This window comes from Cinclus cinclus, chromosome 1 (genome assembly GCF_963662255.1).
Source record: "Cinclus cinclus chromosome 1, bCinCin1.1, whole genome shotgun sequence".
NCBI classification, from domain to species: domain Eukaryota; kingdom Metazoa; phylum Chordata; class Aves; order Passeriformes; family Cinclidae; genus Cinclus; species Cinclus cinclus.
Window position 1 is genome coordinate 91,723,615 of NC_085046.1, and position 288,358 is coordinate 92,011,972.

General features: G+C 39.4%; 5 protein-coding genes across 9 annotated transcripts; 2 read left to right on the forward strand and 3 right to left on the reverse strand.

Moving 5' to 3' along the window:
- The first annotated feature begins 1,720 nt into the window (after positions 1-1,720).
- On the forward strand, positions 1,721-57,002 carry TEX10 (testis expressed 10). Its single transcript, XM_062515503.1, has 16 exons — positions 1,721-1,771; positions 2,132-2,361; positions 4,966-5,154; positions 5,737-6,443; positions 11,921-12,164; positions 14,171-14,283; positions 15,042-15,280; positions 19,794-19,929; positions 22,907-23,082; positions 23,835-24,012; positions 39,222-39,310; positions 40,459-40,592; positions 52,174-52,254; positions 54,710-54,891; positions 55,868-56,078; positions 56,766-57,002. The coding sequence occupies exons 3-16, from the start codon at positions 4,975-4,977 to the stop codon at positions 56,877-56,879; spliced, it is 2,784 nt and encodes a 927-aa protein (XP_062371487.1). The 5' UTR covers positions 1,721-1,771; positions 2,132-2,361; positions 4,966-4,974; the 3' UTR covers positions 56,880-57,002.
- Positions 57,003-57,308: 306 nt separating this feature from the next.
- On the reverse strand, positions 57,309-142,082 carry INVS (inversin). Its single transcript, XM_062500494.1, has 16 exons — positions 141,802-142,082; positions 135,829-135,995; positions 103,577-103,750; positions 101,276-101,443; positions 93,204-93,384; positions 89,384-89,493; positions 84,818-84,989; positions 80,523-80,678; positions 78,943-79,172; positions 77,804-77,910; positions 74,350-74,562; positions 67,263-67,564; positions 65,454-66,258; positions 61,223-61,455; positions 60,214-60,294; positions 57,309-58,129 (listed from the first exon to the last, which is right to left on the reverse strand). Exons 1-16 carry the CDS (start codon positions 141,905-141,907, stop codon positions 58,014-58,016), a joined length of 3,321 nt encoding a protein of 1,106 aa, XP_062356478.1. The 5' UTR covers positions 141,908-142,082; the 3' UTR covers positions 57,309-58,013.
- A 4,295-nt stretch (positions 142,083-146,377) lies between these two features.
- Positions 146,378-193,891, forward strand: ERP44 (endoplasmic reticulum protein 44). 3 transcript variants are annotated; one of them, XM_062515516.1, is made up of 13 exons: positions 153,154-153,289; positions 154,864-154,922; positions 165,585-165,657; positions 167,430-167,469; positions 168,856-168,971; positions 177,828-178,012; positions 178,424-178,539; positions 182,348-182,405; positions 183,725-183,841; positions 187,449-187,560; positions 188,014-188,155; positions 191,186-191,288; positions 193,318-193,891. In XM_062515516.1, the coding sequence occupies exons 1-13, from the start codon at positions 153,154-153,156 to the stop codon at positions 193,417-193,419; spliced, it is 1,359 nt and encodes a 452-aa protein (XP_062371500.1). In that variant the 3' UTR covers positions 193,420-193,891. The 3 variants fall into 3 exon arrangements, with proteins under 3 accessions (XP_062371509.1, XP_062371500.1, XP_062371517.1); XM_062515525.1 differs by lacking the exons at positions 153,154-153,289; positions 154,864-154,922 and adding an exon at positions 146,378-146,594; XM_062515533.1 differs by lacking the exons at positions 153,154-153,289; positions 154,864-154,922; positions 167,430-167,469 and having other exon boundaries at positions 165,630-165,657.
- A 2,185-nt stretch (positions 193,892-196,076) lies between these two features.
- On the reverse strand, positions 196,077-222,966 carry STX17 (syntaxin 17). Of its 2 annotated transcripts, none has more exons than XM_062487385.1 (8): positions 222,913-222,966; positions 217,315-217,496; positions 213,237-213,302; positions 206,790-207,009; positions 201,524-201,642; positions 201,390-201,440; positions 199,570-199,656; positions 196,077-198,880 (listed from the first exon to the last, which is right to left on the reverse strand). In XM_062487385.1, exons 2-8 carry the CDS (start codon positions 217,435-217,437, stop codon positions 198,641-198,643), a joined length of 906 nt encoding a protein of 301 aa, XP_062343369.1. In that variant the 5' UTR covers positions 217,438-217,496; positions 222,913-222,966; the 3' UTR covers positions 196,077-198,640. The 2 variants fall into 2 exon arrangements, with proteins under 2 accessions (XP_062343369.1, XP_062371531.1); XM_062515547.1 differs by lacking the exon at positions 222,913-222,966 and adding an exon at positions 218,455-218,660.
- A 29,401-nt stretch (positions 222,967-252,367) lies between these two features.
- NR4A3 (nuclear receptor subfamily 4 group A member 3) lies at positions 252,368-280,195 on the reverse strand. 2 transcript variants are annotated; one of them, XM_062500509.1, is made up of 9 exons: positions 279,771-280,195; positions 277,116-277,277; positions 273,654-274,540; positions 271,302-271,431; positions 270,165-270,337; positions 264,683-264,882; positions 263,333-263,511; positions 258,164-258,166; positions 252,368-254,055 (listed from the first exon to the last, which is right to left on the reverse strand). In XM_062500509.1, the coding sequence occupies exons 3-9, from the start codon at positions 274,536-274,538 to the stop codon at positions 253,793-253,795; spliced, it is 1,833 nt and encodes a 610-aa protein (XP_062356493.1). In that variant the 5' UTR covers positions 274,539-274,540; positions 277,116-277,277; positions 279,771-280,195; the 3' UTR covers positions 252,368-253,792. The 2 variants fall into 2 exon arrangements, with proteins under 2 accessions (XP_062356493.1, XP_062356502.1); XM_062500518.1 differs by lacking the exons at positions 258,164-258,166; positions 277,116-277,277; positions 279,771-280,195 and having other exon boundaries at positions 273,654-274,553.
- Between the last annotated feature and the right edge of the window lie 8,163 nt (positions 280,196-288,358).

The following is a 288,358-nucleotide window of genomic DNA, read 5'->3' on the forward strand; positions in this document are numbered from 1 at the left end:
TGGAAAACTGCCTATTTGTTCCAAAATGTGTTTTAATGTTTTACTTGTGCCAGTACTACAAAGTAAGGGAAAAAAGCCATAATCTTTACTGGTAATGTTTAAATAATGCTGTTGGCTGTATTTAATATTATACATTTTTGGTTTCTCACAATAATAGCAAGGCAGGCTTCTAAGGTAAATAGAGAATTAATAAAATTAAGTCAAGTAATAACAAGAAAAATTAAACCAAGGGAAAATTAATTTTCTGTAAAGCTTCATCTAGGTTTTCCATATTTTACTAAGACCAGAGAGCTTCGAGGAAATTATTTTTAACAAAGAGCTATACAACAAATAGCAGAGCTGTTCCCCACAGAAGGGTGTTCACAGGTTAATTGACAAGAAATAAAAAGTTTAAAGTGTGCAGCTGCAGAGTTATTGTCTGGTGTGAACTGAGACTTTATCTGTTGTAGACAGGTATGGAAAGACCCTCCTCATTTGTTGCTTCCTGGGTCTCCCAGGGTTTTACACTCTCTGGTACAGAAATTCATTACCCCTTTGGAGCAGCAAGCTTCATCTGGGTGCTCATGTACAAAAGCGTGTAGCATGCCTCATGGTTTATATGTGAAATAAGCACCTCATATATGTGAAATAGTAACCTCAAATGCCAATGCTGACTCTGCAGTGCCTTCACTGAAAGAATCACTGAGTCAAGGAGGTTGGAAAAGGCCTCAGATAAAGTCTAACCCATGACCCAACACCATCATGTCTTCTAAACCGTGGCACTCTTGTCTTTCCTTAAACACCTGCAGGGATGGTCACTCCATCACCTTCCTGGGCAGTCCATCCCAATGTCTGATCACCCTTTTCAGTGGAAAAATTCCTCCTGATGTCTCACTGAAACTACCCCTGGCACATCTTAAGGCTGTGTCCTCTCATCCTGTCACTGGTTTCCTGGGAGAAGAGGCTGACCCACACCTGGCTACACTCTCAGGTGGTTGTAGAGAGTGATAAGGCCCCCCCGAGTCTCCAGGCTGAATAACCCCAGCTCTCTCAGCTTATCCGGCTACTGGTTATTAATGCGTTCTTGTTGTCTGCTGTGGTGCTAGAGCAGCCGTGCTTCAGGGGAACGGAGTACATCTTCTCAGAACCACAGAACAAACCAGGGTGGAGGGGACCCACAGAAATCATCGAGCTCAGTTCCTGGCCAGGGGCATATCCTGCACAGGATACCCCAAGAGTCTCACCATGTGCCTGAGAGCCTTGTCCAAACGCTCCCTGAAGTCAGGCTTGGTGCTGTGACCACTTCCCTCGGGAGCCTGTTCCAGCGACCAAACACCCTCTGGCTGAGGAACCTTTTTCTTCCATCCAGCCTTAACCCTCCCCTGACACAACTCCAGGCCATTCCCTCGGGTCCTTTCCACCGGTCACCAGAGAGAAGAGATCAGTGCCTGCCCCTCCTCCTGCCCTCTCGAGGAAGATGCACACAAGAAAAGCCCTATTCCAGACGAAGCCGAAGTCCTGGCGCTGTGTTCCCGCCGGGCCGGGGACACCGGCGTGCCCTTCCCGGGGCCGCCCCGCCTCCAGGGGGAGCCAGCGTGCGCGCGGCCGCGGCGGAAGCGCGCGTCCCCCCGGCGCGCGGGGCGGGCGCTGGCGGCGCCGCTCACGTGGCGGCCGCTTCCGGGCAGGCGTTCGGCGGGGGCGGAAGCGGGGCTGGCGCTGCCGCGCGCGTGGTTGGTGAGTGGGGGGAGCGGCCGCGCGCGGGAGCAGCAGGAGGAGGCGGACGAGGAGGAAGGTCGGGATCCCCACCCCGACCCCGGTGCGGTCCCTCTCGGTCCACCCCTGCTAGCCGGGGCCGTGGCGCTCGCCCGGCCCTTGCGCCAAGGGCCGCCCGCCTTTTGTGCGACCCGCCCTCCCGTCACGTTCCTGCGCCAGGGAGGCGGCGGGAAAAGCGGGAGCCGCCGCGGCGCGGGCCGGGTGCCGCTCCCGGCGAAACGTGCGGCATCGGCTCCGCTGCGCGCCGCCGCCCCTGCCCCACCTCCCCCGGAGGCTTCTCCCCGCCGCCGCTGCTCCCGCCTCGCCCGCCCCTGCGGGGGCTCGCGGCCTCCCCGCCGCCGGGCCGGCATTGACGCGCCTTTATTTGAACGCCTCGTAGAGCGACTGGAGCGGGACGGAGGGAAGCGGCGCTCTGGGAAGGAGCCGGAGGATGTCTCGGGACGGCGAGGAAGGCAGTGTGACGGCCTAGACCCGCGGGAGGAGCGGCCGCTCCGGCGCTCGGGTACGGCGTGCGCGGGGTCGGGCGGTGCGGTCCGGTCCGGTCCGGTCCAGGTGGCGGCGGCGGGGGGATGCGCTGTCGGCGCGGGAGCCGCGCGGAGGTGATCGCCTGTAAGTATCGCTGTTCCGTGTGCTCGCCCGGGGGGAAATCCCTGTCAGATCGGAGGAGTTTGTTAGGGCGTGTGCCTTGCCTTCGGGTTTCTCAGGATTTTCCTGACTGAGCAAGGTAATGAGGTTCCCTAAGGATGCCGCTTGAGAGCTGCGAGGGAGTGAAACCAGAGTCATTTGGCTGGAAAAGAGCTCCAAGATCACCGGGTCCAGCCTGTAACCGAATATTTTCTCTGAGTTTGAGGTGAGGGTGCCTGCGTGACAACTGAAGTGGCGTCTGAAAAGTGCTGCATGCCGCTTAATGTTTAAGGAAGCCTGCATGGATTGGAGGTTATTTCAGTGTTTTGGGTTATAAAATCGTGGTAGTGCTTAACTATTAGATGCGCTTAGCTTGGTCCTATTGGAGGAGGGCTAGGTGGAAATACACAGACCATGGTTTAGTGTTGGAAGGGACCTCTGGAGATCATTTAGTCCAGGCCCTCTGCCAAGGCAGCATAACCTAGAGCAGGTACCATAGGAATGCATCCAGGTGGGTTGGATTGTCTCCAGAGACTTTCCTGGGCAGCCTGTTCCAGTGCTTTTATACCCTCAAAGTAAAGCATTTCTTCTTCATGTTGAGGTGGAACTTCTTGTGATTTACTGTGTGTCCATTGCTCCTTGTCCTGTAGCTGGGCACCACTAAAAACAGTTTGGCACCATCCTCTTGGCACCATTTCGGAGAAATTTAAATGCCTTAATGGAATCCCCCCTCAGTCTTCTCCAGAGTAAACAGGCCCAGCTCTCACAGTCTCTCCTCATAAAAGGCAGTTGTTTCAGCAAGAAGTTTCATTGAAATGGTTATGTACTTTCATCTGCTGTATGTAGTTTTGCCTGCCTTATTACATAACCACTGTGTTTTTACATGACTTTGGTTTTGTAACGATTTTACCTTTTAATAGAGCATGGAACATACAAATTGGAAATGGATAGGCTTAGATGACCATTTATTTCCAGAGTATTTGTTGTGAGGTAAGCTGTGCTGCTTTTAGTAAGAGGATATTTTACAAGCCTCCTTCTTTAGAAGAACTTAATTGACTCCATTCAGGTGTGTGCACACCTGTATTGTGAAGTTTTTATGCTCATTGGGAGCCAAACATCTACTCTTGTAAAAGCAAGCCTTGTAAGTGGAAATAATTTTTATATCAAAAGCTTCTAGCTATTTGTACTTGATATTTCTATATATCAAGTAGTGAAATTCTTGTCATTCTTTCCTAAGAGATTCATATGGTAAAAATCAAGTGTTTATAAAGCCATGGTTGCTGTAGTTAGACCCTAAAGGACCTTTTTGTTTTGGCACCAGGCTCCAAGTTTTTTAAAAGCCTTTTGAGTTGGTGGGTTACTTATGCCAAATTTGTACTTCAGTTAAAGTAATCTTGCATATGATTTTTTAACCTGGTGTGTGAAAAGATGAAGTTAAGTTGTAGTCAAATATTGGTGTAATCACTTGTTTAAATTCTTTTAAAATAATAGAAGATGAGAGTTCATTTTAAAATATTCTTTAGTGATTATCCTTTTGATGTGTATATAAAATACTCTAGTACAGCCCAAATTTCAGCTTGAAGTTCATTGGGAAAATCATCTAGGAATGATCCACCAGAAGGGAATCATTGTTTGGATATGTTATTTAGAAATTTCTGGGTTTAGTCAGTTGTATTGTTGGGGTTTTTGGCTTGGGTTTTTCTTGATTTTGGTTGTTTTTGTTTTTGTTTTTTTTTTGGGGGGGGGCGGGGGAGTGGATGGTGGTTTTTTTGATAGGATTGAGGAACTTGTGGTATAGTATTGGGACCTTTTCAGTGTATTATTTTTTTTTTTAACCTGGTAGAAGTAAATGTACTTCAGTATCAAAACAGAATAAAACCAAAAAGCCATTTAGAAATTTATGAGGGTTTGAATTTGTTTTGGTTATTGTACCTCTATTTCAGTGTGTTTGTACAGCTTACAAGTATAGTGCCTGAGATACCTCATTTCTTGTGCCTTATTAAAAGTGTCTTAGTTCTCCATTCTTTTTACTCTCTAAGTGGCCATTTGACCTCTTCCCCTTACTTCTAGTTATCTTTAAATGCACAGACTGGATTTTTCAGTGTGTAGTGAAGGTTTTCTTAGATTTTTTGTGTCCTTTTACTGGTGAAGGTTTGTTTAAACCTATGATTGTACATGTGCAGGCTGTGTGCTCTTAGGGATGGACTTGGTAAGCAGCGTACAATTGAAAGGGCTCCTTGGCTTGACAAGAACCAAGTATGTAAAAAGTTGCTTTGTTGGCAGGAGCTTTTTAAAACAAAACCAAATCAGCAACTTAACTTTTGATAAAGCAGTGGCAGATGCAGATATCTGGATGCTTTGTAATGAAGTAGTTCTCAGAGCAGAGACAGCCAAAGAGCAGCAGAATGTTTTCTGGACACTGGAAAAACAGCTGCATGGAATCAGCCCGCATGTCTGTTTAGTCTAGCATCTTGTCTCAGGAATGGACACTTGTTTATGTATAGGCAAAAGAATAAAAACAATAGCCATTGTTTAGTGGAAAAACTACTTTTGTTGTGTATTTGATCAAATTATATTCTCTTTTTGCAGAGAATCAGAATGACGAAAAAAAGGAAACGTCAGGAGGATTTCCAGAAAGTGAAATTAAAAGTTGGGAAAAAAAAGCCTAAACTAGAGAATGCAACTGATACTACCTTCAAAACAAAGGCCATACAAATTCCTGAGCAGCTTAAAGAAGATGGTGTGCTTCCTACGCAAAATAGAAAACTTAACATAAAGGTATACTGTGATATTACATTCTGAAATGGCAGGAAATTGCTTGCCTTTTATCTAGGTTTACTATGTTTACTGCAGTTTGGGGGAAAAACACATTTATTTAAAAAAAAAATGCAGCAGGCTATCTGAATGCAGCCCCATTTTTCAACAGTCTTGTATTTCTCTGGGGGGTGGATTTTTTTTTTTTTTACTTTGTGTTGTCTTCTGTCTCTTGTAGTTCTCTGCTTAAACTGAAGAAAGCTATTCATGCTGAGGTTTTGTAGTTCTGCTTTTGAGAACAGGAGTGAGAGGACTTAACTTTGGTCATCCCTCTGTTGAGTCTGTAGGGTTGTGCATAAACTTAAGAATGAAACCTAAGGACAAGTCATTATATCTTGTTTTTCTGTCACTGAATTCTGATTGTTTGTTAATTATTGTGTTATAAATGTTTGTTCTAAGCACATTTTGCTATTATGAACAGCAGTACATTGTAAGAATATTCTATATTTTTAAGTGTTTAGGAAAAATGTGCAGAAAATACATAGAAGAAGTTTGAACAGCTTAAAGTAATAATGATGGCAATTGTATGTGTTTGTTTCCTTACAGGATCTGCTCTCACAGATGCATCACTATAGTCCTGGGGTTAAGCATAATGCACTTCTTGGACTCAAAGAACTCCTGTCTCAGTATCCCTTTGTAATTGATGCACACCTTTCCAGTATAATAAGTGAGGTGGCAGCTGTGTTTACAGACAAAGATTCTGGTGTCAGAGGAGCAGCTGTTCACCTGCTGCAGTTCTTGGCTTCGAAAATAAGAGCAGAACAGATTGCTCCATTTTTCCCTTTGGTAAGTGCCCATCTCTCTAGTGCCATGACTCATATCAGTGAGGGAATTCAGGAAGATTCATTAAAAGTCTTGGATGTTTTATTGGAAGCATACCCAGCTCTTCTTACAGACCGCAGCATTATATTGTTGAAGAATTTTGTAGAGCTTATTTCTCACCAGCAACTCTCAAAAAGACTGAAAAGCAGGGAGAAACTTTCCTGGATGCTCTCTGTTAACCCAAATCGCAGAGTAACTTCTCAGCAGTGGAGGTTGAATGTACTTACCAGGCTCAAGAAGTTTCTCCAAGCAGTGGTAGATGGATCCAGTGATACAGAGGATGAAGGGCTTCAAGAGCAGAAGGACAGCTCTCATTCTGTGAGGAACCCAATATGTATTAGTTGGAAGCTCCATGCAAATAATCAGCAACATATACAACTCTTTGAAAGTGGTGGCTTACGACCAAAGATCAACTCATCATTTAGACTGAGGTGAGAAAATGTTGACTAGTTTGGGAATTAATGTCAACTGTGTGATTGCAATTTATTTTTTTGTGGGATTGTCCCTTAGCCATATTTTAGGACACTTAGTGTAATGTGTAGTCTTACTGCAGAGGCTTGAAAATACAGAAATTCTCAGCAGATGATTGTGTTATGTGTATATAATGAACTTTTCCGTTATAAAGTCTTTATTTTATGCTATTAATAATAATTTTGGATTAACAGCTCTACTGGGATATTTTTTTGAATGCAAACTGACATTGAGTTATTGCAGGATGCCAAACTGACCTAGGGGCAAGTAGGCAAATTTCTTTGTGTGAAATGTCGCCTTGTTTGTGATAATGAATTTTACTGAAATTTTGTGCTTTTTACCTTCAAGAGTCTGTCATAAGCTTAGGAGTCTGTTACCTATGACTGTAGCTCCTTTTAAAAAGGACGGCAGGATGAGATGTGTCTGGTGGTATAAAGTTCTGCTGAGTTTCCAATTCTAGGTATTTTAATCACTTCACCAGTTTATATATTCACTGTGGATGAAAGATGTCTCAACTGAGACATGCTGATGAATATGAAAGAAAGTGTAGTGTGCTTAGTCACAGAAGGGTTTGTGTGGGTTTCTGTAGTAATCTGAACAGATGTGAGCTGAAATTAAGGGAGAAATAAACAACTGTTTTGATTTTCTTCCTCCCCTCAGATTCACCCACTTGAGGGGAACTTCCCACCTCACTTTATGGTACTTTTTGAACATTGGCTTTCTCATATGCATTACTGTGGATGTTACATACCTTCTGGCAAGAGACCTGGAATGGTGACTTTAGAAATTGAAGCAGTTTAGCTATTACAACCCTGTTCCCTGTAGACACCAAGGTGGTTTGAAGAGAAACCACAATCCTTGTTTTACTGCTGGAGAAGACAAAATAAGAGGTATAAAGAAGTTATACCAAATTTGTCTAGGAAGTCAGTGGCAAAAAAAGGGTGTAAAACCCACTGCCTACTCCATTATTATGTCCATCTTATATCTTTGGAGGAATGAAGGGCAGAAGGAGAGGTGTTCTCTTTGAATACCACAGGTGTTGACCTGAATTAGTACGTTTTTTCCATCTCTGTCAGGGAGAGGCATCCATTCCTGGTTTCCTAAGCTTCCTCTTTGGAGGTAGTGTATTACTTATGGTAGGTATAAGCTAAAAATTAAGCTAAGTAAGAAGCACAGCTTATTCTCCTAAAACTGTGTTTTCAGCATAAGTGTTCAGTCATGACGAACAGTATCTGGTGCAGGTAAAATTTTAGCTGGCAACTAGGTTGGTGAAGCCCCCTTGAGGCAGGGGAAAGGTTCAGTGCTGAGCCCAAAACTGTCCTATTAAGTTCACCTTTGCAGTCAGAAGCACACAATTGTGGACCACTGTATATCAGAGGATGCTTGTATTTTGCCCTGGGTGATATGTGGTGTATGACGTACCAGGCCATGTAATAGCTGAAGATGCATTGTATCCAAGGTCTAGGAAAATAAACTTTACATCTGTGTCACCTGAATTGGATTCTGCTTTTCTGAGGAGCTAGATTTTGGTGAAACATCGTGATACACTTCTGGTTATAAATACTTTGAAAAAGATGTTTGCAAGCATGAGGAGGAGCCGAAGAATAGAAGGAAACATGGCTGGAATCCAAGGCGAGATTGGCAAAGCAAGTTGATGGCAGCATAACAGAAGAATAGAAAGGGAAGAATCATCTGCTGAAGGTACTAAAATGTTCTGATTTTATTGCATTTGTGCGTATTTTTGGTGTATTAGTTTTTCACAAAGGCCACTACAGCTTGTTTTAGTGACTATCTGTGAAGTTCCAGTAGTGAAGAGTTGTGGTGGTTTTTGTATTTGCCACTGAAATAGTTTCTGATAAATTAAAGGTGTTTATTTCTGTCACTTCCAATCCCAGTTTTTGCCTTACAGACATTCCCAGGCCTCTGCTATGGCCACTACTGCAAGGACAGAAATTAGTTGTAATAAAAGGTGCAATACTCAGTGTGTATGTGTGTTCAAAGTCAAATAATCAAGTCTAGGACTAGCTAAGGATATTGAGTTGACCAAACCATAAGTAACTATTTGCAGTGTGTGTATTGATGGTCTTGTCACTAGTACTGCAAGTAAGTTTCAACTTTGTTCTTTAACGAGTAGTCTTCCAAACAGCATAATTGTATGCTAAATCTTTAAGGTTCCTGTATCTATTTAATCTTGCAAGCTCATTGTACAGGGCTGACATGTCATTGATAACCTAGTGATTATAGAATTAGATTTTCTGAATCAATTTACAGTATTAGTGTTTAATGAAAATAATAGCTTCTGAGTTTGGAATGTTGGATGATAGACTTCATTATCTTTTGCTGTGTGCTAGATCTTCCTAGTGTGTATAAATTAAAAATTGCAGTGTATTAGGAAATTGTTAGACTATATTCTCTGCATTATGTGCTGACTGCTGCTTTTTGCATTAAACTCATTTCAGGTGTGGAAAAACAGAAAGCCTTCACAACTCAAATGTGGTGGTATCACGGCGTGTGGTTTTTTTTTTTTGACTGGAAGAAGAACAGTTGTACTTCAGATTCTGCTGAGAGAGGACAATACGAAGCTGCAGAGAAAAGCTGGCAGAAAAAAGTGACTTGAGAGACTGAAACAGAAGATGAAGCATAGACAGTAAATATGCATATGTGCATCAAAGAGAAATGGAAAATGCAGTTCACTTGGTGTGCTGTGTGTTTGCTGCATTTGGCAGTGCACACAGAAGAGGAGGACAAGTAAAGCTTCCAAAGACTTCCTGTTTTAAAGAGCAGCAAGTTGTTTCCTTATTTTCTGTTTCTTTTATGCTTCCTTGACTTCCCTTTGCTGAATTTCTGTTGTCTTCTTATTGTCAAATGGCAGATAATTACATAATTTTTATTTCTTTGGTCCTGCTGTATAAAGATACTGGCATTTTAAAGAAAAATGACAGCTTAAGGGGTACACAAATATCTTGCAGCTCCCTTCAATAGTATTTAATTCTGATATAAAGGTAATATGCTTTGCAGTATTTCCAGGAGTCACCCTACCACTCAAGAGTAGTGATAACATATATGTGACAGAGTAATTGACATCAAACCTGCCCAGGTTGGGTGAACCTGTATTACTAAGGAAAATGTACTGGTCAAATAAATGCTGGACAGATTACTATAATACTTTGTCATTGTCTGTTACTGGCACATAAATTTTATTTTACACTTTTATTGTTAACTTTGATTATGTGGAAGAATCTTACCTTGAGAGATAGGGGCTTCTTCTGCAGGGGTACATGAAAGCTATGCTAAGTATTCCTACCCGAATGCTTTCAGCAGTTGGGAGGAGTATCCCTTTTGGCATGAATTCTTCCTTTTTCCATTCCTTGTTTCAGAGAAGTACTGAAATAGTTGTGTGTGTTATACTTCTGTAGGAATCTTCCAGTGTGAATTAACAACTTTTCAGGTTTCATGCGCTATTCTCTTTTTAAATGGGAGATTTTTGTGTTCCTTAAATAGATTGCTTGAATTCCAGAGTTCTATAATATCAGGCATTTTTAAAAAAAGAAATTAGACTACTACTTCAGAACTATTCCATCCAATTACTGAAATTTCAGACTTCATCTGAAAGTGTAATCCTGTCACAGCATAGCATTTACAGGACAACCTTACTTTTTCAATGAGATTATAGTCTTGGTATCAGCAGGCTTTAGAATTTATTGTGGTTGTAACTGAAAGATGGGATTTGTCTACTGTACTTGAGATGACTGAGAGTTAGAAAGCCTAAGATAGAACCATACAACTTAAACTCTTCCTAGTCTGAAAGACACCAGTGTCTACTGCAGTGCCTGCACCACAGAAAGGAAATAAGGTGACAAAATGGACAAATAAACCAAATTAGATTTAATGGCTATGTTGGTTGCTGCAGTTAAAGCTAAGCTTTATAAAATAGTAACTTGTTTAATAATCATAGTAAGTACTAAAGTAAAGCAAATTTTTTTATCTTATGATCAGTTATATTTCCATTTATCCCTTTTATTTTGTGCCGGAGATCTAAATTCTCGCTCCTATATTGCCTTCGTTGAAAAATAGCTTGTATTTGTCTCATACTTTGTTTTTATTCCTTCTCCCTGTTTCTTTTGAACATCATTAATTCATGGGTTTGTTTTGGTTTAATTATTTTCTTGATACACTGATACCAACTGGGGAGAAATGGCAGAATAAAGGTTTCTCTTATTATTTGTATTATAGATGATATAACATGATGAGCAACACATCACTTCATGGAAGGATATGACTAATTGGATAATTTAGAAATGACTAGGGAAAACTGCTTTTACATCTTCAATATGAAATTCAAATATTTGTAAACAAAACTTCTGCAGGTCTGTGGAAGGTTTTTCAGTTCCTATTTTGAGTATATGTGTAAAGAAAAATTACTTGAGCGTCATCACTGAAATAGAATGGAGTTTAGCAGGAGGTTCAGTGTGCTAATCTTATGTATGTTAGGAAGTTAGAATTACGATAGGAATTCCCTGCTGTGAATTAGAAAACAAAATCATAATGGAAAACAATTTCAGAAATGATCGATTATTGTTGCCTTTTTTAAGGAATCTGTACTCCTTAAAATAACAGGAATTATTCAGGGTTTTAGTTCTTTAAAGAATCTTCTTTTTGAATTGGATGCAAATTGCTTGAATTTATCTAGTAGCAGGATTGGGTCATATCTGCTGATTATCCCTTCAGAAACACAAAGTGTTTTTTGCATGGGCGGAGAAAAATAGTTGGTTTTCTTGATTTCTGGCAGATATTATTTGAATTTAAGCTATATCTTAGATTTTAAGTTTTTTAAACTTCATTACCCCATAATTTTCTATTTAGTTCCTTTTCAGAGCGTAATAGCTAAACATCAGGTGAGAACCAAAGGTATATTTTTACAGGAACATTTTTTCCACATTTAATATGAAAAACATTGTGTTTATTATAGTTGGAGATGGCTATTAACTGTAATAAACCTCATGCATTTGACAATACCTTGTAGTCAGCTTCGTTATTTTGTTTAATGAGCTTAAAAGTGTTTTTTTATCATTATTTTGTTGTCCTGAGTATAATTAATTCCTTCCTGTTTGTTGAAGGTATTAGGATAATGCATATCATATTTCTCCATTTCATAGACTTTACAAATAACAGTGGGGAAAGAAATACTGAAATCTAACAAGTTGTTAAAGAAGCACACAAACTTGCAGGGAGACTTGGGAGCAGGTTTGTTGTAAATGGTTTGAACTCCCTTATTTTTCCTGTACTGAAATATCTAGCAAGATAGCCAGCAAATATTTAATGTGTTAAAAAAGTAACTTTTCCCATTATTCAGAAAACAGGGAAGTGGTATTACTGTAATCTTGTTCTGAAAGGTATGATCTTTATCTTTTTATGCTTTTTTGCTTTTGTTGTTTAGGTCTCTGACAAGTGTAATAGACAGTGCAGAAAAAGGCCTGTCCTCGGCTGAAAACTTAAAAGGTTTTATTGAGATAATAATTCCATTACTGATAGAGTGCTGGATTGAAGCATCTCCTGCACAATCAGCTCCCATTCTTGGAAACCTTTTGGAATCAGAATCTCAGCAGCTTATGCAGCAAGTTCTTAGCATAATACATTTGTTGTGGAAACTCACAAAGCGACATGATGAAACATACAAAATGGTAAGGGAGAAATGATCCATGGCATAATGATGACAGTTAATTTTGTTTTGATAAGAAACCAATGGTTTGGTGATTTGAAGTAGTGAAGGTACTTTCTTAAGAGAGTAAAAGCCTAGATGTTGAGTAGATTTTTAATCTGGATTTTGTTGCCTCTTACTGTAGAAAAGAATCTGTTGAACTGAGCCATGAGTTCAGCAAATAGTCTCCAGGAATCCTCCTTGACTGCATCGCAAAGGCTTTGATACTGGAGGTGGTGTTGGAGGAGCATTTTGTCTCCCAGATAACCTCTGGAATATAAATTGGAACAAAGTGTAGAGTGGGGTTGGTTGTTCCTTGTTTTTGTGTGTTGAATAATTTCATGGGGGTGGGTGGGAATGAACAAACTAAATGTTTGGGAAGGTAGAAGATAATGGTGGTCTGAGATCCCGTAATTGCTTGGTGCAGTCTGTGTTGCTGTGTCATGACTGGTAGGATCATGAGACATTGGATCAGAAAGGATTTTAGGAAGTATGCTCCGAAGTGTTGGGGTTTTTTGGTTTGTTTTTTTTCCCCCTCAAGTTATTTTCTCCATCTTTTACTTAGATAACTGAATTGGGTTTTTTCATAACTTTTGCTGTTTTTCCAAAAATCTTGCAAATTGGAAAAAGAGCCCAATTTCCACTTTGGCTACTGAGTAGCTGGAAGGAGTCTGGACAGCTCTTGATTCAGCATGTATATAGGACTGTAGACACCTTTGCTAAATGAAAAGCTACACATAGGGTAATTCTTGGAAAACATTTGAGGACTCATTACATTAGACCAAAGTTACCAAACATACACAGCCGTGAGGGATGGATTCAGTGTGTCTGAGCAAAACACACTTTTTCTTTCTTCATCTTTTCTAGAGGCCCTCTTGGAAGTGGGCAAAAAGCAGGCACTTGACCTGGTAAATTCCTGTGGCAGCCTCCTGTCCCTAGCCTTTTCCTGAAGGATGCTGCAGAGCTGCTGCCCTTAGCCATAGGGTGCCTGTATTTTGGTCACACAAATGGCACACTCTTCTGTCAAGATATGAACTGGTTTGGGTACACACAGTTGGATTATGGCCTTAAGTTGTTTGTGGATAGAAAAAAAAATCTGAGGTTCATACAACTTGTTTTTTTGTGGAGCAAATTTCATTTTAGATAAATGGTTTGTTTTCTCTTTATAGTTAATTTTATATACAAAATGCATTCAAGTGGCTCAGTTTGAAAATGAAAGCTTTGCTTATTTAATAGCCCTTGGGCTTACAGGCCAGAGTGGTTATTACAGTCACTGTGGAGAACCACTCTGAATATGCTTGGTGGAAAGCTATTGATCTTTGAAATAGTTTAATGGCCATTCTCTGTTCTTAATAGTAGAATATCAAAAAGATTATTTTGCCCGATCAATTTGATAGCAGTGCAGGCTTTTTTAGTGTTGAGTTCTCTTAGACACTTTGTGAAATGGTGACTGTCTGCTAACCTGCAAAGCAAAATTATTTTAAAATACTGAATAATTTTTCTGTAAGGGTGGTCTTTCTACTGGAAAATGTTTTGTCAGTGGGCTTTCAGCCACAAGTACATTAATTATAGGGAAAGACAAAGGAAGTATTGGAATATATTTTAATGGAAAACTCAGGACAGTCATTGCAAGTTAAACAGAGTCCACTCTGATTTTTAGAACCCTAATAAATTGTTATAAAAGTACTTTCATTCAGATATGTGACTCAGTTTAGTATTGTGTATAAAATAGATAAATATGTGCTAAAAAAATACAGTGGTTCAGTTGGGATTACATGTTGCTCAGCGTTGACTTACAGCATCTTGTTGCTCCCTTGTTTTGTGGACCTTCATGCACAGCACTTGAAAGTAAAGATGTATAAACAACTTGCAAACAGAAGCTAAAGTTCCTAGTTTCATTGATTCCAGTAGTGAGTTGTGGATTGTAATTGTCTGGATTTATTTAATTTGCTACCATGTTTTCTGTCTGTCATTTGCTTTCCTTAACAGGAACTATGGCTTCGAATGAATTACCTTGTTGATTTCAAGCACCACTTCATGCGTCATTTTCCTTATTCTTTGCAAGATACAGTAAAACACAAAAAGAAAGATCCATGCAAAAGGTAATAATAAAATCAATGTCATGTAGCAGCTTTTAATTTAATAAGAAAAGTGGAACAATGTGACTCAAATATTAAGTTTTACTGATGGAAAAGAAAACTTTTTATTGCGTTTTGCTTTAAAGATCTGTGGAGATGCCATTATAGGATTGCTTCAAATTGAGAAGTTGTAGTTGTTCTTTGTAAAAGTATTGTATAGGAAGTTGTCTGAATAGCATCCAGTAGAAAATTAAGTGCTGCCTTCGGGAAATTGAAGTATTTTATTCAACTCTTGATCTGAAATTTGCATATTGCTTAATGGTGATTGTTTTAGGCTGACTGCTTTCATATTTCTGCGTGTTTTCTTCAGCTAACTGTTGAATTACATTAAACATAGTTCAAACATTCTTTTCACCTACATGTAGTCTCCTCTAGTATTACAGAGTGGGTAAGCACAGCTAGGAGGGGAGATGGGGCACACTGGGGCTGTCCTGTAGGGCAAAGCAGTACTGAAGCAGAAGCCAAACACACATTTCTTCACTATGGAGGTGTCAGAGCAGATGCACCAGTCCTGGTTTAGTACAGGCCAGTAGTAAGTTGTCTCCTCTTTCAGCTCACAGATGTGAGGCAAAATTCATGCTAAAGTTGTTCTGAAATCATTCTGCACCTTTGCAGTCTTTGTAGAGCACTTGTGTATGTACAAGGGGTATCAGCTGGTGTCCATTTTTATTTCAAAAATAATTTTTTGAAATCTTTCTGTTCTTCCCCCTTCCTCCCCTTAGCAACCGGAACTGTATGAAATCCTCAAACAACATAGACCATCTTTTACTGAATTTAACCTTGTGTGACATAATGGTTTCGTTAGCAAGCACTGCAACACTTCAGACAGATTCTGGTTGGCTGGACATGATAAGGAAATTTGTGACAGATACTCTTCAGGATGGCAGCAAGTTGAATAGCAAGCAAGTGAACAGATTGCTTGGGGTGACTTGGAGACTAATGCAAATACAGCAAAACAAGGGTAAGATGAGTAGTTGGTGGAAAGCAAAATTATGCATTGACAAAGCTTGAGTTGTTTTAGCATTCTCAGGTCTATACCTTATGTTCTCAGTTGTTGTATCATAATGTATTTTGTCACAGATTTTATCTCTTTACAGAGATAAAACGAATTTCATGGTAATATCCCTGCATGTAGCATTGCAGGCTTTATTTTTGGAATGCTGTTAGATTCATACTGTTGGTATGCAAAGCATGAGTGTATTTGTACCTGTTTTCTGGTTTTGCTTCTTAAGATACTCTTATAAATCTAACATTAGCTTTATATTGAAAAAGTAACTACTAGGCTGTAGAGGTGCATGATGCTTTAATATCCCAGTCCTTATTTAAAGTTATTAACATAGCTGATAGACTCTCTCAAGTACTGTAATGTGATCATTTTAGTTCTGTTATTATGTGAAGTGCCAATATACTTGTAATAGAAGCTGCTGTTGAGTATTTTCTAAGGTGTTTGATTTGAATCCTTTTCCAAGACAAAACATTTCCAGTTATGACTTGCAGGACCAGTCCAATATTTTAGCTTACTTTTTTCTTTCATTTCAAGTACTACGTGGTTGTATTCCAAATGAGACCTTGGATACAGAGCTTCAAGAAAGGACTATCAGTAAACGGAAAAATGACAGCAGTCTTTTATGTTTTGCTAGTGTGATAGAAATGAATTCCACATCCAAGTAGTTCATAGAAAAGTCCTTAGCAACAGATACAATTGTTAGAGTTGTAAAATGAAAAGATGTCAAATGTCCCTCAAATGCATTTTGGCAGTTAGTTATATTTAGTACCAAATCCATTTTAATTGGTAATCTATCTATTCCCATGTCCCTGGTGACCAGGGTAATAACAACTCATTCCTATCTGTGCTTCATATTTAGCTTTGTGTTGAAGGCAAATAATAATATTTCAAAGTCAGAGCCTGTTGCACCACCTGAGCTGAAGCAGAGGAATTGCTACTCAGGAAAGTAGCTACCAAAGAATTGTTAGCCTGTTAGATCAGATGCTTTAGGCCTTTCTTTGTAATGAAAAGTTGATTTTTATTATTATTTTTTTAACTTTGCCAAACTTTTACCAAATAGTGACTAATGGCTTGTGTTTTTCTTCCCAAAGTGGCCATTTTAATGTAATAATTTTCCTTAGAAATATAGAAAATAAACGAGCTTTAAAAAAATTGCAATGAAATAGTGAAATATTAATATTTATGGATCTTTTCTGTTGGTCATGTAGAAGTTCAGTGTGAAATTAGTTACCTCACAAAGCTATGACTGTTTGTGTGGATGGTTTATCTTACCCTTCAAGATAATCCTTGTGCAGTACTGAAAACCTGATTAGATGTCAGATTGTAATTAATCTACCAGCTGTAGAGGAGATGCGGCCTTGACATACTGGAGAAACAGGAGGATGGTTCAACAAGAAGTGCAAAGCCCTGCACCTGGAGAGGAACAAAGCTGTGCACCTGTACTTGCTGGGTGACAACCAGGTGGAAGGAGCATGGCAGTAAAGGACTGGGGTCCAAGTGGAATCAGCAATGGGCCCTTGTGGCAAAGAAGCCCAGTGGGGTCCTGGGTTGCATTAGGAGTGTTGGCAGCAGGACAAGGGAGGTGATCCTGCCCCTCTGCCCTGCACTGGTGCGGCCACTCCTGGAGTGGTGTGTCCAGTTTGGGGCTCCCCAGTACAAGAGTGGCATGGACATACTGGTGAGAGAGTCCAGCACAGGCTGGGAAGATGGTGAAGACACTGGAGCATCTCACCTGTGAGGAAAGGCTGAGTGAACTGGAGATAAGAAGATTCGGGAAGCATCTCATCAATGTGTGTAAATACTTAAAGGAGGGGTGCAAAGAAGGGGGAGCCAGGCTCTTTTTGGTGGTGTCCAGTGGCAGGACAAGCAGTGGACACAAACTGAAACACAGGAGATGTTGTCTGAACATGGGGAACACCCTTTTCACTGTAAGGATGACCAAGCAGCGGCACAGGTTGCCCACAGTGATAGTGGAGTCTCCATCCTTGGAGATACTGAGCAGCCATCTAGACTTGCCTGTGAGCAGCCAGGTCTAGCTGATCCTGTTTCAAATGAGCTCAGTGTCATTCATTCCCACTTCAATCATTATGTGATTCTATGGAAGAAAAACTTCCTGTCTTTGGGTTTTTTGATAACACTTTGGAAATTTTGAACTGTGTTGTGTCAGATGGCACTGCAAAAGATGGTACTTACAGAAAAAAATTCTCTCTTGATTTGTTGAAAATCTGTTTGACACAGTGATTAAAGCCTGGAAGGTTATGTATTTTTTAGGAAACAATGCCAAGTGAAAAATGAGCCATTTCAGTAAAAAAAAAAAAAAAGAGGTTTAGAGCACAATGGAAATCAAAAAGAAGAGTTTACCTAGACTAACCAAAAGAGCTAATGAAAAAGAGATAAAGAGATAAAACTGTAGTGAACCTCCCATGCATTATGCTGCACAAGCATGGTTCCGTTTTTCTGGATTGCCTGTTGAGTAGGGATTTATGCTGGGGTGAAATGCACATATCCCCCTTTTTCTGTGAATGTGTAGAGGAGCTCTGTTGTCTGAAGATTTATCTCCATTGTTTAAGATCAAACTTGGGACCTCCCTGTAATTATGTAAATAAAGGATGTCTGCTCCTTTCTTGCAATTCTCAGGTACTACTTCAACAGCAGCTTGCCTGCTGCTTGTGCTTTTGCTAAATTTTCTTCATGCAATGAAAGAGGGCATGCTCAGTCACTTCAGAAGGAGGCTTGACATGGGAGGCTTGACATGTGCCAGTTAAAACTGAAGTATTTTAAAACCTCATGAGTTTTTCAGCTGTGTTTTGGACATCTGTATAGTGTGGCCATTTTAAAGTATGTTTAAGAGTACCTTTTAAATTGCTTCCATTTTTAAACTTGTCCTGTTCACATGAAACCATTCAAATAGTAGGACCTATTTTACTTAACATGCCACAGTGTTATTTGGAAGTAAGAATTCTACTCACTTAGAATGTTTAGTTATTTTTGTATATTTTCAGTTAACTGTTCATCAGTTAGCTATAAACTACATAGAGATGTAACTGTTATTCATTTTAGAATAAGCCAGTGTTCTGTTTAAAAAATGCTATCCAAGGTGAATATTCACCTGAAGACTATGTGAATTAAGTTAGCTGATACTCCTGATGCATTGAAAATAATTTGATGATATAGAAGTTACATGAAACATTAGAATGGATTTTATTTTTCTGTTGAAAAATGTTAGATTTCAGCTTCTGAATGGCTCCTGCTTCATGATGGCATGTGACCATGCCATTTGAGGTGATTTTTGTAGTCCGCTTTGTAGTGAGAATCCTTATATGGTAACTTGAAGTTGAGAAGAAGTTCTACAGACCAAGACTGGTCCCTGTCTGGATCCAGAATAATTTTTAGAAAGGAACATTCTTGTCTGTCTCTGTGGGCGGAAGTTGCTCTGTTCAGTGTGGAACACAATCTTTTATCTGGTTTTGCACACATAATTTATTAAGACTGATCTGTGTGCCTGGATGAAAAGTGGTTTCTCAGTTTTGGTTTATGAAGATAATGAAGTGATTGCTGCTGCTTAAGTATGCCTTAATTGGATTGAATTCCTTGGGACCACAAACTCTTCTATGGTCAAATGAGCCAGGTCTCATATCCTTTCATGTATTGCTTAAGTTCTCAGATGCTTTCCTATTCTTTCCAAGCTTGTCTTCTCTGAATTCAGGTATTTTCCCGTGCTTTAATTTTTCCATCTGGTGGTTCATTGTGGTTTCCAAAGAAAATGTTTGGTCTATTTCTCAGTCTGTTACAGTAAGTTCTGTGTTTGCTGGCTAATATTAGCCAATTTGGTCACAGTGGTAAAGCTCTCAGATGTTGTTTTAAGTCTGGTGATAACACATGGTTGATGAGAGCTTCAGAGAAGGAAGGGTTGCAGGGGAGTTAGCAGTTCTTGAAGTCTCTTGCCAGCAGCCTCTTGAGGTATTTATTTTCTGATTAACTAGCAAGTGTAACTTGGAGCAAACTGGTTTCAGAGATAGGGAGAGCTGGTGAGGTTAGCATGTGTGTTAGGGAGAAAGGGGTAGTACAGAGAGAACTGAAGGCACTGTGACTGAGGTTTTGGGGAGCAGAAGTAAAGGGGTAGAGAAAATCGGTCTGAGGTTACTGGACTAGGGGAGAAGGATGGGAAGGTAGCTGCAAAATGTAGAAATGTATTGGTTCTCAGCTACCTTGCAACCTATCTTCAGGGAATTGTGAAGTTTTCACTTGCATGTTGTCTCTGTTCTTTTGTCTGTTTCTTTCACAAGCTGCAAAAGAAAGTGTTGTTTCAATGGTTTAGAAGTCAGTCCAGAAGTTACTTCAAAACATTTTGGTACTTCCCTCTGGAGTTAGGTGTAAACAGTTGTAGATAAAGCTCTCTGTGTGTATGCATGTTTAAAATCAGAAGATTAAAAAGTGTTTCTTCCCATTTTTTTTAATCTTTTTCCAGTAGCAACGGAACCCTTGATAAAAGCTGTATATACACTATACCAGCAAAGGAATCTGCTCTTTCCAGTTCGTACATTGCTTTTGAAATTTTTTAGCAGAGTTTACCAAAAAGAAGATTTGAGGACACAAAGAATCAGGTAAAAAAACAGCATATTCTTTTTAACTTCAAAATAGTGTATTGATTTCCGAAGTGAGAATACTGAATTTGTATGTAGATGTCATAGAACTTCATTCTGAATCTGTTTTGACACTGTCATTGGAATTTCAAAGTTTGTGTGCTCTGAGGTGGAGATGCATCAGCTTAGTTGTCTACTTTAGCATAGGTACTAGATAGATCTTAATGATAAAAATTTTAGCTTGAAGTAAAGTACACTGCTATAAGCTTATTGTTACTGGTGGTGTGGCAGTCAGTGGACATGTCAAGATCATGCAGCTGTAGCCATGGAGCATTTCCATCACTTCAGCCTGAGGTCATTAGCTTGTCACTAAGTGACAAGTGCCTTTGTTGGTGTTCTGATAGTGACTGTGTAGCCTTTCTGACTTACTGTCTTCAAGAAAAATACTCTCTTTTTTGGGGGGTGTGGTTCTAAAGAGACTAGGTTTAAGAAAGTGTTCTTGTCTTTCTGGACGCCTGGTTCATCATGGGCAACTTTTAGATATCTGACTTGCTTCAAATGTAGTCAGTAAGAGATTATTCTCTCTGTGTGATGCTGTTGCAACAGTTTTTCATTAATTGGATGTGTCCAGATTGTCTCTAACTCTTAACTTTTCTAGAACATATTTTTCAATCATCTAGTTCCAGAATGTAAAAACCTTAAACACAAATCATGTGTTGATGTGTATGCATCAATCCTGGCTCGTTTGGGAGCTGCAGGTCCCCTTCAGATACTGTAAAGAAGCTCTAAGGTTTTGGGAAGACCTTCTCTTCTCCAGGTTGAGCAACAGCAGCTCTATCAGCCTGTCTTCATAGGAGAGGTGCTCCAGACCTCTGATGATCTTCATGGCTTCCTTGTACTTGTTCCAATAGCTCCATGTCCTTCTTATTTCTGGGGATCCACGGCTGTATGCAACACTCCAGGTGGGATCTCACCTGAGCAGAGTAGAGGAGCAGAATCCCCTTCCTCCACCTTCTGCCCATGCTGCTTTTGATGCAGCCCAGGACACAGTTGACTTTCTTGGGGGATGTGATCTTTTTCTGCCACTATAAAAATCAAACCTCAGGTCTCTCAGAAGTCCTGGTATCTGCTAACACAGTCAAGTTTTGGGAAAATTGTTCCCTTCTACACCTTCTTTGCTTTGTTAGTCTTCTGTTGTGGTAGTACCTGAGTACATGTAATTAGATCTACAGCTAGAAATAATCTTATGCTATGCTCTGAACCTTATAAAAAGCATAAGGAATATGAAAGACAAGGAAAAACACTTGGGAATATCCCATTTTCCTTCTCTTTTCACACAGAGTGAAAAAGAAATCTGTCATACTGACTAATATCCCTGAGGTTACATAACCACTGTTCTGTGTGCTTACCTGAAAGTCTTGAGCATCTCATTCAGTTTCATGTGGTCATATGACTATCTGGAAAGCTTTAACTTTCCATCTTTAGACTTCACAAATAGCAGTAGTTTTGCTCTTAGTCTTCTGCGTGGATCTGTGACATTTTTAGTAACAGAAGAATGAAATCTCAAAAACTCTGCAAAAATGTATGACTCCACTTATGTCTGACAAGACGTTTGAAGACAGCATAATATTAGTGTGTTGCACTATTCCATTTCTTTCCTTTAGAAACAAGGGGTTTTTTTAATTTCTTCAAAATGTGGATTGTTAAGTAGCTCCTGGATGACATTCATATTGTACCATTCAATTTGACGTTGTAGCTCCTTCAGCCCTCCTCTGATTGTTCTCCTCATTCTTTTATTTTTCTCAGAAGCTTGTAAAGAACAGTCTAAGAGGAACAGAATTCACACTGGAGCATTTTTCCAGAATTTTTTGTGAATGTGTTTATTTTTTAGGTGTGTCTGATGCAAAGGATGAAGTAAGAGCTTTTGGCCTGTTGCTGCCTGGTGGAAAAAAACCCAAACCTGATTGGTTTATTACATGGTTTAGAATTAAGTTTTGTCTTGATGTTTTAATTAATCTTCACCCTTAATCACTGCACACATACCATGCACTGTGTGTATATATGCATATATAGTGTGTGTCTGTGTGCGCATGTATGCATTTATATACTGCTGAGAGTCTGAAAAGGCTATTCAGCCTTACAATCTGCCTCCAGCACTGACCTGTGTGAGATGCTATAGGAAGAAGACAAGAATTACTTTTACATAATACTCTTAAGCTTCCAACCATTTGAAGCTTGTACTTTCTCACTCTGTAGAGGAGCTGTGTGTTTATCACTCAGTGGGTGTCTGTATCATGAGCTTTTCTCATCATTACTTGGACCAGTCTAAATCAAGAGCAACTGCAGCATCCTCTGGCAAGGAGTGACAAAACTCAGCTGTGTCAAGACCCAACTTACTTTTGCTTGTTTAATCCTGTCTCTTAGCTTCTTTTGATATTAGCATCTGATTCTTTCTGTGGAAGGCGAATCAAATGTTTTATTCCCATCCACTGTTTCCATAAAGGATTCAAGTGATCTGAGACTGCTGAGCCCACCTCCAAGTCACCCACTTCAATGGTCTGTTCTCCAGGCCTTTCCAGCTGTTGAGCAGTTCATCTCTATGCAAGACCTTTTCCTCTTGTGTCATGGGTACTTAATTTCCTTGAAAAGTTTATGGTTGACAGGTCTTTGAGAGTGAAATAATCTGTATCATTATCATGCTTCTCTTGTTGACTTCTTGAAAGACCTACTTTGAACTTCCTGTCTTGGACTTGGCAGGTTTTTTTCTTGTGATCATTACTTTAGTAATAAGCCGATGAAATGCTTTTGGTTTCTGAATGATACTTGATTTGATAAGCCAGGTTGACACAGAAATTGTCACCTACGGAAGATGGTATTAGTCCCTACAGTTGTTTCAGTTTGAGCCAGAAAGGAAAAATAAAAGTGACTTAGTCAAGAATGGGAGGAGAAGTTTGTGTGGGTTTCTGTTATTTTGTCTTTCTTTCTCCTCTTTCTTTAGAAGTCGAAGTAAAGTTTTATCTCGTTGGTTGGCTGGCTTACCTCAGCAACTGGCTCTGCTTGGCTTGAGGAACCCCGAGCTTTCCAATCAGCTCATTGATATCATTCATTCCGCTGCTTCTCGTTCAAACAAGGAATTGTTGCAAAGTTTACAAGCCACTGCTGCTCGAATATATGGTAAGACTTGGACACTATAGCACAAGGAATTGTGTCCCTCACCTGGCAGGCAGGTTGTAATAAATGGAAAATTCTGTTGTTTCCTAGGTGAACCTAAAGACTGAATGGGGGGCAGGGTTGCAGATTGGTTCAGTCCCCTAAAGGTTAAAATAAACTATGCATGTCATTTACTAGAGAGTAAAAACATTGAGATCTTTAAGTTAGTAGGACTTAAATGTGATAGACTGGAAACTTTTGTTTTTTGTGTGTCTGAGAATCATAGAATCATTTGGGTTGAAAAATACCTCTAAGGTCCAAGTGGTAACCCAGCACTGCCAAGTCCACCACTAAATCATGTCCCCAGATGCCACATGTTTTTTGAACACTTCAAGGGATGGTGAAATCACCACTTCCCTGCGCAGCTTGATCCTGACTACCAATGCCTGACTACCCTTTCAGTGAAGAAATGTTTCCTAATAGCTAATCCAAACCTCCCTTGGTATAACTTAAGGCCATTTCCTCTCATTCTGTCACTTGTTACCTGGAAGAAGAGGCTGACTTAACCTCTACCTGGCAGTAACCTCTGTTAACGTAATTGTAGAGAGTGATAGTGATCCAAGCCTCCTATTTTCTAGGCTGGTATTGCCTATTTTTTTCCTCCTTTTCTTTTTCCCCCTCTTTCACGTTGGTTATGCAGTCGTCATGTCAGAGTATAGCCGAGGTAGTCGGTCAGTGTGTCCGGGCGAGTGCTGACCGTGTGTTGTGTGCCGCAGATCCTCTCGAGGGCACGCTGGTGCTGCTGCCGGCCGAGGCGCAGCGGCGCCTGGTGCAGCTCGTGTACTTCCTGCCCTGCCTGCCCGCCAGCCTGCTCGCCTGCCTCAGCCGCTGCTGCATCATGGGCAGGATGTCCTCCGACCTCGCCGCCACGCTCATCGGCATCCTGCACATGAGGTACCGCGCTTGTCTCTGGCCAAGAGCAGCCCTGGGCGGGAGTATTCAGTCATGAAGCGTGAACCTGGTGATCGGTTTGCACACAGAGAATCAATATAATGTGCAGGAACTGATGGTGTGGTTGACCTGTTGCTTTGAGTCTGTCTTTACACTGCCTGATTTTCTACAATGCGTATTGAGAAAATCATACAGCTGTTTAGGTTGGAAAAGACCTTTAAAATGAGTCCAACCATTGATCCAGCGCCACCAAGTCCACCACTTAACCATGGTCTTAAGTGCCGTGTTCATCTATCCATATTATTTTACTGTCTTTGTATGTATTAATGAAGTCTGTCAAGAATTTTCATCTTGAAATACAAACATTAGTGCTTTTAATACCTGGGACCTTTCAGTAAGGATACAAAGCAGCATTAGCCTATCTCTTACAAAACCTCTAAGGCTGCATGGTATTAAGCACCTTCTACCCAGAACATCATCACCAGTGGTCTTTGTCCTGCCACTAATTGCAGCTTTTCCTTGTGAATGCTTCAGCCTGACACAGCTGATAGTGAAAAACAACCAACCAATTTTTTTCATGTTCTCCTTTCTTTCAGCTCACTTTTTCTCCAATTACTACACCTAAATAGCCAAATTACAGTTGCTAGGCAAGTGCCTTGTTTGAAATTATTCATGCTCTTGGTTTATTTTTTTTTTTTTGTCCTGGCTTGAAAGAGGGTAGATTTGCTTGTGAAGTCGGGGAGTGAAGCCGCTGTTCCATTGAAGTGGGTGGAGGGCTTGCTGAGATTTCACAAAGGTGTTTTGTTTTGCTCCTTCTGGGAAAAATACATTTTTTTCTCCATTGGTCAGTATTGTGAAACCTTGGATAAACAAGCAGGAATTAATCTTACATGAATTATGGTTAAAGCTGTTCTTGATGCTTTTTGAACCTGGAACATTTTTAATTAAAATAGGATGCAACACAATGTACTGTCAAATGCAGACCTGTTTGTATTAGCTGTATAACATGTGGATAAGGTGACTAAAATAGGAAGCAATAGTGGTGAAATTTGTATCCTGTATATATATAATGCGTTACTGCTGTAAAAGTGAATTTCTGTCTCATTTTGGGGAAAGTGGATATCAGGTTTTACTCTTTTAAATGAAAAAATTGTCTGCCATATACTGGAAGCTCAGTGGCAAGGTGTAAACAATTCAGAGGCAGTCATTGTAAGGACTAAATTCAGTAATAAGTACTCAGGTGGTTATTTTGTTGTTAGATCTTAGTGGATCTTCATTGTAGAGGTTTTTGTAGTAACGGAGTGCCTGTTTTCTAAAAATTATGTAAAGCTTGCAGGTGGGCTGTGGGCATTTCATCCTTTGATCCTGCAAGTGGCAGATGGAAGGCAGTGTTCTTGCCAAAAGTAGGTTACATTCTGAGAACAGAGGAGAAGTAAAGTCTTTGTTTTCAGAGGTGCTAAGGAAGTATTTTCATTTTAATTCAAGGTATTTGGAACATGTTTTAAACTTGCTTTGGATTCAAAGACTGTAGATAATCAACCAAAGAAGTCTATCTGAAATCATTAAATGAAAGAAAAATGTTCTGATATACTTAGGACGGTGCAGTTTTTTGTATTGATAGTCCCTGACAGCCCTTATTCCTGGAAGCCTGTAGGTTTTGATCAAACTTGAAAAAGAGAGATTGCTCTTGACCAAACATTTTTTATTTGATAAGGTTCTTTTCACTTCATTGAGAGGAATCAGTATTAAGAATAGGAAGTTGATCAGTTTTCTTTAGAAGCACATCTGAAAATAATACAAGTCCTTGGAAATATTAAAATGACTCTTTCATAAACAAAGTGAATGCAAGGGATCGAAAATACATTCTTAACTATATATCCAAGTTAAAAACACTTATACAGGTTACAAAGTGCTTACAGATGACATCTGGTGATAGAAATGTTTTTGGCTGAGGGGTTGTCCGAAGAAAAGTTGCATTGTCTACTTAAACATGCAAAGATAGGAAGGTAAGTAATAGTAAGTATTAACTTTCCAAGAACAGAAGAGTCAGATACTTCTTTTTTCAAGTTGTACAGTCTAGGAAACAATAATAGGTTTTCTAGATATGAACCTTAGCTGAGCTTTATGAGCTTTATAACCTGTTATTGCACACAGGATAAATTCACCAATTTTCTGTCTTTTATCAGAAAGGCCAAGCTGAACTATTGTATCCAGTTTTGTGGCTCTTTTGTTAGATAATTACATGGCATGGGCAGACTGGAGTGAGTTTCAAGAAGAGCAAAGAATAATAGTTTGTCAATGTGATAATGGGGAATGCCTGACAAATTGGTGTTTTAGGCAGATAAGGCTGGGAAGAAGTTGGAGTCAGTTGTGTAAAAGGCTGTTGAAAAGGAATGGGAGAGTGCAGTTTCAGCAGGATTAAAAATACAGACCTTAAATGCCAAGAGTTTGGTTTGAGTGCTAGCGAGATTTTATGAAAGCAAAGATGCGTGCTGGAATGGCTTGTGTAGCAAAGGGATGCAAATATACTTCACTGGAAATACTTAGCAACAGGCAATCAGGTGGGATATGGATGGCAGAGTTGGTAAAGCCTTGAAGGAAGTAGAGGGACTGGGTAACTCCTGGTCATCATTTACAGCTCTTGTGATACTCAGAATTAAACTTCCAAGTTTGTCAAATGAATGGTACCATAAAAAAACCCAAAAACAAACAAACAATCAAAAACAAAAAAAACACCACCAACTTTTGGAATTCCACATTTCTGTGCCACAGCTTGGTTCGTGGGACATTTTCTGTGCTTTTAGATGGTGGCTTGGACAGAGAAACTGTCCCAAATCCATGGGGAGCCGTCATTTCCTAGTACCCCGCTGCTGTCAGTAGATGGCGCTGTTTCTCTTCTGGTACATTCCCGTTCTCTGTGCTGAGGGGTGACTCTCCCTAAAATTCCTCCTATGGAATCTACTTATCCGTCAGCCTTTGAATAGATTGCATTCAGGAGCATCAGAGGGTTTCGTAGTTTTTATTAATTTCTTCAAGAGCCTTTATTCCTGCGCTGTTTGGATTGGCAGAGGACTGCTGATTTTACACACATCTGAGAGTGCTCATATGGAGCTGTGTGTATTTGTTAGGGATCAGCTGAATTAGGGTGCATTCACTGAGAGTACCTATGGATCATAATAAAACTTGCAGTTATTCCCTGAACAGTCATTAGAAACTCAAGGAACACGCAGTTTTTTGTGCATAAACCATAAAACTAATAGTAAGTGTATCCAGATGGTTCAAAGTAGAGCCCTGTGATGATATCAGATGGTAACGTTAAATTGTAGCTATTGTGTGTTACCTTTAAGACCACATTTTTTATATTTATTATTAGTATTAGAAGTGATTTTTGAAAGTGTTCAATATTTTCACTTTTTGTTTTTTTTGCAATGGTGAAGTGAATACCCAAGTGGTGTGTGGGAGCCCATTAAGTGAGCTCTGTGTGCTGAGAATGGAAATTATGTTGGCCGTATTTCCATATAGAATGGGAAGGTTACTGAGCCTCTGGGAGGTTGGTTAACTATACTGTTAAATTATTAGAATGGTTTCTGTAGCACTTTTGGTCTACATTCCCTGAAACTGGCACAAATCTGAAATGCAGCCACCCATTTTGAATGCTGGTATGAATGTGACCAGGTTTGCACTGGTGGGTCACGATCTCTGTGCCATTGAACATACACTGCTGGTGTTGGAGTCTCTGGGATGGCTACAGCTGGTGAGTTTCAGGTGAAACTGAGGATCAGAAGTGGTGTAGTGGCTTCTCCTCAAATGTCTGCCTTGTGCCTACTGTATGGGATCTGAGATGTAAGTAGCTTCAATAAATCTAGGCAGGTAGAGTTCTGAGAGATGGAAGTGTGCCAGGGTTTTGGGGTATAAGTCATACAGAAGCAGGTGAAGAAGGGTGTGGAGCGACACGAGTGAACAGTCTGTCACTTCTGCCTGAGAAATGAGAGAGAACAGATTCTTGATGAGTTCTCTGAGTTGGCCTCTGATTTAAGCCTCTGATGAGCTTACATTTATGGAGAAAAATAGAAGGGTCTGGGTAGTATTTTACAAAGTGCATCAAATCTACTGGATGGATTTTTTTGGTGATCTTTTAGGTGATACTATTTTGATATATTAAGATAGTCAATTCATCTTGATGCAGCATGCCACATTTCTAGAAGAGTTAACTTCAGTATTTATTTTTCATTTATGATGTATTGGAATAACTGTTAAATAAGCAAATAGTAGTTCAGTGCTAGTTAAAGGTGAATGGTTTAAGTGTTGGTTTGGAATATACAATATATGGCATGAGTGGATCTTTGGCTTGAAATTTCAATCTTAGCTTCACCTTGACAGTGGAGTTCTGGTAAATCCTTGAGGCTGTGAATATGGACAGGTAGACAGTTCTCTCCAGGAAGTGAAGAAATATATAGATCACTGATGGCCTGATAGGGACTGAGGTAATAAACTTTAGCAGTATCAGAGGTAGAGCTGGAAAAAATTTTGATGTAATCTCTCTATGCCTGCTTTCTGCATTAATAGGGCAGAAGGGCTACTACAAAATGGTTTTAAAGAACTAGTGAGGCATGTGCTTATTTTTGAGCACATGGACGACTGACTTTGAGGCAAGTATTTTTGTCAAATGTGGTAACGTATTAAATGTTGTAAATATACCTTTTTGTATAAGGTAAGTTACTCTGTTTGCCTGAAAAAGTGGTCTGCTGTTTACATACCAAACTCTGTACTGTTAACAATTGCAGAGAAGCCCATTTGTCAGGCTCAGTGATTTTGGTTTCCACTCAGTGACTTTGTGGTGATTGAGGGACAGATACTCTTGAAATAGGGAATTCTCTTTTTTCCTTCCCTTTTGTATTTGGTGCTGTGTTTAAGATGATTAATCTGTGTACTTACTGTTATGTGTTCTATTCTGTGAACTGTGGATTGAGAAATGCAGATTATGGGATTGTGATTAAATATATAAATCAGGAAGTTAGACTGATGACTTTATGGGAGAATTTTGCTGTCTCCTCTCATTCCTTGAAGAACAAATAAGGAAACTGAAATGCGATTTATGTGCCTTATTTATGCATAATAGTTATGGTTGTTTTACAACTTTTTATCCATTGGAACAGTGTGTCTGGAAATTATTTCACTGTAATAGAGAGTTGGACAGATAATATTTCACTGTCTAGATAAAAAACAATGGGAGTTAATTTATGGCATTTCTCCCTTGAAGTAGGGTGTCCATAAATGAGATCTCCAATGGCTTCAAACAGCCATTTCTTATTCTTGTGGGACTCTTTCCCTGCTGGGGTCTCGCCAAGAGTTGTTTCTGTTGCTGTAGAAAAGGAGCAGGGTGAGGACCATATAAATGAAAGCTGAGTGCTCTCTGGCATAAAGTGTGTGAGAGTTCCAAGTTATCACGGGTTTGAGATAACCCAGGGAGTAACTTGCATTCTGCTTGATGCAACTGTAAATGGACTCTTCTCTTAAGAGGTAGTGCCTTTAAAATATTCTGCTACTTTCCAGACAATAATGAGGGAGCTCAGCTGGCATCAAGCATTGTCCAACAAGCATCCAGGCATGCCTGTTGGTTCCTGCTATTCTCTGGAATCTGGTGCTCAGAAAAGAACTGAGATGGACATTTTAACATTTGTTTGCTGTAAGGTGTAAAATTCAGTGTCTTCAGATACATTACTCAGAGATGTATTAGGGTTATAATAGAGTTCTTTATGGATATTTCCTTTGTAATTAAATACTACTTTTTGTTTATTTAGCCATCCTAGTTATTTTACTTGCAGCCTTTGCCAGTACAGCATGAGGAGGCAAAATGTAGCTGACTAAGACCCTCTATACTATTTGATTAAAGAATTATTGAATGCTTAATTGTAGTCAGGAAAAAGAAAAATAACACATTCCCCCAAAGTGTTTGCAACCAGGAGAAAACTTGGAGAGGGTTTTGTAACCCGTTATTGTGGTTAGCAACACTGAAAGAACAGCTGAATTCAGTAATTCTCATGCAAGTAAAGTGTAGAAAATATTCCAGACCAGTATATTTATTTTAAAAAGACATCAATAAAATGAAAGTTTTTGCCAAAATAAGCTAACTTCATATTAAATAATTAAAACAAAGAAGAGGAAACTGTCAATTCACTACAAATGTTATATAATGGAAAGTCAGCTCAGTACATCTTGGAGAATAAGTCAAAAATCCTACATATATAGAGAGGTATAGTAGTTATGAATGAGTTGCTAGGAAAAATGCAACAATAGTAAGGGCTGTGTTCACTGAAGTGCCTTTTCTGGCTGTGTTTTTACACCCCTCAATTTAGAAACAAAAGTAAAGGAGGAAAGTGTTAAAATGGTTATAAAAGTGCATTAGGCACTATTGAATAAACTAAACATTAGAGTGTGCTTTCAGAATGCTGGCTTTTCCCTGTTGGGTTGCCACTGAGGATGCAGGGTAAAAATCTGATAAGTTCTCTTTGCTGCAAGATGAGAAAGGAGCTGTAATTCTTGGGAATCAGACTCTGGAGTTACAGTGCATTCCTTCATCCACATCTGGTCAGGAAATTTCCTTTTTCTTGCTCATTGTTTTTTAAATGTCTAGGACTTGAAAGAGGGAGAAGTCCAAGCTTGTATTTAAGGACACAGCCCCTAAATTTTTCCCCAGGTTGGTTGCAGCGTGAGGTTCCTAATGAAAGGGAAAAGAATTCTGTTGCTGCACTACAATTGCCACTGTCAGTAAATGCCATTTGCTCATTAGTGAATGTTTCTTCTGATTTGTGCTCTCATTTATAATGTGAAAGCAGTGCTTTGCTTCAGACAACCTCTGCAGCTCTGGAGCAAATGAGCAGCTGACAGGCTTACTTTTAACAATGCATAGCTTAAATTGTTGTTTTCTTAAAATAGGCTTCATATTTTTCCTCAAATCCCTGGTAATTCCTTTCAGATGTTTGTTGTATTTTGCCACGTTTTCGAATGGAAAGACTTGATCCTTCAGAAGAGATAATGAAAGTTAAAACATAAAAAACACGCTAACAAACCAGTAGCTACATGTGGTAACCTGTTAGAGGAAGAGGAGGATAAAAACCCCCTCACTTGCTCTTGGCAAGTGCATTCAGGCCCTGTACTACCTGAAGCTGGGTTGATCTCATCTGAATGATGAGATGGGTATATGGTTGGAGAAGCATTCAAAGATTCAATTTTTTTAGGTTTTTTTTCTTTGTTTTGTTTTGTTTTGGTTTTTTTGTTTTTTTTTTAGCAATTTCACCATCATTTTGTGACAGTTATGGTTTCCTGTCTTTCAGAGCCGATATGAAAACTGAGAGTGCTGATCCTCATTAGCAGCAGAACTCAAAACTGATTTGATTAAGTTGATGCAGGGACATGAGTTTATACTTTATTGCAGTTGCATTTCAGTCTGACAAATTATTTTTCATTAAATCTGAACAGGAATAAACTGTATCAAAGCTGAGATAAATATTGGCACGGGGCTTTTTAATGTTGTAAAAGAACATGTTTTACAGAAGTGCAAGTATATGCCTGCACTCGGAGAAAATGTATATTTTACTTCCATAAAGGTGCAGTAGTCCTGATGTGGTACTTGCATGTGATTTTCTCCTTCCAGTGTGTTTTGTTTATACACACAGTTCCTGACAATGATATTATGGAAGTGTTTGGGATGTATTGTAATATTGTTTCCATGCTCATAGGTAATTCCATGAGTGATCCATTACCTTGTATTTGACAGGTGTTTTTACATGTAAGCACTATTTTAAGTGGCAGTCAGACAATGCAGCTCTCATTACACAGCTGGCTGGCTGGCTCTAAGACATGCAGAGTTCCTAACAGTCCTGTGAGAAGGCTGGCTGGAAGACACACCTGTATAGTGTAGTCTCAGTGTGGTTTTATGAGCAGAAAAGTGTTTCTGGGCTCAGACAGTGACCCCTGGGCACTGTGCTCAAGGATTTGAATGGGTCCCCTAGAGCTAAGGGAAGGATGCTGCAAGTATCTGTGTGGAAGTCTCATTTCTGATGCACACTGTTCAGTAGCTGAACAATTCTGTGTTGATAGATAGACTCTGGGCTGATGTTAAACTTGCTGTGTTGAGAGGTCACAGATAGCACAGGTCATAAAAATAGGAAACTAAAAGAAATAAGGCTTTTCTCTACGCTTCTGTGTTATCAGTAAAGATGTTTTTCTCAGTGCAATTTCTGGTTGATCACAATGGAAGATCACAAGTGGTAAAGGAGTGCTGTTCTACATATCTATGGCCTTGGGTTGTGAATGAGAACTTAGCCCTGTTTCATGCAGTGGAAACAATTTTTTATGATCCTTGGTTGCAGTGTGATTATTTTGGTTGTTGGGAAAGAAGTTCACTGCTATTTCCAAGGCCGTAACTGAACTGGATGTGCCAGAAGAGCTGCTCTGCTGTATCCTGATGAGCTGCAGAACAACAGAACATGGGAGGTGCTGGTGTGTCAATTCCACTGTTAGGCAGATAAAACCTCTGAATTGCTTTGTCAAGAGACAAAAAAGACAAGGTAGCTTGGATTTACTTACACTTCTAAGTACTTCTGTATACTAAACAATGTGAATGCTTGTGGACTTTTGTCATCTCTCTTTCTGGGTTGTTCCTTAGTAGTCACTGGTGATGTCTGTCTTCTGTATGAGCTGATCAGTTCTACCCATCATCCTCCTGCCTTTAAACCAATTATCTCTTGATATAAGGACCTTTGTTCCTACCCTGAGGCTGCTTAGATTTCTGGATTTTTTTTTCCCTAAATGTTATAGGGTCTTTCATATTCATGTGCAAGTAGTATTAACAAGATTTCTAAGAGATGGATCATGCAAAAATTTTTCTTTCAGAAGCCATTCTGTGTGTTCCCAAGCGTGAGACAGGTGTTCATGTGTCAGCTCATTTCATCCATTGTTACAGTGTTAATTTGCCTGGTGCAGGCACTGATGTTACAGACCTTGGTTATTTTTAAAACTAAAGCATACCAAGCAACTGAAAAAAAACTCCAAAAAAACAAACAAACCAAAAAAAAAAGAAAGCCAACTAAAAAATACCCAAAAACATGACAGCATTTGTCACTCCATACTCTTGCAGGTGTCAGGGAAGTTCACAGATACCAGGTTGCTAACAGCTGCTAGTTCAGTTCATCCTTGCCTTCTCTTGGAGGTCTTTTGCGACATGAATGCCATCTCATCCTGGCAATTCCCTTTTGGTCTGTTGGATTCTATATTTTGTGCAGCTGCTTGAAGTTACAACAGGTTATCTTGAGGAGTTGTTCTGGGATGGGAACCAGAACAGTTTCTTCTCTGGTGATAAGAGATGGGCAGAGTCCCTGTAGCCACTGTGCTGTAGCCTTTCCTGCTTGATTGCCATCCTCATGCAGTGGTTGTCTGCTGGGTGTACAGAATCTTGGGAAGTTTTCTGCTCCTGATGTGTTTGAATGACAATTTAATAATAAATTGATAATAGTATCTTAGTGGTTAAAGCACTTGCTGAGGTTGTGGCAAGTCTATGTTCACTGTCTTCATCTGAAGGGGAGATGGATTTCCTATTTCCTAACACAGTTACTTAGTCATTGCACTATTTTGAGGATGTGTACTTAATAATTTTATTAAATTTTATTAAATTTTCAAAGAGCTGAGGTATAGAATGCAGTTAGTTTTTTTTTCAGGAAATTAGTGAATCAGCTACTGGCTGTGTCTGTGACTGTTTAAATGTTCTGTGTGGAACAGATGTATCAGTGGAAGAAAGAGGGGAAACTCCTTTTCAATGATTTTATAACCTAGAATTAAAAAACAGTTGTGAGAGGGCTCGGTTTAAATCTTTGATCAGTGGTTGATCAAATCAATTTAAAAGAGGATCACTTATTACAGTACAAGTTGTGTATCTCAAGCTGTTGTCTTGCCAATATTCAAATAATTCTGTAAAGCTTTGGGAATGCTCTGCATGAGATATTCCCAATTATGGTGCTGGGAGCATTTTCCTGGAAGGTGAGGGAATTGGATTTTATTTTCCTTGAACAGAAACCACAAACCCTTGACTTTGCACTTCTCAAGTGTTATAACCCCCACATTTCTGAACAAAAGGGTGATAGTATTAATGCCTCAGAAAACCCGTGAATCTTGCATTTGCTTTTTTTATGGGGTTATTATTAATAAATTATTATTATTATTTATTTCAACTTGGGGTTGAAATTAGTCACACTTCTTTGTCCATTTTATTGCTAAAAAAAAAAAAGTCAAAACCCAATCCAAATTCTAAGGAAAACTTACTTAGCAAGTGCTAGACAGGTGCAGTGCTGTCTACACTGGAGTTTGAGCAGTGTGTTTTATAGGAGGACAAGTGGTAAAATGAGTGCAGCCAGGTTCATAAGAGTTCTTCTACTAGAGACCTCTAAATTACCCAAAGACTCCTTGTGACTGTATAAGCCAAAATCAACACCTTAAACCTGAACCATCAATCAATTAGTAGCTAGTTTAGGTCAGGAGGCACAGAGGTAGTAGTGTGCAGTTGAGGAATAACCACTTGTGCACAAACTGCAGTTGTTTTATTTTGTTGGCTGTGTGATACAGCCAGCCTGAAAATAACAGCAGCATGAACTAAAGTTGTGAAGTCCATCTGAAGTTAAAAGAAAAGTTTGCAGCAAGTGATAAAAGGAATGCAGTGCACACTTGCTTTGTCTGAAAAATTTGCTCTGCTAATGACAAGAGAAGCAGTAATTTTTAAGTTAATTAGATTCAGCTTTTCTTTTATTACCATTTGGTGTACAGGTTACTTCGAGGTGCAATTCTAAACCTCAAAAGAGAGGTTCCCACAGAGAGCAGGTGACCTTATGGAAATTACACCATGCAATTCATCATAGTTAATGTGGGTTTGGACTACATGACTGGAGAAGTCTCACTTATATGCAGTTTAATAACAGGTTCCCATTGTCAGTAATAATTTATACAAAAAAGAGGAGTTATAATATGCTTGTTACCTTTCTTCCACATATAAAGCAGATAATTTTTTTAGTCAGATGTCTGATATGTCATTTACAGGCATCTTGAAAATGCATTTTAAAAGTGCATACAGTCCCCAGTTAGTCATGGTAGTCTTAATATATTAAACTAAGATTTTAAAAATAATTTCTAATGTGCTTGTAGTACATCAACATCTGTTCTAGAATGAAATTGCTCTTATTCTGTGTTCTTTATCTTATTTTTAAATTTCCTTTACTTAAAAATTGAGCTGCTTTAACAAATGTTTACATTATAGGTACTTGGGTTCTAAGGTAATTGAGATGATGACAGCTGGTTAGACTTGTATTTAAACAAACTTCTATGCTGTAATGCTACTCTGTTTGTATTATTAGAAAGACATTGGTTTTGGTCTTAATTTGTTGTGAGATTCTCACATGGTGTTTCAGTTACATGATTTAATGTTTTGCTTTTTTTTTTTTTCCATCCTGCTTGCTGTACAGAGTACATCACGAGCACTGAAGGAACATTTATGTCATGTTACAGTTTGGCCCTGTTACAATAGGAGGCTCCATGTTTTCTCTATTGTATTATATCCCACTTGGAAAACAAAAGGATTCCCTCCCTCTGCATCCACCCATGGAAGTTTTATGTTGTGCTCAAGTAATTTTCACAGCTGCAGGAGATGGGAAGGTGATGTTTTTCCCAGTTTAAAGATGAGGAACTGAGGCAAGGAAAAGGTGTAGACAGAAGTATGCAGAAGTACCTGGTAACTTTAGGAATTCAGTATGAAACATTTGGGCTCTGATTTTTCGGAGTACATACATAGCATCTTCTGTCTTGAAAACAAAATAATGACTTCAAATTTGCTGTAAGCTCAAGTGAAGAAGTAGAGATAGATGGATGCCACTCTCAGAAATACTTGAAGCTGTATCTCTTCACAGCTGTTAGTGATAATTTTGTCTTTTAATCACTGTTGAACTGTTGCAGGAGTAGGGGTAACTAGCTGAAGAAAAGGGATGGGAGAAGTTTCCAGTATGAATAATGTGAGCTTACTCTGTCCTAAAAGAAAAAAAAAATAGACACTTGAAGAAATGGGTTACCACTGACTTCTGTCCTCCAATTTTAAAAAGTATTTATCTCACATCTTGTATAACCTACCTGAATTTGTGAACTAATGCTTTCTTCTGTCTTTTTAATTTATGCCTCACACACTGTGCACATTACAGATGATGCAACAAATAAGGCAGGGACAGGTCAGATTACGTTATCCTTCATAGTGTAATCCTGATTGATCCATTCATCCATGATTTGAATGAGACATAGATTTCTCTTTTTCTTTTAGAGAAAATATGACACATAATATTATCGTACTCTTAAGGTGTATAGAGAGGCCAAGCTGAAGATCAGAGGCAGCCCTCTCTGTCACTTTCTAAATTCAATGCTAGATTATTTTTAACTTTAATGCTCTTTTAACATTGAGGCTTCTTCTGTGCGTGTAATAGCTTTCACTTGCTGAAGAAGTAAACTGCAGCTGCATTTGGGGATCTTGATTTTGTGTGTGTGTGTGACTTAATGTAGCTCTGCTTGTAGAGATGAATCTTAAACCATTTAATATCTCTGTCAAGGGTTTGTTCCTTATGCTGCCTCCATGTTCCCAGAGCAGAACTGCAGGGATTCTCCCTGCTTCCTCTTCTGTCTGTATCTGTGGCCCTTAGCCTGGTGTTCTCTTAGGATGCTTAACAGGCTTATCCTGTTTGTGAGTTTGTAGATGCGTGGGAAAACAAAACTGCTGAAGTGTTTGATTTCCAGATGTTTAGCAGTAAGCTTTGGAATTATTTTTCTTGTCCAGACATCTCCTAAACCTAATTGCAGTTTCTGCTTGCTAACCTGCAGTGAATCTTGAGTTTTTGTTCAGTCTCTTTTGGAGGTTATGTAAAATTCTTGCATGCACTGGTCCTTTTGTAAGGAATTCAAAGCATATGCTAACTGTTGCATATGGAAATGGAATTTTTCCAATATGGAAAAATACTTATTTGATTATTTTGACCCAGATTCTAACAAGATTGCCATGCAGAAAATCCCTACTTTCTGAATTGGGGCTTATCACATATACTTTATTTCTAACTTCCTACCCAGGATTTGTTTATTTTCACATTTGCCTGATTACCTTTTCAGCTTCTCATGTCATTATCTCTCCCAAACACTTGCATTCCCACCATTTTGCTCAATGGTTGCATTACAGTTTGAATTTCTGTGTCTAGTCTAGCGAGTCCTAAACTCTCTTGAATCTCTCTCTATGCTCCTCAGTACTTACTTTGGTAAAACAAGTGGCCTCAAGTCAGACTCGTGGTCTCTCTGCATGAGACTTAGAGAGATTCTTCTGCTGTGCTGAACAGGACATGGATTTCACTTTCTCTTCTGGTGTATGGATTTGAGTCCTGTTTGAATATCCTCCTTATGTAGGGAAGTAGTGGTGAGACCTCTTGCTGATTTAGTTGAGTATGTGTGAAGTCTCTTCTATGCTGGAATGAATGGGACTAGGACCTCCTTGGAAGGATGGAAAAAATTGACCACTCTCCTGGGAAACCATTGGCCATGGCCATGGGATTTGTTCTGGGAGAAGTTGGCAGCCGAATCGCAGCCATAGGGCTGGGGAGAGATTGAGAGACTATGGGTTAAGAGCAGGAAGTAGTGAGCCAGGCCTCAGGGCAGGACCAAAGACTTCCTAGGAACCTTCCTAGAAGAGAGAATGAAGGGCTGCCTGCACTGCAAAGTCACCACATCACCTGGAATATGGCAAATCCCTACTGCCAGGCATTAAGGATTCACTGCGAAGTGAGAACTTTATTTAATAAAGCCTTATTTTGTGCTCTCACGTAACTATGATTTTTCCCTCCCTAGAACTAACTATCCTACACGGTAGTCTGATGGAATCCTGAAATTTTTCTTTAATTTAAAGAAATTCTGAAATTCCGGGGTTTTTCTTCTTTCTTTTTGAGTAACTCCAGACACGTGCATATATTCTAGCTGTCATTTTTGTGGATGCTGAAATATTATGGATGGATTTTTGTGGGTGGCAAAATGTATATGCCTGGCACAAAAGTATTCTAAATTTTATATTTTTGCTCCCAAAGCACGGAGCTGTAAAAAAATTCCTGCATAACAAGCTTTCCAGAATTTTGTTACCCATGAGCTAAGCCATTTTGGCTGTTGGCACAGAGAAATTGGGAAAAAGAAAGATCTGAGGCAGATAGTTGGCTTGGAAAATTGAAATCAGAAGCTCTGAAATTTCACAAGATTGTAAGAGTGGAAAGCAGCAATCTCTTACAGCAAAGATCCATAGTCTGCAGTGCCAATGCCAAAAGCAGCATACAAGGCAATTTGAATAATATGCATTTTTGCATAATGTGATGTGGGTCTGAGCTGCAGCCTTATGAAGAAAGCATGTGTGAGATGTCCTTGTTCCCAGCTCCTGGCTTCCTCCTGGTTCAGCATCGACACATGGGCCAGACTCTGCCATTAGGTGGTCACTGGTGTCTGTTTGCTCTGAGTTTCCACAAGCACTGGCTTCTAATTTGAGACCCCAAAATAGGTTGGTGCTTCACTTGTTCCAGATTGCCCTTGAGATGGAAAGTGTCAGACAGCTTTGAGAATGGGTTTACTCCTTTCTTTGGATATTGCTCCACTTTGTGTTTTAAATCTCCAACCAACTTTTTAACTTAGCTGTGTTTAATAGTTTGAGCAGTTCTGGAAGAGATGCTGAGACTGCTTTGAGATGGGGTTTATTGTTCATGTATTAAAAGTAGTGGGTATGGTGAAAAAATATAGCTCAGCATTTGTAATACAAAGACTTTTGCCAATTAAGGGAAATAAAATTAGCTTAATTTACGGTGTCATCACTGTACTGAAGATTATACCAGTATTAATGAAAAGTTGCTATCTCAGTTCATTTAATCATCTTAGCAACCTAAGGCCATGCAGAGGTACAAAGTTCGGTGTGTCTTGTCTTTAGTTAAAGACAAGAGCCAGTTCTGGTTTTGAAGCTATTTAAAATGCTGTTCTAACAACAACTGTTAGAAACAGGAATGCTAAAACAGTAACAATTTAGCATAACAATTTAGGCATGCTAATTGTATTGTGCAGGTAGGTTGTGAATTCTTAATTACATGATTTTTAATAAACTGTCTGCTATTGGTTTTGTGTAGATCATCGTTTGCAGGCTGGAAGTGCCAAGTACAGGATAATTCAGTGAGTGATGTGGACTATTTCAGCTTCTTGTTTTCAACCCTTATAGGTAATCCATATGAATGTAATAATTCAGAATTAACAAAATGAATTTTCTTTTGATAGTCAATTACTGAATTTAATTTAGAGTAAATGGTTTAGTAAGTACTTCCTGAAAGTAATTCTAATCTTGCTGTATATATTTTGATATGAGAGTTTAACTTCCTGGTCTGATTTTTGACACTGTTTTCACACTTTTCCATTTGGGCTGAATATTTGCATACTTTTTCTTCATTCTAGCAACTTTCTTAGGAAAGTATGAGGAAAACCTAAATTCAGCCTATGACCTGAACAAGATTTTTTTTCCTAGCTTGAAGTAAATGCCTTTTATTGGCTCATAACAAAATAAATGTGTGCCTCTGGGATTTCCTGTGAATGTGTTTACGCTATTAAAAACATTCCATCAGAATAAAGTAATCCAAGTACGTTAAAGTGAGCTGGCCAAGGTCAGTGAGCAGAGTGACTTCTGCTAGTCTATTATTACTCAGCTATAAAAATAGTTGTATTCTGTGGTGATACAACTTTGGGAAGTTACAGTGGCTAAAATGGCTTAGCAACTCTCACTAACTTGTGCTGTGGTAAAAAATAGTGTGTTTTCTTCATCACCTTAGTTATTTATAATGTTCAGCTACTTTGTTTTCAAAGATTACCTTTTTGTTCCTAAATTAGTAAAAGACTGCTGAACTGATAGCAGAGAAAATGAAATCGGGGCCAAGTAACTTGTGGAGTAATCATCCTGTTTTACTAAAATATGTAATACCTGTCTAGAAATAATAAGCCAAATGATTTTTTTTTTAACCCTGAGATTTTGTTATTTATTACTGAGGCTGCTGAGTGAACACATGAAGTATTTTGCATGAGACCAATTTTTGTTATTTTTTTAAAGATACGTGTATTCAAAATAGCATAACACTGACCTCTTAAAGTTATTTTATATCACATTATAGTACTATTGGGTTTTAAAAATATTTTTGTTTTCTGTCAAAACTCAAAATTTATACTTTGATATATTTAATTTATTAAACCAAGCAAGAGCTTTTAAGAAAAATATTGTTATGTAGACATAGTGTAAAAGACAGTGTTTGTCAATGATGCTGTTGAAGTAGAGCACTGTTTGGCTTGTTTTGTGATACTGTTGTACTGCTTCTTCTTCCCCAGGGTTTTCAAGAGAGGAGCTGACTAGTCTCCAGGGCATTAGAGGAAAACCACACATTAGCCAGACACAGCTTTCACCTATCCGTCTTTACCTAACTGATCTGGACCAGTTTTTACACCACTGGGCTGTGACAGAGGTAATACATCAACACTAATTCTGTATGACAGCATACAAAACTCTGAGTGCTCTCCATCCCTTTTCCACAGATAACTAAATCCTGTCGTGATTTGAGTTGAAAAAAGAATGAAAAATATAAAAGCTGTTGAACAGCCAACATTTTTCTACAGCCATTAGATAATATTTTGAAGGAAGCATCTTTAAAAGTTGAATGTTTAGACATTTAGTATGCAAAGCAATAGTCAAAGAAAAAATTGGTAGAAACCTTGGTGGAAATTCTTGAGCACTAATATTAGGACCAGCAATATGTTTTGGCTTTCAAAAACAAATTAAATGTAAAAATGCTAATTATGAAGAGTTTTCCTGGAGAATAAGTGCCACTATTAATTAAAAAGCACTTGCATTAAATAAAATTTAAACTTGGAAGCAATATTAAGTTGGCATTAGTCATTATTTTGAATAATTCCTGATTAGTTAACCACAATATGCTGGGATTAGAAACTTCACTCTGAATTCAGTACCTAACATAATAAGAGCTGATAACTTAATTTGGTTGTTGGTTCTAAAGGGATTTGAGCCACCAAATTTTTTATTCAAAACAGGTGCATTAGCTTTCTGCATCAATTCTTTTTATTGTTTTGCTTACCAGAAACCACTTTAAGGTGTGAAATCATGTTTTAATGATGTGCCAATTTGACAGTATTTCTGAAATCATAGTCCTGAATTCAGAAATAAGAACAAAGCAGAAGGTTTTAGTTGTATGTTTTTTTCATTCAAGAAAGCAATATAATAGATGTTTTCCACATCATAACATTTAAGTGATAATGTTCTGAAATTAATGATAGTCTGAGCTACACACTGATTGTGTGCTGTTATGTATTAGAAAGTATTTTAAGCAGGGCTGTTGTTTGGTACTGTGACTGACACACATTTTTAGATGTCTTGCCTTCAGTCATTTGGCCTGTGGAGCAGTTGAACTTTCTAATTTGTTTTGCTTTGTCTCTTCTGGACAGTAATGAAGTGTTTTCTCACCAGAATACCTTTCTCCAGTATAGAGGGATCAGGATGCTCTCTTTCCATGTCCTGTTGCTCTGTGAATGCACAGAGCAATTATTTGTTTCTCAGAGTTAGCATAATCCCACATAGCATCTGAATTTTTGTACACCTTACCTGTTTATGAAAATGTCACCTTCAATGTTTTCTCCTTCCTCTTTTTTGCTTCTGTTCCATAAATCTTTCAAAGTTGATGGTGAAATAGGACTGCTTTCACACAGGGAACAGTGAAGTAGTTTGATTTCTTTTTTATGCCTTTGGTTCCTCATTACAAGTTTGAGTCTCTTCTGCCACAATCTTCAGTGTTTTGGTGCTGTCAAGGAGAGCCAGTATTTTCAGAAACTTGAGACTCACTTTTGTTAAAGTACCTTTTCTCAGGAAAGATACAAGTTTTTCTCCTAGGTTGTTAGAAGGAGATTGTGGTTACTAAGCAATGAGCTGGATATCCTTGGTTAGCTGTGGAGCACTGTACTACTTCTGCACTTATGTGTCAGCCTGAAATCTTTTCTGGATATGAAAAGAGAATAGGAGCAAAAATCCCATGCATCAAAAATGTGTGTGAAGAAGGATGAGACTTTCTAGACCCACCTGATTTTGTAGGCTTTTAACCAAAGAGAGTTCTGAACTGTCACATTTTCCAAGTGAGGGTGGTCAAATACTGGAATGAGGAGCCTAGACACATTCTGGTTCCCATCTGCGGATGTGCTCAAAACCAGGCTGGACACAGTGCAGGGTGACCTGCCCGAGGTGACTCCACTTGAGCAGGAGCTTTGAACTAGAGGAACTTGAGGGATTCCTTCCAAACTGTGATTATTTGAAAACTCCTTCTGAAGAAAACCAGGTCTTTTTGTTTCATCATCAACAAATCTCTCTGTTATTTTTGCTTTTTAGACATAATGAAATTCATAGTATGAGTAAGTAAGGGTTTGTTGTTTTCTTTTATTTGATCTGAAAGTCAAACTGCTACTATTTAAGTTCTGCCAGGTACTGCAATGCTCTTTGGGGTTTTCCCCCCAGGTTTGCTAGGGTTTTTTTTCCCCCATGGAATTTTGTGAACAAAAAAATAGGGGCACCTCTTCAGTAGCTTGCTTTCATACTAGACAAAAAATTAAGATATTCTTGCCTCTGATCTGGTAATAATGGTGGCATATCTGGTTGTGTTATAATGAGAAGTGATCATTGGTATTGAGGCAACCACTTCCTTTTATGAGTTGCAGAATTCCATTCATTTTTCACTTGTCTGGTTTTGATTTCAGATGCAGTCATAGATATGGTAAACGACACATTAACAAAATCATGCTAAAGCTCTTCAGCTTTAAGATCAGTTTTTTCTCTGTTTAAATATGTGATACAGCACTGTGTTCTTTAAGTTTTGGAGGGTTTTATCTTTTCCTTGTATGAGTACCATTCTCCAGCCTGGAACATGTTGACCAATATGCTATATAATGCTCAGTTTCTGAAGAAATTATTCTGGGGACTGTAGTCCATTAAAACCTTGTGACTTGGAGCCTGGACAATTTTTTTAAAACTGAGAAGGTAAAGAAGGGGTGAAAAAAAAAGAAAAAGGCAGGCTTGGTAAAAACCTTTCCATTCAAGATTTGCCACAAGCTGCACAGGAATACTTTCTGTAGATCAAGTAGTTTTCACTAGGTACTGAACACGCTAATCTGCTTCAGAAGGAAAAAAAACCCAATAAGCTAAACAGCAACAACAACAACAAAAAGACCCCAACCAAAAAAGCAAACCCCAGAGTTGCAGGCTCTAGAGAGAAGAAAACTGACAGCAAATCATTAGGCTCTCCTAGGGTGTCTGGAAAGACAGTGTGATATGAGGGTTCTATTTGCATTGAGTTTGAGGCAGGTAGGTTTGGAGATTGCTTACTTCCAAGTGGACGTAGTTCAAGGTATGATAGAATTTTGCAGTCAAAATATTTTTAGCTGTGGCAGAAAATTGCTTTATTTAGAGAAGTGCTACAGGAAATAATAAACGCCAGCTTGAATTAGTCATGGTTTTGGTGGAATTTGGTATAGTACAAAGCTTCTGAATGCTAACCTTTCATCTGTTCCCTTGCTGGATAAGGAAGTTTATTGTGATGCTGTAATATTAAGCAAAATGTTTGTAGTAATTTTAAATACCTGCTAAATGAGAGCAGTGCTCCTTGGCTGCAGACCAGGCCTCTACTCTGTATTGAGAATTGTTTTTTTAAGAGTTCTTTTTATGTAGTTGTAATTCAGGATTTCCTCTCAATGGAAATGAGACTAATGATTAGATTCCTCTTAGACCTTCCACCGTCTTCTTTCATCTCTTCCACCTCTAGTTTTGTCTGAACCATTGCTAGTTTTTAGCTCTCTGCTGAAAAGAATTGCAAACACTAATTCCCCATGAGTTCTTTGAAAATAAGCAGGTGGAGGAGAACAAGCTCTAGGTTAGTGCAGCGTGGGTTATAACTCTGTTCCAGCATCCTGCTCGGCAGCAGCCAGCCTGCAGGGGCTGTCACTCGGCCAGTGGGGTTTGTGGGTTGTGCAGAGCAGCAGGGGTGCTGGGACTGAAGAAGAGTCCCAGCTGGGACTGCATCTGGAGGCCACAGCTTGTTTGCCTTACTGCTCACTGCTCAGCTTTGTTTCCCGGTGCAGGGGAAGGCAGTCCCACCTTCCTGTCCACAGCTGTGCAATGGGTGATGTGTGTTTCTAAGGGTAGGGAGCTGGAAGAGGGAATTTCACATACAACGCATGCCAAAGATTCAGGAGGAAAAGCGGTGTCCCTTTCTGGAGAAAGGACAAGTTCTGGAAAGGAAAAAAACAACTTGAGGCATTTTCAAACAGCAGTTCAGACTTCTGGCATGTTATTATAGCCTGGACACCTGGTAGCATGTGGATAACAGTAACAAACTCACTTCTGATAGGAAGTAATGCTTTTAGGTAGTTTTTAACAAAACCCGTTTTGAGATGGATATTGTTTGTAAATTACTTTTGTTTTGTCTGGAGAGTGGTAATTTGAATCGCAGCAATCTAAAAAAATTTTTTTTTTTTGGAAGCTTCTAAATAGTGGTGCTTTTCGGTAAAGGAGCAATGCTTCGGAAAAGTGTCTCTTTAAATGCTGTTTTACATAACTCTAAAGGTTAGTCTTCATAATTTGTCTGAAAGGGATGTTAAATGTGGGAACTTTGGTTCCTTTTCTGGAAGAACTTCTGCTTAAAATTACTTCTGTCTTGTTAAAGCCAATTATTTAAAATCACCCCCCTGTAGCTGAAATAAATGGGTCTCCAGAATAAATGGCTGCAGCCTGAGGGAAGAGTTTCAGCCTTGGCTCATTTTAACTGTGCCCATAGTGTTTGTCAGTGATATTGTTCACTCCCCTGTAATTGAATTGCTCTGCCAGGATCGAATGAAAAAGTGCCCACAGAAATGAAGAGTTTAACAAGGTAACCGTGTATACATGGTAATTTCTGTTGTAATATTTGATGTTTGTGATGGTTGAACATTTCAGAGGGGGAAAGCAAATGATAATTTGAGGGTTTGCTTGAAGTCAAGATTCCAGAGCTTTATCAAACTGACTCAAAGAAATAAAATAGTCAACCGATTGTTTAAAATGTTTAGGATCAAACACTAGCAAAGGTCAACTGCTTTTAAAAGCAGAGTTGAATTTAAAAACCTTGTGAAGCATGTAGTGTAATATACTAATCCATGTCAAAACCTGTTCAGTCTTATAAGTGAAATACAGTTGGGAAGGCTGGATCTGCACAGATGTGCTATGAAAAATTACAGTAAATCAATAAAGATAGCAAGTCAGTGCACATAAATTAAAAGCCTGGGATTCAAGGATGCATCCCTTGCATCCCTTCAAGGAAGGATGTTTGTCTTGAGAAGTAAACAGTGGTGTTGTAGTGCTATAGCTTAACTTGAAGTAGAGATTAATGCTAAAAAAACCTCAAAAAAATTTACTATGTAGATTTTGAATTGAAGTTCCCAAAAGATTTCAACTTGCTGTCTTTATTGAGATTTACAGGTTGAAATTACACTGGGGAGAAAAGGCAGCTAATGGATAATAAACTTCTCTCTAAAATTCCTTCTAAACTAGGAATATGGTATAATTTTAATCTTCTTAAAGGAAAACAAAAATTCTGTGTAAGCTTGTTAGTGTTTAGTAAAGCTACATCCTATCACATCCTTAATGTTTAGAGGTGAAAATAATTACTTTCTTGGAAAATAATCCAAAGTCCAGAGAAACAAAAGAGAAATAATTTAAATGAAAGGAATGCCTCCAAAATTAAAAAGCTCTTTTTTAAAGGTCTCTTTTTTCATAAGACATAAAACTTAAACCCAAAGCAAACAAAAAAGCACCAAAACTAGCCCCCCACCATTAAAACACAAACAGTGAAACACAAACTTCCAGAAAACCTAAGCTGATCTTCAGGCCAGTGCTCTATTGTAGCTGCATCATATACTTACAGTGTCTCTTTTAACACCTTGGAGCTGGGAGCTCCCTGCAGTGTTACTGCACATAACTAGCATGAATTTACACCTCCACAGCTACTGTGTATTGTATTGTGCTTTATATTCAAATCCTGGCTTGTGATACCTAACCTAAATTGGCTGAGAAAGACAGGCTTTGTGGGACGAGAGCTAAGTGTAGGGTTTTCTGTGTTTTCAAGCCCTTTTGTTTGGAGAAGAGTCAGGCAGGTGAATTTGGAGACTCCAACATCAGATGTTCTTTGACTGTCCTGCATGTAGTCTGATGAGGAGGCATTCAGAGGAGGAGCAATTGACTGTGGTGACATTTCATAGCTGAGAGGAAGCTTCAGAGCTATGAAAGAAGGGCATATTACTGCTGCAAAAGGATGAAACAAAAGCTGTTTTGTGGTGTCTTTGAATTTTGTTAGTAAGATGGCTCTGGGAAGAGAACCCAGCCTGTGATACTCTTGAGGTATGGCTTTGTCTACTCTTGGATATCACAAGCTTAAACTTGCTATTGACCTTAATCCCTGATTTTGCTGATAACAGTATTTTCAGAAATGCCCCTCAGTTACAGAAACAGGGTGATGGTCTCTCTGCCTTGTAGCACCAAATCTTGCTGGTATCCAGCCTTGAACACATGATCAAGTTGTTTCACAGGTGAGCTGTGGTGCTTGACATTCCAGTGGGAAATAAAGATAACGTCACTTAGTTTAATTGATTCTCAAATATAGATTTTGTATCAGACCCTGTGATACCCAAGGACCCTGCAGCCAGGCAAGCATCACAGTTAGCAGATGCAAGATGAGTTTGTGTACTGCAGTTACCCTGTTTGTGACCAGGACATGAACTGTGTGTCATAATTCTTCTAAGTCTGTGGAAATATTAAGTCTTTATCAATATGTGGGACACCAGATATGTTCTTAAGCATTTGTAATTCGTAAATAAGTTTCTGCATTCCCATTTTGCTACCCAGAGTGTAAAATTAGTCTAATGTGTCTTTTTTCCCCTTGTTGCTCACCTGTGTAATGTTCTCCTGCAGACTCTGTTCCTCTTTTTGGCTGTTTCTTTTTTTAACTTGGGTTTTGTTTTGTTTTGTTTTGTTGTGGATGTGTAGGGGTTTCATGTGGAGGTTTTAATGGAGGGGGTTTTTTTCAGGTTTTTTTTTTCTGAAGTCAGTGAATCAGGAATATCTTTCACATCCGCCCCTATGAGCTTAGCCAAGGCAGATGAACAAAGATCTCTTGTTGTACGCAGCTTTCTCAACAACTCAGGGCACTGTTAATATTGCCCTGTCAAATCAATTTATTTCAGAAAGAGAAGCAGCACCTGTCAGGGGAGTACAGTGTCTGATAAGCGAGGGTGCTTCGGGGGAGCTGGCCAAGCTTCAGACGCCAAGCTTCATTGCCTGCCCCATCACCTGAAAACTTCTCATTTTCTACGCTCCGCACTAACATGTTACACTGGATACAGTCCTGCTCCAAACAGGCGTTTCACAAGGGCTGGGGAATTCACTACAGAACAGCCTGTTACATTTTAGTTATCCATGTCTGAGGTACATGTCGATGTGAGTTGAAAAATATATTTTAAAGTTCACCTTAGGTTATAGTATCTGGTGTGCGCCAACTTTCTTTTTTTAATAAAACCACCTCTTGGAGAGTCTGAACTGCCTTTGGTCTGATCCACACAGTGGCTTCCTAAAATACTCAATCCATTATCTTTCCTGCTTGCTTGGGTTTCTCTCTGTGCTCATGCTTGTGTGTGTCTTCAGAGGAAGGTGAGTATTTTTCTTCGAAAAAAAGAGTACTTTGCAGCATGATTAAACTTGAAATAATACAAAAATTTTGTCTGGACAGTTGCTGATAAGTAGTTTCCTTGAGACTTTGAATCAGGATTCTGTCATGTTACAGGAAGCGTTGAGGGAGAGGGAATAGTTCCATAATGAACAAAACATTAGTCTCGCTTCATCAGGTGTGTTTGTTCCTGTTGCCATGAGGGCTCACACAGAGACTGGGCTTCCTTGGGTCATCCCAACTCTGCCTTCTGGAGGCGAGAGCATCTTAGGGATGAACAGCATTAAACTGATGAATTCCTCTGATTCTGCATTAGAACTGTGAAAAGCCTGTGTGGGATTGCATTGTCAGTTAGGGTGGCTGTCAGTGGTAAAAATGCTTTTAACTCATCCAGTTGAAGTAAAATACTCCATGGTCAGGATCTCCAGAAAAATTGGGTCAGGCTGTGTTTCTGAGGGGACTTTCCAGCCTTCCAGCTTGCTTTTTATTTTCTCTCTTTTTTCTTTTTTCTTTTCTTTTTTTTTTTTTTTTTAATTTGTATTTGTTTGTTTGAGGTTGTCTGGTTGGGTTTTTTTGTTTGTTTGTTTCTTTTTTAATTTTTTTTTTTGCTGTGTTTTTTTTTTTCCCCTCTTGTGGTCAGCTGCTGATGGAGTAAGTCTTCAGTGTGGCAGACAAGGAAGCCCCTGTAGCAATGACTTCCAAAGCACCAGTAGGGAACCTGGATTTGCAGTTGTGTGGCTCGTGATACTTGGGCTTGTCTGATCAATAGGGTTTTGTTTGAAAATCTGCCAATGGATTACAGAGCCTGTAGCATTTGCTGCATAATGCTAACAGATAATCCCTGTGTTTAAGAGAATGCTTGTCTTTAGGTTAATTTATTCAAGTGACCATTCAAACAAAATTAAAAGGAAAAGAACACCTCAACAAAATGTCTAAGCCTAAGCCAAACCTGTTATAAAATACTTGCCTCAAAAATAAAAAACCCAACTTTCTCTGATCAGAAATGGTTGTTCTCAGTCCATTCACTTCAGGATTGCTCTGAAACAAAACTACTCTGGCTTTGGTCCAAAATCAATCTATGAATGTGCCAAAAATGTGATAAATGCTAATCAAATGTAATGTAATGAATCAGCTGTGACATTTTATTATGGAAATTAAACATCATGCAAAACCTTGCCTTAGGAAAATAAATTGTCAGGGAAAATACTAATTTTCATGTGATAATTAAGTTTTCTTTTCCTTTCATTTCCATGTCTAAAAACGTTTCAGTTTCACTTTTTATAAAAGGCATTTGGTATGAAAGCCATTTTAAACAGGATTTAATTTATGGAATTGAAAAGAATCGCCTCTCCCACTTAATTGCAGGAAAACAGAACTGATGTAGGGAATGATGGTGCTGTTTTGAGGGTCAGAAATATCTAAAAGACTGAAAAATCAACTTACACTTTACCACAACTCTTCTAAGGAATTATGCTGCTGTCCAGTGGTATTATGCCTGTTTTCATTGCCAGTTTGGGAAGAATCTTGAAATGCTCCTACTACTAGTCCTCTCAGGGAGAGCCTCAGTGGATGGTGGGCTTGCTCTAGGGATGTAGTCCTAAGGGTGACATGTTAGTAATGAAACTATTTTTGCTGGGTGGGCCTGGTGGATTTGCCTTCAGGGTCTTTAGTTTGTGGGTCTGTGCCTGAATCAAAAGGGTTGTATCTGGCAGACTTGAGTCTGGTGTGATGTGCTCACAAGCATATGGCAAACTGCCCAAGCTCTTGTCCTGTGAGCAACAAATGTCTCCTGCATTTCCCCCTTTCATAATCATCCTTCCCAGCTTCCATCTCATCTGCATTTCCAGCCAGCTGTGATCATTGTTATGGTTAATTGTTGTTTGGCTACATTTGTTTTGGTGCAGTGTTTTTTACCATTTCGTAAGTGACAATAAGATCCCTTCTTGGGTGTCATTCTGCCAGCCCAGGCAGGTTAAGTCCTTTGCATTGGCACTGGTAAGACAGGAATTTTTCTATGTCTGTTTGGTTTGAATTTGCCTTTCCTGAAAATGAGTGGCTCCTACTTTGCACAGTATGTCAGAAATGGTCTAATTCTAAGTAAGATCTAACAAAATAGTATTGAATACATGATCCTTATTCTGTCTGAGCACTTCTATTGGGATTATCTTTATTTACATCCAGTAGTAACATTTTCCCATTTTGTGGTTGTATTGTGAACACTTGTGGTCAGCTGTTACAGAATTTCCTGCTCATTTTTGACTGGTAAAACTCATAGCTGCATGCAGAAGTTTTTATCAGTCTTCAAGCACATGGCCCACCACTTTCTTTTTCACTCATTTTTTTCTGTAGCTGTTACTCATCAAACCTGTGCGATCTTTTCCATAGGTTAGTCCAGTCCTCCTGCCTTGGCAGGGTTTCTCATCTTGGAGCTGTCATCCAATAGTCATTTCATCAGTGCAGCTTTACCTTTTGTGTAAGTGCTGCTCATTAAAATACCAGGTCAGATTTATGTCACAGTTTGTCCTTGACATGACAGTCCCCAGTAATAACCTCTGTTGCAGCTTGACTTTATTCCTTGACACTACTAATAACACAGATGTTTTGAGTGGATTTCTTGGGAATATTCCAGACCACTTAATATCACTTTCAAATTGCAGTGGACAAAAGCCCTACTATATTTAGGATGGTGTACTTAGTTCTAATAATGTTGTTTCATTATAAGGTAAACATATAGTAAAGGTATTCAGTGCAAGAGTATCTATGAAATTGTCTTTTAAATAGTCCTACTAGTCAGACAAAACACTTGCACTACACCTGTGATACTGATTAACGTGAACAATCTCCTGACAGCCCAGCAATGTGATGTTCCACTAGGCAGATGTGTTAAGGATCCTCCTGAATTTGGCTGGCATAAGCAGGGCTAAAAGCAGGTGTGGCATGTAATTTTGGAAAAAGCTGAATGCACTTCTGTGTCACCACAAATGGTGCCACTTGGCCATTTCTGATTAAACTAGCACTGGCATCCACATAAGGATGTATGGCTGAGTTTTCATACCACAGGACCTTGAGCTAATGGTCCTTTTCCTAACTTTTTCCATCCTCCAGCTGCAAATGTTGTGGACTATTATTTTTGACACAACACAGTTGATATGTTCTATTCTGTTATTACTTCATTTTGGTGTCTTGACCTGCCTGATTCAACTAAAGTTTCAAAGCCAAAATGCTGTCACAGAATTTATTCCCTCAGGTCAGATCCTCCTGTACAAGTTCCCTTCAGATTTTGCGTCATGGGGCGTCTTAGAGAAATGCTTTTTCCTTAGTCGAGATATTTGTAAAACTCATGGACTTGAATTGTTTCAGCCTTCAAACGTCTGATCGTGATATTCTCTCATTCCCTAAGCACAAAGAGAAGATTCCATTCCTCATGTATTGGTTCTTCCATCTTCCTTGTCCTTAGCAGGACATTACAATTGCTCATGGTCTGATAACACACTTGTGCTGTGCACGTTGGCTTCTCCAGAGGCTTTAGTTGCCACCCTGGTGAGATAAGCAGTAAATGTGAACAGAGGGAGGGCATCCAAGCTCTCCAACTACTTTGTGAATTATTGGAATAGAGGGGAAGGAAAATAGGACCAGAGAAAGCCATCTACTGAGGATTGCAGTACAGTTTATCAGCAGTTCTACTAGAGCTCTGGTTTCTTTACCCTATCGAGGAGACATATAACATTTCAGGGTAGTTTGCTAGTGCCTGATTATAAAAGCACCAGAAAGTTTTATGGAGTTTATAAAACAAGATTTTCCATTGTAGTATTACATTTTGTATCATTTTTGAACATGTCATTTTTGGCTCTGAAGAGGAAAATATGTTGAAAATGGATCTTTGCTAAATTCTTCTTCGTTGTATTACTTTTCTCTTTCACTGTGACCCCTCTGTTTCATGGTTGATACAGTTATTTGGAAAGTTATTTTCTGAAATTCTTCAGCTCCAAGGAAAGGCATTTGGAGGTTTGGTGTGGCAGTCTAGCTTGACAGAGTAGTTTTGGCCTTCTATCACACTGATAGAATGCAGAGAGCCTTTCCCAAAAAACCTAATGGTGTAGACCATCATCTCTTTAAGCACTGAGTAATTTATGTTGACAGTGCTACTCTTCTACACTGTAAAGAATCAATACTTTGAGACAAAACTGCTGCATGTCCCTGTAGGTTCTTTGGATTTAGAGCTGTCAGCAAAGTATGACTTCACAGTGAGTGATTGCTGGTTGCTTTTGGAGTGCTTAAATATAACTTTGTTTTATTGAAACAGGTGATCTGTCACAGCTTGTCCACTATACCTTCACAAAGTCAGTGTTTTGATATTCTCCAGACTGGCATCTGTAAATATCTGGTAAGCACCATTTTGTCTTCTGTGTTAAAATTTCCTTGTGATAAATTTTCTAACAGTCTTGTTAATCCTCAAGTGGACTTTTCCTATGTATTTCATATATAATTTCAGCATTTGCAAAAGCTCTAAACAAGATGTGGGGGAGTTTAAAAAATATATAATAACTGTTGGTATCTAAACTTATATGGGTAATTTTGTTCAGATTTGTGAATACTTCAAGCCTGTCTTCAAGGCAGTTTGTCCATAAATGAAACACTTCTTGGTTTGGTTTTCTTTTTAAAAGAGCGACCAGCAGCTTTAGATGAGGTTTCATACCTCATCTATGTATGTAAGTATGTAAAGTATGCCAGGAAGATGGTACCAGGTTCTTTGTGGTGCTGAGCAATAGAACAGGCAGAAACTTACGCTCAGGAAGCTCCTCTTGAACATGAGGAAGAACTTCTTTACTGTGTGGTGGCTGACTGTGCCCTGGAACAGGTTGCCCACAGATGACATGGAGTCTCCCTCACTGGAGATACTCAAGAACTATCTGGATGTAGTCCTGTGCCATGTGCTTTGGGATGACCCTGCTTGAGCAGGGAGGTTGGAGCAGATGACCCCACTGTGGTCCCTCCCAACCTGACCCATTCTGTGGGTTTTACAGCCTGTCTTCTAATCCTGAACATGCCTGAGCTGAGGATGGGGATGGCAAAACCAGGGCTGGGTAACAGAATGGTCAGGGATGGAATCTGCAGTTCCATGTGCTACTGCCTGATGAGAGGACCACAGGGTCTGCCCCTGCCCTCCTGTCAGGGTGGTTCTGTGATCTAACCAGTGTCTGCCATTCCCTGTATGGAGCCATACTGAGAAGTTACTAGAACAAAGCTTCCATAGAGAGTATCTTACCTATAACCATAGTCTGGATTTTTAGGGGTGGACATTGACTTCAGTAAATTTTTAAAAAGGCTTGTATGTTCTACTGCCCCATCCCTTTGAGAGCAAACCATTAAGTGGCTTTTTATGGTTGGCAAGGCTACTGCCTGAGGTCTCCAGCTGGCTGCTGACACCTCTCAGAGACCAAAGGCACCATGGAGGCAACATCCTATATGGGAACTTATCTGAGCAGCCTCATCTACTGGATTTGTATTAATTGAAATGTCTCTGTTCCTGTCATCTTTCAGACTGGCTGACCAACACATTTCATCAGTAGTGTTGGCTCAGTTGATGTTCAGGATGGTTCTTTATATCTGTCTAGATCACTGCCATTATTTCTTATTTATGGTTGATCAGGAAAAATGTTATTAATTTTAATTGTTTGGGGTCTCAGTGTCCTGCAGTATTCAGCAAAGACATGGTGACAACTGCAGTCCCACCTTCTGTCAGGCAGGACCATCATCATCCTCCTCCTCAATCTATACCTGACTGACAGGGTCAGCCTGGGACATTGATCTGTGCTCATGGCCTTGAAATGCACCCAGTGTCTTAGGCTGGAAGGATTTAAAAGTTTCAATTCATAGCTGTTCTGTATCTCTCACAAGTAATGGTATGAATGAAATACATTTCACATTTCTGTAGCTTGTACTTTTATTGATCTTTTTTCTAAACATTTCTAAAAGAAACTGCTGACCTTGTTAAGTGAACCAACTCCCTCTGTCAGCTTAAAACAATGTACTTGCAGGTGAACAAATTAGACTACTCTCAAACTCCTTAAATAATTTTTTTTAAAGTAAATGGTGCCACATTGCAGTGCATGATTTTTTTGTGGCTTTACAAGACAAAAATCTAGGGTACTTACTCCATAGTACTTCAAAATTTAAACTGCTTTCTAATTCACTGCCTCTACAAAAAACAAGAATTTTTTCTAAATTATTTATCATGCCTATAAAATCCTTACTCAAAATGATGTTCTCTCTTTAACAACAGCAGAGCATCACCCCACTTTGGGCTTACCATATATTTCATTAGCTTTGATGTACCTTGGTTCATGAAGCTCCTGTTGGGCTTCAAAGGAGAGTCACCCTGGTGACAATCCAATAGAAGCTTTCCTTTCTGTAGCATAAATCAGAGTTTCCTTCTACCTCAGTGACTGCTCACTGCCATTTCAAGACTCAGAAGGCCTTCCCAGTCCCATGATATATGCTTAAAAGGAAAGACCTGTTCTGCCCAGAAGATTGTTTGTGCCTGCACTGTCATTCAGAGCAAGGCTCAAAGCAATGTTGTGTTTTTCAAATATGTTTGAGATGAGCATTTGTTTAGAAGGGATGGAATGAAGATGTCAATTTAACCTTCTGTTGATATGGGGGGCAATTTATTGGGAAAGCAGGGATTTTAAAAAATGCAGTGGTCTGTAGTTTGAGCAGAAACAAAGTAATACATTTCACCATAGGGAAGCTCTAGGTTTGCTTGTATCCCAGCAATAAAAATCTTTTGTATGAAGTGATGAATTTGGGTTGGTTTTTTTGGTCTCGTTTTAATACAGGTTGGATTGGTTGTAATACCTGATAGCACAGCTGGATCTGTTCTATGTGCCATAAATAAGCTCTTGGATCAAGCCTGCGTCATAAGTGAAAATCTGCACAGGTTCTTGGCCTCTTGTTGTTACAGTCTTCTGTACTTCCTGCTAACTATAGACAGAGAGGATGCAGAACACTTACAGAAAAGGTAAAGCTGCTGTTCTTACTGTCTTGTCTTTCTCTTTGCAGCCACAAGTATTTAGAGATGTGAAATGAAAGGATACCCCCCCTTCCCCTGCCCCGAGTTTTTTTTAGTGTCTTTTGCTTACTTCAAATCAGTGCTTAGATTTAAGAAAAACCTGGAAAGTTACAAGGAATTACTTAAAACAGTAACTGAAGAAGGTTTAATCTCAAATTGTTTTACTTGGATGTCAAAACCATCCTGATTTTGTAAAGTTGGATATTTAGAGCTTAATCTTTAACCTTAGCTTCATTCGATACATTGAAAAGCACCATGCAAAGGATTTAGTTTTATGAGTATGTACTCTTAACTGATCTGATGTTTCAGTTTTAAAATTTCTCAGGCATCATTACATAGACTGCAAAGCCATTTGATGTAAAAAACCCAAAATCTGCAGATAATGATTTTAAATAAATTCACCTGAAACACAGAAATGTCTTTAAACAGGTCAAACGTTTCCATATACAGAAAAGTTGTTAAAAACTTCCTGAAAATTCAAAGCCCAAGTCCTCTTCCTCCTCTTACTGTATTTAATGTCTTGCATATCACAGATAGCTGAGTCCATTATTTAATTTCTTATTAATCTTAAACAAAGATTCAGGTGTACCTGAAGAGCGACTGAAAGAAAAACCTCTGCAGCTGCATGAAGTGGAAATTGCAGTGCGTGAGAGATTAAGCAACATTAGTTAGCTTCCAGAGCAGGGCCTTGATTTTTTTTTTTTTTTTCCCCAGTGCTGCATGAAATTTTGGAATATTTTCAAATTTGGCATTTTCTGGTACAGATTTTCTGCTCTGCCACTAATTAAGGTGAATGTAGTTGGTATGATTAAATCCACAGAATCAGGTTTCCTTGCTTTGTTTTTCACCACGCAGCCAGTTCACAGAAGCATCCTTGAAATGTGTGTCCTCAGTCATGTCAGTTTTGATTATCTTTCCCTCTCAGGGATATGCTGTGGAGATCATGCATTTCTGCATTAGCACTCCTGCCACGGTTGCTGAGGTTGATGCTGCAAAGCCTGCAAGTGAGCAGGATCTGTCGGGAAGAGCTGCCCGTTGTTGCTCAGTTGCTTCGCTTACTAATGCAGCATGGGCAGCTCAGGAGCCATATGATCACAAATGAGTGTCTGGTGCAACAGATCATCAAGGACATCATGGTATGAAACTTCTTGTCTCCCAGAGATCACATGTATGTCATGTTTATTTTAAAAATTCATTGCAAATGTTCAAGAAGTGCCATTTTCAAACGGTGGTGGTGAAGGCAGATTTAAGGCATTATGGTGAGGTTCTCTAACCTGCAGGTTAGGAAGGGGTTGTTTCCCTTTAGTGTTGAAAATACCATAACTAATTCTAGTGCTGTTTTACCGTGGGTGGGTTGTATTTGTTGTTGCTGGGCTTTTTAAGCCACCTACATTATCCTGAGAAGAGGGAATTCCTGGGCCTGGGCCTGGGCCTGGGCTGGGGTGGTCTTTTGGTAGCAGTTCTCCTTAGACTGGGTTGGGGAGCTCTCCTGCACTGGTAGCACCATGCTCATTTGCATTTTAATTGCCTATAAATTGCAGAATTGCAAAGTAAGTGAGCCACTCTAATTAAGAGTAAGGAAAGCACATCTGTTGTTAACTCACACACTTGGTAATGTAATGACTAAGTGAAGCCAGTTGTTAACACTTTATTATTTGGGCTTTAACAGACACATTGTGTTGAAATGTATAAAAGAGTGGAATAATGTCACTGTGCAGGGGAGCAGGGCTGTCTTGTACCTTTAACAATGCACCTGGTTACCTGTAAAAACAAGTGCAAGTGCTGTTGGGGAGATTGAGTTGTATCTTATTTCTCCTTTCTAGACACTGAAGAGCGGTGAAGTTCAGGAGCAGTGGCTCACAGACCTCCATTACTGTTTCAACATCTACCTTGCCTCTCATCCCCAGACACCTGGCCCTATAAATACAGTATATTGAAGAGGTCAAACTGCATTTATTGTAAAGCATTTACTTCTATTTAGTTTTGAATGGAAGATGTTGGAACAAAGCTTGTCAATTTTTTTGTAAGTGAAACAATAAAAATTTTACAGAGAACTGCAATACTTCTATTGCCTCTTTTTCAAGCAAGTAGATGTTACTGGAAGGTGTTCTAGTAAGATGTAGTGACCACAATGAGAGGTGTTGAAGTCCACTCCTTGGTGCTGAAGAGCTTGCAGAGAAACAGACTTAAATTGACTCTGCTCATCTATTATTTTGAAGCATCACATTATTTTTAAAAATATAATTGTGTAGAAGTAGAAAAAAAAAATAGAAAACAATATGCTTTAGAGTAACATTTTTTATTTTTGCTGAGTTCATATTTTTAAATACTTTGTGCAAGGTAAATACTGTACACCGTGGCAGCTCCAAAGCTGTTAAAGTATTTGTTTTTCTAGAGTAGGGCCCATCTTTTCTTGCTTCTCTATTTAATGCACATAGAAAAAGAATTATTTAAAAAATTGGTCATAATTTCAAAGGGTAGAAAACACAGCCCTAATAGTTTCCAAAGGTTGTGAAAGCAATTTCTTTAGAGTTTTTTTGTCAACATGTCTACATTTCCTTCCAAATTCATAGTTAGCTAAGGAACTATTGTTCCTTTAGTAGAGAAGTGGAGTATGAAGGCTGTTCTTCCGTTCCTGCTTGGATTTTGGAATTAATTTAATGAACTTGAGGTAAAATTGAACACTGGTCTCTCAGAACTGTAATATCTTTAGTACAGTTTCCCTCTTCTTTGAAACTCTGTTTGATGAGCACACTCAAAATTCCTACTTTTTGCAATGGAAAGCTTTGATTGCCCCTACAGTGTTACTGCAATACTGGGTTTAGTGCTTCATTTTCTGTCTTCAAATGCAATTCAGATTTCATCCTGTGTTGGTAAAGAAATTAACAGTTGCATTTAAAAAACAGTTTGTGCACAGAATGAGTCCAGCTCCTTAGAAATCTGCTTGGCATGTAATGCTGTGATAGTACAAAACTGAAAATGTTCAAGTTTAATACATCATAGATGGCTTATACATTATGAAAGATAACAGTTGTACTGGAATGGATTTTAAATTCCAAACATTGTTTTACTTAATGCTTGAGTCTTGTATTTTTTGTTTTTGCAGCAGTGATTGGTCTCATGTTGTATGAAAATTGCTTTGATTTTTCCATGTTCTCCAGCAAATTAACACACTGTAGGTTGCTCACTGTAAAAGAACAAAATAGTTTTAATGAGTAACTCTAATGGGTGAAAAGCATCTTCATCTACACTGGTCATTTCATAAGCAGTGAATCTCCTGGGAGCAGAACATGCCTTTTTCCTGGCAGCTCACTGCTAATTGTCTCTCAGTAGAGTTTGGTTTCTGTGGCACTGGGTACAACTTTGTGTGGAACATTGGTGATGCTGCAGCTGCTGCGTGTGGGACTTCAGCAGCCTCTCATGGCTGTAGCAAGGTTCACCCCCCTAAATGAATGTAGGGCTCCAGACTAACACTATACTCGTGGGTGAATTTGCTGAAGAGCAGAAAGAGATTTAGCAACATGAGGTAGGCAGTGGGCTCTTTCTAAAAAGTCTGGGAAAGCCCAGGGCCTAAAGTGAACGTTCTGAATTGCTCATGCAATGTTTGGGGGTTTTTTTATTTCCTGTAATGTGCTACAAATAATAGGTGTGTTTTCCTTTCCCAGGTTTGCAAAGATTAGGTGCAAACATTTTTCAGTGCTTTATCCCATTCTAGCCAGGGTTATCCCAAGTGCAAATCCAAATGTTTCATTGAGGGTGAACTCAGCACATCTTAAGAACGTCTTTCTAATGCCAAGAGTTGCAAAACCTGCTCTTTTGCTGAACACACTTTAATGTCCACAGTGAAACAAAGAACCAGGCTGTCTGGTTCTGCGGCCGAGCACCTCTCTTGAAGTGCCAGTTACTGAATTGAAAAAAGGAATTTGCTTAATTTAAAAAAAAACAATAAGAACTAATTTCAAGTTCTGAATTGTTTTAATGGTAACAGTCTTAAAGGGCCTATTTGCCAGAATATTCCAAAGCACTTAGCCCACGCCTGTATATCCCATCCCTTTTCCACCTGTCACCTGCCTTACTGAACATTTCCTTTGCCCATCCTCTGTATATATCCCCCCTTCCAAAGCGTCTGACTGAGTTGGGTGTCAATCCCCATTACAGATTTGTCACCGCACGCTTCTTCCACGAGCTCTACGAACATTAAAACTCGGGCTGCCAGTCAGCCTTCACCTTCCCAGATGTACCTTCTGCAAGGGAAGAATGAAACTGAACAGTCCATTCTGACCTACTCCAGGCACCTACGTCAGAAACGGAGTATCTGGCATTAGCCACTGACAGCTCTGAACTTTTCCAACAAACGTAATGTTGTCATGCACAAAGGCAGGCAGATGAAAAACATGTTATTGTCTTTTAAGTAAGGGCTAAAGTTCCCTGAGCTCCTAGTAGGTGAATAAAAGTAGGTAGTGTTCTAAAGGAGCTGGGCAGAGTTCCTATCACTAACCTATTCGTCACCAAGTTATGAAAGCAAAGGCCACTCCAGCCTCAAGAGAAAGGCTTTTTATTTCAGAAGACAGGGAGATCTGTTGTCCTGAAAAGTTAAACGAAAAGAGCTAAAAGCTCTTTTAAAATTTAGATTCATATCTGCATGAAGAGGTGGCAATCAAACACCTGTCTGGTCATGCCTCTTAATTAAAACAGTTCTCAGATAGTGAAAGAAAAAGGCCTCTGTCTCTTCATGAGGCAGAAATTCACCTACAGTTCTTACAAACTCAAGGATAGGTCCACTGTCTGATTTCCTTCTGACTTCAGAGTTGTGTTAAACTACTTGGAAAATGTATTTTACTTCCCTTTGCAAATTACCTGAACTCCTGACTCCTTGAAGTAGTTGCTGTGTTCCCATCTAGCTGTGCTCTGTCTGGCTGAGGTGTAGCACAGCCAGGAACACCAAATGCCCAGTGGGGCACTAAACCTTCATGTGGTGAAGCACCAACATTACCACAGTTCCCAACCCCAAGTAAGTCCTTAATACGCTTCAAATTAAAAGTCTGACAAATAGCATTTAGTGAAGGAAGCTTTTCATCTAAATGGCTCAAGGATAGAAGTGCAGTGCTCAATTAAGCCTGAAAGTGGTGAAAGGAGTATGCAATCACAACAGTTTGGCACTAATTATGTATTTTGTTAAGAGAGCCCAGTCCTTACGCAGATTGTTATCTAAGAGGAAACCAATCTCAGGTATATAAACATCAAAGTATTCTTAAAATGGATGTGTCCTACCTGAGACCAGCTGCACATCAGAAAGTTTCAGCTTAGAAGGAGGTCTTGTTGACTGACACATTTTGCCTTCCTGAGAACGTCCTATAACAAACAATGTGAACAGCTCTGTGCTTATCACATAAACATGTGGTTGTGAATAGCTACAAACGAATTCAGTAAGCTACAACATTATTTTATCCTAAAAATTATTTTCATTTTTTATGGGGAAACTCATGAGGCATTCCATAAGACACAAAATTGTGACAACCACTACTGAAATTTAATATTAAAATACATCTTGCACTTGTTATAAAAAAAAAGGAAAATAAATTTATTAGCTTTATTTATCTTTTTTTTGGTTCTCAAAACTACAGAGCCATCATAGAAGTGATTTACCACCTGTTAAAGTATATATAGTTAGCATATCCTTCTCAGTCATCTACCTGTAAAGGAGCTCAGGGTCTAGAAGCAGTACTTTGCACATGCACATTCAGGCACAGTGCAAAGCAGTGCAGAATTATAAAAGATGATTTTGCTCTTGCCATAAAGACCACTTATCTTCATACAGAAAGTTATCAACATTGAACATATTCTTCAAATGAAAATATTTTTCAAACAGTAACAAGCAAAACAATAAGTTTAAACCAGTACTTTACAAAACCAAACCATGGTCCAGGTAGCCACTCTGCATGGATACAGCCAGCTATCCCCAGCTTAACTGCCCTGTTCTCTTTCCACATTGATATATGTGAGCAGCTCTGGCAACAGAATTACTTGATTGCTCAAGATCTGTGCTGAAACAATGCTGTGTGGGGATTCAAACAGCTTTAGCAGCAGCCATTTTAAATAACTGAGTTGTTTGGTTTTTTTTAATCTGAAAGAGAAATACAATTGCCTAGAACACCTGAGGTTCAGACTAATTTTTATAAATAGTTGAAATTCTTAACAATTAGGTAAGAAGTGCACAGATTAATACACTCTGTTATAAAAGCATAGTTAGAAAAATAAATTATAGTGAAAAGAAAATTACCATATATCTGCTTTAGGATGGACTGCTTGCTGGTTTTTACGGCTGAGCTGGTTTTGTTTACGGATTTCAGATTTGTACATGAAGGAACTGATTTCAGAGGGCTATGGTTCAGCTGCTTCTTCCAAGCAACCTGAATGAAGAAGGCAGCTGTCTCTTGTCTCCATTTGTCTTCATCTTCCTTGCACTGGCGCTTGGCACTAAGGAGCTGAAACAACTCCTGTCTCAGCTGGTAACTAGAGAGCAGAAAAGAGAAGAGCACTTGTTTTAGGTGACCTGTTTTAACTTCCGTGCTTTCCACGCATCAGTTCACATGGTGGATTACATGAGTAACTGGGAAAACAGAACTCCCACTGATGTGCTAAGTCGCTTGGATGAGAAATGTTTGTTCAGAAGGAGTTGGGTTCAATTTTGGATGCATCCATTATTTCACACAGTTAGTAGAGATCTGGCATTACAGGTATCAAAAGTTGCAGTGCTTGAACATCAGTTCATCAGCTGCTTTATACATAGAAAATCATCAGAAGACAAAACTATAAATATTTATGGTAACAGTATAATCAACATTGCTTCCTCATTTTCACTATATTCACAGTTTAATTACACCAAAGTTTCTCATCTGCCTTAGCACTTCATGTCCTCAGACAATCAGTGCAAGAGACACCAAATCTGCCTCCTGTGGGTTCAACTGCACATTTCCTCCGCAGAAAACTGAGCTGCTCTCCACCCCTCCTCTGAAGATGCTCCCCTCACCTTGTTTTCAGCAAACAGCGTTTTTTCCCTTCTCTTCAAAGGCTCCCTGTCCTCTGACCCAACCTTGCCTCAGCTGCTTTGATCTGACACACAGTCACAGCCCTCTGCGAGTGGCAGCAGCAGATTATCTGTCCCTCACACTCCGGTGGCAAATGGCACCGGCAGCAAGGAGTTGTTGGGGTTTTCCTCCCCTCCCTGCTTGAATCGGAGGTGAGTATTCAATCGGATATTGGCGTTTCACACTCACAAGTCAATTAACTGGCTTACCAATTAACTCTGAATCCTCCCAGTACAAACCTGTCACAAATGACCATTAAGTAACACTTGTAAAATATTAATTATAAGTGTTTGGTAACAGGCCAAAACGCATTGATCATCATCCCCTCTGGCATTCAAAAAGGCTTCTACTGGATGCCCTGGTAATGCGAAGAAGGAAGGAGAGAGATGATTTTTCTCTGTTTCTCCCTCTGCAACAAGTTCTAAATTAAAACAAAAGACAACAAGCCAGATACAAATTGTTTAAATATATGTTCTAAGCCAATGAACTACATAATTCAAACAATGCAGCAGCCTTATATAAAAAATGAGCACATAAAAGCACAATAAAATGCCAAAGGGGGATGATATGCTCAGTTACAACCCAAATGATTTTAAACTTCCAATAAGATTAGTAAATTACCTCTGTGAAATTTGCTGGGTGAGACAAATGTATTTAATCTTAATTTAGTGAAGCTTCAGAATTCAGGCATGTACTGTTATGCAGCTCATTAAAGTACATAATAAATGCAGGCAGCAACTGCATCTTGTCAGGGCCTGCAAGTTGTGAAGCACGGTATGAATTCAGAACAGGAGCATTATTGAGACAGAGGGGGAAAATGATCCAGTTTTCTTAAATAATATGCCACTTTTGACTTTTTAACGGGGTACAAGAGGAAAACGAAGTAGGAGCAGGGTTGCAGTGACTTGCTAACATAACTTGAGCTAAGGATGGGTTAAGTGAATACTTAACTGCAGACAAAACAATTGGGGAACTGTTTTATACTGGAGCAGAAAAGAATACTAAGCTACTCTCTTGGAATTCAGTAATTACTGCCAGATGCCTTTGCTGATACAGTGAAATGACCCATTCACAGTCACTCCACCTTTGCACCCAGCTGTGATTTCATGTTTGCGGGAGACCTTCTGGTAGTTTTTAGCAACAAGAAAACAACTGTGAGGTTCTGACACTGAGAAGATGTAGGCAGTTATCTGTAGAGCATTGTTTCAGTTCAGCTCTCTCTTAACAGATCATTCTGATCCTAGTGAGAAAAAAGGAGAATGGGACCAAGTCTGATACAATATCAATCTGACATGGAACCTTAAAATATACCTGATGCTTAGTCAACAAAACTACTACACATAAAAGAAAAGCGGAATATCCACGTGCAGAACAAAGCAGCTGGCAAGTGGTGTTGTCAGTGATTGTTACAGAAGCTCTAATCTTAAAAACCACTGCTGGCCAAAGGGTGCACACAGCAGTAATATATTAAAAATATACAGCTTGACTCCAGGGGGACAACAACAGTGACAACAACCAACTTATTCCAGCTTCTGTCAGCTCCCTGTGGGCCCCTGTGCCCCCCAAGAGAGAACACAGACACAGAATCTGCAAGCCTCAATGAGCAGGATAAGCAATTAACCTTTGGCAAGCCACACACCTTAGAATACACTTTTGAGGAGTACATTTATAAAGTTTGCAGATTTGGGAATTGAAGCAGTCTCCTGAGAACAGCAAGTTTAATACTCTCAAGTAGACCAGTACCACTCTGCTGTTGTGTTTGCCTTCAATAGGACTATAAAATTTGCAGAGTGAGACAAATGCATTTAGCTCTAATTTAGAGAAGTTCCAGAACTCAAACATGTACTTCTACATGCTTCTAATGTAGAACTACACAACGACATTGTATAATTTTACTGCTGTCTACAAGTACATGCTATTTACCATGTGCAAATTTAGAACGAAAGCAAACGCAGGACTGAGGAAGAGCTGCCAAACTAATGTCTCCTGCAGCCTTGCAGAATTTATGATCTTTGTTAGTGTTCTATGAGTTCTTGCAAGCAGAACAAATATATTTATTTTTCACTATTAAGTATTTAAATAACAAATGTAACTTAAACAATCTTTAATTCCCACAATTTCCAAAATACAAACTCTTAGTAAGTGCATGCACTTCTTGGAGAGAACGCACTCCATCCCTGTTTCAGCAGGTGGACAGCTTAGAAAGCCTATCCAAAATCTGTAGTGTAAATAGAGTGCAGATTTCTGTGCAGGTAAGTCAGCTTAATTCATGGCTTTGGATCCCAGTTCTCGTGGGGAAATTTATACAAGCACTCACTACACATCGTTCTGCTTTGTCTTAAAGCCATGGCACATGCTTGTCCCTCTGTAAGGATTTTAAACAGGTGTTGAGTGAGAGCAGCAGCAGCAGCAGCAGCATCACTTGCAGATACACTCCCCTAATCCACCCCTGGCTTCCTTCAGCTTTTGGTATCTAAGCAATTTGGACACATAAGACAAGAACTTGGGATCTACATCAGAAAAGGAGGCCAAGAAGCAAGCAGCAGAGAGAGCAGAAGTGGTGGAAACCTGGGAGAAAAATTGGCTGCTTTGCTTCACAGTTCAGAGGGATATGGCATGGAATCACAGAACCACAGAGTGGTTTGGGTTGGAAGGGATTTTTAAAGACCATCTTGTCCACCCTCCTTATCACGGACATCTTCAACTCAGAGTCCCTCAGAGAAACTGTTAAACTAGTGAGAGATCTCTAAAGAATGTTAGTAAACATAAGCAATTTATAGTTTTCTGCATCCAGTAAAATCGAAGAAAGTTTAAATAGAAACAAGAAAAAAGAATAATTTGCATATTATATACTTCCCTAACACACTCTTCCTGCCCATTTTGATAAAAAATTAAATATTAAGGAGCAGGTACTTTTAGAATGATTGCATTTCTGAGGCTGAAACTCACACATTCAGGAAAGCAGGATAGTGCTGTGGAAAGCATTCTGTACATTCCTGCTTAATCAAGGTGTTAAAACCACCTTCACGTTTTGGCAAGGAACACTCAAAGCTCCCAAACATTCACTGGTTTGGTTATCTGGTTAAATGCAAAGTCAGAGCACAATTCCAAGTATGTCACTGAACTCCAGATTTAGGCAAATCCTGATCTGCACTCTCTAAAGAAAGATCAGAGCTTGAAATAGATGTTTAATGATTTCTCTGATTATTAAAAGTCATCACTTATCTTGCAGTTTTTATGAACTTACTAATGCAATTCTATGCAACTGCAACCCACTTCCCCTTGTGTGGAGAAAGATAATTAATGGTCTCATTTAGCACTGGCAGCACTGTAAGCAAAATAAAGCACATTGCCAAAAAGCCTAGTTTCATTTATATCTACTTGTATCTCACTCTTCTCTATCCACTGAAACAGCAATCTTACCTTCTCCACGTCCTCTGTATGACTGTGGCAGCATAGTTCTTCTTCCGAAAAAGCTCTTTTCTTTTTCTTTCTTTTTCTATGATCTGCATTCGAATCTCTAAAGGGATTAGTTCAATATTTGTACTTCGCCATGGAACAGAACATAATTGATCATCTGCATTCCTGGATCCAATTATGCCTGTTTTTTCCAAGTTCAAACTGTCATCAGAAGCAGAACATGCTATTGGGTTTCTTGGCACAGTCCTGGTAGGTTCTGCCTCAGCAGACAATAATGAAGAGGCCTTTTTTGCTATTTCATTGTTTCCCACTTTGACAGTTTGTTCTACAGCATGGAGGCTGTCATTTCTGGTGCTTACAAATACTGTTCTGGCACTTCCTGGTCTACTAGAACCAGCTGGTGAACATCTCTTATCATTTACCTCTTTATTTCTGGGTTTCAGCTGGTGCCTTTTGCCTTTGGAAGAAGCTTCACCCAGCTTTGAGTTCAGCGCCGTTCCAGCGGTACAGCCGACATCGCAGAACACAGCCTTTCCTTCCCCGTGGTCCCTCTTGCCAGAGGGAGGCTGACTAGGATCCCTCAGCTTCTCCCCAGCACTGGCAGTCCTACAGGTAGAAGCAGAAAGCCTCCTGCTCCTCCGAGCACAGGCACCTGTTGTGTCGACAGCGTGTTCCTTGTTCTTTTCTCTGTCCAGTTCTGCAGCAGCTGCAACCTCGTGTTTCACTTCAATTTTTGTTCCCTCGTTTGCTTTGCCACAATGGAAATGGACACCACTTGACTTGCTTTTGTTGTGTTTCCTCACTGAGTCTTTAGACAGAGAAATTGAAAAACAAATTCAGTCTCTGACCCAGCAAAACATAGTTTATGTCTCTGATTTTTTTTGCTCAGTTACCTTTGGGGCACACTAGGATTCACTTAAATGAACAAAAAAATGCAAGCAGGAAGAATTAGAAGATAACATGATTGCCCAAATGCCTTCATTTGCTTAATGTTTTACAAATGGTTTTCTTTCTAACATTACATTTGAGTTAGATGCCTGAAAAACTCCTGCTCTATCCATGCTGTATCCTGGCACAGGATAACCCACTGGCCCAGGAAACCCAAAGCACTTGGCTTCTCAGTACTTCCCTTGACATCCTGAATGAAATGATGAAGTCCTTCCTATTTCTCCCTTGCTGCTGTGTGATCACTGCTTCTAAATACTCTGGTGAGGGTGACTCAGAAGCCAGACTGGAGTGCAACCCTGAAAATTCCCCGTCTTCCATCCACCTTCCATTCTGCTTGGAAATTAACAGGAGAATGAAAAAACACCTAAAGAGAACTGACTATACAACTTCATGGTTTGATCCTTGTTGTATGAATTTTCCTGGCACCACTTCCGTAACAAAAAGGGAATGCATAAAAGGCATAGCATTCTTTCAAACATCAACTGTTTGGATTGAGAGAGAGGATAAATCTTGTTTAAAAACCTGAGTTACCATTTCTCCATTTACATTCTTCATGTGCACCACAGATATGTCAAATATCTTTAATCTTATTCTCTCAGAAGACTGCAACTAATAGAACAATTGCCCACAGCCTGTTTTCACATACTCTAGGTATTTTTATAGACACTGTAGGACACTCTACTGGTGTTTTACACTACTTCACCCAGAGTGAAAGAATCTCTATCTAGCTCTACCCTGCTGCATATATTGCTCAAGTGATGAAAGAATATGAAATCACAGAAGGACAAAATGGGTTCTATATATAAAATACCCCCAAGAAGTGGACAAAGCAGATAAACATCACAATTTAAAAAGATCACAAACCTTGCCTCATCTTATGACCTTCGCTCTGAGTCTCTGCTGACAGGCAGCTCTCCTTTGGGGTCCCTTTGTCATGAACAGCTTTAGGTGAACCTCTGCTGTTTCTCCCTGGCTGGATTTGTGAAGCACTGAAGGACAGAAGCCTCTTGCTCTGTGTGTCAGCTGCTTTGTTGGGTATCTGGGGTACACTGGTGGCCTTCTCCCAATTTGCAGAATTCTGCTGTATCCGAAACTTGTTTTGTTCCGAATTCTGCATCCCTTTCTGCAGCTTGGCTTCTTTCCTCTTACTTTCCTCTTCACGTTTCCTGCAATTACAGTCCATACCATAAGAATTTTGAAGATCAAATCTTGGAAGCATATATGTAACTTGAACACACTCCTCTCCAAAAATCTGACACTGCCACAACAAATCCTTGACATCTTTTTCGTGAGAAAAGGACACATATTGCACTGAAATGTCTTAGCTTGATCCAAAACAACAACTGACTTGCAGCTACAGCTTGATGAAGGTTAAGTCCTTGTCAGCCAGCTGCCCATTCAGTTTGCAGTTGTTTTGACTGATCTTAAAACACTCATTTATTGAAAACAACTAAATTTAGGGAGTTTTATAAATATACAAAAATTAAAACTAGGATTTTAAAAAGAATCATGACCCTAATAACTGTGTTTGTAATTGGTGACGAACAATATTTTCATGTGAGTAGTAATGCAACACACTGTATTTGAAAAGCAAAAAAACTAACAAAAGACACATCTTTGAATTTTTTTTTTTTTTACTTAAATGTGTCATAGTACAGACAATTATAAATCAACTTTGAACTAGCTACTGGTACTAACTTACTGCTATATATTTGTCATTAGTAGATAATTAATTTTACATAAACATTATATGCCATATAAATGACAAATACTGATAATATGAGATGTGAATTAAAAACTTGCGTGCACAACAGTATGCCATTAAAATGGTGACATTTGGATTTCCAAAATGAAATAAGCCATACATCTCTTAATAGTGTAGCCATGAAAGAGTTTTGGACAAACTTAGGAAAGGTGCATCCATTGAATAAAATTTTGCAGCCTGTTTTGAAATACAGTGGGCTATCACTGCACTTTATCTTTTAAATTCTTGCTCCTACCAAGCAGAATAAATCCAATAGCACATGGCAAACGTTACATACCTACCTCCCTCTGAATTTGTTTTTATAAATTAAGCCCTGGTTGTTGGATGAAGTGACACTTTTCCTGTTGGAACGGACAGGCACTAAATGCCGTATCATGTAGCTGCCTGGTATTTTAACTTGCTTCCAGTGCTCCAACACAGTGTGCAGACTGTTGCCACATCACCTCCCAGCACGGCGTGTGACAGGTGAGTTATGCAGCACGCCAGCCCCAGTTCCTGTGAGTGGTGTCACTGCCAGCGCGTGTCACTGCAGCTTGAGCTGCCAGCCAGAAGCCCTAACTTTATCTGTCAGTGCTATCTTATCAACTATGCTCTGCAGAAGAGGCTGATTGAACTTTGCACCTGAAAAGCTGCTAATTGATCTAAAAAAATACACTCCTAGCAGCCTGTGATTCAGTATTCCCTCTGGCATGAAAAAAAGTGGCTACTTTCAATTAATATTGGCATTCCACAACCGGACTATGCAGGGATGCTGGGACTGTGTACAGTATGGATCTCACTGCCATTACTCTGTCATTTGAGCTGATAAATCAGATCTTGCTATTCACACAATAGTAATTTTCTATTCTTCTCCAGAATAGGCAGCCTATTACCATTGTCCTCTATCCAGGGTGTTAGAAAAGGAAGTGTGAGATGGGCTGTGTGATACACAATCAAGCCAGAGTGACCTGCACTCCTCTGACGAGCAGATCAACTCAAAACAATAAATTCAGCAACGTACAAATTATAAAGTTAGTGAAATGACACAGGAGCAGAAACCAAGAAGTAAAAAAGGTTGTGTTTTTTTTCTTTAAAGGGCTTATCTGTGTAATTTTTCACCTAATTTTTCAGATTAAACTGAAGAAAGAATAAAGGGAAGGGATTTCAATGCCCCCTATTCATAAAGAATCATCACAATTGTCACAGTACCACGTAGTTGAATAGTAGATTCCTGAACACATAAGAACCTCCCCCTGTGTTTTGCTTTCTTTAATCAGAAATTCAGTTTGCATTACAGTGAAGGATCTCTTTGAAATTAAAATTTCCACATTTTTTGTTGTCCAATTTGAGGGGCTAGGTTTCATGAACAAGTGAAGGAAGTAGAGAATATTCTAACTTCAGGGCTTCCAGTCATTCTCAGGAGGTTCTGGAGACCCAATAGGATCCAAATTTGGGCTCTCAAGTTAGACAGCTACAGCTCAACAGTGGTAACAGAGCTGGTAGGACAACATTTTCCACTGTAAATGCAAAACAATTTTGTCCTGAATGGTCATAAGGTCGCATTTTGTTGCAAAAGTGAAAGAATGAAAACTGAGCCTTTAGCAGATGAAAAGCAACAGTTTCAGCCTTACATGCACATTTGTGAAGACACAGAGATGTTTTGAATATCTGATTCTGCTAAAATGAATTCAACCTTTTCTATTCTTAACAGAATAGAAAAGAAACTTAACTTTTTTTACCTACACACTGAAGGATATTTTAAAGGAGAGTGTTTTTAAAGTTATCCTTGCAAAAAAACCAATAACTTACTTTAAAAATCTCAACTGAAAATAGATCTCCAGATATGATACTACTACTGGTAGAGCTTTCTCTGGACTAAAAGGAGTTCTATTTCATGTTGTATAAATAGCATCTTCTGCTACATAATCTGGCATGATGATTATTTTCAAGAGAATGATACCACTGACTCATGATATGTTCAGCTTCTGATCTATAATAATCTTTTAAACTGATAGTCCTTAAAAAAGTGTTAAGACAACAGTTGATTTCTGTCCAGTATTCCTATATTGACGGGTCTTCCCAAAATGTGTAGAGCAGTCCATTAGTTCTTACCTAAATACCTATTTTTTCTTCAGTCATTTCTTGCATGTATTTTACCACCATTCTGATTTCTAATTTAGTCTTCAATGTGCTCACAATCTTCTACATCTTGCTGCTATTTTCAAATTCAAATTTACTTTTCAAATTAAAATCAAAATTCATTATGGTTTTATGTGAAATTCTCATCAAGGTGCACTTTAAGTTTAAAGGTGAGAAATGAGAAATTTCCCATGAGGAAGCATGAAGACTTCAGGAAAGTCTGAATGACAGCTACTGTTTCTCTATGGCCACAAAACTTGTTATTCAGACACAAAAGAAAATTGAGTTGGTTTGATGTAATTTCTTCTGAAGTAAAAAAAGAACCTCACAGAACAGTTCAGTCTACTCTCATGGATCAACTGTTTCCTTATTCTTCCTTTTCCAGTGAATATGTTTACAATGGTTTATTGTGATACCTACCTCACATCCTTTGCCAGTTCTTATTTAGCACCTCAGCTTGTTTAGTTTCATCATTGTATGTTCTTATTACTGTCAACTTTAGTAATTACATCAAGTTTACAAAATGTGCTTTTCCTTTTCAGGTTACTGAAGAGCTCATTATTTTCTCTTTTGCCACACGCCCCTATTTTTTCTCAGCATGTGGGGCTAACCACCAGTCTTCTGAAAAACATCAAAATCTACTTGTACTCTCTTGGCATGAGAACATTCTTCTAAATCTTCTGAAGGCTGTTTAATTGAACTGCTTATTTTCTTGCTGTTCTTCTCTTCCTAAATATCATGAGCTACTTACTCATTTTCATCCATTTCCCTTTCACATCTGCATTCTCAATCAGTTTCCTTCAACTGGCCAGAATGAAAAACAGAAATATGGATTCAGGAACTCATCCTAAGAAATTGAAAGGGGAGGTGAACAAATGAGGAATGAGTTCTGCAGCCCTTTCAAAATCCAATACATTGGAAATTAGTTTTCCCTGAATGTGTTTTAAACACTTAAATATTATATTCTTAAATACCTGGTTTTGCAATGAGTAAACTAAAATCCTCTTCTTAAAGTCTGGAAGGGATCTCAGGAAGTCAGCAAGGCTAACAGGCTGCTCAAAACAGGGTCACATTGGGTGGCTCAGGTTTTTATTCAATTATGTCTTGGAAACCTTTATGGACAGAGACCATGAAACCTCTTTGGGCTGTTCTACTGGTCTATTGTCCCAAGGCTGAAAGAATTTCTCTTTGTTTCCAGACAAAATCTCTTGTCCCAACTTTTGCCTGTTAAAAGTTCCCCAGAGACCAAAAACACCAACCAGACTACAGTTCCCCAGGTTATTCTCTTGGCCCTTTCTGAAGCTGGGTGCAACATTTTCTTTCCTCCCATCATAGGGGACCTTCCCTGGTCTCTGTGATCTTTCAAAGAAGTTGGAAAGTGACCTTTTAAGGGCATCAGTTGGTTCCTTCTGTGCCCTTGAATGCAGCAAGCCTGGTCCCATGGACTTGTCTGGGCTGAGTTCTCTCAAGCTTGACTTAATCCTCATTCACAGCTGGCAGTTCTGCTCCTCCTTGAACCAATTCTCTTAGCAAAGAGGCCTGGGAGACTTTCTTCTGGCAGACTGAGGAACAGAAGGCATTGAGTACTTCTGCCACATCTGTGTCTGTTGTCACTAAATGCACCATTCACCAGCAGGCCCACATATTCCTTGCTCAGCCTTTTATTAATGTATTACTACTTTTATTAACATAGAAGCACAAACTCACTTTGTAACCTGTAACGTTTCTTTAAAGTCTCAACTCCGTTTGAGTTTTGGTGTTTCTGACACCATCTACATGCCCAAGCAATGCTTTTTCACTCAGCCCTTGCAGTCTGTCCAGCTTCTGCCTCCTGTAAACTGTATTTTTACATTTGAGCTCTGTCAAGGTTTCCCAGCTTACCCAAACTGGTCTCCTGGTGTGTCTCTTTGCTCAGTGACATAATAGTGTGCATGTTGTTTTGGCCTTCATCAAACTTCATTCTATAAATTACAATTTCTTTGATATAGGAGAGAACATGGGAGAAGATGTTTGTATAGAGATATTTCATAGCCTTTAAATACAGTGAATGTAATTTTACCAGAAAATAAGACAGGTATGAGATTGAGATCTTGGCTGACCTTTTGTTACACTAAAAAAAAAAAAAAAACCAAAACAAAAAAAAAAAAAAAAAAAAAAAAAAAAAAAAACCAGAAAATCTCCAGACTGTCTAAACTCAAGTAGATTTAAGAGTGATTTATCTTAGAGAAACTCTCTAAAGTAATATTACAAAGTAAGTTTTAAATATTTACACTGAAGTAGTTTGGGACAGGGTGTGTGTGTTCAATCTAGAAGTTCACCATCATTCTGGATCCCCATGTAATGTCTACTTTTATCTGGAGACCAGATTTTTAAACACCAGTAGGGATAATAGTTTTTTGTATGCAGGAACACCCTGGCAAGTTTTAGCTATGGAATGCACAGATGGGTAAGCAGAATGATGACAACATAATGTCCCCTTCAGTTTATTACAGATCATAAAATTGCAATTAAATAAAATTTGTTATGTGACAACCTGATTTGCTTGTACACTCCAATTGTACGGTAATTCTCTTTTTACGGTATTTGGTACACAGATTTTGTTTCTATTGTTTTCAAACAAATCAACAACAGCTAAGTAAGTTTCAGAAACTACATCGGAAACTCACAAAGGAAAACTATTATTAAAATACCCCCAAATTTCCATGAGGCAATTCTTTTCCATTTAATCTTCTACATGGTGGATCAGAGATTCTTCTAAAAATGACTGTCATCAAAAAGGATAAACCCATCTTATTTGGTAAAGTCAGTTGTGACCACACAGCAGCAATCAGAGCTCTCCACATTAAAAACAAATATTTTCCAAGGCAGCTTCTCCATCCATGGTTTTGAGTTACACTGATTTCAGCAGAAAAGGCAAACAGTAGGAAAGCTACAGGTTACAATTTTAGGATGTAAAGATGTGAGTAAGAGATGAGTTGTCTGGTATTTCTAGCTTTGGTTCTTCCTGGGGAATAATAATTGTTTTATAGTAGCAGCAGTCAAATTCAATGAAGGTCTGACTGGCCAATTATGCAGAACATCATACTACAAAATTTGTTACAGAGTGGAGTGCAGCTGAATTTGTCTGTGATACACAGATGCAGCAAAAATACCTCTAGGTGCAATAATTATGTTGTGTATTTTTTTTCATATGATCTCTCTTTATCTAAATAATACTCCCAAATCATGCAGAAATCTTTTCAGATTGTTATGTTTTTTTCATTTCAGAATCAGATTTCTTCAAGAGAAACCAGGTGCTAATTTCATACTAAGAATCTTAAGGATAAACTCCAAGCAAGGAACATATTGTGATAATCATTTACGTACCTTCTGATTTTAGAATTTCACCACTAAATTACCACAGAATTAACATATTTAAATTGGGTTGAAACTCAGCCAGAACCTATGCATCTTGCTGACATCAGTTTGAACTGCATATGTTAGTCATCTGCAATACAATATAACCAATTCATAGGAACTCTTTAATTCAAGACCAGAAAATTTAAGTGCAGAGAATGCTAAGGCCTAAAATGAAGTTGCAAATAGAAAGCAGGAATTTGGGTTGCAAGAGAAACATTGAGTTAAGCCATACTAAACCAGGTTTTTCCTGGTTTGTTCTCAGTTTTTTTCCTCAGCTACTGATCAATTTCTGTTCAAAACTGATATCAGGACTTGATAAGCAAATAATTATTTCCCCTACCTTAAAGTGATAAATGTTTTCCAAGCCTTTTTATCATCATACAGAAAATCAGGCAAAGATTCATGGACAATAACATGCTATTTCCTCCAGCTTTTGGTATTTTGCCTTGCTATGGTGTATTATATAAAGTTTGTTATTTAAACTGGGATTATATGGAAAATAACTCCCATCTGTCTGTAGTTACACAGAAGTTATATGCTTCCTTCAGTTTCGTGAATTTTACCAAGAGGAACAAAAACTAATGAGCAACAGATAAAATCATACACTGATAAATACAAACTTACAACGAATGTCTATATGCTGGAGTGGATTTTAAGTCTCAGACTTACTTGGCAGCAGCATCTTTTCTCAGCTGTTCATGTTTCATTAAAAGGTTCTTCCTCTCTTGAAAAGCCTTTCTAACTTTGTATCCTTTGTAGACAGCTTGAATTTTGAAAGCAGCAATATCCTGAATGGCAGCTATGGACAGAGCCCCGTGTTCTAACATGAACTGAATCACTTCATGGTGTTCACCAAGCAAGGCATAATCGAGTGGAGTATATCTAAAAAAAAACCACCAAAAGCACAACAGTTACAATTGATCTAGAATTCCAGCTATAATGTGCGTTTCTTCACCCTCATTTCATAATAAAGCAACTTCTAGTATGAATACAGATTAATCACTGTTTCAGTAGGCTGTTTTTCTCATCTTTTTAGGCATTGTTTTGCTACCTTATTCATTCTGCACACTGTGGTTAGGTTTAAAGCTTATTTTAGCCTCCTAATATGGAAGGGAGGAGAGGGGGACCTGAAGTGTTTGGACAAAATCTCCCAAAGCCCCATACACAGCATTAAGTGCTTTAGGAAAGCAGTCTTTAAAATGTGTTATTGAAGTTTTCATATAGAAATATAAAGAAAATGTAAGTTAAAGTTTTTTTTTGTGTTATTTCCATATGCGTTTAAATTCTAGAAATCTACTATCAAATCTGGCTTAGCTTCTAAAACATCGACTGAAGACACTATGATAGAGCAGCAGGATTAAATCCCTATCAAAGGATGATATATTTTTTAAGGTACTAGGAAAATTTAAGCCTGTTTTCAAATGGACACAGGTGCTCAAAGTATTAAATTGCTTTGGGTTTTAATGGTGTTAAAGATGTCTAAGCCTTTTTCAAAATAATTCCCAAATTTCCCACTGTTGACATGGGAGCAAAATTTACATATCTTCCTCACCAACACTGAAACTTTAGGGGAAGACATTTAGTGACTGAAAAATATCAGTCACAAGCCATGATCAAGACCACATAGCATAAGACTATACAACAGCAAGTGTCAATGCATGTGATTGTGAAAATGAGGGCTCTTTTTGATGGTAACCTGCTGGGACGCAGTGCTGGTAAGCAAAGAAAAACAGACAGAAAGCACAATTGGATCTGCCACACAGCAATGGTTTGATGGAAGGATAAACAGTATCTGAACTGAAGTGTCTGCAGGAATAAAGACAATGACATAACATGAAAATTTGGATGTCAAGGTGTGCTGCTGATAGCATTTAAAGAGATGTAGATTTTTGATAACCCAGAAATGGGAACTTCAGAAGGAATGTTATTCCAGAAAAACACATTTTTAAAGTATTCCTAATTTTGGATACTTTAAAGACACAAAAGATACTAAACTAAACTTTATGCTATACTGGTGTATCTACCAAGACAATGTATTCTATTGCAAATCCCAGTAATGAAAATCTATATTTTTAAATGTGGATTCTCTAGCTCCATCCCAGCTACCTTTGAAAGTAAATAAAAAAAAAAAAAAATCACTTAAATCTGAAGAGGGGTTTTTATGACTGGACACTTAAATACACTCCTCTGTTGTGTCAGTTCAAAGCTTGATGTAAATTTCCTTTTCCCTGGGTTCTCTCTCAAGCAGATAGCTTTTAAATCAAGCTGGCTTCACACTGAAACACATGAAGACATTAGCCATCAGCTATCATAGGCAATTTAACATGAAGGTGGTCAAGCAACATCTTGATGCACCCAGGACATTAAGTTGGATTGCAAAATAAATTTGCAAAGAACAACAAACCCAATACCCTCCAGATTAGCACTTGATCACATATTTGGCAAGCAAACAGGCACTTTAAAATTCTAGATGCAATCTCAGCTATATCTTTTCTCTAATCTTTTTGTTAAAACCACTATGTTTGAGTTTTTAACTGTTATCTCATACTACACCCTAAGAAAGTAAAGAAGGGAAGCTTTTTTTCCCCTATAGGAATATTTGAAAAAAAAAAACAACAAGTCACTATGTAGTGAAATTATTACTGATTAAAAACCAATTTAATCCAATTACAGGTGAACCATATCCATGAGGTTATTATTCCTCTCTCTTACAACACTCAACTTGATTTTCCACTTTCCAAACTTCCAATATGTTTACAATAAAACAAGATTTGTAGATTTATACTAAGATGCAATTGTGCATTTTTTTTATATATTTTAGGAGAATTATGTTTAAAGATTGATCCATCTAAAAATACTGGGGATCTCTTTTGTTCTGCACATGCACTAGTGCTTAACAGCAGACATTTGGAATACCGCTAATTGCATTTTGAATAATCTAGACTTATACATTATATATATATAATATATATATATATATATTATATATATATTCCAGAAGCGAAACAAAAATATATACTATCTGAATGAGTGTGATAAACCACAACCACAGCTAAGGTCTTTTCTTGACATTTGAGCATCATTAGTACATTTTTACAAAGTAAGGATAGCAGCAGTCTTCAGTCTGGCAAAATTGTGGCTTTTAATCTTACTTATTAAAAGTAATTTAATTAAAACTGTTTATTCTATTTTCTATCAAAAATTACTAAAGAGAGCTGTGATGCTACTTATTAAAAAGTAGTTACACTTTCATTTGTGTTTCTCAAGAAAAAATAAGAACAGAAAAGGAAGAGAGATCTGAGTGTTTTAGAGTGAAGAACAAAAGAAAAATGATGAGGGAGGAAAGCAATTAAAACCTGGGGTTAAGTACAGAAGTCTCAAATTTAGCACTGAAATACAGGGTTGCAAATGCCTTAAGTTATTTAAAATGCTGAAATATTCAAATTTATATGGCATGCTGTTCATAATCTTATAATTATGAGGAGGTCATCTACTCTAAAAAAAGGCATTAGAAATTTCTGCTAATAGTAATTATTTTCATGGTCAGGTAATTAATTTGAACTCCACAACCCAAATCATTTTTAAAAAACTATTATTTATATGTCAATGAAAGACAAAGAAAAGAGATGCAAATGTGCTGTCTCTTTATCTTTATAGGAGACTATTTTTATAAACCAGGCCTTTAGAATACAGGTAACCACCAGGTGCTTTGTTATCACCATTTTAAAATATAGCATTACATTTCTCCCATTTTCTTTCTTCTTGCTGTATTGGTATCAAATATAAAAGAAAAATTCCAGTCTACTCCAACAGCAGCAGAACTGCCTTTTCATCCTTTGTCCATAAGTACCTGCCATCAGCTCCACACAAATGAGAAAGATCTTTAATATTTCCAGCAAGACTACAGTGAGTAAATGCTTCCAGAAGTTCAGAAGTATAAAAGTTCAAATCGCAATGTCTCAGTTAAAGAAGAGAACTTCCACATCAGAAAAGAACTTTCTCTGAAGCCCAAGGTTACAGCGCTCCTTGGAGATACAAGATGAGGATTCTCTTGCAGCATCTGAACATTTAACATTTAAATGGAAGGCACAATTACAAAGTGTCACCTTCAAACAAGCAATACCTCTCCTCGCTGTTCTCCATGTGATTGGGGAAAGCATCAAAGCCGAGCAGTAACTTTATAGCATCAAGGTAGCCATTGTTACAGAGCCAGTGCAGGGCAGTTCTGCCCTGTAAAACAACAGGACAGAACAAAAATAAACATTACCCCCAAACTCTACCACGCCACAATAAAAGTCATAAATCATAGTGCAATTCAATGCTTTTCTGGACATGAAGAACAAACAGTTCTTCTAAATAAACTTCCTTGCTAAAATAAGAAGAACACAGCACTTAAAAAATGTGTTGTTTTTTTTTTTTAAACAGTGTTTGAACATTAGTGCTTTTTCACCTAAAACAGCTGAAAAGCAGCATTAGAAGACTAGCCTTAGAGTTGCTTTCTTTGCAAAAGACATACAACTTTCTCTGTAGAACTCATAATGAAAACCACATTTCCATTACCTGGAATTATCTATGCCCTACAACAAACAGCTACGGAAAATTTCAATAAATTGGGTGAAGCTCTTTTGACTGATGAGGTTCTACTGAGTTCTGAGAAATTATGTCATGTAACAAAGAAATCTGTTATAGGTTGCACAATTGTTCTGCCTCCTAATTTCAATTGCTGCCTGAATAATGGCAGAAAAGAACCTATAAACAATCAGTGTCTTTTATTATTTTTTTTTCACCTGGAAGTGTGATACATATGTGGAAACTTAATGTGGACAAGTAGTTAAAGTAGTTATTATGCAATCTTACTTGCAGTACCTTACTTTCTTTCTCTCTCTCTCTCTCTCTCTCTATGCTGGAAAACAGACTAAAATCACATTCCCATGCCAGCTGTCAACAAGGAATGATAGAAGATATCAGATCATTAATATGATTCCTAACATATGATGACACTTTGATTAGGAAAAACCAAAAGTGATCTGGAAAAATAAAAATCTTAAATTACATACTACATGTTAAAATACTACTTTTGTTTCTAGATTTCAGAAGTGAAGGCATTGGGTAAATGACATCAGGGTGCATTTCCTTTTGTGACAAACAGCAGCACAGATGTTTCTATGTCCTGGAAAAGAGAATGACCTTGAAGGAAAGGAAGATGTTTTGATTTATGGTTATTCTAAAGTTAATGATATACCGCAGTGACGAACAACGTACCTCTTTATCCTGAATATTTGGATCTGCATTGTTTTCCAGCAACACTACCATGCAGTTAATGTAACCTCCATAAGCAGCACACTGCAGAGGTGTTCTTCCTGCATAATCCTGCACATTAGGGTTGATTTTATTTTCTATCAGGATTTGGCACACGTCAGCATTTCCTCCCAAGGCTGCCCAGTGAAGGGGTGAATGGCCATCTTGGTCAACCAAATCTACTCTTGCTCCTCCTGTAAAAACAAAGACATCTTTGAGCACTTCAACTTTGTTTCTCAAATCCTACAACTTAAATAAAAATCAACTGGGAATGAAATAATTTCAAAGAGGGCCAAGCATCTAACTCCTTTTACAATCCTCTGACCATCTTCTAATGCTTTATGCTTTAGAATACCCAGACTTATCAAATGCGTACGAAAAACCTATTTTATTTGTTTCAAATCTATGAATTTTCAGAAGAACTTTTCTTACTTAACAACAAAACAACTACTAAAATTAGATTTCAGATTAAATGTATTTTTAAAACTCTAAAGCAGACAAGATAAAATACAATGCAATAATAATTTTTAAGAAACTTTTTTTTTAATTCAAGCATGCTAAGATTCTTCTATGCAGATAATTAATTTTTCTATATGTTCTTGTAAGATGTAAAAAATCTGTACAAAAGTAAAACTCCCTATATCATAAAATATTTAATTAAACATAACTCAGATGCTGATAGCCAAGCTTCTTACATCTACAAAAGCTAAATGGCACAGGGAGTGGGAGGAAAAGCTTAACAGGAGGTTAAAACATGCCCAGCAGATCATGGAAGGAAGAACACTTTTCAGTAAGAGAGGCTAGTTGGTGGAAAACTTGCAAAATCTAGCCTGGATACTTCATCTATCCGTAAGTGAGATAATGTCTGAAGTAGGAAGGAGATGTTTCTGGGAAGCTAAAATGACACAATTTTGCATCTAAGATGCCACTGTTTTTTCACTGTACTTCTTACCCGTCAGCAGGTATTTTCCAATTATCTAAAACTGTGTACATTGTTAAATCATATTTCTGTCTTCTACAAACAAAATACTGCTTTAAAAAAATAATAACCAGGACAAAATATTAATTATGTAGGACTGTTGATATATATCTACATTAAAAAAAATAATAAAGACTGACTTTAAAAGTCTTCAAAGAACCCTAAAAAGGTTTTTTCACAAAAGTGAAGAAAGCTTAATTTGGTCTTATTTACTGGGGGTGGGGGGGGTGGGGGGAAGAAAACAAAAACATAAGAAACAAAGGACTTGTAGGGGGAAGAGTTGGTTTGAGAGACTAGAATGTACCTGCAAAGGCTTGAGCAGAAATGAGCTGTGAAAAGAAAAATCCCAATTCTGAAAATTTTGTATTTAACACTTCTAGTCATTTTGCAAAACCCTGATAATCTTTTAGATTCACTAGGGCTATTTCCCAAGGGGAACTTACAAACAAAACCTGCTTTTGGGAAGCAAGTTCCTACCCCACCTCTTGCTCAGCTGTTTATTTCCCATTCCCACAAGAAGCAGCACAAGAACTCTGAACAATTTTGTAAAGTCCTGAGAGCTCACCTTTAATGAGTGTTTGAATCACTTCCTTGTGACCCATCTCACAGGCTCGGAAAAGCGGGGTGTGTTTCATCACATCCAGAGCATCTACCTGTGCTTTGTGCTCCAACAACAGTTTCACTGTGCTGACATGGCCAGAAAGGGCAGCAGCGTGTAATGCTGGAAGAATAAAGTAGAAGGGAAAAAGAAACCACAACACCATGAGCTTTAGAGGTCCACAATTAGAACAGTCAAAAATTAATCACAACTATTTTGGTGGAAAAAGTACTTTTCAACCTCAAGAAACTCAAGAATCATAACTAAAGATGATGAAATAATAACACTTTCTTGCCATACAAGCAACAAGCAGAAAAACTGTTAGCCCTGAAACATGTTTCTAACTTGCACAAATAGAAATTTTGTATTTAACACCACCAAGATTGGCTTATAGTGAGGATTTGTGGAAGAATAGCAGCTTCTGATTAAAAGAACATAACATGATTTACTTCTGCCTCTGTTTTGTAGCATTTTTGAGATTGCACATCACCACTGAAAGAAAGCTTTCATGATTTCTTCAATGCTTCCCTGAAAATGACTTTTTTTCTTTCAAGTAAGCAAAGTTGTTTCAATTAAAACTAACTTCAGAAAACTACCCAGCAGTTCCTACTCCTCCCTGCCCCACCTTTTTTGTTTCAGAATTACTTGGAGAAAATTTTATACAACAGTATGTAGCAAGACCATCGTATCTTGCACAGTATCTTCGGCTCCCTGTTCTCTTCAAGAAAAAGAAAATGATTACAGAAAGCACAGATGCTGCTACTTCAGATATTTCAAAACTCAGGTAAAGATGTGGTGTCCTGTAACTGGAGTTGCTATTGCCTAACATAGCATCCTGCAGGCACTGTCAGCCAGAGTTGAGGATAACCAGTTCATGGCTCTTTTTGAAGGAAAGAAGAACTGCACACAGCAATGAGATTTCAAACCAATGGAGAACACATGTATTGGTGGCTTAACTTAAGAGTTTGACTTCAAAATGCTTTGGGTTATTTCCTACATTCAGTAGTAAAATCAGACAATCGACATTGTCATCCTCCCTTAAACACAGAATATTTACAGACAACAAAATCAAAATAATATAGAATAAAACCACAAAACAACATGGTCTATAAGTGTGCCTTTAATAAAGTGAATTCATATTTCCCCACGAAATTTCAGAAATATTAATGCTTAATGAGAACTGAATCTGCTCATGCAAGCAAAATGTGGGGCTATAAAAAATACTTCATGTCTGTATTTGTTTAATGTTAAAACAGACAGGGTCAGGATCCAGCAGAGGCATTATACAGAAATGCACACCACAAAGACCAGCATTAGAAATAGGTCTTTGAACCACAGCCAGAATATAAAAACAGCATTTTTTTTATTTGCCAGCTACTGTTTACAACCAGTACGAGCTTATGAGACAGTGACCCAGCACAACCTGTTACACGGGCCCGGCTAAAACGCTCAGGCTGTTCTTGTTGTCATTGACCCGAATCCAGCTGGTGTGCGTTGCCTTAAAACAGAGTCACAAAACAAGTGACAGTGGCATTGTGACACGGACTAAGCGCTGGGACACTCCGAGAAGTGAGGACTGAAATGGTGCCGTGGAGAGGACGCTGACTGAAGTTAAAGCGGAGCGGAGCTGGTCGCGCCCTGCTTTATGATGAGAAGGGAGTGCCTGTGCAGCAGCTACTGCGAGTGGGTGGCTATCGGTAGGAATTGGGCAAGAATGAGATCCCTGCCGAGCCGTACATTTGGATGGGCCTGGTTTTCATGGTCTGACCTCACAATAAACTCTAGGTTCTGGTTTTTGTCCTGAATCCCTTATGAAACCAAAGGCAGTAAACCACTCCATCAGATGACACATGGGGTGTGTGTAACAATACAATAGAAAAGGAGCTGCTGTGTCAGCTTGGCCAGCTCTTGCCCCCTATCACTCATTCTGACGCAGGCATCTTGTTTCGCACTTTGTGCTCAATATTTTCTTGTAAGCCAAATTTTCTGTGATGGAGTCACGGTGACTGAAGAGATTCTTCAGCCAGCTGGTCACAATGGGCCCTTTGTTCGGCCGACAGACAGAGCCCTCTCCATTGTGCGCAGTGACGGCAGAGCTATAAAGCTGCGCCTGTAATGCTCCTGCAGCGCAGATCTCTGAGAGGAGGGAAATTCCTTTCCCTTGGTGTCATTCTCCTACACAATGCCGAGAGCCTCGATGTTCTAGCAGAGCTCAATGGAGAGCTTGCTCTTTTTTGAGCTAATGCAAAAGGCTGCGTTAGCGCAACATTACAGCCGAGCCGAACTGAGTCCGCACACAAAAGTCAGAAAAGCACAGCCTTGAACTCTGCTCAGCAACTGCATCCCAGGCACGGAGGCATGTGCGCTATTTTCTACTAGTGCATAGCTTCCCGTCCGAACGCAACACTGCTTTTCCCTCACGAGAACTTGGGAATGATTAAAGTCTTTGGAGGAAAAAAAATAAATAAATCAGAGAGTGATTTACTGGTGGGCTTCCTTTTCTGTTTGGAGCTCGCTATAATAAAGCCCACGCTATGCGCTCGCTGGCACAATGGTGCAGCTCGGGCTGCTCGGCAGCACAGCTCCCCACTTCCAGCACTTCCAGCACTTCCAGACTATTCCTGTGTTCTACACAACGGCACTCTCAAGCAAATGGAAAATCCATTCATTTCCTTGGATTAAAAGCCCTACAACGAAAGCGAGATTAAAAGGTGATTACATATCACCGCTAGGAAAGGTTTAATACTGAAAGATAATAAACCCAAGCACCTGAATTATTCAAGCATGAAATCCACACCTGAGTTATTCCAGAAACACAGTATGTAATTACCGATTACTGCCTGCAAAGAGAAAAACCCTTTGTAAGGAGGTTTGCACAGCAACAACATTGCTGCACCTTAAGGTCTGAAACAAATACCGAGAGGTATTATCTGAAAGGGAACTATCACAAAGTAGCAAGTGGAGGGTGAGAGTGATACAAGATGAAATCAGACTAAAATTGTAGAATATTTAGTTCGTAACGTCATCCAACATGAAGACTGAGATTTTATTAGTTGCACTATTTCTTACACTCAAAAATTTCAAACTATCACAACTTGGGAAGACTGATTTATTTTGCATGTGTTACATGGTAAGAAAAACCAAGAATTTAGATATTTAAAGAGAATTTTATGTTAACCGTAAATTACTTTTTGTTAAGACCCAGCCTATCATCAAAGGACACTTTAAAATTTCAGTTTATAAAATGAAAATAATACTAATGCATACTAGGTTTCATATCCTGAACCACACAACCCTGACATATATTTTTTGTGCTTCTAACTCTGTGACTGTATCTGGCATTGGGTAGTTCCTGATCTCCCTACATACACCTTACCCTGAAGCCCTGCTATCAAACCCCTCCAAATTTATACCAAATATATCCACTTTCTCCTGTTTTTTCATTCAGATGCCACCAGCATACTATACAACTCAGCTACTTTTCCTAAATTTCCAATGCTATTGAATACATAAACACTTCAACACCTGTCTCTCTCACCTGTCAGAACTGTTACTCTGTTTTTGTTGAAAGCACTACACAGGCACAATATTTCTACCAAAAACTTTTTTTCTTTTCCTTAAAGGAGACAAATTCTTAGTTACTTTAGGAAATACTGTATTTCATTACTAGTATGCTTGAATCCCAAAACACTCTGTTGCCTACTTATCTTTTGTTTCAGGCAGATAAAAGGATGATAAATTTGGGGGATATCAAGTTTGATCTCATTTGGACAACGGAAGTGCAATAGCTCTAATCTCTATTTCACTATCTTAACAAATAACTATGGAACCATTTTGATGATGGTAATTTTACTTCAGTGGTTAGTTTGCTTCATATTGTTTCAAAGTATTTGTGCACTGTCAAATACATTTTTGAACAGGCATGTTCAGAAAAAGCTTTATGCAACTATGTTTCACTTTATTCTTCAAGTTACAGAACAGTTCTTCCTTCCACAGGATTACAGGACTAACTAAATAGCATTGCAGTACATTTCTTTATGCTACATTTCAAATGAACTGTTCCAATCTGTGCAGAAAAGATTTCTTCTCCACAATAAGGCAAAGAATTGGCTCACACATATAATTAAACTAATGCAGAAATGTTTTGAGGATTGAAGTACACATTCAGAAAAACATTAATATAGATTCTAACACTGTTTCCACTTGGTGGAAATCACACAGATTGGAAACATGGAGTGGCTGTTTGGTGTAAAGCATCTTACCTGTGCCGGCGTATTTGTCTGTCATATTGATATCAATATCCAATTTTAAAGTCAGCATAGTCCTAATGACATCATCACTGCCTTTGCCAGCTGCCCACATAAAGGACGTTCTTCCCTCAAGATCTGAGTCATCTTTTACAGAAGGATGTTTCAAAAATACTTCAACTGTTTCCTGAAAAGACATACTGTTGAAATTACAACAATTCTGCAACAACAAGAAACCATTGTCTCATATAGCTGTTTATGAAGCAAAGCAAAGCTTCATTTTTCCTTTTATGTTTATAAAGCGTAATTGCTCAACAGGAGCACTGTATCTTCTGCTATGCCTTTCCCCTCGCCAATGATCATAGTGCATCCTTAACTATGAGTTTAACACCGTCATTTAACACTTTTTTCAGTGTCAAATATGATGTGTTATCACAAGGAAGCAAAAGACACTGTAGTCTCTGTGAAGAAAGAAATGGGAAAAATAGCATGGGTTTATCAAAACATAACTGTAATACTGCAGTGAAAAAAATTACAAAATCCTTTAGATTGGAAAAGACCTCCGAGATCATCGAGTCCAACCTATGACCCAACACCACAATGTCAACCACAAGACCATGGCACTGACTCTCATCTTTCCATAAATACCTACAGGGACAGTGACTCTACCACCTCCCTGGGCATCCCATCCCAACATTTCGTCAGCCTTCCTCTGAAGAAATTCTTTCTGATGTTCAACCTGAACCTGCCCTGAAAACAATGTTCTTTCAAAATATTTTCCCAATACATTTTTTTCTCTACAGTTATAAATACAACTGCACGTGCAAATATTTTACTATGCCTATCTCTAATATTTTGACTATTAAAAAAATGGGTCCACATAGACATATTTTCTAATGTTTAATAACATAATCAGGTTACTAATTACTGAAATACTATAAATCAGAAATTGTTAAGGAAATCTTTACACCTTAGTCCAGTCTTTCTGCTGTAACTGTTAAAGTAAAATGTCAAATGAAGGCAAAAAAAGAATTATTCCTTTAAATGCTGTGTTTGTGTTAAGCTGTCAGCAAATGGGTCCACTTGTTCAGCCTGCTGGTGGATTCTTAATAAGTCACCCAGGAAAGGAAGGGAGCAAAAAATCACAGCTATTAGAAAAAGAATAAAAGGAAGATTTTTCCTTTTCTACCTAATGCCTTAAAAGTCTGTGTATGTAACAGCTGGGAAACATCTGATCTGAGTCACTGGTAGGCTAGCCAACAGAAACCTGGAAAAAAAAAACCCAGGTTCCATTATTTTACTTTATATTTTATGAGTAACAATACCTTAGCCTTTCCTCTGTATGACCCCACAATAACTCTATCACTTCTCTGGGTAGGAAAGGAATTTCCTGCCTAAATTCTTTTAAGCATGAAGGTGTCTGAATGCCTAAGTACCACTGATCAATTTGGATTTGTTTTTTCACTACTACTTACTATTTCATCCCTCTAAAGAAATAAGAAATTTCTCATTTATCTTATGCTACTGATCTAAGATCCTTACAGCTTTGTGAATTTAGGTCTGAGCTACCAGTTTACTGTGAAAAGGTCCAGCCAGAAGCAAGGAGAGATGGAAGCATAAAGCTTTCCACACAAACCCAGCATGAGTTTATAGCTCTGTGTACTCACACTGACCACCACTACACCTCAGACACAAACAGCCTCTCATTAAGACAGAAACTCAGCACCCTCCCAGGGCTATGCACTGCTGGAAATCCTGCTGAGTGAAAAGCACTGCAAAGGTTGCACTTCTTCAATACTGAGGCACACATTCTAAAAAATACAAATATTTTATTTTTCCATAAAATTTTGGCAAAGCAACGCTTCTTTCAATGACTCTTTTCTAGAAGTTTTAATTGGAAAAAGTGAAAGAAAATCCCATGCTTCTATAACAATTATTTTCCAAAATGAAATTACCACAACTTGAAAACAAAACAAAATTAAATTGGATGACTAACAAACCCGGAAATAGAAGTATCAATCAGTTTAATTCTACACGTATTTTGTTATGAAAGATCACATGTATTCTATTGACATTTCATTTATTAGATCAATGTATATAAAAACACGAAAGGAAAGTACATTGTTTTGAACACCTCCAGAAAATTAAGAAAAAAAAATTTAGTCCTGCATACTAGAATCAGTATGAAGTGAGCATCTTAGCTCAGCTGGTTAGAGCATGGTGTTAATAACATCTGGGTTCAATCCCTGTTTGGACCATTCACTTAAGAGGTGGACTTGATGATCCTTGTGGGTCCCTTCCCACTCAGAATATTCTCTGATCTTCCTTCATATATGAACTTCAAAAATTAAAATAGCAATGCTTCTTGGGACCTCCTGTGGGATACCAAACATGTCTAAATTTGGGTGGTTATATTAGGTAACACTTCTTCTTCTAGAACTTTTCCTGTCAATAGTAAGTGGGGATAAGTTAGACTTGGGGAAAAAATTCTTCACATAAATTAAGCACTGGCTAAATCTCTTCAGACTTTAAAATACCCAAAAATGTCATATTATAGTAAGTAACCCACAGAGAAACAGGGCAAAGAACAAGATATCAAAGCATATAAAACTAAAAGCCATGCAAGTAATTACCATAAATACAAAAGAGGAAACTTTCTTCTTGTTAGGGACTAAAACCATCACATTTTATCTGAGAAAAACCACACCTAACCAAAGTTAGGCAAACTGAATAGAACAGCAATGTGGCTTTAAAACCATGAGTATAGAGATGGTACTGCCAGAACAAACATGGATGTATCCCCACTCAGTTGTTGGCAGTCCATGTATATGGACTGCAGTGGTGGGAATTACTCAATTATATGTATGCAAAGGAGAAAAAAAAGGAAATAGTGGTGCTCAGAAAAAACTGGACTGGTGAAAACTGAGTCCAGACCTAATTTAGGCAGGGGCTGTTGAGTACATCACCAGCTAAAACAGGCTTGCAGATCTGAATGAAATGGTCCTGTGTGATTTTTCATGTGAGATGAGAAACAGTACATTCATTGTAAGCACACAAGATTACAAAAGAATGCCTGATTCCACCATGTACTTTATTTCCCCTTAAAACACAGATGATATCACAGTTTGGTTGGCTGATGGGATCAAAAGGCAGTAACATAATGAAGATGTTTCATTCAACTGAATCAAGCCCAGGGAAAGAAAGCCAGTATGAAAAAAATCTTTTTAGGAATACATCAGTATAGAAAAGAAAAAAAAAGAAAAAAAAACAAGATAAAAGATTGTGGAGATAATCACCAGAGGGTAAACAAAAACTTATTTTTTTTCTACAAGTCTAACTCAAACATGAAAGAAAGGCTTTTACAATACAAATATTTTAGGCGTGTGAATTAAGCCCAAATTGCAGACAGCCCTAAATGGACAAAAATCAGCATCAACAAAAAATTATCTAAAGTGAAGATTACACAGAGAGATAAGCTTCAATAAAAGTCTGGATTTAAAAAAAACACAAAACTGGATGGTTTTAGTAAGACCACTTCCAAAAAAACTCCACCAAAACCCCAAAACTCACTCTCACAAAGGAGCAAAGATATTGGTCTGTTCCCTCTTTCAATACTACTTCTAGATTTGTTAACTTGAATCGCTCTCAAGGGCATTTAAATTTTCCTTTTTTATTTTCCTTGTTAACATGTAAGTATGCAAGAAAGACCCAAATTACTATCTCTGCTAAGAAAATGTTAAATGTGGACTATATAACTATTATATTAATTAGGTACTAAATAACCCTTTCTGTAAAGGAAGGGTATGAAAACTATGAGAGGTAAAGGAGCTTAAGAAAAGCTTTCTTAATTTCCAGTGCTTGAGAACTACTTCTGCAACATCTGTGACTGGCAATCATTGAAGTGCTGAGTTTCATACTTGGCTCTACTGTATCTGATCTTGCTCTGGAAAAATAATTACCTATTATACCGAAGTATAAGAATTAAGCTGTCTGAGAAACCAACATTCTTTGTTGTCTGAATATAAAAAAAAAAAAAATTAAAAATATAGTGTTCCTGAAGAATTATGGCAAAAGGCACTCAACTCTTCAGCTGTGCTTCACGAGACAACAGTTCATTCATAATGCCAAATATTCATAAATTAATCACCTCCTTAAATGCAAAGACTGGTTTGATTAGTCCTGCAGCAGCTGTTCAAATACTCCTACTAATAATAAAGTCATCTTACTCTAGATACCTTATAACTACTCAGGCTTCATTAGAATGAGCCCTAAAACCTGAAAGCACTTTGAAACAGTAGGTGTCATTCTGCTTTTTGTTGAAGTAACGGAATGACTATTGTGTATTGTGATGCAAACATATGGCTCAAAGGGCCTTATTTTGTACAGAAAGTCAGTTTTTGTAAATCTATCTTTTAATAGTTTGAAATTAACCAGATTTGTAACACATAAGAGAACTCCGAATTAACTCATGCCAACAACACTGTGTTGATACGATTTCAAAAACAACTTAAAACACTCTGCTGAAATATAAAGATTTTAGCAAAATATATTTACTTCTCATTTAGCGTATGTTCTACTTACAGCAAAGTTGCTCTGCGCTGCATAATGTAGGGGTGTTGCACCTTGACTATCAGATGGGATAGTTCCAAACTTATTTCTTTCTAGTAATAGATGGACAATCTGTGAATGACCTGAGAAAAATAATACAATAAAACCAAATTTTTATCAAATCCTGAAGTTAAAAAAAATGCTTAGTTAAAAATAAAAAGAAAAAAAACCCACTGGCAGACAAAAATCCTAAGTACAATCAAAACAGAAGAAAACAAACAGACTCTAATAAATAGTCATCTATTTGTCTTGTAGCCATTAGCGTTTCAATGTAAGAGACAAACATAAGACTTGATATTGTTGATATTACTTGAACTATTAAGTCTGTCATGCACTTTCTTCCCAATACTGCTCCAGTGACATACTCTGTATTGTTATATTTGGGGGGCATCTATGAATCAGAATGACTATAAATACAAAATTTCTTTTAACAGAAATCACTAGAGCTTTTCCCTAAATAAAGCAACCAGCAGTAACTGGCGAGCCAGATAGCTATGATATTAACTTTGTAATGAATTGGTTGAATATTTCCAGAAAAAAGCTTATAATAACTCAGTTGAGATGCTGTATTTGAGTGACAGGTCAGTCAGAAACAGACAAGTGAGCATAGGCTGATGATAATGAGCATTTGTCCATCTGCATTAAAAGACGAGCTAAACCACTGTTGACAATTTCATCACACATCATCTTGTTTTACAGAAATCAAGAGTAAATTCTTCACTTAGGTTTTATTTAACCAAAATTTCATCTGAGAATGTATAGCAGAATTAGAGGCTAGTCTACTGCCAGCTGTTATAAACAAGTTCACTCACAACTCCTTGCATAAAAACAGATAAAAATATTCTGAGATTAAAAGCACAACACTTTTGGAGGATGCGTAAACTTGATATTCACCTCACAGACAGGAAAACAAAGACAAATACAGTATACTGCCACTAAAGTCAAGCAGTCAATTCATATACTTGTTTCTGTCAGCATATGCAGCTCACAGAGTATCTTAATGATTTAGTATTTTATGCAATACTATAAAACCATTCTTATTTTACAGGTGAAAACTCCCAGTACATCATGTCAGAAAAGCAACCAATTTTGCAGCTTGCTACTTTTGCACAGTTGTCTTGAATCATTTTAGGATGAATGAAAAGGTAGGTAAACCTTCCTGCTAGCAGTAGACTATTTTTAATGAAACCACCAACAATTACAGAACAAAGCGGTGCTACAGTTGTGCTCTGTAGCTCTTACAAACCTAAGACATGGAGGACTAGGCCAGTTCTCTTTTGTGAAATGGCACTTGGAGGCTTTATACGTACAGAAATACCAGAAATGAGAGAAAATGCTAACTTTGGTCAAAAAGGATGAAGAGTTATGTAAGCATTTTTTTCTTTCTAGGGGCCTTAGGGTGGTAATGGTGGGCTCCTCTTTCCTGTTAGCCATTAAGAGAAACCTGGATGCAGAACATCACATTATTCTGTCCTTTCCTACAACAACAATAACAACAAACCCACAAAAAACAAACAAAAAAACAACAAAACCAAAAAACCCAACAACATAAAAAAAACTCCAAAAAACAAAAAACACACACAAAAAACCCCAAAAAAACAACAAAACAAAGCACCAAAAAGAAGAGATATAATGTCGTTCTGCTATTCCCACCTCAAGAGTATAAGAAGTAAATTGAGGTTCATGGAAGAAGTTGCTTTGGAGTGGAATCCAAGCAGAAAAGCCATAGGAATACTGAGCCTGAAAAGAAAGATTCCTGAATTTTCAGGACAGACAACTAGAAAAAGGGAACCCAACTCTGTAGTCAGGACAGGAGGTCTAGCTAAATTATCTATGAGAATAAGGCTTGAGGGAGTTGAAAAAAAATTGTATTGGGTGCAACAGTAAAGAAACTGGTGCAAAGGTGGATCTTGCTTGGCCATTAACATAAATATTAAAACTAACTTCTTGAGGTCAAGGACTGTAGTTTCTGTTGTACTTTTATTTAGTAGAGGTGTAACTTGGCTGAGACTTTTATCTACACAAAAGAAAAGGTAAGAGGAGCAACAATGCCCTTAAGATGCAGTCACATGCAATCTATCACATCTAAGAAAACTTGTGGCAGCATTCCTGCACTGCTTTAAATCTCCTACTGTTAACCTATATAGTAACATCTTACTCTCTTTAAAGACCTACACAGAATATTAACTTCAGCTTAAAACCATAACCCTGAAAATTAATAAAGATTTACTAACCAAAAATTCCCAAAGAGCATATGCCGCCTAGAGACCTCATCAAGTTCACAAAGTAGTCTGGAGGTCTTGGCACATCTTCCCCCTTTATTCTACATGGGTTAGACAATCCATTTTTGCAACAGACAAAACTTGTCTCATAAATACAATAAATTTCAAAACACAATAAATTTTGCTTCTTGGATGGAACCAAGTGACAATTACTATTTCTTTGGAAAGCTGATCCTGTGACAGCTGATCCTTAAAATGCTTCACAATGTCTCTGTTAAAATTCAATATCCCTACATATATGCAAATTTGAGAACACCCTTCTCTCTTGTTTGTTTTAATAAACATAATCAAACTACAGGTATACTGCCACTGGACTTGCAGTAATTCGCTCCAGTGAACATCTGATTCTTGTACTGGCATTCTTCATCTGCAGTGTCCCAAAGGACCATTGGGATGAAGCCTGTTAAAAGGAGAGGGAGGCTGTTTGAAGATTCTTTTATCCAGTGTTTTTTTTTTCCTCCTGAATGGAAATGGGAAGTAAATTTTCTAAATCATATTATTTTTGTGTCTGTCATTTTACGGGTTGTGTTTCCCTGCATTTAGACTATTTATATTTAATCAGGTTTTAACTTGTTTTGCAAGGATCTAGTTTTTGTAAATCTAAACCAAAATTCACATATGCAAGGTTACAATTTACAGAGCATCTAAGTCTCAGGGTAACAGTCTAAACAGATAAAAACTACACAAATAAAATTGGTTGTCAGATCTGATTAGATTGTCATAGCACGTCTGATGAAGAGCTTATACTAGCAGCATCAATTCTGCCATTTTTTGCTGTTTGCTTGTGCTGGCATTATCGGAGTATCTGCATTTTCTTTGTGGGAATCTTCTAAAGCCCCTTATTTAGTTTATGAGGGGTAGTTTAATAAAAACTAGATAATATAATCATAAATCCACTTAACCAGGCAGATATAAACCACAGTACATCACAATGGGCTGAAAGTGAGCATGTGACTCATGATGCCACCATCAACCACTCTGCATTGTGGAACAGCTCCCTCAGGCACCTTGCAAACCCCATGTGACCATCTTACCTATGTCCCAAACAAGGGTACTAGATTAAATCTGTGTATGAAATGTTAGGTTATCTTTTCAGATAAAAAATAAACAGAAGCTCCGATATTTTCTTCATGCACTCCCATAGATTGTGTTGCTTTTATGTTGGGCTGCGAACACCTCATCTCAGATACCACTGTTCCAGAGTATCTGGGGTTTTTTTAACCTATAATCAAAAGCTGCAAATGCAAGAACAACCTCAATATAGTATAACTGTCCTTAAATCATCAACATATATAACTTGCTGAAGTAATGCATTGTACAATGCTTTGAAGAATCTGAAGCTACAATAAGGAGTCTACACACAAACTTCTAATCCTGGTTAAGCAGAAACTCTTATCGCTATAAGAGATTAGTTATCATAGTGCTAGGCTGGAATTAAATAGAAATCAGAGACAAAGATTAAACAGTACAGTTAATTAATGACTAAGTGACTTCAGCACTGTCCAGTTTACCAAGCAAGGCTGCCCAGTGGAGGGGAGTTCGAAACAAGTTGTCATAAGATGTCACATTGCAGCCTTCGTAGGAAGTCAGGACATCCACAACTGCTACATTGCCATCTGCAACAGCAAAATGAAGAGGAGTTCGTCCTTCATAGTCTTGCCAGTTAAGCAGAGATTCTGTAGGTGCAGCTTCCTTTAAAAAATAAACCAAAATTTTAAGAATATTAAATCTAAGAGAAAACCTATACAATCTTCACAGATGCTTTTTCAGAGAAATACACTGTCCTTGTTCAGTAGAATGTAGCTCTACAACCAAATACTTTTCTTATAGTATAGGCTACTTTCAAGTATTTATCACTGAATGCTTTTTTATACTTAATTATTGTACCAGACCTGATTTCTGGTACATACCCCATAGTTTTACCAGTCTGATGTGCAAGGGATTCTTTAAACAGATCTTTAAAAGATTAACTCCGGCTCTTATGAAAATAACTAGAAATTCTTACATAATTTACAAGTTGAAAGTGACATATATATCTTCAGATTTTCTCCAACATTTCCCTTTATGCAGAAGTTAATTTTATGACTTTCATTATAATATTCTTCTAGCGTTTTATGCCCCTAAAGCATTTCCAAAGGAGATGTCTACATTGCTAGCTGACAGGATAGAAGTGAGAGAGTACTTCTAACAATGCATCTACTTCTAACAGGCTTATTTTTGAATTTAAAAGGTCTTTCAAAGTTTCATGACTAGTCACTTGATCACGTAACATAGGCATTAATAGATGTAAGTTGACTTTTCATCACCTTGTGTTTAAAAATATGCTAAATTACTTTCACATAAGGTCCCTAGCTATATAGTCTTGTATTATGATAATTTAATCTCTCAAATGTTTTTCTATACAGATTTCTCTTTGTGGCTTTCTTTTTCAGGCAAAAGAGCAGAAAAGGTACAAATGAACATAATCTTAGCATTTGAGAGATCTTCAAATGGCAAATAACATGAAGGTCCATTAAACACAAACTTTAAACTTCACTTTTCTGAAAAGAGAAAAAGAAATCACTAAAAAAAGTGGTAAACAATAATACAATAAAACAATAGAAACTCAGGATGCAGGACACTAAACATCTAGAGTGAAAGCAGATTGTCAAAACAAGTGGTTTAAGTAAAGCAGAGTGAGTGAGTTGTTTTTTCTATCTCCAGCAATTCAGAGCAATTCACTGAAATCATGGGAACCCTGTGCAGAATTAAAAGGGAATATAATCCTGAGATTTTTAACTTCCAACACTAGAGGGGATTTTTACCCATGACAAATGAGCAAAGCAATCTTCCTGAAAATACAGAGCCACACTATATATCACAATAAATTTCTGAAAGAGGAGCAAGGGATTGTGTTAAGTGAAGCTTGTTAACTGTTAAAACAAGTTCCTGACCCCTTTCTCACTAAATTAACTACAATCTTTCCTTTTAACTTCACTAAGTACACAAAATGGTTGTGGAATCACTTGCATTTGCATTATTTGATGTATAGTAACTATTACACAGAAAGCAAATATCTAACATTGAGAACAATAAACCAAGAAGAAGAAGAAGAAAGGAAATTCCAGAATTATGGTTTCCATGCAAATACTAACTGACCAAAGTTGTACATTCCACATTTTCTATGTAATGAAAAAAAAAGACACCTCAAAACTTCACAAACATTTAGAGTTATATTTCACTATATTTTCTAAGTGCAATCTGGCTAAGTTAATATAGCAGTAGCAACTTCAACTCTGCAATGCCCTGATTCTTTGTTTCTTACTGTTTGCTTTCTTACAGTGCCAAGTTAAACCTCCTAATATTTGGTTAATGTAAGTTTTCTAGATCTAAGGAGCTACATAGTTTGCACACTGTATGTAAATCACAGAAGGGTTGGAGTTGGAAAGGATCTCTGGCAATCATCTAGTCTAACCCCCTGCTAAAGCAGGTTCAAACACAGCAGGTTGCACAGAATTAAGTCCAGGTGGATTTCAAATATCTTCTGAGGAGACTCCACAACCTCTCTAGGCAGTTGTTCCAAGGCTCAGTCACCTTTCATCTCAGTAGAGATGCTTTTCTTCATATTCAAATGAGAATTCCATATTTCAGTTTGTACCCATTGCCCTTTATCCTGTTGCTGAGCACCACTGAAAAGTGTCTGGTTCCATCCTCTTGACATCCACACTTAAGGTATTCCTCACTGATAAGATCCCCTCTCAGTCTTCTCCAGGCTAACCGGTCCCAGCTCTGTCAGCCTTTCCTCACAAAAGAGATGCTCCAGACCCTCCTCATCTTCATAGCACTTAGCTGGATCCTCCCCACTAACTCCTGGTCTTTCTTGAACTGGGGAGCCCAGAGCTGGATCCAGCATTTCAGATGTGGCCTCACTATGGTGTTGATCCTCTAGGCAAGATCACTTCCCTTGACCTGCTGGGAATGTTCTTCCTAATGCATTTCAGGGTTCCAATGGCCTTCTTGGACCCCAGGGCACACTGCTGGCTTGTGGACAGCCTGTTGTGCCCCAGGAACCCCAGCTCCTTCTACTGGTGCACAGTGTGATTCCTCCCCAGGTGCAGGACTCTCTATTTGCCTTTGTTGAGCTCAGATGAGACTCCTCTCTGCCCAGCTCTCTGGCCAGTGCAGGTGTCACTGACAGTCTGTCAGCACACCACGATGGTGTATCACCCACTCCTCCCAGTTTTATATCATCAGCAAACCTGCTGAGGGTACAGTCTTTCCCCTCATCCAGGTTATTAATGAATAAATGGAAAAAGACTGGGCCCAGTACTGACCTCTGGGGAACACTTCCAGATACAGGTCTGTAACAAGACTCTGATCACTGATCACAACCCTCTGAGCTCTGACATTCAGCCAGTCCTCAACCCACCCACTCCCCACTCAGAGAACCCACCTGTGACAATGTTATGAGAGACAGGGTCAAAAAGTCTTGCCGACGTCAAGGTAGACAACACCCACAGATCTTCCCTCATCTACCCTGCCAGCCCAGCCTTCACAGAAGGCTCTCTTTTTGGTCAAGCATGATTTCCCCTTGGTCAAACCGTGTTAACTACTAATAATAACCTTCTTTTTCCTTCCCATGCTTACAGAGGACATCCAAGAGGAGCTGTTCCATCACCTTTCCAGGGATTTAGGTGATACTTGTGGTTTCCTGGGTTGTCCTTCTGGCCCTTTCTCAAGACATTGGAGAGACACTGGCTATCCTCCAGCCCTCAGGCACCTTTCCTGTTCTCCATGACTTTTCAAAGATGATGGAGAGTATCTTAGCAATAACATCTGCCAATGTTAATTAAATGCTAATTAAGTTGCCCATCTCAGAGAAAAAACCTAATTAGTGTTAGATTTGGTATCATTACTGTCAGCCATGTTTTGTTAGAGTCAAAAATTAACATATATAAAATATACTGGAGTTCACTAATATACGTAGTCACCAGTACAATAAGAACCTATTGAAAACATTAAAAATTGATAAATATGACTCAACTAAAACTGCAATCAAAGTTAACACTGTTACACATAGAAACTATAATAATCAAAGCATATGTAATGCTTATTTCGATAAACATTTAAAAGCACCTACCTGAACCACTACAGTGAAAACCTGTATGTTCTTCTCAAACTTTAATAGTTCTTAAGAGATAGATAACTGATAATATGCTTACTTTATGTCTCTCCATAGAGCTCAGCAGGGGGAGCATAGAGCCTACTGCAAAAATTCCTTTGGTGAGAATCACTTTTAAGAATGGCTAAACCTGAATTATGATAGGCACAGAAGTTATTACTGAAATTCTAAATCTCCACCAGAGGAAAATGTGTTTGAACAAAACGGACAGACAAGAAAACAAATGCTTCTCCACTTCTAATTTGCTGATGTAACCCTGACAGCTAATTTTCAAGCCTTCCAGAAGTACAACACCCTAAATAAATGAATCCTAAAACTCCTGGCTTAAAGTAATTGATATTACTGAGAAATATCCCCCTACTCAAAAGCATTACTTTTACAAAATGGTACAAAATCTCCAAAGCTACTATTTATTTTCTAGTCTAAAAGTATTAATGTATTTTAAATTTTTTTGGCCACTTCAATAAAATTTTCTAGGGCCCGTTTCTGCCTACATTCACGAATATAATTTCTTTAGATTTTAAGTGGGTTTGGTTAGCTATAATTAAACTGTCATGCTGTATTAATATTTAAAGCACAATACAGAGAAGAAACAGAAGCTAAGCATTTTTCTGTGGCAATTAGAACAATGGAATTGTAGGCAATAATGGAAAGTGTGGTATAAACAAATGTCATGTCTCCTACCATGAAGGATAAATAAAGAGAAGAGATACAAAATAGACAGAGAGTACTAAGCAATTGCTTCCATCATAATAATGGAATCTTATTTTGTTCTTTTCTCCTTAAATCTTCCCAACGTTTTACACATAAAACACAATCTGGAAAGGTGGAAAAGGAAGGTGATGATGAGAGGATCTCCAGATTAGAATTTCTCCCTACTTCACATGTTTACTTTCTACATATATCAAGCTTCATTTTGGCTGTATTTCATGGATTTCAATTTCAGTTATAACTGTTTTGTGCATAAGTGTCACCCCTGCACACCCAACCTACTTTCTCAGCATTCAGCTGAGCTCTTTACATAATTGTTTATTTTGACAATACCAAAGGACTATGTATTACACAAATATCAAACAGAAAGATGACCCTTAATTTTAAGAATTTATAAACAGGAGACAATATCTGGCCACAACCAAAGGGCAGAGTACACAAAAACAAGACAGCATTTTGCAGTACCATAGACTGTGGTTTCAATAAAACCAGCAGGTAAACTTTTGTCAAGTTTTTGTAAAGCAGCACTGGAGAATTCCAAGTAGGATACTAGAGAAAAAAATAATTTTCTAGGGAATTCTTCCACAGTGTTAAAGATAACAAGAGAGAAACAACAGCAGTGTTGTTTTTCATAACTCGGCCAGCAGGCACCTAAGGTAGTCTAGAAGCAGACATTGATATCTCACTGCTGTCTGGGCAATGTCTTAGGGAAAGCAAAGACAAATGGTTTGGTTGGATGTGATTAAAAATGGGGAAGCAACAGTGACACAGACACTTGCCTTTTATACTACTATCACCACAAAGACAGTATTTTCGCAAACTTAAAAATGCAACTATATGTTAAGACACAAGATGACAGAAATTTTCACTCTATGGGGGCATCCATTAGAAATATGATGCAGAATGTGAAAAACGATAAAGCTTGAAGATCTCGAGAGGAATGAGAATCAAACATGATGCCTAGACAATAGACTTGGAACTGGGTAATATGCAAAAAGCAGCTAAGAAAGGAGGGGAAGCCAGTGAGCTCTGCTGTGTCTGTGCTGTGAATCTCTGTCACTTCAAGACCAGTAAGAAAAACACTTCAATTTGGAGAGATCTTACTACAGGATTAAACTCAGGTCACCACCACCACAAAAGGGTATTGATACTCAAAAAAAACAGACTGACTACCTAATAACAAGATTTCTGTATCATCAACTTTACAGCATAGCTAAATTACTTTTTCATTTAAACTTGTTATTAACTTATTCCGTTAGAAAGTACATATAGATGTAACTAATTGAAATATAAACAAGCTGATGAAAAAGCCTACATGAAACCAAGAATACACTCTTTTCAGCCCAGCCAAAGTGCCTCTTTGTGCCTCAAAGTGCACCCAGCATAAGCAACAAACAGGAGGAACTGGAAGCCTCCAGAAGAGAGCTATGATCCAGTTGCCACTACTGAAACTTGGTGGGATGCATCCATGACTGGTGTGCAGACACAGGCTGCTCAGAAGGGACAGCACAGGAAGGAAGGTCAAAGGGGTTGCTGTCTACAATAGGTGGATGGAGTGCAACGTGCTGTCCCTGAAGAGCAGCCATGAGCAGGTAGAAAGCCTGTAGGCAGTAATCGGAGACCAAGGCAATACAGGGAACCTTGTGGTCAGTGTCTAATGAGGTACTGGAACAGGTTACCCAGAGAATGTGGGGATTCCCCATTCCTGGAAGAGTTCAAAGGGCTGGATAGGGCTCTGAGCAACCTGATGTAGTTAAACATGTCCCTGCCCATGGCAGGGAGGTTGGACTAGACGACCTTCAAAAGTTTCCTACCAATTCAAACTATTCTGTGATTCTTTTAATTGTCAGAGTTAGAACAAACAAAAAAGCCAAAACCAAAACCAAATACAACCAAACCAAAGAAGCCCTCCAAAAAAACTGGACATGATCATGATTCTGGATTACCTAAAGAGAATCTTTGAGAACACTTTCAATAAAGAGACATGTATTTTTGATCTTTTGTGATACATCTGTCTGAGATGGAGTTAATTTTCCTTGTAGCAGCTGGGCTTTGCATTTGTGATTAAAACTGTTGATAATACACCCATGTTTTGGTCATTGTGGAATAGCATGGATTCCTCTTTTCCATGTCCTGCTCCCCTGCTTACCCCAGTGAATAGGATGAGGATGGGCAAGAGACTGGGACAGGACACAGCTGGGACATTTGACACAAACTGACCTGAGCAACACTTCATACCACATCACACCCAGCAAAGAAACTCAGGGACAGGGGGAGGGCAGGAAGGATGCTCATGGCTACACCATTTGTTTTCCCAAGCATGATTAAGCATGCTGAAGCTTCCTTTCCATTTTCCAGGAAGTGGTTGACATCTGCCTGCCGATGGAAAGAGTGAATACATTTCCTTTCCTGCATGCAGCTTTTGCTTTCTATACTGGGCTGGCATTATCTTCATCCACAAGTCTTGTCTTCCTTCTATTTTCTCTGCTTTGAAAGAGGCAGGTGAGTGAGTGGTGGTGGAGGTGTGAGGCTCTTCTCTGAGCCCAACACACCACAATTTGTAAAAATATTTGCCTTTTGACTACCTAATTTTGAAACAGTCTGTAGTTAAATACAGAGATCCTTTTGTACTTTGCAGCAAGTTTACTTCTCCCGGGTGGCAGAAAAGTAGATACAAATTCAAAGTTTGTGACAAAACTTTGTTTGCAACAAATTGTTTCACAGCTGGATACAAATTACAAATATATTGAATAAACAGAAGTAACACAAATACAATCTCTTTGATGCTGATAACTTCTCTAAAACTATTTTTATAGTAAAAAAGCATCAGTGACTGTAAGATTGCCAGTGCGATTTGACAAAAAGCAAAGAAAGTTTTCATTTTCATATTTAAGTTCTCAGCTTGCAAGCTAACCAGGCAGGCAGACATACAAGTCCTTGTAGTCAAAGTACAATCACTGTAAGTCTAGTTCTGAAAGACCTTTGAAAGACAGAGATAAAGGAAGATTGCTTGAATGCGACAGAAAATTTAAATTGAGGTCTCTGTATCTTTCCATTTTAGTGAAGCTCAGAGATTTTCACAAAATAAAAAATCAAGGTAAAAATCAAGCTGAACATACGACTTCATTGTACCCATTATAACTGTCATTGCAGATGATAAACTGAAATATTGCAGTAAGAGAAAATATGCTATAAAGGAAACAGTATTAAATTCATACACAAAATTATATAGAAAGTCTCTCAGCAAACTGAATGTGGAGTGACTGACAACTGATCAAATATTTCCCAGAATTCTAACTTGAAAAACCAAATTAAACTGAAATTTTCAGTATAGATAACTAGATATAAACTTTCAAATAATGAAGGAAAGACACATAAGAAATCAGTGTGCAAAATGCAACTGAAATGAGCAATATGACTGACCATTTTATCCAGGAAAACATTTAAATCTCTCTTTCCCCCCCCTCCCCCGCCTTACAAGACTTAGAGCAAAGACATTCACCCATAGAACTCAAACTCCTTTCAAGAGAGCAAAAATATTTAGGATTATTTCTTACAAAGCTCTGGATATCAGAAGAGCAAATTATTTCATTCTCAAAGAGCCAGTGGACCAAAATGAGAACTCTCAAGAGAATAAAAAATACTTCCATCAGAGTGAGAAAGTAAGGAAAGTAAGAAAGTGTTATATACATATATAGCAGACTTTCTTACCAGAATACATTTCACTGTGTGTATTGCACTAGGGTCCTTGTTGTTAGCTGCCCAGTGAAGCGGGATTTTTCCTTCAATATCGGGAATTCCAATATTTGAATCATGTTTTATGAGAAGTTTCACATGCTCTGGGTTATTGTAGTAGGCACTCCAATGCAATGCAGTTTGCTGCAACACAATTTTCACAAGCTTTTTCAAGACGATGAAAAATTGTTGAAACATGAAAATTAAAGTTGGCTAAAACCAGCTTTAAACAACAGGTGAATAAGCAAGCTTTTGTCACACTTCAATAAAGAGGCCTGACAAAAACTGAGCACATGTACCTGGGGTGGCTGACAACTAAAAATTTGTGAAAATGGCCTTTAAACTAAGCTGAACAAGGGGCCATCTACCTTAGTAAGGGCAGATCATCACATACCTTTGCTACTGAGGTCTGAATTAGGTCTAAGCTGCACCATCTTACATGAGATCCAAACTGAGAAGCCCTTATGCTTAGAACATAAGAATCTCTGGTAGGAGACTAACTTTTTATGAACATTTTTTGGACTACGGCAAGAGAAAAATGTGCACTCCACTGAGCACTACCCTAATGGCTATCTGGTGCAGCAGTTTAGAAAATATCTGTGCTTGGTATTAAACAATGACATCCAAGCTAGAATGATCATCTGAACCAGGCCTCAGCACCAAAGCTGCACTGTAGAACAACTGAAGTGATTAGTGTGGTGTCTCTTAAATTTCAAACTCTGTTGGGATAACACAAATTAACAGACACTCCTCTCCACTAGGGGAAGGTGGCACTGAATGCTGACAGGGGACTTGGTTCCTGAGGTTGAGTATTAGTGAATCTAATGCCCAGTGACCCACGGCAGTCCAATAAAACATCAAAAGGCAATCCATGCTCCTTTTGCCAATTCCTGACTGACAATAGCTTTTTTTTACAGGCCTTATCTATGTTCATAACTACATAAGCAAACCAATGTGTGGGGGTTTCTTAACCAGCAACGCACTGGCATATTAACAAATATTTCATTTACCAGACACACCTCTCCCAAGTAACAGTTATAATTTTTTTTTTCCCAGCTCTCTTACCTTCTCACCCCTACTAAACATTACATGGAGCTTCGATTGGAAACAGAGAAATAACTCCTGCAAGACATTTGTGTATAGAAGTACAATACCCTGGATTAGCATCTTTAAAAAGTGACATGGAACATGTGAGCTCACTATCATATCCTTAACTTCTCTGTAAAGGCAGAAGGCAAAAAGGAGCCTATTTTTGTTTGTTGCTGCCAGCTGTTAGGCTAGTACCATGGTACTAACAATAAGATAGCACAGCCTTTTTTCCTACATGTCTCTCACTGAAGAAGGGCTCCACAAAGTGCCACCACAGCCTTGTACCAGTAAAAATTTGTAATAAATTAATGAGTGTTATTTATTAAATGGACCTGACTAGAATTGCTGGAAACTGACAGTTGCAATGGAAGCAGAAACCTTTGGTTACCAGGTGGCCAGCATAGCCTTAGTTCACTGACTTCTCTCACCTACAACCAGTTTCAGTCAGTTACCCACATGGAAGCAGATGCAAAAGACACCTGCTCTCCCTTATGTTCAGGAATAATATTTGACAATTTTGATGTGCACAGCTGCAGCAAGGAAACCAAACAAGCTATGTGCCCTACAGGGTCAAACAGGTTGGACTCTGTGCCCAAGATCAGCTTTCACCAACCTGAATTCCATTTTTGCTACTGCTCACAACATGAACTGAGAGAGAAGTACTCTGTGTTTTGTGGGGAATCTGGCAATGCCTTAAATACTGGCTTGGAAATGTGCTGAACAGGCAAGGTTGCTAAATGGTTTTGGCTGGTTTATGCATACCTTTGTTAATTAATTAGCATGGTCATGAGGTCAGCCTGACCTCTACAGAATGACTGCTGTAATTATAGGCAGTTTTCTAGTGACTCTTATCATTAAAAGATTCTAAATGTGAGGCTTTTTAAAGGAAGTAAAGCAACATAAGCACATGCTACCCAGACTCTAACAAGGATCACAATGTTACAGAAAGACTTGGATGGTTTTTGAATCCTCTGTTGCTGTAACTACTCTCAAGAATGACAGAGGAGCCAGTGCAATGAACTTTGACATCATTAACATCAGGAAAACACTAATATTACTACTTTGAAGACCTAGAAAAAGTTTATGACAAGTAGTTTCTTGCACACAGCTGCTTGATGTAAAACCAATATCTAGAGTTGCTACAAATATTAAAATAAGCAGTTGTCTTAAAATAAGCAGTACTTTTACCTTGTTTCTGTCCTGGGTATCCACTTCTCCAGGTGCCATATGTTTTAACAACAAAGCTAAACATTTTGGACTTTTGTGACGTGTAGTCAAATGCAATGGTGTCATATCCTCTAAGTCTTTCTGCATCCAGTTTCCTCTACGAGCCAGTAAAAGTTTCATGAAACGGTAATTTCCCTGGGTAAAGAAAAACATCATAAATGTATGTCAGTTTATCAAACCAAATTACAAAACTTACATATATTTGTATATATTTATTACATTACAGTGCCTAAAAAAGCACTTGTAGCAAAAAAACAGCTCAAAGCTTTGGAAACATCTAATGAAGATTTTTTTCTGTTAACATGAGCTTTTCATTTTTAGGTCTCTTTTGTACTTTGTTTTAGATATTTATATTCCATTAGCAGAATAAGACAGGGTTCATTAGTAACGAAAATTCTACAATATTATCAGAGCTTCCTAGCTGTTTAACCTCAGTAAAAATCATGTGAAAACTGAAATAAGATCATTGCATGGTGGTTTCAGCAAGGTGAACAGTTATCAGATGAGGAATAAAACTAAACATGAAAGAATATAATTTTCAAAATGAAAGTAAGAAAAATAACTGGGAATTATTCAGAAAGATAAAATAAACTCATCTGAATACATAGCAAATATATGAAAAAAAATATTTCTTACATTTTAAAATTGAGAACTGTATGAGTTTTGGTCTGCAATATATATAATAAATGGATGGGACAGCTAGCTTTACAACATATTGAAAATACTTCACACTAGGACTTTCACTAGGCTTTCACTACGTTTTCAAAAGAAATTACATAGAAACACTTCTTCGATATAAATATAGTGATATAATAAATGAGGGTGGATCCCAAAAAAACCCAATCTGATTTTATTTCTCAAGTTAGTGAAGAAGCCAGTGAAAAATTGAAGACATGAACATGCAATCACAAAGAAGCTGTAATGATTTAGTAGTACAGCCAGCCTTGACTTGCTACATTTTGATGCTTCCACCTCCCAAAGTCTACAGGTTTATCAAACCACCTTCAGCAGTTAAGTTGCAATCGAGGACCAGCAATTGGTGGAGCAATAACTCATTAAAGCAAAACACCTGCACCTACCTTCAGTCATCATGGTTTAAACACCCCTGCTCTTTTCACACTCTAACTTTTAACTTTTCCTAAAGTGAAAGGAGTGTGTTGACTCCTAGTTTTGCTCACTGCCTTCCAATATTTCCCCAAGATACTAGGCTTTGCCAATTTCCCATATAGATCATTACCTATAACTATAATGAAAATAGAAAACTCAGAGGAAAAGAGCAATTGTAGTAATTCTCCTCCATTCAGGGAAAAGCTGGAGCATTTGATGAAGCTTTATTAGACAATACACACAGGAAAGGTGACACTCAAATCAATAGAAGTCATGTCTTCGGATTCTTCTTCTTATGAAACTACCTGCAAATTAACATACTTCAGTCTGCTACAATTATTTTATAAATTCTGCATGTCAGTTTAGGCCCCATAGGCTATCTTTAGAAAAAGCAATGAAAAAAGGCAAGCAAGTAGACAAGGGCAAGCAGTGCTAATGAACGGGGGGCACTTTGGTATCTCATAAGGCTCAGAATTGCAAATCGCTTTTGTCAGCAGAATGGTAGGATGGAGACAGGCCAAAGGACTCCACAGGACTCCACATTATCCAGTGCCAGGGCATAAAAAAGACTCAAATTTCATTTTTCAAAGCAGCCATAAACATTGGAAGGGCACACTTTACAAAAACAACTGTTCTGTTTTAGGTCTGACAGCAATGGAAGACTTGAGCTTTATGGATGCAGACTGGATTTCACCAGGTATGACGGAAATAAATGAATGTGACTTTTTTATCCCCTTTCCCCCTTTTTTCACTTTTTAAAAATTTTATTTTAAAATGCAAATCAGGGAAAGCAAACCATGAATGAGTTCAGACAAAACTACCTTGTCCTGCTTCTACCATTTATTGCTACTAGTCCTTGCCCACCAGTGACAGCTTACAAGACAAGTCTGCCACAGAACCTGCCACAAATCTGCCTGAACATGCAAACTTCTCCTGCCAGAGACAGCATGGCCACAACAGCATTCCCAGTGAGAAGTGACTGAATACATCTTTTTCTTCTGCTGGGTGTCAGGGAAAGTATAACCTCAGGATTTTGTATTTTGGTATACAGACATATATCAAAGCATACTCCAAAGTACAGGGAGAGAACTGCGTGATATCTGCAGAGCTCCTAAACCACAGAGACCACACCCAGAATTAATTCATGATGAATTTGGGGTGGAGCTAGGGATAAGAATACTCCTCATTACCACCATTACACAGTACAGGCAAATATGAGAAAAATTTACAAAACTCATTTAAAAAGAAAAATTAGCAAAAAAATCTCAGTGTATCATGATGTGTCTGGCAATTAGACTGGAGGAAGACAATATTAACTAACTTGAGAGAATATTAGTTGCTTTTCTCTATCACAGAGGATAATACATTTGGGTGGTTTTCAATATTTCCTGCATACAGTCATGCATACCCATGAGAGAGAAAAAAAAAAACCTGCTTTTGTCTTGTTGATGGGTACTTATTGGAAGATCTACAAGTATATAATGCTTTTTGAATGAATTCCACTGTAAAGAAGACTGAAAGTTAAGATAATGCAGAAAACTAAGGAAACATGGCCTTTTTATTAGAATTTCTCTCCCTACACAGCATTTTATATTTGCTATTATACATTTTTCTCTTGCATGCTTAGCCAACAAATCCCTCTCCTTAGCAAATGAATTTGTAATTAATCCCTTCATTCTGAAACACAAAGGATTCTGTTTCTTCCAAGTGATTTAAGATTTTTTTTAACACTGTCACAGAAAACACCTGTACTTACATTACTTATTTGAAATACCTTGTTCATACTTTTGCTTCTGACTGATGTTCTTTTCTTTAGTAATATCATTAATTTTGCTGTCTTCCTTTCACTTGCTAGAAAACAATATTGTGCTTTTTAGTGACAATGGAAAATTTCCCCACCTTCAGTTGATTACTGCTTAAGTTTGTAAGTATGGAATGTATCAACATGCCTTGAAGGGAAATGTAATTTATGTCTTATTAGGTGGAGGGGAGGAATGCTTAATTTGAAAAGCCAATTCCTCTGTTTTTATAAAATTTTTGTGTATAAACAGTCTTCAAGCTGGATAGGATTTTACTGATAAATAATGCAACTTGATTGGCCTAAACATTCCTGGGCAGCATGAAGCTCTCTGAGTCAGTCTGTGGTCTCTTAGCACTTATAGTGACTCAAAATTTATTCTATTATAAACAGAAAACATTATGAGCAAACACGATTAAATACTTGTACAGAAAACTTCGTTCCTGGCAGCCAAAATTTACTATTTCAGTGCCAATTATTAAAATTCCTTTAGATTCCATTAAAGTTATTTGAAAATCAAAATACTTGACCCTGCAAACTACAGCAGAGCTTCAGAGCACAGCTGACCTCAACATAATCAGAATAAGAACTTCTGCTATTTCAAAAAATTCAGCCACGGGTACTAACTGAAATGATGTAGAGCAAATTTTTTAGTAGACGGTTCAATAAGCAACCATGGATCTGCCATCAAATAATGACTTCAAAGAAAATTCTGGACCCCAAGCTAAGCTACTAAGCAGTCAGAAAAACTTTTTTTCCCTGAATATTTCAATGGAGAAGAGAGTTATGGAAGAAATATATTAGTCAGAATCAATGAATTTTCAAGAATTTGGATTGTCTCTGCAACTGAGAAACTTATCCCCAGAACTGCAAGTTTGGTCACTAAAAAAAAAAAAAAAGCTGTCTAGTATATTCAATATGATTCTACTGCCAGGGAAAGGTTTCAGTGGAAAATCACTGGTGAACTTTTCTACCTAGTTTTCTGGGTCTACAAGAAAATGCACTTATTTCTTTATTAATCTAAAGCAGCTTTTCCAGCCTATTTTCTCTCCCTGGCTTGTTGAGGAAGTGTATTGAGAGAGCAGCTGGGTGGGCATCTGTCAAACAGCCACAGTCAGGATGTCCCATATGGTCACCTAAGTGAAAGGCTAAAGAAAAAATGAGCTCTGTTCAGTGGTGCTATAATTCTGACCATATGTTGATGCTGAACCTACTGGTTGTATTACCAGTGCACTAAAAACATCAGCCTAACACTTCACATTCTTCCACTCCATACAGCCCACAGAATCCTGCTCTGAGACACTCAGTGCCACGTGCCTCTGTTTCAAACACTTCCTCAGAAGTTAAGTACTTTTCACAGCAAATTTTAAGTATTTCACAAGCATACAAGCTTGCTTTAAAGAGTACACCTGTGTTCTAGAAACATTCTGCTGATGTGCAAAAGAGCTTTGTGAAATTTTACTTCCATTCTCATCCCACTATGTCTGGTGAGTTTACTTGGTCATCAAATTAAAGTGTGTGCTTCTTCTACACTCTGACTGATCACTTCTCCTACCTATAGTGTGGACACATCTCTGACATTAAACTTTTCATATTCAGATTTTAAAACCACACTGCATAGATAAATACAACATCTATATTTATAAGGGGAGAAACTGAGCTATATGAGGTAAGGCTGAGAGTCCTAACATCTTAGAATACATGCATCTCTCCAAACACATAAAAAACCCACCCATAGTTAGGCTACCATCACCAGTGGGTTAAAAGAGGACAATACATGTAGAAAAATTGCTTATTTCCCTATTATTTGCTGAGACCACATTTTCAAAAACCATAACAGTTTTAATCCACATAAAATACTCAGTGTGACTTGAAAGACTGATCTGTAGTAATTTACAGCGTAGAGCACATGAGCTGACAACTCTTACAGTACAGTTAGGCTTGATTTTTGGAATACCTACAATGGGCCTGTGAAGATTTAGTGGTCTGTAAGGGTTGCTAGAGGCACTGGGGAAAAAGCAGCCCAGCATCTCTATACAGCCTCCCGGTAAGGGGTCATTAAAAAGAATGCCAAGCTGTGAAACCGTGAGGATGCTACTTTGGCTCCACTCCGAAATTACATACCTGCTTTCCCAGGACTGGGAACAGACAGGCCAAAAGAACACACTTACAAAGGAGCTGGTTTTCAAGGGCTTTTCATTGCTGACAGTCATAAGCACTGAAGATGCACTCAGGGCATATACTTGCACCAGAACAGAAAGCCTTAGAAATATTTACAGATAAACCACAAATTAGAACTGAAGGTTAAAACTGACCCTCCGGATTAGTAAATCCATCCTCCAGCACCATAGGGAGTAAGAACATCTAATCCTTTTCAAAAAATTCCCAGTGATTTCTTTTAAGTGGAATTACAACGTTCAGGATTTTTTTTCCTCCCAGTTTTTTTGTTTCTTGATGGGTTTTTTCACTTTGTTATTTTTAAGCCAACACACACAAAAAGGACACATTTCATTCTTCTACCCATGAAAATACAGCGTGATTTTTAAAAATCATTTTAAACAAGCATTGGGGTGTTTATCTCAGTAACAAAGGATAAACCCTACATTGCCCTCAAGAAATCATCAGCTCTCCACACTCATTCTAGTTGGAACTCTTCTATTTTGAACACATCAGCATTACAGAGATTACAGGGCTACCAAAGGGGTTCCCACAAAGGACCCTACTGAATCCCAATTACACTTGTCTACTGCTAGTGCATATATCTTGTCAGATATACTTAAAACTGCATTTGTCCCATAAATTAAGCACATTTTCCAATCAGTTAGAACATTACATCCTTCTCAGTCACGTTTCAAATAATAAATTCATAATACATAAAATTAATCATTACGTGTGTCATCTGTTTCCCACACCCCTGGGACTTGCATTTTGGACTGTAATATTTCTTATAATTTAAATTACTTTCAGTATTCCTATTCTTCTGATATCGTAGCCACTGCCATCCTCTCTTTGACTGATAATCATTCCTAACAGTGTGTTGCTCTTAAGTATCCTTTAAAAAAATACTACTCATGATTCTAAGTTTGCTCATGAAAAATATTGACTAAACTAGATTCAAGTGAAACTGTTAAGGAATTCTAATGCATGCCTTCTGATCTTACAGTTCCTATTTCAACTGTATCTGTTTTCAGTTCACTATCAAATAATAATTTACCATCCTCTTATATTTTGTGTCCTAATTTCTAATTAAGCTTGCAATTTTCCATCTAGCACAACAGTTAATATTTTTGTACAGGTCTAAAAAAGCAACCTATTGAATTTATTGCTATGAAATGAGCTAACTAAATATCCAGTTACTCTTAAAGAACCTACTGCTGACAGAAGGTGCTCATTTTACCCGCTTTTCTATTTCTGCATGCATATTTATCCCCATAATTCAAATTCTTATATGCTTCTGAGGTCAAATAGGCTGCCTGTCTCAGCTATTTCCTTCTTAAAACATTACTTACCACTATTTAAAAATGTTATTGAATACCCTAATTTCTGTAATGTCACAATTCCTAAAGAATGATTCATTGATTAAAATTCTTTTGCACCTTATCCCTTGTTGTTTCTGTATTCGTGAGATGAGATTTACCAAAAATCAGGCATTAACCACTGACCACAGCCCCAAACAGAGAGCCCTGCAGTAACTAAGCCTGGTCAGCAAATGTGCAGCAGAGTGCAGGCAAGTGGCAAAACAGAGACCTCCACAAAATCAGAAGCACAAAGGTCAGCCTATTGAAAAGGGGTGTGTTTGAAGACAGCAGTGCAGCAAGTCCACCAATCATGACAAAAAGGATTTCAGAGATCTGATAATTATACATCTCTACCATAGATCAAAAATTTATTAGCTTATTAAATTTTGATTGTTGAAATATATTCATTATTAATTAAGCAGTACTTATGTAAGACATTTTAGCAACATTTTCTTAGCAATCTTTTGTGAAAAGATAGACTATCTAACAATCAATAAATCCTCCCCAGATGAATATAATTTAGTTACTTTTACTCTTTCACAAACAGAACAGCACAAAATTATTGCAGTTAAATTAATTAATCTCCTGTTCTAATAATATACCAATTATAACATGGACAGCAATTATACAACTATTTAATAATTATTATTGTATTTAAATATTACTAATGTTTAAATTTTTCTTTTAAACCCTTAAATAGTATCTAAGAAAGTAGAGATGGATATATAACAGCATATTGAGAACAGAAAAACTAATTATATCATGGATCATGGCTTATTGCATACATGTTCACTCGTGTGCACTGTTCATTTGCTTTAGACCCAGATTTAGAACTAGTAATATACATTGAAATATAGCACACCAGGCCACTGATCTCTTTTTCCAGACAAGCACATTCTGTCCCAAACACACTAATAAATAAATAAATAAATGCAAAAAACCCCAAAACAGATTGTTATGGTCTTTTAACAGTCATATTAGATTAGTTAAGCCCTTTAAACCCAGGACTCCTTAGAAGTTGGAGTCAAGACTTAATTGTTGCTTATGCCTGAAACACAAAAACATCTATGCTTTTTAATAGTGACAAAGCAGTTTCTAAAGCCAGTAGATTAGATTGACAAATACTAAATCATATGTACACTCAGGCACTCACTGGAGGTAAAATATGTACAACGTGAAAGTATTTTAGATTTTGCCTTAAAAAGCCAAGCAGAACATATCAGCCACTTGGCACTGCATTAACACTCTTTGCCAACAGATTAGCACAGATGCTAAAGCCAAAGTTGAGAACAGTTCTCTGCTGTCAGATGCCTTCAAGAAGCAGTGAAAGTCAAAAACCTTGAACTCCTTAATCACTAGCTAAGCCTTTGAAAGATAAATACATCCATGAGGTTTCTCTTTAAAACAAAAATGGCAACTGAATTTAACCTGCTTATCTTCATGGAGTAGCAGCCTCTCTTTGATCTACTTGATCTTACAGAAGATAATCTCACTATATACACAAACGTGCTCTCCCTCTCTCCAGTGAGGAGGAGCTGAAGAGAAGATGCCTCACCCTACAAACTTTGTACAGCATAAACAAATTTTAAAATCCCAAATATTTTAATAACTTTGGAAAGGAAAGGGGCTGTGCACATGTTTTCTTTAGGGGTTGTTACATCTTTCAGTGTCTCTTTGAGATGAGGCACATTCTAAGAATGTCAGAAACTACTTGGAATGATATGCACTTCTGTCACCAACACCTACCAGTTTCAGTAGCTTTTCAGGAAACAAACTAAGCACTTAGAAAAATAGAATCTGTTCTATCATACTTCTAATTTGATATCTACAGGAACAGACTACTGTTCCAAAAGCAACTGAAATCCATACATCAAAAGGAATATTCTGATATGCTTATATTATCAGCTACTTGCCAGAAATCTCACAAGAATTCTTCAGAAGAAAAACTACTAAGAGAGGATAGCAAGCAGATATATGAATTTAATTGCAAATAAGAATTACTTGGACTTATAAAGTAGCCCTTGTGTTTTGAAATCTTACCTATGCATGAAATACTAGAACTTCTTGTTTTCTAATACACAGAAACTGAATTCATATTGCCTAGTTACAACAGCTATGAGCCCTGCAAAAGCTACCCTTTACTGTATATGACTGCACCATTCTTACATTCCTTGGATATCAGTAAATTTGTTTAAACAGCTCCTGAAAAAAACAGTCAACATAGCTACTTAGAACCCCAGTTTCTAGTTAAAATTAGCAAAGTCACCATCAAAATATCAGGCTGTCTTTCTGGTTATCACTGACTAAGGGTTAACCCCTTGATTAACAACGTAACTGAAAAAATCAAAGTAAGAGAAAATCTTTAGAATTATTATTTTAGACATAACCCTTAGCAGACATGCATTGGACTTTAGGTTTGAAAAAAAAAAATATCTGCAAGCTCTATATTACCTCTGTGTGGACAAGGATGATGCCTTCTATCTAACAAACCACTGGTGGATTTAAATATGCAATGCTCTGCTAACCCTTACAAGTCAACCGTGACAAAAACATCACTGATTTTTGACACTAGGTTTAATCTTGCAAAGTACCCTTTTAGCAACTTCGTTAGCAGCATTCTAGACTGAAAAGTGAAACACTCAACTGGAGAAAATCTCTCAGACAGCTAAACAGAACCTTATTTACCAGTTTTCAAGCTGAACGCGTTCATCTGTCTGGCAAAGCATCTTAGGCAATACATCAGCGGAGAACATCAGCACGACTTGAGGCCAGTTCTGACTGTCAGACATTTTGACTGAAAGAAAGCCAGTGTCTCAACTAAGAGCAATTCTCCCTAAAGCCTCTTGCAAGATTGGCTTTACTCTCTTGGTTTCCATAGGAATAGACAGAACTATCAACTGGCACACAGCTAAAGAACACAACAGAGAAGACAATGGACCAGTGCTGTAAAAGCCAAGGTAAAACTGTTTCCCAGACTAGGCTGAAAGAAAATAGGTGTTTGTATCTTACAGCCTTTGACCTCATTTATCCATGGCCTCTACATGTTGCTCCTATGTAGTATTCTCAGCTCTTCAGCAATAAATGTTATGGTCTACCTATAAAAATTAGTGGCTTTCATGTAAAAAGCACTTCAAGGATGAAAATGCAATTAGCATTCTCATTTCCAGTTGATCTCTTCCACTGTTACTGAACTTGTTTTCCTGTAGTGTTCTTTTGAAGTCACTCAGGCAGAAGTGCCCACAAGACACAGTCTCTGGGGATTTACAACAAAGCCTGAGACACATCATCCATATTTACAGGATCACTGCCCAACTCTCCATAAAGAATCAAACACTTAGCTTTCAAAAAATACTGTATTTCAAAAAATAGTGATTTGAACAATTTGTCAGAAAGTACTGACTCCCTCCTCCCCAAAAATACAAGTACTGGAAAATAGTTACTACATTAATTTTCTTCATTTTAATGGCTTTGAGTTGAATTGTCTTGAACTAAGAGCACCGTAACAAAACTAACAAAATATATCCCTGGAACTTTTAAAAATCTAAAAATCTAATAAAAATGTTACAAATCAACAGTATAATCTGTGACAGAATTCTACCTGAAAACAAGTCTAAATAACAGCCATGAGTCCAGTCCGAGTCTTTTTATCCTACCTTTGTGCAGTACTATGTCATTCTGGAAGCAAACTGATTGCCATTACTACTAAGCATCACTCTAACTACTACTACTATTGTGCCACTACTGCCTTGTACTTCTTAATTGCACCTCTCTATTTGCATGTCATGTCCTTACAGACTGCTGGAAGCAACAACGCTTGCAAAGTGAAAGTGTTGCATATATACTCGTTTTTGAGCACAGCTTAACAGAAGTTTTTGTTATTATTTTAGCTGCTGTTTTATCTGCAAATAAACACCTGCCTTTTATGTGATTTAAATATATTTCAAACATATTTTATAAATATATTTCAAACATATTAAGTCCTATAACAAACCATTATGTGAAATAATTGCAAATCTACCTATCAAATTCTATTGGATGAGAAAAGGTCTCCAGCCACAGAGAAGCCTCCAGAACAATTACAGAAGTAGACAGACAATCCATATTGAAAACAACCAGCAATAAAGGTAGGTTTACTCTTAAATTAAATAATTATTCAGACACTTGAGGCTACTTTTACATATGGCATAATTTTATAGTTTCTATAGACACTGCAGTGATGCTTGATATTTAAAATAAAGCCATAATCTACTTACAGTACTGGTAAACAAATCAAAGCCTTCATAATTTACTCAAACTGCATCCTAGCAGGAATAAAAGTACAGATTTATTTATCTTTGTTCAGACTAGAGGCAAATAAAATAACAATTCAAGGTTGGTGTTACAAAGCCTTTCCAAATCCACACCATAATAACAGTGTTGAAAAAACACATCCTTTGTGTATATTTCTATCTACGTTTAAATGTTCCCATCATAAGGCTGAACACACACATGATATTCATAACATAAATCAGTTAATATTTAAACAAAAATTATTTCTCATTAGTAAAAAACTGGTAGCATTCTTCCTTAATCCTTCATTAATAATATTAATAATAATAATAGTAAAAAAAGTGTAAGAAAAGGGGGTTCCAAAGTGCTCTACAGGGCGACAAGAAAATTTAGACTCTTAAGAGGCAAGTTAAATTAATTTTGTATTTTATGAAATGCTGACATTAGCTGCTGCTTTTCAGGCAGCAACAGAATTTGCTTATGCACTTCATACATACCCATTTTGACTTAGGTGTGATCCACTTAATTCTCTTTAATCAACAATTTAACCAACTGTTTGCAGACAAAGAGAGAGACAAATGAAAGATTAGTGCTCCTGGAGTTTGTGGCTGGCCATAAGATCTAAATTTATTTTTCAAATACCTCCTATAGCAGTAGCCTTGCATGCTGAAGACATCCTATCTAGTATCCTATTGATTCAAATGACAAGCCTGAGCATCAGATTAAGGATGTGTCAGACACCTGATAGAAGATTCCTGGAGATTTCAGTAGAAAGGTGTCCTGTTTCAAAATGATCTATTGCTGGTAATTCATGTATTGAGGCATATGTGGATATGTTTAACACAACACAAATTCACCTAAAATTAGAATAACATTTATAATCAGTGAAAACAAATATTTTCCCTTTTTACTGCAGAACAGCTGGAAAAAGACACCTTATTCCAACAGAAATCACCCTACACTTCACGAAACGGGACTAAACCAAACTGATGAGCTAATAATAGTGGAAGTCCTGCTTTAATTTATCAGTGCCAAATCTGGACACAAACAAGTAAGTGGTTTCTCAGTCCCAACAACATTTCTTCTCATAACCATTAAAGATCAGTCGTGGGGTCAGCTGCAGAGGGGCAATTAATGCAAGAATGATGTTTTAGAAAGGACACTCAAACAGGGAAATGTCTTTGTCTGCAAGGGTACTTTTAAAAGTACAGACTTGACAGCAGACATCAATGTCCTGGGAGAAGAGCTGGACAAGTCTCTTGTGCACTGAGGGTTGCCACAATGCTAAACACTCTCAAGGAACAACAATAAGTGAAACAAAATGAATTCCATTCAGATCTGAAGTGTAACTCTCCAAGTATTGTAAACACCATGTTTAAAAAGAAAAATACCATTTTTAAAATGCAACCATTTATTTTCAAGATTAAATGATAAAGGAATTTTCACGTGTCCTCTGAACAAAGCAAAATGAGAGAGAGGGGGCAGCTGTTTGATAACAGTATGTAGGAGACAACCAGCAGTCGAAACCAGGATAATTGAGTCAACTTAAAAGAACCAAACATCAATAAAGTTCTTATAGAAAAAGCACAGCTCATGCCTGAACAAATTACTTGTCTTTGCTGAGCATATTTATATCCTGTTCAGTTCTAGCTGGTCTTTGCAACATCATCTCCAAATTGAAGTTATGCATCGATACTTTTTCAGACTTAAGTGTATTCATTTATGACTTTTTAAAGACAGGATCACTTTACCTACTCACTCTTGGTGACTGAGAGTCTTGGAAAATTAATACAATTATTTTATTTGTTGATAGTAGCCTGAAATTTTATTGTTATGGAAGATGACTTAGCAAAGATCAGAAAAAGTAACAATAGGTGAGTCATCAGTCCAAAAGTTCTTCAAAATTTTACTCACAAAAATATGCACTGAATTCAATAAATGAAAATAAAGTCATTCTACCCAGCTGGCTGTACAGATATTTAAGATATCATTCCATATGCTATGCAGAATTAGTTCCTTTTCACTGAGAAACACAACACAAGCAGAGGTTCTCAATGTTCTGCCACTATGGTTTGCACCTAAACCATATTTGCAAAATTTTTTAGAAAAATCACTGCAGCTGGAGACATTCCTTTTCTCATTATTTTAATGAAATTTCCTATTCAAATTTCACGTGCTTGAGGAGCAAGACTGCTCAACAGAGGCACGAGGATGATAATGCAATATATATTCTGGGCCTGACAGTATGCTCCTTGGATTATTTCAAGCACTGAAAGCATGGTAGCAAAAGATATAAAGCCAAGTGGAGGAAAGGAGGAGAGTTATCAGAGCAAGAATTGGAATAGAAAACAGAGAAGTAAAATTACATCAAGTTTGAAAACGGGAGAGAATGGTTTGTACGATGAAAATAAATCAATTAGGTTAATGAAAATAGCTGTGATATTGCTGGAGCAAGAGTGAAAGAAAACATCATCAATAGTGATGTCTGAGCTGGAGAAAAGAAATGGAGGAAAACTGGGGAAACCACAGATCACTGCCATGACAAGTTGTCTGGGAAAAAATACTGGGTAAGGATTTTCATACCAAGTGTTAGCTAAAACTCTAGAAATTAAGATACTGAATTATGACACTCTTTTTATCACAATGAATAAAACAAAATATGGAACTCTGAAAAAAAAAAACAACCAAAAAACAAAACCTTTCAGGGGAATGGATATATTTTCAATAGGCTAAATATATAATTAAAAGATGATAAATAGGCCTGGGCTTATTTTATTAACCAGGAAAAAGTTCATTTTATCACAGTGCAGAAATGCTGGGTCAGCTTCATGGGTATTATGGACCCTGAAGCCAACCAGGCCACAGCAGCACAATACTTCTGTAGCTCAGCAACCTTCAGCACACTTCAAGCTGTGAGAATAGGCTATGATGTCATCTGTTTCTTCATCTGTCCATCCTGTAGCTCACACCAGAAGGTTAAAATGTGCTTAAATCAGATTACTCAGACTCAAAAAATAAATATCAAGATCATAAAGTCCGAGTTGGGGAAGCAATGAAACAACGAGAGAAAGATAAGTCAGAAGAACTGGATTATCAGAAAATAAATGACAGAGGTGCAGTACCTGTCAGATAAGTAATTATGAATCCAAAAATTATTCAACACACATGAATTCAGGCTTTCACACAAAGATGGGTCTTTGAGAGCATGACAGTTAATCTCAAAGGGATAGAAACCCCATGATTTCTGACACAGAATGCCACTGAAATGTGATAACAGACAACCTGTTCAAGATTTCTGCCTCTGGAATACTTCCACTACTGTACTAATCTGCGAAGATAAACCTGAGATTAAGGATGGATTTGCCAGTATCTACAGCAGACCACCAGTAAAAACGATGCTGCAAGTCCAGATGACCATCAATAAGTGCTGCAGAAGAGAGGGGAGCTGCAGGGGATTCAATCCAAATTGAAACACCAATAGTAAAACCACTACTTCTGAATAAATGACCAAACACATAAGAAAAAATTCTGTGAGTTTTGAAATACCTACAAGTCCATTAAAAAAAAAAAGAAAAATATAAAACTGTCTTTTGTTAAATTAGCTGGTACGAAATAAAGAGCTTTATTCCACCATTTAAAAATCTTGCTATTCCCAGATCCGTTATAGAGATAAATACGGCCAAGTACTACAGATCTCAAAGCAAATGTGTTACTTGGAGAAGGGGAATTCTGGCATGGTTACAGTCAAGATTTGCTTTGAAGAAAGTGGCAAAATAGGATGACAAATAAAGAAACCACTATTTCAGTAATTTTATAAGCAAATCCTTCATTAAAATGCAGTCCTATTATTTATTCTGGTAAGATAAATATTAGCACATCTGAGACATTCAATTATTTGTTCTACCAGCATAAGGGGTCTTGCATTGGATTTATTGTATTTAGAACAACAGAAATCTTTCTCCAAGAAACAGGCAGAAAGCAAAGATCAAAAGCAACAGTAAGAAAATACAGACAAAATTCAACTGATTATTTTAAAGTCCAGTGCAGGACTGGATCTTAATAATTACTCTACTTACAGCAACTTTGAAACAACTGCTCATATCTCAAAAAATATACTGGTATTATCAGACTGAACATATCTTTACAACAAAATATTAAAATATTTTATTTCCTTACATCTTCTATTAAGTGATTCCTTCAATTGATAGGCATTTTCTTCCCCCATATCATAATCTTTTGCATTTCTATTCCCTATCTGAGTAGTTAACTGGCTTTTTCTCAAGACATAAAACCAGTCTGATCTGGTACAACGCTGCCAAATCTGTTTCCCACAAATTCTGCCTGTCTGAGAGAGAGAGTGCACACCACACATCTTCATTAACTAGAAAGATATGTAATTAAACAAGAAAGGGTTAAAGCGTATGTTAGCCTATTCTACTTTTCTATCTATTACTTTTTAAAAAGCTTTCATATGTCTTCTTCCTTGTTTCTGAAAGCTAACCATTCCTTCTTCCTTTCAGGAAGGCTGACATTTGACAGCTTAACATAGCTGACAGGGTTACCCAACAGCTCACCCTCCCTATTCTCAATCCAATTAGACCTCTAATCCTCCAGATGAAAGGCCCAACTACTCACGTTCCTCATGACAACGACAGCTATTGATTATTTGTCACTACAGCTAACACCTTCTCTGTCGAGGCCACTCTGACAGAAGCAAACCTACCAAATTAGACAGCACTTTATCTGCCCTGGAGGCCAAATGGCACAACAAGTAAAGGCTAATAAATGGTATAAAAATGAACAAATCATAACATTATGACAGGTTGATCGTTGCCAGCAGCTTCACAGCTCAAGCTTGATGCTCTGTTAGACCTGTTCGTTCTCTTTTCTCTTCCTCTCCTGCACCAACTTTGACTGAATTAAAGGCCAGAACAATTAAGGCATTTGACCAGCAAAGATAAGCTAGGATAGAAGTATCATCAAGGGACAAGAATGTCAATAGCAGACTACCGTTTGTCAATAAAAACATTCCAGAGATGCAAATGCTCATGACTCTGCTCTCCACTAGGCTGTACTGACTCCCTTTGTACAGGGCTCTTTGAAAGCCCAGGCAGACACTCCGGGAAAATTAACCCCAGAAAACCAAGCTGGAGCTGGGAAACATTGAGGCAAGGATCTGCAACACCGAAAAAGGAATCGCAGGACTGTCCTAGATGACAGAGAGATGTTACAGTCATTACTCCATTTAATATCTACACTATTTTTTTTCTTTGTAGCAGAGTGATAGAAACCAGGACTACATAATTTGAATTTATCACTATAAATTTGCTTCAGTTGTTTTTTCTTGGGCAATATTCAGTATCTAGTGACACAGGACCTCACAAGTCACATCACTCTGAGGGAAATTGAAAACATTTATTATTCTCAGGGCGGTACTATCCAAAACCAGTGAGCTCAGAGGCACAGTCCCTAAACTGAGGCTGTTTGCTACAGCAAACAATAGAAGAGAACATTTTAAAAAATACAACAAAATAAAACACCACAACCACAGGAATATTGTTAAAATCAGGCAACCAAAAGAATAATGCGAGTGAAAATACACAAGTTATTTAAACAGTTAAAAAGCAATTAATACTGCCGTGCCAAAATGAATTAACTGATTCCTATACATCTGAAAGTACTTAATAAGAGAAAAATATTATTAAAACAAATTAGACAAAAACTTAATTTAAACCTAACGTTTCAGTTAAAGACATTAAACATGAATATCCGCTATTATACTTTAACTGAGGAAAATGTTCTTGCTCAAAATGCAGGCTACACAGATAAAGGAAGGGCAAGGGCAACACATTATTAATTTAAGAAATCTAAACACTGTGATATGATCTATTTAGTTTAAAAAAAGTACTATTTTATTGTTTTAACTTCTTAGGCTTCCAAAATATTCCTGGGGATGAATATGTATTTATTAATCATTTCAACCAGACACAGATGATTTAACACTCTAATTATGGGCAGTACAGCACAAAATACATTATATTTAATTTTTTCAATATTTAGATATTAAAATAAGTAGTAAATAACAGATCCCTTATGATTACAACTGCCTGAAGAACACTTGAACCTACAGCACATTCGGTAAGTTGGCCTTCACAAAACTCAAGCAAACCTATAAATAAAATTTGAAACAGTATATAACACTTCTATGAATAAATTTTAGTTATTATTATTCCACTCTAAAATGTACTACAAATATAAATAATATAAATAAACCACTGCAAAGAGGAGACAAACATTGTCATTTTCAAATACCATAGAGTAGCATTTAGTAGAGACATTTTAATTTACATTTTACACATTTTTAATAGCCTTCTGTCCTTTCCAAAAGGAGACCAGTTCAGAATTCCTAATGCTGACCCCACAGAAGCACCTGTGTGAAGGAGACCTAGAGAGGTGCAATGGGCCTGGCCCAACCCTCCACACCAGGGAAGACTTTCCAAACTCTCACCCATATAAAGGCATTTATGCCTATGCTGGTGACAGTGAGTCCACAGTGTTCTCGAAAGCTGTTCAGGTTTTCAGGACCAAAAAATTCCTTAACTGTGTATGTTACAAACCTCCTGCTTATCCTAGGTGATAGTCACTGCTATGGTTTTGTCTTATTTAGCAGACTCAATCCTTTTAATATATACCTTGATTAAAGAGAAATGGATCACATATTCTCCCAATTTGCTTTTATTAAAAACAAACAAACAAACAAACCACAACAATGCTATGCTAGAGGACTAGGTGGTACCAAATAGTGAGGAAAAATTACTACTCTTAACACGTAATCTCATCAGCAAAATCTGTGAATGTCTTTAAGATTCAGACTTAACTAGCCCAATGAGTTGTCTACCTGTTATTACTTGTGACTTTTCTGCTGCAAGCCTTATTTATAAATTTTGTTTATGATCACTATTCTTGATAATTGAGAATCTTTCCCACTATTACAAGTCAGAATCAGAAATGGTACACCACTCTATTTTTCAAGCTGCGTTTCAGATGTGCCTCCTTGAGAATCATACTGAATGTACCATACACAGAGCAAGAACTTATCCACACATCTTCCCAAAAACCTTAGATGTATTTATTCTTCCTTCAGTGCTTACATTAGGTTTGCAACCTCAACATTAAAACAAAATCCTTCAAAATGTGGATGCTACAATAATGTCTGCCAGCCAACAGGCAACTGGAGACCAACACTTCAAATGGATGTCAAAGGGAACACACAACAGTCAGTCCATCCCTTTCCAAGAAGATATACTCTACTCTGGGGTAAATGCTCCACATGTGTTCTTACTGCAAACCCTCTCCTTAAACATCCTCTATCCTCCTTGAGCTTTTTGTTCTACTATTCTAAATGGGGGAAAATACTATTTTGCTATTCCAACTGGAAGGAGACAGAACCATTCTGTCTATAGCAGGCTATAGAGCAAATCCATCAGATATTTATAGAATAATTCATTTTAGTGTCTCAGTCAGCTTTGTTTCCTTTCACCATCCAATCCTAAACAGAGACAGTAACAGATGCTATGATTTTTGTTTAGCCATGCTGTAACTCCTTTGATGTGTAAAATGTCTGCTGGAAAGTAGCTAGAGTCAGGGAGGTAGCTACAAATTGCAAGCAATACTTTCAAACATGTTTTACCAGAGTTAGTTAGTTTAGTAACGACCTGTTCCTAAAATAATTTAAAAATCAACTCTACAAGTGCCATTGACAATAGACATTCATACCATATTTATCAGTGAAGACTGTATAGAGACCAAGTTTGATCTTACAGCTAGTCTGAAATTCTGGTCTTGAACTTCAAGTCAAAAGAATACTTTGGCATGTAAATTTTTTCATAACCCTGTCTTAAAATATGCTATCATGCTAGCAAAACAAAACAGTGAGAAATCAGATTCAGATGCCCTAGTATCTGCTGTGCAACTGAAACCTAACATGTAGAACAGTATTTCCACAGTTTTATCTTCTGCAGAGAAAAGAACTGGCTGGATTTTAACCCACATCTTGACAGTAGAGACAGACAATTGCTGGATACCATATGATTATAGCATCTTAACACTTAATGAGGAAACAATAATGTGCATGTTCTTGCCTTTTTACAAGACGTGACAAAGTGTGCAAGCTGAAAATGCACTGCCTGAGTATATGAGAATCACATATTAGTCTTGCAAAGCAGTGTCCAAATTTCACTCTGAATCAAGACACAGCAGAAGCAAATGGAACTGTTAATGATATCTAAAGAACAGTCAAAAGCAGAATTAGGAGCGACATACAAGATCCTGAAGGAGAGTCACAGTTGCAATTTATCACACACAGAGAAACCACCAATTTCAAAAGGGTTCCCATACTTCCTGAGCTCAAATGGGACTCTACAATTCTTACCTATGGTTTTGAGAATATTTCTCATTATGTCAGTGTTCATTTAAGAAATTTCAGCCTTGCAAAGTCTCTGTTTTATTGTTCATTCTCAGCAGTGACAGCATAACTTTCTTGGGAAGTATACTGGGAATCAGATCTCTGTAACAATGTGAGTTTTCTCCTCTTAATTTTTTCCTGTAGCTATTTTTAACCATTTCGATAGGGCTTGCAGCACAGATCAATGGTAGTATCAAAACAACCAATAGCAAAAAGCATTTGTGTTAAATAGGCAGAAAATTAATTGTTCTTTTGTAGAGCTCATTTTCTGTCAACTCACTGCCCAGTGAGCAGTTCTACAGCTGTGAAAAGGGGTCAGGGGAAGGCCATGGATGTTACCAGTCCCTTGGCATCTAGGACAGCTTATCTGTAGTATATCACACACAAATCACACAAGAGGAACAACTCTGCCTTCCACCCTTGAGCAACTTCAGGCTGCATTCACTAGAGAGAACTCATTGTTCAGGAAAGTAGAGAAAACATCTGTATCATGGTTATTGTCTGTGGCTTAACTAATCACAGAAGAAACTACAGTCCCACATGTTAAAAAAAATCACCTCTTCTGGCAGGTCAGCAAACACTCGTGTTTCACATCCTGGTGTGTTCAGATTTCTCACCTTTAATCAAGTTGTATGTTCATGTGAAAAAAATCGCAGAATGAATGTAAAGCTCATTCACATTTAGTGAACCTACATGCATAGAATTAATATTATTTGTTATGGGCTCTCACTTAAGGAGGAACATCATAAAAGGTTGTTGGCCTGAGGAATATAAGAACATTAGCTGGACACCACTGTTCCTGACATGATAATTTATTTTCATTACACAGATTGGGAAAGAAAGCTAGAAGCACATGTGCTCTTTTATGCAGATCAAATAAAGCCTTACGAAAGATCTGAGAGACTACAGCTCCAGGAGATACATCTTGGAAAAGGTAATGAAGGAAAAATGTATAAACTTGCACCCAGGCAAGTTAATTCAAGAGTTTTTAATACAAATGCCTTTATTTTCTCAAGAAAGGGGGAAAAATCATTCTGGTTTTGCAGCTCTTGGACTAACCTGACTGTACTCATTATATAAGATTTGGAAATAAATTTTCATAAAATAAGTGAACTAAAGACTACCTCATGTTTCTAATTTTCTACCATGTCTAACGCTTGCCACAGGCTGCCTTTTTTTACTTTTCCTTTACTGTTACTGCTGAGTATACAGGAACAACCATTTTTTCTAGTTTAAGAAAAATCTAAGACCATTAAAATACATCCTCCTACTTTACACAGAAATTCTAACTGCATCCTGGATGTACTGTTATTTATCAACAACCCTGTCAGCAGATAAATAATATAATCTATACAATATTTAATTCTTCTAAAGTAATGTTTTCCCAATCGGGTTTTATTAATCTTCCTGAAGCCAAATTACTATCCTTCTGACATTTAAGCATCCTGATAGATTATTTTAAGTGCATATTATTAGAAATCAACAAAAAACTTTCAATTTTTTCTTCTATCCCTATGAACATAAAAGGCTGTGCCTAAAGTATTCAGAAAAATTCAGGTAGATTACTCCCCTAAGTAAACAGACTGCTAATAAGTGAGCATCCCCTGTGAGAAATTTTGAGAGAGGCAAAAATTTTTCCCTTTTAAATTACATAATAGTAATGCCAGTACTCCAGTCTCCACAGCATGTTTATTTCACAATAATCTAAGCTCTACAAGTTTAAATAATCTGTTCCCATACAGTACTACAAGTCCTCCGTGCAAAATCACTGGCAAATTATGCTAATGATTCTACTTCTGTTGCAATCAGTCACAGTTTCAGTTCCCAGTAAATTACATCCGTGTTCAGGAAGTTACAACCACCCTCTGAAACTCCCATGGCAATCTTTGCAGGTGCACCTTGCAATAATATGTATCATTTTCTGGTAGGTTTCGATTTTTGTGGAGTTTTTTGACTGCTTTTAATTTAAATGTTATTAAGTTAATGACTTGACCTCCCCCTTTTTCTTATTTTTTAAGGTGTGTGCACCCTTTCAAAATTGCCTGTGAGACCTATCCATTTGAAAACAGAGACCAAAGGAGTGGAACAGAATAAAATCCAAAAGGAAAACCACCAAGTAATTTATGTTGCCTTCTGACTACAAAGACTGAATCATAGCCATCATAAGCCTGATGAAAAAAAAGACAGATACTATGAAAGATCGTAGCAAGCACAATCGGAATATGAGTTGCTAAAAAAATGTATGCTTTGGGTGAGATTAATTAGTCACAATTACAACACTGACGACATGAAAACCTGCATCAGACAGAAGCCTAAAAGAAACAATCAGCTAGTCAGTGAGCCCTAGAGTACTCATCTCACTTTAGGGTGAATGACTGCACCCTCAAGTACATGACTTTGAAGTTATCTACACAACTACCTTATATGTAGATGTCTGCAATATAATTTTTGAGTTACACTAGATTATTTTCAGCCCATCCTCTCACATTGCATTGTATTATTTTCCATTGAAAGATATACTTATATTTAAGCACACATAAAGTTAAACTATCTCTTTATTCAAACTAAAAATCTTTTTCAGACCAACAGATGTATAAAAGTTAAAAGCTGTAATACAAAGGATGCCCATCACTAAACAGAAGACTAACTATTAAGAAAAAAATTATTAGCACCCAGTCATCCAAGGTTGTCATACCAATATATAACCACAGGTGTTTTTCAAAAAGCATTAGTGTTTCTGTTAGTACAGCCGAAAATTCTCATCTTGCCATATTAATTTCAGGAACTTTCTGCAAAGAAAGGTGTGAGAATGCTTAGCCTTAGAAAGGTGACAAGGGTAGTAAGGGAACTAAGCTTTGCTTCTTGTAAATAGTCCAGAATGTCACTAGTGAAGTCTGAGACAGAGGGATTATAGGAATCTTTTGTTGAGATGAGAACAGATGAGAACCTGACAGCTTTCCACCTAACTATTGCTTTGTAGACATGCTCCAGTGACAAAAAACATTTGAATGAAGCATGGCAAGACCAGGATAACACAGCAACTCTTAGTTCCAAGACATGAGCTTCCTCATTAACTGGTCAATATGGCCTGGTTATTAAAACAGCACTGAAATAATCAGATCACCTTCACTTCTTACCTGTGTTGAAACCCTTGGAACACAAAGCTCACATAAGAGCACTGGCCAGTCTACCTAGGTATGCTATCAGAAATAGTTTTGGTAGAGACTATGAACTGCTTTTATATCAAGTGCAAAAATTTTGGTACTGCTTATTGATACCCAAATCAAAGTAGAGCTATTTTGACAAACCACAGCTCTGAAAGATGTCTTCTAGGACATTCGTGAAACAAAGCAAAGGTGCTGGGAGTACACCAGAATATCGGGAGATCAACTACACAACTGCAAATAACAAAGCAACTACTTCAAAAGGTCTTAGAGGTGCCATTAGGAATAGAAAAAGGATTAAGGAACTACGGTGAAATTATCACTTCAGTTAATGTTTTATATGGATAGTGCTGAAATCTTTACCTATAATTTCAGAAGAACTCTCTACTAACAGCAAATAAGAATCTGCATTTTGAACACTGGATGTGACTTGTTGGCATTTTGAAGAACTGGAAAAAATGCTTTTACAGAATGAACTCTTTATATAACAGTAATGAGAAACATGATGGAAGTATAGGCTGTCTCCTATTCTGCAGGCAATAGCTGGAAGCATAAAACTTGCAGAGAGGTGGGTGTTAAGAATAAAATACAATGTAGAGCTGTTGTGTACATATGCACATGCATACACACACTCACCCAGTACAGCCAGGTTTGCAACTCACACAGGATGAGTCAGAAGCTAGTTATGCAAGTGTTAATGGCATGATGTCTTATAGCTGTTCATTAAAGTCCTATCCAACCAGAAATCCACCCTAGGGAAGAAAAGCTACTGAAGTCCTAATTCATTTTACTGAATACTGATGATTTATGACTGAACACAGGTCAATGCCACACTTCTGAGTGTTTGTTCTATTATAGGGATTAAAAAACCTACAAGAAATTTTACTACAACTGAAAGACATGAACTGGCAGTTCTATTACACTAAAATCTCCAGACAGAAATATGGGAACAGTTTCATCTCATCCAGCAGAGAACAAAACCAACTGTTTTTATGATAAGCAAGATTACTAATGGGAGAGACACCATCTTGAATCCAAACACATGAATGAAGACATTCAGGTCTCTTCAGTCTGAGATGGCTAAATCACTGCTTCTGTTTGGCATTAGAAGAACATTTTCTCACAAACTCTTTGCCTCTGAGAAAGTTCTGTGGTTCCCAAAGGAAAGCAGCAGAGACCATTTTTTGTCAAATCACTGCAAGACTGTTTCAGAGGAACAAGTGCAAAGGGACACATAAAGGCAGACTGTAGAATGATGACTTAAGGAGTCTCAAACAAACTCTAACCCTCAGAATGTCTGTCTGCTGTGAACTGATGAGCAAGGTATCCCAAAAGCCCTTCAAAGAGACAGCAAAGAGCAGCAAAAGTAATCCTGGTACTCAGAGAGGAAGGTTCTGACTCAGGAAACCTTATTTCATTTTACCTCCATCTGCTTTACTTAGCATCAGTGTAGAAAGAAGTGTCTTTTCTTTGCTACCTCTTCACAGGTTGCATGTAAAGGACTGTAAATCTTGGCTTCTCTCTCCAAAGGAAAGGAAAACTAGAATCAACACAAGTACAATTTAGAAATCTGAATCTCCAAGCACTGCTGTTCTAAACAGCTTGCACTTGTGACTACAAATTAATGGGGATTTTAAAGTTATGTGAATCTCTTTTTGATAAACCACAGGACAGCTACTGACTCACAAGCTTGAAGACAACAAAAAACATACAGTGGCCCTGGTAAATATGTATATTCATGATGAACCAACATGGGCTAAACAACTTTGGAAACTGATGATCTCACAGCATGTTTCTTTTTCTATCTGAAAGGCAACTATATTGAGAATTTTTATTTTTGGGAAAAAAAATTAGAATATAAACCAGAAGCATCAGCAAGAAATCAGCAGAATGCAAAACATTATATCAACAGACAAAACTGCATGAAACATTAAGCTGTTTTGAATTTTAATTTTATGCGTTTTTCAGAAGACACTGATGACAGAAATGTAGATCTTAAAATGTTAATATGGAAAGACTACAGACAATATTTTACACACATGAAATGTTAATTTCATAAGCTGACACCAATAGCAAGTAACTGTTCAGAAGACACAGAAAGGAAAATTAAGTCAGGCAAATAAAAAGCAGTTGCAAGGGCTGTTTCCTGGCCACTTTTTGCTATGGGGTGAATTGCATCTATCTAGCACATTACACAGTAATTGTGTGACTACATAAAATCTACAGCTACAATCTTAATCTCATGCTGTTTTACCCTCCTTTTCATCTGCATTGTCAACTGAAAACACATTTAAGATGGTCCAAGTAGCCCATGTTACAATCTGCACTTTCAGCATTGAAGCAAAGCATGAAGGAAATGGAGAGCACATGCAGTTAGAGGATATTTTGCCAAGGCAAAATCTCTCTTGCCTTGAATTGCTATAATACAAATATCCACAACATGAACATTTAGACAAAGATTTAGACAAGAATTTATATTGTTTTAATATGCTAAATTGTATTTTTAAAATCTGGGAAAAACATAATTTTTAAAATTAAGTTTTTAATATGGTTAAAAATGTTCATGTGTCTATCACATCATAAAATCTGAATGCCTGTATGAATACCAGGCAAGTAAAGTATGTTACAGCAATTTTTTAAGTCTCTGACATTGCGGATTTTCTGAAATACCTGTCTTTGAAACCACATTCACAGTAAGCTGGTTGGTCCCTTAGAAAAATTAATCCTGGAAATAAGGTTATGATGATGACTGAATTATTTTCATCAGAGTGTAATGTTATGTAACCAAGCAGTTGAATTAGCCTATTTCAAGTCAACTACAACACTTTATTTCCCTGTAAGGGATGCAGTAACACAGACCACACAGTCTCTATGGACTCCCATGCAAAGGTACCTGGAGAATATCACCTTATTATAGTCTTCCCAAGATGGTTTTCTATTTAACTGCTCCTTACTGAATACCAATGACCATACTATAGCTACCTTTATGTAAACCTAATTAAAATAAAATAATAAAAAACTGCAGATCGTATTAAAACATCTGAAAAATGTGAACAATTATGAATAGGTGGCAAGATATATAAGGAAATGGTTTGCTATGAAAATCATGGCAGGTGCTCTAACTGGTATCAAAAGACAGCTAACGCAGGCAAAAGAAGTGTTAATTTTTGAGCAGTTATGGTTTTAAACATACTGCAAAAACCAAAATAGTAAATAAAATGCTGTTGCATTCAGTTTGAATTTCTAATCTTCTCTGTGGAGTCTTTTTCACAGTTTATGACCTCAAATGTCTTGGTCAGCAGCCAAAGCCACTCCCCCCTCCCCCCCACCCTCCATTAGCAGCCTGCTTAGTCTCCTGTGGAGAGATTGTAGATACTTCCCCCAGGCCTAACCACACTCAAAATCTCTTGCAGCTCCGAAGTTATACTTTCAATTACCTTTTATTTTATTGTTGAATACTACCTTTAGCACTTCTTCAGTGGGACAATATAACTGGACATTACAATAGACTGATATTGTAGAAGGAAAAACAGACAGTAATGAACTGACAGCATCCCCCTGCACCACTGGCTGCAGGGTAAGGTAAAGAATTTAGTAGTCAAGTTAAACCCAGGAAGAAGGGTGTAGGGAAGATGATTTTAAGGTTTGGGTTTATTTCCCATTGTGCTACTCTGATTCGACTAGTAATAAATTAAACTAATTTCCCCAAGTCGAGTCTGTTTTGCCTGTGCCGGGAGCTGGTGAGGGATCTGTCCCTACCCTTATCTCAGCCCATGAGCTTTCTGTTATATTTTTTCTTCCCTGTCCAGCTGAGGAGGGGAAGCAAGATGGTTGGTTAGCAGAACTCGGACATGGCTCGACCGAGGCCCTGTGGTCAGAGGAGAAGTGCTGAGAGGCATGTAGACACAGCAAGTCAGCACGTCCTTGAGGCAGGAGTTATAAAACAATAAGACAGAAGTCTAGGGAGTAGCGGATAGCGGTCTAGGGAGTAGCGGATAGAAGCCTGTGAACAAAGACACTGTTAGGAAAATAGAGGGTGTAACTATCTCACACTTGCTGAAGCCAATCATGTAAGGGAAACACACAAGAAGAACTAATAAGCATATGTCAAGTGTAATTAAGCAAGTATGCAAAATGTATAAATGTTACTGCTAGCTTTAATAAAGTGAACAATGCTCTACCAATCATATTGATTGATTGCATTCTTCCCTCGCCGAACTCCTCCACAAGTGGCGCCCCAACAGGGACCTTTGATTCGACCCACCATGGGAGGTAAGCAAGTGGGCAAGCACCAAGAAGCAGCGCTCGGAGGGCAGAAGACCACTGTACGCAGGCATATGCAGTGGGTCCGTGCCTGGGCTGACCCTACAGAGGAGAGCTCCCTGTCCCGATTAAGCCGTCTACACAAGGCTGCATGCGCGCACACTGAGCTGGGTTATAAGGGACTGCCCTTTCTTGATATAGTATATGGTGGGCTAATATGGATAGACAGGCAGCTTATGCTTTAAGTACTTTCTTGAAAAGCGAAAATTGACAGATACTGACTTAATAAAGGAATTAACACCATTGTTAGACTATGCAATAGAGAAAGGGTTTCTTAAGGACCTCGAGGAAGTGTTTAAGTTTGAGGCTTGGAGGGAGTTAGGAGATTTCCTGTATTGGGCAGTTATTGATGAGGATAAGTTAGCAAAAAAGCTTTCTTGTCCGTGGCGGGCCATAATTAATTGCTTGAAAGCATATAAAGCAGAAAAAAGGATTGCAGCTGTTGCTTCAGCACATTTAGAAGGGCGAAGCCTACCGGTTGACACAGGGAAACTTGCCATAGGAAAGGAGAATTTCCGTCTGGCGCCCGCTACGAACATGATAACAATACTGCCAAAATCACAGACCGGAGCTTCTCCCTCTGCTCCAACGTGGCCATCTCTGGGGGGAGAATTCCCCCCGGAGGATGAATCCACCTTGGAGGAGGAGGCTGCACAGTATCACCCAGATGATAATAATAACTCGGGTGCTCACAACAAGATCAGGGGCAGAGTGGACTGGCAAAAGATTATGGGGGAGGCCCTGGCAGCAGGAGAATGGGATTTAGTCTCTACATGGCAGGAATCCAGGGCTGGAGTACAAGCATTCCCGGTCATTTTTACACCTCTTGCAGGCAGTGGGTTACAAGCACAGATAGCACCATTATACTGGAAATTGCTTATGCAATTGCGAAATACGGCAAATGAATCGGGAATGCATGGGGAGCCAACTAAACAAGTGCTTAACTATATATGGGGATCAGGATTGTTACTCCAGGAAGATATAAAAAACATTTTTAAAATGATTATGTCACAGTCGCATATCATGCTGTGGCAGGCTCACTGGCAAGCTCTTTGCCAAGAATCAGCTAGCGTGCAGAGAGGACAAGGGGATCCACTCCAGGGAGTCACAATGGAACAACTGCTGGGAGTTGGTCAATTTGCCACATCCGAAATGCAAGCAGCTGGGGCCTGACAAATTAAAGGAGGCAATGCGGCTGGCTAGAATCGCATTTGAGAGAGTGAGACCAGAACGAGGGGCTATGCCATCATATATGAGTTTAAAACAAGGAATGCAGGAATCGCTTGCCACCTTTATTGATAAGGTCATGGCCGCAATTGAAAGAGCAGGGGTTCCCCTTTATATGCAGGGAGCACTGCTGAAAGAGTGTGTAATGCAGAATAGCAATTCAAGAGTGAAGTCAGTTATAGCTACCCTTCATGGTAATTGGGAGGTAGTAGAATTGTTAGAGCGAATGAGTAATATCCCGCAGGGCACACAAGCTATGTTGGTAGAAGCAGTTAATAACCTCACGGTGACAGTGAAAGAAGGGCAGTCCCAAAACCAAGCTTTTGCTGCTGCCGCGCTAGCACTACTAAGGGCGACCAACAATCGTAGAGCCAAGCCCCGGACCTCTGTAAAATGCTTTCGGTGTGGACAGCATGGACACATTCGAAAGGACTGCCGGGCAGGTCAAGTGTGGTGCCAGAATTGCCAGCTTGACAATCACTCGATGGATGCCTGTAGACGCAGGTCGGGAAACGGGTCCAAGAGCGCGTAGGGACGCGGCACAAAGACACCAATGGTGGCCCAGACCTCCCGAGTACCACCAGCCAGTGCACCCTCTTTCCAGCCAGCAGCCTACGTCCAGCAACAAGAGGCAGCCTTGGCTTGTACCTGGCAGCCGCAATAGACATAATATCAAAGGACAGTAAGACGGTTAAGATTCCTACTGGTGTTCAAGGACCTTTGGTTATTAATGGACAGGCTTATGGAGGCCTCTTATTGGGACGGTCATCTGCAACCCTTAAGGGACTTTCTGTTGAACCAGGGGTTATGGATGCGGACTATACAGGCAAAATAATGGTTATGTCTTATACATGGTTTCCACCCATGAGTACTCCCGCAGGAAGCCACATTGCCCAACTGGTCCCGCAACAACAACTCGTGCAGGAAGCCAGCGGTCCTTTACGAGGAACTGGTGGGTTCGGGTCAAGGGGTGGACTGGCGTTACTTACTCTTACAATGGACCAGCGCCCACTTGTTGAGGCTATTCTCCAGCAAGGGCTGGATAGGAAGCACCTCAGAGTGCTACATGGTGGATACGGGTGCGGACATTACAATTATATCCTGACACTGCTGGCTACCCAATTGACCCCTGCAAAGCCAGGCAGAGGCAGTAGAGGGAGTCGGAGGAGCGGGTGGTAGAGTCCAGAGGAGTCAGGCTGTTTTATCGATAACCACTGAACAAGTCACTGTCTCTGCAGTAGTGACAGTAGTGGACCTACCAATTGGAGTACAGGCATTGATTGGCAGAGATGTTCTTTCCCAGATGTGTCTGACGCTACATATGGCTAACGGCCCTTTTTAATGGCAGCCACTACTTGGGCTTTCCCAATCCAACTAACACGGTTAACAGACACCCCTGTCTGGGTTGAGCAGTGGCCGCTAAAAAGGGAAAGCCTCCAGCAAGCCCATGTCTTGGTCAATGAACAACTGCAGCAAGGACATGTGCAGCCGTCTACAAGCCCGTGGAATACACCTATTTTTGTTATAAAGAAGAAATCTGGGAAATATAGACTGCTTCACGATCTCTGTGCTGTAAATGCCCAAATGCAACCCATGGGAGCTTTACAACCTGGACTTCCCAATCCAGCTATGATCCCACAAAAATGGTCAGTATTGATTGTGGGCTTAAAGGACTGTTTCTTTACTATTGCTCTGCATCAGCAGGATACACAACGCTTTGCCTTTACGTTGCTTGCTAAAACGTTGTTTGTTTTAAATTACTTGTATATAGTGGGTAATCATGCTGAACCACCTGTTGTTGTTCACAGCTGAAGGGTAGGACAAAGTCCTACATGTGCCCCCCTGCGGGTCATGTACCGTGACCCAAAAACCGGACTATGGCAAGGCCCAGCAGAGGTACAATATATGGGTAGAGGTTATGTCTGTGTTATTATCCCAACAGGACCTCTCTGGGTACCCAGCAAATGGAGCCAGCCGATCACAGATGACATCTCTTCCCAGACAACGTCAGCTACAGATTGCTCCGCTGGAGACACATGAAGAATGAGAAAGGTTGAGAGACTTTCTCGCTGTCCAGCCTTTCGTGCTACATCTTCAGGACTTGCTAAAAAAGAAAATAAGCTGGACAGATTTAAGGCAACTAGAGACTCTTGCCCATCGAGAGCCAGAGAAAGTTTGTAACCCAATTGGACTTGCTAGGAAGTGGTGCTGGAGTTGTAACGGGGGTTGTGGGGACAAAGCTTGGGTTCTTATGAGGTGCGGCAAGTGTTTGCACTGGGTGTGGGTACATCAACCACAGCTGTGGCAACCTGTGTGTACAATATGTAGGCGAGCAATCAATCGAGCATCTTGGAACAGAGCCGCGCAAGAGAAAATGGAGGAGCACTCCTTAAGGGCTGCTGGACTTATCTTTGATAACCGCGATAACAGGTACCAACTGTTGGTCCGCTGGCTGTTATTACAGGCCACGCAAAGCATTGAGTGGTACCACAGTACAATAGCCATACGTTTCCTTTGGGCTAAAGGCGTTAACATATCACGACACCTTACTGTCCTTGAACAAGACTGGGACGACGCGGTGCGGAGGCACCAGTGGCCTCAGTTTAGGGCTGGGCCTTCTGACGCTATGTACACTTAGTGTACACTCCTGGCTCCCGGCTCAGCCACAAACCAACATATGGGTAACACTGGCAAACAAAACGGCAAGATGCAATTTGTTTGTCATTGTCCTCTCCAAGCAACCCTTTCTCCACCTGCCTGGTTGGGTTGCCTCTTGATAAATGGCCCTGTCCCCCTAGCATCCCCACTTGTGCTACCAGTGATCTGCGGATAACGGTAGACAACTGGGATCAGTGGATTCCTTACCTGGGAGTAGCATCATTAGAGCCCCAGGAATTGGAGTTATTGGGATCAGTCCAAGCTGATGCGTGCTTGTACTTTAATTATCGTAGTATTCGCTTACGCAATCCTGCAACCAATCATACTGTTTTGGTTAACTCTTCCCTCCCTGTATACAGAAATGCCACTAAATGGTGCAATTATACCAGTCCCATCCTGTCTGTTTCAACAAATAACCCCGTACAATTGCCACCTGGTATGTTTCTCATATGTGGAGATAGGGCATGGGCAGGAATACCGTCACAATTGAGAGGGGGTCCATGTACCTTGGGAAGGCTTACTTTACTTACACCCAACCTGTCCATGATTTTGCAGGTGTATTGGCAACACCATCGCTCTAAGCGATTGGCACATGCCTTTGATTCCAAATGCAAAGATAATGTCAAATTTTGGTCCCCAGAACAAATAATAGCAGCATCCTTTTTGACCCCAGGAGTAGCAAGTGCAGGTGCCTTGGCACAACTCAACAGGTTAGGATGCTGGTTGGCAAAACAGACCAACGCCACCTCATTAACCCTGTCACAACTATTGACAGATGTAGACTTGGTACGCCAGGCCACCCTGCAAAATCGGGCAGCCATAGATTTTTTGCTATTGGCTCAGGGGCATGGTTGTAAAGAATTTGAGGGCATGTGTTCTATGAATTTGTCTGATCATTCTGTTTCTATACATGCACAATTGTCAAAACTGCAGCAACTTACTAACCACTTGCAACAAAATTCAGGGTTGGGATTAACTGATTGGTTGAAATCATTGCATTTAGGGCCATGGTTAACCTCCTTGTTACAACACCTTATTATCATAGTTATAGTTGTAGTAGTATGCCTTATGTTTATTCCACGCATTTTGCAATGTGTACAACGCAGAATGTACAAGATAGCGGAATCGGTTACAAATCGCACTTTTATTGTACAAAAAAAAAAGGGGGAAGCAAGATGGTTGGTTAGCAGAACTCGGACATGGCTCGACCGAGGCCCTGTGGTCAGAGGAGAAGTGCTGAGAGGCATGTAGACACAGCAAGTCAGCACGTCCTTGAGGCAGGAGTTATAAAACAATAAGACAGAAGTCTAGGGAGTAGCGGATAGCGGTCTAGGGAGTAGCGGATAGAAGCCTGTGAACAAAGACACTGTTAGGAAAGTAGAGGGTGTAACTATCTCACACTTGCTGAAGCCAATCATGTAAGGGAAACACACAAGAAGAACTAATAAGCATATGTCAAGTGTAATTAAGCAAGTATGCAAAATGTATAAATGTTACTGCTAGCTTTAATAAAGTGAACAATGCTCTACCAATCATATTGATTGATTGCATTCTTCCCTCGCCGAACTCCTCCGCAGGGGAGTGATAGAGCAGCTTTGGGGAGGTGCATGGTGTCCAGCCAAGATCATCCCACCATACAGCTGTGGGGAAAGCCCTAACTTTATAAGCACTTATAAAGTAATTACCTTTTGTGCAGCAAGGTGGAGAGCAGTTCTTCGGCTGCGATCAGCTCTGTTAACATCAGCTCCAGCCTTCAGCAATGCCTCTGCACAGTCCAGCCTGTCAGCCAGCACACAGTACATAAGTGGAGTTCTTCCAAACTGGTCCTCTTTGTCTTTCAGCTCAGAGTTTCCTAAAAAAAAAAACCAAACCAAAGCACCCACTTAAACCAGTAAAGTATATTTGTATCTAGCTAAAAGCAGTACCTTTTTATCAAAAAGTCATTATGATATGAATGGCAGGTATCACTTTATAATATGACTGGGTTGAACAAAAAATGGAGTATGTGATAAACTCAGAGTTATTACATTTTATCCTACTTTTACTGACAGTTACAGAATATTTCAAAATATATTTACAGAAAAAAAGTACATTCAGAAAACATTAGTTTCATGAATACACCTACCACCAGTAGCATTCTGCAGTGGCGTAACTATAAATAATTTTCAAATAGTTACACAGATCTCAGCTGCACAGATTAGGTTAAAAAATATCAACAGCACAGAAAACAAATAGACCTCCTGAAATCTGTAAATACTGTAACTAAAACAAACTTTGAAGCCTACTCACAGTAATGTTTAATTTAAAAACATAAATGTCAATATTACATCAATACCATTATTTACTTCAAGATGCCTTACAATATGGAAACCACTTCTCAAGTAAAAAAAAATATTTCTCAAGCTTTATTGAATTGATAAGGTTAGTAAGGCAGCAATCTGAGATACTATTCAAAAAAAAGTCAAACCACTATTCTTATTCACAGTCCAAAAACTCCTCCAAACAAAGCAGTTTCACCATAAAGTTTCATATTTCCATGATGTCACCACATAAAGGCAAGCACCTTTAGCTTCATGGGTATCAACTGCCCCACACATCCAGATTGTCCAGATCTCCAACAGAGCAACATCATCTACAATTACCCAAGGAACATTGAATTTAACAGGCAAGTTAATTTTGCTTTTTAATTATTCCTTTGTCTGCATGACTGTTGATGCTTCAAAAGCACTCCAGCAGAGGCATGCTGCTTCTTTACAGTCTTTGCTTTCCCCCAGCATTTTATACTTATCTACATATCCAGTAATTTTACTCTTAATTATAATTTCTATTGATTCACCCAGAAGAAGAATCAAGCAGATTAAATATGAACCAAGGGGAACATCAAGAATTAAAATTTATTCCCTACCAATCAAGCCACTTACAAAAAACACTGTCAAGTAGAATATTGCCAGTCAGAGAAATCATTTACTCACTCAGTACATTTTTTACTTCCTTTAAAACTATAGAGTGAGTACCATGTCAATCACACGCTTCACTCTGTAACACTTTTTTTTTTTTTTGCCTGGAAAGCGTGATTTGCATCGAGAAAAGTCTTTCTGCTCTGCAAAAAAATGTTTAAGAACATTTCCAAACTCCTCAGTGATACAGATCTAGGAAAAGTCTTTTTACTCTTCACCTGTTGCCTTCTCTCCTCTGACTACCACTTCACCTTGATAACCCACTGGTTTTGCAACTAATTTTTATGCCGCTAGCAATTTATTAAAAACCAAAACAACAAACAAACAACCCCCAAAAAACCCTGCAAGAAGTTGTCTACAGACCTACACCTAGCTTTCTCAGGAACAGACTGGTTTTTGAACACCATTTTGTATTATAATACTCACCTTCACACTGCTCTTTAGCCTGCTCCTGCACATATATTGTGGTCCTAAGCATGATTTAACATGTCACTGTTCCCAACCAACAAGCCAGATTCTCTAATTAATTAAGTACACTCAGGTGCTCTTCCAGTATTAGCTCAACAGTCACTTAAACATCACTGAATCACATTTCACTGCCGAGTTTTAACACAACCTCAACAGTATCTTAAATTGCTTGAAGCTGATAGGACTTGAATACTCAAATATACTAAGAGAAATGCATAAACATTCATTTCTCCCAATAAGACACAAGCACATGGCCTTATGCTCAGATGACATCAGTTCCTTAATCAGCAGTGTCCAAAACAAGCACCTTTCTCTCAAATTCCATTTTCCTTTCTGTTACAGAATGTTAGAGGATATACATATATAAGATTTAGAGACTAAGGACAAGCAAAAATGGCCTAAAGCTCAAGTGCAGCACAACTAAGTAGAGCAACAGATTTTTACGTTCATTTTCAGTTCCCAAAAAGTGATGCAGCCAATGACAAGAAGTTTCCATAACTGCATACAGTCTAAGGGAGAAATGAGCAAGAGCTTCAAAACTGGATGCCAGTAATTTTCCTGAAGCTCCTGTTTTTTGAAGGTAAAGAAACTATCTTCAGCTAGCAGTATGTTTTCTCCTGTTGTTTACCAGGGCTCTGTAAGGCCCTGGTAATTAACCATTTTTCTAAGAATGGTTAATATCCTGTGAGCATTCCACTAAAAGGCTGTTTTTGCACTCAGGCTGACACAGGACAAGAGCTAGGAGCTACTATACCACCATCAGGTGGTAAGGGGAGATTAAGCTGATGAAAGTCACAATCCACAGCACCTTGTGAACTTCACAGCTGCAGCAATTACTACTTTCTGCAATCAAGAAAGCACAGGTAGCCTTCAAAACATTCACATATTGCGCTTTGGCAAAAAATAAATTCTCTTCATATACCTGCCTAATAAAGAATTTTTTTTAGATCTCTCCCCTTTTAGAATCAAAGTCCTCAGCCCACCAGAATATGCACTCCATAAGCTTATTGCCAATAGAGGTCATGAACACTACAGACAGAATCCAAGTCCAAAATTTAACTCTCATAGCTGTACTTCATCACTTGCTGACACTCTATGCAAGCAATCATACCAGACTCTTAAGATTTCCATTCATTTTTCAAACCAGAAAAGGAGAAAGGGCAGCAGGAGGGTGTGAGTTCTCCCTAATTATGGAAAGATAGACCATTTCTTGTCACTTGCAAGAATCTTGCCTGCTGCAATACCTGAGATTTATTCTACCTCCCACAAAGCAGAACAGGCAAGAGAGAAGTAGAGAGGAGGATCAAACAATAGAGCACAATTGCATATTTGTAACCCATAGTTCAGTTAAAATTTACAATGAAACATCAAATCAGATATTTAGAAGCATTCGGATGCAAGCAATGCATGATAAGGGTTTTAGAATGAGAAGTTCAGCTGAACAGACACTTCAATACAATGACTACTGTAATCATTATTATGTGTTTTTAAACAATTAAAACAACTAGATGCCTCTTCCCAAAGCAAAACATGGAAAATGATCTTCCAAATACAAAATTAACTTTTGCTCACTTTTTCCCTAGGATGAAAACCATACAGATGGATTTTAACACTGAAGAACTGTTAATCAAAGACATGTTCAGTGTTGTGTAAAATACAGGAAAGAAAATACTGTGAGCATTCCCCAAAGCCCAAGAACGTACAATTCTAAAACAATGTGATACAGTCCAGGACAATTCATGCAATGTAAACAATTAGCACACTTCTGTTAGAATACTGGTTATACAATTAACACTTTGCATGTACTTAATGATATTTAACCCACAGGCTTTTTAGAAAATCCTGTGATTAAGCATTAGCAGTGGTTAACATACAGCGATACTTTTTTCCAAGCCCCTCTTTCTCTAAATAAATTTTCTACTTACCTTTGACTCTATCTATGCTTCTTTCTGGCACAGAGTGTCAAAAGGAATGCGATATCCAGAACACATTGTATTATTTTCAAACACCCGCTCCTTCAAAATTCATTCATACTCTAATTATATGCAAATAAAACATCTATGTTTGTATACAGCCACATACACTCCACCAAGCTATGGATGGGAGAAGGAAAAATCACCAAAAAGATTTGAGCGGCTGCTCTAAGAGACCATTTATTTGGGCAGCCTCTATGCCCCTCCTATGTTAATAACTGAACAGGGAAAGCATGAAGACAAAAGTCATAATGAATTTAGAAGCTAAAAGGTCCTCCCCGAAAGGAGGAGAAAGTCAAGATTTTCCACTGCCACATCCACAGCTAGCTATGTAACCAATATGCAAAGCTTGGCTGTATTAGAAAAGTGTTGTTAAGCAATCCAGGACACACAGCACACATAACGCTGGAGTACTGTCCTGAACTAGCTGCTGCTGCTCAGTGCAGTCATGAAATTCAGTGAATAGCACCAATTGCTCAATTCACTTCTGGCATCAAGTTATACTTTCAACAGTGACTGATAAACAGCTAAAAATATTACTTGAATGCAATCTTCTTCTGCTAGGCAATACGTGAAATTCTAAGTTGGTTGGGTTTTGGTTTTTTTTCTGTTTGGTCCAGTTCTGGAAAAAGTAAGGTCTGTGTCATATCCTGTCAAAACATGGCAAAGCAGAAAAGCCAGATTTTGCTAGTCCAGCAAATGCTAGGAGTATTGTGCAGTTTTCTCTCCCATGCAATAATAAAACAGCATTTTTATCTTGTTGCTGCATGATCAACATTAAAAGAAGATCCATTTCCTTATCTGGTTCTAATGGCTGTTTTGTGGTATATTTGACAAGATGTACCAGCAACAAGAAATAATTTTTCCTTCATGTTTCCTATAATATGTATTCTGGTTCTGAGATTAACAATATCACAATGAAGTTAGCAAAAATTCTTGGTTGCTTCTTCAGGATTTGAAAGCCCAGACTTTTTTTTTGCATCTCTACATGCCGGCAGAAGGGTTTTTTAAAAAAAACAGGTATTTAAAGCTGCTTTGTAGTTTCTAGAAGTATCTCTATATCATCTGATGTTTATAAAATGGTTTTAAAAAGAGCAAACAGATAGCATTAAGTGCAAACAGTATATGTATGAACCACCATATGACAAAATAAAGTGGAAGCCCCAACAAAAAATAACTGTTTCAACAAGTGCAGCTTCTATAAAGTCAGTCCCCTCAAATGTGTTCCTGTTGGATTCAAATCAGTTCTAGTTAAGTTTTAAAAAAATTAGATACACCTTGTAAAGAAGAGCCCCTTACTGCTTTCTGTACAGCTTGGACAACAGATCCACACAGGTCTTTCCCTTGCCTTCAACACAGGTCAGCAGAAGATACATAAAGAAACCTGACTGCTGGTTTCATGCTATTACCATTAAATCCTTCACACACATTGAAACTGACAGTAAGTGGCATAAACACAGACTGTGCTGCTTACTATTTCATAGCCCTTCAGCCCTTGCTAAGCTCCAGGAACAGGATTTTCCAAAGAACACTGGGCAAACAGAACTTCTTCAGTATCACCTGGAATTGCATTTAATCAGAAACTCTGAAAAATCCAAGTCTTCACCTATCACGTGGCAGCCTTCCAAATATATGCAAGACTGTTTTTGGAACATAGAATATATACTGCTTTTGAAAAGTATTAACCTGGAATGCCATATCATTCCTGGAGAGCAAGGGAAGGGAAAATCCTGAGCATTTTAATTGATGGGATTTTTTTTTTTTTTACCTCAGATTCAATAGGACTAGACTCTCTCATTACCTTTAATTTCTCTTGAGAAACATTGCCAGTCTATTAGAATGAAAGTAACAAATAAGGTTGGCTCATTTTGTTCACAAATACTACACAGTGACAAGACTTCAGAAACTATAATAAGTTATCTGTAAAAAAACATTTATCAAATTTCCCAAAAAGCAATTCAAAAAGTAAGCATTTGCAGCCAAAGTATTTTTGCACAAAGTATTTCTCCAGAACTTCAAATTCCCTGAAAGGGATTCTAACACTTAACAATTTTCTATTTTTTCTTCACAAAGAAGTACCAATCATAGGCAACAGGTAATAAAAAGTAAGAAAAATAAGTCATATTTTCAGGGCAACATTTATTCTAGAAGCACACATAATCAAGAAATCAAAAATATCTTAAAGATCAGAGCTGCAAGTCAAAACCAAAAAGCTCCAGTTCCAAAGTAATCCAAATGCTTTTACAATGAAAACATTTACCTGCTATTAGCTTTTGGAGGGTACTCTTATCTCCATTAACTGCAGCAGCATGCACTTCAGATGCTAATGAGGAACCACTGAAGAGGCAGTTTGCTGAAATATTCATACTCTTTCAAGGTATTACTATAGGTCAGATCTGTGCCACCAACATTTTTTGTAGACATTCAATTCTAGAAAAAAACCCAAAACCACGTTAATAAAACACAATTATTTTCAAACTGAGTCATTAACATTATTCAAACAATGCTAAATAGAATAAATGTCTATTAAAAACAGAAGAGAAAAAACATAGGTTTTATCTGTGAATTAAACCTACCTCTAGCCAAAATTCACCAGAAAAAAAGCTTGCATTAAGAAACATATACCTATATATTGTAGTTTCATTGCCTTAAACACAAATTTCAGCGCATAAGCTTTGCAGAGAAGTCTGTACAGTCTTTCTCTACAAATCAAACCGACTGTTCTTCAGAGTGCTGCCATGCATACTTTAATTCAGTAACCAATAACATCTGTTATCAAATATCAACTTATTATAGTCCTGCAGTATAGAATCTCAGAAGATCCTGAACTGGAAAGGACAACGGGGAACTAATGAAGTCCAGCTCCTGACCCTGCACTGAACATGTCCAAGAGTCACACCATGTGCCCAGGAGCACTGTCCAAATGCTTCTTGAACTCTGCCAGGCTGGTGCTGTGACCACTTCCCTGGGGAGCCTGTTCCAGTGCCCAAACGCTCTGTGGGTGAAGAACCTTTTCCTAATATCCTACCTAAATCTCCTCTGACACAACTTCAGGCCATTCCCTCAGGTCCTGTCACTGGTCATCACAGAGAAGAGGTCAGTGCCTGCCCCTCCTCTTCCTCTCATGAGGAAGCTGTACACTGCAATGAGGTCTGTCCTCAGTTCCCTCTTCATCCTGAACAGAACAAGTGACCTCAGCCCCTTCTCATGGCTTCTCCTCAAGGCCCTTCACCATCTTTGTTGCCCTCCTCTGGACGCTCTGCACGGCTTAATATCCCTCATATATTGTGTCACCCAGAACTGCCCCCAGCACTGGAGGTGAGGCTGCCCCAGCTCAGAGCAGAGCAGGACAATCCCCTCCCTTGCCCAGCTGTGATGCTGTGCCTGATGTCCCCCAGGACAGGGTTGGCCTTCCTGGCTGCCAGGGCACTGCTGACCCACGTTCAACCTGCCATCAACCCTTTCCACAGCACTGCTTCCCAGCATCTCATTCCTCAGTCTGTCCATACATCCAGCTGAAGAATTGTTGGGGGTTGTTTTTTAACCCTTTCCTCTCCGTGAAATTTTTTCCCCATTGAGATGCCAAGAAGACCTGATGGTTAGGCCCTAGCACGGCTGGCTAGTGACAGGGGTAGGGGAGGAAGAGGGGAAAAAACCACGAGATCAGGGACAGGTAAAGGAAGGCTGGGGACAGCTGCTCTCGCTCATTTTGGCTCTCAGAGGAGCACGGCCACTGGAAAACCTCACCTGCCATCCCAACACCAGGAGCTGCCTCTGCTGCTGTTGGACCCCGCACCCCTGCTCGGACACTCTCCTGTTTGAGTTTGCCGTCTCCAAGCATCCTGCTGGAGCACCGGGACTGACACCGCCCCAAGGACCCGTGAGCAGAGCCTCTCCTCCACCCTTCCCGTGGGGACACGGCCTCCGTCACCCCCAGAGCTCCTGCAGCCACGTTGGGATCACCGCATCTGTCCCTGCCCGCCGGGAGAACCGACTGCCAATGGGATGGGAACTGCAGCACAGGGGAAAGGTGCCCATGGCCGAGAGAACTGCTGCTGGGGTCCTGGTCTGTTTGCTGGTAATTTCATAGTTGTTGCTTTGTTTGTCTTATTTCACATGCACACACACATATATATATCAGTAAAGAACTGTTATTCCTATCCCCGTATTTTTGCCTGTGAGCCCCTCAATTTCAAAATTTTACTAAGTCAAAGGGAAGGCCCCACTCTTCCCTAGAACACCTGTCTTTTTCAAACCAATACAAGAATCCAGCATTTTGCCTTTTTAAACTCCACACAGTATGTGATTGCCCAGTCCCCTGACTTGCAAAGGTCTCTCTACAGGGCATCTTTGCCCTCGAGGGAGATAACAGCTCCTCCCACCTTTGTATCATTTGCAAACTTGTTTAGTATCCCTTTCCAGTTGCACATCCAAGTCAATAATTAAGACATTGAAAAACAGAGGATGGAGCTCTGCAGAGCCCCACCTGTGACAGGTCCCCAGTCTGATGTCACCCCATTCACTGTAACCCTTCGTGCTTGACCAGAGAGCCAGTTGCTCACCCATCACATGATGGGTTTATTCAATTGTGTATTGGACATTTTGTCCAGGAGGATACTCTGACAGACAGTATTGAAAGCTTTACTGAAATTCAAAATTATTACATCAGTTGATGTGTCACCCAACCTTGCTTCCATTGGGCATACACCTTCTTTTTTTTCCATTACCTCCAAAAGAAGTTCCCTGGCCAGCCAAGTCAGCCTTCTACCTTGTGTACTTGACTACTGACATTTTGGAATTGCCAGTTCCTCAGGAGGTGGTGCTTAAGAAGTGACCAGTACTGATGGACCCCAGCACCTTCAAGAGCATTTTCTCAGGGGCTCTTACTATCTAGTTCCTTTGTTTTCTTCACATTTTACCTCTCAATAAAGAAACTAAAATATAACAAATCCAGGGCCAACAGCATAAAATTCAGCAAATACCAAAGAACTCAGCAAAGCACCAGAAACATTCCAGTAACATCAACATTAATTTTTCCATAAAACAGACTCCATACAGAAAAGAATTAATAATGAAGGATGTTCGTAGTTTCCAGATGAAAGCAACAGTTACTTCTGCATAAAGCCTTTGTAATCATACAAGTGAGAGAAGCAATCCATTATCTCTACAGCAATTATTAGAAAAGTGTTATTATTCCATTGAATGGGCTAATTCTACATCAGAGAAGTTCTGACATAATAAGAGGGATTAGAAAAGGAAAATTTATAACATTCCTCAGGTATTTTTCTCATGTATATAACAAACAAATGAACTGCTGTCTGGAAGACTTGCTTGATAAAGTTCCTCATTAACAAAAAAAAAAAAGAGACATGTAGTCTATAAAAAATCAAAAAATAAATAAAAGATCTGCTTATAAAATGCTACATAATTGGCATTATCAGTAATATGCACCATATTACTAGAATCAAGCAAATAATTAATTTTCCTTCTTTAAGCTAACATGTAGGAAACTATTAGCTTTCTCAAGTCGCTTAAAATGAAGGGACACTCACATGGACACCAAGGCCTCTTCAAGGTTTGTGAAGTTTTATACCAAACTACAGTATGTCTACTTTGCATTACACAGACAGCAAGAATTACATCATTTTTCTGTTCAGCAAAACATGAGGTTGTTAAAATTTAAACATGATAGCACAGTCATGATATCAAAATTTATTAATAGTTTCCAAGTGAAGATTGAGCTTTGAAAAAATATCAAAGATTTTTCAAATGTGAGCTAGTACACAAGATGTTCACTCTACAGATCAAAGAGTACAAGTTCTTAAGGTAGTCACAGCAGAACTGATAAAAGCCAAATTTCAATTCCAAGCTATAAAAAATACATGTCTTGTATGTATCTCTGTGTGTGAGAGTGTTTGCAGCTCATGAAGCTGACAGGCCACAAGATTATTGCAGGGTCACACAAAGTCTGAGCCTGTCCGGCTTTCTTTGAAACCAAGCCAGTCTTGACTTGAAAAAGGCTGACGTAAAGGATTTTCTTTTAGATGGTGTTACACCCAGTCTCCCTCCTGACACCCGCGTGCACACTGGAAACGTGACAAACGCAAAGCGCAGCTTTCTGTGATCTTTTTGAGACGGCTCTGCAAGGTCCAAAGTTTTACAGGAAGAGGGCGAAGCCCTGAATTTTGGGTGTTCTTCACTTTCAGCATTTAAAACTGAGGAAGCGGCAGAAAGCGCAAATCTGCTGAGGCGCCAAGGGACGAATAAACATAAACGATGACGTTCCACCCTAGCTGGAGCTTCCCGACCCTGCCAGCAGCCGCTGTGCCCCATCACACACAGGCTTCCGAGCAGAAAGTTTCTTCCCAAACTCCCAGGACACGAAGAACACAAGGCGGACAGTGCCCAAACACCCCTTCTCCCATTCCCCACAGCCAAACGCGGTAACGTGCCCAGCCCCGGCGGCCGAAGGTACAAAGCGGGATGCGAAGGAAGAGCGGACAGCCGCTGTGGGCTGGCGGGGAGCGATCCCGAGCGGAAGCGGGTGTGGTGCCACGGGACACCCGCGCCACAAGGCGGGAAGGGTTAACCCTGCCTCGCCCAGACCGCGAGAGCCGCCTCCCTCCTTCTATCCCTCCCTTCTCCCCGGCCCGGCGCTGCAGCTGCGCCCCGTAACTCACCTCCACCCCGCCCTTCTCCTCATCGCGCCACCGCCGCCTCCAGGCGCCGCCCCGCGGGCAGCCCCGGTGCGCTCTGGGATCCACGCCTCCTCCCTCTCTTTCTCTCTCTGTCCTTTCCTTCCTTCTCCTCCTCCTCGCCCTCCCCTTCCCGGAACTACGGTTCCCGGCGTGCCCCGGGAGCGCGCGGCGGAGCGCGGGGCCCCAGCGGTGGAACTTGCCCGGGTGTTTCCTGGCGACGGGGGAAGTGGAGGAGCCGCCGCCGCGGAGAGTGGGAGCCGCGCTTCTCCCCTCCCCGCTCCCGGGCGCCCGATCTACCATGAGACCCGCCATCTTCCCTCTCCTGCCTGATCCTGGCTGCCTCCTGCTCCTCCTGGTAAAAGCCGCCGGCTCCCCGCTGCCCTTCCCTTACCCGCGCCGGCTCGGGCAGGGCGGCGCTGGGGGTGCCCGGCGGGCCCCGCTCGGCGTTCTTTCCTCGCCTCCTTTCCTCCCCTCCCCTCCCCCGCCCGGCAGGTGCCGGCGGCCGGGAAGGAGGGAGCGGCCCCGGCGGCGGGGCCCGGCGGTGTGGCTGAGGCCGATAGGCTGCGCGCACGGGGTGGGGCCGCGCCCGGGCCCGGGGCAGTGGCCGGGCGGGCGGTGCGGCCTCGTCCCGGCTCCTCGGGAACCGGAGCCGGCGGGAGCGCCCGTAACGGGGCCCCTCTGCAGCCCCCCGAATGGAGGCTGCGGGGGGCGGCCGCTTCTGCCAGGCAGCCAGCACCAGGGCGGGAGGACACGGCCCTAAGCTGCGCCAGGGGAGGTGTAGGTGGGACGTGAGGGGGACTCGCTCCACAGCAAGGGTGATTAGACACTGGAATGGGCTGCCCACGGAGTGGTGGTGCCACTGTCCCTGGAGATGTTCAGGAAATGACTGACTGACACTCAGTGCCGTGGTCTAGTTGACACGGTGGTGTTGGGTCGTAGGTTGAGCTCGATTGTCTCAGAGGCCCTTTCCAGCCTCATTGATTCTGTGATCTTTAGTTGTCAGACTGCAGCTTTTTTTTTTTTTACTTACTTTTCTTTTAGGCTGGCATTACATGCATGACCTAAGCCACCTTCCGGCTTTGCCAGTACACAAATGCAATCACTGATGTGTGTGTTTTGTGGAGATAAGTTGCCTGTGCTATAGTTCTCTTGTCATTTTTTTTCTTTAAAAATAAAAACCCAGGCTGGTGTGGTGATTTTTAACTTTTCCAGATATGTATTGGGCCAGATTCTGGACCTTTTTAAAAATAAGTCACTTGCAGAACTAAGGAGGACTTGTGTGAATAAATTTTAATATGATTTTTCTCTTAAGATACTAGGGATTTTAATCAATCTATTTTAAACATCTATTTGAGAGAATAAAATGGGCCATAAAATTAAAGAATAATTGGAGGTAATGGTAGGCAGAACTCTAGAAGTCCAAAGAGGAGTACAGAGTAATATAGCTGCTAATGAATGGATGAACTGGTTAGGAATGTGAGGACACATCTGTAATGAACAGTACAAGTACTCATTATCCCTTTGAAATGTGCACTACTACCTGGGTAAGCTCTGGTTAAAGTATTGTGAACTTGCTGTCATTTCAGGGTTAGAACACACATGTAATTTGTAGGGTTTGAAAAACACATTTGAAATGTTTAAATATAGACAGCAATAATATAAAATAAAATACTGTATCAGGGACTGAAGTGAGGATCCTCATACTTTTTAGTCACATCTGTGTATTCAAACAATATTGCTTATGTGCTAGATTGGTTCTTACCATTATTTTAAATACAGACTAGTGAGCAAAACCAAGGAGCATGTACCATTTAAAGACACCATGCAATGTGTCCATTAAATAGACAACTACAAATTTGAAAAAGTGGCCACAAGTTAGTGAGTTTTCCTTTCTTCATGCTGCAGTTGATCAATGCAAATTAAGTATGCATCAATAAGAATTATGTTTGCCAACAAAAAGAAATCCAACAGGAAATAGCTATCATCTGCAGCTTGTCTGTATTTTGTCTGCTGTTTCTTTGTGTATGGGTCATTTAAACTCATTTCTAATGTGGTTTAAAAGAACTATATACATAAAACTTTAAGAAGAATGCAGTTCAGAGTTGTTTTTTTAAAAAATACAATTAAGTGTGTAATTATTCTGTGTCATTATATCAGCCATGGCCCTGTGTTGTAAGATGCCTGGTTACATGAATCAAACCAATGAATCATTCCTTTTAGTAATTTGTTAAGAGTTTTGAAGAGTTGTTCTGAGCAGTGTGGGGAGTATGAGGGGACCCTCTTTCTTTAGATGGGCTGAAAAAACTTTGCAAAAGTGTGTTGTTTTCTTGTGATTTTCAGTGTCCCTGATAAGGTGTATCAGATTATCTTTAAAGTTCTGGTAACTTTGTTTTTCTTGTTACCAGCTGCCCTGAATACTTAGGCCCAGCAATGCTACTTGGCCTTCCGGTCCACATCTAAAGGATGTGCCACCTAACATAGGCTCTTGGAGCATGGCATATTTTGTGGATAAGTGAATTTGTTAGTGTTACATCATTGGTTCATAGGACGGAACACACAGTGATATGTAGCTGCAAAAACAGCTTACTAAGCTGGTCTTAATTAGTAGTAGCAATGAAGTTATCAGGAATTCTTTTCCAGACTTTTGGATAAGCATATTTCTTTTCCAGGTGGGAATTTAATACTCTGCAAAAAAAGAAGAAAAGATACAGTGTCAAATCAAAAGAAGTTCTCGTCTAAAGTTCAACAGCAGATCACTACAGTTGTGGAGGTCTTTGTGTCTCATGCTAATATTCTTCCCTGGTCTCACTGAAGTTTGGGTTGGCACGAGGGAGATTGCAGCACAAAGGGATACCTGCAGTCCCAGCACAACTCTTTGCCCTTCCAAGTTTTCAGCATTGTACTGGGCTGATGGGAGCTGAAAAGAAACTGGAGAGAGGACAGGGGAGGTACAGGCTGGTGCAACCCCTGCCTCAAGAGCTGAGTGCACAGGCTGTAGAGGGTCTTGTACAGCTGTGTGCAAGACTGGAATAAGAGATGCATAGTAATGTCATGGGCCCTTGGAGAGTGAGATGTTTCTGCCTGGTCAGTGTATTGCTCAATACTGGGCAGGACAGAGCTTTAAGATAAATCCAAGACAGGGGAATAAATCCTGTTGGGAGAGTGGCTCATCGCATTCTCCCCTAAGGCAAGGTGTGGCTCTTTGGCTTTGCTCTATCCAGTAATTCTGTATGTTTGCCTGTACTCACAGTCAAGTGTACTTTGCCTTTAAAGAAAATTTTAGAACAAGACACTGTTGCACATGGTTCTTCTGCATGTGTTTGAGAGGCACTTGTATTGCTCAGTGCTTTCCTGGGAGGCTCATGCACAGAGCCCCTGAACAGAAGCTGTGACTGGAGGAAACCACCAACGGATAGTGAGGGAAATGAAGAGGGAAGTTCCTAACCGGAAATAATACTGTAGGGTAATATTTTTGTTTCTTGTTTTACTGCTGCTGCCTTTCATATCTTGATAATATGACATCAAGTATCCAAATAATGAAAGTGAAATGAAATAAAAATCGTCTTTCAACTTAGTGTTGAAGGTGTAGTAGGTTGCCCAAAGAGAAGTTGAACTCCGTAAATTCTATGTCTAAAGCATATATCTGTGCTTTTGCCTCTCTCTACATTTGTAATAGAAAACTGATTTTGTAACTGAGACTGTTGCTCAAAATACTATATTCTGAATATGCACATAAGTCTGTAATTACAGGCAGAATTTAGACCACTGAGCCTTATACAAGGGAATGGGTTCCCTTCAAGAGTAGTAAAGGACTTCTGAGTTGCCCATCATCTGCCATGATTTCTAAACAATGAAATAGAAGGCATTTGAGGAATGTTCCCCTTTGAAGAAGGGAAGCTGGGGAGTCTTGAATTCTTGCGAAGACAACTTGTATTTTTCATGCTATGCCATATGATAGGCTAGTTTCCTGTTTGGAGTGCTCAGGAGGGAAGAGAGAAGAAACTGAACTGGTTCTTGGAATTTAAGACTCAAACAATGCTGGAAAATGTATACATGAGTTATTGACAGTAAGATCTCAGAGATTCTGTTGCAGGTGGCTGTGATGACACACTCTGGTTTTTCCTTTGATATCCTTAATGGTCACCTCCATAATCTGTTTTGATTTTTGTTTGGTTGGGTTTATTTGTGGTTTTTTGACAGGACAGCTTTCTTAAGTAAGAGAGTGATCCTTATATTGCTTTCTAAATAAAGCAGAATTACCACATTCATATGTTTTAATGAAACCTACTTCATTTGAAAGATTTAAAGGTTATATGCTGCTATTCAAGAGAACCAATTTTTCACCTTGCAGACTCTTTTGTAAGCCTCACTTGTATAGCTTCCAGGTATTCTGTTTGCTTAAGGGGAGGGAATTATCCATAAGGCATGTGTACAAATGTGCTGTAAATTTTATACCAGACCTTCTTCAAAACCTCTTCAGCAGAGTCTAGAGATACATTCAAAACAAGTGCTTTAATAACCCTTTAAGTGGGTTTGGACGCATTAGCAATTCGTTATTTCCCCTGCCCCATTTGAGAGTGAGTTCTCTGGTGGTCTAGAGGAGGAAATACACAGCCCTTTGGGGATGTAAGCAGAAGCAATACAGGGAGTTCAGATGAGAGCTTAAGGAACATTTTCTTCGGAAACTCCAAACTGGAGAAAGCTTCTTGAGAAGTAGAGGAGGAGAGGTGTGTTACAGAGAATTAGGAAAGGAAGTGAGATCAAATTTCCTTTTGGGAGTTCTGCCTTTACCCTTCTTTTCTACCCACCATGTCTTCCTTCATCAGGAACATCTGAACCATTGGTAGAAACACATGCAGTTTTCTTTTACAAAACTGTTAGCAATGTCAAGTGCTTATATAGTCTTAATTTTAAAAAAGTTCATAGGTAAGATTTTAGAAGCTCGAATAGCTTTATTTTTTTATTGTCAAATTCACTGTCTCTCAGGTATTTCTTTTTACATTGTTAGTAGTTGTTCTGCAAAGTTATTGCTGTACTATAACACTAATTCAGAATGTTTTTTTCACCACTGGTTGAGGATGCTATGTTTTTCCAAACCAGCTGTAGTACTGTTTCCACATTTAATCATACTTTGGTAAAAGTGCCTTACAAAAAGCAGCAAGGCATATTGGAGAAGAATTCCATAATTTTTCCTATTTTTATATATAATGCTACTGAGAAGCTGACTAATACCTGAAAATGCACCCTTTATAGCTAAGAGCCATTCATGCCTTTAAAACATGTGCAAAGCTCCAGTACTGTCTTCCAGGTAAGCACCTGTGACTTGAAGCTGCTTCTAGGAGTGAACCAAACCTGGAAGCTCCTTCACATGCATGAGCATAGACCTTTAATGGTAATGATCCACAAGATCTGCACTTTGGGTGGCTAACAGGACATAAATGTTGTCCTCTACAGTGGCACTAAACAAAATGCGAAGTGCAATGCTCTGTGCCTTAAACCATTGAGGACAGAACATCTTACATGGTTACCTAAGGGCAGGTGCTCTGGGCATACTTTCAGCAAATAACTGGTAATCATGTATGCAGCACAAGGCTTCTGCTGAACACTGTAAATCTCTCTTTCATCTGTTCTTACTATGGTAAATGTTGTAGGTTTCTTCCCTCTCTTGTTTCTTGACCTGTGTCTGGCTATAGCAAGAAAGATTTGATGGAGGGGAGTATTGAGAGTCTCACTGTGTTTACCTGATAGGATCAAGTTGTAGAGTTCTGTTTTTTTGATTGCCATTGGAAGTTTGGCCATTTAAATTTTAAAGGACTTCTTAAAGTCATCTGGTATTACTCCCTGCTCAGTACAAGACTAACTTGGATGGACTTGCTCATGTTTTTTTCCAGTTGTCTTATATAATTCCAAGGATTAAGGTTCTGCAACTTGTCTGGTCACCTGTTTTAGTGTTGAATCAAAACTTTGTTGCAAGTTTTCTGTGTGGAGGTGTGGATTGTGTAAATTGTCTCTCATCTTATCACTGCTTCTTTGGGAAGAGTCTGGCTCTGCCTTCTCTATAACCTCTCATTAGATTGCTGGTAGCAGCAGTAATAACTTTTCCTTTAGGTTGAACAAATGCAGCTGTCTCAGCCTCTCCTTGTATACCCTGACTTCAGTCATTGCTCACCTTTGTAGCCATCTGCTGGGCTTCACTTCCATATATTAATGTCTTGTACGGGCAGTCCCAAAGCCGGGCACAGTCCTTCCGATGTGTTCACACAAGTGCCAGATGAAAGGAAAGAATCACTTCCTGTGGTCTGCTGGCTACACTTTGCTAACACAGCTCAGTGTGTGGTTGTCTCTGCTGCAAGGTCATGCTGCTGACTCCTGTTCAACTTGCTCCCCAAGACCTTTTCTGCAAAGCTGTTTTCCATCTGGTTGGCTCCCAGCCTATATGGGGTTATTGCAACATAGATACAGGACTTTGTCTTTGTGGAACTTTGCAAGGTTTCTCCCAGGCCACTTTTCCAGCCATTTGTGGTATCTCTGAATAGCAGATATTCCCTCTAGCTTACAAAGCACTTCACCCAGTTGCTGTATCCTTGGGGAGTTGCTGAGGAGGCACTCTGTTCCATCTTTCTGGTCATTACTACAGACAAACCTTACACCCAGTATTGGTCTGGAGAAACTTCCTTAGAGGCCACACAGACATGGTATCTTTGGTTACAGCCCTTTGAGCTCAGCAGTTCAGCTGCTGTGTCACTCACTTTATAGTTCACTTATTCAGTTCATGCATCAACACTTTAGGTCTAAGGATCCTTTGAGGTGCTGTGTTAGAAGGCAGACAATGTCCAGTACTTTTTCCTTGTTTACAGAGCTCAATGTCTTCCAACAGAAAACAGATTGATGTACTTATTCCAAATATATGCTGGATGGGTGTGGCTTCCAGAAAGAAAATTTGTCTCCATAATTCTCCTGGTAACCCAAGGAAAAGATATTTGGTCTGGTTCTGTGGTTCTATGTGCGTCCCAGTTGCTGAAGAGCTTTCTAATTTAGTCTTCTACTCATGTGAGTAATGGTTCTTTTCCCTGGAACTCTTCTATGGGCCCAGACCTCATCAGTCTCAAATCAGCCAAAGGCAACATTGAGTGTCTAAGCCTTTTCTGTGTACTTTGTCTCTATGTCCCCTGCTAGCTGAGCAGCAGGCCTACAATTTTCTTATTCTTCCTTTCTTGCCAGTGTACCTTAACATCCCTCAGCTCCAGCTGAGCTTGGACTGCTGCCAGCTCAAGCAGTGTTTCTCTCTTCCTACAAAGTATTTTTTTTTACCCCTACCTTCTGTCTGCTCCCTCTTTTTTTTTATTTTTTTAACTCATCCAGAAATTCTGTGCTAACCCATGCAAGTCTTCTGCCATACCAACTTTCTGCCCAGTGGAGTGGTTTTGAGCTCTTCAGAGGTTCTCCTTGAAGGTCTGCAAGCTCTTGTGTGCCCTTTTGACTTTCAGCACCGTTTTTTATGAGTGAACGGAATTAAGACACAAGTGTCTTCAGGTCTTGTCACTTTATTCAATGATCCTGTGAAGTATATATTTTTAGATTAAGAAAAAATCCTCGTAGATTATAGATGGGATTTAGTGTGAGCCCCAGTCATACATATAAAAGTTGCATTAGCAGTTGCAATGAAGTGAAACACAGGAGATCCAAAGTCTTGTTTCCTGGAAGATGTAAGTTTCCACATTTTACGTGTTGGAATGTCCCAGCTGCTTCACTTTGGGACCAAAATGAAGGGTCTGTTAATTCAGAGAGTGATTTCAGGTACATGGTCTGCTACATTGTTTCAAAGCAAGATACTTCTCTGTGGTTCAGATTTCTTTAATGACTGAAACTTTGTATCCTAAATGATGTTCGCGAAACAGGAACCTACCGGAACAGAACATAAAAATCTAGAAATGGAGTGTAGGAAATGACCTGGTTCCTTGGTGTGTTTTTTTTTTTTTTTGCAGCCAGCCTGTCTTCTGTCTTGTTTGGCATCCATGATTCTTGCCTGTTTCTTGTATGTTTCATTAAGGTGCATCCAAAAAAAAAAAAAAAAAGTGAATGTCTGCAAGGTTTTTTTTGGTTTTTTTTTCATAGATTTGTGAAAAGCAGAGAAGAGCAGTCTAATCTCTGTTGTAAAATAACTGGCAGTAAAGCTTATATTTTATCTCCAACTGGATTCATGTGGCAATTGGGCATAAACACAGAACTTGTTCATTAGGAACTCTGCAAGGAAGTATTTTGAAAGGCAACGAATAGGTGCCTGTTCCAATGGTCTGGAAAAAGCAAACAACAGCTGTGATAGTGTTTTGCTGTTTCCCATAGCTGTCATGATTATGAAGTGATGATATAATTAACTTTCTCAAAAGCTGCACAAAGGGAAAGCTTTTCAGTGATGTATCCATATTTGTAATCCCAAGAAAAGCTTTTTGTTCCTTTAGTCAGTCTATCACTTCTGACTCTCATAATTTACTGAAATCCCCTTTCTTAACTCTTGCTAGAAACACTTAGCTCCTAGATTCTTTGCCAGTCATAAAATTTATGAATTTTCATAAACATGTATATGAAAAAACCTTTTTCCTTTCCTTTTCCTTCTCCCTGTTGAATCAATTCACTTGGGATTTTGGACAAAATAACTGAAAGAGAAATTGGTTGCTTCACAAAGGTAATTACAACAGTATGTGGTGCAGGGGGTGAACGGTTAGGGGTTCTTTCCTACTAATGATCTGTTAATTAGTGAAGGGAGCTCAGCAGTGTTTGGCCTCTCAGGAATTACCTTTGAATGGCATTTAAATCTGCTTTGGTTAAAAGGTATAATTGAGGTGGGAGAGGCCTTTTTAGAATTTTTTTCTGTCAGCATAGGCCAACAGAATTTGCTAAACCAGTGCAAATGTCGACATATAATTGGTGTTATATAGATAATAACTATTTTAAAATAAGCCAATAAATAGCTGTAATACTTTGCTGAGGATTTTGGTATCAACAGCCTTCCATGTTGAGATCAGTAAGATTGCCACATGAAGCTGGTTGATTGCAGAGCCAGGGTGTCCAAAACTTGCTCTGAGTTCAAGCATTGCCCTGTGTTAGTGTGTTCATACTATTTTTAGGACTAGTCTGGAATACTTGCTTGGATGTTTTTGTCAGAGTCAGCTTGAAGTTGGCAGGTTTAATATTCCTTGAAGGGAGGTAGACCACTCTATGATTTACTTTTGTTAGTTTCAAAATATCTTTGGCATGTATCCTGTCCTCTGCATTACTTATTCTTCTGCTGTCCAGAGTTATCCAGGATAAATTGACTGCATATGTATAGGACCTTTGCAGCTGTTTAGGGCAGAGGGAGCATAGGTCTTCTACAGTCTGAAATTAGCCTCTCATTCTTCAAGGTATATGCAGCTGTGGTCCCAAAGGTGAATTTTTCTCTTCATGTTCAGGTAGCATTGCTTTAATCAGAACTCTTCCCTGGAAGATAGCCAATGGATTAATTTGTAAAAGGGTATATATATTTCCGTCCTCATATGAATTGGGAGATTTTTCCAATGCCAACTTCTCAATTAGAATGCAGCTGTGCAGTAGTATTTCTGTTACAAAGAATCTCCACTTATTTTGGAAAGGTCTTATCCATTATCCACTCATAGGTCATTAAACCCTAGCCTAAAAATTGTTTGATATAGACAAGCTAATGGATGTCCCCAGAGTTTTAATATGCTATGATTGACAGTTTGCATGTGTAGAGTGAAAGTTTGTCAAGTGTGCATCACAGTTATGCCTGGAATGAAGAAAATAAAATAAGCAGAGTAATGTAAGTTTAGATAATACTTCAAGGAATTCATTCTAAAGTTCAGAGTTCTAATGATAAGGGAATGATAAACAGAGAGCATCAAAATGCCATTGTATTTTAGATAGATTGTAATTTTGAAAATCTGAGGTGTTCCTCATTTTGATTTCTCAGAAAAAGAGGGAGGAGCAACAACACTGGACTGAATCTTAGTGGTTTTCATGTATGGGCAGACACTCTACACTACGAATGGCTGCATCACAGATTACTGTAGCTGTCTTTTGATAGTTGTACTAACAAAACCTTAGCCTCCTGCTGCAGCATTAGGAGGTAATTTGAGGAAAAGTGTCATCTCCATCATGCTGAAGGAAAACCAAAATCTCTAGCACAAGCAAAGTCGTAGTGATACTGGAAGTATTGGTGCTGAAAGCTCTAGATATGAGGTGGTTACATGTGTGTTCATTGTGGTGGAGATTGCAGAGCAGAACATGGCTATGTAGCAGTAAAAGTGGAAGAGGGTCAGAATTCAGCGTGAACTGCTAATTGCCACTGAATCAGCCATATGTTTGCTGCTCTGCTCTGCTGTTTAGTTCTAACCATCATCTCCTTCAGCATCAAATAAGGATGAGCTGAATCACAATGGCTGTCATTCTCTGCTTTCAAAAGGATTTTGATACCTGGAAGTACAAACAGGCAGCTGCACTAAGGTAAATGGTACAGTTTAAAAAGTATTATCAGACACTGGCTTGTCCACATGTCTTCCCTTAATGTTCTCTTTAGAGTGCAAGTTCAACCAATATATTTTGCATCCCTTTGGATGGACTAGGTGAGGAGAATGACTCAGCTGTACTTTTTCTTTAATTATTTTGTTTGTCTATTTATTACTTTCACTACTTTTTTTCCCTCTTAACCCAATGCCTCAACTGCATAGTTTAGAGCAGTGTTGATCCAGTGTGGGTATTTTTCTCATGGAGAAGAATGTTGCTGTGTGTTCATGGTTGTCCTTATATTGGCATCTGAGCAGTTGGTTTCAATAATTCATACTCACTCTTAAAACAAGTTCCAGCTGAAAGGTAAAACTGAACATGTTTGTATTTGCTTAAAGTTCCCACCTTTCTTGGTAAGGCACAGATCTGGAGAAAGTGGGTGTAAAAATTTAGTCAGTATTGCAACTAGATTGTGTAATTAATAAAAAGTTAAGCAGCTTAGAAGTGAGTAGGTGTTGAAGTTGATAATTTCACCTTTATTAAAAGTTGGTTTTGTCTTATTGAAGAATAAGCTCAATATGTGGTAAAATATGTCAAAATATAAATTTATTTTTAAATTGTTTAAAAGTGTTTTTTAATTGTTTTAAATTAAAAAAATGAAGTGATTATTTTTAAAGCAGTAGATTGTGTGTAGGCAGCAAGGATGGAAAATTCAATTATCCACTAATAGATTCAACCCTTCAAATTATTCCAAGGTAGCCAACATTCATGTGGCATAAGAAATACAGTTTCTTATGGAAACACTACATCTACTTTTGGTTTCTTCCTCTGAGATTATGCTTTAAAGGAGAGACTCTGAATTCCATGGCCACTCCTCCCACAAAAAGACATAAAAGTTTTTGTTTCATTTTGATATGCATTTTCATCACCAGTCCAAGAATGAATAAAACATAAATACATTTGTGCTATTTAGAAAAATATAAAAGCTAATCTCTTGTTCTGCAATGGCCCTGTGTAAAAACTACAATAAAGGGCACAGAAAAGCCTGTAGATTATGATGAATAACAAGGCAGTGTGTGCTTTCTGTAATGAGGAATGGAGTTAAAAGTACACAGTATCCAAGGTTTAAATTGTCTACAGCAAATTTTTTTGGTAGTGGGTTTTACATTTAGTCGCTGTGTCCAAAATAGAGAGGAGGCTCTTTTTCCTTGACTTAGTGAAAATAGAAAACTATTCTGCTCTGCCAGCCTCACCAAAATCTTGACAAGACTGAGCTGCCCTTTATTTCATATTGCTGGATCATGCTATAACAAGTTGAGGACCTTGAGGGTGCTGGCTTTCATACAGAGCAACAGCTGCTTAATTTGTGCTAATCATTTTGGAGATTGTATTTTTATTTTATGTGTGTTACTCCTCCTTGAAAGTGTATCTTGATGTTGTTGCCAAATAATCAGAGCAGTTGGCAAAATGGAAAAGAAAGAGTTATTGGAACATGAGGTGTTTTTTCCTAAAAAGCTGCACAAATGTGACCTTTCTTTTTCAGGGGATTTGTAGCTGGTTCTTTAAGAGAAGCAGCTTGGTAAATAAAATATCTAAAGATTCAGAGTTTTCATTAGTTTCCTGGGGAGCTGAATTAATAGCTTTAAATCTGTGAAACAGGCTTTAAGGTAGCTTCCTAGTTGTGAAGATGCATAGGACTCTGAACACTATTCACAAATTAATACAGATGTTAGACATCTGTTTACATCTTTTGAAGGTCTATGGACTGTGTTCTGTCTATGTGGATGTATAAGGCAATGAAACCAGTGGATCATAACCCTGACTGAAGAGGACTCTTTTCTCTAAAGGCCAAGAGAAATAACTGAAAGTTACAAATAATTCAAATGGAAACAAATTGCAGGTCTTATCTCTGTGACATTTTTTTAGACACACCTCATGTCATTTTTTGAGCCCTTGCTTAAACATTTCTATAAAAGACCGTGATCCATAGGTTTGTGGCCAGAGATGTGATTCTGCTGCTAATAGCTTTGTGGAAAAAAATGCAGTGCAATGGGCTGCATGTTGTGATAATGGTGCTTAATTCTCATCTCTGCAATGGACTTTTTGTATGAACATCTTGTGTCTTCTAATGGTAGTTCACACACTGTTGAGGTTAACTTACCCATTTTTCTGGAAATCCTTGGTGCTGTGGTATCAGGCCATTGAGAAATTTCTGCAGCTGTGAACTATTCCCAGTCAAATGGGACAGTCCTTCAACTCCTTTGCTTGTGTGTTAAGTTCATTTTTAGGAACCATCAGGTGTGAGGGCTTTTTTCCTGATTTGTCACGTCAAATCAATATAATTTGTATTTTCAAAGATAGCGTTATAAATTGTGAATTTTCTGTTTCCAATGTTTTCATCTGAAAATAATTTTTTTTCCAGTATTAATAAGATATGCAGCTACACCAAATATTCCTTACACACACTTAAAATGGGAATAGACAACAAGATGCGTGGAAGATGAAAAATAGCATGACTTCTTTTTAATATGGTGGTCTCTGCTTAGCTCTGTGCAGTTACAGCATTGTTTGGCTAAAACAGTGTAAAAATGAACTGTCTGTCAAGGCTGAAGAAGTAAGTTTACTTTTCTAATTTTTTTCTGTTTAGTAAGTTTTTTTTCTCTGTTCTCCTGAACATTAGTAACTGCAGGCTTTAAATCTGTTTTAAGTAGCTTATTTAGAGCATGTTAAATTTTCTTGACTAAATTTAAGATATGGCTTTTAAGTGAAAAATTATAAGTAAATTTTTTTTTTTGTTGCCCATTTAAAAATTGTTCTGAAAACTTGAATATAATTCAGAAGGCGTTGTTAGTTAATGGTTTGAAATAAGAGATCTTTTTCTCATAGTCTTATAATGATAGCAGCTTACATTGCCAACAAAATCCCTGCATATTCATCAGGGATGGCTGCAGTTAGTCTAAGTTATGAAAATGTTTGGGCACAGTCTGGAAGCAAGTGGTAACAGCTAAAAGTTGAACTCCTCTCACTGAGAGGGTGAATAATGTTCTTTTTTTATTTTCCCTCAGCATTCTCTATTTACTGTTACCTCTCTCTGCTCTGAACTTTGTGGTTCATTATGAGGCTTCTGGGAATGCTGCCAGCAAGATGTTCCTGATGGATGGTTCTGAAGCCAAAATTCAGGGGCTCTTACAATGTCTTGCCAGCTTTGGCATTGCTGTCTTCTGGGATTGCTTTCAATTTGTGTCATCCTACAGCAGGCTGTAAACCCGTCTGCTTCCTGTTGTCCAGGAGTTTAATGCAGACCTCAGAGCAGCAGCAGATCAGCATCATGCATAAAAAAAGAGGTACTCAGGGCCTGACAGTCAGCAGCAGGGTCCTGGGGGGCTTGGACTTCAGGTAGTAACTTCAACATGTCAGTATGGATTAGGTGTGGGCTAGACCTGGTTGCCAAATGTAAAATGATTTTGTGTTGGAGGAGAAAGATGGTTTAGTTGTGTGCCTTTAGGAATTCCCAGCAGGAGGAAAAGGTAAATGACAAGTTTAGCAAGTGAAAATGAAAGCTGTTTCTTGTTGATTGCCTTGCAGGTATAACATTAATTAGAAATCATAATGCTCCATGAATACATTTTCTAGATTCTACAGACAGTTTACTTTGAAAATGAGGACCTCTGTTTCATTATGTGCATTGAAAAATCAATGCACAAAGAACTAGAATGCAGAAGACCTGTGTTCTTTTTTTCTTTTCTTGCAATTTTAAGGTTATGCACATTTAAACTTTTTAAATCTCCTGCAATAAAGTGGCATGTAAAGTATAACAAACTTGTAAAAGAAATACTATTAAACCTATAGGTCTGTGTCTCCTTTCCAGTTAGCAATTAAAGAACTAACAGTACTAACTGGTGCTGGTAAAATGTTGAAAAAAGGTTGACCTAAATCTCTTGAATAACTAGCAGGCTTTATTAATGGGATGTGTGGAATGGAAATTGAGCAGCAATACTGTCAGCAGAAGGTGAGTGGAACCTGGATGTGCTTTTATTTCCTCTTTGGGAAAGTGATGTGAAACCTGGCAGAGGTTCAGTGTTGGGTATGAGTTGAATAGGTTCTGTCCAGGCATTTTGTTTTGTGTGAGGATACTTGTGTGGCATTGCATGGCATGTTTGGTAGGATGATGGTGGTTTTTCCAGCAGTGCTTTGAGGTCTTTCATTGGAAACAATCAGAATAAATCTCAGCTGGTTCCTCGGAAGTGACTGGTACTGGCTCCCTAAGCTATTGGCTAACTTAAAGTGAGGACCAAATCTTGATCAGAAACACTAAGACTTCTGTACTAATTAAACTTCCTAGTAAAAGCATGACCACTGTTATCTTCAGAAACTTCCAGGAACTTGAGCCATGATGTTCCTGCTTTATTTGACAATACTTCTGAGAACCAGAAAAGTAAAAGTATATGTCATCTCCTCTTTTTCCCTCCCCCCATATGAGTTGAATTTTATTCTTGTGAACACATTGTTCAGTTCCTGCTTTTTCCCCCCAGCAACGTATTCTGTAAGTGAGTAAAGCTTTCGGCATTTGCTTATTTCAGTCTACATTTGTTTTGTCATTTTTCTGTAGTGTTAAATGATTGTGAGTAGATTATAAACATCCTAATCTAAATTGAGCACCTTCACTCAAGTATTTTATATATCATATTCCACTCTATTTTTTAAAATCTTTTTATTTCATAGATGCTTAGTTTTACCCTGAGATTTTTAGTTTGAACATTTAAAAAATAGAAATATAAAAGTTACTTAATTTTATCCAATGTAAGTGCAGCTTGAGTTGTTTTCAGGTGTGCTTAAGTAACCAATTTTCCTTTTGAGTTATTTTTTCAAGATGCTTTCTTCAATGAGTTTGTGGCTATCTTGTGATGCCAGTTTGATTTTTTTTTTTTTTTTTTTTTTTTTTGTATTTCAGTTACAAATATGAACAGTCATTCATAGGTCCTGCTATGTGCCAGTGGAATGTCAAGTTTGCATTTAAAAGTGAAAAATTCTGACTACTTTTCTTGGCCACTATGCTTTTCAGAACTTATGTTCAATACCCGCTATGAAATGTGTAGCTGATATTCAGAAACTATTTCCTCAAAAGTGCCTTGTTTTCTGCTCATGGGTATCAAGCACAGGCTACAAAAAAAGTCAGAAAATATTCTCAAAGCACTGTAGCTTCTTAGAAATTTAAATACGAATTTGTATTCCTTTATGATAAATAATAATAGTAGTAATATCATAAACCCTCTTGCATCCCATGGGATAGCAAGATTACTGGGTCAAAAGGAGGTGGTTTTTTTCCTTACAGGCATTATACCTTAATGAAAGCTTCAGCTGGAGTGAGGCTTGCATATTTATTGACATTTATTCAAGGAATGTTTTTTTCCCCCCAGTCTGTCTACTTATTATTAAAAGTTCGGCAGCCACAATTATTTAGTCAGTATAAAATGTTTGAGAACATGATTATGAATATATTTGACAAAACCGAAATTTTCCTACTTCTAGTGGAAAAAGTATTTCAATTATCTCAGATTTTGTACAACTTTTAGGGAAAGGTGTTCTTAGTCTTAGTATTTTTCCACTGCTGTAGTATAAAGGGACAATAGGGTATATGGTCAATTTGTTTTTCACCTTCAATACATGAAGGTGTTTGGAATATTTGTTTTGTTGTTAATGTCTTAGTACATGCAGCTTGTACTGCATTACCACAGTAAGAGTTAAGAAAGCAATCACAAAATTTATTTGTGGTATAAAGAAGTGTTAGTTTTAATTGCTTTTTTCTGCATATAGCATAGTCTAGAAGAGGATTGCATTGGTTAGTTAAGTCCTGTGCTTTCATGGTGCAGTTAAATATTTGCATTGCAAGTTAAATGCATTCTAAGTGTATTGTGGCAATCTACAAATATGACTACAGTTCCTGATCCACTGAAGTATATCTGCTAAGTAACAGAGCTTATTTCTCAGCTGCAAATAATATGCTTATCTATGTAATGTTTAATTTATGTTAGCTTATCCTGTTAGATAAGATTTGTCTTGCTGCTGGAAAGTTATACCAGAAAAAGCCAGGAAGGTTTTAGAAATTGTTATCTTACCCATTCGGTTTGTTTAGACAATATGCTACTGCTGAGCTCTTGTGAAAATAGTTACACCAAAACCTACTGCAGAAATTCTTTTCAAGTGTGAATGGTGATGCAGAGCTTGTGTGCAGCAGCTGAAAAGTTCCTGCTTTCTAGAGACTTGTGTGGCTTTTCTCTTTGAAAAAGCCTTGTCCAGAATTACAAGCAGGAAAGTAACTCTGTGGTCTTCAGAGTGATCAGAAGTTCTTGAGGCCTTGCAGGGCAGGTGAAGCCTTAGAACACTGAATTTGCAGTAAGTCACCTGCAGTAAGATCAGATGATGGCCAAGAAAATTATTGTTGAAATACCCTATACATTATTGTCTAGAGCAGTATTCCAACTGTTATTGTCAATTGTAGCTACTGCTTCAATTGTACACAAGTTAGGTCAAACCTAACATTTGCAACAAAGCAGCACGTGCGTACAAACAAAACCTGTGCCAGCACATGCTGACCTGACCCATTACTCACTACAAGCGTAACACCCTCCCCCAGCAGCACCATGGAAGCTGTCATCCCATGCACCACCCAAGGGGTGATGGGGAGGTGTCTGCACTAATGGTTGCTGCCAGCTGTTGCTTCTCTGGGGATAATTTGGCCAGTGTGGATCCAGGTCCATATAGGTAGCTTCTTGCTCCAAAGACAGAGCCCTACCTTCTTGCTGCTCAGTAGTCAGCAATGTCAGCATCTTCAGAGGAACTGCCTGAATACTAGGCTGCTGGAACTTGTGCATTGCATAGCTTGCTTAATCAGATAATTTTTTTGGCAGATTGTGTTGTTACACTGCCTGTTTAATCTCTGGACCTCACATCTGAACCATTAGGTTTGTTTCTCTGCGGTACTCTTAGAGCCACAGTTCAGACACTTCCCAGGCAGTTGAAATGCCACAGGAAGACTGTGCAAAGTCCACCACAAATCTTAGATTTGCATTTAAGAATGGTTCAAAAGAGAAGCACTGGTACATATTTTGTATTCCAACAGCTGGTGTGTTTTCAGCCTATCATGTAAGATAGAGTTATATGCTACCCAAGGGCCTCCATATGGGAAATGCAAAAGAATCAGTATCTTCACTGGGAAGTGATTAGTGATCCACATTAGTAATCTTTCTGATTAGTGATCCGCAAATGAGAAAGAATTGAAAATGATTGCTTGCTGCAGATCTCACCTGTGTGCGATTTACAGTGATAGTTTTAGAGCTCTTGACAGTGTCTCACTGCAGAAGTTTCCCACCATTTTTGAAGCTGATCTTAAGGAAAAACAGGGATCCAGTTTGGCTTTTTTTTTTTTCAATCAAATATTTCATATGCACATGTAATACATATTAGGAAATTCAGTGTGTGACATTGAGTTTTTTGATAAACTGTAAACAGTGTCAAAGGCAGATAAATCCCGGAGGCTTGTTCTTCATAGTCATGGTCCTACTTTATGTTCAGGATAGGTTTCAGGCTCTTCCATAACTGCGGTATCAATGTTGTATCTCTGGTTCCTGCTATACAGCTGCTCTATGTGGTTTTATTTGGATGGTCTTTATGCTTTTAGCTGTGTTTTCCCTTGGTGCCTCTTGAGCCATAGGCAGATTTTCTTTGCACCTTAAGAAGTAAATAAGTCCCTGGGAACATCAATAGAATGTATTTTGTGTGCTGCCACACATCTCTGGTCTCTGCCCAACTCCTTGACCTGTGCATTTTTGCCAGTTCTTTTACAAAAACCTTCCTTTTCCTTTCCTGTTACCTCTGTCAGCTGAGGAACTGTACATCAATTGAAAATGTGAAGGCATCAGAGCAAAGCATCTGGTCCAAGCCCTGACTGTGCTTAGAGTAGTGATGACTTTCTGACTGGCTTGCTCAGGATGGAAACATTCGTATCCCAGACAAGAATCTATTATCCTACTCAAAAATTAGCATGCTTGTCTCTCTCAAAGCAAAAATAAATTGTAATTCACTGATGCCTCTCTTACCTGGGATAGAACTCTACCTCCTATTTCTTCCACTGCATTTTAGGAAAAAAGATCTGGGCCAGTTGCACTGAAAATGAGTGTCCATCCATAAAACTGTGTATTGCTATGAGCATTGCATTAAGAGTAATATAAATGTTCCTTTGTAATTGAATGATTTGGCTGATGTGGTGTCTTGGTTTTTATAGTCTGATAAGCCTATTGCATGCTGGGACTGAAGCACTGTCAAGTGGAAATACAGAAGGAGATAAAAGACTGTAGCTAGTTGAGTTAGATGTATTGAAATTGTTTCCTAAAACAGCAATAAAAATGCACGCAATTGAGGCTTTACTTAATGAGAAACATTTGAGCCTGACAAGGTCTATAAGTGACAGAAGGAATTAGTTGTCTCTGTGTAAAACCTCTGTGCCCACATGCTTCTGAGCTGTGTGAGGTTGCTGAAATGGGGTTTCATTTCTTTCTTCAGAGTGATATGAATATACGTTGCTCTTGAAGGTGCAAAATTTACCTGTAACATTTCTGGCTACATAATAGAAAATTGTATTGAAATAACTAATTTTGCTTTAAATGTGACACTATGTTATATCTGTAGTTTGTGTATTTGCAGTACTACTGTCACCTGAAATGTATCGACTGAATTACAGTTCTTTTACTGTTCTTCTCTAGCTTTTGAACTACAACACTTAAAAATCACACATAAGTTACTACTTGACTGCTGAAACATACCTTACTGGTTTTCTTTCTCTTTTTAGGTGTCTTGGCTTTTTAATCCAGCAAGAAGTGAAATAACAAGTCTAGATAGTGGAAATATAGATGACATTTTAAGTGAGTACTTCAAATAATTTTTTCTTTGTATGTCTGCAGTTACTTATCTGTGTGCATATTGTAGTGATATTAAATGAATATTCATACCCAGCTTTGAATATATGAATTGCAATCAGCTTAGAAATATTAAGTGCCTATGGTCGGAATTAACTGTCTGAACTGATGTATTGCAATGAGAATTTGAAGTGTCTTAAGAAAATAACTGTCATCTTGTTTGCAGAAGGGAATGCTTGATTACATAACAAAAACCAGTCTAGAGGGCATTTTAAAAGTCCCCCAAAAAATAGCACCAAGTGAAACCCATGGTAATGGGCCTTAAGTATCTTGCTTGTTCAGCTCTGGCTTTCCTCAGGTTAAGCATTGTCCTGATTTTTGTGGCTCATAGAATGGAAATCTTTAAACAGATATGTATTTCTTGTCTGGAAACCTTTCCCTCTGAGAAGTGTGCAACTTGCCTGTATCTGGTTGGTTTTGCAGGAAAAAGTTACTACATTGTTTCAAATATAGCAGTAGGGAAAAAATGTTTTTTAAGGTCTGGACTAGAACCTGCCTTATCTTATGGGATTGTTTTTTGATATGAAAGCTGTTTGTAAATACCTTTTCTACAGTGGAAAATTTAAAATTATTTTATACAATGTAATTCACGAAAGGAGATGTATGCTAAGTGTAAGTGCTTTTAAAATTCATCTCATTACTTTCAAGAAATACTTTATGCGTTGGAGGTAACCCTAAACTTTTCAGTGCTTGTTATTTACCTACTCACCACTTGTGTCCCTTGCTGATAATGCAAATCTTAACACCATAATTATAGTCAAACTTGGTGTTCTCCAGCCTACTCAAGAGTTGTCTTTATCAGTATGTTGTCTTTTCCAGGCTTTCAGCATCCTTATCTTCACATGTTACTGCTCTGTAACTTTGTCAGTTTTCTGCTTTACAAAGCTGTGGCTGATATTCTGTAGTTTGAGTATATATTTCATTTTTTTCCAGTGTGTAGACCAGTACTACTACTAAAAATCAATTTTTAAGCATGGTCGATTATTATATTCTGTAAAGATCATACTTTATTTTTGGGCAGAATATCTATCTTTTTTTGACCTTTTTTAAATATGTGAAAAGGAATGCATAAGAACATTATTTCATTACCTCATTATATATATCCCTGTAGTACTGCATTTTTTAAGTGTTCATTAGCATTTTTCTATTTTTTGGGACTGAAAATTTCTTTGCTATCTTTTACCATAGTATCCAGGTTAAATAAGATAAGTAAGGACAAATCAGAGCAAGTCGCACAGACAGGCTGCTTGTTCATCAGTCTTCTACTGCAAATAGCTGGGATTTCAGGTTTTAACTGGTTTTTAACACTTATGAGTAATAGAGCTAGTGCTTAAAGAGCTACTGGAGTACAATTTCTAGATGTGGCTACCTTAATTTTAAATCCAGAAATAACTTTTACTTCATGTGTCACTTAATTACTTCTTGTGTGTCTTAATGCCTTAAGTATTTACATTTATTTGGTCTTATATATCAATAAAGTCAATAGAACACTTGACTGAAGGCCTCTTTCATCTCTTTCCCATTTGTTATAGGTTGTATTTCAGATAAGATTTACCCCAGCAGTTTTCTAGGAGTCAGACTAAGCTCTATGATGAATTATCTAGAAATACTTGCTGTTGTAGTTTTTTTTTGCACGTACTTTTATAATCTCAGATAAAAGAACTGAGAAGTTTGCCTCACAATGTGACATTGGGCTTTTTCTTTTTCTTTCTTCTCAGACAATGCAGATGTTGCTTTAGTTAATTTTTATGCTGATTGGTAAGTTATTCAAGTTGTTTTTTTTTTTTTATGTTTAAGCTTCTGTCTTTTGAAAACTGTCATGTTTGGCCATAGTTTTCTAATTGAAAATACAGTAGTCAGTTGCTTTCAAAACTGTTCTTTCCTGGGTTTATGTCCTGATTGCTTCTCCTTCTGTCTGTGCTTCCTAGGTTCATATTGTCATAGTTTTAAAACATACCAACCTTAATTATGATCGTTGCTTTTAGGCATACAGCAATAACCCCTCAACATAGCACACTTCCAGTCTGTGATGTAACCTGACTTTTGAGTGAGAACAGATCAGTTTTGGTCATGGAAGTTCTCTGTATTAAGGGTGGAGAAGAATGAGGGATGGGAAGCCATTGGAACATGTGCATGGTTACATATACATTCTAGATAAATGTGTAGCATGCAGCTGGGCTGCCCAGGGTCAGGGTTTTTCAGCTCTTGGTATTTTAAGACTTGCAAGATTTGCTCTTCCCTTACATGTTTGCTGTTGCAGACGTAACTGCATCCCCAGGCTGTCACTGTTAACTTTAAGGTGAGTTTCAGTGCAGGCTGGTTTACTGCAAGTCTACTCCTTGAAGTCTCATTCTCACAATTTCTTCAGTGCCATTATGCATCTCCAATTTAAAAATCTGCCATATGTTTGGAAGGACAGAATATAAAATAATTTTATTGACATATTAGTAATGGGCTTGTGCACTACTGTTACCCTGAACTCCCTAAAGCCACTGAAGCATCTTTATAATCCTACCACCTATTCTGTAGGCAGAAAGAGGGAATTTGTTTCAAAATCTGACATTTCTGGAAGGAAGGGACCCTTAGGGTTCTCTTTGCTCTTACTGCTGTAAAAGCAGTCTGCTCAAATTCTGCCAAACCTGGCAGAGAGCAATAATATAATACATAATATTTACAACTTGTATTATTGACCTGTAGAAAATTACCTGTGATATTTCTTGAAGATATTGGTGAATATTTCAATCTCAACAATCTAAGGAACTTCTTTTACTACATTTTTAATATCACTTTCCATGGGGTAATTCAGGTAGAAGAAAATGAACAGTATGCTTTCTGAATAGAATATATTTCCTAAAGGCTTATAATTGATTAATGGTATTTCCTAGGGAGATAAAGCAGGGGAGTATATCTTGAACTATGTATTCTTTCAGAATTACTTTTTTATTTGCACCTGATTTATTCAAGTTACTTTTGAACTGATTTTTAACCAGTCAGTTACTGGGATGATTACAGGTAGCTGTGATTTTCCCAATGCTTTTTCTTTTTTTTTCCTTTTTCCTTCAAAGATTGAAGTGTTCCAGTAGTCATCAATTTAAATATTTCAAAGTGATATTTTGAAGTCATGGTTTTGTTTTCTATTTACAGGTGCCGCTTCAGCCAAATGCTGCATCCTATTTTTGAGGAAGCTTCTAATGTGATCAAAGAAGAATATCCAGATAAGAATCAAGTGGTGTTTGCTAGAGTAGACTGTGATCAGCATTGTAAGTAATTCCTGATTTAGGTTTTTCTGTGCTGTCTTGTGACCAAGTTGGTAATTGTATTGAAAAATATGCTAAATAGCTGTGCAAAGTGTAGCTGTAGCTGGCCCATCATTTAGCCCAGGATTGCTTTTATTACATCAGCAAACCTCTTCTTCCAAATTTGCCAGGGCAGTTTTCAATGTTTCTTTCTCATTGCATCTGTCAACATCCTTTTTTTTTTTTTTTTAATCAGTTCAGCCTATCACATTTAATGAGGATAAAAGGGCTGTGACTATAAATTGAACTGGATCATTGAGGTGTCAGAGAAGCACTATTGCAGCAAATGATGCAGGTCTTCGCAACCAAGAAGAGGAAGGGGTAATCTACCACTGTTAGCCTGAAGAGTATGTTCTGATCAGATCTTCCTTCCACCTCGGAGTCATGGTGGGGGCTGTGTTTCCTTTCACACAGCCAGGCAGGGATTAGAGTGTTGCTCTGCTGTTATTACACATGCCAGAAAACAGTTGCCTATTTGGGTTGGGTTTTTTCCCCATGCCCAGACGTACATGAAAATGATACGCAAAATCTTATTTTATGCTGTTACTAATCCCTAAAGTTCCTTTTAAATCCCTTAATAAGTAAAATGTGAGGAACATCTGCTGCACATTGAAAGGCAAATGGATGCTACCAGGATTTTTATTTACACTATTGCATCGGCTGTGTTGTTTTATGCTTCTTGGAGAACAGCCTTTCTAGGAATAATTTCTTTACAGTGGTTTGTGATGGCCAAAGAGTATTAACAGCAGAAATTCAGTTTAATCAGTACTGATTATACTATTTGGGCAAAAAAACTGTTTATTTGTAAGAACAAGCATCACTGGAAATTAGCTCATGTTTTCAAGTCAAGATAATGACAACAAAACTTTCTATAAAGTTCTCACTAATGAACACAGTAAAATCAGCCTGTGTTGTTCATTTTATTCTTAAGGTTTAAATTAACTGCTGAAGTTGGTACTTTGGTTGCTGTAGCTTCAGTTGCTTGAATAACTCAGAGTCTGGGCTGCTGGATGCCCAGTGTTTAGCTATGAGATGTTCTTGTCTTAGCAGTTATAGTTAAGAAAACATTTTTTTGCCCCCCCCCCCCCCCCCCCCATCAAGTGCTGGAAACACTTTAAAAGTTTGTTGCTTAATCCTCTCATATGCTCTTTGAATTAAAGTAGTTTGTGCTTGTTACAGAGAGTTAAGAGGAGGAGATGCTATGGAAGAGAATACCTAAGAGTACCTGTAGTAGGTTAAGTGGTAGGAGGCAACCAGGAGTTTTAGTTTTTCTTTTTTATTTCTGGGATACCATTAGTTCTCTGTATTTAAGGAGTTCTCTGTATTTAAGGACTATTTTTGTCCTTAATTTAAGTAGATCAGCATGACTGCTGTTGCAAAAGGTATATAAAATGTGAGAATTAAAATTAATGACAGGTAATTTACACTGCCTTTTTGAATTGAAATAACAAAGTTGTGGATGGTATTCCTAGTTTCTACTATTTATTTGCTGGGTTTTAAACAATGGTACATTTCATGGCACACAGGTATTTGGCCTGTCCTAAAGTTTTAGGTATTTTAGCTTGGATTTTAATGTGTACAATAGCAGTTTTTTAGTAAGAAACCAGATATTACTGTGTTATCAAGGTTGGGCCTGCTGTAGTATTTTGCTGAATGCTGGTGTCAAGATTGCTAGTGGTTTGGGATTTTTTACTCAAACTTTATTTTTTATGTGTTTGCATATTTAGCAACACTAGAGGTTTTATGTCAATATTTTGGAGGTTTGTTACGCCACCAAATGTAGATTTCATACCACTAGTAATTCGCTATTAGAGTGATTTTCTAGAGCTGGTGGATTATTTGCATTACAAATGATCTGGTTCTTTTTGAGGCCAAGACTCTGTAGGGAATCCAAATAGCTGATTTCTGGCCACTCAAAAGCAGCTTTCAGAATGGTCACTCAGGCATAGATACTTTCTATTTAATGCACTATTATTGAAGCACACTGCAGGGCTCAACAGCTACCACCAGCTTCTGAGGGTAAAGCAAATTAAAGAGAATTATTGATGTACTGCCAAATGTTTGATGCCTAATGACAAAACCATCATTCTGTCTGCTCTTATAGCCAATATAAATATGTTTATCTGGAAAGTGACAGTCCCTTATACATATTATATTAACTATATAGTTGACTATATAGTTATTAACTTTATAACTGTAAACATACATATTAACACTGTATTAAGCCTCTGTATGTGTTATATTTTACACTAGTTTATAATATTGTGGAAGATAATTATACCTGAAATGTGTAGACAAAGTCACTGGGATGTATTTAAGCTGGTGTGTAACACACTAAAGGTAAACCTGAAGCGGGTACTCTGTTTTTCCAAGACCATATCTTTTTATAACTTAAAAATATTTGAATTCTGCTACACTATGTCTTGTTAAAATCTTTGATGGTTTTGACATGTTCAGTTTAGTAATTCATCTATCTTAAATATTAGGCACCTCTCATCTAAATATAATTCCTAGTAAAAGTGATCTTCCATATAAAATTACAGAAAATCTTACTGCACAGACATTATTAGGGAAGTTTTGTTCCATGGTTTGGGGTTTTTTGTTTGCTTGGGGGTTTTTGGGTGGTTTTTTTTCTTGCTTTTTAAATAATTTGTGTTAAGCAGGGGTGTTGGAAACTCACTTGGTGGAATAGATTTCCTGTGTTTCTGTTCTCTGTGGGTGAATATTGCAATCTAGAATTCATGTTTCTCTAGGGAGAGTTTATGTTTTGGACTGTTTCTCTAAATTCAACATTAGGAGCTGTAGTATAGAATTCTTGTAAATTGAAGTATATATGTGGGGGTTTGTTTTTACTGCAACATAATTTCCTTTGGTTTCTGAGTTAAATAAAAAATAGTAGCTAGTTTGAATAGATATTTGTGCCTCCAAACATAAATCAATTTCTCACTGAGGGTGTGTAAGAAGATGCTTTGCTAGACAGACTGTTCAGGGAACTGTTGTTCTTCCATTCAAAATGGGTCTGGGAATAGTATTTTTTCTCAGTTTTGTGAGCTGCTGCTCCCTCTGTGTTCCTGCAATTTGTGTTCATATTGCTAATGTTAGTCTGCAGAGATGAGATTATCTTGCTACTGTGCCTTTGGTGAGCAAAAGAATTCAGTAATAACAAATTTGGAAGTTCATAAAGGAACCCTAAATTAAACTCTAAACAAGCATGAGGATTTCATTACATTATTGTCACTTTGCTTGGAAAAAAAAGTCAGTCTCAGAGAGTTATCTTTAGATAAAATAAAAAGTGTAAGTGATTTGGAGAGGCTGTTGATGGCACTCCTCAAGAGAGCCATTTTATTAGTCTGTCAGAGAAGGTTATGGGATGCCTGCTGATGAGGCCCTGCTTAGAGCAGGGCATGGCTGTTGGGAATGCTCCTTTGCAGCAGAAGGTGGTTTAAATTTGCTGCTACCTGAGTTTGATGCAGAATATTGATTGCTTTCCTTCTATCTGTTTTGGTCCATCATACAAGTCATCAGTATCACAATCACTGGAGTAGTGTGCCTAGTTTAGATGGTTTCCCAAGTTCCTTTCTAATTCTGCTTCTTCTGAGTATTCCACCAGGGCTTATGATTTCTTGCAAGTGTCACAAGAGTAGTAGTTTAACTGGGGAGAATTTATGGTGTACTATGAAAGTAAAAAGTAACTATCAAAGAGATTTCATTTGTCATCTGTATTGTGCCCTGGTGGGTAGCCTGAGGGACTTCAAAAGATGTTGACTGATTTTAAGTGAGCAAGCAGAATAGTCATTTGGTCATTCCAGCTTCAAATATACAGCTGAAAGAATTTGTTATTTTTGAGATGGAAGATATTGCAGAAAGGTAAGGAAGAGTTAAGATGATTTGACATACAAAATAAAGCTTAGTGTTAGATCCAGAAAATTCAAGCTCTCTCTATATGTAGCTGTGCAACTCCTACAACCATCATGTAGCACCAAGGTTAGGAAATGCAGTACCTTGAGTTTATGCTAGCTCTTCCTTAGACAACATGAAAACACCACCTCCCTCTCCTCTAGAAAAAGGGACACCGGGTATTTTCAGAAGTTATTTTTGCAGGGTTTCAGTTTTGAAACTTTGATTTTCTTTCAGAATTCTTCAGGTGGTGCCTTATATGATGAGGTAGGCATTTAGGATAGTTATCAGTATTGTTTGAATCCTACTAGATACATTTCTTGAGAGCCAGTCCTGTAGACTTAAAATCTAAATATTTGTTTAGTCATAGTGTGAGTTATGGCCCTGAAAAATTAGAACATGTACTACATTAGAACAATGTACTGAGTTAATAGTGACCCTTGTGAATATTGCTGCTCCTTCACTGGGAAGGACCTTATTAGCTACACTGTGGGTGGGAGCCTTCTTCTGTATAGTGGGTCTTGGTGCAGTTCTTCAGCACATTATTTGTTGTACATTTAATTTCAACTTGGTAGCTATGGAATTGAGATTCTTGGTGACATGATCTGATATCTAGCTAGCTGAACTTCAGGTAGTGTGTTGTGGTGTTAACCTAGAGCAGTGGAGTCTGAAGCATTCTGAAAAACAAGTCACTGGCTGTGTGCTTGCTTGAAGCTGTAGCTTGGGTAATGTGTGTATGTACACACCAGGAGAATAGCCTGAGACACCCAGAAAAATGTGCTTTGGCATTCCTTTGAATAGAGGAACACACTCTGATAATGGTGAAATGGGTGACAGTACAAGAGATATGATAAAGATGTAGATCACAAATGATAGCTCACAAAGCCTGCTTTCTTAGAGGATCTTGCTCAGAAGGTGGCACGGGAGACTGTCTTAGAGAACATGAATGTAAATGTCAGGTTTCACATAAAAGTTTGTTTCAAAACAAGCGCTGCTGTCTCTTCCCTGTTGTAAGACAGAACTTTGCTCAGGAGAAGTATCAGTCAATACAGTGCATCTCTGAAGAGAACTGGGTGACGGTAAGATATTCCTTTTGGAGTTGGCAGAATGAATAATGGAAAAACGTCTGGGCAGTTTAGAAATGGTTGCATGTCAACAGGTAAACATGCAAAATGGGGAGGAATCATCTGAATCCAGTAGTCATTGCTGTCGCTCAAAGTTTCAGATTTGTAGGAGAAAATAAGATGATCAAGTGTGTCGGTAGCTTCCTATCATAACTAATGTGAAACTGTTCCGGTAGTACAAACACTGGATTTGTGATTTAATGATTAATTCAGCAAAATGCAAAGGTTTATTCCTTTTAGGTACCTTCATATCTGAAGAAAATAAGAAGTCATAAAGTTGTAGTTGGGAGACTTTTTTTTTTTTAGGTAGGTTTCCCTTGTCTGTTTCAAATACCACTTTTCATCAGAAAATGGCCAGTGGGAATGTCAGGGAATATTTTTAAATTTAATTTAGTATTTACTGTAATGCAATCTGTGAATGAGCTCAAACAATATTCCATGTATTTGCATTGTGTATTTCCAATTTTAAAAGGAATATAATATTGTAGTTGCACTGCTTATGCTAACTCTACCTGTTAAGCCAGGGCTTAATGAAGCATTTAAGGTTTACTCTATTCGACTTTTGAATTAATTCAAACAATTTTTCATGTACTTGCATTTTATTTTTTGTAAAAAGACGGTTTTCAAATACTTACTTGTGTAGGAGTGTCATTTCTCTGTGTTAGTTCAAATACCAGCATTCATGAAATCTCAATGTAATTTGTAAAGATCATGCAAGTACTGACTTATGAAATAATGTTTGACTTTAGCTTTGACAGTGGGCATTTATTACCAATAATTTTTTTACACAACTTCAGCCCTTGAAGATCCACATCCCTTAGGTACTGCAATCTCCATCTTGGAGAAGCTGCATGACTCCCTGAATGCCCATTCTTCAACCCTTGCATCCTCTTATAGCTGTGGAAATAACATGAGGGAAAAGTCCATGTTGTGAGACAAAAAAGCGTGGGGTGTGATGTTCTCTTGCTGTGCAGCTCTGTAAAGGAGGAGTGGTTAATGTCAATGTGTTTCTGTGAAACCTTGGCACGTTGTGCTCCCTGTCCCTTATAAGGCCCTGGTCAAAGTTGGATCAACTCATGTACTGTCAGACCAAAGGGCCTCCTATCAGTAGGTGAGAAGGGCAGCAAATGCCTGGCTTGCAGATGTTGTTTGTTTTATGCCAAGCAAATAAAAAGTGATTTCTCCCCTGCTGTGCTTGCTACCTCCTTGCTGGCAGCTCTTTAACTAAAACGTGGTAGAGTTTAAAGGAAGAAAACATTATTAATCTAATGTTCATTAATGTTGAATATATTGGCGTCCTCCCTGGAGAAATTTGTATGAATTTGAAATAAAAGTATTTTTCACTGAGGACATAAAATGTTTTACCTTAATTTTAACTGTAATTAGTGCATTAAGAAATGCACTTCTGGGATATTTAGGAAACAAGTCAAGGCCTCTTAGTCAAAATTGATAGACTGAATTCTGTGCTATTTTATAGTGATGCAAAGCTTTTTAGGATCTTCTTTTTAGGACTAAGCTTTGAAGTTTACTTGGGATATGTTAGAGAACATTTTTGTGGAGTAGACCTGGTTCTTATTCCTTTGCTATGCACATTTTGTTTTCACTTCTCAGACTCATCTAAGCTGTGCAACTGGTACAGAGACTGTTTTCAGTAACTAAAGCTGCAAGTAGGATTAGTAATGTTCTTGCAGGAGTTGAAATTACTGATGGTTTCACTCAGAGTTCTCCAGGCAGCATGGAATTCAGACTTCTCCATTACCTTTAAAAAAAGAGTAAGTGTAAGATAGAAAGCAAATCTGCTTTGTGGTAAATATATAACTGAGATGGGACGTTTTTGTTAGAGTGGATTTGTTCTCACACCATTCAGTACTGTGCCACCTGTGCTCATGGACCCCATTTGGTTGCCTTCCTGGTGTGGGCTAATCCAGGTCACCTGAAGGGTAGGTACCCTGTGGCTTGTAAGGAGTCCATGAAAAGTAAGAACATGTTTGCAGGCCACCCTTGAAATGCCTTCCTCTCTCTGTCAACTGAATGAAACTTCTCTGTCTCCAAAGGATCAGTCTGCTGAATTCACCACTCTGTCTTTCCTTGGGAAAAGAAGGGGAAGTGTGGTGGGTGTGGTTGACTGGAACGAGTCTCCTCAAATGGTTAAGTAGCTCTGGAAAGGTGGGCATATTTGGGGGCATTTCGTTGAAATTAGGTCAAGTGGTATAGGTAAACTGCATCCCACTTTGTAGAAGATACACAGTTTTCACAGGGTCTGTGAGAGTTTTTTTTTATAGATTTAATTCCAGGGGAGGAGTGAACAGGAGGGTAAAATTAAGTGAAGCAAAAGCCAAAGGAAAGTGGAAATTGACATGATATACTCTCTGTATTGTTTGTTTTTATTCTTGCTTCCCTAAGAATCCAAAGTATATCTGATTACCTCATTTCTTGAGTTTCTCCTCATAAAATTATGAAGTTCTTTCTTGAACTTCAGCCACATCTGAAAGGGGGAAGAGCGTTCAAAGCTATTAAGTACTTTAAAACTAAGATTAAAGCAGTTGCTGGATATTGGAGATGCACAAACCCAATTTCTACACCATAGCAAAGGCTGCTTTAAAAACTCGAGGCATCTGGATCCTGCTCAGTGTGCCATGAATCACTTGCTGGTTATGTGTAAGCTTCCCCATCAATGTGTGGCTGGGAACTAGCTGCAACTCCTGTTGCAATTTGCTGTGTCCCAGTGATTTAGCAAAGTGGAAGAGGGACAAAGGGGCATGTTAAGGACTCTGGTGGGGTGCAGTGAAGAGCCATCTTGGTGCCTTAGTAAGGGTTGAAGTTAAGGGGCACAGGATGCACATGTGTGGGAAACTGAACTCTACTGCTTCTGCTTAGCTTTCCTTTTTGCTGCTCTTCTAATTTTCCTGTAAAAGGTCTTTCTGTTTTTGTTCTTTTACATTCATAAGTCTTGTGAATAAATAAGTAACTGACCTGTTGCATAAAGTTAAAAAGAGCTAGTGCTCTTGTCCTAGATTAATGCCAACACATGTTACTTTGTTGTGTGAAACTCTGTGTGGTCCAAGTCTAGAAGAAGACTGGACTGCATGTATAGACATGAATATATATAATATGTAATATATAAACCTATCTTGAAGGGAATGAAGATACTGGTTGACCAGGGAGGTGTTTGCCTTAATTTAGAAACCTGGAATTTTATGTTTGTTCAAAGCCTGAACATCTCAGAACTGTACCAGCAGTCTTCTGGCCTTCACAGCCTTCAAAAAAATACTTTGCGCAGGGTTTGCATTCTCAAACATTTCAGATATGACGGCTACATTTCCGGCATTGCAATTGAGATGAAAATCATAAGCTTAAAGAAAAGTAGATGTTTTATTTTATTAACATTTTCTCAACTCAAGTGGCTTAATTAACTGATATTGTCAAGCTTTGAAGATTCTCATGTTCTTGCTATACCCTTAAATTTGACTTCCAAGTTGTTTGTAGGAAGTGTACTGAATGAGTATACACAACCAAGTTGAGTTTTTGCTTAGCACAGATTTTGGTAATTTTTTTCTTTATGAAGATTCAGTAGATGGGAGGAATATAGGTGTGAAGAGTTTTTGCTGGTTTTGTTTTTGGGGGGGTTGTTTTTGTTGGGAGGTTTATGTTTGTTTTTTGTCTTCTTGTTGGTTAAAGATATAGAACTGCTGGTTCATAGATTCCACATACAGGCAGACATATACATGCTTAAGAAACCATGTTCAGTGTATTTCTGTATTTATAGGGCTTCACTTTTATTTTCTTAATTTCTTTTTAGCCGATATAGCTCAGAGGTACAGGATAAGCAAATACCCAACTCTGAAACTCTTCCGGAATGGCATGATGATGAAGAGGGAATACAGGGGCCAGAGATCTGTGACAGCAATAGCAGATTACATCAGGCAGCAGAAAAGTAACCCTATTCGGGAGGTGCAGGATTTGGAAGAAATTAGTTCTCTTGATGTAAGTGTTTCAATTTTATTCCTTCTTGGGATTTTTTTTTTTTCAGTGTTGAACTGTGGAATGTTCAGTACCTTGTGGTTTTTATCAGTTGAGTGGAAAACTGGATCATTTGCAGTATTACAAATTAGTCTAGTGTAGTCACTTTGAGCTGCATTCACGCCATCACCAAGTTATTTATCTTGCTTTTTAAAATTTGAAAAGAATCATATGTTGTATTTGACAAGATACTTTTAATATTCCTCACCAAAAAATACCCACAAGGATTCTTCTGAATATTGAAAAGGCAAAAAAGAAATAATTTCTGCATTTACTGACTGTTGAATGAATGGCATCTCTGTTTAATATCTGTAAGGAGTAATGACAGCTTTTGATAATCTGATGCAAGTTATAATTCAACCTTTGTTTTTACAGCGTAGTAGAAGAAATATTATTGGGTACTTTGAGCAAAAGGACTCTGATAATTACAGAACCTTTGAAAGAGTAGCGAATATTTTGCATGATGATTGTGTGTTCCTCTCTGCCTTTGGGTAAGTTTTGAAAATTCTTGATCTCCTGACTTTATTATTGAAATTCTGTTAATGAAGTCTATATAATTTAATTAAATAGAGTTTATTATTTTCAGTGTGGCATAACTGAGGAGACTAAACCTTAGTAGATAAATACACTGAGAGGATAGAAGGACAAAATTCTTCCTAGCCTTAATGTTTGCTGTGAAATTATTTTTTTTTTTGCTTCATTTTTCTTTTTTTACCATTCTTTGTCAGTATAGTTTAAATGTACCTGAGGAGGTTTGGGTGAGGGGAATGGTAGACATTTGTGTCCCAAAATCCTACATTATTAGAGGGAGAGGGTTTTTTTTTTTTTCATTTTTTCCTTTTTTTTTTTCCTTTTTTTTTTCTTTTGTTTTCTCTGTAAGTAATGTAGTTGCTTACTCATTTCCTCTTGGTGTTAGGGAAGAAGACCTTGTTCCAAAATATCTAATTTCTGTTCCTGGGCCTTTTTCATGCAATTTTTATGTCACTGCACAGTGTAATAGCTTAGAAAGAAAATTGCATTGGTGAGCTACACAGTGTAAGTCTAGAAGAAAAACCTACAGGAATTCAAATTTCTCTCTGTACAGATTTGCAGTGATATTTCAAAATATTCACGAGAAAAATAGATTGGGAGAGAGTCACTTTTTAAGTAGCATAATAAAATAAGAATCTAGATTCATTCTGCAGTGTTTAATGTGCCAGCATTGCTAAATTTGAAGTGATTGGGCATTAATGTAATTGTAGTGGTTTCCAGTCTACCCACAGCTGCAAAATCAGGAATCTGTGTGGGTTATGCTAGATTTGTGCTGTACAGAGTTGCCTCAGGAGTTTTTTAATTAGATGTAGTGGAGAATAGCAGAGAAACTGAGATTATGTTATCACAGTAGAAAACGTTTCATCTGTTTGAGCAAAAACTTGGTGTAAGTCACCAGTGCCTCTTGCAATATATCTCTAAAAATAGTTTTGGGGTGGGGGAGAGTGTTTGCAAGGTGCAGGAGTGCACATGGCTTTCCCTTCCTCCAGTCCCCAGTTGGGTAAGGCTATGACTGTGTAAGCAGCCCTGGCCATGACTTGTAAATCTGTGGTCTGTCAGTCTTATCCCCAGTGAATGCCATTATCTCAGTTTTTTTCTGATGGGTTCATCCATCCTTATTCTTAGCACAGCCAGTCTGAGTTGCTATTTGAATTTTAAGTTATTTGTTACCCCTCATTCAACTTCTCAGTCTTTTCAGAAATAACTTTTAAAAATTATTAGTAAGATAGCACTACTTTCAACATTCGCTCTCCTGCTTTTTGAGTCTGTTCATCTTTGGTTTGCTGTTTGTCAATTGCATATAAGGAGGAGTAGTTTCCCACCACTCAGTGTTAGCACTTGGTTTTTGGGCACTGTTCTTGAAGTAGGTACTATAGGGGGTTTTTATTTTTTATTTTTTGTTTGGATATTAGCAATAAGCAGACATGGTGGAATGGATCAGAGTTTGATTATTCATCACCTGCCCATGTAAATACAGATTGCACAGCAGGTTTATCATTATTCTTATCTCCAGACACCCATTGCCTTTCTAGCCTGGAGCTGTTAGTGTTTTAAAGTGCAGCCTTCCCAACAGCAACCTTGCAAACTAAATGTTTTCATCTCTCAGTAGCTGGGGCTCTTCAGCTTCCTAAAAAATTGTATGTGAAGACTTCCAGGGGAGATGCTGGCTACAGATCAGTGGTTTTTATTCAGATTATACATAGCAAAATTCTTCGTGGGGAGCTGGCATTGATCAACTGAACTCTTCTGACTGAGCATCCTAGTCGCCTCTGGAAAGAACTTTTGGTTTTACTATGGACAGAGTTCAACAGCTACGTGGTTTGGAGAGGTTACCTGAGTGGTCATGTTCAAATTTCTCTTTAAGCTAAAATAAAACAATCAATTTGACAGGAGAAAAATAGTTGCTTGGCTAACTTCTGTCAAGGGAGAACTTACTCTGGATTTAGGTAATTATAATAGCTTATTTAAAAACTCCATTAATAGTTATCAGTTGCAGATGATTTTGATGCTCAAAACTATTCTTAAATCAACTGGTCCTTAGAGTTCTATTAAGATCTGAAGTGACCACAGAACAAGATGATTGAAAGAAGACTTGTAAGCAGGAGGAGATAGATGAAGAATCAGATGAAGAGATTGTTACAGGTAGATTTTAGAAGTAGAGAGAAATAAATCTGTAATGTTTGTGAACACGTAAGGGAACATTGAACAGGCAAAAAAGAGCCAAAAATATTTTATCTAAAAAGGCTATGATGAAGTGTAGGTAGAATGTAGAATGTAAGTAACATGGAAGTGGTAGATCTAGGAACTATTTTAATTTTGCATTAGCAAGTAAATATGTCATGGAAGGGTGGGGGGATTGTGTGCTTTTCAGAGATTCACCTTGTACATCACTGCTTCAAAACGAGACAAAACACCAACTGGAATGTTTCCATTTTAGTAGTTGTTTTAAAAAGGTGTATCTTCAGGCATTTGGGATTTTCACATCATGTTCCCACTTTATAGGAGTTATTTGGAAAAAAAAAAAAAAAAATCAGTCATAGCTGCAGCTACTGGAGTGGAAGAACACAGAAGAGAACATTTTGGGTTCTACCACAGGGTTACCCTAGAGCATATATTTCATTATAGATTATCATCAGCTTAGTAAGCAGTGGTTGGGCAGGTGGCTTCTATGGCTTCACTTTCTTATTCCATGAAGGATTATTTGGGTTGCAAGTCATTCACCTCAGTGATGATTGTCACTAGGAAGCCTCATTTGACATTATAGGGAAAGTCATGTTGGGAGTACAAAAATGCATTTTAAAATACACATCTAAACTGATGCAAATATTGGTGGTGTAACATAACTCTCTGCAAGGCACCTTTTGTATGCGATAAAAGGATAATTGGATCAAAATTAATCAATGAAACATTGGTACTTTTAGTTAAGCCTTACGATGTCTGTATTTTTTTTTGACACTTGAAATTGTTCACATCCCTGCAAGATTAGCTCATTTTGCAGTGAGGTAAATTCAAATAATTTGACTTCTCTTTCTTTTCTGTCTCCTCCATTGGATGCTGTTCCAGCTTACTTGAATAAGAGGTGATAATTTTGGGGTACAAACTAGCAGCTTTCAGGGTACTTTGCTATGATTTGGGGTAAAATATTCTAAAGGCAAGTGAGGAACTTACCAAGGTGAGGTATTAAGGTGAATACCAAGGAGGAACTGTATGTCTTAGAGGTACACAGCTATCATCAGTGGCCAGAAACTGCACACTGTCTTCTCTCCAGATGTGTTCTGAGGGTAAAATGGGCAGTGGGAGCTCACTTGCCATCCATTTTCTCATTGCTTGTGCCTGTAGAACGCCTCACCTTCTCTGTCAGATAGAGGAGATGTAAATTCTTAGCATAAACAGTGGAACAGGAAGAGTAAATGCAAACAAGAATCCACCTTTCTCTTTGCTTCTTCAAGATTTTTTTAAATTCTCTGATGGTCTTTACCCAAAACTGGTCTGGAATTTATCACTTGTCACTTTGATGCCTCTAGTTCAGACTACTGATCTTAGGGGTGCATCTTGCTCCCCTTAATGCCCTCTTATCCAGGCAGACCAAATTTCTGTAAAGTCACTTTACAGTTTACTTTAAAAATTAAGGAGTTTAATTCCCAAATTCTGAAGGGGGGGGGGGGGGAAAGACATAAGGAAAGGATAGGAAATTAAAATATGAATTTTGGTATCTCAGTTATTTTATTTGTCTGTACCAAGACATACTTACTGGTTGGTTTGTTGTAGGGCTATTTCAAAAGCAGAGAGATTTAGCGGAGACAATGTAATCTACAAGCCACCAGGGGTAAGTGTAACTATGTATTTTATTTTGATTCTTGTGGTTATGTGTGAATGCAAACAAATGGAGACTGTATTCAGATCATTCAGTATGTTACTGCATCTCAGATCTTAGTTTTATTTCATCACTCAATACTGTGAGGAATAGGATCATAGAAATTAGTGTTTCTGAGTTAGTGAAAAGTTTCAGTCTCGCGTGTTAACAGTAAATGCATGGAGCCTAAATCTATCATTTGAAATATCAATGTCCTAAAAATTAATTTTTTTTTGTGAGAAACACAGTCCATACATGATGTGTATAGATACTGTGTGTTCTGCAGAACTCTTTAAAATCTGTAAAGCTGGTGCACTTTGTTTTTCAAAGGAAGTGACAAGTACTGTGTATTTTTCTGACTACTGACTGATTTGTATGTCTTAGTCCACAAGGGTTGAGTTTGTCTGTTAATTAAAAGGGAAAAAAAAGAGAATTAATAAAACTAACTGCCAGTTAACAAACTCTCATAAACATAGTTTTACTGGAAAAAAATTCAGTACAGAAGAAAATCTACAAGAATTGCTTTATAGATATATACTCTCTAAAAATCTGCTCCTTTCTGAAATTTACTGTATGAAAAGAGCTGCTTGCAAAAGAGGAAATAGATGCAAATAGACCTGAGGGGAAAGGGACTTTCAAAGCATTTTTATTTTTTTTCCAACAACAGAATGTATTAAGTTACCTAATTTATATGGCATCTCTGAATTAAGGTGTGGTTAATCATGGCCACAGCTTGCGAAGTCATGCTTCACTTCATGTTAACCAAAATTGTAATTAAATTAAAGGATGCTAGCACTGAATTACAAGTTAAAACTACTAGCAAATAAAGGAAAATTATTATTTATTCATATCTCTTTGGCAAAGCAAATATAAAATACCAGTTTCAAATCCTGTAGGACATTGACGGGGTTTTGATGAGTCTTTGCACCTATCAGCATGAAGCAGCTCACTATCTGCATTTAGTTTAGGTCTTATTTCTCAGCCTAGTAGAAAGCAGAAATCTAGCTTACTTGAAGCATCCCTAATTTGGAAACAAAGTATCTCTCATTATTTATAAATTGTCTTATAAAATGGAGTTGACTGCATACATTATCATATGTAATATTTATTTTCCATTTGTACTTTTGTTACACAGTTAATAGAAATCTTGCATGCACCAGGTTAAATACTGTTGCAAGATTTGTTTTCAATATTTATATGAATATTGTCATTTTATGTTGAGTAGGTAGTCTTTGTAGGTAGCAATGTCCTTTTTACTGTTTCTCATCCTACTGTGTTTTTCTTTTTAACAGGAAAATGCTCCAGATATGGTGTATTTGGGCTCACTAACCAATTTTGATTTGATTTATGCGTGGACACAAGATAAATGTGTACCACTAGTTCGAGAAATCACATTTGAAAATGGAGAGGTAAGACTTTTTCTACTATTCTGTATTTGAGGTTTCTTTCTAAAAAGCAAAATGTCTCTTTCAAGGTCCCTAATCCACATCAAAGAACTTTGTGTGTTTTGTTTAAGGCAGAAAATGGCTGTCAGGTAAATGTCTTTTCATTCTCTATGAGCTTTTAGGTTATTCTTGAAATTCACTGGAGACAGATCTGTAGTGGTTTCATACACTACCAAGGTAAGAAGTTATAATTACAGAACTGTTAAGGTTGGGAAGGACCTTTAAGATCATTGAGTCCAGCAGTGAACCTAGCACCACTGTGCTCAACACTAAACTTTGTCCCCAAGTGCCACATCCACATGTTTTTTTGAGTGCTTGCAGGGATGGTGATTCTACCACTTCCCTGAGCAGCCTGTTCCAGTGCTCCACAATCCTTTCAGTGAATAAGTTTTTCCCAATATCCAAATATCCAATCTAAACCTATCCTGGTGACACTTGAGGTCATTTGCATTTCCTGTCACTTGTTACCTGGGAGAAGAGGCTGACCCCCCACCTGGGTACACCCTCCTTTCAGGCAGCTGTAGAGAGCAGTAAGGCACCCCCTGAGTCTCCTTTTCTGCAGACTAAACACCCCCAGCTCCCTCCCACTGATGATAATGTGAATGGTAGAAAAATATTACTGTATTAACCACTTCCAAAGGATTATCTAATAAATAAAGACGTTAAATGGTGGCTGACTGTGGAATCTTCTGGGAATGGTAATGAAAACTCTGTGGGGTTTTTAGTTTCATTCTGTGTAAAAGCACTAGTACCTTAATCTTTTTAGTTTCATGTGTTGTTTCCCATGCTTTTCTTTTGGGCTGCAATTTGTCAGGTGGAATTTGGGAGTTTGTTTTTAAGCATCTCTTTTCGTCTCATTATCATTATTTCTTTCAAGGCTTTTTTTTTTCTTTTGTAACTTAGTTTTCTTTTGTCCATTTCCAACTCCATATTTTATTATGTTATTTGTAAAATAAATAACAGGAAAAAAAGTCCTTAGAAAATTATGAAGTTTGTAGCATCTCAAAATGAGTATTTGTACATAGGTACACAATCTGTTAGAAAATCTACCAAGGTCTGTCACAAATTGCAGTACGTTGTCCATACTGGAAGGAAACCAGAGAATCAGCTGAGATTCATTCACAGTTTGCCCACTAAATTATTTTTATCCTGAATCTGCTGTCCTGGGCACATGCAGTGCTTCAGGTTTCATGGCACAGGGAGACACAGGGTGGTTTTACTTGAGCCATTTTTATTGACTGTTTTCTAGTCAATCCTGCCAGCTTTTATTGGAAAGTTCTGATAGTTAACAAATCTTAATTCTTCATGTGCACCTCAGTACGTAAAAGATGCCACATGTTAGCATCTTTAGAAATGTGTGGTAGCTTTTCAGTTTACTTTTTCCCTGGTGAAACAGGATTCTGAGCCTTGGAAGCCAAGGTTCATCGCTGTTAGCTTGTACCTCATTCTCTGGTTGTTCCCTTAACCCTTGATTCCTGTTTGCTTAGGCAGATAGTTATAATTGCAATGTGACATTTTGCCTGGCAAAGTTTGTTTAAAAATTTCAGTGTTGCTGATACCCAAACTAAGCATGCCGAAATTGAGGTATTTCTGCATGCTGAGATTGTACAGCTATTTAAATAGGCTCTTATTGTGCATACTGCACAATATTACAGGATAAAAACAGGAAGTGCTGTGGCTGCTAAACTGTATTGAAGGCACTAGAATATGCTTGAGCCACACAGTAACTGAGCTCTGAAGCAGGATCTTCTGCTTGAGCAGAAGCAGCAAAGGCAAAGGCTGTTGGGATCAAACAGCAAAGGCTGTTGGGATCTGGATACCATTCAGAAGAAATCCCTGTTTAAGCTGTAATCAGGCTCTGTAGTTCTGTGTCAAATGAATGCAGTGAACCTGTGTGGTCTAACAGTGGTGCTGAACTGTGAGGTTTTGAACCAGTAAGAAGTTTCTCAAAGGTGCACAGAATTGATGTGGGAAGCTGAGATCTGATGGAAAGTCTTTTGATTTTCTTACTGCCAAAAATCCCAGTAGCTTTTGAGGGAGCTTCCATTTGTCCTGCCTGATCAGTGAGACGTGATATGAAAGCTGGAATAGCACAGGAAACAAAGGGAAGGCTTTATAGAAGAGCCAGCTGTTTTTACAGCCTGTTTAGAGATGAATTGATCTTCTGAATGTAACTTGCTGAGGTTGTTATTTTTGCTGCTTGCAAGTAAGAGAAGACCTTAGAGCCACAATACCAGGCTCTATTTAGGAGTTCTGTTTCTGGAAATGTACCTGCTGAAATGAGTGGGGAAATGGAACCATAACTGTAGTGGGACAAAATAGACTTTTTTCCATCCTGTAGTAGGAGACGAGGCTGAGACCCAGCTGAATCTGTGTGTGTAAAAATGAGAATGAGCAAATATGATTAGTTGTCATTCTAGGGATGGATTGGGAGACTTGGATTTCAAGAGCACTGAAGTTATGAGGATCTCTGCAGTCTTCTGTTTAAAAGACCATGCTTCAGCTTAACCTGATGGACTTGGTTGAAGGGAGAACAAGAGCCATTTCATGTACTCTGTGTAACTGGCTGCCTTCTGATAGGGCAAGTCTTTCCTTCAACTTACTGCGAATCGAAGATATCTGAAGAAATGGTTCTATTTGGTAGCAGAACAAGCCACTACTATCTCAAAAAGCAGTTTTTATGCTGATGTAGGCTAGAATCAAAGCAATAGCAGCTCTTGCTTGTTATGCCAGTTGTGCAAATGAAAGACAGACAACTGTAGACATTTCTTAGACGATAAATTATTATTTTTTCAATCAGGCTGTAATGAGTTGAGCTGACAAAAATCACTTTTGGAGCAAGCAAGTGCATGTTGTTTGTGTTTTGTTTGTTTGAGTAAAAGAAAACTCCTGAATAAATTATTCAAGACAATCCTGTATTTATCTGTCTGTGGGCAGAGATCTTTAAAAGGCATTGGGCTGCAAGAACGCATTCATATGAGGAACCAAAGTTTGCCTGTCCAACAAAGAATGACCAGTCAGGACACAGTTTCTGACACGAAAGCAGTACTTGATCATAACTGCTCTGGCTGTGTCATTAGCTTCTGCTTTTCTCTTTTTTGGTGAGGAGGGATAGAGTTGTTCAAAGACACGTGTTGTGCTATGCTAAGAAAGCACCAATTTGCTATGTGGATAAGCTAGAACTGGGTTCTAGAATGCACCCTCAGCCTTTTGTAGCATTTAACACCATGGTGCTCAGACCTGATTGGGGTTTCTCTGGAGCTGCTGTGTTTCCTCAGAATTGGATTATTTCTTTTGCACAAGTATTCCAGTGAAAGTGTATCCCTTCCCAAGATGCTGCTAATGACTTGCTCTCATCCTTTATCTGTTGTATATGATAAGAGGAAGGAAACATGGTAAACTGTAGCATTCAGGTATTTCAGAAGAAGGGTCAGCAGTTAACATCTTTAGCCTTGCTCTTTCATCTGTTTTTAAAGTAGAGATCTCACTGAATTTGAAAATTGTTGGAATCGCTTAATTTGGTGCCCTTAAGAAATGGAAGAAATTATTTTGTCCTTTGTTTTCTGTGCAGGAACTGACGGAAGAAGGCCTTCCTTTTCTCATACTTTTCCACATGAAAGATGACTTGGAGAGTTTAGAGAAATTCCAACAGGAGGTTGCACGGCAGTTAATAGGTGAAAAAGGTTTGTAATAATTCCCACTACTTCTTGATTTTACTGGTATAATTTTTTTAATGCAACTCAGTGGAGTGGAGGTAAAGGCCAAACAGAATTGTAGTTTTCAAGCTCTTGAGACTGAAAGGCTTGATGCATTTTTGGCATCCTCTGGAAATTATTAAAATAGATGCACAATTTATTAGTAAGTAACTTCCAGAAATCCTTCTTGTCTAAATGATTTAATGTGTTTTGAGAGGGTATTAAACAAAGCTTCAGTTTGTAATATGGAAAAGAAACCACTTTAAGAAAATCTATTATTTTGGTGGTGGTGTTTATTTAGACCTATTTTCAGGTTTTGCATATTGTATCTATCTAATATCTCCAGCTTTGTGATATGCAGGAGAGAAGTTTCAAGTGGGTTTCAAGATGATAATAATAAAAAAATCCTAACATGGATTTTTGTCTGCTCATAATGTTAAGGTACAATAAACTTCCTCCATGCTGACTGTGACAAATTCAGGCATCCACTCCTCCACATTCAGAAGACTCCAGCAGACTGCCCTGTCATTGCCATTGATAGCTTCAGGCACATGTATGTCTTCCCAGACTTCAGTGACTTGTCGTAAGTATTTTTCTTGGTGCTTTTTAATTTGAGAAGAACAAATGAAAAGGCTCATACTTTAATCAGTATTGTGGTAGGAAGATGAGTAAATCTGAGGTAGGTAAGGCTGCCTCTCTATGATTTAGTGTCAGAGCCTTAAAGCAGGATGAGCTGGCATGAAGTCATTGTTTAAATGGAGTTGTTTCACTTTATGCAGTCTTGTATGAAGTTCTTAGATGCTGGTCTTTTCTTTCTCAGCTTTGCCATTTTCCATCATGATTAGGCATTTGGAGCCTGGCATGGTGTTTTTAGTCATGATCTGGATATCTCAACTTTAAAAGATTGAAAATACTAAATGGAATGTGAAGCACTATGTTATTCAAGGATTACTGTAAAATGCAGCATGTAATAATTTTCAGCCTGCTGGTTTGGTTTTTCCTGCAGTGCAATTCTAGCCTTCCTGCATTAGTCTACACCTGGAAAGCTGGTAAAGAAGTGTTGTGTGGGTTTATGAAATTTTCCATGTGCAACTTGGAAAATGGCCAATCACTGGTGTGTTTGTCTGGATAAAATATGTGACAGCTATGTACCAGGGTGCTGAGGTGAAATACTACTGTGGTAACCTTCATTACCTCATTCTGACTCTTTATGGTGCCCTGCCTTGGAAGCAGCAGCATAAGATGTGCTGTCTTGCATGGATCAGTCAAGGAATGAAGATGTGCAAATATTCTCTTCAGGGGCTTTCAGCCTGAGACAATGCTCTGTCTTCTGGTTGGGTGTTGAATTCCAGTTTCTGTCTCAAAGGAGGCAGCTCCCTATACACTGCCTGCTAACTCCTGGTTAGATGTCCAGGCTGGGTATTTAATTTTTGTTGAAACCAAGGATTCAAAGCTCAGACGTAGCGTGCAATGTGCATGTAATATGATGTCTAATTCTGCTATTCCAGGAGACTGGAAATTTTTCTTCTGACAATTTTTCTACTTGAAATACTGACAAGTGGCAGGAGAGTTTGAACTTAGCTTCTTTTTGTAATTCTCTACAGGCTTATCTATAAAATGTTGTCTCTGTTTGATGTATCTTGTGTAGTGCTTTTCAAATATCTGAAGCAATATATGTGAAATTCTTGAAAAGTGACTATTTTTCTCCCTGTGTTTCTGTTTCTCTGGAAGATTGTATTCACTGCACACCCTAGCAAAAAAATAGCAGGATACTTGCATTTTAAAACCACTCTTTTTATTTTTAAAGAGATAAAAATAAAAAGAGCCCTAAAACAAATTAACATCTTGTATAGAGGTAGTAGAGATGTTTATTTTAGACTTTGATATTATGTTTCTTAAATGTTCAGTTTCTGTGAAATGCTGTCAGAATAATGAGAACTACTTGCTTGATATGTACTGGTTGTCACTTACAAATGAAGCTGAAACAGAGATGTCAGGATTGTAGACAGTTGCCTAATGATAAATAATTACTCAGCCTTACTCTAAGAGGTTGAGCTGATACGTAGAAATAGCAAAACACAGCTTGGGAACAAGAAGAGCTTGGCGCTCCTGGGAAGATACTCTTGTATATATGTGGTTTGGATGTTTTTTCCCATGTTTGGTTTGATTGTTTTTATTGTTTCTTTAGTGGTTTTCTTTTTTAATAATAAGCAAAATCTTGATTCTGAGACTTTGATCTACCACTTCAAGTAACCTTCTGGACTCTTATAAACTGCCCCTAGGCCAGCTCTTGTAACCTCAGTGCTGCCACCAGCCAATAGGGTTTGGATATGGCACTTTCAGACCGGGCCCACTGAAAGATTTCCTCTCTCTTTGGGGAGTTCATTGTCTTTCTGGAGAATAGGCACTTGGCAGGCAAATGAGACCATCACTATTTTATCCTTATCCATTGGCCACATGGGCCTATTTATCCTGCTGTTCCAGGCTGGAAATGATAAGCAGGGAGTGTCCAACAGATGTTGTAGGGATTGTACAGATGTACAGGGTTGTAGCTTCTCAGCAAGAACAGGCTGAGCTACACGAGGCTGCAGGCACTGAGTGCCCTTGCTGCATTAGGAGAGGAGGATGTCTCCAGCAATGTGCCTGACCTAGAACAGGGCAGGAGCCTGAGGAAAAGGATGGAGCAGTAAGTCTGCTGTCTCTATAATCAGGCTGGAATTAACCCCTTTTTCTCCATTGGTTCTAATTCAGTATCTCATCTGGGATGGGAAGAGGCCCCTTAAAGTACCAGTGTAATACTGATTGGTTACAGACATTGCTGTAATGATACCCTCTGAATCAATATTTGCTGCATTTTATCCATAGAGTTTTCTGGTGATCTTAAATATTGCTGATAGTTTGTCTGACTACATTTTCTTCCTCCTTTCTAAATGTAATAATTAATTTGATGAAAGACTCCCTACAAAACCTCTGTCCATTCACACATTACCTTTAGATTTCATGCATAGTGCTCACACTGTGGTTTTTATCTCATCTTTAATACTTACTAGATTAACTCTTCACTTTGAGATTTTTAGTCAACTTGACATTTCACAAATAAAACTGGATGCTGTAGTTAAGCACATTTGCTGTGGGTGACAGTAGATGATCTCAGATTAGATTTACATTGATATCCTCTTAGTGCTTATCTGTGGTGTATGTGCAGTTGCTGAAGCAGTAGAGAGCCTTTCAAAGATGTTTTGTCAATAGTGCTCCCCAAGTGTCATTTGTATCTGTAAACTGTGCATTTGGAACCTGCTGTTCCCTCTTACATTACAGTTAGTGGGGAGCTGAAGGGAGTTCACAATGAAGTTATTGGCTGGTACAGCTCTGTGGGAGTTATTGAAAAGATGAAATACTTGCTGTGTTCTCAAGAGACAGTGGAAAGAAAAAGAAGCTGGTGGGATACCTTAGCAAACCATGTGGCTCCCTATCCTCTGTTAATCACCAAAAAGTAAGGCATAGTGTGCTAGATAAACAGAAGTTAGCTACTCTAAGCAGTGCACTTTAAATCCCCTGTGTTTGGATTTAACTTGTAATAAACATGTGGGTGTTTCTGTTGAATTTGTTCCAGAGTTCCAGGTAAACTGAAGCAATTTGTACTAGACTTGCATTCTGGAAAATTGCATAGAGAGTTTCATCATGGCCCTGATCCAACTGATGTAGCACCTGGTCAGGTAAGGTTACAACAAATGCATTTCATTTGGACATTTAGTAAGACCTTTTTATTACTGCTTGTAAGAGCTGTATATTTCTTGTATATTTGTACTTTTAACCTCAGGCTTTTGAAAATCTGTTAACAGAAGCATAACATTGCCACTTTTGCTTGGCTCCTCAACCTCCTTTGGGTAAAGGCAGGGGGTATTAGGGGCAGTATGATACCTATTTTTCTTGAATAATGGAAGAATATAAGAATATTTATCTTCTCCACTGAAACAGGAGACCTTGGGCTGGATGACTGTTCTGACTTCATAGCACTGCTCTTAGGTTCTCCTGTGACTTCAATGCAAATGCTGATTATCCATCATAGCTGCATTATTTCCCACACAACACACTTCTAGAGGGTGCTTCTAAGGGGAAACAACAATTGATTGAATGTTTTATATATTTACCAATGCAAGCAGGAGGCAAATTATTAGAGCATCAAGAAAGGATGGGTAAGCAGTAATAGGCCTTACTGCTTTTGTTAATGCAGTTGACAAACAGTATTAATGGTGCTCACAGGCTGCACTTGTCAGTTTGATTTCCTCATGGTTCTGCTCAAAGCTTGTCATGTTGTGTAATCACATGCCTGGAAGTCATTTCTGGGATCTCTTCAGGAACACAACTATAGATCCTTCTCCAGACAAAAGTCAGAAGCATCTCAGTGTTAGAAAAGAAAGGACATGTCCAGCCCAAATTCCCTCTGCTCATCCCAGCCTTGTATCTTCTTGATACTCTACTCAGATCACATGGTTGGGGTTCTGCTGGAAAGTGCAAATTTAACTGCCAGGGAACATTTTCACTACCTTGGGCACCCTCCAAAGAAAGAACCATATTTAAACACTTCTTTCAAGGTACACATTGTGTTGTCCTCAAAGCGCCTCTCTGGTCCCAGAGGAGCCCTGGTGCCCTGTGCTGGTGACCCTTGGGCCATTCCCTGGCTGAGACAGAAACTATTTATAGCTACAGGCTCCTTTTCCTGCTCATCTGTGGGATGTGGTAAGGATAGTACTGCTTTAAATCGATGGAGTGCAGCCTCTGGTTGCCCTGCTCAAAAGAATTAGAAGTGTGAGAGCCCTGGAGGGCTTGCCTTGTCCAGGAGAATGACTGCTTTTGAATGTTGGCATGACTGGCTGTGAAAACACGTGGGCTGAATTGTCTCAGGAGTAATTGATTTGATTCAGTAGTTCCATGTGTTTCTCAGAAATTCATTGAGCAACCAGAATTCAGGTCATCAGGAGGAGGGGCAGAAATAATGGCTGGAGACTTTGGGTAGTCCAGGCACTTGCCCTGAGGAGGAGGCTTGGCCCTGGAAAGAGGAAGCCTGTGAAGTCCCTGGATCCTGCTGCCTGCCTGTCTGGGCACAGGCACAGAACCCAGAGCTGCCAGCTTGCTCTTGCCTCATTTCTGCCTTGAAAAATGCACACAAAACCTGAGAGGTTTACATTCCCATCTCTGTATGGCATCCTGCCATCTTGTGGAAGATGTGGATGTAATGGAAATAAATACTGGCCTTAACTAAACTGGAGGCTGCTGTCATGGGTCACCTATGCCCCTTGAATTGCATTTATTTTTGTATGGGGTGTTTTCTTTGAGTTTCCATGGAGAAGTAATTCTAAAATACTTTTGCGGTGATGTCACTTTTGCCCTAAAACACATGCACATAAAACTAGAATACCTCCCAAAGCAAGTGGTACATTGAAGTGGGGTACATTTCAAATACTTCTGTGTGACTTGTACAGAAACTCATGTGATGGCTGTTGCCCTTGACATGTTACAACAAAAGCAATATCCTTAAATGGAGTTGCTTAATTAATGTGTGTGTGTGTGTGTGTGTATGTTCTACCTACCTGGGACTCGGAACACACGTTCCAAAAAACCCCTCAAACTCAGTTTGTGAGAATGCAGAACATTTATGCACTCTCATAATGCAAGAAATTCATTTAATGAAGATGAATGATTATTAGTGTAACAAACAATTTTACTGTTTGTTCTGTTTTTCAGCCAATTCAGGATTTAGCAAGCAGCCCACCAGAGAGCTCATTCCAGAAACTGGCACCCAGTGAACATAGGTACACCTTATTGAGGGAAAAAGATGAACTTTAAGAAACTTGAAATAATCTTGCAAGCTTTTCAGACAGCAGCATTGACTTGTGTGGTGGAAATAGTAAACCTATATTTTCATAATTCTATGTGTATTTTTATTTTGAATAAACTGAAAAATAATTTTTTTCTCCCCAGGCTTGTAAATACATTTGTTTGGTGGGTCGTTCTGTACAGCATCTTTCAGACAGTACATTCTTAATGCTATAGCAAAATATCAGAGACCCATCCAGACTCTTGATTTAACTCTGTAAAACTTTTATAATCCAAATGAAGGTATCCTTGCCAGAGACATGCTGTTAACTTGCACTATCCCATTAAATAGGACTTTTGGGTTGTTTTCTGTGTAACCTTGGTAGTATGTGCTTTTTCTTCTTCTGTGAACAGCTATTCTGGTAATCTATTTCTTTGTCACATTTTTCTCCAACTTAAGAGGGTCTTCTATTCTGGATACTTGGGAGGGGAATAAATTAAAGTTTTACAGAATCTCGTGTGGTGCTTTACTGGCTTTAAATGTCTAAGCAATTAAACAATCCCAAATATTAAAATACCAAGTGAGGAGAGGAAAAGTTCTGATCATAATGGCTGTATTTTGAATGAAGGGACTGTACTGACCTGCTGCAATTTCCTGGAACTAAGATTGTTATGCTGCCCACGTGGTTGTGGTAAAAGGACAGGAATGTTAAAAACCTTTCAAAATCAGAGAGGACTAGGACTAGACTGGCATCTGAGTTTGTCAGTCCTAAATTTGTATCTGTATGTATGTTACCATTAGTCTCTGGGTATTTTAGGTTTTTTTCCTTCTGGGTCCCTGCCTTCCTGGCAGTGTTCAAACAACCATTGCACATTTTCTGTTACTCTCTTTGCCTGGCTTGTGCCTTATTGTTTAGTCTTTGAATTCTGCTCTGAAGAAGGAATTACCACATTCCTTGTGGGCTTTCTGTTAGGGCTTTTCTCAATGAACCTTCAAGCTGATGGTGAGGTGAACATATAGAAACTATGAGATGGTAGAGTATCTTGATTTGTGTTGCATTGCTGGAGATGGAACAGTCCTGGATTTGTACAGTGCACTTACTGCACAGACTGTATTGGGCCCCAGGGTTCAGTGTCCTTGGAAGCAAGTTTGCTCTCTGGACAGGCAGAACACTGGGATTGGGTTCAGTTAGGAAAGTGCCCCAACCTGTGCAGTCACTGCTCCAGAACTGTTTTGCCTCTCAGCCACTGGCTCAGTTACTGACAGAGGACTGACATGGTCCTGTGCAGCTGCAGCAAAAGTTGATCCCACGATGGGCTCCTGACTCAAGTCCCTGAAGCACCACACAGAGCAGATTTCTAGAGAGCATTTCTGTGGACAGACTTGCTGGTATTACACTAAGCTACAGCTGACTAAGCAGCTGCAGAGTTGGGAGCTAAAAACAGTATTGCAAAGCTTTATTTACAGCTATACTTTTTGTTGGTTTTGTGAATCTGCATTTTAGAGTGCACATAAAATGTTTGAAAGCCAGGTCTGCTCCTGTCCCATTCTCCATCTAATCACATATCAAGCATTTTTGGCAGTTTGGCAGCTGAGTAATACTGCCTTCCAGCTGGAATATAAAAGATGTAAGCAGGGTGTTATTTAAAGGCTGACTCTTGTTATCTGCAGGTTGCATTACACAACTTCTGGAGTTCTGGCACCTGAAATTTTAGTAAATTCTTACATGATACCTGCAAGTACTTACCTTACTCTGAGGTTGCTATTTGTCCTTGGGCTCCTTGAAGGAATGGAATTTATAATTGCTGTTTGATGGAAGATGTATAAACTTATCTCTGAAGAGAGATGGTCATCATCCACACAGCCTTCCAGTGGCTGGTGCTTTCAGCTAGAAGGTAAAAGAGATGAACCCCCTCTGCTATTCCTTAACCCAGGTTTGCTTTTGAGCGTAAGGACTTGCTCTCACAGCTCTGGCATCCCAGCACTAGGCTGATGGTTAGATGCAACAGTTTTATGACAGTTACATGCTGAAGTAATTTTGGTGTGTATTCACTGGAGTTGGACCTGACTCTCCTGGGTTTGATGATAACTGACCCAGCTCTACCAGTGCTTGACCACCTCTTCTCTTTGTAGGTAGGAGGTTGAACAGCTAAAGCTGAGCTGGGTTTGCCCATTCTGCTGCTGAGGGGCACTTGTGCTTATACCTGGTGATACTCAGAATTTGTGGTGAGAGACCCAAGTGCTTGTCAAATTCCAAGCTGTGTTTCAAGTTGAGCCCTTCCACTCTAATCATCTGCATCTGTGGTTTTAACAATTTGGTGCTCAGCTTCCCACTCCCTTCTCACTGCTTTTCCAGGAGAAGTTGTCAAAAATATTAGTGTTATCCCCTTAGAGAACAAAAGCATTCCAAACTTTTCTATTGAACTTGAGTCCATTTCTGAGCTACCATGTGTGTACAAGTTACTGGATGCCTGTACTGACATTTCAGGCACTTGTATTCATTTCTGTCAATGTAAATATTGTGATAGCTGAAATGTGTGTTTGGGAACTCATTACGGGATTCTTGTATCATGGTAGTGCGATTATTTTAACGATATAAAATTTGTGGGAATTAATCTTTTAGACACTGAAAGGAAATAAACCCTGGCGTTCTCAGTCAATGCTCCAACCACTCTTGTAGGCAAAAACTTTTATTTGGTTTCAAAGAATTATTTATATCTTACAATTCTTCTGAGTAACATGTCTAGCAATTTAATTGCTAGTTTGGTTACTCACATGCTGATGTTTCTTCACATATGTAAATAACCCACCTATTTTAAAATATCATAGCTTAAATAACAGTCTCCCACATTTAGTGTGTACACAATGATTTCAAATTGCTTCCACAAGGATGCAAGGGGGAAGAATAGTTTTTGTAGTAGACATTTCATAAAATGAGTGCACACCAAGCTGAATTTGTATAAGCTGGGGCAGGAACTCAGTCTTACAAATTTATATTGTCCTGGCATTATTCCAGCTTGGGGGGAGGAGGATGGAGTCCACAACATTGCAGATGTGTCTGTTGTCTTTTAAATGTACGAGGTTTCACAGCATACAGCAGGAAAGCAAAGAGCGCATTTGAAAATCATACAAAGAACAACCAGCTTCTGGTTAAGAACACTTTTTTCTTAGTGTCTTCCTTTAAATGTAGAAAATAAATATCAAAGGAATGAACAGCCTTACTATGAAATTGTTACAAACTCATTAACTGTGTTTACCTCCCAAGTAGATCCATTGAAAGGAAAGGACTTGTTGCCTGTCGGGAGCAAATGAGCTGAAATACTCAGGTTATGTTTTGCACTCCAGCTGATTTTACCAGTACAGGCACCACGGCTTCAATGCATGCATTTTTGACAATGTCTGCAATTACTTATAAAAACTATTCTTGCACACATTGTTTCCCTGAATCTCAGACCTACTTAAAATAGACATAATGCTGTGGCTGATAGCAATTTCAGTATTTTAAAAGTAATAAGGAAGCACTGCTTAGAAGTTATTTGTGCTGTAACTAACAGTTGCTTATAATGTCTCTAGGCACAAAAACCCATCATCTGTCATTAGCAAGACAGTGATTTCCAGTGATGATATCAAAGTACTGGTCATTGAAAGGGAGCTCTTTCTATAGTACACTTCCCTGGACCGTGTTCCCTGCTAGGGAGCCTTATTTCAATACTGACTTCACTGTGCACCTAAGAAAACAACTCAAGTAGAACTCAGGATGAATCGACCAATCTAAAAACATTAAAAAGCAGCTTCCCAACCTCAAATTCTGTTCCCCCAAAGAGTAGCAGCAGTAGTGTGGGAATTGTCCTGAAAGGGTGGAGGTAGGACCATTAACAGTAAATTATGTGACAGTTGTACATTATTTGACAATAACAAGGTGTTAACATTTGCATTTAACAACAGAAGCTCCTGAAGCAAAAGGCTTCTTAAGGAGGGTAAGGTAACAGGTGTCCACTATAGAAAGTAAGCAAAAGCACTGCCAGCATCTCATCTAGGCTCCACAGCATGTCCCAAAATCTTGGAGAGGCTGAGCAGCCACACTGCAGTGTGGGTGGAAGCAGAAGGTTTGGCACTGGAGAGTAATGCAGTAGTGCAGCTGCCCAAACAAGGGTGGTTTATGCTGTAAGCTCCATCAGGTTGACGTTTCCAAGCCCATCCCCATCTCTGGGGCTGCCAGCTGGCACTGCCAGCATGAAAGGGCCTTGCTGCTTCTCTGGCTGACCTGGGGCCTCACACCACCCCTGAGGGACAACAGCCTGTGGAGGGAGTGGGCCTGGCTGCAGCATTGCCTTCTAGGGAAGTTGTTCAGCTCTCCCACCAGGATACTCTGAGCTCCAGGAGAAGCAAAGGCAACATCTTGCAGTAAGTGCTGCTTCAGCAATGTGAGGCTTCAAGTTTAGAATGCCAGAGCTTGGCTCTTCATCCTGTATGGTGCTCTCAGGACAAGCCAAGGAGCTGAACAGCTATGGATAATTATTACCCTCCAGTAGCAGTGCTTCAGGATTGCTGTTTGGACTGCTTAATTCATAACTACACTTTGAGCAAGGTAGGGGGAGTTCACAAATTAACTGTCTTGCCTGGAAAGAGGAGAAGCTGCTTGCAGTGCTGATCTGACATGGCTGAGATGGAGGCAGATGTGATATATATACGTAACTTTTTTCCACTTTGCTCATCCAGCACTCTCACCTTTTCTTACGAGAGCACATGCATTGCCCGTGCATTATTAAACACAGGCAGAATCAGTCATATCCTGGGGAATTGCAGGAAGAGTTTGGGAATCCAGATAAATTAAATTTAGAATACTATGAGCGTGAAAGAATGATGGCATTTATTTCCTTTTCTTTGGAGCACTACAATAAAGGCTCCAGCTTCTCATGGCATTCATGGGAAAGCACTAGGATTTTCCAAGTATCTCTTTGCATTGTCTGCAAGAAACTTCGTGCAAATTTGGCATGAAGCACCTGTCACCCATTATTACAGCTGTGAATATAGCTTACCTAAGAATTATATAATTAAAAGCTATCCATATAATTTTCAAAGGACTGATGTCACCATGTCTGAAAAGAGAAATTCGGACATGACTGTTTCAGCCCTCCCAAGGAACATCAAAATTCACACAACTCAGCCTTGTATATAAAGCATAAGGCTGCAAGTCTGTCATTAGCTCAGCTACTACGCTGTTGTTCCTGGCCATAATGAATCTATACTTCAGCTGGATTTTTTGGCACTTTGGTGAGAAAGCTCTGGACAGCTGGAAGAGACCTGCTCAATCATTTTTTGCTTTTTTCTTTGTATCAATTTTCCACCTGTGAAGCCCAAAATCCCACCACCAAGTGCAGCTGCAATTCCTGCTACTTTGAAGCCTGCAAGGAGACCAATAGGACCCCCCACCACTCCACCAATGACTGCACCTGCCACAGGCAAAGCTGCCAACTTGTATTTTGCAGCCTGTAAAGGAAAAAATGAAATAGTTAGAATACTTCCTGTGGCGATATGCATTTTCCCCTCGCTGCTCTTGGCAATGACTTGATTGCTCAGTGATAGATAAACTTTACAAATTAGTATTTTAAAAAGTATGACAGAACACACTAAAACCAATTCAAAATCAGCTGTCTTGTATATGCAGTTGTAAACCAGGTCTTGTCACATACTTCTGGCTGCTGTGTATACTGGGTGTTACCTGGTCACCATCGTTAGATCAGAAACTGAGAAAATGCTCAGACTTTTCAGTGATGGGCCTGACTCCATCCAGCTTTGGGGTTTATTTAGCAACTGACATGGAACGGGATGGAAATTACAGGTTATCATCAGCCTCTTAAGTTTAATGTTTATGTGATTCTTGTAAGCCAGTCACTGACTGCACTTTTCTTTGCAGGTAAACCAAAGTAACAATCAGAATAGTGTTTAAAAAGGCCCCCTCAAAAATAAATAACTGTATTTTCTAGCAGCCTGGATGCGACAGAACATTGCAAGAAAGATTGATTTTTTTTTTTTCCCTGCTACCTGTGGGTCATTTCTTCCTTATTTCCTTAATTGCTGGTTCCCTCAGCATTAAAGACGGCAGATCAATGGGGTTAATACAGAGGGTGGCTGGGAGGCAGAGCACCATTGATTCACCAGCAGGAGCAGATCCCTACCTTCCCCAAGTTTTTGGTTCCCTCTTCAACATTCGCAGCAGCACTGTTGACATGGTCTTCAATCCTGTCAATCTTCTCCTGCTGTGACTAGATGCAAAGAAATTATGAGTGAGGGTACCTGCTGGGAAGCAGCAGTGAGCCAATACACACCATTTTAATGCCTGTAATCAGGGCCCCACAGCAGCTTTCATCTGCACCCGGCAGCCTTAGTGGTGCTCCATGATTAGCATCTGATAAACTCTACTGAAACTACAGACTCACTTTAAAAAAATCTAAACTATTAAGTAATAATACGGGGTGGATAGTAGACAGTGTCTTGCTGCAGTTAGAGAAAACAACTCAAAACAAATAATTTCTAAATCTTTTCCACGGATAGAGGAATTCACATTCCAAAAGGAAAAATAATCCAAATTAGCCTGTTTTGTTTCCTGCTATGGATAGAGGAATTCACATTCCAAAAGGAAAAATAATCCAAATTAGCCTGTTTTGTTTCCTGCTATGGATAGAGGAATTCACATTCCAAAAGGAAAAATAATCCAAATTAGCCTGTTTTGTTTCCTGCTATGGATAGAGGAATTCACATTCCAAAAGGAAAAATAATCCAAATTAGCCTGTTTTGTTTCCTCCTGAGTCTCGTGTTCAAAAACAAAAATTCTATAAAGAGCATTTATAAGATCAGTACAAACTCCAACATGCAAAGCTGCATCAAGAAATCTAAGTGTTTAATTATTACATTATAGAACAATGACTTTAGAAATAGTGACAGCACAGAAAATATACTTGATGTTGCTCTGTATTTGACTGTTTGATTTTTACAAAAACATTCCATCCTTTCCCCAAATGCAGTTTGGAGTCAGTCAGGTTCCCCTGCAGTCTCTCCCAGGGAATGCTGGAGCAGAAGATAAAGGGGTCTGTGGGTTTGTTTGTTCTTATTCTAATCTCAGCAGTACGCAGGCTGTTTTATGTCACAAAATAATGAGATGGCTGATGTTCAGCTTAAAATAAAAGGCATTTTGAACTTTTTGCCTCTTTCTAATTCAGAAACTGCTGAGTACACCAGGTCTGGTATTCATTTACAATGCAGTCCACCCACCCATTACAACTAATGATGGTTAAGTGCAAAATCCAGGAAGTCCTGGGAACAGGACCTCTTCCTTTAACCTTTAGAATACTGAATGAGCATTTTTGCAGTCCTTCTGTAGTCTAATGGTTCTTACTTGGGTTTTTTTTGTATAGATGAAGCAGCACATACCCAGCAGAAAAGATAAAAGCTAGGTTATTTATCCCTACTAACCCAATAGCAAGGAGATTAAAGAACTCTCCTAGGAGATGAGAATCGTGCATTTAAATTCCCTCTGGCATGGGAAGAACTAAACATTGGGAACCTACATTTTGGCAATGTGGTGAGAGCAGAGAAAGAGCATGATAAAGGTAATAAATGATTTTTCTATCACTCCTGATTAAGTGAGAAAAGGGACCTGACAAACACACACCCTGTGCTGTAAAAGCTGTCACCACCACTACAATTAGAAATTGTAAAAACAAACAGGACCTGGGTAGAAGTCTGCAATCAACACTGCAGAGCTTCTGCTAAGGTTCAGCTTGTGGCCACATGCACTGGCTGGAACATCGTAGCTGCTCCAGTGACAAGAACTTGAGAGCAACTCCCAGCACTAGTGCTGAAAGAGGAGACTACTGCTTCCTCAAAGTGTAGAGCTGGGAGAGACACATCCTCAGCTTTATTTGTCCCCACCCAGGATTTACCCATTCACCCTATTTTTGTAGGAGACTCTAGGACAGAATGTAGAATTAATACTTACACAGACTAAGAGAGAAAACTCAGTCACCAACTGGCTGAGCTCAATCAAGTCCTGCAAATAAAAAACAAATGTTATTCTGTGATAGTTGCTAAAGCCAAGAGCACCAACATGGCAGGGAGGGAGTTCCAACATACCCCTTCTAAACTTTCCCAGGACTCTGCTGCATTTTCTTCCTGAGGTATTTCTGGAAGGTGGGAGTAGATCTGCATCAAACTTTGGGAGCCATCCTTTACTTCCATGTTATATAAGGTTTCTGAATGAAAAATATGATGTTTATAAATAAATGCACTGAATCAGGATGCAGGTGTTCTGCAGACTTTCTCACTGTTGAAGTCTCTCAAGGGTCACCCAATACTTAACCTAATTCAAGCCAAGCAAAGGCCCAAAAGTGATCATATAGGGAGAAGCCTTACAGCACTACACAATTTCTTAAAGGGATGTTATTGATGAAGAAATAGATTCATTTCTATTAGCACATTTTCACAACCAGTCCTGAAATTATACTAAATTATATGCCTGCATTCAAGGTCATTGAATTCATTTTGTATCGACCAGGCTGAAAAAACTGAGCTTGGGACAAAAACTTTTCATTTATGTACCACACATAAAAACACTGTGCTCCCAAAACTGAACAGAGAGTTATTCATTTTATGATTGATTATCATGCTACTGGTTTGATTTTCAGCCTTCGGGAACTAAAAGGGACTGGAGGAAAAAGCTTTCAAAGCAAAAGCAGTGAAACCCAAGTAATGTGGTACCTAGCATTCCATGCTGCATCAGTTGGGTAAATGGTACTGAGGATGGCAGACATTTGCAGCTCAGTGCTGTACACAAGATACTCTCAAGTATGTGCCTCCCTAAATCACCTGGACCGAATGCAGAAGACATTAGGACAAAGGATGGTGTTAGAAACGAGGAATGACAGACAGTGAGGTGGCACTGGGGAGAGCAGAGACAATGTGCAGGCACACACACACCTCCTCCAGTCAGAGCCCAGTGGGGATGTCAGGGACATGCCTGTAATTGTGGACAACAAATTGAGTGGCAATAGAGACAAATAACACGTTTGGCTTGTCAATACAAGGACTGAGGAAGAGCTTGTGAGTCTGAAAGACAGACTGGAGAAGGTGTGTATGTAAGCACAGTGCAAACATTATCTCAATTCAAACAACTTCAGTTTCTGAAGGGAGATTGCTCCTTCAGTAGGACACTGGTGTTTTATTGCTTGGGATGGCAGTCCCAAGAGAAACTTATTATGGGGAAGGCTGGTTAGGTATGTCTAACAATACTAAAGTGTAAATATTGTATTAAAATTTTTAGATACAATGATTGTGCCAAGGTACGATATTAATATTATGTAACTGTTACAACAACAGATATGACCAATGGAAAACAATAAATATAATAATATTTATTAAAAAATCAGTAATAGTGCATGCTTATTCATGGAATTAATTTAAGATAAAATAAAAATTATACATTTTCATAATATTTGTCCATTTCTCAACATTTTTATCCCAATATCTCATAATAGATTAAGGACCCAATCTTCCTACTGTCAGCTAAGTAGAAGTCTAACAAGAGTGAAGTTGATATTTAGACAGAATTACTAAGTAAGAAGAATAACAAGAATGCACTAAGCTGTTTGGGGGCTTAATTTGGGCTTGTTTTTCTTTCTAATTATTTCTACCCCTTTTCCCTTAAGAATCCAGACACGGAAGGCACTTCATGTTCTACAATCATCACCTGTTCTTCCAGAACGTATTTTTGATTAATAACCTCAGATTAATTAAGGCTGTATACTCAGTTCTAAAATATTCCTTTCCTCTTTTCAATATAATTAATTATATATCCAAATGTGTGCATTTTTTGAGAAAACTTCTGCCGCATACTCTGACATTTATCACGTTTCGAGGATTTTATTTAATTTCAATCCTACAAAATCCTCTTTCAAAATCAAATTTCTTCTGCCCAGAAAGGTGGGCTCTTCCCCAATCAGCCACATGCATTTGAAGTTGGTTAAAATGAAAGTGTTCATAATTCAAAAGCAAAATAAAAATCTCACTAAGCAAAACTGCCTCCTCCCAAGACCTTGCTCTGGTCTGTTCCTAACAATCCACGCTGACCTACTGTAGAAAAGCATACCCTTGGAAGTGTAAAAATGATACCAAAGTTTTGCATGACACACATTCCAGAAAAATTAAAACTGTAATAGGGTTTACATGTTTTCATTTTGTAATAACTAAAAATCAGTGAGAAAAGAATTCCTTATGGAAATTCTTTATTCACTTTAAAAACCCTAGATAAAGAACAAGAAGGGTAAGAGGTGGTCACATTTGGGCTAAAAGTTTGAGTAAGAAATTTATATTCACTACTTCACTTTTTATCAAGTCTAACCAATTTTAATAGAATTGAGAATGGAAGTGACTCCACCAGTTCATTTATACATCATCTCCACAGAAATACAATAATACAAAACACCTCTGCAGATTTCACAGAGGAGCTTTACACGTCATTGCACTTGAGATAAAAATCTAATGCTCTGGAAGATTCAATATGTTGCTTAAAAGATTTTAGTAATTTTACGAGTGGAGTCTCACCTTTTGTTAATATTTGTTTAATATGCAATTAAATTCCATTTCTATTGGCCTTCAATTGAGGATGGTGAAGGGGGGAAGGGACTGTATCATATCACTGACATGCCTTCTAAATGGGAGATTTGAATTTGTAAACTCCTTCCTTCTCTACCAGATGGGAAGCAACAAGCTACAAAGAACGGGCACGTAATAAACTTGCTTTGATTAAGATCAACAGCCAAGATTTGCTGTCAGGACTGCAGCATCTAAGCACAAAAGAACAGGCAATATACTGTGTCTAGGTTAGCAATTCAACAGGGCTGCTTGCACAGGCAGGCAAACTTAAAAAACCCCAAACTGTTTAATTGTATTTAGTTGTCTGTCTGTCTGTTTTACTTTAAATGGGATGAATTATTTCTACATTCCTGAGCAGACTTGCAGATGCCTGACATTCCAGTAATATTTTTTCTGTTCTTCTCATCCCCATCTTTCTAATCAATTTATCTGGCCTTCTGAAGTGCTATTATACTCAATGTCCTCTGTACTTCAAAGGTATTTCAGATTTCAGAAGCAGTCCTGTTCTTTGAAATTAAACTCTAGCTCTCATTTGCCACCTATGTAATTGTGTAAAAAAGAATGAGTAAGCCAGGATAAAGCCTTTCCAATGAAATATTGGAATGTACTGAGAACAACTGCAGAAAGTCACCAAGAGAAGAGGTATCTTAAATTTAGTTCTGATCATAACAGAGAAGAGCTCACAAAGAGACTGAAAGTAATGGCTAACACATATGAAGGGAATCACTGAATATTGAAGAAAATGAGTTCTCCACAAAAGAGATGTCAACAAATTGGGTAAAATGATTAATAGAAATTATGTGGAAGAAGTTCCTAGAAGATAAAGGACTGCAGAATCGCTGGCAGACACGAAAAAACAGGCTGTGCTGAAGATGACATCAAATTGTCCTTATGCAGATGAAGATGTTTATGCTTCAGCAAGAGCTCTTCAATGCCCTGGATGTCAAGAATTTGACACACAATATGAGTGTAAAGGAAAGACATAAGCACGGAATGTTAGTATCAGGAAAACCAGGACACAAATACATTGCAACTACCAAGAGGCTTAAATGGTAGCAGGGAAATTTCTGTGAATGCTTTTGAAGTTAGAGAAGACCAAGGACATGGAAATACATTGCCAGACAAAATGGTAGCTTTAAGCATGTATTTGGTGCAATTAATTTAAAAAAGAGAGTTAGGCTGAAACATAAAGAGAACAGGTTAAAAATATTTAGATGAGCTAGGCCTATTTAGCGTCTGAAGGTTTGATGAAATCCACTCTAGAGCATTTTTAAGAAACAGCCTCTGAAATTTCAAGCATATTTTTGAGAACTTGAATAAGGTGGTCCCAGAGGACTGCAAGAGAAGAGACTTTGAAATTCACAAAGATATTAGAACAAACTACTGGACCACCAACTACATGGTGAAGGTGTTGAAGAGTTGGAGATTTTTATGTCAGAAGCCAATTCAGTCTGTTCTTTTGACCTTGTAAGAAAAGAGTTTTTTACAATGGGGGTGGTGAGGCACTGGCACAGGCTGCCCAGGGAAGCTGTGGATGCCCCCATCACTGGAAGAGTTCAAGGCCAGGCTGGATGGGGCTCTGAGCAGCCTGGTCTGTTGGAGGTATCTGTCTCAGATACAGGTCTGTGGCAGTAAGCTTGGAGCTAGATAATTGTCAAAGGGTCCCTTCTAACCCACATGGTTCTTTGGACTCTGTGTTTGATTTATCTGCATGTTCACAAGGTTTTCTGATATTACTGCACATTACATTCTTGACAGCAAGCCCAGTTGTCAAATCTCCTTTTCTCCCTGCTCAACCACGAGGCTCTCTGGCTTGCTAGTCACACTCAAAAGAGTTCTTGTAGTTCTGCATGCACCAACAAGAAGGGTCATGAAATCAAATCCAACAGCAATTTCTTCTACAGTGGTTCTGACTAAGAATGCTCTTTTGATTTTAAGACACATGAAATGCTCAAATCATTTTACATAATACTGCTACTGTGGCAATCAAACTAATTAGAGATCTGTGGAAGGGTTTAATCCTGATGTAACCAACCTTCTTACAGATCATCAGGAGAGAGCACTAGCCAGCACCAGGGCATAACAGAAACTTCTCCTGAAGACAGAATAGTAGAACAAAGATTGAAAGACATTTTATACAGAAAGGAGGAAAGACAGCAAACATATCTGATGTCACAGTGTTTTTTCAAAATCTTTTATTTAAATGGATTTATACTATTCTTTCTTGTCAGTTACCAAGTTAAAATGCTACAGGAAGAGATCTTCTTCTTTACCTAGAGACTTGTTCCTCTTTTCCATATATTTCAGCAATGCTGTATTACTCTGTCATATAAAAATCTTCTTGGTATTTCTTCACTAATTCAATGAAAATGGCCAAAATTATTATTTGCACATGATCAAGTGATTTGCAGGGAAGGGAAAAAGAAGCCAAGCTGTCTTGAAACATGAATGTAAGTATAAGTATTCTGCTTTCTATAAACAGTCCACTATTTCAAGATCCAAGGCTACAGGATCTTTCTCATGGAAGGTGACAGATATTTAATTTTTTCAGACACTAAAGCATTTTCTGCCTATCAAAATTTGGTCACAGGGCATGAAAAAAGCATGGTGTAGGGAAAGAAATCTACTTAACTGACAATAGTTTTCAACTGAAATCCCATTTGTTTACTTCATTTATATCTGGTCAGAGAAATTGCATACTGGATACAACAACAGAGATACAATAAATACAGAAATTAAATTCTATTACCTTGCCCTAGGGTTGCAGATCGGGTTAAAGAGGCATCCTCCTGTTCTTTGAGTTGCCTTTTAAGTTCTTCTTCAGATTCAGAATGCAGCTGCAGGAAGTCTTTAATGGCAGTTGAAGCTTCCTCTTTAATGGGATTTATCATTCTCCACAGAAGTGGGATGTCTTCCTGCCGGACTCGCAAACAGAGTTTCTCCATCTCTCTCATATTGGCACGGAGTTGCTGCAAAAGTGTTAAGAGTTATTTTGGAGCTTACTGGTGTGTGAGAATGCCAGACACCTTCAGAGCCTGGGAAGCACCTATCATCTTTATGATCAAGGGAGAAACATTTTTGAAGCCATCTCCACCACTATATTGATTTTTCTGGCTGTCAATTTTGTACTTTATCCACTTCTCCAAGTCAGTTTTTTTTTTTTTATTTTGGGTTTCAATTAAAGTATTTAATCAATTATTCTGTGTAATAATTAATTATTTCACAGTGTAATTGCCGTCGTTATTTCTGTTTCTCTGGTCAATTTAGGTCTTTGCCAAAATATTTACACAAATTGCAACAAGTTGCAATAATATCCAAGTAAAGTAAGTAACTACTTCACAAAATTTGCTTTTTTAATACTAATAATTGACTGTGGTGGTCACAGGACCTCAGGATACATTCAGGATGCATTCATAATCCCCAACTACCCCAAAACTTTCGTTTTGTGAAAGTGAATTTCAGGGACAAAGGAGAAGGACTACCTTTTTCTTTTAATCTTTCTTTTCAGATGAAGGACAAATATTTTTTGATTGGAATATCAAATTTAATAAAACATATAAATATTTCTTTAGTTACAAGACTTCTGAGAAGATATAAACCGTTTACAACTAACAAGAAGAATTTATGTGCAGGCATTTCCCATGTGATAAATTTCCTTCTGCATTAAAAATAAAAGGGTTTTTTTTTGTCTGGGCTTTAAAAATGCACACAAATTTTCTCTTCTTACAAATGAAAAGAACAGTTTAAATTATACCACTTACTGTTTCAGGACAGAGTTTTATCTAATTTTATTTTTAAAAAACTGCAATAAAAATCTATTCTCTGTGTTACTTTACAGTATACTGTAAAGTTCATTCTAGTCTTTGTTGCATTATTTACCATTTGTTATGAATATTCTTCTCACAACAGAATAAGAGAATGGACACCAATGAGTGGTTACAAACAGAAAGGTTTTCTTCCAGAATACAAACCAGGTACAGGCAATGCCTTACAAAGGTAAAACTGACTATCTGGAAAAGCAAAATCTAGATGGAACTAGTTTTATTTATATACACTAGTGAAATTAATTAGTTTTAATATTTATGAAAGAAACAGTAGAAAATATAATTAGAGTAGGAAGGAAATTATTCAACATGTTGAAGCAGCATTGCACAAGCTTCCAAAGAAAGAACTATTGATTAGTTAAAATCGTGTCAAATTACTAAGATTAGATTAGATTAGATTGTATGCTTAAATTAAGAGTGCTATTAGCCAAATTAGGCTGAATTATTCAAGACTAACCTCAGGTAAAACCACTGATTGACAATTTAAAAAAAGGGAGATACAAAAAACCCCAACTTTGGAAGACACTGAGCTGAATTAGAAACATGGTAGCTAGTAACTTTCCATCATACATTTCTCATCTGGGTCTACCTCATGCTTCCTGGTATCTTCCCCCCATGGCCTGCCCCTAAGTACCAAAAAAAGGAGAATGTCACCACTTTCATACTGCACCACGTGCCAAAATTCTTGGCTTATAGAATCTTGGAATTTCATTTAAGAAACAAAATGGGACGATCTAAACACGACACACAATCATCTAATTTCTTAGAACTATATGCAAGGGACTGAGGTTGATCATGCTGTTTTATTTCAGTAAAGAAATTATTATTATTATTATTATTAATAATAATAATAATAATAATAATAATAATAGTATCATCCTGTCTTTGGCAATCATGGAGACCAAAAGACAACCCAAAAACAAACTCAAAAAAACACCCTATGTCAAACAAAAACTAGTGAAACAGTGACAGCAGTGAGTTTGGGATGTGATAGCAACGGTTCCACAGCAGCTTCTTTTAAAGATAAAGGAGAATTTTGCAGTTGAAATTGAGTTAAAATGTAGTTCTGCTTGGGATCTGTACCACTGTGGCTGCTGCTGGGGCAAATTACAAGTTTGTGCAGTGACCAACACAACACAACTGGCTGATGGAAGTTGGCACAGGTCCTGAACAGAAGCTTCAAGAGGTAAGAAGTGCTCACCCTTAAGAAATGGCTAAACCAGATCCTCATTTCCACTGCTCATTGCTACCTTGCTAAACAAAGAGAAGTATTTCTAAGCAAGAAGATGGAGGAATCAGATGACGATATTTGCCTATTTTAGTGAAATTTAATTTTAGTAGCTCTTCCTCTCTGGTTTTGAAGAGGGGACTCATGTTCCACTTACTGTCAATTGAATAGAAGGTGAATTGATCCAGCCTAGCAAGAAAGTTCAGCCCTGCTGCGAGGAGTCACATCCCAGGAGCTCACCTGGGTGCAACATCATAAATGTTATGGATATGCAAATGACTGGGACTTCTTCTCATAATAATTTTAATGGCACTGAATTTAATTTCTAGGTAAATCATGAAAGTATATCACACTTATCCCAACTGCTGGCACTTTTAAAACCAAGCTTACTTAGCAAGGAGGGTAATACAAAATTTCTTTTCGTTTGTGGGAACTCCTGACTTTTGAACTCTGCAAATTCAATACAAAAGACACAGAATTTTTCTTTATAATAATTGCAATTTTGGTCCATTAACTTCTAAAATCAAGCAACAATCTTTGTTTAAAATGGCTTTCTCACAAAAACTGTAGGAAAGTAGAACTGGTGAAAACCTTGGGAAGTTATCCCTTCAATGCAGGATATGCCGTCCCTATATAATTTCTGTCATTTGTTTATCTAATCTGGTCTTAAAAGGACTTCTTCATGAAGAGCAACAACCTCCTTTATACCTCACTGCCAGAATTCAGAATGCTATAGCACTTCCTTATGTCTAACAAATTTCTCTGGCCTCAGTTTAAATGAAGTATTTCTAATCCTCTTTGTTCAGATAGGGAAGGACAAGCCCTGTCCTCTCTGCAACCATCCTTTCCACATTTGCAGACAGACGGCACAATGCTGCTGGGTGCTCTTTGGGCAAAATAAGTACTTTGTTGATCTTTACAGGAAGTCCTGTTTTCTCAATTTCTGCCTGCATTCACTGTTCTCTCCCTATTCACTTCATGCCTTCCTTAAAAGTATGGTGCCCAAACTGGACAGACTATTCTACCTGGGATCCTACTTCTGCTGACTGAAGAGATTGTAGGAGAGACCACGCTGACTGCTCTCCTGTTTATATATCACACTAAGTTATCTGGCTTTTCTGAACCACTACCACACAATCAGTTCACTTCTACTCCATGTCCCTCAAGTCTTACAAAATTATTGGCCTAGGTCAAAGGAACTCTGAGTTTAAGGGCGTCTTTACCCTGAAGATGGCTACAGGCTGCAATAATGAGCTGATTTTACATGATCCTTCACTGATACCACAAAGAATCTCCTACAGAAATAAAGTTTTCTACTCTACCCCTCATGTCCTCACAGCATATCTACCCAGTATGCCAGAGAGGTACATGACCTGAGGATCATTTTAGAAATGTTACAGGAATGTTATGAGCCATACAACTGAGCTTTGAAGATTTATGAAAAAAAAAAAAAAAGAGCTGATCAGAAACCACCTTTAACTTGTAAATTATTTTCAGCTGAACGAGAAACCATAAAAGTGAAAAAGAAAAAAGAGATTAACATTTTTCCAGCAGGTTTCTAGGTCAGAATAACACAGTGGAGAAACTATGTCAGCCTAAATATGTTTTGCAGAACAGGGTCTCTTTTTGTGGGCTGAGTACAGACTAAAGCCAGATTGTTCATCCACTACATTATTCTGGTTTTGGTTTTTTTTGTTCAATATCTTATTTCCTCTCTAGTAACTGCAGCATTTCCCTTCCTCTCACCATCAAAATGATCAAGGCAGTCCTTAAGATGTTACAACAAAACACTGCCATTTCATTGAAATTAGCTTAAACCTCGTAATAATTAACTAATTATGTGGTACAGACAGCATGTATGCAGACAAAGCCTAGAAAAGTGCAAATTCATTCAGGCATAACATTTTAAGAAGTCCATGGACTGTCCCTAAAAGTGAAAATATACAAGAGTATGTTCAGAAAAAAACTACTACATGATATACAAGACCTATTTTCTCAATATTTTTGAAAGGGTCTCTTCATGCCCTGTGCAAAGATTTATCTGTTTTCTTCACCTTCCTTTACTGAGGTTTTTAATGTGGCACCCAGTCGCTTGAAAGCAGAGCAACAGATTTACACTCATCTGTACTTCTATTATAATTTTGACCATCATCAAAATTACAACAGAATTAATTATTCTGGGTAAACTGAAAATTCAGAAAAATGGCTAATTATGTGCACATGGATTAAATGCAGAATGGCTGTGCATATATTTGTCTAAAACCTGTGGCGGATGCCTTGGGTCAATATTGACTTAGGGATTCCTAATGTATTTTTACAACATCTAATTTTGAGAGCAAAGTGTGTGCTGCAGAGAACATTTGGTATCATAATAATTAATCTGATTTCTTTGCAAACAAACAGATCACAAGTCCATCGGTAAACATTTAAACAGCTTACAGCAAACACATTCTACATGTCATATAATTTATTAACAAGTACTCCAGACTCCTAACTATTTAATTAAAACAAAGAGCCAGTCTGCTCTTCTTGCATGGACCCAGATACTTATTCTGCTCTCTGGGTATCAGAATGTGAACCACTTTAATGCATCTAGATCTCTACCCAGAGCTAGAAGCAATAAGTGTTAAACAAAAACCCAAGAAAATTTACTTTGACTGAAAGTAAAACCAGCAAGCTTTAGATTCAAGACAAATATAAATGTTTCTAGAGAGAAATAAGCAATTTTCTTATTAAAGCAGTAAAAATACCTAAAAATAACATCTTCAACACAATTATTGTTTCTCCAATTATTGATAGATTTTTGTCTTGCTAAAGAAATTATACTGATAATTTGAAGCTACAAGAGAAGCCTTTCCCACAGCTCAGATGTGAAAACAGATTAGAGAATAGACATAAGCAAACATATGCTTACTACACCACACCTGTAAAAATGCTATTGTTTTAACAGAACTTCCACCTTTGTAAGTCTCTTTGAATATGAAGAATAAACTTGCATTAAAATTTCAAAAGTACTTGATGAAAAATCAAAACACACACTCAAACCTTCAATGAGCAGGGATATCAGCTGGATTTCACTTGTCACTTTATATCCTCTACACTAAACAAAAAGCCCACTAGCACTTTCCATTCCTCAAAAAAGACATGTAACTCCAGTTCTGCCTACCATCTAATTCTGTAGTTCAATCAGGATTAAGTTCTTCTTTCTGAGGGGAGTTGGTTTTGGCGGTTTTTTTTTTTTATTTTTAGCCTTGTCTAATTTCCCACAGAAGTCAGTAAGACACTGAAACAAACACAGGAATTCACAGTATTAGAATTGTGAGCAATGTTTTAGGACTGTGCCACCTGTGCTGGCAAATCCTGCTTGTCTATGTGCAGTGTAGGCGACTTACAGTAGCAAAGACTGGTCCCTCCTCTGAACATTACCTATGAAACCAACACAAGATGCCTCTCCTGGCCAACACATGCCCATCCCCAGAATACTGGCAGTGCAGCTGTTACAGCCACCAGACTACATCTGCTCAGCAAACTTTGTGCTGCAGCTGTGGTCTTTGTGTTCTTCTGTACTGATAATCTACTTTGCCTGTGTGCTATTTAGCTGATGTTTGGCTGAGTTTCTGCATCACTGTCATCAAGACATAGGTATTTTTAGAAATGGTGTATGATTCCCTGTGTGCTGACTTATGGATGACTATGGATGAAGTCACTGAGATGATGCTCGTGCTGACAAATGTGCTGGTATTTCCTCCCTTGATGATATCATGTACCTAACAACAGATGTGCACACCAAACTAGTAGTCCAGATGTTCTCTATGTCTGAAATCATGCTTTAAAATTAGCAGTATCCCTTATTGCAAGAGCTGTCTTCTACTTTAATAATGTAAGAGGATAGTCTGCAAAAGATCGCAGTCATCACAGTCTCCTAACTTTTGCTTCTTCAAGAACATGGAAATATTTCTGACTGTGTTTGCCTCATACAACACAATTAGGAAATCCCCAACTTTTAAATGAAACAAAGTGAAACTGTGAGCTCTCTTGTCAAACCCACCTGTCAAGTGTCTGTCTCTCTGAAGGTCCATCCCTGAGGTAAAACTATGTCTCTAATTCAGTCCCATCAGTAGCACAGCCACTTCCATATCCTTACCTGAACCGTTCGTCCTGCATTGATGTGCTCTTCATGCAATCTGTCCCAGAGCCTGCATCTCTGATACTAAAACAGAGGAAAAAGTTTCCTTAGAATTACTATTTTTACCAACTGGCTATGCAGAAAAAAAGCCACCTTTGATAAATGATCACTTTAATTTTCCAGAACTGAAAGTAAAGAAGTTGAGTCATAAGCAATTCCACTGAAAATTTAGAGCGGTAAATATCAATGTATTTTGTGAAAAAGATTGTACAATGTATTTTACTGAATTACAGACAACCAGGGTTTCAGCATCAGTTTTTTAACACCCAAGTGATATTGCATCCTGACACTGCTGTGGCATGAATCCCTTCGTGGGCAGTAGAACAAATGACAGATGATGGAGAAAGGAGTGGAATAATGGATAATCAGCACTGGTCATATAGGACAACAAGGTATCTGATATTATTGACAAAGAAAATAGCATTCATTACACAATGCTGCTGTCTACATTTACACTGAACATTTCTAAATAGTTATAAACACAGCTACAAGAACCATCAGGCCAGATCTGGTACTTCCATCAGACTCCACTAACTTCAGTGGGAAACGATCCATACAGTACTTCCCACAGGGCAGAGACCAGACTAACTATTACATTAGCAGAGAGCAAGTTTGGCAAAAGAACTGCATATTATCATGTATCAACATTTTCATCATTAAAATAAATCAGTCCCTGCTACAGGGAGTTGACACAAATAATCTAGAGACATGAAAAAGAGTAGCAAAATAATAGAAGTAGAAGCTGTGATTCCTGGAATGTGTGCTGAAACTATCAAAGAATGTATTTATAATATCACACACTGATTAACTTACAATATTAGAATATTTATTTAATTGTTTAGATAAGGCAAAATATTTATTATGATTTGTAAGGTATTTTCATGTAAAGTTTAATTCCCCAATTTCTTAATAAGCTTTGTTACCAATAAAAAACTTTATCTACAGCCTCTATCTTTACATAACTGTTTTCATAATTTTAGATGCCACAGCAGTAAGGATTACTCAGCTTCCTAAAATACAAGGAGAAATCTAAAGTCACTACTTATTTTCAGAGCAAAAAGTTCTTTCATGTTAGGACTTTGTAGTGCTATGAAAGACAAAAGGTTTGGTGTTCAACAAAGTCAGATTAATGTCATTCTTCTAGGAAACTGAAGAATAACAACCTCTGAATGAATTGCTATGCCACTAAAATTACTGCCAGCATTCTTTAAAGTAAAATGGATAAAAAACCCTGTATCAACAGTAGATCTTCCAATTTAGTCACCCCGGAGAGAGTACTGAGGAATTTCTGAGGTTTTCACAGAAGGGGTTTAGGGAAACATCAACAATTTTATTTCACCAGACTGTAATACATTGTCCAAATAACTAATGATTAAAAAACTGTTATCCAGTTAAGAAAAATTCCTCAGGAAACCTTTACTGCTCTTCATAATTTCTACTAAAGATGTTAATCACATTCATCTGCTTAATATATTGTTTTATTACTTTGCTTAAAAATTCAGAATATGCTAGTGACAAACCCAAAGAATCCAGTGACAACACAGGGACATTAATGTGCTCAGAGAATTCCTTTCTGTTGACTGCTCTTTGTCATGCAACAAAAAGTAGGCCATACTCCTGGACAATGTTCATCCAGTGGGCCTCAAGGATAGTAAAGCTTGAGAAGAGATGGTATTAACATTATTTACTCTGGAAGTTGGAGCTGTTCAGCCTGGAGAAGAGAAGGTTGCATGGAGGCCTCATTGCAACCTTCCAGTATCTGAAGGGGGCCTACCAGCAAGCCAGAGAAAAAATTTTTATCAGGAGCTGTAGTGACAGGACAAGGAGCAATGGGTACAAATGGCAAGAGAGGAAATTTAGGTTAGAGATTAGTAATGAATTTTTTTACTGTGAGGGTGTTGAGACACTGGAACAGGTTGCCTGGGGAAGTAGTGGATGCCCCAACCTTGGCAGTATTCAAAGCTCGTTTGGGTAAGGCCTTGAGCCTAGTGGAAGGTGTTCCTGCCCATGGCAGGGGGGCTGGGACCAGATGATCTCTGAGGTCTATTCCTACCCCTTAGCATTCTATGATTTTATCCTGAACAAATACGTGTAAAACTAAGGGAGGTCCATGAAGTGAAAACATCTATGGAATCCTAACCTGTTATGTCAGGTCCAGAGAAAGGCCACAAAAATGGTCCAAGGGCTGGAACAGCTCTCCTGTGAAGAAAGGCTGAGAAAGTTGGGGTAGTTCAGCTTGGAGAAGGCTAGAGAGCTACTACTAGACAGACCCTACTGCACCCTTTCCATAAATAAAGACTGATTAGGAGAAAGACTAAGACTTTTTACTAAGCCCTGTAGTGATAGCATAAGGGCCAATGCTTTAAACGTTTAGAGGGTAAGTTGAGAATGGACATAAGAAAATTTTTTATACTGGGGGAGGTGAGGAACCAGAACAGGCTGCCCAGAGGAGTTGTGGATGCCCCAGCCCTGGAAGCCTAGGTTGGAGGGGGCTTTGAGCAACCTGATGTAATGAAATGTGTTCCCAGCCCATGACATGGGGGTTGAACTAGATGATCTTTAAAGCTTCTCTTCCAACTCACATCACTTTATAGTTCCATATTTCTGTGCTATTTAATCATAACTGTGCTATAGTCAAATAGTTTGTATTCTACAACAAAAAATACAAAACATTAGGTTACTCTCAGGCACTCAATCTCTCTTGTTCTGTGTCCATTCTCTTGAGAGCGCTCTTTAGAAAGAAGCTTTCATGTTTCTGCTTTGGATCCCTTCCATCTCTCCTTGAAAGTATCCAGTGGACATGGAGGTAACTCGAAAGTTTGTCATAAAATCTGTTAAAAGCTCTCCAACAGATGTCTTATACAAATGTCCACACTCGGACAAGACTGCAGGAAGACTCAGATACCCTCATTTCTCTTTTTGTGTCACCTTGACATATCTTCCCACCACAACAATAGTCCCCGCCAAAGGTAAAAAGTGTTTCACACAACATCCTCTGGCACAGTCACAAGAAATTAAAACTGAAAGTAAGAGAGAAAAGGTGTCTTACAGCACTTTTTTTTTTTTTAAGGATTGTTGCATATCACCAACAAAGTTTAGGACAGTAGGTCAAACAAAATCTCCACCTTCTTCTACTAGCAAGTCAAATGCTGTTATTTAACAGAGACATAGAGATAGCTGTACCTCTTTTGGATACACATGCATTTTATTCCCTCTTGGAGGGAAAGGCAATCCACTCCATGGAATGTGCTTTAGAAAAGAAGAACTTTCATGGGGAAAACATGGAAACAAAGAAAAAGTGCAGAGAACTTATTTCTTAAGACTATAGCTTTTAAATCTTCCAAAGCCATCATACAGAAAGTTGGACTCTCATACAGTTGAGAAGCAATGATGATGAATTTATGGTAGCCACTTCCTCTGAAAAGGTGCATTCAAGGTCAAATTTCATTATATATTGATTTTATAGTTTCTTCAAACAGTGATTTAGGAGATTAATTGTTTGGACTATCTCATGATCCTAAGGTTTAAATCAATATTCATGAAATGAGGTTAGAGATATTGGCTTCATCATAAGTAAATAATGTTGCTGCTCTAAGCAATTGGACATAATTAGTGATTTTTACTTAAAAGTAGCCTGTAAAATAAACAGGATCAGATTCAATAAAATTATCCTTTTACCTCTAGGGATTTTGGTTTACATAGATGAAAGTTAATTTTACAAAAACTATGGAAGGGAAAAACATCATGACAGCTCACAGAAGTACTGTAACACATTCATTATGGCTAAAATGCATGTAAAAGATATAAAATGCAATTATCGTACAAGTATTTCAACCAAACTACTGATAACATTGGTGTTTACCATAAATGTAAAGGCCTTTGTGCACACAATTAAAAACATAAAACTTTCATCTTTAGCCAAATTTGAATCAAAGCATTTTGTCATCAGCTTCTCATTGAAAACTCTACATAATCTTTCAGCACCACTGCTTCTACACTGCAAAAAGAGCTACATTAGTAAAAAGTGAACCCTTACCTTCTCAATATTTATTTGGTGTTTTCTTAACCTTTCCAAATCTGTTGGAATTGCCACTTTAATGAATTTCTGAATTGCAGGTTCAATTCGGCGAAGTTTAACCTTTTCCTCATCTTCAGACATCCTAAAAGCAGCTTTCAAGTCAACAGTTGTCCAGTATACCTTCACCAAGGTAAAAACCCCTAAAAACCAAAAAATTTAAACAAGAAAGGTAAATTTGAATCACTTTTTAAAGAAATCAAAATAAGACAAATCAGTCTTTAATGACTGCATATCCCCCAAAACCACAATTATGCAGCATTAATACTTTAATATCTGGATGTTTGCATTTAAATGTATTCTCTCTACTTATCTGCAGGCTTTGGGGATCATTTTTCATAGAATTTAACACTAACAAGAAGAAAAAAACAGCTAAGTAATTAAGGCAGAGGCAAACATGCTTTGCAGCATAATGATATGTGAAAAGGTTTGAAAAAACCTTCCAATTAGATGCTTTGATTGGTCAGAGTTCACATTTTGCCAATTCACATTCAGAATCATCTTAAAATTTGTAAAACATGTCCTGAAAAGACACAAGAATAAAATTAATTTTGGAATTCCATTTCCTGAAAATGTTAAGAGCTCCTGAATGAAAATTTGCACTCCAAATTGCCTATGCTCCCAACTGACAGTGACTAAGGCCATCACCTAGCAAGGGGTATAAACAGGCTGCCTGAAGTATTTGCAAGACTGGTAGGTACATCAGCAGCCTGAATTATTTTCCCTGCATAGTGTGAATCATATGAGTTTCACTTCTCTAAAAGATAGATGTGTAGTATTGCATGTAATAGCATTTATCTACAGAGCATAGGAGTAACATAAAGGAATTCCATTGTGCTGAATGCACACAAAGGGGAAAGAAGACACGTATGAGATAGTTTTGTCACAAGTGTCACTAAAAAGACATGTGCTTACTTGGTTATATGGAGATACCTGAAGTACCTCAGCTACCATCAGAACGCTTTCCCTGATTTTCCTCTTTCAATAACTAAACTGATTTAAAGTAATTAAACCAACATAATCCTCCTGGTACAGGTGAGGCATGACAGAATGTAACAGGTTAAAAAACATTCCTGTTTTTCACACAGCCAAATATATTACCAGCAGTGAAGTTAGAAATCACTTCTCTCATATCTACCCATGGTGTGACAATGCAGAAGGAGGGTGTTGATGTTTTCCTGAGACCTGTGATTCCTGCAGGCAGAGAGAACAGGAGGGCAGACACCAGCTGATAGCACCGGGTCTTTGACTGAACTGCTCAGTGCTCAGCCCCAGCCCTCTCATGCAGGCTGCAGGGAGAACACATACAAACCTGCTCCAAACTCAAAGGAGCCACCTGGGAAGCATCTCCCAGCAAGAAAGGGAAAGCAATTCTGGTATAAGGAAGAAAGAAGGTGGCAAATAAAACAACACTGTTTTTCAGAACAGAATGCTAACAGGAGACTCTCCTCCTTTACCCATCCCACTCAACAAAGAAATTAAAAACTGTGGAAAGCTGAATGTTTGCTGAGAGTAGGACAAGTTAGGGGAAGTCAATCTTTAAGGTTTCAATGACACTTTTCAGAATTTTAAAAGGAAATTATTTCATCAACTGACTTTGCGGTCATTGCTAAATCAAGCTAACTAACTAATCACTAACAAGCAGTCTTAAAAATCCCCTTCTAACCCAAGGCATTTAATAATAAAAGCCTTCAAATAAACATGTAGTGGATGGGTGACCTCACACTTTCCAGGTTGCAAAAAGAACTTTCTACCTTTTGTATTGATTCACTCTTCTCACCATTCTAAAAACAGAAGTTTAAACGCAAGATGATAAAAAATACATTATATTATACCTTGGTCACTTACAATCCCTAACTTTCAAAAGAGGCACTCATATACATACAGTTGAACTCCATTCTGAGTCTAGAACTGATTTTTTTTTTTGAACAATGTTCAAAAGATAAGAAGCATCATACTCCAAACTGCAGTACTTCCTCTTCAAACACACATTTAATTTCCTGGCAGCTTATACACTAATCCATGAGTTTATGAGCTAGAATTAATTAAAAATTGGTTCCCTAAAGATATTTAATAGCCATGTCATGCTTTTCCTTAATACTGAATCATCCTGAAGAAGTGTTGATGCAAACTCTTTAAACGTATAACACAACATGAACTCACAGAAACACACAGCCCATTCTGTCATAGAAGAAATACAGCAGAAATTATGCTAAATTCACCATAATTCTGTCTTTAACCTTTCATGACATCTGGAGATTGATGAGAGTTAAAACTGATTGTTGAGATGACTTACAACCTGGAGTACTGTGAAATCAGAGTTAATGTAAACAATGGCCATGTGCCTTGGGTAGATGATCTGAACTCTGAATTTTGAAGATTTGGCTGCATGCAGGGCTCTGGGTAGTCATTTTCTTCTCATTAGGAATTTCCAGACAGTAAAGTAACTTCCATGACAGTGTCTACCAATCTCTTGAAGACATTGCTGCCTAAAATTTATTGTGCAGCAAGTTTGAAAAGCTAAGAAAGAAATATAAAATCTCCTTACATTCTCATCAGATCTCCTGTTTAATTTTCTCTCAAATAGTATAGTAGCTTCTGCAACAAAAATTCTAAGCTATAGATTACCAATGCAGTGTTGTTTTTTTTTTACATTCTTGTAATATTAACATTAAATAAATAAAATTAACATTATGCATTTCTGCTTGTTGCTGATGCAATTTCAAGGAAATCTTACATACTTTGACTTGTGCTCTCCCAAGCATAACTTTTAACAACTCACTTCTGTAGTAGTAATGCCTGTTCTTACAGTAATCACAGAGTAAGAGGCCAGTTTAGGTTGGCAGGGATTTTCACATGACATCCAGTACAATGTGAATCAGATGTCATTGCACAGGCCCTTGTCCAGTCAAGTTCTAATGCCTCCATGGATGGACACTCCACACTCAATAGACCCCTCCCTCCTAGTGTTTGACTATTAGTCCAGGCTAAAACAAAACCAAACCAAACCACGACCACAAAGACCTTCCTTGTAGCTAAACCAGCTTGTGTCCGCTGCTCCTCATCCCACTGTCATGCATCTCCAAGAGAAGCCTGGCTCCACAGCTTCTACCTGCAGCAGCAGCATCTTCCCTTCCTTCACCTTCTTTTAAGGCTGAAGAAACCCACCTCTGTTTCTCCTAGAATATCATATGCTCCAGCCCTCTAAGCAGCATGTAGTCCACCACACCACTCGGGTCCTTTTCTGTAAGGCTGCTCTCCATCAAGTCTTCCCACCCTGTTCTAGGTGCACAGCTTTCTTACTGACTCTGCTGGAATTTCTGAGGTTTCTGTCTGTCCATATCTCCATCCCATCAAGATCCCTCTGAGTAGCAGCCCTGTCCGGCCTATGAACACTTTCTTTAGGCAAGTGCAAACACTGCACTCAACTTCAGCTTCTTAGGAAGGTGCCTCTGTCCTTGGATCTGAGTATCAGGGACTGAAATAACACTAATCCAGAAGTTACCAAAACTGAGATGAAGAATAACTTTCAGTTAACTACATAAATAAAAAAGGATACATCCAAAGCGGGCTGTAGCAGCACAAGTCACATAGCTGCAGTCAACCAGAAGCAAAATTCTTCCCAGGTATGGTAACACACTTGTTACAAATTTCAGAAAATACTACTAACACACCTCAAATGTTGACACTCATGAACTTTTGCATGTTAACACTCATGAACTGCCTAGTGTTCTCCACTGAAACCCAGTACAACACACAACAATCCTCAGGAGTTCTGCTAGCTCAGGGAAACAGTGTAATTCACTGATTTGATTTCGATTCACTCAAAACACTTTAGATAACCACTGCCACTAGAAAAAGTACCTCCAGCATAAAGGTCTTGTTGACAAGGGTTGAAAATGTTTTTCCCTGTAAATAAAATTAACTTGAATATAAGGACATACAACATCATTCTCCCTAGGGTGACCTGAAACATTTCCTAGAGTGGCCCCAAAATTGCAGTGACGCTATTGCTCACTTGGCTGAGGCCTGCAGTTAGTGAGGAACATGCTCCTGTGGTAGGCTACAGCCAAACTCCACTTCAGGAGTAAATTACAGCTTTTTCTTTGAATCAAAATAACTTTGTCAGGCTGGAATAAGGCACAGTCACCAGCCCCAGCATGCTCACAAAGTAACATGAAACTGCTTAGTGGGATAAACAGCCACACGTGTAGGATCTCCCACAGAACACCCAGGATCAGCAGGTGTACATGTCAGACTGTGGCTCCCAGTAGATGTGTGCTCTTGTGGATTATCTGGCAACACAGACATGATCCAGCCAAGGCAAGGGCACATGACTGCATTTTGAGAAATCAGAGCAGACAACAGGCATTTTGTCTTGGATTTATGTGTTTAAGCCAGCCGCAGAAAGGCAGAAAATACCTAATGACTCACACATGAACACCTTTAGACCAAAGCTGAACCGGTGGAGCAAGTCTGTAGTGGGCTGACGCTTGCCATAAGAGGCCACAACAGTTCAACCTGCATTCAGAGCCCTAACACTGAATTCTTGGTACTAAACAGAACTACACCTCTGGTCACACCTCAGAACCACAGAATCAGTTAGGCTGGGAAAGACCTTTGGGATCAACAACTCCAACTATCAACACCTCCCTGTTAACTAGACCAGGGCACTAAGTGCGACAGCCTGTCTTTCCTCAAGCCCCTCCAGGGACAGTGACTCCACCACCTCACTGGACAGCCCATTCCAATGTCTAATTAACTTGCTTTTTGTGAAGAAATTCTTCTTGATGTCCAACCTAAACCTCCCCTAGTGCAGCTTAAGACCAAGTTCTGGAGGCCTACCCTGCCTGTACCATGCCCTGGAAAGGCAAGGCAAATGAGAAGAAAGCAGAAACATAAAAAATAAAGACAGGCTTTAAGTCTTATATAAAGGCTTCAAGCAGACTAAACTAGTTTGGTTTTTTTTTTCCCTGACAGTTTTAAAAGCTTAAGCGATGCTAGACTTAACAATTTGTCATGCCGCAAAGAATAAGTAAGTAAGGAAATAAGTAAGACAATCCAAGCAGGTGTGCCAAGTTTTGTCCCGATGAGCGCCCCACAGCCCGACCTCGGGGCCCCTCGGGCCCAGCCGCTGCTGGGGGCATTCCCGGCTGGGCGTCCCCAGCCCCTCCGCCGGGCCGGGCCGGGCCGGGAGCGGGACGAGCCCCGGCCGCTCTGCCATGGGCCCGGGCCCGGCCCGGGGAGCGGCGGCCACCGCGGCCTCGCCGAGGGCCCAGAACCGGGAGTCGCGGGGGGAACCCGGCGCTCGCTCCGCGCCCTGGCTCCCACCGGCCCCGTCCGCAGCGGCCCAGCAGTTCACCGGGGCTCACCGCGCGCCCGCCAGGCCCCGGCTCGGCCTTTCCCTTCGCCTCGCTGGCGCGGCGAGCGAAAGCGAAAGCGGAGCCGCCACGGCCCCTCTGCCCGCTGGGCCCCGCTCCCTCCACCCCCTCTCTCTCCCCCTCCCTCCGCCCCCTCTCTCTCCCCCTCCCTCCCGCTCTCGGTCCCTCGGTCCCTCACCATGGGGCGGCCGTGTGACAGGCGCTGAGCGCGGCCGGCGGCGGCCCCGGGACGCTGGGCGGGAGCCGGCTCTGGGCTCCCCCTCCGCCGCGGGGCGCGGCCCAGCCCCCGCCCGCCACACGCACACCGCCCCCGGCCATCCTCCGCGTGTTTGCTTCCCTTCGGGAACCACCGGTCGGGGGCGGGAAGGGGACGGAGAGGAAGAGGAGGAAGAAGAAGATAAGGAGGCGGAGAAGCTGTCCTGGCCACGGAGCGGTACCGGGAGTCTGGGATAAGGGCTTGTCGGGAGGGAAAAGTTAAATTTAGTCTTCCAAAAGAGACCCAGAGATTCCTGACGAAGTTTTAAGAGCTCTTCGTAGAATCATGAAGTATTCTTAGCTAGAAGGGGCCCACAAGGGTCATCGAGTGCAGCTCCCGGCCGCGCACAGGACACCCCTTGTGCCCGAGAGCGATGTCCAGACTCCTGCTGAGCTCTGCCAGGCTGGTGCTGTGACCCTTCCCTGGGGAACCTGCTCCAGGGCCCAAACACCCTCTGGGTGAAGAACCTTTTCCCCATATGCAGCTTAAACCTCCGCTGACGCGACTTCAGCCCATTCCACTAACACGTTCTGAAGAATAAATCTGAAAGTAAGTGTAACCTGTTTGTGCCTGACACACTGGTTATGGGATCCTACCCTGACACCACATCCCCTGGCTGGCAGAGCATCTGGCCCCTGGAGGTGTGCCCGCACCTGTGGGGCAGGTGGAGCAGAACCTCCGAGGCCAGCTTGGTATCACTGCTGATCAATTTATCACATCTGAATAGAAGTGTAAAACTGTCTGGCTACCTGGTAATGTCTGTGGAGCAACTACGTTATGTCCATATTAGACCATTTTTTAGCTAAACATGAATAAAACAAAGTTAAGAAAGATCTCCAGAGTAACAAATATGAATGTATGTTGATTGTGATGCTCTAAACAAGATTTATGTTGTCTGTTCATCTGCTGTTCCATGACTTTTTGGCCAGTTCCAATCTAATTTGGAGGAAGTCATTATGGTCCTATAAATTTTGTGGAGATTGATATGTCACCAAGGAAATAAACCTAAATTTGTTTCCTCAGTGAAGGAATAGTAAGCAAAAAGCTCAGCTCTTACACATTCTTGTAGCAACAAACAGTGAATCAGTGTGTATATATTAGCCATCCACTTTATGCAGACATAGTTCCAAACTCCTTGATAGGATTTTCAGAGGGCTAATGGACAATAAATTTTAGTTGTAATTAAGCCTATTTAAGGGCTCAAGAATTGAAATGAACAGAATCCCATGGCTTCATTAGTTCTGTTGTTCACAGTACAGCCTCTGGAGTGGCAATGGAATACTGGGGAATGCCAGGGTAATTAAAAATAAATCCTATATTGAACATATATTTTAAAAAGGTTAAGGAGGATGACACAGGCTAGCAGTTTCACACTTTGACCCGGATTAGGAACAGAATCATGGAACTCTTGACCTTGGATACAGTCATTAAATGCCAATAATTAAATGCCAGTCAATATATTTTTATGAAAAATATTTGGTTAAATGTGTTTGAATTTAACTTTGGTAGATAAATGTGGTAATGTTGAACTACTATCTTCCATCTGATGTGAAGCAGTATGCTGTTCTCATAAATACAGTGAGGAGTGCAAATTCTGTGTGGTCCACGGGATCATAGAATTACAGAATGTGTCAGGCAGGTAGGGACCACAGTGGGTCATCAGGTGAAACCTCCCTGCTCCGGCAGGATCATCCCAAAGCACATGGCATAGGATTGTGTCCAGACAGTTCTTGAGTGCCTCCAGTGAGGGAGACTCCACAACATCTTTGAGCAACATGTTCCAGTGCTGGGTCACCCACACAGAAAAGAAGTTTTCCTTTCTGTTCAGGTGGCTCTCCCTGTGTATCGGTTTCTTCCTGTTGCCTCTTGTCCTGTTGCTTGGCACCACCAAACAGAGCCAGGCTCCATCCTCTTGACACCCTCCCTTCAGATACTTGTAGAAATTGATGAGGTCCCCTCACAGTTGTCCCTTTTCAAGGCTGAACAGGACATGTTCCCTCAGCCTTTCCTCATAATAAGTGATAATAAGATCATAAGCGATTCCTGTGACAGTTCTTGAGGAGGGGTGATTCTAAATGAATATTTGTCATTAGGTTGTCTTGGTGTTAATTCTTGACCTGTTGCTATTATAAATCACTGAAATAAAAGTACCAAATTACTACTTTGCTTTTACAAATAGACATAAGAGCAAGTAGCCTAGATAAACTCCTTTGAGTTACTTTTTAAGCTTTTCTGCAATAATACTCCTCTGAAGCCAGTCAAATTGGTGGTCATGCATTCAAGATAAAGCCTTAAAGGCACACCTGGAATCTGGGAGAATGACTGGCATGAGACAGTGCTAAAGAGGACCTGGACATAAGCAGATAAACATGAGGTCTCAAAATAAAGCTTTTGATAGCTAATACTCTGAAAAAAAACCAGAGGAACATCAAATACAGCTGTAATGGATATTCCCCCTTTTTATAGAACTGATGAAACCATTATCAAAATAATGTGTTCAGTTTAAGCATTAACACTTCAGAGGGATATTAAACACTGAAAGGGGTCCACAAGAAAGTTATGAAAGGTGTGGAATATGTGCATTAACATGAGGTATTTTAAAAATATAATCCAATGCAGGTGAGGAGGTACTTTTGTCATAAGCATGGTAGTACTTGTCTAAATATTACTTAGAGATATTTGAGAAGTGTTGGTTTACAGAAAATTACAAAACTCTGAAAGCAAAACTAGAATAAAAATTAGACTAGAAACGTGACATATTTTAGTTTGCTATAGGATCAAAATGTCTGTGAAACTGTTTTGAAACAATGCAAAATTGTCTGTAAAAATATGGAGATTTTTTTCAAAGATACACTGTAGTTCAAGCATAAACAGCAGAATACATTGGTCCAATATGAAGGTGGCACAACCACAAATTATACTCAGCCAATCCTTTCCTTCCACATGATGACTTCAGAAAAAAACAAGAAGTCCACTTGTACAGCAGCAAAAGAAGGAATACAATCATAGTATTTCCAAAAGGAAAGATTTTTTGTGTGTGTGAGTTCTAACAGGCAATGCCTGAAGAACGTCTGGCACATTCCATTGTGAACATGATGTTCATGCCTGACTATCCAGTTCTACCAGGGCTAATGTAGTTTTCCAGACAGCCCAGCAGTGACTTCAGAGAAGTCCAGATCTCCTCGAGCTAAAAAAGACAATGCAAAATGCTGTCACTCATGTAAAGATCATCAAAGGAACAAGAGTTCCACCTTCAGGTCTGGGAAAATACTACCTCTGATGGCAAAAGATATCTCAGAAGAAAAAAAAGTGTAGATGGAGTTGGACTTCCTGAATTACAAACTCAGACTTTTATTGCAAGTCAGTGATCAATTCTGAGTGGTCTCTTACAGATCTGATGACTGTGTGCATCCCTATATAGTTACCAAATTATTGTGTGTTACCAGTAAATATGTAGGAGAAAATAATGGAGAATCCTAGAATGGCACAGAACTTTGTTGTATGTCTGTCTGTCTAAGGAAGAGATTACAGCAGTTTTTTTCCTTTTTCCACATGAGATCATTCATAGTTTTCAGATACATGGATTCAGAATGTGCAATTAATTTAACATGTTTAGCTCTATTCCCGGCAATCTTTCCTTGCACAGAGACTCTCAGATAACTCATGCTGGGGATATTTCAGTGACTGTTGCTCAATAGACACAGAACTTCCAAGATGCTTACATTATGTTCCCAAAGATGTATCTTTTTCCAGTACAGCATTTCAAAGTTCTGTTGCCTTTTTCAATGCATTATTACTACAGATACACTGATTTCACTGTCAAATGGCTTGAGCTGGCAAGAACCATTCATAAAGTTTCCACTGTGTCATGGAAAACAGCCCTTACTGTGTTACAGTGAACATTGCTCTCTCTCAGTCTTTCGGGAGCACAAGCTTCTTTGAAATGAGGCCCCCTTTTAACATACATCCCTGGAAAAAAAATAAAACTCTTTCCATAATTCTTGATTGAGGGATGTTGTCCGGAATATGTAGCAGTGTTTTATAAAACCATATGTAAGCTTTATGTAAGCAAAATACTAGGGGTTAATTTGGGGGTCAACTGTTCCCTCCTGCTGGCAAAAGTTATGCTGTAGTTTTTGACAGTTGCTAGAATTCTGATCCAAAGTTCTTTCTGTGTACTCTATGGCAAAACCGTCTCAGATTTGGTTGAGGATCATGTGTATAGTATTACAGAAAGTAGGGCTCTCAAATGGGAGTGAAACAGAAGAGGTTTATCATACATTAACATATTTGCAGTAGCAGTAATACTGCATAGGGTGTAAAAGTAGGATAGAAAGAAATTAGGGCAAAGCTGATTCTATTTTGGTAGAAGCACTTCCTCACTGGTTGCACTGGTTATTTGGGTCTTTTCCAGCATGCTAACAGGTCTCACAGTGTGACCCGGATGCAGGAAACATTTATAGTACCTGCCACTGATCTACCCCTGTGAGGGTCACAGAGGAAAGCCTGTACAGAGAGGGTGGGTGCAGAGACTGTCTACAACACCTGGTCTGCAGTAGGATCTCCCTTCAGACAAGAGCAGGGTGAAACAAGCATCACTAGCTGGTGAGAGCTCGTGTTGCTGACACTTGGGGAATGCACACCTGTGGCATTTTGCCTGGGGTGCCTTAGCTACCTGCTGCTGGCATAACCAATGGAGGTAAAACATTAAAAAATGTGCTGCCGAGGTTGTGGCCATACCTGGGAACTCACTCATGACTAGAATTTCATTAAAATTCATGTTTGATGTTTTCTTCCCAATGTCCTTTTGCTCCCACTGAAGAGGATTTCTCCCACTCAGAACTACTGATCAGCTTTCAGCATGTGCAGTAGCAATGGTTTATGAGATATTTCCAGTTTTGTTTTTTGGGTCACCTAGGCACTTTTGTTTCAGAATAAGGTTGAGCTCAGGCGGATGAAAAGCTTTCAGTAGGAATGTCTTATGTGCACATTTGTCCCTTGTTACACCAGATTGTATTGACATCACCTTAAGCTAAATACCGACAAATCACTCCAACTAAAAAAAGGAGTTTCCACACAAGGCAGTTTTACCAACTAAAGGAAGTTGGTCCATTTCCTTGGGGTTTTTATTCAAAATCTTAGAAATTCTCTATCATATCTTAGTGCCAACCAAGACAGTGATAACATTTCCATTAAAATCAGCATGGTGAGGATTTAATTCCTTGTCAAGGTTCCAGTGCTTCCTGAGACAAAAGAGAAAAAAAAAAAAAAAAAGAAGGGTAACTATATTCAGGGATAAAAATTAGAAAATGGTAAATGAATGGAGCAAGCATTCATTCATCCCTCCAGTTCATCCATGATATTTACCAGAAAACATTCATTTTCTAAAACCATTCAACCATGAATGAAGGATTCAGGATGTCTTCTAATTGCAGAACCAGAGGTATCATATCATTATTTTATGTTCATAATCAATTTATATTAAAGTCTTTTTATAAGCCATTTTTAATTTTTCTTTCTTTGTTAGGAATGTGCTTCTAATTCTGCTGTTTCTCTAACATGTTCAGATCAGTAGCAACTGCCTATTCAATAAAACTTTCATGGAATTTGAGAAAAAAATTAACTTTTAGAGTACTTATATTCATTTAGGGTCCTTTTCCACTGACCTGATGTTACATATTTACTTCCAAGATTTTTAGAGTTCTCTTTGTCTTCTCTCTTCTCCCTCATGGGATAACCAGAAAAATATTGTTTAGCTCTGCCAAAGAGATTCCTTGTGCTGAGAGGTGAATAAAAAACAAGGGGACAGGGAACCTTTCACTACTGCAGGTTGCTTAGAGCTCCATCCAGTATGATCTTGAACACTTCAGGGATGGGGCATCAACAACTTATCTGGACCACCTGTTTGGGTGCTTCACAACCCTCACAGAAAAGAATTTCTTCCTAATATCTAACCTAAATCAACCCTCCCACAGTTTAAGGCCATCGAGCTGACATCACATTGATCAGGAATTTACCTGTCAGTACAATGACCTATTAATCACAGCGCTGATTCAAAGGCCTTGTGTTCCATAGAGTCTTGGATTGTCTCCAGCAAGTCACCACAAGTGCACAGTGACCTCAGAGTAAGAAATCATATGTGCTGGTCTCTCCTTCTTATTCTCCCAGCCTTCACCTCTTTTGAAGGGGGGGCAGCTTCCTGAACTAGAGTTGGTTTGGATTATCAGTAATCTCAGTGGATCTCTCTTCCAAATGCTCAGCCAATCTCCACTAGAAAGTAAGGCTGTTTTGGGCAGAAAGGTCCTTTGGCAAAGATTTGCACAGGTCTGCTGCTGTCTGTATAAAGAAGCTGATTCTTCTGACAGTTTGCTGCTGTCCAACTTCCTCTTGCTACTCATTGCTCCAGTGACCTCATTTCTGCTTTGCATTGCCTTTTGTTAGTCTCAATCGCTCCTTGTGGTCAATGTATTCAATAACTTTGATCATACTTGTAGTTTTTCTCTGAGTGTTTTCCGATTTTTTTCTTTTTTTTTTCCTTTTTTCTTTTTTTTTTTTAATTGAGGTGAAGAGATGAGAGCTGCACACAGTATTCATTTTGTGGGCTAATACGTATTTGTTCAAGGTCATAACTGTATTTTCTATTTTGTTGCCTGTTCTCTACTGACAATTCCTAGCATTTGATATGTCTGTCTCTTTTCCTTTTTTTTTTTTAAACCATGTGTGAGAAGTTTTACTGCAAGTCTTCATTCTAACCTCAAAGTCTTACTTTGAGTGGTTATGGCCAGCAAAATGGTTGCCTCCTTACCTTAGGAATGGTCCACCTAGTTGCACTGAAAATTATTGAAGGCACCATAATGAACAAAGCAATTGTACAGAGGAATACTTCTGCTCACAAGAAAGTCAGGATGAGTCAGAAGTGAAAAGAAGGAACGGCTGAGGTACAGTTCAAACTCTGTTGCTAGAAAGTATCTGTCATTTCTAATACATGGCAAGTGGTATACAATTTTAAATGTAACTGAGAAATTATCTTAGCAAGATAAAAATATGTCATACTTTCTCAAATGAGAAACTTCTTTGGCCCAGTGCTGCTTTGATTATTTCTGTCTTACACATTGTCCAGGATCATAGAATTCTTTGTAACAAAGGAGCCCCTCATGACCTGGATCTTTACAGTGATGCTTGCTGGTATTATCTTGAAAAGTTTAATTTGCTTCTAGCAGAAGTCAGACCCTTTTCTCTGAAAGACACAAAATGAGAAGGTACATACAATTAACTCCTTCACTGTCTCCTGCTTCCACATAGGTCATAGATGTATCTAAGCCATGAAGAGGGATGCTGGCATAAGACTTAAAAATGGCTTAAGTTCACATTTCAAACTTGTTTCTTTCTTCCCTGATAGACAGTTTTAGTGCAGAAGTGCTCTTATTGAAAAAGAAAAAAAGAAAAGCACTTATTGAAAAAGAAGATCGATGGTCTAGCATCCAAGATGCAAAACTGAAGAGTATCAGTTGTGAAGTCAGGCAGATTCTTTCATCACTTCATAGGCAGTGCCATGTGTGCACTAAAGCTGTGAAGTGCTCAACTTTTGTGAGAGTACAGACTGAAGATACTACATAAACAGATAAGTAAAGAGACTTGATTCCATAGTAAGAAGAATTTTTATAAGTAACCTTTGAATCTTATTCTATTTTCCTTTAGGATAGCAGTTACAGTATGAAGTACTGAAATTCAGTCTTGTAGAGATAAACCTACTTTTAAGTTCTGTCTCAGAGAAAGAAAGCCTCTGAAGCCTATTTTGCTTTGAACTGTGGTTGAAAGTTTAGTTTTCTTGATAAGTATTTTGGGATACATGTTCAGCTAGCTATGTGGAGAATTAGCAGTGCAAGTCCCATCAGTGCTAAAGCTACTACTATTCCCTGCAAATCGTACTGAATATTTACATCTTTGGTTAGTATTTAGATGAGCCATGATAACTTTGCTTTCTCTCTGCTGCAGTTTTCTGTAATACTAAAAGGAAAAACGTAAACATGCAATAATGACCATTTTTAGTTAAATATGTTCAATTCTGTTTAAAAGATAGTATAACTATAGTTTGAATTAATCCCTAAATTGTGACTAAAATGGCTTCATTTCATATCTCAGAAATGGTAGATTAAACTTCTGTGGGCACTGTGAATGTAGATTAATTCTTTGTGTGCAAAAGCTCCGAGTTTCAGAGAAGCTTAAGAGAGGCAATAGCTTAAGGCTGGGTGGTACAGAGAGTGAGTTCTATTAGCAGCTTTATATCTGGTGGCAAATACTGTCCACAGGATGGATTTCAATCATTTATGAATGGTTGTCTTCTACATCAGCTGCAGACAAGTAAAATACTGGGAAAACAAAAGAACTCTAATTGTTGTGTGACTGTGTTGGCAATATTGCACATTGATTGCACAGTTTGAGGAACATGATTGGATCTTATTTTCAGTTTGATTGCTTTCTGCTGAGGGTCATGTTAGAGCTGGACAGCAGTCCCAAAGTGAACAGGAAGGAGGTGATGTACACAAAACAGCTTTTATGAGACCCAGGCTTTAAAATAAACCAAGACAACACTTCTATCAAGACAAGGGCTAGTTATCATTCTTTTGCAGGTATTTTCTTGGGTTTCTTAGTTGATCCTCTCAACTGTAATTTTTAATGTGACTCTGATTATCTTAGGATTTCACTGCGAGTTTTACTGCTTCACTGCTATACTTATTACTGACTTTTCCAGTCTCTTGCTATGTCTAGAACAGAATTGTGGTTCAGCAGAAATAGTCATCATCATTTTCCCAAGAAATACACCAAAAATTTTGAGGGGGATAGAGGAGCCAGTACCTCAAGAGATCTTCACTGTTATTATTGATTTCTCTTGTGAAAAACAATCAGGTTCTCTTCACTAGTCATTATCAGGCCTTGGAAGCAAATGGGGAATCTGCCAACACTTTCACTTCTAGTATAGAAAAATTTAGAGGTGAGGCCAGGACAAACTTGATGTGGAGGGTGTCTAGGTATGGGGGCTGCAAGAAGCAAGCCAGAAGTGATGCAGTTCCTGGACAAGAGGAGGAATCTGATCTGCATGGCAAAAGGACTACAGTGAAGGTAGGAATGAATTTAGATTCAATTTATTTGTCTGGGAAGTCTAGAAGACTTATGGAAGGAAAGTAGTTCAAGACCCAAGCTAGAGTGAGCATTAAAATTTTGCACTGGTGTGTTTTTAAACTAATGTTATGTGGGTTGAACTTCTGGTTTAGGACTGTGACTCAGGGCTTTGTCAAATTAGAGTTTGGCTCCCCTAAAGATGATTCTTAGCTCTTTAGTGAATCAAATGTAAGTTTGCCAGGAATTTAGAAGAGCCTTATGATTCTCAGGACTTTTTCAGAGCTGATCACTAAAGAAATTTCCTGGGACTAGTTGAACCTTGGTTTTAGTGTTCAGGTTATTAGACTCACAGCAGAACTTGATGTTCAGATGCAATAAACAAGATTCCTGTAGGAATTCCTGCTTTAGGCTCCAATTACTCTGTAATATTTATGTTAACACATACATTTCTGCTGTTTCAGGCATACCTTTCAGGACAATATGTTAGTCTTTCATCAACTCCCTCACTGTAATCCTCTGTCCTCTATGAATTTCTTTCCAGGATTGCAAGCATGAAGAATGAAAACCTGTCCCACCAATTGATGCTCTTCATGCAACACCCAGCACTCTACCAGTGGTGGCTCCTAGGGAAAAGGCTGCATGCAGATACAAGTGGAGGAGCAGTGAAGTGACTTGTGTTTCCTGTGGAAGTCTGTCTTCACAGGTAGTTCTGCAAAGAAAGAACATAAGTGGGATGGTAGTTTGGCTCTGCATCCTTTGGATAAGGAAGGAGTTTTTCAGGGAGCAGTAGGATGAGCTTGCTGATTGGAATGCTGGGATCTGCCATCTTCCAGCCCACACCCTACATGTGTTTCTTGTTATTAATAGCCTTGTTCTTTACATTGCCACCCTCAGAATACTCTGCCACTAGTCTTTTCTCTCTGTCCTTCTTGTTCCTTCTCCAGCTCTGTTACCCTATGGATGACTCATCCCAAAAGCTTTTCCTTCTTTTCCACTGTCCCTATGCCCTGGGTCTGTACTGCACTACAGCAGTGCTGAAAGCATTCATAACAGTACATAACAAGGATTGTAAGGGCAGGAAGAGGTGTCAAAGATACACTTTCATCACCACTCTTAGCAGGGTGGAGTCTTCAGTATTGTTCTATCCACTTCAGTTTTTGAAGCAATTTCCAAAGACCAGGCAAGCTGCAAGATATAGTGACATTTCAGAAGAAAATGGTATGAAAAGTTAAAATTTTGTTGTCTAATAATCTAACAAATGTTAGATTGATGTAATTATAGAAATGTATTTGTTTTTTCCATTTGTTTTATTCTTTTGTCGGTTTGTATGTTATAAAGCAAACTGGAAACAACAGAAATTCAAACTATGTAAAACTGACTCTTTAACAATATATAATTTCATTAGCATGAGGCATGAAGAATGCAGATGTCATGCTTTAAAACTCATATTTTTCAATTTAAATTTCTCACATAATGGTCACATTTTATCACAGTAAGTAGGGAATCTTACCATTAATTTCAGTCACCAATATTTGACTCATTTAGGAGTAAAATGTATCCTATTTCAGTGTTGACATATTGGAACTGAAGCAAAATATCTTACCATGGTTATACAGCAAAGATGTGTACTTTAGAATTTAGGTTGGATTGGGGTTTTTTTGCTTCATACTGCGGGTGGGCTCTGTAGTTTTTATAGTGTTTCTTCCCTAGATTGATGTCCAGTCTCTCAGCAACCCTTCAACAGACATTTTCTCCTAAGGCAGAGTGTTATTTGTCACTAAGATACAAACTGAATCACCAAATCAGGACTTTAAAAAGCAAGAGAAAGAGAGGAAACAAAGGTGACTGCTCTGTACAAGACAATTAACACTGGGACCTTTACAAAATGGGGAAATGGTAATTCCTAGAAGATGAGTTGGATATTCATGGACACAAGCAAATATCTGCTGTTACAGACAGTGCCAAATGGAAAGCTTTTGTAGTTTTTCACTGCCTGCTACTTCATTTAATCATTTGCAGCAATGAGGAGTGACAGTAAAGGCACATACTGGAAAATCAATGTGATAATGTGTATATATGTATTGTGCGACATCCATGAATACACCAGAGGTTATCCACCAGCTACTGCTACACTTCTGTCTTACAAGAGAAAATGGAAGCAGAGTCGGAATAGAAAGAACAGTGGGAATCAATCAATTTCCTGCCAATGTGCAGACATCTCCATTGACAATCTTTAGCAAAATTGCAATATGTTGTCCAGGATCTGTGTTTGGCAGAGATGGCTGATGAACCCTCAGGTAGTGTGCTGATTATTTATATGTAATTATATCTTTTTTTCTCTGACATAGGCATTTTTGCTATGGTCTGTAACCCAGCTCCATTTTAGCTACACTGAAGGTTTTGGGAGATTGGGCAGTTGTTGGAAACATTGACTGAAAGGTGACTAGAAAGCAGGGTAATTTTATCTAATACTGAAATTCCCCTGACACTCCTTGTGTGTAGAATTTTTACCACAGGCTTCCAGGCTGCAAATCTAAATAGCACAGTTCAAATGTTCAGCTCAATGGGGGAGTTTTGATAACAAACTGAGTGTGCAAGGTGAGGGAGAACTGTAAAACCAAAATAAGATCAGCCAGACAAAAGCAAGAGGCTGAGGCCAATGGGAGTACCAAGGGAAGGAAGAAAACAGTGAAACCAGATTTCTGGATGTAAATCTGGTTGTAGTGTAATCCCCATTGTCCCAGACTATAAGGTAATGCACTTGGAGGATTTTTGGATCAAAAAATGCTCCAATTAAAAAAAAAAAGAGGATATTTTTAAAAGAGGCAGATGCTGAGAAAAGAGAGGCCAAGTGAGGGGTGCAGCAGGGATATGGGTGGCCCTGGTGCAGCAAGACAGGTGAGGGCAGGTGTCCTGAGGTGCAGGACCTCAGGGCTGTGCCACCTGAATTCCAGCAGCAGAGCAGGGCTTACCTTCAGCCTTTGCTTCGATGAAGGCATTGATAGGGCTTCCACTTTTCCCTGTTTGTCCTGAAACTTGGAAAGGATTTTCTTCTTTAAAACCTCCACTTTTCCATTGTATTTGGTTGAGCCTGCACAGTGGGGTCTGGGGGACAAATCATAGCATAAGATTTCTTTGCCCAGAAAAGCTGGCTAGAGGGGACATGAAATAATATTACAGATGTCTGTGACACAGGTGGCTGAAGTAGAACAATTTGAAGAGAAAAATATGTTCTTGGGCTTAAACAAGATGGATTCCTGAGGCAAAGCAGCATATTTTCATGTAATTGTGGACTATATCATAATGCTTATACAGGAATGGGGAGAAAAAAGTTTCTTCAGGCGCAGAAGATTCTTCTTCACTCTTACTTCCTAACTTCTAAATGCTTGACTACAGCTACATAACTTTTTTAACAATTTTTTTCTGAGTGTGTGAAATACATGTATAGAGTACAGCAACTGTTCAAGTGTGAATTTATTTTTAAATAGAATTGACTCCTTGTATTAGTATAGGTGCTATGGAAGTAGAAACATTTCTATATTATCACCATCTATCTTTTGAAAAAGAGATATATATTTTTACCTTGGCAATTCTGGTAGCAAGGTGGAGGCAGTTTTACAATAATCTGAATATATTTCAGGTGTGCAGTTCATTTTTGTACCTAATGAATAACTGTGTGCCTGAGTGGGTGGATAGAAAATAAGAAGCTTTTGGATTAGATAGAGAAGGTGAAACATGTTACATTTATGCACGTAACATAGATATTTCAGTACATTTGATAAAGCCACTGTTAAATACCATTTTTAATGCATGTGATGGCAATCAGTTTCCTTTGAAAACCGTGAATCTGGGGGTGGGGGGAGAAATGTCTGTACCTTTCTGAAACGAATACAAGTGTTTCATTTAATTAAAGCAGAAATCACATTATTTTGCAGTCAGATTTCTCCCGTGGCCCCTGTGGTGCTGTAGGAAGTGATGGAACAGGAGCTGGCACAGGCTGAAAGGACTTCCAGCAGAGTGGGTGCTCGCTGACAGGGCAGCACTCGGGTTCTCCTGCACCCACTGGGGTCCGGCACCTTTGCTCTGCAGCTGCCCCGTGCAGCTACCAAAGACAGACTACCAAACACTTTACTCACACACATTTGGTAATTAACAGTGAAATGATGACGAGGAGCACTGAGGGAAATTAAGAAGCACGTTATCTAGAGAATGCTGTGGAAATGGTCCAACAGTCTGCAGCAGGGAGGCTCAGGCACAGAACAGAAGGAGACCTGCAGAGATGTCTGAGGTTGCACACAGGAGTCTTCTGCCCCATTCCCATGCAAAAAGATGGACAGTCCAAAAGCACCTCTCAGTCCTTCCAGCTGGGAGGTCTTGGTTCAGTACAGGCAGCTGCTGTTCCTGTTGCCTAGCTAACCAGCAGCCACAACTAAGCAGCTAACCAGCTGGAGTTTGGGGAGCATGATGCTCCCTAGTTGCTCAAAAGTCATCTCCTGGGAGGACTACAGAGCTTCTTTCAAGCAGCCCCATTCGTGACCTGGTGTGATGAAATTCTCTGTGTTCTTTAGCACTTCCTAGGTAAAACCAGCAAAAATGGCTCCTTTATCTGTAAGGGACATTATGTGTTGATATAGAAAAGTAAGCATCCCTTGGGAATTACCTGTGGTGGCTGCTGTTCCATTATTTTCTCTAGCCCTTCCTTTGGCAACAAAAAGGGGCCTTTCATTCATCAGGAACATTTTAGGTTGATATAGATTATCTGGAAGAAAAAGAAACATCACAACATACAACAATCAAGGTGGCATTGATTAAGTTGTGCTTCCTTTTTTTTCCCACCTATGTGATTTTGATATAAAATATGAAACATGATTCCAGTAAACCACTTCTGAAAGACCCTGTGGCCTCAGAGCTTATATTCTTTCTGTGTACTGTGCTTGTTAGAGCAATTTCATCCAGCCTTTGTATCAGCTTCCACCGAATGTCTTAGAAATGTTAAAATCATCTAATTCAGCATTATTTGATTGCTGCATATCAATACAGAAAACACTGCATTGCAACATTCTCATCCTTTGTGAAAAAAAAGCAGCATTATTAATGAGAAAGGAAAGAAGAAAGTATGACAATAAATTCAAGAGGCTGTTCATTTAAACAGCTTCTAAATGAATTTTTGAATCTGAATAAATTTGTGAATAAATCTACATCCTGATGTCTGATATCTGGAGCAAATATTGACACACCTTGGGTATCTTCATGTTTGGGAGATAGATCCAGTTTTAAGGGTAAATCTGCCACCTTACACAGGTTTGGCTCTCAGTACTCTCTTCTCAACACGATTGCATCATAAATTCTACACTTAGGAGTTCATGTTTCTGGAATGAATGAATCCTGGGAAGGAGACACAGCAGAGGGAAAACAGATATGCTATTTCTTGGCTTCTGTGTGAGCTATTAATTGCAAAGCAACCTTAAGAAAGAATGCCAATATCCATGTATAGCCCCCTTACCAAAATAAACTTTCTCCAGAATGCACATACACCATTAAAATTCAGAAATAATTTAATATTGAAATATTAATTTTAAATGCATTGCCCTAGGATAGTATAATAGAGGGTGAGGCATGGGAAAGGGAGAAATACCAGGGATAGAAGTGCATGACAGAGATTGATTGCTCTATTGAAGACTTGCCCATTTTCTTGGTGGATTGGAGGACACTCTCTCCCATGGCCACAGCAAGTGGGAAGCTGCTGCCCAGGCTCAATACATCCATAGTCTATGCAAAACAGCTAAATCCCAGCCTCAGAGGGTATCTGCAATTTTTAACCAGAGATAGATTTAGTATTTTCAAGTCTTCAAATCATTTCCCTTTTATCTCAGGCAGGGCTGTGGTCAAGCCATTGTGTGAAAAATGTTACTTAATGTTTAGGGAGGGACTGGTAAACTGATGTTTGTAAAGGAATGATTCTAAATTTTGAAATGTGCATGTGACAAGGAGAAACAAACTCTTTTGATAATCCTTGCTTTCCCTGACTGATAACCAACCACTACCATTTTGAAACCCAGTGGTTAGTTTATGTTTCTAAGGTTGCCTCTGGAAAAAGAAAATAGAGACAGAAATTTGATTTTAAAATTACATATCTCAAAAATTGATGGTTTTTAGGATGCCCGTTGCTGAAAAGGTAGCGCTTGAAATAAATTGCAAGTGTGATGCATATCAGGGTAAGCCTCAGAATTTTCCCAGATATTCTGAAAAGTCTGGAAAAAGAAATGGGTGCCTGGGGCCCTGCTTAGGCATCTGTTTGCCATATGTTTTCACTAAGGAAATGAAATAAAATGTCAGAAAATCTGCAAGAGGTAAAATGTAGGAGGCACCAAACTAAAAATAGAAAGGCTTACATGGAGACTGGATAGCTGGGTCTTCATGGGCTCTAACTGGAGTTCAGCTAATGCAGTTTTACCAAGTGCTTCTGAAGCACGGTGGTGCTGGTCCTCACAGAAGCCATAGCTGATCCATGGATGTCCCCCAGTCCCAGAACAGGGAAGAAGACTAGATTGATTGCCACAGTTGGATATAGGATGGACTAGCATAGCAGGTTAAAAGGTTACACGTGTCTAAGGTACAGGTGACAGACATGAAGGGAAACACTACAAAACACAGGGTGCAGGCTATCGTGACATCACCCCAGGGGAGAGAAATGTCAGTGTGTGCTAACTGGTGCAGACCACTGGCAGTGAAATAAAGCAAAATGTTGAGGGCTTAACTAGATGGGAAACTGCTGGAAAGACAAAGGAGCGCAGGGAAAAAATGCTGAAGAGAACCTTATGGGAACAAAAGAAAAACTTGGAGCAACAAGGGGGAAACAGCACAGAAATTGGAGCATAAATATGTACAGTTAGGTGTATAACTGTATACAAAAGCTGTACACAAAGACCATTAAACCTATTAAAAGCTAATATACTCTGTGTCCTTCAGAAAACAGGCAATCCATAATATTTATTGCTATTGTGGCTAACAGTGTTATTCCTCAACTCTAGATTTGGAACTGGTGAAACTGGAACAGCTGTCAAAATTAATAGAGACAGCAGCTTGCACCAGCAGGAAAATCGGGTCCTGTCTGTTTGCATGGAACCTTTGTCAAAGGTGGTGTGTGATGAGATTGCTCTGCTGTTTCCTAAAAGTAGAGTAACTGGCTGTGTCAGTCATGCAGTGTCAGCATGGACTGGATGGACCATTTAGTCTTTTTGTTGTTATTCACAAATCTTTCACTGACTGATCTTCATTCCTCAGGATAGATTCATTTTTCAAGGACCTCACCTGAAAATTTAGAAGGAAAATATTGTTGGTGCTTGTGAGTTGTTAACTGTGACTAGTTGCTGCTTGTGATGTATAATTTGTCACTTCCATTGGAATGCAGTTTTTATGCTCCATGATGGGATGCATGAATTATTATGCAAATTTAATCAGTGGAAACTGTAGCAATGACAAAATAATTCACTAATAGATGGACAGGAACCAATTCCTGAGTTACATCCTTTTAGTTCCATATAATGTGATGTTTAAAATCCATGGATAAATGATTTGAAGTACAGGAATGTGAATATACTGTATCAGGACAGTTGTCATTGTCAACCAGAGCAATAGCTGTGAACCAAAAGAAAGTTGTAGAAGATAAAACAAAGAAGGTTTGTTTTACAAGACCTGGATTCCACGTAATCATATTGATTATTGTTAAATGCACCTGAAGTGTTCAGTTCTATGTTGTGGGCTTCTAAATGAAACTTCTCATTATGTGTCCAGGTTCAGCATCTGAGTAACACATCTATATTGTCCTGTATTGTCTCTCTGCTGTTTTAAAATATTTGGAATACACTGGCAATTCAGAGGTCTTTGAGGTTTTTCCTGTTTTTCATGCTGTGTTTCCCTCTATTTGAACATCTGTAGTTGCAGCTGACTCTGCATCATATTTTTATTCATTCTAGATGCCAAGTTTTCTGGACCATCTACAGTGCTCTATTGGGAAGATTTATCCTCCTGCTTTCTTCTGAAATCAGAAGAGGAATAGTAGTGAACACATCTGTCTTTTCTGAACTCTGTTCAAAATTGTAATACCTGTTTCTAGCAATGGACCAATATTTGGTGCAGAAGTTTTTTACTCTGTTTCTTGTATGTTCCTTCTATGTTGCCCATTGATCTTTTCTGATATAGGTGTTTTAGCAGGGTACTTTGTTTTTAAATTCGCCATTTACTGCTATGACCCTTTTTGTGCATTCTCTATATTTGTATTGCTAATGTTTGTCTAGAACTTCTGCATCATCTATATTTCAGAAATTTTTCTTCCCCAGCATGAATTATTTTCTACTTGCAAATTTGCGTTTTGGTGTTTTTTTTAATACCCAGTAGAATGTTCTTGAACAATTTCCAGTTCCTATTAATATTTCCCACATTAAATTGATGTTCCTAGCCCGTTAAAACAGCAGGGTTTCTTAAGCTTGGACAAATTGTCCCTTTCTGTTTCTGAGTGGCATCTCATTCAATGTGCATGAAGCAGATGAGAGAGGGTTGTGATTACAGGTGGCCAAATAGGCAGGTCTTTACCATCTTAAAGTGTCTGTATTGTCTGCAAAATGCCTGCAAAGGCAATGGTCCAGTGGGATGCAGGAAAAGTACAGAACTCCACTCATATAGGTATGTAGTTTCTAAATAAATAAATATATATATGTAGTCTATACATAAATATGTGTATATTGGGGTTGCATGCTCAAAAAGTTTTGAGTCATAAGGGCTCACAAAAACAAAGGTCTAAGCTTTTGTTTAGACCAGTGCTTGGTGAGTAAGCACACTGTTAGGTTTCAGTGATCCTAAAGTTATGATCAGCCTGCACAGCCCATTTCTGGATTGTACTGGCCACTGGCAGGATGCTGGGCTAGATGGACCTTCCCTTGGAACTATCATGACTCCTTATGTAGTCTTAATCCATAAAATTACAACCTTCTGCAATTGTGGATCATCTGCAGCTTTCTGACAATATATGGGTTTTGATTTAAACTTCTTTTCTCCCTCTTCCCTCCCTACTGAATTACTGTCTTTTAAATGGTCCAGTCATAAATCACCCTTCTAATAATCAGTATTGAAAACAAACCTGTTCTATGAGATTTTTTTTTTTTTACAGCCTAGTCTGATTGTAACAAATACACAGACAGTTACAGTGACATCCTTTGGTTTTATATGTTGTGACATGCAGGTTTCTGTGACTGGTTTAGATTCCACTGACTGATGGTGACAACTCTTCAAAATACGGGGGATACAATTTGAGATTCAAATCAGTTGTCCACTTCCAAAAAGTTCCTATGGTCTAGAATTTTGTAGGTTTAAAATCCACACAGAACCAATCATTCGACTCTTATTTTAGGGCAGACTATTAGAAATGCTGCCCATTGCAGCTTCAACTCTCTCTCTCTCTCTCTCTCTCTCTCTCTCTCTCTCTCTCTCTCTCTCTCTTTAAGTGCAGAAAACACAGTAATTTTGGGAGGATTTACTTTTTAGGCCATCTTAACATGCCTTCTAGCCCTGCAAACCTGATGGGTTTTGCTGTCCTGGCTGAGTCTGATCGAAGCTGACATCTGTGGGCTTCTGTGAGGGATGTGGGAAGAACGTACTAAATATGTCAAGTTAGAGTCTCCCCAAGCAATTTGACGATTGTTCATCCAAAAGCAATGCTTTGGAAAAGTATGCTGACTCATGGCATGAAAGGGGAAGCATTTCTTTTTTAAAGCAATGGGCAAACTTGGTAGGATCTGGATTAAGTTCTTAACTTTCCCAAAGTTGCCATGCAACAGAACCAATCTCTAAATGTCTCTGTCCATAAAAGTTCTCTCCATACAGCAGTTATGATTTTTTTCCCCTCTGTCTCTTTTCATTTACTGTAAATGTCTTCAAACTTGGAGGTGTCTATGGATGTCTCCAATTATGTAAGTGAGGAGAACTTGGCACAATGGGCCCCTTATTTCAACAGGGAGTTCTGCAGGCTAATCCCATGCAAATAATATATAGCAATAAGATTCCAGAAAGTACCCATGTCTATACTTGTTCTATTTGATGCTATGGGTATGCAGCAGATGTAAAAAATTGGCCCAAGTATCCTGACAGAAAATGGGTAAATAAGTGTCTGTTAATAGCATTGAAGACCTGTAAGGAAAGGACAGGGATCACAGAACCACAGAATGTCTTGAAGCTGGATGGGACCTTTAAAGATCATCCAGTTCCACATCCCTGTAATGGGCAGGAACACCTTCCACTAGACCAGGTTGCTCAAAGTCACACCCTGGCCTTGAACACTTCCAAGGATGGGAAGTGGTCTTTCTTCTTAGCCTTCTTTCTACATTGAAAATCTACAATCAGGTCTCTGTGGAGTCTTCTCCAGGCTGAACAACCCCAGCTCTCTCAGCCTCTCTTCACAGTAGAGGTGCTCCATCCCTTTGATCATTTTCATGGGTTTCATTTAACCCTCTCCTTGGTCTGTGTCCTTCTTACACCAGGGACACCGTAACTGGACAGGAGGAGCACAGACAACACCCCAATCTGGGAAAATCAGGTTAGTTTTAAGCTAGATTAATTTCTTGCTGTTTATCCTCCCATTGACATGGTCACTGTCCCAGCCCAAGGAAGGGAAGGCATTGCAGAGGGAAGAAGTGATTGTGGTGTGTTGGTGTCCCAACAATTGTTGGTGTGTTGCTGCTGGCAGTTCTGCAGTGTGCTGGTCACACCTGCAATGCTGCAGCCTAAATGATGCAATAGCCCAGACAGAAACAGGCCTTTACTTGAGCTGCAAGTGTAACGCAGTATGGAAAAGTGAAAAGTGTCAACTCCAAATTGTATTTTGCGTCATATTTATTAGATTCGGGGGATTTTTCCTGCCTCTGAGACAGTCCAGGAGCATGATTCTGAAGCCTTTTAATGTTGCATTAACAACTCCATCTCATGGGAAGAGAGGCTGATTTGGAAGCTTGGAGTAAAACAAGCTCTTTTTAAAAGCTCTCATGTTTCATAAGAGAATTTGAAGATTTCATTGAAGTTCACAGCATATATTTTTATTTACATATTATCTATATTTATCTATGATTTTTTTTTCTCATGTTCAGCCAGCCTTGTTAACTTAGCTTGAAGAGTCTTTCACTGAAAGCTATAACTTAGGTCCAAAGTGGGTGGAATTCTGCAACTGAACGTGCAATGGATCCTGGTTCTCTTTCCAAAAGACTGAAATGTGCCAGCCTGCCCAGCGGATGGAAATACTTTCCACTGTGCTTCCCTCAAGAGATCAGTTTAAAACAGAACGTTGTTACTTCTGTAAAATTTGAACCCAGAGCCCTCCAGCTTTGGCATTTTATTTTCATGTTTTAAATTTGTTCCCCAACTCCCTAATTTCAAAGGGGCAGCAGTCTACCAGAGTTTCCTTTAGCAATCAGACAAAAAGCAGATGTTCATGCTGAATATTGCACAGCTCTGTACAGCAGGCAGGAAACATCATGTAATAAAATTACTCAGTGTGGAAATTCTTGACTGTGGCCCAGTTCACAAAGCTTGCAAAAAGCCCTGTCATGAGTTTGACCATGCTCTTTGAAATTAAGGATAGGGGGAACAAAGTTAACATGAAAATAAGGTCCCAAAAGCTGAAGGGCTCTGGGTTCAAATTTCTCAAAAGCATTAGGACTAGGTTTTAAAACTGATCTTTCCAGTGAACTGCAGCAGGAGGCATTGTCAAAAACTGGGCAAGCTGGCACAGTCCAGTCTTTCCTCAAAAACAGGGAGGCAAACATAAACTTCTGAGGCAACAGACTTTTTTTCAGTTAAAGTCTTGCTTTAGATGTTAACGTCAGCTTTCTCAGTGTCTGTGGGACTACAGAGCTTCTTCCAATGGTATGCTTTTGACTAGAATATCCAATCTAAATATTTTTTGTTTGTCTGTTTTAAATTCATCATACTGTTTATTTCAAGAAGATCTCCTTACAAAGAATAGTAATTCCTGGTTTCAACTATAATCTCCTAAAAAGATTCAGTGATTTACAATCAAGACCAACTTTCAATTCTTTCATACCTTATGAGACATTTCCCTAGAATTTAAAGGGTTTTTACCTCCCCATCACATAGGGAAAGAAGATGGTGATCAGACTCAGAATTTATTCTTCAAAATACCCATTTTCCATTAATAAAGTGCAAAATTCTTTCTGTATTATAAACAAATGATATGATTTCATCTGTAACAAAGATGATTCAGGTGGTTCCATTATTTTTCTCTTTCTGTCTAGTAATGTGTAGTGTCTTGGAGTATAAGTATATTCTATTCAGTTTGATTTATCATATTCCTTTCCAAATTAGATTTTATCTCCTTGGTTTTGTTTGGATGTCTTTATTATTGGGAAGCCAGTTTGACAACCAGCTAGGACTTGTCCTCAAGTGAGCTGCAGAATGGGAATCTTTTACTTTGAATGGTAGACACTTCTCTTTCTTACCCTGAGCATGCACAATGAAATAAAACCTCCCCTCTTGCTGGTGATGCCATCATGAATTTACCTTCTTCCTTTGTTAACAAATGAATATATTTTGCTTTTTGAGAGGGTCCAAAGTTCACTACCAAGACAGGGCTTGGTAAGACCTTTGAGATAAGATTTTTAGGTACTAACTCAGTTGGATAACCATAGTACATAATTAGTCATAGAGCCATAGAATGGTTGGGGTTGGAAGGGCCCTTAAAGATCATCCAGTACAAAACCCCCTGCAATGGACAGAGACACCTTGCACTTGGCCAAATTGCTCAAAACCCATCCAACCTGGCCTTGAATAGTTCCAGGGATGGGACATCCTCAGCTTCTCTGGGTAACCTATTCTAGTCACACAAACATCAGAATAAGGAATTTCTTCCTAATGTACAATATAAAATCATCCTCTGTCAGTCTAAAACCATTGTCCTTTGTCCTACCACTACATTCTCTGACAAGGAGTCCCTCCTCATCTTGTCTCTAGGCCTCCATAAAGTATGGGAAGGCCACAACAAGGTCTCCTGAGGCCTTCTGTCTTCCATGTGAACAACCCAATTCTCTCAGCCAGTACTCCTGGGGGAGTGTTCCAGCCCCCAGTCATCTTTCTGGGCCTCTTCTAAATGCACTTGAGCAGGGCCATGTCCTTCTTATGCTGGGGGCTCTAACCTGAACGTAATATTCCAGGTGAGGTCTCGCTAGAGGGTAGTGTAAGGATCACCTCTCTTAACCTGCTGGCCATTCTTCTTAACCTGCTGGCCATTCTTCTTTTAATGCAACCCAGGGTACAACTGTCTTTCTGAAGGCTCATATTCAGTTTTTCATCCACCAGTCCTGCTGGATCCTTTTCCACAGGGCTGCTCTCAGTTGGTCACCCAGCCTGTATCCATGTTTGGGCTTTACCCAGGCGCAAGAGTTTGCACTTGGCCCTGTTAAACTTCATGAGGCTCATGTAGGCGCAGCTCTCTATATTACTGCATAATAAATTGTCCATAAATACTTCTGATATGCTTGAATTAAAATATTTAATATGATTTTTTGGACAGTCACAGAACTCGGGCTTCTGTAAACAGAAAGCATGTAGTCCGCCTTGAGCAAGATTTAGCATCTACCTTTGAAAGTAGCTTGGAAGACACAGCTAAGCTCCTATACCTTTCCTTACTACTTTTGGACATGCTGGTGTAGAAGCCAGCTGGTTGTACTGAAACTTGGACTAATTTGAAGTGGAAGAAATGGAGCTTAACACAAATGCAGGTAGGACTGCGGTTGCTTCTTAACTGAATGTGTGAGAACATACAAGAAAGGTGTCTGCAAATCAGAGGAGGTATTAACTGAATCCTGAGGTCATGCAGGAAAAACCTGCACACAAACTGAAGAAGTCAGTCGTTAAAATAAGGTGAAATGAGAAATGGATAAAAGAGGGAAAATTATATGGGATTGCACTGAAAACATTCCAAGTTGCCAACCCTAATTAATGTTTGTGAAATCCCTGCCTGTTGCCATGGCAATAAATGTGATATTACAAATGCAGCATTCTGACTTCTTCACAGGATCAAGCAAAGTTGGAAAGGAGCAAATCCCTATGTAAACATCAATATCGTCAATTAATTAGGAAACACAGCAAGATAAAGAATAAGAACCCATAAAAGGTAAATTAATTTCTGTTTTCTGCTTGCTATATTTGAAAGTTTCCCCAGTATTAAGCATTTCTGTAGTTCACTTTCATTCTATGGTTATATTTTATCGCAGACCACTGTGGAAGTTGTCATGAAGAGGGTTTTTCAATACGTTATTTCAATACATTATTTATTTTATATGTTATATTTTCAATACGTTATGATATAAATTACGTTATTTGAGCTATTTCAGCTACTTAAAACCATTTCTTACTTTAAACGTCACTTAGCATGTTCATTCATTTGTTTCTTTGAGATAAAATTCCACCTAAATAAGCCCCGAGTTCTCTGTTGCTTTTAGAAAAACTGATAAACAATCTAAAATGGAGAAGATAATCCTGAGTGCCAGCAAGTGTCATATATGGAACAACTGCAGGATCAGTCCAGGCAACGTGGGTTTATGAAAGGTATGTCCTGCTTTACCAACCTGATCTTCTATGACAAGGTGACTCACTTAGTGGTTTAAAGAAAGGCTGTGGATGTCGTCTACCTAAACTTCACTTCAGCCTTTGACACCATTTCCCACAACATTCTCCTGGAGAAACTGCCTTCCCATGTCTTGGATGGGTGTATTAACAGCTGGATAAAAAGCTGTCTGTATTGCCAGGCCCAGAGAGTAGCAGTGAATAACATCCAGCTGATGGCTGGTCGTAAGTGGTGTTTCCCAGGGCTCACTGTTGGAGCCAGTTCTCTTTAATATTTGTGTCAATGATCTGGATGAGGAGATCAAGTGCACCTTCAATAAGTTTGCAGACTCTCACCAAACTGGGGGGGAATATTGATCTACTGGGTGGGAATATAGATCTATGGAAAGGCCCTACAAAGGGATCTGGACAGGCTGGATCAATGGGTTGGGACCAGTTGGGTGAGGTCTAACAAGGTCAAGTTCTGAGTCCTGCTCTTGAGTCACAACAGCCCCAGGCAGTGCTGCAGGCTGGGGGCAGAGTGGCTGGAAAGCTGCTGGTGGAAAAGGAGCTGGGGGTGCTGATGGACAGTGGCTGAACATGAGCCAGTGTGTGCCCAGGTGGCCAAGGAGGCCAATGGCTTCCTGGCCTGTATGGGGAACAGTGTGGCCAGCAGGACCAGAGGAGGGATCATCCCCCTGTACTTGGCACTGGTGAGGCTGCACCTCAAATTCCGAGTTCGCTTTTGGGTTCCTCAGAACAAGAATGACATTGAAGTGCTGGAGTGAGTCCAAGAGGAGAGCAGTGGAGCTGGTGAAGGGTCTGGATGGAAAGTGCTTCAAGCAGTGGCTGAGTGAGCTGGGACTGTATGGGGAGAAAAGGAGGTTCAGGGGTGACCTTATCACTCTCTACAACTGCCTGAAAGGAGGGTGTAGCCAGGCGGGAATCGGTCTCTTCTCCCAGATAACAAGTGACAGGACAAGAGGAAATGGCCTCAGGTTGTGCCAGGGAAGGTATAGATTGGATAGTAGGAAAAATTTATTCACTGGAAGGATGTCAAGCACTTCAATGGGCTGTCCAAGTTATGGACACCATCTCTGGGTAATTTAAAAGACATACAGATGTGGCACTTGAGAACATGGCTTTTTCATGGACTTGGCAGTACTAGGTTAACCATTGGGCTTGATCTTAGAGGCCTTTTACAATCTAAATGTTTCAATGATTCTATGAAAATATTAAACAAGGTGAAAAAAGCACCTTTTTGTCCCATGGTCTTGTCTTTGGTATGACTTCAGAACATTGCACTACTTGAGTAGTTTCATTATTCATACATAAGGATCTTGCCATATACAGAATATCATTTACATCTGTGCCATGGTATAACCCCAGCAGGCAACTCCGCCCCACACAGCCACTGGCTCATTCCCTACTGGTGGGCTGAGAGACAGAATCAGAGGAGTAAAAAGGAGAAAACTCTTGGGTTGAGATAAAGACGGGTTAATAGAGAAAGCAAAAGCTGCACATGCAAGCAAAGCAAAACAAGGGATTCATTCATCCCTTCCCATGGCACGCAGGTGTTCAGCCATCCCCAGGAGAGCAGGCCTCTATCATGCTTGGGACTTGAGAAGACAAATGCCACCACTCTGAATGTCCCCACCTGCCTTCTTTCCCCAGTTTTTATTGCTGAGCGTGATGCGCATTGGAAAATCCCTTGGGTCAGTTGGAGACAACTGTCCTGGCTGTGTCCCCTCCCAACTCCTTATGTACCCCCAGCTTTTATCACTGGCAGGGTGGGGAGGGAAAAGAGCCTTGGCTCTGTGTGAGCACTGCTCAGCAAAAACGAAAACACCCCTTTGTTACCAACATTGCTTCCAGCACAAATCCAAAACACAGCCCCAGACCAGCTGCTGTGACAAAATTAACTCTATCACAACCAAAACCAGCATAAGGTGGAATCCCATGCTTCTTTATAAAGAAAACCCTTGGTTTTGTGAGGTTAGGTCAGAGTCTTTGTCTCATTTGACTTTCACAGCCATATAACAATTCCAAGTATTTAAGTATCCTTCTGTAATCAAATGCAGCCAGAATATCCCATATTATGAATATAAACCCAAAGGTGACTAATGTTAAAAAAGAAAACAGAATAAAATTTGCTAGAAGTGTTTCTGTTTGGTTAGCAAGTTTCTTTTACTTTTATTTGACAAATCACTGCATTGGTAATACTCACAAAAGCAGGTCTGGAATACAATTCTCAAATATGTCCTCTGCTGCTAAGAATTTGATTAACTGGCACCCCATTTATTCAATTACTGCATCAATGGTTTGGCATTTTTTAAAGTTAATCCTTTTTGTCCATTAGTAATTATTGTTTAATCCATGTCTTGCAATATTCCTAATGGTTGGCTTCATTAATTTAATAAAGGACAGATAAGTATTTATTTTCTAAATACTATCTAGATTGGTTGACAAAACATGTGATTGACCATGACTTTAAATAGTCTTGAGGATGACTTCATAAGTAGGCTAAGAAGGGTCAGTTTGAATACCTGGGTAATTTTGAATTTGTCAATGCTTTAATCATGTTTTTATAATTCAATACAGTGGCAGCATAATGGAAAGAAAAGGAAAACGAAATAAGCGCATTCACTGGACATGAGCTCAGCAAACGGAAGGTTTTATTCCCAACTCTGTGACTGAGATGTTGTATGCCCTTGGGTTGGCATTCTTCTCTATGTCTTTTGATTTTGTCTGTTTGGACTGGAGCTTCTCCTGGGTGGGTACTGGAGGTGCTAATTAGAGTAGGTAGCAAAATGGGGTCCTGATCTCTGTTGTGGCCTCTAGGTGTTGCTATAATACAAATAATTAATCAAAAGACATGTTTCAGTGTCCACAGAGGGTGTTGCCAATTTTTCCCAGAACAATGCTTAATTTTATACAGTTAAACCCCCCTCTCTCCCTCCTCTTTACTGCATAACTGAAATTTTAGCTTTGTATATTGGACAAATGAACCTGAATATGAAAAGTAAAAGTAGGAAAACTGTAGAGATTTGACTCACCTCTAGTCAAAGTTCCTAATTTTTTGGGTGCCTTTGTGACAGTCTCTTGTGAAAGGGCGGTTCCTACTAGAGGAACCAGTTATTATATTCCTGGCTCAGCCCAACCTTCCACTGCCAAAATCAACCACTGGGCATCACATCCCTTAGCAAGGCCTCTGTCGCTGATGTGGTTTAGGGGTATAAGTACACAAGGCACACATAAAGACACAAGTGCAGGTTAGATCAGGACATAGACCTGTTCTCACGTCTAAGGACACGAGGACCTAAAAGAATTACTTGTAAGTTTAGTAAAGATTCACTTTGTCTTGTAGGGTGAAAGTTCAGACCCTGGTGTGGCTTGACCTCAAGATCTGCATATTTTGCTCAACAGGGGGCTAATGTGCACAACTCCTTGTCATTATCATTAAAAATCTCGAGATTTGTTGTTTAGAGTTTTAAAATACAGCATAGGAAAAAAAAAAAAGCAAAACAGAAAACCAAAGCAAACAGAAAATAATCTGGAATAGTTAGCACAATCTTTTGTTTTGTCACATTTCCAAGGAAGGGGCTGCCAGTGCTGCAGCCCAGCCCAGCACATCATTTGATGTAACCTCCAGCTGAGCAGCTCCTGCAGAACCGCCCTCGCAGAGGTGTGCCGGAGCCATCGGTACTCATGGTGATGCCCGGAACAGTGGCAGCTGCCTCTCAAAACTGCATTTGTTGAAATGCATTTGTAGCCAAGCAGTTTTGTCTGGCAGGAGGTAAGCAATCCCTCCTGCAAAGCAGCAGCACAGGAAGGAAAGAGGCTGGATGTACATTTGAAGAAAATGATGTAGGTGCCTGTTGGAGTGATGCCTTAGCAGGATTTACTGATGCAAAGGGGCTGAATATGGGGTGGGAGCTCTGGCCTTGCTCTGGCCAGACATAGGTTCTATGAGCCTTGTAGCTATCCACTCCCTTCTCTGTGGCCTCATCAGCTCTGCGTTAACTACAATCCCTCCTTGTCATGGAGAAGAAATAGTGAGAGGTGAATAGCCTCTCTGCTCTGGTCTACATGTGGTTCAACCTCTGGGACAACCATGGTCCAGCTCTCAATATCTAATTGAGATTGCATAACCAGATACTGCAGGCATGTATTTATATAAAAGCTATTTTAATCAAAAGACTAGCCATTAAATTGCCAGTGTTCTTAAGCATGCTTCACCAATTTTTCCACTTTTAAGACTCAAGTAGACAATTTTTTAAATGTTTTATAAATGATAAAAAATTCACATCAGATTTTAACAGAATTAAGCATACTTATTCAACACACATGGGGCCTCTGAAAAAAAAGTTATTCAATTTAATAATTTTAATTTACATTGTATATGTACATGAGCATTTCTTTCAACCCACAGGTTAACACCACAAAAAAAAAAAAAGAACTAAAAAAAGAAAAGAAAAGTACTGTGGTTAGCTGAGTGAAGAAACTCTTGAGACACTGTTGTCTGAAATAAAAGCAAGGCACTCTCCCTTAACACCTGATATATTCCTGAATTCTGCCTAGACAAAGGCATGTTCACACTGAGAGAGCTCTAAGAATAGTAGTAGATTTATTCTGCATTAACTCTTACCACTGTGACAGGTCACCTGCTGTACTCTAGCATGAATCAGTGTATTGAAGTTGACATGAAGGACAATTCCACAGATGATGGGATTTGGGAGAGTATCACAGCTAAGACTATCTATGGAAGACTGGAGGACACAGACTACGTGAAATCTCACACAGGGCTCTCAACCTGCTTCCTCCCACTCACATTCCACTTAATAAATAAACCTTGCTCAACAAAAAAGCAATTTTACTGTACTATGCTGATTTGCTTGAAAATACTTGATAAGGGCCTGCTCACAAAAAGCTCCTGCAAGCCCTTGTCTGGCTGGTGCTCAGCACCTGGCAGGATTTGTCCCTAGATAAAAGCAATTTCTCAAGGGACCTTGTGTCTTACACAAGGAGACAAAAGCAAATATTCTTTTTTTTGGATTTTATGTCTGTATGTTTTTGTATGCGCACATGTGTGTGAGTGTATATATATATATATATGTATGTATATATATATATTTAGTATATACAAAAGCAAATTCAGTCAAAATATATTTGTCTTGCTGGTCAGGCTTGTTACAGCAACCTACAAGAAACATTAGCTTCTCTGATATTTAATTATGCTATTATGTTTGCACATAAGCTTAAAAGTCAATACAAAAAGCAATACTTTTCCAAATATTATCTGCAGGTAAACCAGAAATATTAACTATAGTGATTAGAAGTCTGTTTCCCTATTGACACTACTATAAATCTTGATATAAGAATAATTTTTTCATAAAAGCACATCCAAACATAGTAAGTGATAAAATACCAGATTACTTTTTGAAAACCATACAGTGACTCGATATCTGGGTTATCCTTTGCAGCAATTAGGCAATTCATTTGGCATCTGTTTGATTGTATAATTTAATTTCCATATAAACAGCATAGTTTAAAAAAAGACAAAAGCTAGAATGTTTAAAGCTAACAAAAGATACAGTGACATCAGGTTGACATTCAAAAATTTCTTTAGCAAAATGACCAACAAAATTTTGACTTAGTACAGTGCATATAAAGTTTTTTAGAACTGAACTTTTTAAATATTATTTGAATTTAGCAAAACATGAGCAAGATTTTAATATCAAAGTGCTAAACAGTACTGCCTTAGAAGTCACTGCAAATAAACTGTAAAATAACTCTGCTTGTGATTTGACAGATATTTTATATACAAATGGTTAATAAAAAGACACGCGCACACACACACACGCACACAAATATAGGTATATACATATATATACATACACATTATATATATGTATATAGTTTTCCAATTGGTGTATCTGAGTCAGTGTGAACACCCCATTTAGTTATCATGTGTAACAGGGTTCCCATGAGCTGGCAGTCATTGCAATAAATACAGGCAAAGCCATTACAATATACCATGCATACAAACATTTATACAAATAAAGACACTATGCAACAAATTATCTCATATTAATATGGCATCAACAGTATAAACATACAAAAAGGAGTACGAACACGGAATGTTTAAACGCAGCCCACTATATCCTTCCTAGCACTTACATTCATACTATTTTACAAGACTTGCTTGTTCTTGAAAACCATCTTCTGTCTGTTTACTAACGAGTCGCTTGTGTTAGAAGTCTAGAACTGAACTATCCCTGATACTGACCCTGTATGCTCCAATCACTACTTACTCGGGTTTCCTTAGCTAAGGAACAACTGAGCCACAATTGCTCCCGTGTCTTCCACATACATTTGTCAATAAGTCACGCTACATGGAATCAAGTTTGGAAAACTCTGTCAGGTAAGTTAGTGCATGTAATTTTCTCCCTTGATTTCTTCTGTTTGTATTCCTAGTAAAATAAATTAGTTAATAAATGAGACTTAGTAAGACAGCACTTTAAAAAATTGCACTTGAACATGGGAGCTAACAGCCATTGTCATTTTGCTATATTTGATTTGTATGAAATGTTTAATTGAATGTACTTTGCTAAAAAAGTGAATTTTTGTTTAGATTGTGCTGATGTATGTGCCCTTGATGCAGGAAGTATGCTAAAGGTATCCTCACAAAACACATACTACCCTGGCAAACAACAATTTGCTGTTCTTTCAAACACAGCTTCTACAATTTTACTCCTCATGGACCATGAGGTGTTAAACAACAGATTTAAAACAGTCATGTTAACCTTTTACTGCTGCTGGGATAGCATTGTCCAAAAGTGCCATATTAGCCATTTAAAAAACCCAAATCACACAAAAGAAAACAAAGAACACAACCCCAAACCAGTAAGCCAGTAAGTTTCAGGCCTCAGGTTGTAAGGACAAAGCGCCAGAAAAGACCTCATGTTAGACTCGGAGCAGCTTTTCTGTTAAGTGAGGGCAGAAATGTTAGCTGTAAGTCACGATCTGTTTGCCTGCTCTGGTGGGCGTTTGCCTCTCAAGAGGGTGGTTTGACTCAGAAGGGTAAGGTGTCCAGAAACAGCCTGTCGATGATGGAAGGGGCTGGCACCAAATCTTCCAGTTTCAGGTAAAAGATGCGCTGCAGTCCCAGTGTGCAGAGAGAACGCAAGTCAGCCAGAACACCCAGTACCTTCGGCTCTGCAGACTCGAGTGGTTGTCCTTTGTTTTGGCAACTGAAAGTTAAGTGATCTTTCAAACTGCTTGTGATCTTGTTGCATAGCTCTTCCACTTTCTTTGGTTCTTTTAATCCATGTCGTTCTGCAAAGCCAAAGGAAAAAGCCACATTACCATCCCCAGCACAAATGGAGAGAATGCATTTTCTTAGGCATAACCCAGGTGCATACTCTGGAACTCAGAGCAAAAAGTGCTCTGAAAGTGTAGATTTCTCAAGAGCACCTGGGGTTACATGGTGTCAGTTAACCTTTTTGCCACACAAAATAAGAGAGGGCAAGTGCCCTTTTCTCTTTATCTACTGAAACAGGCGACAGGGATGCTCAGTTATGATTGAAATTCTGGTACAAGGACTCCAAACATCCTGTGTATCTGACATAATTTTCATTATGTGAGACAGAATTAATTGGGTGATTTTCCAGCAAAACTATCACAGGAGGTGTTTTGGAGATTTCTGTGCTTCCCCACCAGTTGTGAATGCTCAATAACTATGGCAACCATTACTTATTCAGTGAATTCAAGTGGCGATCAATATCCTTAGCTAGCTCCATCAGAGCCCAGCCTAGAATTCCACCAGGAATTTGCAGACACTCTTATAAGAAACTAAAGGCACCTTGCTACCCTTTGTTATTTTGATCAGCTGCTGCGTTTTAGTTTTATTCATCTTTAAAAGCTCTAAGATAAAAGAAGCCTGGAAGTTAACTATTTTGCTTTGAGTGAGCAATGCCTGAGCAGCTGCTATGTTATCCATCACAAAATCCTCAGCACTCCTAAAAGGAAGGGGAGCTGGGGTTTGTTCCCCTTCAAATATCTTTTAAAAATACTACAATGATGTTAAATGCATTCACAGTTCTTTAAGCATAAGGAGAATGAATCAGACTCGTGATTCATTAAAAGCAGGCTTTTTACAGGGGAAAGAATTCTGTGTTGTTTGCTATCAAGGCTTAGTAGATGAACTAACATAACAGAACAAAAGAAAATTCAACATAAAAATCTCAAATTTGTGATTTGTGTATTCATTTGCCCCTGACTTTGAAATACACAGGTAAGTAAGAAATGGCTTCACAGCAAAGTCATAATAATTTACATGTGAAATAGAATTGTGCTAGATACGTAATCAAAGAAAATGCAGGTTATATTAAGTCAATTAGACATATAAAACAATGACAGCAGTGGATAAGAAGAAATTGTGGCAGTTCTTGTGTTCAAGGCTTTTGAAGTCATCTCCTTCCCTGGGCCTGTCTCCCATCCCTGGCAGCCAGCAGCCACTTTGTACCCATTGTCCCCAAGTCTTGTTCCTTCATGCCAGGAGGAGCAAGCAATAGACATGTCCTCTTGTCTCTCCCCTAATGTACAGTGAAAAGAGTACAGTTCTGTTTACTTCCAGAAGCAGGAGTAATGCCTGCACCAGGCACAGTGTATATAAACTCCTTGCTCACCACCTGTTTTGGCTTAGGTACTCTTTACAAACCAATGAAACTGACGGGATTCAATGAGGGCAGTCAGAAATGCAAAGGTCTGGTTTTCCACAGATATTCAACCATTTTACACTTTTTTTTTCCCCCATGTATATTTACTTAGGCAGAGTTAGCTCCTGAATAATACTGGTTTGGGATCAGAATCAGGGATATGCAGACATGGACATCTCTGTCCAGAAACTCCTGTGCTCCATCATTTATGTACCATCAATCTGCTTATCCGACCAGTGACATCTGCTTCAGACATCGTTTTCACCTTGCAGGAATTAAAAACCCTAGGTATTCTAAGTGCCTTGTTTACATTAAAACATGAGAAGTCAATGAATATTTAAAGCCTTTCCAGTAAATGGTGTATAGTGTAATTATGTAAGCTTTAACTATACAGGTCACTGAGAGTAAATACTTAGGCAGATTCTGCCATTAAAAATCTTGGCAGATAAATATTTTATACAGGTTGGAAAAGCTGTAGGTCTTTTTTTTTTTTTTTCTTTTTACCGCTAGCCTACTGAGAAAATCTGCAGGACATTAAATTAATCTTGCAATCTTTCAAGAGTTCCCATCTTTTAATCTGTTTTGTTTCCTAGCTGTGTAAGTGAAGATATTTTTATAGATGTAGGGAGCTGGAATACAGAATGGGTCCAAAACCTGACTACAAATTAGCTGAGCATATTTTCAAACCACTGCCTCAGTAGGTGAGTACCTTGCTGCAGAATATGGAAAAGTATCTCTGGCTCTGGAGCATGCAGCAACTTTGTTAGCATTTCCAGACAGAATTAAACAGCTTGTCTCCCACTGACAAGTTCAGAAGGTTTCATGAAAAAATAATGTCTTTCGTGAATAACCATGAAATGTACCAAGGCAAAACACTGTGTGTGCAAAGATTATCATATCAGTAGCCTTACTTTACATAACAAACTCGTGGGAATTCAGAATTAAGAGATACTCTGTCCTTAAACTCTGATGCTACAATATTAAAACAGTCCCTGGAATTGTCCTCCCGTGAGTGAAGTGCCATACAACGGCCTTCTCTACTTACAAATCTATATAAGGGTTAATTCCTCATGCCAGGAACTTCCTTTGGGGTTTCATTCTTAAATTCCTAAGGCATCCATAGAAAGTCAAAACCATCTATATGGAAGCCCTTCTGCTAGGGAAGGACACCACATGCACCAGAACCGCCACTGAAGTCTCTGGTGCTAGAACACAACTGTTTTCTGAAGAACACACTCATCTAAGAATAGGCTCCTCTCCTTGGTAGACTTGAGGTGTCCAGGGCCTAATTTGCTCAAAGATTTAGATTCAACAGGGTTCAAATAACAGGAAACATATTTTCTTGCCTTTTTCACACACTCAGTTCTGTTTGGACAAAGACCCACAGTCTTTCTTATACAACCTGGAGGAAGCAGCACAAGGCCCCTGGGGTAAGGGTGTGCAGAGGCACTGAAGATGAGGGCCTCTAATCATTCACTGTCTTCCACAGCATGTTCTTAGCCACATGGGAATGATAAGGCCAATATTTAGCCCAAGAAGTACAGCTGGTCAAAATAGATAGATTTTCTGTAACTGATTGAGGAGATGTGTAAATATTATTGTAGTCTGACTTTCTTATAATGACAAAGCACATGTAAAGTAAATATAGGATTTCTCAGCCTGTAACAAATCAAGACTGTGTTTCAGGATATCACTAATTTTTGTGAGAAAAATGGTGATTTATGGCAAAGATGCTGTCAAAATGACTCATCAAAAGTCCTGCCTCTAAAGCTCTGCAAACTTAGTTAATCCTGGTAAACTGAACATAGCAAGTTTTTTACGCTTTCAGCAAAATTCAACAGGAAGAAAGCAAAGAAATCCATCATGAGCTGTGCTAGTCCCTCTTTCCCTAACCTCTGACCCAAGGTAGATAATGCCAGGGTCAGGCAGACTGAGCACTACCTTTACAGAAAATGCCTCTCAGAGAGCATGAGTACCTCAAAGACCCTGGGCTCTGCACTCTGTGTCATGGGGTATCACTTTCGGTCTCAGTTAATTCTGAGGTGTCCAGAACGCAACGGATGAACACTGCAGACTTAAAATAGCCTCTTGATTGTCTTGGTTTCAGGGTAGTTATGTGATTTTCTCTTCCCCCTTCACATTCCTCTTCCCTTTCTATAATTCAAATAAGCACAAGGCTCAGTTGCCTACAGCTTTCTCATGCACACACTGTTACACAGGAGCATTGCAATTTGGCAGATCCAAGAGTCTCCTTTCCTGTTGCGGTCTGGCCAATATTTATCCTGCCTATATCTCAGACACTTCACAAGGGTCCCTGAAATTGATGCACAGACCTCTCAAACTCCTCCAAACATCAGTGTAAGGCTGAGCATTTTTAGAAGATTATTACAATTTTAGGTGGATGAATCATCTTCTGGAGGTGCCCTGTATTCTACATCAGTTGTGCAAAGTACCTCAAGTCAAGTGAGATGAGTGGCCGCACAGAACGCCATAGTTTGCTCCCTCTTTTAAGAAAACCACAATGTAACACGCAGACTGCTGGCTGCTCTGGAAGCAAAGAGTTCTTGCCTCAACAAAGAGGTGGGAGTGAAAAAGGAGGAGTGAGTACTTCACTTTGACGCTGACAGTATTTCCCTCAGCTATGTGGTAGGGGGAAAGCAGACAATGCAATCTGGAGGGAATTTTTTTTATATAACTAGCTCTCCTACACTCCTCCAGTCTGCCACCTGCTTGTATGTAGACCCAGCACATGAAGCATACACTCCAAAGGATATCCTGGCAAGAGGACTGAAGGATATCTGCTGCTGAAGAGTAGGTAAGTTTCAATTCCATTGTGAGCTTGGACAAACTCATGTGCAGAAGGAACTGCAGCAGTCATACTCTTTTTAGCCAGACTGGTCTCATTACTGTTTCTTGGTATGACTGATGGTGCTAAAAATTGTGTTTGTAAACTGGAACGGAAAGCCCAACAGCAGGAAGACAAACACAAACTCCTAATTAATTGAAACCTCACAATGTTCTTCAATGGTCTGGTGCCAGTCTAACAAAGCCTTAGGAGTGTGAATAAGCCCAATATATACAGTGGTTCTGGGCTGGTCTGTAAAACACTTAAAATAAAACATATGCTGAAAGAGCTTGGCTGAATGAGGGCTAGCATGCTCTGTACTCAGCAGCATCCCACTGAGAGTGTCAAGTGTGCAAAATAATAATGGTTTGATGCGGATAGCGAAAGGAAGGGGCAGAGAGGAAAACCTAATCAACGAGGAGAATGGGAGAGAGAGAGAGAGAGAGAGAGAGAGGGAGAGAGAAAACACTAGCAGTTTTCAGAGCAGGCAGAAATTTGAGGCTAAATTAGAATGTGCCCCTGAGATGATATGGACTGGACTCAGTCTTTCTACTTTCACACTGTTAAAAAAACCTAACAAATGGTCATTTGGGAAGTTTAGGAAGCATTTTCAAGCATAGGCTGAGTTAGTATCTAGTCTACTCTGCAAAGCTTCATCTTCAACACGACTCAGTCCATCATGGAGTGACTGTGCAGGAACACTTGTGATCCATCAATACATTAAACTCATAGAGATTGTCCGTGTGGAATTAACAACAGAACTTGGCCCAAAATGACCTACATTTCCTTTCCATGTTGGCACTCTTCTTTAGAGAAGGAGAAGAACATGACAGACCTATTTTTTTTTATTTTCTTAGGCATGTGAGATGAGTGTCATGTGTTGCTTCCTATGTACTTTCTTCTGGGTGATGCTTAGAGCAACACTTATATTCTGTGGAGGAAGTTGTGTCCAGCCTTTCTAAACCAACTAAAGGAAGTAAAAAAAGAGAAGAGAGAGAGAGAGAGGAAGATCCTAAAGGATCTTAAAAGTAAAAAAAAAACATGTTTTGGCACAACGGAGTTCTAAGTTAACTGTTTGCAAGCCTCCACAGTAAACCAGATGCCACTTCTTTCATTCTGGGTGCTCTTTTAAGTTGATGTCTTATCTGAGAGGACCTGAAAATTCATCCGCAACCTGACATAAAGCTTTTCCTTCTAGGCAACATACCACAGATTTCCAGGACACAAAAAATAGATAGAAAAAGCAAAAATACATGGACATTCTAATGAAATATACAATGCAAAATATCATACAGACCTTTAATTTTACTCAAAGCAAGCAATGTACTGAGCTACATTGAAAAGAACAAATGACCCTATATGCCTATAATCATACATCCTATGCTGTCATCTGCAGCTGTGGTTGGGATAGGACATGGAGCTTTGTTGCTCCAAACAAGTCAGCAGGGTTAATTGAAGGTTTCTGGAACTACTGGAGCTGTTACTCAGGAGACATTTTGACATCTCAAAATGAAGGAACAGCCTTTAGTGTATCTTAGGACACTGGGACCAGTGGAATGTCTTTTAGACTCCAACACTAAATTTTACATTAATTCCTTCTTCCTTCACTGGGAGACAGATGTTAAGCTCTCCCTGTCACCCTTGAAGAACACAGAATACGTGAGAGTAGTGACTCCTCTTACTCTTCCCCCTCAGCAAAACTGCCAAAGATTAGTAGCATACATGAGGGTTTGCTTTCTAAGGACACATCTTTGTTTGGGCTAAGGACAGCACTTGTGAAATCAAGAAGAATGAACAAATCATTATTCCCAGAAGAAATTTTTCTTTATCAGGAAAGACAATTCTTGAATTGTATGCTAATACTGTACAGCACCTAAGATGCTGTACAGTATTAAAACAGGTTGTGACTACTACATATCTGTTTGTCTTTTCCTTTTTTAGGTTAAGCCATCAAGTCATAAGCAATTTGCATGGTAATCAAGAAAATTTTGCTCAAGGCAACATTCTGGTTTTGCAGTGTTGTTACTAAAGGCAAACAACTAGATTCATGAAAGAAAGCTTTCCCACTCCTTATTTTGAAACCTAACGACATGGATATCCACCTGTAACATGGGAGAACCACAGTCAGATTCCCCTCCTGTTGGAATAAGACCAGAGATAGGGCCTTGGGTGTCCCTCTGACCACCATCAGATACAACAGCCACTCTGTGGTCTGTGAAATATATCAAGTTGTCTAAAGACAAAAGACAGTGGTACTCAATAGTTGGATATCCTGTGTTCCTGGGAAAGGTTGCTCTTCCTCGGTCTGACTCACAGAAAGGGCTTGAAGAGTTTGCTAACTACCCATTGCTTCCAGCAATCCATTACAGGAGAAAAGGGAGCCTTCCCCGGAGATAAAGAATGGCACCTAAACCAATCACCTAAATCTAAGCCAAACCTCAAAACAATGTTTAAAAATGTTCAATATTTCAGACTTCTTCAGGTTTCATCTCTCCAAACTTTCTCTTTGTTATTTTTTTCTCTTTTGGTGTGACTAGCTGAAAAACCAACACATGGCTTGTCATACTCAAACTACAGGGAGGAAACAAGAAGACATTTCTTGTGGGATGCCATACCAGAGCCAAATCTCAAGGTTTTCCTGAATAAAAATATCAATACACTAGCTAAAATCATCTGATTTCCTCTTACATGTTTGTTGGTTTTTTTTTAAATATTGTTCATCATTATACAATGCTATCTGTTTTCAGGTGACCAAGTTTCTGGCTGAGTCCCTGAGTTAGCTAACTGCCCTTGGACATCTGAAACCTGTGAATATAAGTCACTAGAGCTTTGGTCTAATTTAGATCACATGAAAATACATGCTGTCCTTATACCAAATCAGCAGAGGTATACCAGCCTAACAAAATAAAAGAATAAGCAGAAAACAACATTAATTTTAAACATCATCTCACACAGGAAAGAAAATCAAGAAAAGCTTGACAAACAGAAAATCTTAAAGCTTCTGTGTACAGAAATTGTCTTGTTTTAAAGGCAACAACTGCTTCCATTTGTTTAGAAACTTTGGGAACACCAGCATAATATAGCAAACTCCTGGAAGTGTTGTGATCAAGGACAGGAAGAAGGGTAGAATGTATCCAGTTAAAACCTATTTCTAATTATCCTAGGGTAAACTGAGCCAGCCACTAGACAACTTTGACTCCTTATGTAAGAGCCATGTGAAAGCAGAACATGGGTTTTTAAGGGGAGTAATTTTTCCTCCTATACATTTGTTTTTTGCTACATTCACTTAGCTTGCTGGGAATCCTGCTCATCAACCTGCACATTCTCAGTTTCCAGGAGCATAATCAAGAACACACTACCTATGCCTACCTAAAAACCACATATCTCATATATGGTGAATAATCTAAATCATTAATATGTGCTATATATATGAGCATATTTGCCTGTATGTAAATATATAGAGGGGCAGCACCTATCCTTGATTTAGAGATATCTAAATGCATATACATACATAAATACATGATGTATGTATAAAAGTATGTATACATATACACATATATGTACACGTATATGTAGGTGTTTATAGTACATGTATGTAAGTAGGTGTGAATGTATGCCAGTGGATGCATATAAGCAGGAGAAAAAAATAAATTGGGAATGTTCTTTCTGATTTTAACATACTACTTATCTCAGGAATTTTTTTTTTATACAGAGTAAAGCAGCTCCAATGAATTATTCTGGTCTCAAATATTTTATCAAAGGAATCAGAATCTGGATCTTAAAGTACCCTTTCCAACTGCAGAAGAAATCAACAGAAATTAATAAAAAAACTGACAAAGCTTAGGAAACAAAGAGCTACATACGTACACTAACCCTTCACCAAAATGCAGGAAGGCAGCGTACCGTGCAAACTCTGAAACCAAAATCTTGTCCCCACAAATGTCAGCAGGAATTGGCCAATTTTATTTTTGTCATATCTGTCATTGAGTACTCTATCTCAGGGTTGCCCTGACACCATCTCATCCTGGGTAAAATTAAGACTACAGCTGGTGTTGTTGAGGCCATTGCCTGCAAAGTAGTGCATGCCTGAAATGCAGAAGGAAATCAAGGGAGCTTATAAGCATCCCTGGGAAGATTCAGCTCAGGGCACACTGAAGCCCTGTCTCACACTGATTACACAATTACACTGTTAAACTACCAGTTTTTCTGATATGAGTGTGAGGCTCTTTGTGGAGATGACTTCTGCTCCAAATTCTGCTGTGTGGCTGTCAGACACTCTTTCTCCCAACTCCTGCTGCTGCCATGACTCTTCTATTGCAAGATGCCCAAGGTATGCAGTGGCTTTATTTCTTCAGGAATGCAAAAATTACACTTAAAATGTTATGTTCCCCTATTTTGTACTTACTGGACAGATTTGGCAAATTCTAACATTAGTTTCCTGCTGTTCACCCCAGCAGTCAGAAAGGGTCGTACGGTCACATGCACACCCAAAAGCTGTTGTACAGCTGCAGAATGTGACTTTTTTTCTCATTATTCTGATTTTCCTCTCTCAGAAAAGCAGTACATGGAATACCTAGGCTAGCCTGGCTACCAAAAGCAGGCTGCCTGCCCTCATGAAGCACACTTGCTGGTCTAGCTACCTTGCTGCGAGATGAGCTATGCTACCTGTACAGCTTCAAGGTCTCAAGGTGCCTTGATATTACTATTCCTACCTAGAAGACCTAGCTCTGGTAATTTCATTAAGATTTTCTGGGACTTCAGCAAGTATCTGGAATATTTTTGTAGGAGCTACACAATTTGCTTGGAAGCAGTTTGCTTTTTAGAGACTACTCCAAGAAAACAATGAAGCTGCAAAGAAACAGGTAGATTACATTTTAAGAGGGATGTCTAATAACCTAATGTTATTCCACAATTTCAATATGGTCATGCTAGTGCTTAAAAATTATTATCACTTCACTCTGAATATAGCCAAATTAACTGAAATTGCTTGAATCTACAATAAAGAAAAGCTCTAGAGTCTAAAGCTTACTATCAACAAAGGAGCACTTACCTGTAATCATAGTTAGAGCTGATAGACTTGCTAAGGCTGGGATATCAAGGTTAAGGCTCTTTAAGTTTAAGGAAAAGTCTTTAATAGAGTCGAGCCACTCCCCAAATCCACGAAGGCACTGAAGTCTATGAAGCACAAGTCCATTGCAGAATACAAACTTATCTTCAGCAGTATCAGACCTCAAATAAAAACAATTGAAAAAATTATAAATGCATCTTCTACTTTACAGAAAAATGCATAACCAGTATTGAAGCGTCTGTCATTTAAAATCCAAGGCATATTATCCTGAGACATATGTGGGCATTCAGGTTTGACAATATGTTTCTCCCTTGGGGCCAAAGTACAGCAAACAAGCTTCTGTGATTGCTTACTTGGTAGAGTTATAAGCCTGAGGTTAGCTGTAGCATGTGGTGTAGACTGTCTAATTAGTTAAGATTTTGGTCCTGCCCAAAGGCATAAACAGAGAAGACATTTTGCATTAAATACTGTATGTTTGAACCAAAGGAATACTGAGTGCATTTTGACATACAAAACTAATAAAAAGATAGGTTCTTCAACTCTCAGCATTTACTTAGCATCATCTGCATTCTTCAGATTACAAAAATTGGCAAGGAAAAAAGCAAAGGGGAACACATGCAGTAATTCAGGACAATACACATAACTGCATAAACTCTTCTAAATGAAAACCTATGTGCAAGAGAGAAATTACAGCCAAGATCTCCCCTTCTTCCCTCTCAAATACCATTATTTTTGTTTTAAAAAGATACATGCAAAGGTAATTTTCAACCTAAATAAACAAGGGCATAACTGAAATCACCAGTCTGCAATTTTGCCTGCTCCTGAAAGTGGTTTTGGTAAAGTGTCTTGACTAGTGCTAGACTGACAAACAGCATCTCACTCTATTAAATGACTGGGTATTAAGGAGAAAACCAATCTGAACAAGATTTTAAATCCTCTTCATCCCTTTCAAAAACAGATGACAAAGGGAAAAGAAAAAAACTTTCATACTTGAAGTGGGTTTCGATATTTCATACTTATGAGTACGAAGCAGACTTGCTCTAATAGTACCTGAGGGTCAATTGTGATTACTATGTAGGAAGAAGATGGGACAGATCAAATAATAGAGCCATATTAGTGACACCTATCATTTCTTTTTAAATCACCTTCTTGATTTTTCCTGCTATGTAAAACAAATTAAACACCATATCCTTTGTATGCAGACATTGCTGGATTTTTTGTGCTTCTTTTTGGTACAAATGACAATGTTAAAATATAGTGCCATATTTATTCCTTAAAGATATTCAGGTGGATGATTTTTCACATTATCTTAAGAGGAAATTAAATTGTTACCTGATGGAGAGTCTTAGTACAAACAGCTCCAAAAAAGCTGATTCTATGAGTAATGTCTGATCTTCTTTTGGGAGGTCAGTAAATCCTGGAATTTTTTCTGCCCAGCCTCTAGTTATGTCAATGGAGGCAGTCAGAAGATTATAGAACTGTTGTACATGTTCTGCATCTGTGCCTGCAGCAGCCTGATCAGTGGAACAGTACTAAAATGAAAGCCACAGAAAGCAAGGTTATATGCATTTAAGGGCATTCTGTGAAACATACAGCATTATTTGCCCAACAACATTTCCTTCAGTGGCAGAGCTGGTATTATTTATAAAGACATAAAAAAATAGGTCTACATCTACCTACTTATTTGGTTACCTACGGGCATTTTACTATTCAGATACATACTACAAAAATATTTCCATATGTATAGAAGTAATTTCAAATTTATAACTAAAATATAATATCACATTTTACAAGTACCTACATGCTATTATTAAACAGAAATAGAAACCTGGTGGCCAGGATAATTTGCATCACACTAGAAGAGGAACATTATTTGGCTTACTACAATGAAACACTTTTCCCATTGATGAATTTATCTCAGTATGTCGGAAATGCAGATTTCTTCCAAAACCTCACAAAGTGCATTTTATCTGACAGTGATAGAGACACATAAGATAAATCATGTTTTATCTGACACATGCAGCATTGCTTCATTGCTTCTGAATACAGAATTGGTTCAAAGTAAACCAGCTGCCCCATATCACCTCTAATCCTTCAAATTGAAGCATTTGAGGTTCAGCAGAACCTATTATCCTGCTTATGTGGCCATAACTCTTCCAGGCAACCATTTGACAGTCTCAGCTTGCTCAGCTTCCCTGTGACCTTCTGACAGCTCCCTCCCCACTATCTCCTACTTCATCACCAGTGGATCCCTGTCACTCCTTTGACACTGCTCTCTCTCTCTTGGCAGAAAATACAACAGGAGCTTTTGTGGCTTAGTCCAATTCTGTGCTTGGAAAGTGCTGCTGGTTTTCTGAGCAGGTACTAAATAATGTGGCATTTACTGTAGTAACATCCTCATCATCAGACACCTGCTGGGTTGTTTCTGGGAGAGACTTCACAGCCACTCTTTTAAGGGTTCAACCAAAGAAAGGCTGAGGTAGTCTCCATGGCTAAAATAAGCCTGCATACCCTTTGGAAATAACTGCCCACATGCACTTAGGCTTGAGTCCATCAGCCTGAAGGCACTCTAGCAACTCTCCAAGCCAGAGCAGAAGCAGAAAAAAATCTCTTTCCCCATCAGTAAGAGTGGCCTGGCAGCCTGGGAGGACCATATTACAACCGTGGGCTGCAGATATCACCCAAGTTGCTAACTGCAATCCAAAAGTCAGCTCTGTTCAGGACAGAGAGATGGGGCAGCAAGCAGAACTTCTCAGGTAGCTGCCCTGTACTCTGCCTCTCCTAGCTGGAGGTGGTTGCTGTTGGCAGGTAAGGGATGAAGGACGCCATGTCAGAGTTGCTGACTGATGGGAGAACCACAGCAATCCTAGAGACCTCTGTCTGCATCTGGGTCCTGGTACTAGCTCTTAGTGATTCTGTTCTGCTTACCCAACCTAACTGCATGAGTTTCTCACTATAAGTTCCAGCTCATATCCCTAATCAGCTGGTGAAACACGTGTAGTCCTTCTTATAAAGTTCATACGGAGACAAATTTTGCCTCAGCTGCTCCAAAAGATCTTGTGACACTGAAGCAGGTAGAGGCCACAATACAGAGAAGATGGGGAGCAGCAGTAGAAAAATCTGTATGCTGCATCATTTATGTGTTCAGACCCCTATGTGAATGGAGCTGTTGAGGATGCTCAAGCAGCATGAATCAACTGCTCCTGGCCCTGGACTGCAGCAAGATGTACACAGGTCATTAATGGGTAGAAAAAAATTATTTTTTCAGAGATCATATACATGTTCTGGACCCTCTAGAAAAGCTGCAGAGCACGCCACAACAAATGTGCATTTTGGCTCTGGGAGATGTGCTTTGCTACACAGGGGCTGACCTATGACTCTTTCTTACTACACAGGGAAACTAAACAGGCTGATGGAAACTCCTACCTCACAACAGGTATTGCTATGCCAAGACATATTCTTGATCCTTCGAGTAAAGAAAGAAAAGGAAAAGAAAAAAGATACTACCCATTCTGAATGGGTTCATTCTAAATATAACTCATCACAACTCAGTGTAATTATGCCAGGTGTTAATTTGTTCCCAATATTTATAAAACATTCCTTTGGCAAAAGTAAGGCCAAGTTTTAACATTTTCTAATGAAGCTGAATGCTGCATTATGTTGTGTAAGTGTGAATGCTACAGTGTGGTTTACCCCACGCTGGGCACTAAATCAAATTAAATGCATCCAAAAAAAAATATAACCTGTATTTTTTATTATAGCCTATCCCATGAGAGCAATTTGAGAAGGAAGGTAAAATATTATATGGAATGGTGTAATTTTCAGCTGCTGCAATACATCACTACTCAGTATAAAGTATTAGCATTTCCAAAGAGTTGTTAAAATAAAATATTATTTACTTGTAACAGACTTAGGAGGATACAAGTAACCATAAACAACGTGTATGTTTCTGTTTCATGCACCACAATTGTGCGTTTTTTCGATTATTATTTCATGGAGGAGAAGTGATATTTGACCTAATTTGTGACCAAGACAGCTGGCAATCCTGCCCTTGGTCAGGAGGCTGGAGGACGGAAGGTCTCCCTCCGATCTGCATTTCTAAACCTGCCCTATGCAAACTGGAGGCAAACCGGGAGAAAGACAAAAGACAAAACTCTGCCCTCCTCCCTTCCTTGGAGCTCCTTTGGGAATAAATGAAATATGACTGTTACTTAAGGAGGGGGTTGCATGTATAGCAAGCAACATTAACTGGTATATTATATCTGAAGAGATTTGGAAAGCCTAAGGTTGGGAAGCCCGATAGCACAACTTAGCTCTGCCCTTTGCCTGCTTTCATCAGTCCTTCATCGACGGCTCCAGCTGCAAAAGCCTAACAATAACTTCTCTGCACAGACGAAAGTCTATGCTCATTTTTCCAAAAGCCACGATATATGCTTTATTTTGTGGCCCAGGAAGGGGGGATTATTGCCTAAACACTGCACTTTTCCTCTGAAAAGGCAACGTTTTGATTTAGGTTTGTGCCTGCTCTGCATGAATAAGAATGGCAAGATACAGGGACTGGTTTCTTATCTCACTCCCTTAAAAGTGTAAACTCAGGGAATTGTACCAGTAAACAGGTGTGAGACCAGACTACTGGCACTTGGCAATTGCCTTTTGAAACCAAGTACCTAAATATACCACTGCTGTGGACTGGTAAGTTAAAACCAGTGCTGAGGTGAAAAGCAGCCATGTTCTGGAGAGAACTGTTTCCAGTGTTTTGGTGTAAAGTTTGTAGCTTATGTAATTTATTTCTGGATTTGTTTTTTTCCTGGGTTGCTGTGTATGTGTGTGTGTGTGTGTGTTTACAGGGTTTTCTGGATGGAAGGGATACACACTTCTCTCTGAAACTTTTATCAGTATTTTTAAGACGGTCAAGATATTACAGCTTGTAAACATGAAGACCATGGTAAACATTAAGGCCGTATCTGCAGAAGTGTCAGGGCTGACTTCAAAGCCAGGTTTCCAGATCTGCCCATTTGTGGTGCTCAGCAGGAACACAGCCTAGCTGAATGTACATAAGTCAGTTTTTACAGGTAAAATACTGATAGGAATATTTTAGCACTGCAGTGTGTTTATGGCATGTTTCATTAAATTCAGTTAATCTTGCTCTTTACACAGCATTTCTGACCTCCCCTAACTTTTCAAAATAAGGTTCTACAAAAAACATAAGAATCTACTAATTTCTTGCAGAATATTTTTGTCATTTCAGTACTGCTGGGCATAACAGACTAGTATATATTTTAGTGTAAATAAAAACTTAGATATTAATATGTTCTAACGGATAATCATACTTAATCTTTTAGCTACAAAGACTAAATTAATTTACTGTCAATCATATGCTCCCTTAATGTCCAACAGAATTGTTCAGTAATTAAATCTATGGGTTGTTTTCATTAAAAGAGAAATAATTACTGTAGAACAAAGAAAAAAAAAGTCACATAGAAGTACATAATTTTTGTTCAGTTTTCTGTAAATGCAAAATAACTTTATATCAATAAATAAATACAAACTATGGCCCCTGGACTCCTGTAATTCTGTGAAACCCAGTATTTTTCTATCAAAGAGCACAGCTCGTTACACACCTTAGTATTTGCAGAATGATCCCTGAGACATTCTGGGTAAGTTAAGGCACATGTAGGTATGGCTAATGCATTCTCCCCATAGTAGGTTGTCAGAAACTGAACAGCTAGATTCTTGATAATACCTTGAAAAATTATATTATTTAATACTTACAGATTAGTTTGAAGAAAATATGTTACAACATGCTTTAAATTGCTAAATTATATATGTAAGTGTAGTCTAAAATAGCATAATATAATTTTTATATAATTGAAGTAAATATGCTTTAGTATTAAATATTACTTAGCAACAAGTGATAAATGGCCAAAGGACTTATTGTGAGAACAGCTGCTATTTTTTTTTACAATCTCAAATTTAATTGTATTTCTTCAAGGGGGAAGAATTTGATCTTGTTTTTCCATAGCTGTAGTTTTTTTCTTACCCTATATCAACCTGCCTAAAAATTGTATTTAACAAGCCATTTCAATGCTGCATTTTAATAACTACAGAACTTTTTTTAGAGCTTTCAGAATATTCCATGAATATTTAAATTGTGACTATGATGCATTAAAGAACAAGGTTACAAAATATATAATCTTTGCTGATTTTTCAGAATTTTAATTTTAAAAGTTGTTTTAAAAATGTGAGTTTTACTGAAGGGATATTTATGATGGGGTATCCAAAGCCAACCCTGTTCTCATTTAAATAATGGCAAAATTCCTACTGATTTGAACGAGAATAGTCCTATCCATCCAGTGTCACACTCTGCAACCCTTCTATCTGAACATTAGGGAAGTGCTATTAAATTTTAGCCTTCAGAAAATGGAAGTTAAGATATCAGACATACAAGTACTGCTCCTGGTTGATCAATGACATCATAATTGATCATGTTCTGGCACAGCGTTTTTGCAAGAAGAATGCTCTATTTATCCATGCATTTTTGCTTTCACTCAGCCACTGAATATACTGCAGATTATTAGATTATTTTGTGATCGAGATCCTCACAATGAATAGTTACTAGCACTAATATCTACTGCACTTCCTTTCCTCTCATTGTCCACCTGTCACAAAAAGACAATGGCTGGCTGGACCGATCTCTACCCTCATCCAAATTTCACACTTAATTTCATTTTGGCAAACCAGCTGGTAAGGAGAAATGCAGCTCGCAAATCATTTCTGCGCAGAAAGCAAATAGGGAAAGAAAAGTGAGACATACTCTTGAATAGTCCAGCTCCCTGGGCGTGGAGTCGGTTAAAGCTCGAACGAGGGCATTCATCATGCTGATGGGAGGAGAGGGCGGGGAGGGCTGAGAGGGTTCTTGCTGTAAGGGGCTCTTTGGTTTGGAAGGCAGCCGACCTCTTCTCCCTTTCAGGCTGTCGGTACGGACAACTAGGTGAAAAAAATCCCAAGAGAATCAGTTCTGAAGGTACCAGTAAACGATGGATCAGAACGAACACCCTGCTTGCTTTCCTTACAGTGGCCAGACCAGCAAAAACAAGAGTGTTCTCCAGTTTCAGCACATGCTTTTGATGCCTTTGATTACAAAGGAACACAAATGGCACCAGAACTGTGTCAGACCTATGATCCTAAGCAGCAATGTAGCTGCTTAGTGAGAGCCCAGCTGTGTTCCTTGTGTCCATGCTTTGTTTGCAGCATGTCACTGTGCCCGTGTATGTGTGCCCGTGACACTCTATTGCTGAAAAAAAGCTGAATCTGAAACACAGATTTTAGTGTTTCTACTACCAGTGTCCCTTTCACATGGCAGAGACATTCATTCAAAGTAATTTTAGCTTTCTTGAACCATTTGAAAAAATACGATCACAGTATGTAGGTTATATTACCCATGTCAGTATTTGCAATGGGACTGCTCACACAATATTACTCACATGCTTAAATATTTGCAGAATTGGGACTAATGAGTTGATCTTGTTTCCATTTGAATTAATTGCAAATTTACAATCAGCTTATGGGAATGAAACAAGATCCTATGTCAAAATGCACACAATCCAGTGCAGCCCCCAGTGAGATAACAAGGGGAAGCCAACAGCATTATCGAGCAATGTTCAAAGTTAATAAAGGAGACATTTTGGCCACTGTCAAATTATCCTCTTGTGACCTTGCTGTTCTTGAACTCTGGGGTCTATAGTCTAAATATGATAATAGGGGTGAAAAGCACAAAATCAATACATTATTACATAAATGCACATATTTTGGGGTAAATTACAAATCTCGTCACTGTCAAATTTATTCTAGAGACATCCATATTCACATACACATACACACACACACACACAGAGATTCATTAAACATAGTATTTTTGTTCTCTGGGAACATAAACAGCCAGAGTCCTTACCTTCTTTAACCATGCCGACACTGAGACACTTCTGGAACCGGCAGTATTGGCATCTGTTACGACGTCTCTTGTCCACTGGGCAGTTTTTATTTGCCAGACAAACATATTTTGCATTTTTCTGAACTGTTCTCTACAAAAATGCAACACAAAAATAGTAAACTGATCATTTCTTGAGCAACTTAGAACCTGACAAAATGCGTTTTAATTACAACATGAAAAGTGACAGTGCAATTCATATAATTAGATAAAATTAATTTCCTAACACACTAGCCTGCAGGAAAAACAATTTTATTAGTGCTAGCTGCTGACAATGAAAATCATCTAGGATTGTTCTGAAGCAAGTCTCTGGAGACAGGCAACTTTGAATGATAAAATCATATCTGAAATTACCAGGTCATCACATCTACCTTTGGGGATTAGATTATCTCCGCTTTTAATATCCCTTTGGGAACAATTTTCTACTTGGTTCATTCCCTTGATTATTGCTGACCTTATTAAAATAAAATCAAAATGATCCGCAATGTACTTCTCTTGCTATCACTATTGTTAGTCAAATACCACAATAACTGGTTTGGTTAGCCATTAAAATCATCAGGGAGAAAAATAAAAAATACCAGAAACCCCTACAAAATATGTTTGGCTAAATACTCTGGGAAAGTTAACCTGACCTGAGGAAAAAAGACAGAATAATGACATAGCTATGTAAATTTAATTACTCTAAAGTCATGTTGAATAAAATAAAGCAAAATTAAAATTTGTAGAAACCTGGCAAGCTTTGGAAGAATGTAACAAATATTAATGCAAAAAGGTATCATGCTGCCATACTTAAAATCAGAGATACTTCAATAAATAACATCTAAAAAGGTATTACTAGAAAAGACACCAGGAACAAATTTATCAACGCAACATTCAATATTAAATCTTTACCTGAAATTAAATTAATGGATAAATTTTATTCCATAATTTGTATTTGTTATCAAATAACAGCCTCAATGTACTAAATATAAGAGATACAGCAAATATTGTTCATTATGATTTGGAGCTGAAAGCACTTTGGTTTTGCAGAATAAGGTACTGTTACAACTCAAGGATATGCTACACATTTTTACAGGGACAGGTTTGGGATAATAAGAGCTGCTATTTCCATGTTATTTGTGTTCCCTTTTCCGGTTGTATTTAAAGAACAAATTAGTTTCACAGGAGACGTGTATGTTACCATGTGGTCAAAGGATTATTAATAAGTAACAGTGACAGCTCCACCTACAATAAAAAAACGTTGTAAGCCCTCCCCACAAATATTTTGGGACTGTTTCTGTTCCCATTGTATCTTTTACCAGAACAGCAACATAACTGCTATCTTAGCAAGAATAAATATACAAAATCAACCCCAAACATTTCAAATCTTAAACTTGCTGTCCAGAACCATCCTACCAAAAGTCAATCACAAGCTCTTCACTTATACAAGCTATTTCTGAAATTAATACTGGAATCTGGACTCAGTCTGCTGAAAGGAAATTACAAAGCACCCAAACATAAGATCAAAAGAGAATATTCAACTCTTGGAAATATAAGGGTAAAGCTTCCACTGAGAAACTGCTGTGTGTAAGTTATTTGTGTTGCTATTCAGCTGCAAAGCTGCCTTCATTGCAGAGCAGGCACCAGGACCCTGTGCAGTGCTTAGTCACTGCTCTGCAGGCAGCTTTCCCCTGGTGAGGACTCCCCGGGCTCCTGAGCTGAAGGGTAATGACAAGGCAGCAGCCAAAAGCAGCTACAAGTACTTGGGTTTGTCCCACCAGTTTCTTCCTGGTGCTGACCACCCTGCGTTCCTCCTCACACCAACCACCCCGGACAACAAGCGGCACCGCTGCCACCGCCTCAAATACTAAGTGGCCTTTATGATTTCAGGGTTTCTTTTCTCATCTGAAAAGAAAGTATAATTGGAATTGGAGACTGAGTAAAACCCAGGCTGAATGGACTCCAGATGAGTTTCACTACAGGATAAATGCAGTGTATCGCTTAAACTGGGATGACCTATGTTTCATTGAGGAATGCTGGCAAACCAGAGATGCGGTTCTCCAGATCACTACCACGGCCTCTTCTCAGCAGAGACTGACTGGCTGATCCTTTCATCCTACAGAGGGCCTTCCTTGACCTTCTTCAAAAACTTTGGGTGCCCCTTCCACCCTGCTGCTGGGGGCGGGGGGGGGGGGGGGGGGGCTGGGAGCGGGGGGCTGAGTTTTAACACACGATGTCCCTGAAGCCCCGGGTCAGGACCAGGAGCATGTGGGGACAGAGCGGGTGGGAAGTGAGGTGGGAGCAAGCAGGGAGGGGAGCAAAGCGCGGAGCTCTCACCTTGAAAAAGCCCTTGCAGCCCTCGCAGGTCCGCACCCCGTAGTGCTGGCAGGCGGCATTATCTCCACAGACGGCGCAGGTGCCTTCCCCGGACGAGGAGCTCCTGCTGGGCGGAGACGGGAGGCCGCTGCTGCCGCTCCCGCTGCTCTCCCCCATCAGGCCGGAGGTGGCTGCGTTGAGGCCGAGTGGTGAGAAGGCTAAGGTGGCTGGTCTTTTGGCCAGGTGAAGCCCGTAGGAATGGCCCTCCATGGGAGCCTGGCTGGCGGCGGGCCTGTCGGGGCCCAGGGGCAGGCTCAGGGAGGCAGGGTCGTAGCACATGTGGGCGGCCGCGGACGGCGTGTGCGGAGGAGAGTGCTTGAAGTGGAAGAGAGGGAAGCGCGGAGGCACGGTCTTCATGGGGGCCGCGTCCATCAGGTGGCCGGGAGGCAGGCAGGTCTGCGTGGGCTGCAGCGGGGGCTCGTCCCACAGGCCCTGGTGAGCAGGGAAGCCGGGTGTGGTGGGCGTGGAGGGTGGAGATTGCTTGAAGTACATGGAAGTGCTGGGCATGCCCTCGTCTGTAGATGGGGGCAGCGAGGGCTGGTATGGGGACAGCCGGGTGTCTTCCATCTTTATGACGGGCCTCTGGCCAGAGGAGGCAGTTTGCATTTGGTAGAGGCAGGAAGGCTTGAGCTCATAGCTGCCGGAGTAACCCTCCATAAAGGTGCTGAAGCTGGGAAGGGAGGTGGTGGCAGTGGCAGTGATTTCGGTGCTGCTCAGGTCCATGGTCAGCTTGGCATAGTCAGGGTTCATGATGTCTGAGCTGTAGTCCGAGCCATACGCGTAGGTCTGGGATGCATAATTCGAACCGGGCGGTGAAGGACTATACTGCGCTTGCACACAGGGCATATCTGCAAGGGCAAAGGACACGTGAACAACAAGCCCAGCGCACCAGGCCGCGGCCCAGCCCCTCACAAACTTCTTTCCTAGAAGCTTTCCCAGAGCTCAGATACGAACCCAGCTCCTGTTTGGACATTTAAATTAGCCTCGAGCCTTTTCCTTTCAAAAAGAAATATCCACCAGGGACCGACTAAGCATTTGGTACTATGGAGCCTGCTCTCATCAAGTCAAGGGAGAAACTCGCATTTATACCGGTGTCAGTGAGAGAAGAATCCGTCTCAAGCTACCCTACATCTGCTGCTTAATATACATAGGTGTCAATGAGAATTAGATAAGCAGAATGAGAACGGTTTATGACTCTAAATCTATCTCTGTGTGCATGCAATCATGCTGTAAAATTTTCATGAAGGGTAAACAAGATTGTCAAATGCATAATATTAAAAATCGTATTTATTTTAAAAGAAGCAGCATCTGCAGTGCATGTCAGAGGAATTACTCAAATCACAAGGTTTGATTTGCTACTCAGGACTTGCAAACATCAATTTTGCTTACTCAGCTCTGGACCTTTGAAGAATATTTCTGGTCAGCTAATAATTTAAGGTTGCTGTCTCATTATTAGTTTTAAGGCTTATCTCTGGTAGAATGTTCTCCTTTAAAAAGTGGAGGGTACAACATCCCTTTCAATTTGCAAAAATGTAGGATAAAAGGTATTTCTGTTTTCATGGGAAAGCAAGCTTGAGGCCAGTAATACAGCTGGTTTTATTCATTAGTCATGAAACTTAATGCAGTTCACTGATATCTGGGATGGCTGAAGCAACACAGTGCCTGGCTAAAAAGATCTGATTGTTATTTTCTTTTACATTTCCTACTAGTCTTCCATGTAATTTGCTGGTCAGAGGAAGTAATAGGCCAGATTCTGCAATTTGCTGAGGTTTGCCTGACTAAACACTGTGAGATTCTAGACCAATATTTGCAACTCAAACTAAAAGTGTGTGGTGTATTTTGGTTGCACAGCTGAGGAATAAAATGCACCAATTAGTAGAAATCTTCTCATAAAGAGAAAAGTAAATATGGATAAAATGTATATCAAAATTAAGTGCAGGTCATCTCTTCTTAATCATGGTAATTATATTCCAGAAACACTTGAGGAATAATTAATGTTAAAAAAAAAACCAAAACCAACAAACTTGCCTTGAAAATAATGAGGCTTTCCTCATTATTTTAAGAACTCTTCACTTACAATTTTAAAATATTCAGTCCTGGCATCCAGGAATCCAAGTAATTTGTGTTAAAGCAACTTTTAATTCTTTCCTGCCCGTTTTGCAGATAAACATATTTAAACTAAGCACCAAATTTGAATTATCATGCTGTCACAAACCATTCACATCTTTCTTCATCTCAAGAAAACACTAAAATCTGAGAAAAAAAGTCTGTGCTGTTTCCTGAAATTAAGACCTTCCTTGCCTTAAATCCAAAAGCTTGAAGAAGAAGGCAGGACAACCCTCCCTGAAGCCTTGCCTCCCAATGTTATTTATGTATTATTCTACTGTTCTCTCTCTTTTTTTTTTTCCTGTCAATTTCTGTCCATGCCATTCCACGCACTCACATTTCCTGGCAAGTCATACCACTATCATTTATTAGTTTAAGGACGGGCTGTTAAAACATAGTGATCAGTGTTTAATCAAATTAAAAGGAAAAGGAATTCTTTCCACACACCTCCACTGAGAAATGAAGGAGGGACACAACAGAGTGACTTCACAGCTAATGTCACAAGTTGACATGTTGGTACACAGCTCTATGAAGGAAAAAGGCTTTTTTGCTAGCTCAGAAAATGAGCAGGAGTTCAAGGGAGCAGATCATTATGCCTTTTTTTCCTGAGCATAACAGAGTTATGCCACTGGATTCTGTGCAAGGTGGAGGAGAAAAACAGAAGTCTAAAATAACTCTGACCGGAGGACTGAAAAAATATTCCTAACCTAAAGGTCTGGTCTCTCCTGGCTCTGTGGGATTCCTCCTACCTCACCTTTGGCCAGTGCACTTGTCTGTGTCTGACCCCTACTTTTCCACTTAGGGCACCAGTATTAATTCCCCTGCAAAATAAATAACCTGGGATTTTTTTCTTTATCCAACAATATTAAAACAAGAAAAGAAAAGGCCCCACAGGAGGTGCATTGAAGAGCAGCCTGTCATCAAAACCCAAATGAATGGGTAAAAGCATCAGAGCAAGGACATTAAGAGCTATTACCATGGCGTTCTTCTTTCTTTGCGAGAACTTGAGGTAAAGGATGCCCAGCTTAACGCCAGGCAAGCTGTGCTCCTAACAGGGACACTAGCACCCCCAACCAGCTTCCCCTTAAACCTGGTACATCTTTGGCGAGGGGCTCGCAACCTCGCGTGCCCAGTCACGGCAGCGCCAAAAGCGCTGAGAAAAGGCATGCGCTGCTCTGATCGTTTTGGGATTTAAACTCCACGGGACGTCGGGGTCCGATGATGCCAGAGGGATTTGGGAAGGGTAGGGGCCGCGCCAGGAGTTCCCGCACCCTGTCCTCCTCCTCCTCCTGCCCTTCTCCCGGAGCGGTAGCTTACCTGGTGGGTATCTTGCGCGCTGAATGGTGGGGCTGGAGGTGCGGACGGAGGCGGCGGCGGGCGGCGGCGGCGGCGGCGGTGGGGTGGGTGCCGGCTGGGACCTCTCTGCGGAGGCGGGCCCGGGGCCTGGCCTGGGCGGGGGGCGCTCTTCCGACCCGGGCTCTGTCCGCCGGCGGAGAGACAAGGCACAGTCAGGGACGGCGGTGCCCGGCGGGGCAGAGAGGAGCCCCCCGCCTCCCCCCCGGCGCGGCGCCTAGGGGGGACGTGGAGGCACCGTCCCCCGCGCTCGCACGGCAGTTCCCCGCCTCGCCCCGCGGGTGGGAAGGGGGATTCGGCCGGGGAGCGCATTCCTGCCGGCTCCCGCTCCCTCATCACACAAAAGGCGGACAGCACCGGGCTGGGACAACCGAGCCGCCGGTTTTTTCTCCAAGAGAGGGGCTTGGGGAAAGCAAGAGGAGAACCCCGGGCGGGGTGACTACGACAACCGGGACAGCATCCCCGAGCGTCCACTTCCCCGTGAGAACTTTCTCTTTTTGGGATGCAGAGACCGGGGAAAAGCCGGTTGGGAGTTTCTGTGTAAGGTACCGGCCAGACTTGAGGGGTGTCCTGCCGGCCCGGCTAACCCCGTGCGGTGTCTCCGGGCCCATCATCGCCAGCGCTCCCTACCGACCCTCGACCCTCTGGGCGCTGCCAGCCGGGCTCCGCGGCAGCGCGGGGGATGCGCGGCCGCGCCGGCCCCTGCCCACGGGAGCCGCTCCCCGGAGACTTTCTCCCGCTCCTTGTCTTTCTTTCGCCTTCCCCGCGCCCCTCGCCTTTGAACCCCCGCCAGCTCCCGGGGTGTTAAGTGCCTGTCAGCTCATCCCTTTCTCTCCCGAGGGTTTTGTTCCCTCACGAGCTCCTGCGAGGCGGTTTCCCGCTCGACGCGGAGCGCCCTAGGGTTCCTCTCTGCCCCCCCGAGCCGCCGGTTACCTAGAGACACTCGCTGCGCTTTTAACCACGCAGCACCCCTCCGGGCTGCCGCCGCCCGAGCCAGGAGCGCAGGGCCGTAAGGGCTGTAAATTAGGAGGAAATAACTACCCTTGTCAAAGCTCTTTTCTTCCTCCGTGCACTTTACATTCAGCCCCGAGTGACACCCCTCCCCACCCTGTAATACGAGGAGGAAACCGTGAAATACTCCATTGTGACTGTGACTTCTTCAGGCCAGTTTCGAAACCTTCATTTACCCGGGAGGGACTGTGGAGGGGGAAGCTCCATTCAATTAAAAAGTTTCGTGCTGGATTTCCACCGCCGGTTAGCTGGCGATTTTTTTTTTTTTTGGGGGGGGGGGGGTGGGGTGGCAGGGATCGCCCCGAGCCGCACGGTCACTCCAGCAAATATCCACGAGATCGCGTGAGATTCACCTCCGAAGAAACCGTCTGGTCTGGTTTAGTCCATTGTTTTTTACCGGGACTTGACTCCAGCATACAACGGTCTCCACGGAGGAGAGAAAAATAGGGCGAAGAATGTAATCGAGTGAAGCGGCTTGGATAAAAGTTAGCGATTCATTCCCAAACTTTTTTTTTTTTTTACTGGAGAAAAAAAATCCTATCCCAACACACCAATTCCCCTACATAAAACAGTGTTTTACGCCCTTTCTCTGGGAAATACCCTTGCACGGATTCACTCGTATCCAAAATTTGCAAGTTAAGTAACAGCGTTCTTAACTAGCCGCGCTAAGGTGAGCGGCATCTCCGTCCGGGACAGACTATCGCGATAATGCTGCCCCGATAACTGTCCCTCTACATAATATCCAGCCCAACGCCCGCGCTTTCTTGCCTCTTTCCAAGACTGAAACTTCTTTCGCAGCTATTAAGGCGAGAAGGCAAAGGCGAGAGGCGCCGCGGGAGCAGGGAGCGGGGCAGCGGCGGCGCAACCCAGCGTCCCCGCACGGTACCGCCCGTGCCGAGGCACCGCGGCCCCCTCGTTACCACTTCTGACCTCCGAAGGGAAAAGTGCACATTTCCGAGGAGCAGATGCCGGGCAGACGTGCCGTGCAAACATCCCGTCTCATTTCAATACAATATATAACATTCCAGCAATTACCTCTTGGGCGAGCTCTTTGGGCTGCCGAGGGGAGCTGCTGTCTCCCAAAGTGAGATGAGCTCAACCTGCCTCGCCGTCCCTATTAGACAGCTGAACTTGTGCAAACAGAGCCACCTATTCCCCAAGCGCGGCTAAAGGAAGGAGACAAATTGCTGCCATTCATCACCGGCGCTGTAAACTCCCCGCCGCCGCCGGCAGCATCATTTCCATGACAACAACTAGCAGAAATACCTTAGTACCACCGGCTCCGGCTCCCGCTCCTCTCAACCACAGCCCACCCGTTTGCGAGGGGCAGCAGTGCCCCGCGCACGGCAGGAGTTGCCGACAAGGCAGCTCGGAAGACGAGCGGCAATTGAGCATCCACGGGGAGGATGGGGGAGGATGGGGGAGGAGGGGGGCAACGTGAGAGAAAAGTTTCAGCGAGAGGCCGGCACGGCAGCGCGTCGGCTGAGCCTCATCGCTCGCCGCCGGCATTTCCCCAGCATCTCTACCCCGGTGGCGTAACTTTCACGGAGTGGGGACACGCCACGCTGTCCCTCTCCCTCAGCCGCTCCCGTTCACTCGCATACGTACTCGGTTGCTGTGGAGGTTCCGTCTTTACATCTAGTTTGTAGGTGCCCGCTTCCTTAAAGGCGTGTGTAGGCGCTGTCCAGCGGCAGGATCCGAGACACAAAATCCGTCAGACTCCGGGTAGCTGCAGGTCCAGAGGGTGCGTTATCCCGAGGCATGGAAAAGGATTGAAAAAGCCTGAGGAGCCAGGAGCCCGTCCCCGGGCGAAGGGAGGGAGTGAGCAGGCGGGCGGACGAGGGATGCCGAGCGGCCGCCGCCGCCGCGATGTGCCTTTGTGTGTGTGCGGCGGGAGCCGGGCCGGGACCTGTGCCCGCGTCCCGGTGCGAGTGCCCCGGGGTGCGCGTGTGCCTGCGCCGGAGAGAGGGGACGGAGGCGCCTCTCTGCGCTGCTCTCCCGCTCCCTCTCTCTGAACGTCATTTATGTGAGAGGAGCCCTAGCGGCCTCTCCATAGAGCGGCTGGAATGCGAAACGTCAATAGTGACGCCATGGGAGCCTGACGCTACTGACCCCCCCCCCCCCCCCCCGCCCCAGTGTGTGCGCCGCGCTCCCGCCGCACCGCGCCGCGCCGAGCCGAGCACAACCGCGCAGAGCCGCGCACAGCCGAGAGATGCGGAGCGGTGCGGAGCTCCGGCTGAGCCCTGCCGAGCCGCCGGCAGCGGGACGGCACGGCCGGCCGCCCGCCTCGGGGCTGCCTGCCCGCCGCAGCCCGGCGAGTCGTTCCCAAGTCTGATAATAATAATAATAATGTCAATAATAATAGTTTTTATTAAGATTGTGATAATAACATATATAATATAATAATACAATTATTTTATCTTTACTGAAGTGGCTCAAATGAAAAGAGCTTCGCTTGGCTACTTAGTAGAACTTTTAGGATGAATTAATAAAGGTTTCTTTCACTTTTTAATTTTTCATTTTTAAAAACCTTTTTCCTTTTTGCCTTTTAATTTTTTTTCCACATTATTTTCTCTTCTCCCACTTTTTCTTTCTTTTATTTTCTTTTTCTTTTTTTTTTTTTCTTTTTTCACTGTCTTTTTCTTTTCTTTCGAAACTTTCCAGTGCGCAGGAACAGGTTGCGAGAGGTGCCGCTCACAGAGCGGGCACTAGTGCGAGCGGCCCCGAGAAGCGTCCGGGCTGCCGCCTGCTTTTGACTGCTTGTGTCCGTGTGTCTTTCGGTGTCCGTGTGTCCGGGGCACCGGGCTGGCGGCGGACGACTCCCCCGCTGTCTCCGCTGGCAGCAGCCGCCCGCCGCCGTGCCCGGTGCCGTGTTTACATCCACCGCCGGCAGCCGGGATGTTCGCGACTGTCACCGCAGCCCTGACGGCCTGTGCTGCGCTTTTGCTTCGCACAGAGGGGCTCCGCCAAAGACATCTCCCGACGGACGGGAGACGGGGGAGACGAAGCGCCTGCCTCCTCGACGAGGAGGGACCGGCGGCATCGGCGGCACTTTCGCTTTGCCTCTCGCTCCACCATCCCGCCGCCGGCACCGCCGCGGAGCGTGCTCCCTCCCCGGGAGGCAAAGCCGGGGCAGGCGCAGGTCTCGGCGGACGCCGTAGACCGGCGGAGCGGCTGCAACGTCCGACCCCGGGATCCCCTTCCCGAGGCGGTGCGCGCCGTCTTCCCGCGGGCGCCGGGGCGTCCCTCGCTCCCTCCCTCCCTCCCTCCCTCCCTGCGGGGCCGCGTCTCTGCCAGACCCCGCTCCCCCCGCGGGGGAACCCGGCGGGCTCCCCGCGCGGCCGCGCTTCCCCTCCGGACGCCGCCTGCCCCCGGCGGGGGCCAGCCCGCGCCCCCACGTCACCGCCCTCGTGCCGCCGCCGCGGCCAATCCACGCACAGGACGCGGCGGGCCCCGTTCCGAGGGGCGGGGCGCGGCGGGGCTGACGCACGGCGGCCGCGTCATTGACGCAAGCGGCGTTGCTAAATTTAGCCCCGCCGGGGCCCGCGCGAGGCGCTCGGGATCGCGCGCGAGGGAGGGGGCGGGGCCGGAGCCCATTGAGTGGCGGCGGCGGCGGCGGCGGGCGGGCGCGCGGGGCTATTTTTGGGACACCCCCCCCCCCCCCCCCCCCGTCGTTATCCGGCCAAACCAAATATAGATGCGGGCGGGTATTTATAGCTCCGGCGAGTCCCATTGTCGTGGGGCCACGCCCCCGCCCGGCTTCCTCTGCGCAGGGGGTGGAGTGCGGGGCAGCGCACGGGGACCCCGGCGCGCACACCCATCCTCCCGGCAGCCCCCCCCAGCGGGGGGGAAAGCCGCAGCCGGACCGTGCCGGCGGGAGGTGCCAGACTCGGCTCCCTCAAAAAAAAAAAAAAAATTAAAAAGTCTCTTGGTGGCTGTGGCTGGAGTTCCCCTCCGCGTGGCCGGCTCGGTGCGATTCCCTCGGTGCAGTGCGCCGCTCTCCCTTCCCGTCGCAATGTGATCCCTGCACGGCCCCCGGCGAACCACTGTTGACATTCCCGAGCGACGGCCCAGCGCCCGCTGCGCGGGGGGCTGGTGGTGCGGAGGCGGCGGAGGCAGGATCACCCACCCCTCCCCGCCCCGCCGGCGAAGGACAGACACGCGTGGCAGCGCGGGGTGTTTCCGCGGCGGGGATGCCCCGCTCGGGCGGCCGCGGCGGGGATACCCCCTGCCTGACGCAACGGAGCGGAGCAGGGGCGGCGGCGGGCACGGCGCATAGCGCCGCGGTGACCTCATGGCAGAAGCGGCGCTGGTTGGGAGTCCTCCCCCCCGCCCCACCCCCCCCCGCAAACCAGCCCTTCCTCCCCTCCCGCCTGTTGAGTAAGCGCCGGGAGAAGCGAAAATGCCATGACGGGCCGGTGCGCTCATCCCCGGTGCTGACACGGCGCGACAAGGGAGATTCCCTTTGATGCCGCTGCCGGCGTGGGCGGCTGAGGGCAAGGGAGGAGAGACAGAGAAAGGGTGGCACTTTCCGCCCACCCTTCGCATCGGGGCACTGGCCCCGATAAAAATACTCCGCTTTCCATGCTGTCATTTCTCTTTTGCATCTCGGCCTTTCTGCTGGGAAAGGGACTCCGCTGAGCGCCGCCGCCCTCCGTGCCCCCCGCCCCGCTCCGGGAGGGCTACCGCCGAGAGGGGTATAAAGTTCCAGAGTCATCCCGAAGATCGAAGCTCTGCATCGAAAGTGTGAGCGAGAACAAAACGTCGGTGCCAGGTGGACTGTCCTAGAAACCGTATTGCCCCCCCCCCCGCCTTTCCTCCCCCGGGTACTCCGTGCAACTTCGCAGCTTCCTCGAGCTGTTCCTGTCTCCCACGACGTGAAAATATCGTCATGCAAGAATGCTAAAAAAAAAACCCCAACCAACAAAACCCACTCCAAACCCAAAACCGGCGGCAAGAGTGTTTTTAAAGCCTTTAAAATAATCTTTGAGGTACTATTTAAAGAACAGGAAATGGGATGTTTGGAGAAAATGATTAGAAAGTGGCACTGAGTGCGCTATGTGCCTCGGGCAGATGCGGTGTTGCAGCGGTCCGGTCTTAGGGAGAGCACGGTCTGCTGTCCTGCAGTTATTTATGATATGAGAGGTCACTCACTACACGCTGCGTGCTTCCCATGAGGCGAAAAGGAAGTTCTTCGTGCAAGGAACTCACAATCCATTAAGCATTAACACCGGGGCGGGGCGGGGGGGGGAGAGATAAGGGGACAGGAACAACAGCAGGCAAATTGTCTGAGTGATGTGTACAAAGCTTGTTTAGCTGGAGGCGGCGGTGCAGGAGTGAGGGCCAGAAGGATGTCATTCCCAGGTCTTACTGGATAATTCAGAATAATAAAAACAGGCACTGCAACAACAGGAGAAAGCCTGCAGCAGTATAAATGAGGCCTTGGGTGAAATAAAGCTCCAGGAAATGGGGAAGGGTGTTGAGCGATGTTTGCTGGGTGCTGCCAGAGTTGGGGAGACTGAAGACTGGGAGCAGACGGTGTGGAGAGGCTGAGGGGTTCACTTCCATTGCCCACCCACGCATTTGCTTTTATGGCCAGATAACTTGATGACGACTCCTTATCAGAATTTGGTTGGCTTCTCCAAGACCAGAGCCAATCTTTAGGCTGCAGATTTCTGGAGCCAAGGCAATGAAATGTCACTGTCTTTAGGGTTAAGATACCCAAAGTCCTAATATCCTGACTAGCTGCCATTTATCCAGAGGCCTCTAAATCGGACAGTGATAAAACGAGGGGGAGTGGCCTTAACCTGAAGGAGGGTAGGTTTAGATTAGATATTAGAAATAAGAAATTATTTACTGGGAGGATGCTGAGGCACTGGAATAGGTTGCCCAGAGACGTTATGAATTCCCCATCCCTGAAGGTGTTTAAGATTATGATGGATAGGGCTTTGAGCAACCTGGTCCATTGGAAGGTTCTCTGCCTATGACAGGGGGGTTTAGAACCAGATGATCTTTAGGATCCATTCCAACCCAGGGCATTCTATGATAGATTCAGTAGTACCACAGAAATGGCATCTAGTCTGGCCTCCTATGGAAAGACTATCCTTCGGCTTTTTTTAAAATAATATTTCCTATCTTCCTCCAGGATACAGAAAACAACTGTTCATCTGCCTAAATGCCGGATTCTAGGCAAACCCCAAAGAGGAGTTGTCTGGTGCACCTAAAATACACAATAGCTTAGTAGTTTCAGCACATCCACAGAAAACAGGACATTCAGATTCACCTAGTTTGTCTGGGGCAGGGAGGCAAGGGTGGGAATGGGGAAACTCAACCTACATTCCCCACCTCCCAGGAGATTGCTGTAATCCCTGCATCATTCTGGGTGGTATCTCAACGACCTGTTTGAAGTGGTGAAACCACTTTCAGGTTTGTGTGCAAGCACTGTAGTCTAGTGCTTCAGGCTGTCTGCTAGGATGGAGACCTGCCTATCCTATCCATTCCTGCTCCCAGGATAGCTTGTGTTATTTTATATTGCAGACCTATAGTATAAAAATACTGCCATGGCCTTAAGAGAACTTTCTTGACTGACTGAGCATGATTTCTATGTAAAAGTTCCTTTTTCCCTCCATGCCTTCCTAGACAGCCAACAACCTGTTCATGAGGCCAGTCTTTCAGATAAAGTTCAGTGTGGATTTGAGTCTTCTTAAGATAAGAAAGGAGCTGGATCACAGGTCTTCTGTTTTCTAGAGTAATGTTTTCTACTGCTGTAATTGTTAGAGCTACAGAGTCAACAGAAAGTAGCACCTGTCTCCTTCCAGCTTTGTGTCTTTGAAAAATCTCATAGGTGAGGTAGGGTTCTACTAGCCTAAGACTTCCTGCTGTCCCAAGCTACATCTCCTTGCTCTGGAGGGGTGAGATTTGGGATATGGCCTTTATCATCATGTTGAAGTTGGTTTGTTTTGTACCCTTTCCTCACCCTGCAAACATGTGAAGTGTTAGATGATTAATTTAGATTTCTTAGTTTGTGGGCATGGGGTACTAGAAAAAACACTGCAGTTTTTAATCTCATCATCTAAAACATAGTCTGAGTCAGAATCCTGCCCTTCAGAGGTATTCTGTTGTTCAGAAAATAAATGTAACACCTTCTGGTGCTGCTCAAGGTGACTAAGGTCTTGAAAATATACCGATCCAGGTCAAAATGACACTTAGCAGAGTTTGATATCCTAGAACAGCATCTCTGCCTCAGCTGCCTTATAATATTAGGCCAGCACATTTCTAGTTGAGGGGCAGCATGCTACAAAAGGTTGTAAGGACACACAGTTTATCACTGCTGTGTTTCCAAACTGGAAGAGGAACTCATCCTGCCTCCTTTGCTTGAAAGCAGCCTGTGTCATAGAGAGGTCATGATGGGGAAGAGGGGAAGGCCTATCTTAGTCTTTGGTGGTGTATTTGGCAGGCCATGCCCTGATAAAACCGAGTCCTAGTCTTGAGTAAATGAAGTCCCAATATAATCCAGCCTACTGTTATACTTTTACAGTCAAACATTTATCTTTTCTTTTCACAACTAGTTAAAGACACGGTTGCATAGTTTATGCTCAGACTTTCCAAAGGACTATAATTGGATCGTGGCCATGCATTAGAAATTTTTGCCCCAAAGGAAGAAATTTTGAGAAAGATTCAAATGATTCAAACCCAGTCTTTTATGAATGTTAGAAATATGCACAGTATGCTTTGTTCACAATAGCTCTGTTTTCCCAGACAGAAGCTCCACCAACTGGTGGAATTGCCCTGGAATTCTGCAATACCACAGATGGGGAGGCTTGAATATTCCTGGACTGACTCAGCCTGTTCACTTTGCCTGGCTTGCAAGACAATAGCCGATTCTTCCTTGGTTGTGGAGATCCAACATTAAAAGTAAAGGAGGTCACATATTAACAAATTGAATGACTGCCTTTTAGACAAGCCCACAGACTGAACTGTGATCATATTTAGCAGAGGGGCTGTTGAGAGTATAATTCCTACTGCCAACTTAGGAGCTGATTAGGAATAGGAGAAGCCAGGACCAGACAAGGTTCAGACATGCAAGCACAGCAGATTATTAAATAAGGAGATGAAGGGGCATTCATAGGGATCTTCAATTAAGTACATTAACTATGTAATAATGAAACAGCTTTAAACTGGATTTATAATGGATACAAAAGAACTACATTGGCCTTGATACTTTCAAAAGGACAATCTTACTTGATTGTGCTCACTTAAAGAAAATGAGAGAGCAGGGAAGAAAAGAAAAAGGCTTAAGTTCATCTTATCCTAGACAAAGATCTCACAAACTGTAATGTTTATTACAGAGAGATGGATTTTAATAAAGGATCAAGGCCATGGGACTGGTTTACAAACCCCAAAATTTAATATTTTTTTCTGTCTATCTCATAATTAATACAATTACAGCAATTATAATTATTCTTTATGTTATTTTATGGCTTCCTTTTGGGCCTTTCATTTCTACATTTAATTCTTGACTGGATTGTCAGTCTTTATTCCTAAAATGGAATCTCTTTACTTACCACATGAAGTACCAAACAAAAGCAACTGTGTCATTGTAAAATATATAATAGTTTATACCAGATAATAACTTAGGCATGTCCAGCAGGCACTGCCTTTTTGGCAGACTTTCTATTTGTGTTGATAAAGGATAGCTCCTCAAGAGCAACAACCTGTTACTTATTTACTTTTTCTAATATCTTTTAAATTTCATCTTCTTTTTATTACATTGTCTTTCTGGTTACCCTGTTTGTGTTGCTCCTAATGATTTCCAAACCTATGGATCTTCCTATGTTATTGAGCATTGCATTTCATTTACTATCTCTCTTACCTCTTCTTGTACTGCATTTCCTACTATTTCCCTGTCTGTTTCTTTATCTTCTCACTACTGTGCTATCTGACTGCCCATTCCATAGACCCAAGGGGTAGCAGTTCTTCAGCTGTGGTAGGATGAGGGGTTTGAGGAGAGAAGTGAGAAATCCCAGCTGCCAGGGCAACTGCCTGTCCAGGTTTGCTTTTTGCTTCATGTCTGTCCTGGCTTGGTGCCTTGGCACAATCTCATTTACCTCTGCCTGCTCTGTTTCCCATCTGTAAAATAACAACAGAGTGTTTAGGAAATAAAAGCACAGAAATGAAAACTAATTACTATTATTGCTTATTTCTTACTAATGCATAAGGCCTCAAACACCTCAATGGCAGTAATTCTTTTTTCCCCTCTTACACAAAGAAATGAATCATAGGATCTGAACTATTTCTTTCAAGCTTTTCATATCTTAAAGATCAGAAGTGGACACTAGTATCATGTCACAGGTTAAGAGAGTTTAAGCATCAGTTTTCTTCAATTGTGTCTAAACCTTCTGGCATCTCTCGATCAGCTGAAATATGCTGCTAGAATGAGCTAATGAAACCAGTTCAATTTCCATCCCCTGTGCTGTATATGAAATTTGTGTATGCATAGATTATATATATACAAATTGTGGTGTATGCACCAGAATTTACAGACCCAGCTCCAGGAGTAGGGTGATGAGCTCAGAGTCCAGTCTTGGGTGCTATGAAAATCATCTTGAATTCCAAACTTGAATGAAATTGGTAAGTCAGGGCTGCTGCAGCCCATAGTGGACTGGGAATGCCATGCCTGGAGCTGTGTTACGAGTGCTCCTCTGTATGGCCCTCTGGAGACAGTGGGAGTGAGGAGTGCCAAAACAAACTTAGGAACAAAAGGAGCAAAGTGCACTGAGTGCAGGTGTGCTGCTTAGATGTCCTGGTTTAACCTGGCGGGTAGCTAAGCACCATACAGCCACTCACTGACATGTCCCCCACAGCAGAATGGAGGAGAGAATTGGAGAAAAAAAAGGCAAAATCAATGGGTTGGCATAAAGACAGTTTCATACAACAGAAATGGAAGGGAAAGTCTTATTCCTCCTACTACTACCACTACCACCACTATACAAAACAAGCAATGCACAGTGCAACTGCTCACCACCTGCTGACCAACGCCTAGCCTGTTCCCAAGCTTTCCCCCAGCTTTATGTGCTCAGCATGATGCCATATGATATGGAATGTCCCTTGGGTCAGTTAGGACCAGCAGTCCTGGCTATGTCCCCTCACAACTTCTACATGCCCAGTCCACTCACTGGTGGGTTGATGGGAGAAAC

Coding starts and splice junctions, on each gene's coding strand:
- STX17 (XM_062515547.1), bottom strand. CDS start 218,485: ATGAGAGAAGTGATTTCTAACTTCACTGCTG. Junction 207,010..213,236: donor ATGCAGGACGAACGGTTCAG/GTAAGGATATGG, acceptor ACACTTTTGCAG/CAACTCCGTGCCAATATGAG. Junction 198,881..199,569: donor GAACCAAAAACTTGGGGAAG/GTAGGGATCTGC, acceptor TTTCCTTTACAG/GCTGCAAAATACAAGTTGGC.
- TEX10 (XM_062515503.1), top strand. CDS start 4,975: ATGACGAAAAAAAGGAAACGTCAGGAGGATTTCCAGAAAGTGAAATTA. Junction 6,444..11,920: donor AACTCATCATTTAGACTGAG/GTGAGAAAATGT, acceptor TTTGTTGTTTAG/GTCTCTGACAAGTGTAATAG. Junction 54,892..55,867: donor GCAGAACACTTACAGAAAAG/GTAAAGCTGCTG, acceptor TTTCCCTCTCAG/GGATATGCTGTGGAGATCAT.
- INVS (XM_062500494.1), bottom strand. CDS start 141,907: ATGAATATTTCAGCAAACTGCCTCTTCAGTGGTTCCTCATTAGCATCT. Junction 80,679..84,817: donor AGACAAATACGCCGGCACAG/GTAAGATGCTTT, acceptor TTATTCTTCCAG/CATTACACGCTGCTGCCCTT. Junction 79,173..80,522: donor GATTCAAACACTCATTAAAG/GTGAGCTCTCAG, acceptor TTGTTTTTACAG/GAGGAGCAAGAGTAGATTTG.
- ERP44 (XM_062515516.1), top strand. CDS start 153,154: ATGGGTGTGGCTTCCAGAAAGAAAATTTGTCTCCATAATTCTCCTGGT. Junction 167,470..168,855: donor GTTAATTTTTATGCTGATTG/GTAAGTTATTCA, acceptor TTCTATTTACAG/GTGCCGCTTCAGCCAAATGC. Junction 168,972..177,827: donor AGTAGACTGTGATCAGCATT/GTAAGTAATTCC, acceptor ATTTCTTTTTAG/CCGATATAGCTCAGAGGTAC.
- NR4A3 (XM_062500509.1), bottom strand. CDS start 274,538: ATGCCCTGTGTGCAAGCGCAGTATAGTCCTTCACCGCCCGGTTCGAAT. Junction 264,883..270,164: donor GGGAGCTGGACTATTCAAGA/GTATGTCTCACT, acceptor CTTTCATTTTAG/TACTGTTCCACTGATCAGGC. Junction 263,512..264,682: donor GTACTAAGACTCTCCATCAG/GTAACAATTTAA, acceptor TTTTTATTTGAG/GTCTGATACTGCTGAAGATA.